General features: G+C 41.3%; 3 protein-coding genes, 4 long non-coding RNA genes, 1 other non-coding gene and 2 pseudogenes across 29 annotated transcripts, besides 32 other annotated features; 7 read left to right on the forward strand and 3 right to left on the reverse strand.

The window, feature by feature from the left end:
* Positions 1-21,035: 21,035 nt before the first annotated feature.
* Positions 21,036-23,002, reverse strand: AFTPH-DT (AFTPH divergent transcript). Its single transcript, NR_136167.1, has one exon. It is a non-coding gene; the product is annotated as an AFTPH divergent transcript (long non-coding RNA).
* Positions 22,732-22,951: an enhancer, noted in NCBI's record as "active region_15893". NCBI's record gives its function as "activates an Ori minimal core promoter by ATAC-STARR-seq in GM12878 lymphoblastoid cells {active_cell/tissue: GM12878}" and the evidence as "EXISTENCE:reporter gene assay evidence [ECO:0000049][PMID:35858748]".
* Positions 23,053-23,553: an enhancer, noted in NCBI's record as "H3K27ac hESC enhancer chr2:64751340-64751840 (GRCh37/hg19 assembly coordinates)". NCBI's record gives its function as "activates a minimal SCP1, AML or CMV promoter by ChIP-STARR-seq in naive H9 embryonic stem cells {active_cell/tissue: H9 hESC(naive)}" and the evidence as "EXISTENCE:reporter gene assay evidence [ECO:0000049][PMID:30033119]".
* Positions 23,053-24,054: a biological region, named in NCBI's record as "H3K27ac hESC enhancers GRCh37_chr2:64751340-64751840 and GRCh37_chr2:64751841-64752341".
* Positions 23,152-23,311: a silencer, noted in NCBI's record as "silent region_11555". NCBI's record gives its function as "represses an Ori minimal core promoter by ATAC-STARR-seq in GM12878 lymphoblastoid cells {active_cell/tissue: GM12878}" and the evidence as "EXISTENCE:reporter gene assay evidence [ECO:0000049][PMID:35858748]".
* Positions 23,175-91,852, forward strand: AFTPH (aftiphilin). Of its 13 annotated transcripts, none has more exons than NM_001375969.1 (10): positions 23,175-23,459; positions 50,290-52,256; positions 66,409-66,560; positions 67,939-68,065; positions 68,470-68,526; positions 71,793-71,915; positions 78,333-78,393; positions 79,947-80,120; positions 84,269-84,392; positions 90,732-91,852. In NM_001375969.1, the coding sequence occupies exons 2-10, from the start codon at positions 50,322-50,324 to the stop codon at positions 90,880-90,882; spliced, it is 2,904 nt and encodes a 967-aa protein (NP_001362898.1). In that variant the 5' UTR covers positions 23,175-23,459; positions 50,290-50,321; the 3' UTR covers positions 90,883-91,852. The 13 variants fall into 13 exon arrangements, 10 of the variants coding, with proteins under 10 accessions (NP_001362898.1, NP_001362899.1, NP_001362900.1 ...); NM_001375970.1 differs by having other exon boundaries at positions 90,735-91,852; NM_001375971.1 differs by having other exon boundaries at positions 80,037-80,120.
* Positions 23,342-23,421: a silencer, noted in NCBI's record as "silent region_11556". NCBI's record gives its function as "represses an Ori minimal core promoter by ATAC-STARR-seq in GM12878 lymphoblastoid cells {active_cell/tissue: GM12878}" and the evidence as "EXISTENCE:reporter gene assay evidence [ECO:0000049][PMID:35858748]".
* Positions 23,432-23,681: a silencer, noted in NCBI's record as "silent region_11557". NCBI's record gives its function as "represses an Ori minimal core promoter by ATAC-STARR-seq in GM12878 lymphoblastoid cells {active_cell/tissue: GM12878}" and the evidence as "EXISTENCE:reporter gene assay evidence [ECO:0000049][PMID:35858748]".
* Positions 23,554-24,054: an enhancer, noted in NCBI's record as "H3K27ac hESC enhancer chr2:64751841-64752341 (GRCh37/hg19 assembly coordinates)". NCBI's record gives its function as "activates a minimal SCP1, AML or CMV promoter by ChIP-STARR-seq in naive H9 embryonic stem cells {active_cell/tissue: H9 hESC(naive)}" and the evidence as "EXISTENCE:reporter gene assay evidence [ECO:0000049][PMID:30033119]".
* Positions 24,360-24,412, forward strand: MIR4434 (microRNA 4434). The gene has a single exon (NR_039633.1). It is a non-coding gene; the product is annotated as a microRNA 4434 (primary transcript).
* On the reverse strand, positions 37,588-106,086 carry LOC105374773 (uncharacterized). Of its 7 annotated transcripts, XR_007086340.1 has the most exons (9): positions 105,875-106,086; positions 104,984-105,088; positions 101,372-101,473; positions 79,995-80,188; positions 75,347-75,566; positions 64,697-64,837; positions 56,299-61,090; positions 49,952-50,111; positions 37,588-38,048 (listed from the first exon to the last, which is right to left on the reverse strand). It is a non-coding gene; the product is annotated as an uncharacterized LOC105374773 (long non-coding RNA). The 7 variants fall into 7 exon arrangements; XR_007086342.1 differs by lacking the exon at positions 75,347-75,566; XR_007086339.1 differs by having other exon boundaries at positions 75,347-80,188.
* RNU6-100P (RNA, U6 small nuclear 100, pseudogene) lies at positions 77,739-77,844 on the forward strand (annotated as a pseudogene).
* Positions 81,265-81,324: an enhancer, noted in NCBI's record as "active region_15894". NCBI's record gives its function as "activates an Ori minimal core promoter by ATAC-STARR-seq in GM12878 lymphoblastoid cells {active_cell/tissue: GM12878}" and the evidence as "EXISTENCE:reporter gene assay evidence [ECO:0000049][PMID:35858748]".
* Positions 104,912-106,111: an enhancer, noted in NCBI's record as "BRD4-independent group 4 enhancer chr2:64833199-64834398 (GRCh37/hg19 assembly coordinates)". NCBI's record gives its function as "activates an origin of replication core promoter dependent on BRD2, P300/CBP, MED14 and CDK7 cofactors, and independent of BRD4, by STARR-seq in HCT116 cells {active_cell/tissue: HCT116}" and the evidence as "EXISTENCE:reporter gene assay evidence [ECO:0000049][PMID:35650434]".
* Positions 105,627-105,676: an enhancer, noted in NCBI's record as "active region_15895". NCBI's record gives its function as "activates an Ori minimal core promoter by ATAC-STARR-seq in GM12878 lymphoblastoid cells {active_cell/tissue: GM12878}" and the evidence as "EXISTENCE:reporter gene assay evidence [ECO:0000049][PMID:35858748]".
* On the forward strand, positions 106,159-115,329 carry LINC02579 (long intergenic non-protein coding RNA 2579). Its single transcript, NR_034023.1, has 4 exons — positions 106,159-106,267; positions 111,613-111,932; positions 112,025-112,137; positions 114,101-115,329. It is a non-coding gene; the product is annotated as a long intergenic non-protein coding RNA 2579 (long non-coding RNA).
* Positions 106,394-106,895: an enhancer, noted in NCBI's record as "H3K4me1 hESC enhancer chr2:64834681-64835182 (GRCh37/hg19 assembly coordinates)". NCBI's record gives its function as "activates a minimal SCP1, AML or CMV promoter by ChIP-STARR-seq in naive H9 embryonic stem cells {active_cell/tissue: H9 hESC(naive)}" and the evidence as "EXISTENCE:reporter gene assay evidence [ECO:0000049][PMID:30033119]".
* Positions 106,896-107,395: an enhancer, noted in NCBI's record as "H3K4me1 hESC enhancer chr2:64835183-64835682 (GRCh37/hg19 assembly coordinates)". NCBI's record gives its function as "activates a minimal SCP1, AML or CMV promoter by ChIP-STARR-seq in naive H9 embryonic stem cells {active_cell/tissue: H9 hESC(naive)}" and the evidence as "EXISTENCE:reporter gene assay evidence [ECO:0000049][PMID:30033119]".
* Positions 107,905-108,584: a silencer, noted in NCBI's record as "silent region_11558". NCBI's record gives its function as "represses an Ori minimal core promoter by ATAC-STARR-seq in GM12878 lymphoblastoid cells {active_cell/tissue: GM12878}" and the evidence as "EXISTENCE:reporter gene assay evidence [ECO:0000049][PMID:35858748]".
* Positions 124,294-124,353: an enhancer, noted in NCBI's record as "active region_15896". NCBI's record gives its function as "activates an Ori minimal core promoter by ATAC-STARR-seq in GM12878 lymphoblastoid cells {active_cell/tissue: GM12878}" and the evidence as "EXISTENCE:reporter gene assay evidence [ECO:0000049][PMID:35858748]".
* Positions 125,057-125,196: an enhancer, noted in NCBI's record as "active region_15897". NCBI's record gives its function as "activates an Ori minimal core promoter by ATAC-STARR-seq in GM12878 lymphoblastoid cells {active_cell/tissue: GM12878}" and the evidence as "EXISTENCE:reporter gene assay evidence [ECO:0000049][PMID:35858748]".
* Positions 130,468-152,760, reverse strand: SERTAD2 (SERTA domain containing 2). The gene is made up of 2 exons (NM_014755.3): positions 152,467-152,760; positions 130,468-135,722 (listed from the first exon to the last, which is right to left on the reverse strand). Exon 2 carries the CDS (start codon positions 135,716-135,718, stop codon positions 134,774-134,776), a length of 945 nt encoding a protein of 314 aa, NP_055570.1. The 5' UTR covers positions 135,719-135,722; positions 152,467-152,760; the 3' UTR covers positions 130,468-134,773.
* On the forward strand, positions 135,771-147,413 carry SERTAD2-AS1 (SERTAD2 antisense RNA 1). Of its 4 annotated transcripts, none has more exons than XR_001739502.2 (2): positions 135,771-144,418; positions 145,272-147,413. It is a non-coding gene; the product is annotated as an SERTAD2 antisense RNA 1 (long non-coding RNA). The 4 variants fall into 4 exon arrangements; XR_940172.3 differs by having other exon boundaries at positions 135,771-144,291; XR_007086374.1 differs by having other exon boundaries at positions 135,771-143,957.
* Positions 141,065-141,848: an enhancer, noted in NCBI's record as "H3K4me1 hESC enhancer chr2:64869352-64870135 (GRCh37/hg19 assembly coordinates)". NCBI's record gives its function as "activates a minimal SCP1, AML or CMV promoter by ChIP-STARR-seq in primed H9 embryonic stem cells {active_cell/tissue: H9 hESC(primed)}" and the evidence as "EXISTENCE:reporter gene assay evidence [ECO:0000049][PMID:30033119]".
* Positions 142,144-142,453: an enhancer, noted in NCBI's record as "active region_15898". NCBI's record gives its function as "activates an Ori minimal core promoter by ATAC-STARR-seq in GM12878 lymphoblastoid cells {active_cell/tissue: GM12878}" and the evidence as "EXISTENCE:reporter gene assay evidence [ECO:0000049][PMID:35858748]".
* Positions 142,632-143,415: an enhancer, noted in NCBI's record as "H3K27ac-H3K4me1 hESC enhancer chr2:64870919-64871702 (GRCh37/hg19 assembly coordinates)". NCBI's record gives its function as "activates a minimal SCP1, AML or CMV promoter by ChIP-STARR-seq in naive H9 embryonic stem cells {active_cell/tissue: H9 hESC(naive)}" and the evidence as "EXISTENCE:reporter gene assay evidence [ECO:0000049][PMID:30033119]".
* Positions 143,014-143,113: an enhancer, noted in NCBI's record as "active region_15899". NCBI's record gives its function as "activates an Ori minimal core promoter by ATAC-STARR-seq in GM12878 lymphoblastoid cells {active_cell/tissue: GM12878}" and the evidence as "EXISTENCE:reporter gene assay evidence [ECO:0000049][PMID:35858748]".
* Positions 143,134-143,213: an enhancer, noted in NCBI's record as "active region_15900". NCBI's record gives its function as "activates an Ori minimal core promoter by ATAC-STARR-seq in GM12878 lymphoblastoid cells {active_cell/tissue: GM12878}" and the evidence as "EXISTENCE:reporter gene assay evidence [ECO:0000049][PMID:35858748]".
* Positions 143,384-143,543: an enhancer, noted in NCBI's record as "active region_15901". NCBI's record gives its function as "activates an Ori minimal core promoter by ATAC-STARR-seq in GM12878 lymphoblastoid cells {active_cell/tissue: GM12878}" and the evidence as "EXISTENCE:reporter gene assay evidence [ECO:0000049][PMID:35858748]".
* Positions 144,058-144,228: a silencer, noted in NCBI's record as "fragment chr2:64872345-64872515 (GRCh37/hg19 assembly coordinates)". NCBI's record gives its function as "represses an EF-1alpha promoter that drives an FKBP-Casp9 reporter gene in an ReSE screen in phorbol 12-myristate 13-acetate-treated (for megakaryocytic differentiation) K562 erythroleukemia cells {active_cell/tissue: K562(+PMA)}" and the evidence as "EXISTENCE:reporter gene assay evidence [ECO:0000049][PMID:32094911]".
* Positions 145,440-145,489: a silencer, noted in NCBI's record as "silent region_11559". NCBI's record gives its function as "represses an Ori minimal core promoter by ATAC-STARR-seq in GM12878 lymphoblastoid cells {active_cell/tissue: GM12878}" and the evidence as "EXISTENCE:reporter gene assay evidence [ECO:0000049][PMID:35858748]".
* Positions 151,724-151,803: a silencer, noted in NCBI's record as "silent region_11560". NCBI's record gives its function as "represses an Ori minimal core promoter by ATAC-STARR-seq in GM12878 lymphoblastoid cells {active_cell/tissue: GM12878}" and the evidence as "EXISTENCE:reporter gene assay evidence [ECO:0000049][PMID:35858748]".
* Positions 152,104-152,433: a silencer, noted in NCBI's record as "silent region_11561". NCBI's record gives its function as "represses an Ori minimal core promoter by ATAC-STARR-seq in GM12878 lymphoblastoid cells {active_cell/tissue: GM12878}" and the evidence as "EXISTENCE:reporter gene assay evidence [ECO:0000049][PMID:35858748]".
* Positions 152,542-152,836: a silencer, noted in NCBI's record as "tiled region #66; HepG2 Repressive non-DNase unmatched - State 1:Tss". NCBI's record gives its function as "represses a minimal TATA promoter and a strong SV40 promoter by Sharpr-MPRA in HepG2 cells {active_cell/tissue: HepG2}" and the evidence as "EXISTENCE:reporter gene assay evidence [ECO:0000049][PMID:27701403]".
* Positions 152,542-153,393: a biological region, named in NCBI's record as "Sharpr-MPRA regulatory region 66".
* Positions 152,574-153,393: a silencer, noted in NCBI's record as "silent region_11562". NCBI's record gives its function as "represses an Ori minimal core promoter by ATAC-STARR-seq in GM12878 lymphoblastoid cells {active_cell/tissue: GM12878}" and the evidence as "EXISTENCE:reporter gene assay evidence [ECO:0000049][PMID:35858748]".
* Positions 152,918-154,070, forward strand: LOC124907776 (uncharacterized). The gene has a single exon (XM_047446580.1). The coding sequence runs from the start codon at positions 153,127-153,129 to the stop codon at positions 153,556-153,558; it is 432 nt and encodes a 143-aa protein (XP_047302536.1). The 5' UTR covers positions 152,918-153,126; the 3' UTR covers positions 153,559-154,070.
* Positions 154,175-154,334: an enhancer, noted in NCBI's record as "active region_15902". NCBI's record gives its function as "activates an Ori minimal core promoter by ATAC-STARR-seq in GM12878 lymphoblastoid cells {active_cell/tissue: GM12878}" and the evidence as "EXISTENCE:reporter gene assay evidence [ECO:0000049][PMID:35858748]".
* Positions 158,322-158,371: a silencer, noted in NCBI's record as "silent region_11563". NCBI's record gives its function as "represses an Ori minimal core promoter by ATAC-STARR-seq in GM12878 lymphoblastoid cells {active_cell/tissue: GM12878}" and the evidence as "EXISTENCE:reporter gene assay evidence [ECO:0000049][PMID:35858748]".
* On the forward strand, positions 164,418-164,968 carry RPS10P9 (ribosomal protein S10 pseudogene 9; annotated as a pseudogene).
* Positions 197,737-197,806: an enhancer, noted in NCBI's record as "active region_15903". NCBI's record gives its function as "activates an Ori minimal core promoter by ATAC-STARR-seq in GM12878 lymphoblastoid cells {active_cell/tissue: GM12878}" and the evidence as "EXISTENCE:reporter gene assay evidence [ECO:0000049][PMID:35858748]".
* Positions 198,884-198,943: an enhancer, noted in NCBI's record as "active region_15904". NCBI's record gives its function as "activates an Ori minimal core promoter by ATAC-STARR-seq in GM12878 lymphoblastoid cells {active_cell/tissue: GM12878}" and the evidence as "EXISTENCE:reporter gene assay evidence [ECO:0000049][PMID:35858748]".

The raw sequence follows: 224,088 nt of genomic DNA on the forward strand, positions 1-224,088 counted from the left end.
AAAATGAGCCTTGTAGGAAACAAGTGTTTCCAAGTAAATGATGACTGAAAGATTCTATGAAGAAGAAAAAAAATGTAACCATAAGGTTTAAATGCTTTAGAGGAAGTCAAGCTTGGAGGACAAGTTATATTTGTGTTTAGAAGCCATGCTGGATGCTACAAGTGTGCATTATGAATGTGCACAGTAAACGGGAGGCAAAGGAGCCAGCAGGGCTATGAGGATGGGGGTGCTATGGGGACATAGTCATAGACAGTTAAAGAGCATAAAGAATATCGACAGAGTTCAATGAATAGAATGGAGCTACCCTGGGAGATAAAGATACACAATTAGGTTGAAGCACAACCAGATAGGTGATATATTATGTTCTTTCTCAAGGTTGGCTTTTCTGTGCTGTTTATCTCCCAAGAACACTTGAGTTGTTGCAAGCAAACTTTCTGGGTTTTTTTTTTTTGTGGAGATGGAGTTTTGCTCTTGTCACCCAGGCTGCAGTGCAGTGGCATGATCTCAGCTTACTGCAACCTCCGCCTCCCGGGTTCAAGCGATTCTCCTGCCCCAGCTCCTGAATAGCTGGGATTACAGGCACCCACCACCACTCCTGGCTAATTTTTTGTATTTTTAGTAGAGACGGGGTTTTGCCATGCTGGGCAGGCTGGTCTCGAACTCCTGACCTCAGGTGATCCACCCTCCTCAGCCTCCTAAAGTGCTGGGATTACAGGTGTGAGCCACCACTCCTGACTGCAAAGCAAACTTTTGAGCTGAGAACTGAAGTCTCAACTCAAGCACAGTCCACTAACTGTCTTCCCTATTGCTGTAGAGCCCTTGGTAGGGAACTAAAGACCTTCCACAAGCTGATCTCAGTCTGCCTTCCCAAACTAAGGCACAGAAGAGCCAGCAGTTAAAGTATTAGACTGGGAAAAGATGAGTTAACTTTGGGCCTCTCTAACCCCACTTTGGTAGTTGAGAGATAGCACTGGTTGCCTAATAAGGAGTGGGATGGTGGCAAGTACAAAGCTTGCTCATCCATCCAGGCATTGTCCTATCCCCTCAGCTGCCCTTTCTACTTCCTTCCTCCTTCGCCCCCACCCCATCTTCAAGGAATTTAGCTATACTCTGCAGGTGCCCTCTGACCAGCCAAAATCATCATCACAGCCAAAACCATACTTGCCCACCTTTTGACATGCTTCAAACTTACTACGCACCTTTCCTTTCACTTTCTACCCAACTCTCCAGACAAATTCACAGAGAAATCCTGGCATTATTGTCATAGCAAAACACAGTAGAGAAGCCTTACTGTTAATCAACATGGGGATTAGCTAAAAAAACAAAATTGTGGGCCGGGCACGGTGGCTCACGCCTGTAATCCCAACACTTTGGGAGGCCGAGGCAGGCAGATCATGAGTGAGGAGATCGACACCATCCTGGCTAACACAGTGAAACCTCGTCTCTACTAAAAATACAAAAATTAGCTGGGCGTGGTGGCGGGCACCTGTAGTCCCAGCTACTGGGGAGGCTGAGGCAGGAGAATGGCGTGAACCCGGGAGGCGGAGCTTGCGATGAGCCAAGATCTCGCCACTGCACTCCAGCCTGGGCAACAGAGCGAGACTCCACCTCAAAAAAAAAATTGTGGTTGACCCCATTAAGGAATACTATGCAGCCATAAAAAAGAAGAGGAATGCACTGCGTGAATTAATAGGGGGAAATGTCCATGAGCATTCTTTTTTCCCAAGTAATTTTCCCAACACTATGTCTGGAGAGAGATGAATCCATTTTTTATAAAATAAAACAAAATAAAAACTATATAGATGTCCTGAGACCCACCCCCACCAAGAGTATGCCTGCAGAAAAACAGGTAGTCTGACTTGGCTAAGGTCCGAGCTACTTGCCTTGCTGGTTTGGATTGAGTATACACACTGGGTGAGTCTAACGGTGGACGTGGAGGAGTAGGAGAACCAGAGCCAGTTCAGGTGCAGGGAGGCTGGGAGAAGGCAGGCTTGGAAGAAAGAATGAGGAAGGGAAAAGAAAGGGCAAGAGAGACAGAGAGAGCAGGTGCTGTGGGGAGAGGAACTACTTCGGGGACATCCTACTGGCTACCCTGAAAATCATGGGAGTATTTTGGTGTGATCACCACTTTCTAAAGCCAGTTTTTCAGCTTGGAATATTTTTTTTAGCCACTGTGGAAGAAACAAAACTTCTCATCGAATATTAGGTTTATAAACTGTCAGAAGAACTTTATTTTAAAGCCACTGCAAAAGGAAAATAATTGAGCTGGTGTTTGCTGCCTAAAACACCAGAGGTCACATAGTATGGTCTTAAAGAAGAGAAACTCAGGGAAAGGAGGGAAAGAAGAAGAAAAATGCTTTGAACTTAATATGTATATATCTTCATGTGACTAATAAGAGGTAATTTTTGAGCCATTACCATCTGCTAAAATTACCTTTCATGACTGGCTAAGCCTTTATCACAAGCCTTTCAATTCATGCAGATGTAACAGGTTTACATTTTACATGGATAAGGCCCTGCAGAAAAACAATTTGACAACAATGGTGTCCTTATCCCTTCATAATTAATGACAACAGAGAAATCTGTATCTTGATGGATATCAGCACACATGTTTATCCTCATTCGAGACCTTCACCCCATTCCAATAGTCAGCTGTCAAAAGCTTTTTGTTTAGTTCATTAGGTTCTCACTTCAGCTTCCTTATAAGCAAAAACAGATGACTTACAACAGAAGATGGAATAAGCAAAATATTTTAGATCCGAGTTATTTGTTTCACAGATTTCATTTAATGTAAACTGATTCCCTTCATAAGGGGAGATAAACTCCTGGAGAGTTCTGTTGTTGTTTCTAATTTAAATATATTTTCTATATTTTCCAAAAGGCGTAAATAAATGTGTTTTAATTTGTAACCACAAAAATAATTTTTAAAAATAGTAGAGATCAGGCCGGGTGTGGTGGCTCACGCCTGTGATCCCAGCACTTTGAGAGGCCAAGGCAGGCGGATCACTTGAGGTCAGGAGTTCCAGACCAGCCTGGCCAACATGGTAAAACCCTATCTCTACTAAAAATACAGAAATTCGCCGGGCACATCTGTAATCCCAGCTACTCAGGAGGCAGGAGAATCGTATGAACCCAGGAAGCAGAGGTGCAGTGAGTGACAGAGTAAGACTCTGTCTCAAAAATAAATAAATGATAGAGACCAATCATAAAAAGTAACTGCTTTGTAAAAGCTTTAGTCCTCACCCTGATTCCCCACTGCTGCTGTGTCCTTCCAAAGAAGAATTAGCGTCTCCTCAAACAGGAAAGCTGATTTTAATGGTGGGCCCAATTGATGACTGAGTCTGCCTGGCTGGCCTGATGGCAGTCATTGATATCCATGGAAGAAGCCATGTCTTCTCAGGAGTTTCCACCATTTGTGAAGAAAGTACCTCAGTCAGAGCTTCAGGTGCCTCTAGTAGCCTCTAGCTGCCTTAGTACTTGTGAGGCCACAGCCCTGCTCATTTAGCCACCATGCCTCTGTTTCCCACAGAAGACAAAATATAAAGCATCCAAAAAGTGTATGTCTCAGTCAGGGTCCAGACAGAGATCAACGGGAGATTTAACACAGAGAACCAGCTACCAGGGTGTTGGAAGAGCTGAGATGCAGAGCAGGGGTCAATGATGTGACCCAGGCATCAGCAACAATTGGAAGTTGTCACCTGCTCTAGGCTGATGGGACAAACTTATTACCCGTGCCCAGAAGCCAGGGCTCCCTGGTGAGAACTGGCTGCACCGGCAGAGGAGCTGTCTCACGGGAGGTGGATGTGAAGGAGGCACAGTCCCTGTTGGAGAGGCCACTGGAAGCAGAGAAATGGGGAGAGGAAGGAATACCCAGGCTTCTTCGTTCCCCGCTCCATCCTCTCACAGTGCCTCCCATTAGCGGAAGTTCTCCAGAAGCCACTTGGCAAAGGAGCCTGAGAAAGAAAGGAGGAAGCACTGAGGCAACATGAGCTGACAGTTTCACTCTGTCCTTTCTTCTGTATTCCGAGTGTAGCCCACTCACTGTTGTCTCCCACTTGAGTCGTGCAGCATCCATCTGACTCGTCACCCCGCCTCCAAGACAGTCTCCACACCACCGCTAAACCTCCTCAGGGGCCTCTCGGGATCTTCAGGTGCAAAGCTACTGCACGGTCCTTCTGAGCTGACCCTGCCCCGCTCTACCATACCTCTTCCAATGGCCGCCTCACATCCTATGCTCCTGCCAGACTAAACCTTCTTATTGTTTATTCTTTCTTTATGAAAACATTCAAAAGAGCAAAAAGGCCCAGAGAGTAATACGAGGAACATCCATGTATCTACCATCAAGTCTAAACATGTAAAACTTTATAAAGCCTCTTGTGTAACCTTTCTGTGATTACACTTCCCTCTTTGATCCACTGCCAATGAAAACCATCATCCTGAATTTTATGTTTATCATTTTCAGGTATGTCTTCATGCTTTGATAAAATACATAAATATCCCTGAGTGATCAATGATATTGCAGGTTTTCAGGCATTATATATAAAGTATCATAGTGTGTGTACCCTTTAGCAACTTTTCCACTCAACATTACATTTAGGAGCTATATACCTGTGTATACATGGAGCCCTACATAGTTCACTTCTAACTGTTCCTTACCATAGAACTGTACTTACACTAGGTGGAATAAATTGCCTTATGAGTGTCGGACTATAAAATCAGTACACTATGGGTTAAAGCAGATATACATGAAGCCATCCTCAAAAGAGTCAGAATAGGTCTTAATATGATTAAACATACAAACATACCACACTGAGCGATATATCACTCAGAAAATGGTTGATCAGCAATGGAAGCATGGAAAACAGAGAGTAAGAGGAATAATCTTCAGAAGGTAGCTTAGTGTGTGGGAAGAGTCAGTTGAAGTGTCGTCAAGCTATAAAAGTTTGATGCTTCCTTCTCCACTGTAAAATAATAATAATAATAATAATAATAATAAAAAAGACCAGTTTAATCACATGGTTGAGAGCCACATTTTTCTCTTCCTTGGACAAGGTCATGCTGTGTTTGCTTCTCTTACTCTCTGTTTTTCATGCTTCCATTGTTGACGAACCCTTTTCTGAGTGACATATCGCTCAGTGTGATACGTTTGTGTCTTTAATCATATTAAGATCTATTCCAACTCTTTTGAGGATGGCTTCATGAATTTCTGCTTTAATCCATAGTGTACTGACTTTATAGTCTGACAGTCACAAGGCAATTTATTCCACCTAGTTTTAAGAACTTCAAGTGTAGATCATCCAAAATATTCACATCCTTTGATCTTGTAATTTCCATTTTAGGTAGTGGCGGCACACATCCTCAAACGTGCACTGGTGTAAATGTTGCAATGCTATTTATTATATCTAAAATTGACACGTAAATATGCCTCAATAGGAGACTAGTTACATTAATTAGGTATTTCCATTCAATTAAATACAATACAGCCACTAAAGAGGCTTCAATCGGTTTTCATTTATAGTACTTACATGGAAAAAGATACCTAACATCTGTCCAATAGAAAAAAAGCAAGTCATGAAGTAATATTAATAGTATTACTTACTTTTAATGTTAAAAATGTTTATATATGTTTATATAGGCAAAAAAAGTCTATAAATACACACGCACACACAAGTAGCTGGGCTCAGTAGCGTGCATCTGTAATCCCAGCTACTTGGCAGGCTAAGTAGGAGTATCCCTTGAGCCCAGGAGTTTGAGGCTGCAGTGAGCTGGGATTGGCCACTGCACTCTAGCCTGGACAGCATAGGGAGACACCCATTTCATACCTTAAAAAAATACACCACAGGAATTTTTATGTTATCAAGATGCTAACATTGGTAATGGCTGAGAAGGTGGAATTGTGTATTTGGGGTAGGAGACATTTTTCCCTTTTTTGTATTGTTTTATATTATAATCTATTATCTGAGAAAATACATTTCTTGGCTTTTTGCATTTTTATAATTTAATTTCTATTTTTAATTATGTAATATAAAACTAAAAAATACAAATAGATTTTTGTGGGGATAAAAATATGTCAGATTCAGAATTTTAAAACATGCCTTTGCTATTTATATGAACCTCATGATAAAAAGTAAGGAGAAGGCTCACCAGCCAGGAGCTGAGAACCGCCACCTCGAGTTCCTTAGTGCATGGATTTAATCAGTTCTCTTTTATACCTTAGTACAACCCAAAATTCAGCCTTGCCTCAGCCCACTCCAGGAACTCCTTTGGGAGCTACAGGGGAGGAAGGGCCTTGTGTCACCTGGAACACTGATCCAAACAAAGCACTCGCGGGGAAAATAGAGGCTATCCATCTTTGGCAAACACCCAACCTGGAGGACAGAGTTGGGTGGGATCACAGATCTCTCTTCCACCCATACTCAGCAGGATGGAGGGCATGGAGCCCGATTCTCGTCCATTAATCAACTTTAACCCTTCCCTTTATCTCTATTCCCAGAGATAAGACCAGTTTCCTAACCCTTAAGTCCCTTGCCAGAGATCTCTGTTATCCTGAAGTTTAGTATATGATATTTCCCATGCACGCTTTTATGCTGTAAAATAGCATACATAGTGTTTTATGTTTAAATTTAAATCAAGACTTTGATGTTATGTGTATCTTTTAGGAACTTGCTTTCTTTTTCAATCAACATTTTTGAAACTTATCTATGTCTATTCATGCAGATCTATTTCATTTATGTTAAGTGTGAGTTACCACATTTTATTTACCCATCTCCCTACAGGTGAACAGCTGGATTATTTCCACTATGTTGCTGTTAAAAACAGAGCTATAATGAATATTCTTGTATTTGCTCTGTGTGCACAGGTGCTGAAATTGTTTAAGGTGGTTATTGTCATAGATATTTTCAGAACTTCCTTATAATGCATAATGAACTCTGAAAAATTTAAATGAATGGCTCCATTGTTCTATGCATATATGTAATTTTTTCTTTTTTTGTTACTGTTTGTTTGTTTTTAAGACAGGGTCTCACTCTGTCACCCAGGCTGAAGTATAGTGGTGTGGTGCAATCTTGGCTCACTGCAACCTCCACCTCCCAGATTCAAGTGATCTCCTGCTTGAGCCTCCCGAGTAGCGGGATTACAAGTGTGCGCCACAATGCCTAGCTAATTTTTGTAAAGATGGGGTCTTGCCATATTGGCCAGGCTGGTCTTGAACTCCTGGCTTTAAGTAATCCGCCCGCCTCAGCCTCCCAAACTGCTGGAATTACAGGCATGAGCCACCACACCTGGCCCACATATGTAATCTTAAATGTCTCTGGATTTGTATGGTTTGATCCCTTAGTGCATGTTAACACCTTATACTAAGATGAAAGAGATGGCAAAGTCAGCAGTAATGATCCTTACACCTTAAAAAGAGAAGTAGGATGTTATGATACTATCTGACCCTTGTTTGTCTTTTTATGTGTGTGTCCTAGCTCCCCAGCTAGACCCAGAGCTTCTTGTCAGGAATGATTATGTGTTAGACTTCTTAGAATTCTCAGTACGTAGGAGAGTGCCCTTTACTTGATGTAACCTCTTGCTCTTAAGGGTGTGCCCTCAAACCAGCACCATTGCCAATACCTGGGTGCTTGTTAGAAATGCAGAATCTTAGGTCCCACCCGAGACCAACTGAATCAGGCTCTGCATTTTAACAAGATCCCCAAGTGACATTAAAGTCTGAGCAGCACTGTTGTAAACTCATTGTTTCCAGGACCTTACCAACATATGTGTTTAATTTTGATCAGGTTAACATCAATATCCCATATTCCTGGATCCCACCTTTATTTACGCTCAAGGACCTTAACTGATATGGTGCCATATGATGAGTGTTTCCTGCTCCAGTATGCCCTGGAGTAAGAAAAAGGGCATTCTCGGATCATGAGGTTAGGAGATCGAGACCATCCTGGCTAACACGGTGAAACCCCGTCTCTACTAAAAACACAAAAGATTAGCCAGGCGTGGTGGTGGGCACCTGTAGTCCCAGCTACTCGGGAGGCTGCGGCAGGAGAATGGCGTGAACCCGGGAGGCGGAGCTAGCAGTGAGCGGAGATCACACCACTGCACTCCAGCCTGGGCGACAGAGCGAGACTCCGTCTCAAAAAAAAAAAAAAAAAAAAAAAGAAAAAGAAAAAGGGCATTCTCAGGCCAGCAAGTCAAAACATCTTCCCAAAGGTGACGTCTGAGCAAGTCTTCTAGGACTTGTAGTCATTAACTAGGTAGAAGGGTGTTCTAGACAGAGGGGATCAAGTGGGAAATGAATGCATGCTTGAGAAATGTTTAGGGAGCTTCAAGTAATTGAGTGCATATGAAGAAGTAGCACAATAGGAAACTGATGGCAAATTATGAAAGATCTTGTTTACTAAGTGAAAGAGTTCTGTTTTTATTATGTAGGCAGGCTGGGCAAAACTAGTGAAATATTTTTGGTAATAAATGGCAAAATTAGATTTGTAATATAGATAGGTCACTCTGGAAGCTGTTTTGAGGTTGAATTTGGGGGAGGATGCACTGGCAAAAATGAACGAACCTGACAGATGGCAAGGTGGCCAGCATGTCTGGAAGTGATCCACAGACCAAGTTCAACAAAGGGAGGCTTGAGACACCCTACCAGAGAGGGGCTGCCCTATATGGCTGAAAGATTTGGAATCTGTGTGGCTAATCTAGATTGCTGATCTGTGATGGAGCTGGCAAGAGTGAGCTGCAGGAGCACCTCTCTAGGTTGAATGTTACCAAAAATGGATAACATGAATTCTCTCAGCAGGTGCGTTGGTAAGATCAGCACTCAAATTGTTCAGGATGTACACATAGACTTTAAGGCAACACAGACTTAAAACTACTGATGTTTTTGAGACATATGTGCTCATTCAACAAACATTTGAGCATCATATGTGTATAATGCTGATGGAAGGATAAAAGTATTATAGTAAGGTCACAAAAGCTTAAGAACCATCAACCCCAATTCCTTAATATATGGATTTTAACAGGTTCCCTTTTGCACCCAAGTACAACCCAAGATTCAACTCTGCCTCATCCCACTCTAGGAACTGCTTTGTGAACCACAGTGAGGAGGGGCCTTGCAACACCTGAAACACTGATTCACTTGAACCTGTGCTCAGGAGTTACAAGAGGGACACAGTATTCAGAGGTGTGCCATCATCTCTTGGCATGACTTATCTATCTCCAACCATGCAGCTGATGTAGCCAAAGGAGAATGGGCCTCTTACCCAGTAGAGATACAGCACATGCAATTACCACCACCACAGCAGCAAAAGCTAACATTTGCTGGTATTTATTATGTCTCACGCCTTGTGTTCAACACTTTATTTACATCATCTCACCTAGACCTCATATAAATCCATAAGGTAGAGACAATTATTTTTCAATAATTGTTTTAATGAAGTATAGGACATACAGAAAAGTGCCTAAAGCACATGCAAAATCTTTGCCTGTATCTGATACTAGGCTGCAAACTCATGGAGGACAGAGGATATCTTTTTCATCTTTATGCCCCCACAGCATCTGGGATCAAGCCTTAACCTACTCATTAATGCTTATTAAGTGGTTAAATAATACATTAATAGCCAAAAGAAAATAAATGCCCCCTTGTCTTAATAGTTTTCAACTTTTGGTACATGTCACCATCACCCATGGAACTCTAAATGTCATAACTGCCAATACCCCATGCCTGGAGACCTGATGCAATGAATGGAGCCTGATTTAGTAGCTGGATTTTTGATTAGACAAATATTTTCTTTTTTTTTTTTTTTTTTAAATTTATTTTTTTATTGATAATTCTTGGGTGTTTCTCACAGAGGGGGATTTGGCAGGGTCATGGGACAATAGTGGAGGGAAGGTCAGCAGATAAACAAGTGAACAAAGGTCTCTGGTTTTCCTAGGCAGAGGACCCTGCGGCCTTCCGCAGTGTTTGTGTCCCTGATTACTTGAGATTAGGGATTGGTGATGACTCTTAACGAGCATGCTGCCTTCAAGCATCTGTTTAACAAAGCACATCTTGCACCGCCCTTAATCCATTTAACCCTGAGTGGACACAGCACATGTTTCAGAGAGCACAGGGTTGGGGGTAAGGTCACAGATCAACAGGATCCCAAGACAGAGGAATTTTTCTTAGTGCAGAACAAAATGAAAAGTCTCCCATGTCTACTTCTTTCTACACAGACACGGCAACCATCCGATTTCTCAATCTTTTCCCCGCCTTTCCCGCCTTTCTATTCCACAAAGCCGCCATTGTCATCCTGGCCCGTTCTCAATGAGCTGTTGGGCACACCTCCCAGACGGGGTGGTGGCTGGGCAGAGGCGCCCCTCACCTCCCGGACGGGGCGGCTGGCTGGGCGGTGGGGGCTGGCCCCCCCCCACCTCCCTCCCGGACGGGGCAGCTGGCCGGGCGGGGGGCTGACACCCCCACCTCCCTCCCGGACAGGGCGGCTGGCCGGGCAGAGGGGCTCCTCACTTCCCAGTAGGGGCGGCCGGGCAGAGGCGCCCCTCACCTCCCGGACGGGGCGGCTGGCCGGGCGGGGGGGCTGACCCCCCCACCTCCCTCCCGGACGGGGCGGCTGGCCGGGCAGAGGGGCTCCTCACTTCCCAGTAGGGGCGGCCGGGCAGAGGCGCCCCTCACCTCCCGGACGGGGCCACTGGCCGGGCAGGGGGCTGACCCCCCCCACCTCCCTCCCGGACGGGGCGGCTGTGCGGGTGGGGGGCTGACCCCCCCACCTCCCTCCCGGACGAGGCGGCTGGCCGGGCGTGGGGCTGACACCCCCACCTCCCTCCTGGACAGGGCGGCTGGCCGGGCGGGGGGCTTACCCCCCCACCTCCCTCCCGGATGGGGCGGCTGGCCGGGCGGGGGGCCGACCCCCCCACCTCCCTCCCGGACGGGGCGGCTGGCCGGGCAGAGGGGCTCCTCACTTCCCAGTAGGGCGGCCGGGCAGAGGCGCCCTCAAACTCCCAGACGGGGCGGCTGGCGGGCGGAGGGCTGACCTCCCTCCTCCCTCACGGACAGGACGGCTGACCGGGCGGGGGGCTGATCCCCCCTCCTCCCTCCCGGACTTGGCGGCTGGCCGGGCGGGGGGCTGACCCCCCCACCTCCCTCCCGGATGGGGCGGCTGGCCGGGCCGGGGGCTGACCCCCCCCACCTCCCTCCCGGACGGGGTGGCTGCCGGGCGGAGATGCTCCTCACTTCCCAGATGGGGTGGCTGCCGGGCGGAGAGGCTCCTCACTTCTCAGACGGGGCAGCTGCCGGGCGGAGGGGCTCCTCACTTCTCAGACGGGGTGGTTGCCAGGCAGAGGGTCTCCTCACTTCTCAGACGGGGCGGCCGGGCAGAGACGCTCCTCACCTCCCAGACGGGGTCTCGGCCGGGCAGAGGCGCTCCTCACATCCCAGATGGGGCGGCGGGGCAGAGGCGCTCCCCACATCTCAGACGATGGGCGGCCGGGCAGAGAGGCTCTTCACTTCCTAGATGTGATGGCGGCTGGGAAGAGGCGCTCCTCACTTCCTAGATGGGATGGCGGCCGGGCAGAGACGCTCCTCACTTTCCAGACTGGGCAGCCAGGCAGAGGGGCTCCTCACATCCCAGACGATGGGCGGCCAGGCAGAGACACTCCTCACTTCCCAGACGGGGTGGCGGCCGGGCAGAGGCTGCAATCTCGGCACTTTGGGAGGCCAAGGCAGGCGGCTGGGAGGTGTAGGTTGTAGTGAGCCGAGATCACGCCACTGCACTCCAGCCTGGGCACCATTGAGCACTGAGTGAACGAGACTCCGTCTGCAATCCCGGCACCTCGGGAGGCCGAGGTTGGCGGATCACTCGCGGTTAGGGGCTGGAGACCGGCCCGGCCAACACAGCGAAACCCCGTCTCCACCAAAACCAGTCAGGCGTGGCGGCGCGTGCCTGCAATCGCAGGCATTCGGCAGACTGAGGCAGGAGAATCAGGCAGGGAGGTTGCAGTGAGCCGAGATGGCAGCAGTACAGTCCAGCTTCGGCTCCGCATGAGAGGGAGACCGTGGGGAGAGGGAGAGGGAGAGGGAGAGGGAGAGGGAGAGGGAGAGGGAGAGGGAGACAAATATTTTCATTCACCTTTAACTCCATGCTCTTCTCAAATGAGAGCATGACTTCACTAAATGAAATGACTTCACTAAATCACAGGGCTAAAAGCATGATGATGTGTATCTATCATGTCTTTACTTCTAAAGTGATTTTTCTTACACAACTCTTCTTCCAAATAGTTAAAGTACTCTAGGGAATATCATTTAAATGGATTTTTAAAACCCACTCTTTCAACATTTTTACATCAGAAAGGGTAAAAGTATTCATTGGCATTACAATGAAAAATGTTCTGGCAGTGCATTAAAGGGGAACCATTACTAGGTTGAGAAGAAATTCATTAAGATTATGGATATCAGTAATATCCAGAGAATTTAGAGTGGTGTTTTACAAATGTAATATTCTGTAATTTGCTCTATTTTTATTGTTAGTAGAACCTTATCAATGTTCTATTATGACAAGAATCTAAATTGTAAAGAAACTTTGAAATGATGTATATTTATGTTGCTGTTAGGAACATACTAAATTTCATACCATCAATTTCATTTATTCAATTATGCATTCACCTGATAAATGTTAGATGAGCACTACCCTAGGCACTAGAAATAGAAGTTAAAATACAGTTCCTTCCTTTAAAGTCATCAATTTCGTGGAGCAGGCAGTTTAGGAAATTAGAAATTCCAATGGATATGATAAACACAATATTATAGACACACACAAGGCACTGCAGAGGCTAGAAGAGGAGCAACAAATTTGGGGATGGAGAGTGGAGATAGGATGTCAGTGAAGGCTTCCAGGAGGAGTAACTCTTGAGCTTTGAATTTTATCTTAAGGAAAAAACAGGAGGCAGCTGTATCCATCAGAGTTCTTAGTCACCAGCAACAGAAATCAGCATTGGCTGATTAAGCAGAAAAGAAACTTATTAAAATGTTGTTAGGTAGCTCACAGAATTTCCTGGATTACTCAAGAACCGGACTCAGAGTCCACATAGCCAGAAATATCTCTCAAAATCATGCCAGAAAACTGGTCTAGTGAGGATACTGCTGAAGCTGACATTGCCAGTACCACTACCCATAGACATTAAGCAGCAACTAGCACCTGGTGTCCCAGAAGTTTAGTCTTGCTGCAGCTGCTAACATCACCATCAGAGAAAAATTATCTGTAGTTCTTGCTTCTAAGTGCCACTGGCTCCCAAAACAAAGTCTGGGACAGAGACATCTGATCAGGCCAGCCTAGGTCACAGGACTGCACCCAGCTGCAAAGGAAGCTAGGAAAATAGGTATCCCTGTTTTCAATATCAATTACTGCACAACAAACCACCTTAGTGGTTTAAAACATCAATAACCATAATTATACCCCAATATTCTGTAGGTTGACTTGGCTCAACTGGACAGTTCTTCTGCTCCAAGTGGTATCTGCTGGGTCATCAATCATCTGAAGGCTTTTCTGCCTGGGATGTTCAAGACAGTTTGCTCACATAGCTGGCTGTCGTCTGTGAGCTCAGTCAGAGCAGGTCAGTTCTCCCATGGGGCCTCTTCATATAGATTGGGCTTCCACAGCATGGTGCCCTGAAGATAGTTGTACATTTTACAAAATATCTCCCTTCCAAGAGGAAGCATCCCAAGCAACAAGATGAGAAGCTTCAGATCTCTTAATGCTCAGCCTGGGAAGTTACAGAGCATCACTTCTACCCATTCTAGTGGTCAAACCAAGTCACAGGCTAGCACACACTCAAGAAGAAAGACAAGCTCCATTTCACAATGCAAGGAATGGCAAAAAAAAAAAAAAAAAAAAAGCAGCTATCTTTAATTCCCTACACTGGCATTTTCAGCTTTTATACTCAGATGAAGTCTTTCCCTCCTACCTAGACTCATAAGTTGGAGATTTACTGAAATCTAGGAAATGAGTTTAGATGCTGAGCCATTAATGACAACAACAAAAAGACAATTGTCCACTGTTAGAAGGAAGAAGAGCGTTCAAAGCAGAGGGAACAGTATTGGAAAGTCATAGAGAGGACTTTAGCTGGCACTGCCACTTGAATAGCACGCTACTCATGATGATATAATTCCTGCCATTCTCTTGCTAACACTGCGTTAGAACTGCTCCTTGCTGAGCAGAGTTGTAATTCTACTGTATTTGTGCACATTAGAGGGTTTAAACTAATTACAATTGATTCAGAAGTTGCAGTACTTGCTGGTTTTCTCCTTTCTACATCTTTAAAATCCTTTTCAAGATCATTGTTAACAAGATCTGTTCCAGGATCAGAAATGTGTATTTGACAATGATAGCCTAGGGAATGCAGTAATTTGGAAATAAATAAATCCAGATCTCATCTGCATACTAAGGTGTTTTAAAATTTTCTTTTTCATTATGAATATATTCAAAGTGGAAAAAAGTAGAAAGAATGGTACAATATTTTCACAACCCAGATTTGATTTAATAATTGCTGGCATTTTGGCATGCTTTCTTTATGTACATGGAGTATTTTTCCTGAACTATCTTAAAATAAGTTACGGACATCATGACATCTGCAAAAAGTAAGGGCATTATCTTACATATCCATAATTTCATTATTCTATCTTAAAAAAAATTGACAATAATTCCCTGAATGTTTAATATGGGCTCAGAGGCCAGAGCACCAGAATTATTGTCTCTGTCAGCTCTAGCACACCAGAGGTCCAAAATGTCAGCAGGGAGTTCAGCATTGAAAATCTCTTGAAAGCTAGTTTGACAATGCGGCTCCCCCAAGTGATTTTAAGTTTTGGAGAGCAGCAGCAGACCCTGGAGGGACCCAGAATTAGCAACCCCAGTAGACAGAATTACCTGAGGCAATATCAGTGGCAGCTGGCAGCTTCAGGGTGTTCTGAAACAGGGTTTCAAGGGGGCATTTATTTTCTTTTGGCTATTAGCTTATTATTTAACCACTTAACAAGCATTAACGAGTAGGTCAAGACTTATCCCAGGTGCTGTGGGGGCATAAAGATGAAAAAGGTATTCCCTGTCCTCCAGGAGCTTGTAGCCTAATATCAGGTACAGGTAAGGGTTTTGCATGTGCTTTATGCACTTTTCTATTCAGTTACAGACATCATGACATTTTGGCCATCTGCAAAAACTAAGGACATTCTCTTATATCTCTATAATTTCATTATTCTATCTTTAAAAATTGACAATAATTCCCTGAATATTTAATGCCAGGCCATATTCAGGCTTCCTCAACTATCTCCAAAATATCTTTTAGAAATGGCTTAGTTTATTCAAATAAGAATTCAATCAAGAACCATGCATTTCACTTGGTCATTAATCCTCTAAAGTCTCTTTTAATCTAGAATATTACTTTTGAAGAGACAAAGTTATCTGTCTTGTAAAATAATCCATATGCTAGATGTGCATGCTTGTTTCCTTATAGTGCCATTTAACTGGTTCCTCCAGTATTTCCTGTAAACTAGAAGCTGAATTTAAAGGCTTATTTAGATTCCAGGATAAATATGTTTGGCAAGAATACTGTGTAGTTCTGTATCTGTGTACTTTACATTGCATCACATCAGGAGGCTCGCTGTGTTCAATTGTCTTTGTCTTTTAGTGGGGGTTGGGGAGGGAGGCAGCAAAGCAAAAATAATACCTGCCAGGCTGGATGAGGCAAAATAGTCTAAGACAGGGTCACAGTGGAACCAAAAGTGTAGTAGAGAGATGTGTTAACCAGCCCCCTAAGATGTTGTCTGCCTCTGAGCCCTTGGCTTTGGGCTGAATCCCTCACCTGAGAGGACAGATGCTCCTCTTGATGGTATTTATGAAGGGAAGCAAAGTGCCCACCCACTCTGATTCTGACTGGGATCTGAGAACAAGACCCTCCTATACCCCAGGGCAAGCTCCCAGCACAGCCTCTGCACAGGTCTCTCCTGCTCAGTTCCGGGTAAGGACTGCTCTGATTTCCTAATAAGAAAAACAACACAATACAGCAACACTTATTTCATGGGCCCTACAGAGCTACAAGAACTTAGAGTCTGGTGCACTCAATATGGGCACAGACTAGAGCACCAGAATTATCGTCTCTGTCTCAGCTCTAGCACACCAGAGGTCCAAAATGTCATCAGGGAGTTCGGCATTGACAATCTCTGGAAAGCCAGTGTGACCGTGTGTTCAGGGGAGCAGCGGCAGACACTTGAGGGACTCAGAATTAGCAGCCCCAGTAGACAGAATTCTCTGAGGCAGTATCAGTGGCAATTGGCAGCTTAAGGGTGTTCTGAAACAAGTTCATTCTCAAACTTGGCACGACTGATATTTTGGGTTGGATAATTCTGCATTTTGGGGGGCTTTCATCTGTAATGTAGGATGTTTAGGGATATTCCTAGCCTCTACCTACTAGATGCCAGTTGTAGCCCCACATCAGTTGTGACAACTAATGGTGTCTCCAGACATAGGTAAATGTCACCAGGTTGGTGGGGAGGGGCTTGTGTCAACATTGCCCCATTTGAGAATCTTTGGTCTGGGGGAAAGGTCAATTTGGTGACAGTAGGGTTTTCCATTAAGAGACTAATACTGGGCTCAATGTAGGAATCTTTTACATACATTAATTCATTTCAGCTGGATAGCAACTCTGTGGGGTGGGAACATTTTCTTGATTTTTGCAGCTGAGGAAAGTTCTCTGCAAGGTTCTATGATGTTGCTAACGTTCATATCTGGGCCGATCCCACTTTGAAGCTGATCCTGTTCATGTACCAAGCTGCCTCTTTCTGACAGCACAATGTCAGCATCCCAGGCCTGGCTGCAATAGAGAAGTGTGGGGGACTGTCTTTTTTTGAGACAGGGTCTCACTGTGTCCCCCAGGCTAGAGTGCAGTGGCTCAGTCACTTCTCACTGCAGCCTCAACCTCCCAGGCCCAAGTGATCCTCTTACTTCAGCCTCCCAAGTAGCTGGGACCACAGGTGTGCGCCAATACACCCGGCTAATTTTTTTTATTATTTGTAGAGATGGGGTCTCCCTGTGTTGCCCAGGCTTGGGACAGTCTTGAAGGAGCATCATCTCAGGGCCAGGAGCAGCTTCTGGGTTCACGGCATTGATCTGGTTGGAGTTCCCAAAGGGCAATGGGAAGTTCCACTGGTGCTCTTCATGGGGCCACTTGAATGAAGACTCGAAGAAGAGATAGCCAGGAGAGTAGCTTTGGAGCTAGGGGTACATGGAACATGTTAAAGACTTTGAAGTGAAAGTGGTGGGCTCCTGAGAAATAACAATGAGAGGATTATCCCTAAATTCTTTATATACAAGATCCTAGCCTCCAAAGACATCTGAGATCATTCAAGACTTGCAGCATGAGAACAGTGCCTGGACAAACCATACTTTACTGGAACAGCTATAGGGTTGAGAGAAGCTCCCTCTGGGACCCCCGCAGAGAGGAAGGGCTGGTTTTTGGGAAGGGGAGGGCCTAATGCATGGGGCCTCAAGGAGCTGGAGAAGTACTCCTCAGCAGAACAATTGGATACACTGGGGCAAACACATATCTGAAATGAAGCATTTCTCAAACTATTCCAGCAGATCTTCCTCTTCTTTGAACTTGTTACTTTTATTGTCAATCCTATGCAGCTTCAGCACTTAATTATTCTCCATTTGATAGAATCAGAAGTTTCAAGGTGACAATTGTTTCAGGTATATCAGTCTTGTCTCCCCAACTAGACTGTTAACTCCTGTTTCTGGGCAGGAACCAAAGCCTGTTTCTTTACAGTCCCTCAGCACAGAAATAGAGGAAGCTGAGTGCATAAAGGTGTTCAGTAAATTGTTAATTAATTTAAAAAGAAAAATTACAAAAATAATAATCAAGGATAGGATCATAAATTGATATTACACCTGTATAACTATAAAACAATTGAAAGACATGATAAATAGCAAAGCCTCAAGAAAGCTATTAAAAATACATTAAATTTTTCAGCTGGGCGTGGTGGCTCATGCTTGTAATCCCAGCACTTTGGGAGGCCAAGGCAAGCGGATCACCTGAGGTCCAGAGTTCAAGACCAGACCGGCCAACATGGTGAAACCTCGTCTGTACTAAAAATACAAAAATTAGCTGGCCAAGGTGGCGCACACCCGTAATTCCAGCTACTAGGGACGCTGAGGCAGGAGAATCGCTTGAACCCAGGAAGTGGAGGTTGCAGTCAGCCAAGATTGCGCCACTGCACTCCAGCCTGGGCAACAAGAGAGAGACTCCATCTCAAAAAACAAACAAACAAACAAACAAACAAACAAAAAAAACAGAAATACATTAAATTTTTTTTTCTAGAACTACCCACGCCACTCATTCAATGGAATGTCATTTACTGAATAAATATGTATCGCCATCAACCATGTACCAGGCCACTTTCTTGAAGTTGGGAATATAGAAATGAATAAAGCAGACAGAAGTCTCTGCCTTCATGCAACTGTTAAAATTGCATGAAAACTATTTCTATTGTATTTCCCTGGATCCTATGACTACACAAATTTAAAGACAGATGTAGGTTTTAAACAAAGGTTCAGCATTGTACAATAGAAATATAATGTGAGCCACATTGTGATTTAAAATTTTCTAGTAGCTAGTTTTAAAAAGTAAAAAGAAACAGGTGAAATTAATTTTAATGTTTTACTTTATATATTTTTGTCATGACTCACTGCAAGGTTTCCACTTCTCTTCACCTTGAAATAAGGGACAAAAGTAGAAATAGAGTTATCACTTCCACAGTGCCCTGAGGCCAATCTCCTTCAAAATAAAGGAGACTTTTCTCCTGAGAGACAAGTTGCTCAGAAAGGTCATGTTTTCTCCAGGTGATCAGGCTGAATTTCACAACATAGCAGGTTGATAGTGGAACCATTATAGCACATAATGAGCCCTTCAAAGCTTTGCTCAGAGCCAAAAGAGAGGCTTGAAGACTAGAATAAAGAAGAAGGTTGGGCTGCAGCTCCCTTCAGGAGAACACTCCATCTATATTGCTCCATATGTGGTAAGCCCATGAGTGGGTACAGGTTCAGTCCTTGGGGCTGTGAAGTGCAAGATCAAGGTGCCAAGAGATTTGGTTGTTTGGTGCGTGCTGTTCTCTGCTTCCAAGATGGCACCTTGTTGTCAAATCCTCCAAAGGGGGTGGAACGCTGGTCCTCATGTAGCAAAAGAATATGTCTAGATAAATCTAGGAAATTAGTTTGAGGTCTTTGATTTAAATGTTACGTATTCAGGTCAATTACCACTACCAGAAGCCCATCCTTCAAAAGTTTTTCGTTGGAAAGTTCTATAAAATTTGTTAGAACTTTATATACAGAATTTGAGCCTTTAAAAAATTTGCTGAAAAAGTTTCAGCACCTTTAGAAATAATGTAGTCAAACAGCAGTTTCTTCCCTACCTCTCCAATTTTATGGATAAAATTAATACTGTCTTAACAGGTTAAGACATATTAAATATTGAAATATTCAATATTTTCCCTGATACATTGAATATGTCCATAAAGTTCTAGATATCCAGTACTCCAGGAAGTACTATAACACCAAATTGTAATTTTTATTATTTATGCAATAAATTTGATAAGCAAATCCAAGAAAGATCAGTGGGAATGATTAAGAAACAAAATCTCTGTTGCTCATCACACTTTGGGAAAGTCGCTCATTATTATTATTATTATTATTATTATTGAGAAGGGGTCTTGCTCTGTCAGCCAGGGTGGAGTGCAGTGGCGCAATCACAACTCACTGCATTCTTGACCTCATGGGCTCAGGTGATCCTCCTACCTCAGCCTCCCGAGTAGCTGGGACTACAGGAGCATGCCACCTCACCTGGCTAATTTTTTGTAAAGATGGAGTTTCACCATGTTACCCAGGCTGGTCTTGAACTCCTGGGCTCAAGTGATCTGCCCACCTCGGCCTCCCAAAGTGCTGGGATTACAGGCGTCACCCATCATGCCCAGCCTAATAACCTATTTTTATAGAACTGTATGAAGGACATATTTCAAGAGGTAGTGGTGACATAATACCTGTAATCCCAGCGTTTTGGGAAGCCAGGGTGGGTGAATTGCTTGAGCCCAAGAGTTTGAGACCAACCTGGGCAACATAGTGAGACCCCATCTCTACAAAAAATAAAAAAATTAGCTGAGCGTGATGACATGCACCTGCAGTCCCAGCTACTTCGGAGGCTGAGGTAGGAGGATCCCTTGAGCCCAGGAGGTTGAGTCTGCAGTGAGCCGTGATGGCACCACTGCACTCCAGCCTGCGCAATGGAGGGAGAACCTGTCTCAAAAAAATAAAAATATAAATAAATAAATAAATAAATAAAATTTTAAGTAAATGTTTAGATACAGAAAGGACCTTGGCGATTATCTGGTGCATATTTCTTAAGCTGTGGTTCAAAGACCCTCTTCTGTGAATGAGCTTTAGGATGAGAAATTTGAGTGTCTGTGGATACAAGCATTTTTCTATAGAAAGAGCCAAAGCTTTTACCGTATTCTTAAAGAGATACATGTGCCAAAACATTATTTGTCCTAAGAGGGTTGAGAACCTGTGATCTGACTGTATTCTCTCATTTGTTATATAAGGAGACTGAGGTCAAGAGAGGTTGAGTAACTTATACAAAATCATAGTGACAACAGAACTGGTCATAGACCCAGGTTCTACGCATATTGCTTTTCCAGAACACCAACACATTGCTGAGGTTTTGTTCTTGCTTGTCTGTTAATTTCTTACACAATATAAAATGAATTAAACTGTTTTCACTTTTTATTCTTTCCATCTTTTTTTCCCCTCTTAATTATCATTCACTGCTGGTTGGTAAGGAGGTGGTAAAATTAGTGCACTCATATATTGCTGGTGGCATTCTAAATTAGCAGTCTCTTGGAAAATAATATGAGATGATAAATTACCAATAAAACATTCATTGCCTTTTCGCTTAGTAACTTTTATACTGAGAAAAAAAATTCTAAAATTGAACAAAGCCACACACACAAAATGTTCATCTAAGTATTATTTTATAATACTGAAAACTATCCATATAGTGGTCATTCCATTGACTACTAAGCAGCCAATTAAAATTAAGGTTTTACATTAAACGATGGGTGGAAATGCTTACAACACAAAAGGGACACAAAATCTACTTAAATTATGATTACAAGTTTGTAAAAAGTACGCACAGGAAAAAAAAACTAGAAGTAAATACAACAAATGTTAACTGGTAATTTTTTTCTTCTTCTTTTCTTGATGCCAAATCTTAGGTAATGCAGTTATGGCCATAATTTTTAAAAGGTAAATAAAAACAATACTATCATTGACTCCAAATGAAATGGACTTTATATTTCCCACAGATTTATCACCTTAAAAACACTCAAATACTTTCCCTTTGTAATAAAATGTCATGAGCATTAGGGCACTGTCTTCGGAATTACATGTAAGATTACCAATTACAAGTTAGTTGGCCAAATAGGTACTCAATTTCCCTATTACAAAATTGTAAGCTGATGGGGGGTGTGCAATTTAATTTAATTTTTTTTTAGACAGGGTTTCACTCTGTCGCGCAGGCTGGAGTGCAGTTTAAATTCATTTAGTTTAAACATGTTCTTAGTGTAGGGTCTGCTTTAAGGTCTAGTCATATGTTCTTATTTTGATATTTCTGTTTAGTAGAGCTGTAAAATGAAAACAAGCATGTGTTCGTTTAAAATCAATTTCTAGTTTCTACACACACACAAATTCAAGCTTGCACACGAGCTAAACCAGCAGGGGGCGAAATACAATAGGCATAAATTTGACAAGCCATATAGATTTTTCTTACTTTAGTGACTGAGCAATAACACAAAATCCAGCATAACCACAAAGCAATTGATACTCCCATTTAAAGTGATGCAGTCTCCGTATATCTTACAGCGATTGAATAGTAAAGAGACAAATGCGGGTCCATTGGAGCGCTCCGAGTTAATTTGTCTAGAACATTGCAGAGGCGGGATAAATCGTGATGAACTGCTATTGTCCTTATCTTTCTCCTGATTTGTATAATTCCTCCACCCAAAGGGGTGGACACTTCTCTGTGCCTGAGGGGATGTTTTCCATTCTTGTTTCTTTGCGTAACTGCTGAGCTTTGCTGTTTTGGAACTATTTTAAATTATTCAAATTACTGATGCAGACGTTTGGCAAATATGGGCAGAATGAGGGGCCGGCGGGGGTCATGATTTGTAGGACCCCGGGCTCATCATCCGAGACAGTAATCATAATCCTGTAGCCTTGTAGTCTGATTGTTACACTGGCAGGTGTTCTAACAGATATTCATTGTAAAGGAGGAGGAAAGGTAATATTTTTATTACCTTTATATAAATAACAGTTGATTATATAAATAATCAACTGTTCAGGACTGATGATGGAAACAAAATCGGTTACGACCTCTGTTCCAGAAATGCGTTTGAATGCATAAGTTTATGGTGATCTCTTTAGCTTCACTAGATATTCTCCGTAAGGGTCTATGAAAAACGACCACCTTCTCCATCCATTAGCCAAATTCCGGACTACTATTTTCTTGTCGGTCTCGAAGACGATTTGTCAGTTTGGCGGCTGCTTTCCCACCTTAAATTCTATTTATCGCAACCTCTTGTTATTTGTTAAATATCAGCTTCTTCCTCTGTCGGCATAAATTTAAAAAGAGGAAGAGACAGGCTGTGAATGAAAAAGTCGTTTTTCGGGGCGAAAAGGGCAAGCTGACGAATGCTCTCTAGTAGGTTTTTGGTAAAAATGTGGTTCTATATTTCCAAACCTTTACAATTTTATTTGGAGAGCAAGAGACTTAATCCGGTCTTGAGCTGAACGTTAACCGGCTGAAAGGAGCACCTGTCCTTCGCCAGGAGCGCAGCCTCAACCGGCGCCTGAGTGCGGGAAGACGTCTATCCCCCTACAGCTCTATGACTCGCAAGGAAGTAAAAGGAAAGGGCAGCTTGCCCGCACCCAAAATGGCGGTCGGCGCTCTGCACGACAGCGCCTGCGCAGGGATAAGCGTTCTGTGACACCAATTCCCCTGGAGTGTCCTCCCCCACCCCACAGCACCCACCAGCGCCCGGTCCCGACCTAGCCACCTGCGCCCGGAAGTGACGTGTCGGCGGCAGCGGTTCCCCCGCTGCATGATGGGAGAGTGTGTGGAGTGGGCGGGGGGTCTCCGCGGAGGAGGTGGAGGAGGCGGCGGCGGCGGCGGAAGAGGGCGGAGGGTAGTGGGATGGGGGTCCCGCGGCAGCGGTGAAACTCCGGGTGGGCGTCCATGGTGCTGCTGCGCTGACAGGGCTGTGAGCAGCCGGCCTTCCGCTCTCACCAGTTCCGCGTCGGAATAGACGGTCCTTCCCCGGGGAGTCAGTTCCTCCCCGGGCCCCTGAGCCATGCCCATCGCAGCCGCCCCGAAGGAGCCAGGTAAGCGCCGCCGCTCCGCTCCCCTAGCTGCGCCGGGGAAAGAGGGTGCGGGGACCAGGCCCGGCCCAGCAGCCAGACCCTCACCCGGGCCGGGAGCATCTGCCCGCCGCGGAGCCGGGAGCTGTGAGGACGGAGCTGGCTCTGCGGGCCTGCGGGCTCCCGGCTCTGCTCTCTTCTGCGGCGAGTGCGGGAACGCCGCTGGTGGCGCCCGAAGCGCACGGCCCCCTCCTCGCCATCCCGGGCACCGGCCGGGTAAGTGGGAGTCCTTCCCTCCCCGGCCACCGCCGGCTCTCCCTGCCCCTTTGCTTCCACCTCCCAAAGCTCCGCGCTGGCTGCGTTCTCCAGGGAGCTGTTCAGAAGTTTGGGGCTTTGCTTGGGCTTCTTCGCTCTCCTTCCCCCTCCCTCGTGACAGGTGTAAACACTGCCTCCTTCACCGAGGCCCGAGGCTGGCCGCGACCTGAGTGTGCTGCTTCCAAGGGTCTCTGAAGCAAGCGAATTTGGAATCCTCCAACAGGCAGAGGGGACAGCCCCAAAGCTCACGCATCCCTTCCTCAGAGTACCTTTTCTGCTGTCTTCTTGCACTCTTCAAGAAATTATCTGCGTCTCCTCTCCAGTTTGCGTTTGAAAAGTTGGACCATATTCCTTAAGTGCCTGGTTTGGCAGGTGCTGCGTCTTGCTTGGGGCAGAGGCAGAGTATGGAGTGAGGGGTGGTAGGGTCCTTGCTCTATTAGGAAAGTAATGGGGATAGCAAGGTTTTTTTTTCCTTGTTGCTTTGTGCAAGTTATAGCTTGGTTATACTGAATCTTTTCTGTTGGGGCCGAGGGAAGAACTGACTCATACATGTAAATTTTTTACTGGGCGGGGGGATGAAACAAAAGTAATGGTTCCGTTTCAAAGTTCTCACTTTAGGAGAAGTAAAGTAGAACTTTGGTTTTCAACTTTTCCTACAGTGTAAGTCTTCCTTCCACCTCCTATTCCGAGGATTTTATTTGGTGGAGGGGAGACACAGAGTTTATCTTTGATGCTACACTTAATTGTTGCTTTCAGTTAACCTCTTAGACATTAAAATATATGCTAAACTCTAGGGACAACAAATGTTTCAACATTATTATGTTAATATAATTAACACAGTCACGTACATTTTATATGCTTTACCAGTTTAAATGTTGGCTTTTTTAGTAGTCATTTTTAACACTTCGCAGAGGTATATTTGTTTAAACAAAGTATCTGTGGTAGTCTCCTAAATTTTGTTCATAAAGATATTTCACATGGATTAAAAGACAGATCTTGTGTAAAACATCTAGCCCAGTAAATGGCACCTAGCAGATATTCATTAGCTCTAGTTGTTCCTCCGTGGATTAAATTAGATATATCAGTTGATCTTCAAAGTACACATATATTTTTAAATCTTCAAAAACCTCTGGAAAAAAATCCACTACAATTCACATAATATGTAGGGCATTTAAGTTTTAATGTTTGCTGATCTTTTGACCTAGAGACTGTTAAAAAATAATCCCGTATCACAACAAGGATAATATGTCCTTAATAGCCTTGATACATCTTGCCGAATCCAGTTTTCGTTATGAAAATTGTATAGTGTGGGTGAATCATATCATAAAACATCATTTTACATTTTCATTTGTTCTGCTTACATTTAGTGAAAAACTAGTTCAGAAATGTAGTGACATTTGAGTACCAAATAATGTTTTATTTTGTGTGAAATCTAAAGTGCTTTCCTCAGCAGGCAAAGTCTTTGAATAGCTTCTCATTAAGGGATTGCCCCTTCTCTCCCAACCCTTCCCCCAAATCTCATAAAAGGAGGCCGCTAAGTATTTAGATATTTTTTAATCATCATAAATTATTTAAATAAAATGTTTATATTCTAATTTAATGTTACCTACACTTTGTAGATTAAAAAATAAAGGTTTTTCCCTCTATTCTTAGCACTTTCAATTCCTTTTTAAGTAGAATAGTGAACCTTTCTAGCCGGAACTTTATAAGTATTTTTAGTTTTTACACTATTTTGAAAATCTGGCATTGTATGGATTTTACATATCTCATTTTGCTAATCATTTTCTCAGTTTGTGCATATATCAGATATAGTCACAAGTTCTTTTGCAGCTTTATATGATAATTGCTAACACATGAGCAGTATATATGTTGCTCATATATATTGCTTCCTATGAGCAAGATAGTTTTCTAAATGCTTTATATACAGTGTACTAACTCAATCCACACAACAACCTGTAAGGCAGTAAGTAGTAGTATCCCTCATTTTTCAGAGAGGAAACTGAGGCACACAGATACTAAGTAACTTGCCTTAGGTCAAACAGCTGTTAAGTGACAGATCCGTTTGCTAGACCATTTATATAGTCTCATGCAAAACTATACTATGTATTGTCTGTGATTTGTGCAATATGTAGCAAAAGTATAACAACATGCATGGGAATGATAAACACCAAGTCAGACTAAAAGTGACCTTTGGAGAACTTGAGAGGGATGAAGGATCTAGGAGGGGCCCATGGGTTTACAAACATATCTTTATATCCTTAAAAAAAATCCGAAGTTGACTTGTTAAGAGATTAAGATTTAACACACCTGGGTGATGGTTACTGGCTCATTCATTATGGCTTTTTTCTCCCTAAGGTTTGCATGAAGTTCTTCACAATGAAATTAAAAGTTTAAAGGCCGGGCATGGTGGCTCACACCTGTAATCCCAGCACTTTGGGAGACCGGGGTGGGCAGATCACCTGAGGTCGGGAGTTCAAAACCAGCCTGACCAACATGGAGAAACCCCGTCTCTACTGAAAATACAAAATTAGCCGGGTGTGGTGGCACATGCCTATAATCCCAGCTATTCGGGAGACTGAGGCAGGGGAATCGCTTGAACCCGGGAGGCGGAGGTTGCAGTGAGCTGAGATCATGCCAGTGCACTCCAGCCTGGGCAACAAGAGCAAAACATCATCTCAAAAAAAAAAAAAGAAATTAAAAGTTTAGGTATTTAACTTTAAAACATATATAAAGTATCACTCTTCTTTCAGCATTGTATATTTAAAAAAAGGACAGGAAAGGAGTTAGTATTATTTTGTGTTGACTTTCTTTTAAAATACAAGGAGCTTCTAAGTTAAAAAAATGTTTTTAATTAAGAATTGTTTGCCTCTCCAGATTCCTCTGCATTAACTTCCCTTGCCTGGACTCTTCCCTATTGCTGGCAACCATTTAACAGCCCTTTGTCACACTCCTAGTGTCTATTTCTGGCCTTTCCCTTCTAGGGTAGGGGCTCATAGGTCTGTGGATTAGACCTATTCCCAAGAAAAGGGAAAAGGTCAGAACTAAGTGGGGAGGAAGAAAGGAGGTGGGGAATCACTGCTTATTGATTTGGGATAATTGAGAAGAAGAGGGAAATAATGATTTAAGACTCCATCCTATGGTTGTCAGTCACTGTCACCCTTGTTCCAAATAGCTAACTTGAAGATAAACCTTGCAAAGATAGATTGCTAATTAATTAAAGGTTAATTTACTAGCACTGTATTTGTGAATAATTCCCATCGGAAAATTACACAGTAAATGAGAATTAATTTACTGTAGGTTCTATTTATGTAAATATTTACAGTATACCATAAACCATTTCAATTAAATATCTACTGACACCATGCATGTTATCTTCTTCCTTTCATTCATAAAACAAGTATCTATTGAGCACCTGCTATTTGTCCGGCCCTGTTCTAGGTGCTGGGGATACTGAAATGAGCAAACAAGAAAAAAAATCTGCCCTCCTACAGCTTCAGTTTCTTTATGTATATATGTATGTACTCACACATTTGTGTACATATTTGGGACAAATAAGCAAATAGCAATAAAATAAGCAATAGCAATAATGGCAGATGATGTTAAGTATCATCAGAAAAATGGAATCAGTTTTGGGGGATAGGGAGTGGTGAATTTTTTGCTTTGAGCCAGTAGTAAGGGAGGTTGGTGGGGCTTGCTGTTTTATATAGAGTGGAGTCAGAGAAGGCTTAAACCTGAAGAAGGGGAAGCAAATAAGAAGAGTGGTAGAGACAGAAGTATGCCTGGAATAGTCAAGAAATTGTGGCAGAGAAGTCTGGGGTGGATAGAATAGGGTGAACAAGTAGAAGAGTAGTACAAATTGTGATCAGAGTTAGAGGGTGAGAGGGGCAGTGTTTTAGGGTCCTTACAGAAATTCTAATGACTTAGGCTTTTTACTGTGGGAGATGGTAAGTCATTGCAGGATTTTTGAGTAAAGGTGTAAGATAATTTATGTTGTAAAAGGATCTGTCTAGCTGTTATATAGAAAATAGACTATAGGAGTGGAATGTAAGAATAGAAGCAGAGTCAGGAGAGAATTGTGCTGGTAGAGTTAAGAAGAGATGGTAGTGGCATGAACCAAGATGGTAGCAGTAGAGATGAGAAGTGGTAGGACAGTTTCTTGAATTGGAATCTGCAATAATTCCCTCATTTTTAAACTCAGAAAGCTTACAGAGGCACTCCCTTCTGAAAATTCAAGGCCCTTGCAACCTATGTTTCCAGCTTACTGCCTGTACCCTTCATATATCCTGTGTTCTAACCATATTTTATTATGTGTCTTACTGTTCCTTGATAGGGGCCCCATGCTTTATCTTTAATGACTACCATTTCCTCTGTCAATTAAATCCTTCCTATTTCAAATTTTCTCCTTTTTGAAGTTTTTTTTTTTTCACCATTCCTTCTCTTCCCAATCAAGTGTGATCTTTTTCTTAGAATCTTGGTAGCCACATTTTACTTCAGTGATGTTTATATTCTATCTTGCATTATTTTTGCTGTTCTCTTGTATTATTCTCCTTAATTAGCTGTAAGTTTCTTTAAGGTTGTGACTCCTTTTACTCAGTTCTACCACAGTTTTGTATGTAATAGATGCTCAGTAAATAGTGGGTGTATACATATTTAAATTTTTTAAAATAGTCTTATTGCAGAGGCATACAGGAGCATCATAGAAAATAGACAAGCAAAAAAAAACAAATCACTTTTTTTTTTTTTTGAGACAGAGTCTCACTGTGTCACCCAGGCTGGAGTACAGTGGAGTGATCATGGCTCACTGCAGCACAGACCTCCTGGGCTCAGGCAGTCTTCCTGCCTCAGCCTCCTAAATAGCTGGGACCACGGGCGCACACCACCATGCCTGGCTAATTGTTTTTATTAGTAGTAGAGACAGGGCCTTGTTATGTTGCCCAGGCTGGAAAAATTACTTTAAAAAAATCCCTCAGCCAGGCGCAGTGGCTCACGCATGTAATCCCAGCACCTTGGGAGGCCAAGGCGGGCATATCACTTGAGGTTTGGAGTTGGAGACCAGCCTGGCCAACATGGTGAAACCCCGTCTCTTCTAAAAATATAGAAAAATTAGCCAGGCATGGTGGCGGCCGCCTGTAATCCTGGCTACTGAGGAGACTGAGACAGGAGAATCACTTGAACCTGAGAGGTGGAGGTTGCAGTGAGCCAAGATCATGCCATTGCACCCCAGCCTGGACAACAGAGTGAGGCTCCGTCTCAACAACAACAAAAAAAAGCAAATCCCTCACTGTTACAGTTTATATAATAATGCATATTTTCCTACACATTTTAATATATATGTGTACTTTTTACCAAAATGAAGACTTGTTGTAGTGTTTTGTAGTTTTTTTTGTTTTAAGTCAGTTTAGTCATCTAAACTAATATTCAAGGCCATATTCAGATTCTTCCCCAGTTCACCCAAAAATGTCCCCTGGCAACTGATTTACCCAAATCATTATCTACATCATATTATGTTTTTCCAGTTATTAAAATTATGAAAAAATAATGTGCTTATTATAGAAAATTTGGGAAAATGTGGAAAAAAAGTAGAAAGAAAATGGGTGTGCCCATGATGGCAGGAACCCTTCTGTTTTAATGCCTGGCACAAAGTAACACTCAATAAATACATGTTAAGAGGGATAATAGAAGAAAAATATCACTGGTCATCATACTACAAAAAGAAAACTGTTAATATTTTGGTTTTCTTCCTGTTTTATTTTTACTGTGGATATGTGAGCATGTCATACATATACATATGAATCATATTGCGTTGATCTTTCTTTTACTTATTAAATTGTGAGCATTTCTCCATGTTACTAAATTTTCCTTAAAACATGCTTTTTGGCTGGGTGTGGTGGCTCACACCTGTAATCCCAGCACTTTGGGAGGCCGAGGCGGGAGTATCACTTGAGGTCAGGAGTTTGAGACCAGCCTGGCCAACATGGTAAAACCCCGTCTCTACTAAAAATACAAAAATTAGCCAGGCGTGGTGTCAGGCACTTGTAATCCCAGCTACTCGGGAGGCTGAGGCAAGAGAATTGCTTGAACCCGGGAGGTGGAGATTGCAGTGAGCCTAGATCACACCACTGCACTCCAGTCTGGGTGACAGAGTGAGACTTCATCTCAAAAAAAAAAAAAAAAAAAACACCACAAAATGAAAAAAACCATGCTTTTTAATGACTGTGTAGAATGCCATTTTCAAGTTATCTCTGCTATTTCCCACTAATGTGGGTTTTCCAGATTTTACCATCATAGAAGAGCATCTTGGTGAAAAAGTTTGTACATAATTCTTTGACCTTATTGTTGATTATTTTCATAGGATCAAATCTTAGAAGTAGAGTTATTAAGTCAGAGGGAAAGCCTGTTACTTTCTAAGAGGTTATAATAAAATCACTCCTACCAGCAGTGGTTGGGTCCCCATCTCCCTTATTTCCTCAGATGATCAGTAATATGCAGTTTTTAAATTACTGGAATTTTTATTTTGAATTTAGGCTTTTCAGCAGTGTGGAATGTTTGCATAATTTAAAATTTTTGAATGATTTAAACCTGAGATATGCCTTTATTTGATATAAGATTAATCTTGCTTAATGCCATGCTCTTTTTAAGTTAACCTATTCTGTTAGCAAGCTATTTAAGTATAAAAAAATACAGTACTATCTTCTAGAACTATCTTGTCTAATACAGTAGCCACTAGCCAAATGTGTCACTTGAAATGAAACTAGCCCAAATTAAGATGTGATTTCAGTGTAAAATACACAGCAGATTTTAAAAACTAATGTGAAATATATCAGTAATATTTTACATTGGTCACATGTTAAAATAATATTGTGGATACTTTGGGTTAGATAAAATTTCATCTGTTTCTTTTTAAATGTGGCTACTAGAAGATTTTTAATTGCATATATGGCTTAATTGTTGTCAGTTGGACAGCCCAGCTCTAGAAATGACACTTTTTATTTAGAGAAAAAATATAAGATTAACTTAACTCTTATAGAAAGGAATACATAGATTTTTTAAAATTACATATTACATTTAAACCTCTCAATATATTTTTCGTAGTATACATGGGTTGCACGGTAATTTTTCAAGTTACAAGTGTTTGATCACAAACTATAACTTACTATGGTTCTTATGCTCTGAAAGAAATATGTGTAGGAGGACTTGAGGGAGGGTGTTAGGAAACTTACCTGAGGAATTGATCTTTCACCTAAAAATTGAAGGATGTGTGGGAATGTCTTAGGCACTGGGACTGTAAGTGCAAAGACCCTGTGGCACAAGGGAATGTTAATTATCTACCTTTCAGAAACTGGAAGAAGGCCTAGCCTAGAGCATTGAAAACAATAAGGGAAAGGAGGAGTAAGGCTGGAGAGAGAGGAATGGTTTAAAGTCTTTGTTAAAAATTTTTTTAAAAAAATCTTTATCACAAGAAGAGGATTGGCATGATCAAATTTGACTTTTAAAAAGATTACTTGGGTTGGGCATGATCAAATACTACTTAGGGAGATTAGTTTAGATGATAATGGCATTCTGGACCAGAGTGGAGTCAGAGGTGAAAAGAGGTAGATATTCCAGAATTGAGGGATTTGTGAGGTGAAATCATTTGTTACAGATATTAAAGGATAAGGAGCTTTGTCAAAGGGGATCTTAAGTTTCTGGTATGGTAACTGGGTTAGAGAGCCCTGGAACATGACCAGCTTTAAGGGAAGAGAGCTTGAGCTCTGTTCTTGTTAAGCTCAGTTTGAGATCTTTGTGGAATCAAGTGGAGAGGTCTAAGCAGGGAACTGGCTTGGCTAGGCTGTAAAGATGAATCTGAGAGTCCAAGAATATGGTAATTATTAATAAAAGCCTTAGGTAGATGAAATTGTTTTGGGAAAATTGAGTAAGGATGAAACCTAGATAAACTTGTATTACTAATTTGAGTGTGTTTAATACCTATGGGAAAATTTATTTTGTAGCCCACTTTGTGTAAAAATGAAGGCAAGGAGTAAGATCAAATAAGTTTAAATACATACCGTTTGACATATGTGTAATTAAGTAGATAATCTTACGTAATGCTTATTTGATTCTTTGGAAACATTTACCTTTTTCCTGCAGAAAATAAACTGGGCTTCCTAACTATCAAACAAGCTGAAGACAATTATGAATAGGTATTGATGTTTCTGCTGTATTAATAGATCTAGGCCAGGTGTGGTGGCTCATGCCTGTAATCCCAGCACTTTGAGAGGCCAAGGTGGGTGGATTGCTTGAGCTCCAGAGTTTGAGACCAGCCTGGGCAACATGACAAAACCCCATCTCTATAAAAAATATAAAAAATTAGCCAGATATGGTGGCAGGCACCTGTAGTCCCAGCTACTCAGGAAGCTGAAATGAAAGGATCACTTGAGCTCAGGAGGTCGAGGCTGCAGTGAGCTGAGATCACACCACTGCACTCCAGCCTGTTCAACAGAGTGAGTGAGACCCTGCCTCCAAAAAACAAACAAACAAACAAAAATCTAAGGAAAACTTACATAATTATCTTCATAAATATTGAAAAGGCATTTAAAACCCCATTTGTGATTTTTTAACAAAGCAACTTAAAATAAGAATTACTGAATAATTCTGTAAGACAATAAAAACATACACCTCAACTCAGAAATCAATATCTTAATTAAGAGTGAATATTAGATTCCTGCCTATCACCATTGTTATGAGACTTGGAAAGGAAAAGGTAAGTCTACCCCGATTTGCTAGTGATGTGATGGTATACTATATAACCACCAAGAGCTTTTGTTTATGTAAATAATGCTTGCCAGTTAGGGTGGAAGTGAAGACTACCATTTACATGAGCAGAAAAAGGTAAAATACCTAACAATAAACTTAATAAATATGAAAATTCTATATTGCTAACAGATTCAATTTTTATGTTATATAAAATTAACAATTCTGTATTTAGGTAATAAAAGTGATCCTTCCTAAGTGATTAATGAATTATTTACCACTTGTTATTCTTTAAATCATTCTAAGTGACATGTGATACTTTTCAAAGCAAAACTCCTAGGAGTAGGATTTTTAATATTTTCTTACATTTTAGTGAGGCCACAGTTTTTTAAATGGTTGAAATGAATAGTGTTTCTGCCTTAGCCACCCTCCCAAGTGAGGTTTTTGGTGTTTTCTTCTTGGTGATTGCTTAAGTTTTGTAGTATTTTCAGTTTTGCTGTGGTTTATCATCTCTCATCTTGTTTATTATGTGGATGCAAAAATGTTGACCTGGAGTATTTGCAGCTAAAATACTTCTGCTACAGTGACACTCAAAATCTGAAGCATTGATTTATTTTCTTAAGGCTTTTGTTTTTAGTGGCTATTTATAAAAAGCAATGAACTTATTAAGAGATAATTTAACTCTTTTTACACTGAACTCTTTTTATACTTTTTACTATTTTTTGATAATATCTTCATTCAAAAAAAAATTACTAAGAGTTTCAGATATCAAAAATTCATATTTTCTCTCGCCTGAAGCCCAAACAGAATATTTGAGTATTCATCACTTCTTACTTATAGTTAAGTTACCAAGTTACCACTTCCTCTTCTTTTCCATATTTCAGATTCTGTGCCAGCGGATGATAGTTTTCTGTCTCATTAGGTTTCATAAGTTTACACAAAGCACAGGGCAAGTGTTACACGTAACTAAAAAGTTCAGATTTTAATCAGATTAGCAGTGACCCTGGTTTCTGGAAGTAGGGAAGTTTTTTGTTGTTGGTGTTGCTGTTCACATAAGCATTTCTTTATGTTCATCTGCAAGTGAAACTGTGTTTAATTCTTTAAGCTTGTTTTTTTTTTTTTTCTGAGAATTCCATAACATTTAAATTATATACTAATTATAAGTGAAGCTTCAAAAAGGAATAAACAAATGATTTCATAAACTTTCTGGTTAAGTAGAAAGTAGTAATATTTCCAAAATGGAATTTCCCAAATCTAGAGCTGTCTCAAATACTTATGTGTTGTTTCAAAAATTGTCACAGTGCTTTAACTTTGATCCTTTTAAGTAAATTTTTCAAGTTTCATTTTTAAGAAGAGTATTGACGATTTAATATTGTAAACTCCTTGTTTTTGAAATCTTAAGAATGTTAAGTTTCTTAGTGCTAGTCTCAGATAAATGTGTACAACACAACTTTAAAATATTTATACAACCAAATCATAAGAGAAAACATTTTTGTAGGAAAAAGTACTATTGCAGTGATTTACCTATATCAATGAGTTTAGCAGTTCAGTTTAGAAACATTTATGTCATCCCTGGAGTTATAAAGTCCATTGGCATTCCTGTACTCTGGGAACTTAACACAAAGGTTTTCAACCTTAACTAACCCATTTAGTATCATCTTCGAAACTTTTAAAAAAGATGTTTGGGTCTACCCATTCTATTAGAGAAAAAAGTTAATAGAAAGCTAAGGTTGAGAACCTATTAGGGGAAAAAAACATGGAAACAAATGTGATTTGCTTTGTTAAATGTAATAGGAAATAGATATAAAGGAGGATTAATTCAGACAAGAAACCTGATACAACGAAAAGAACACTGGCTTTGAGTCCCACTTTCCTTACTTATTCTTTGTGGGACCGTGAACAGATTATGTGACTTGTTTCTTCCTCTGTAAAATGGGTTTTTGTGATTAAACTGAATGTATGAATAAACTGGTGTATGAATAAGTACCTTGCACAGTACCTATCACATAGTAACTTAGTAAATATAGGTGATCTCAGTTCTCCAGCCTTGATAGAAAACTTCATGCCTGAATAGAATTTTGAAGGCTTAGTCAGTGGGTTCTTTGGACATATAAGAACAATACATTAGAAGAAATGACGTGTGACAACTTAGAGGTAACCATGCCAGTGGAGAATCCAGAGGTAATTTTGTCTGGCTGGAACAAAGAGGGAGTATCTTAGCCATGTTGGCTAAGATAAGGAGTTTTAAGTAGACTGCAGTAATCCTGGCCAAAAATAATGAGGCCCTGACAAGGTATAGGTTGTGGGATGTTAAAACAAATACAGTAAGAGATATTAAGGAGGGAGAAACTTGATTGATTTAATTTGTGGTAGAGGGGGAGCGGTTGGGGTAACACTCAGATTTCTAGACTTAGAATTTAGAATATAGTGTAGGAACAAGTGGTTTCTGTTCACCTTTTGAGTAGAGGTTGAATTCAGTCGTGGAATTGGAGAATAGGAGATACATCTGAGACATCCAGGTAGAGAGATTTTAAAAAGGCATTTGGGTAGGCAGATCAGGAGGTCAGACATATAGGTAAGGTTTGAGCATTATGAACAGATAAAAACAAAAGGGGGATGAGATTTCTCAGTGATAAGAATATAGGGAAGCGGCTGAGCATGGTGGCTCACGCCTGTAATCCCAGCCCTTCGGGAGGCCAAAGTGGGTAGATCACCTGAGGTCAAGAAGTTTGAGACCAGCCTGGCCAACATGGTGAAACCGCATCTCTAATAAAAATAAAAAATTAGATGGGCATGGTAGCACAGGCCTGTAATCCCAGCTATTGCTCAGGAGGTTGAGGTGGGAGAATCGCCTGAACCTGGGAGGTGGAGGTTGTAGTGATCGCGCCACTGCACTCCAGCCTGGGCGACAGAGCAGAGCGAGACTCCATCTTAAAAAAAAAAAAAAAAAAAAAAAGAATATAGAGAAGCCAGGGCAATCAGATTCATTGAAGGATAAGGGATAGAATATAAGTAGGAGAATCAAAAGAGAATTGCCAGCAGGGCGTGGTGACTCAAACCTGTAATCCCAGCACTTTGGGAGCCCAAGGTAAGTCAATTGCTTGAGCTCAGGAGGTTGAGACCAGCCTGGGCAACATGGCGAAACACTGTCTCTACAAAAAATTTAAAAATTAGCTGGGCATGGTGGTGTACACCTGTAGTCCCAGTTATTTGGGTGGCTGAAGTGGGAGGATTGCTTGAACCCAGGAGGCAGAGGCAGCAGTGAGCCATGATTGCACCACTGTACTGCAGCCTGGGAAAAGAAGGAGACTCTGTCTCAAAAAAAAAAAAAAAAAAAAAAAAGAAGAAGAAGAAGAATGCTTTTCAGAAATGCTTTTTCACTTAAAAATGTATTTTAGACACTTTGCCCTATTAGTAATATAGCTTTCTCTTTTTTAATGGCTGCACTTTTTATTTACACACTTCCTTATTAATAGACTGTTTTCAGCTGCTTTTTAAAAAATTGAACAAACAATACTGGAATCAATACTTTGTGGAAATATCTTTGTATATTTGCATGAATGCCTCTGTAGAATACATCCTTGCAGATGAAATTGCTTAGTCAAAAGAATGGAAACAACAGACACCAGAGCCTACTTGAAGGTGGAAGGAGGGAAGAGGGTGAGGATGGAAAAACCACCTGTCGGGTACTATGCTTATTACCTGGGTGATGAAATAATTTGGACACCAAACCCCCGTGACACTCAATTTACCTATGTAACAAACCTGCACATGTACCCCTGAACCTAAAATAAAAGTTTAAAAAATTAAAAATTTTAAAAAGAATTCATTAAAATGTTTCGTATGCTACTAAACTGCAATAGGGTGTGTGAGCCAATATATACTCCTACCAATAGTATCTTTTAGAGAACTTTTACATTGTAGATACTGGACCAGAAAAGTTAATGTTTGCAAACTTAAACAATTGCTAAATGCTTTCTGAAAGTGAAAATTGTTAAAATTTGCCAAAGTGTTCCAGTTTTATGTTATGTTTGTATGTTTTTTAAAATGTTATCCTTAAAGTAGCATGCTTCCTAGATTGAAGGTAGTATGAATTTGAAAAATAAATAGTAATTTTCGTTTATTACTTTTATACACAATTCTGTAAAGAGAAAAAGAACACTTTCATTTTATCAAATACTTGGTTCGTTGAAATAATGTAATTTAAGAATGCATTTTGTCTTTGTAAGCACCAGATCAGGGAGGAAGTCTTTGTTTTAAAAGAAGCCCTGTTCCCTCCTCTTGTATGCTAGAAGCAGTAATTGGATTTGGAGGAATTGGATGAGATGGAAAGAATACTTTTTTATACTTTATATTAAAACCTATTTCTGGTTTGTAAAATCAATTTAAGAGGGTCATGACCAGCTTTTAAGAAAAAATGAAATAGAACTAAAAATCAGAGTACATAGAGAGTAAGGGTAAATACTGTTTGGCGAAACTTTTTTTTTTAAAATGTATGTTGGGTCATCATGTAAAATGTATTTCTTCTGTGAGTCATAGGGGAAAAATGTGTGAAAAATTCTGCTTTATATGACGGGCCAATTCTCAAGTTGTTTCTAACCAGATGTATTGGGTACCCTGCAAATAAATGTTATATATTTTTTTCTTTTATCCTTTAGCCTTTCTACCTCTCAGGAAAAAGTAAAACTTTAAACCAAGCAAAACCATCATTAAAAAAGGTCAACCAGCTAGGAATTTGTTCTCCATGGAATTCCTTCCATAGTTTTTGTGCAGTTATTAGTATCGGTAGACCCATTTGTGGCATTACCTGTGTACACTCCACACGCATACACTCTTGAGCACTATTTTGGAATGTGTTTATATTTGATTTTTCAGATATATGAAGTTTGTTTTATAATAATTCCCTGAAAAATATCATGTGTGCTATTATCTGTGGATCATTTATGACTGTCTTTAAGTTTGGTTAATTGTTTTGTTTCCTTCTGTCACTTCATTGCCTCCAGGTCATCTTTTTCTCTTAATTGATGGGTGGTAAGAAAACAAATTAAAGTAAAATTAATAGCACCTGGCAAAGACTTAATTTGTGAGGTAAATCTGCTGTTACTTAGGTCATATTTTAAGGCCAAATTTGTGAGTTGTAGATTATGTAGGACATCGTTGCTTACTTTCTTAGTGGCTCAGATAATTGAACTCTAACTGCACTTGGTTGCAGTTTTATAACCTTTAGTAAATGCTTCTTTCTGTAAGAGGTGAGTTGCTCTCATGGTGGGTGTTTGTGATGTAGAAAGCAGCACTGTCAGAGGAATGGCAGCTGCCACAGTTACGTTTTTAGGTTACAGACTAGAGTGGTATTTTTTCATTTTGAAAGTCCACACAGTAGTTTGTTACTTTGTTTTTCTGGGGATTTTTTTTCTCAGTATACACTAGTCACTTGAGGTTTAACTTAGTCTTGACCAAAATGCTAATTTAAAACTTTACAGCAAGAAACTTACTTTAAAGCATGTCTGCTGTTCATGTCAGCTGATTGCAAAATCTTCTGTGGGAAAATTTTCATGAAGTATTAAAGTCCTGGGGAGCAGAGAACAAGAAAAAGAAATTAGTTGGACTATCCAGAGTGTAGCATTATGCTCTGGCGACACTCACTGACACCTCTGCTTATGCTGAGGAATTGTCTCAAATCAAAGCAAATATTCATGATAGCAGGTCTAAAAACTCACTACAAATTTTTGTCATTTAGCTAGGGTTTTTTGCAGCTTGCATATAATGTACTGCCCCTCTTAACATACTTTCTCTTTAGACATGTTGCAGCACAAATGATTGGGTTGTTTGTCCCACATTCATCACATTTCAGGCCACATTTCAAATCCCACTTATTTACCTTGATTACATTTGGATATTTCATAACTTATTTGGTGAAGCACTAAGAGACCAGAGGTGTGGTTATAGAAATCTAATTGGAGTGTGCGTGAGTTGGAGCACAATTCAAGAGTGGTTAGTAGAATAAATGCCCCAGCAAGAATGATGATAATATATTTAGTTCCTGCTGTGAGCCAGGCTCTGAGGATGCAATGGTAAACAACAGAGGTCTATGCCTACACAACATTTACAGTCATTTGAGCTCAAATAAAGTAACTCTTGAAAGAGCAGTTTCGGTAGAGCGGTAGCATGGAAGCCAGATTGTGTTGAGTTGAGGAGTGAGTGGGAAGTTAGGAAGTCGAGAGAGTGAATAGGCACATCTCTTTCAAGAAGCTTGGTGGTGAGGAGGAGAAGAGCTAGGGCGCACAGAAGAGAGGATTCTGTTTTGTTTTGTTTTGTTCTGATTTGTTTTGAGTATGGAAGAGGCTGAACGTTTATAGGAAAGGATCAATAGTGATGGAAAATTTTTAAAAGCCCCTGAGCAAGCAGTTGAGAAGAAAAACAGAAGGTCCAGGGATTATCTGTAGACAAGATTGTGGATGTAAGCAAGATTTTAGTGAAGGGACATGAAATCAAAGCAGTTTCTGCCTTTCAGATTCTATTTTCATTGCAGAGTTTCAGGGATATGAGAGTAGAGAATTAGAGTGACTAATTTATTCTGCATCTATATAATAGAAGCTGAGAGTTCTAGGGCAAAAAAAATGTTTTCCAAGGGCTAATCCATCCATCCTCGTGGATGCTTCCATTTTGTTGCCCTTGTTATCAATAGTTATCCAATGTTATGTATTCAATTTTATGTTGAAGTACCTTTTGGGAAAAATAGCTAGTAAACTCTCAAATATGGTCAGCTGATATGATGAGTTAAAGGTACAACAATCTCTAATATTTTTATCTTGTTTAATTATTACATGAAACTATCCAAATGCAAATAAAATATGTTATTATGAATTTGTGTAGAAGGTTAAAATGTTCGGTAGAAGAAAAAATTTTTCATGGGAATTTTTGAAAACCAACTTCTCTCAAATAACTCATTGCTGTTTAACAAGGTAAGTAGCACTTGAAAAGTGAACGTGTGTTGCAGCTCATGTAACTGACATTATATATATATTTTTACTTTTATGTGTCAATTGTATTGACATCAAAACTAGAAAGACAAAATTTTTTGTTGTCACTATTGACAGTGTGGCTTTTTTAGGGTGATCAACTTCAGTATAAAGGTATTTTGCTGCTCATTTTCATTGTTTGCTCATATTTTGTACTATATACACTAATACTGAAACAAGATATTTGCTGCTTGGCATTTTTGTTGGTTATACTGTACTTTCTTGTCTTGTAAAAATCTTTCCCCTTCCAAGTTACTTGGAGGTTTCAGAAACCTTTTTCTGAACCACTCAGAAGCCTTTTTGTAAGAATTTTTATAATTGTAATATTTGCCGTCAATCACGTCTAATATTTTAAGACACTTATAAAATGTTTGATTAACTTGTGATTAATTCACCACTTACTAGTTATGCTACCTTGTAGGATTACTTAACCTCTTTGAGCTTTTATTTCTTCATCTTTAAAATGAAGCATTTCCACCTCATATGATAGTATGAGGAGATAATTGAGATAACTCACGAGTTCTCTTCACATAATATTGGCCCATAGTAAGCACTCAATAAGTATTAATAATGACATTGGTGTAAACATGGAGTGAAAACACGTGGAAGATACTATTTATTTAACAAATGTCATCTTAAATAACATATTATGCAGTTGGTGACTCAGTGACATACAGTTGGTGTCTGATATCTTGGGTTTTTGTTTTTAGGCTGGCAAGTTAATTAGAGGCTCTGCCTGTATTAATTTCTGTTGTGCTAATATGCTAAGAACAAAAGAAAAAACACCCAAAAAGAAAAAACAATTATTTCTGTAGATTTTAAAATTTAGAGCTGTGAAAACAACTGTGATATCATAGCACTCTAAATATATTGAAAACCAAAAAGTTAACTAAAACCCAAATCTTCATGTGGTTCAGAAGAAGGGCTCTTTTCTACTTCTTTATGACTCAAGCAGAAATGTAGGCTGGGCAAATTCATTGACAGTACATTTTGATATGACCTTAAAATTTCCATAAGGATATTATAAAGATTTGGAAGAATTTGAACTACTGTACACCAGGCAACACTTGTAATGTAAATTGATGTTGTTAATGCTTACGTGACATTTTCATTCATTTTTCTAAAGAAAATACGGTTTTTCTTTTTTGTTTTTTCCTTCACTCACCCAAGTGACTAATTATAAACCTCAGACATATTGTGGTAAAAAGATGGTGATTATTTTTTGTCATCCATTAAATATACTTTGCTAATGTCATTGATACTATTGAAGTCATTAGCATATTTCAGATACAGTTGTTTTTCTTCTCCCTTTTATCACCATCCTTCTTTCTACAATATCTTTTCCTTCACCCTCCATCCTGGTCCCTATAAAAATAAGTTTAGAGTGAAGCTGGGTTGTATAATCTAGGTCAGTTTATCTGTCCTTGAAAGATGATGTACACATTGATACAGCTGGGCTGGTACCCTGTAAAGGATGGGAGTTTCTCCCAGTTGAGCAGTGTGTGCTGTATGTTTTTAACTTGTCTGGAAAGAACTCTCGATGTTTGATTCTGGAAAGATTGCTAGAGGGCCTCTTACTTAGAGACACTCCACCCCCCTCAAATGTGAGCCCATGGACCTTTAGGGTGCATGATACTGTGTGTGGATGTTGGGGGTAGGAGGGTACCAGGGATTAACTATTCCTTAGAGGAATACGTAGGGAATACCCTATATATTTCCCACATGTGATGAATCTTTTCCATCCCAACCAAGCACCTTCTAAATTCTTGTGGTTGTTCATCTAACCAAATAGGAGCTACAGGCAGTTTACTTCAAGATACCAGTGAGAACTTCCGGGTTGCATTTTTCTATTTCACTTCAAAACTTCCATCTTTTAACAGACTGGTCACTGGACCCTTGAGCTTGTTTAGAGGTTATGATCTCAGTCCTTCAACCTTGGGCTTCAGATTTAGTTTGTTATCAGCATCCCCCCGCCCCCATGCCCCCAAGCCTATGAAATTATATAGTTATATAAGTCAAGTTTTATATTTTCTAGGGATTGGTTAGAAAAACTGGCAATAAAGTCAACTTCATGTATCTTTAGTGTGGTTATGCATATTTTTCTTAAGTGACTTATTCTTTCAGTGACCTTTTAAAATATAGAGTCATATGAATGTTTGTGCCAACTAAGCAAACATTGACTTAGGTTTTGTTACAGATAGGTTATTATTTTAGCCACAGAGTTGGTGAAAGTTAAAATATAATGGTAGTTGATCATTTACTTAGTGCACAGAATGTGCCAGGTACTGAAGGTCTGGTATAGTTTTAGTACATATTATCAAACAGTTTTCCGAATATCTGTACCAGTTTATACTTCCACCAGTAAAGTGTGGGAATCACAGTTTCTCCACATCCTTACCAAAAGTGGCTGTGGAGAGAATAATTTTAATTTTAGTCATTCTGGTAGATGTATAGTGGTATTTTATTGTTGTTTTAATGTACATTTTTCCCTGATGACTTTTTATATGCTGTTGGCTATTTGGATATCCTGTCTTGTGAAATACCTGTTCAAATATTTTGGCCATTTTTCTGTTGGATTGTTCCACATTGACTTGTAGGAATTCTTTCCATATTCTGGATATGAGTTCTTTGACAGTTACATGTTTTGCACATATCTTCTCCCAGGCAATGGCTTTCTTGGTTTTTCACTCTATGGTATTCTTTTGATGAAGAGAAGTTTTAAATTTTAATGCAGTCCAATATATCAATCTTTTCTGTAATCAGTGTTTCTGTTTCTTGTTTAAAACATTTATGCCTTTCCTAAGGTCATACAAATAATCTCTTCTGTTATCTTCTGGAAGGCTGATTGCTTCACCTTTCACATGTAGGCCCATGAACTATCTGGAGCTTATTTCTGTATAAGATGTTAGAATCAGATATTTTTTTTCCTGCCTGTGTGGTTATCCAGTTAATCCAGCATCATTTGTTGAAGAGTCTATCCTTTCCCCACCACACTGCAGTGGCATCTTTATCACAAGACCATGTGACTTTAAAGCAAGTCTTGATATCAGGTAGTTTAAGTCCTCCAACTTTGTTTTTCTTGAGAAACTATTTTTAAATGGCCAAATAGTCTCAGACAGTTGTTGGCCCCATTCCTTCCTTCTGCCTTCTCAAGCCCATCTTGCCTTTTGACCCCAGAGCTTACAACTTACAGACTCATCATCTCTTCTTTTCCATGACCATTTCAGACTAGAGGTTAGAATTCCATAAGCAAGTGCAGCTTCTCTTTTGGTGGAAGATTAATACAGAATCACCTTCACCTGTTGTATGCCCTGCCATCCTGGCTACTAATCTGGCTTGGGGCTTAGGTTCCATTGCTGACTGCTATTGGGCTTCTAAACTGTTTCCCTGACCCCTTTATATTGGACCTTCTATGCCAGAATTCCCAAACCCAAAACCCTCTGATTTTCCTGGTTCGTAGCCCTGAAAGTCGGCTTCAGTTTGCACTTCTATTAATTATTTTTATTCACCTATATTGTCCCCTAATCTCCTGATAAGGATGTGATTTCTCATAGATAAATCTCCAAAGTACAGGAAGCCCACCCAAATTCTCTATCTCTATGCTCTGACTACTAGGATATCCTGTTTGCTACCCAATTATGAGACCCTCCTGTCAACTGTTTTTGTATACAGTGGCTTGCAAGACAATAGCGGCATTATTTATTTGCTCCCCTCTAACAGGTCTTAGAATAAGTAGACATAAAAATGGCAAGTTACACACATGCATGCACACACACACATGCTTGCTTGTTTGTACAGGTTATAAAGAAATTAGATGACTATTTGGGACTCCTTGTGGTGTGGATGGAGAAAGTAGTCCATTACGAAGGATGAAGAAACATTTGTTCTGTTTGTTGTGTGCCAGACACAGTACTAAAGTAGCTTATCTATCCTTTTTTTCCCCTGTTGAGCAGGAACAGCTATTTAAAGCCCATATTTTATGTGTTAAAGTGGATTATAGAAATGAAACTTTATTTGTAAATTCATTATACAAGTAATACTTCAATTAACATGAAACTTCTTTTAAGTAGAGTTGGCCTAGACACAGGAATTTTCTGGAAAGTTTTGAGTCTCCCCTACACTGATTGGTTCAAGGACACTTAGAAGCAGTGGCACTCTCTTAGGTTTCTAAAGGGTAAGTTGGGTCAGAGCCAATACCTGCTGCAGGGGATCATGCAGCAGCGCAAGTTCTCGCCATCAATTGGTGACCCCTTTTTGAGAAATATGAAAATGTTTTTACTCTAGAAGGCCAATAAAGCCTGTCTCACCTATAATGGAAAATAGAGTACCTTGCAAAGGTATGACAGGAAGAAAAACTTGCGGAGTTGTTGCTTTGGTTACAGAGTTTCTGATTCAGATCTTTGTATTTGCATTAATGTCTGAGTTTGGAATAGGTTGTGAACCAATAAATTATTTCATTTTTAAAGAGTAAAAGTTTTGGAAAAAAGCAATAGGTTAATCACAGATTAGGCTAGGAAAAAAAAGCCATCACACATAGTTCTTTGAAAGTAAGGTATTATGAGCATGTAAAATGGTACAGCTACTCTGGAAAAGAGTTTGGCAGTTTTTTACATAACTAAACATGTACTTACCATGATACCCAGCAGTCACACTCTTGAGCATTTATCCTAGATAAATGAAAACTTACATGCCCACAAAAACCTGTATATGGAAGTTCCTAGCATCCTTATTATACATACTATTTATATATACTATTATTATGTATATACTGTTTATACTATTAGTGTTTATGTATGTACACACACACTATACATATGCAGTTTATAATAGTAAGATACTGGAAACAACCAAAATGTCCTTCAGCAGGTGAACAGTTAAACAAACTGGTATATCTGTACAATGGAATGCCACCAGCAGTAAAAAAAAAAAAAAAAAAAAAAAAAAAAAAAAAAAAAAAAAAGACCTGACCTATTGTTACAGGCAGCAACCAGAATGGACCTCGAGGACATTACACTGAGTGAAAAAAATTCAGCCTCAAAGGGTTGCATACATAATATCCTTTCAAAGGACAAAATTGTGGCGATGGAGAACAGATTAGTGGTTGCAAGGGGACAGGGATGGAGGTGGAGTGGGGGCAGTTCTGTGTCTTGATAGTGGTGGTAGTTACACAAATCTGAATAGAGGATAAAATTGAGCAGAACTATACACAAACACAAACGCAAGTTTTTTTTTGTTTTGTTTCGTTTTGTTTTTTTAATGGGATGGAGTCTCACTCTGTCACCCAGACTGGAGTGCAGTGGCACGATCTCGTCTCACTGCAACCTCTGCCTCCCGGGTTCAAGCAATTCTCCTGCTTCATCCTCCCAAGTAGCTGGGATTACAGGCACCCGCCACCACGCCTGGCTAATTTTTGTATTTTTAGTAGAGATGGGGTTTCACCATGTTGGCCAGGCTGGTCTCAAACTCCTGACCTCAAGTGATCCTCCCACCTCGGCCTCCCAAAGCGCTGGGATTACAGGCGTGAGCCACTGCACCCAGCCCTTTTTTTTTTAATGGTAACAATTTAACAAAGTCTGCGAACAATAATGTTAACAGTAATGTACCAACATTGTCATGGTAAATTTTATATTATGTCTATTTTACCACAGTTTTTTAAAAGGTGTTATGAGCATGTAAAACTAAGGAACAGTCTCTAGCAAACGGGGCATAAAGCAGTTTAATACTGTCAAATTTGAGGCTTCAAGTAAAGGATTATTCAAATTGTCTAATATATGCCAAAGTCTAAATTGGGTGAGGAATTTAATTAAGGACTCCAATATCAGATTTTAACAGTGTTTACTTAGCTAGAATTGTATAAGTAACACATTTATTCTAAAATACACATATTTAAATGTAGGCATATAAATCTCTTTGAATGCTTTTTTTTTTCCATTTTGAAACAATCACAAACATAAAAAGTTGCAATGTCAATACAAATAAATTTTTTTTCTGGGACAATTTAAGACTGCCAGCCTGATGCCCCATCACTACCAAATAGTTTAGTGTGTATCTCCTACAACCAAGGACATTCTCATGCATGACTACAGTACTACCATCACAAGGCTGGGCATGGTGGCTCACGCCTGTGATCCCAGCACTTTGGGAGGCCAAGGCGGGCAGATCACGAGGTCAGGAGATCGAGACCATCCTGGCTAACACAGTGAAACCCCGTCTCTACTAAAAAAAAAAATCCAAAAAAAAAAAAAAATTAGCCAGGCGTGGTGGCAGGCCCCTGTAGTCCCAGCTGCTTGGGAGGCTGAGGCAGGAGAATGGCGTGAACCCGGGAGGCGGAGCTTGCAGTGAGCCGAGATCGTGCCACTGCACTCCAGCCTGGGCGACAGAGCTAGACTCTGTCTCAAAAAAATACATACATACATACATACATACTACCATCACAATCAAGAAATTAACCTTGATACATTGCTGCTATAGTGAATCTTTTGGACTCTGTTAAAGTAGATGACTCACAATCATCCCAGTAGCAACCTTTATAGGAAGGAGACCAAGTGCTGCGTTTACTTCTCATGTCTCTTTATTCTTCTTCTTCAATCTGAAACAGGTTTTCAGTCTTTCCTTGACTTTCATGAGCTTGATACTTTTGAAGATTACAGGCCAGTAATTTTGTAGGCTGTCTCTCAGTTTGAATTTCCCTGAAATTTCCTCCTGAAGTCAGGTGTTGTATTTTTGACAGGATATCCCAGAAGTGATCCTGTATTCTCATTGCATCTCATCAGGTGGTGCATGATTTCAGTGTTCCCATTACTGATAATGTTCATGTTGATCACCTGATTAAGGTAGTGTCAGGCTTCACACTGTAAACTTATACTTTTTCCCTTTGTAATTAAGTATATTGTGGGGAAGTACTTTGAAACTATGCAAATATCCAGTTCCTCATCTAACTTGCAGTTTATTTACTTACATGTTTATATCTGTGAGGACTCAGTTTATTATTTTATTTATTGGGTTATAATCCATTATTATCTTTATTTCAGTGCTCAAATTGTTCCTGATTTAGTTAGTAGCAGCCCTTTCAAGGTAGCTTTTGTATTCTTTTGACATGTCACTATCTTTATTAATGCTTTTAAATTTTATTTTTATTTAATGTTTTTGAGACAGGGTCTCACTCTGTCACCCAGGCTGGAGTAGTACAGTGGTGTGATCACAGCTCACTGCAGCCTTGACTTCCTGGACCCAAGCAATCCTCCCACCTTAGCCTCCCAAGTAGCTGGACTACAGGTGCATGCCACCATGCCTGGCTAATATTTTGTTTTTTTTGTAAAGACAGGGTTACATCATGTTGCCCAAGGCTGGTCTTGATCGAACTCCTGGGCTCAAGTAATTCACCCTCCTCAGCCCCCCAAAGTGCTGGGATTACAGGTGTGAGCCACTGCGCCCGGCTGCTTTTAAACTTTAGAAAAAGGGCCGGGCGCGGTGGCTCACGCCTGTAATCCCAGCACTTTGGGAGGCCGAGGCGGGTGGATCATGAGGTCAGGAGATCGAGACCATCCTGGCTAACAAGGTGAAACCCCGTCTCTACTAAAAATACAAAAAATTAGCCGGGCGCGGTGGCGGGCGCCTGTAGTCCCAGCTACTCGGGAGGCTGAGGCAGGAGAATGGCGTGAACCCGGGAAGCGGAGCTTGCAGTGAGCCGAGATTGCGCCACTGCAGTCCGCAGTCAGGCCTGGGCGACAGAGCGAGACTCCGTCTCAAAAAAAGAAAAAAAAAAAAAAAAAAAAAAAAAAAACTTTAGAAAAAGGAATCCTGTAGTTAATGGCTGTATAATATGCTATTGTAGGGATATAGTATAACTTGCCTAAATAATCCCTTTGCAGCATTTTGTTTTAGATTTCCTTAAAAGGAGTTTGCATAGTACAACCATATTGCCTTCTGGAAGGCTTGTAACAATTTACACTCACAAGCAATGTGCATGTGTGCAAGGGTTCCTTTCCCCACATTCTCATTAACAATCGCAAAGTGATTTTAAATAATAGGAACTTCATAATTAGAGGGACATAGTTAGAGGTCAGATTACCTCGTACACTAATTAGAAGGGGTTATCAGGACACTAGGCAAGGGAACAAAATAGGATTTGTGTGTATCTTGTACTTTTTTTTTTCTATTTAAATCAGCAGCAGGAAAGAAGAGTATGGCAGAGCAAAGCAGTTATTTCCTTCTTTATGGTGCTAATTTCGTAAGAAAGATAATTTGAAGTAGATATATTACAATGGAGCCTTTTCCTTTTCTTGTGACTTGCTCATTTCTTCCTGGTAACTCTGAGTGACTGACCAGTCGTTAACCTCAAAGATCCTTTTCAAAATTCTGAAGCCATTCTCCACTAAGCAGCTGTCTGAATGAACTTTGGGAAAGTTACTCACTAGTTGGCTTCATTTTCCTCACCTCTAAATTAAACTATGTGGTTTCTACGGTACCTTCACTCTAAAACTGTGGAAGATCTTAGGAAATTTTATTCTGAGAGAAGTCTAGCTTGCAAAACTGGTTGAATTTTGTAGTAAACATTTTCCTCATGTATCTAACTGGGCAGCTGTGAGTTGTAAGAAGTATCTGTTTATTATTTATGTGCTGGTTTTATTCTAGGACTTTGGCTGTTAGTCCTCCCTTTTTTTTTTTTTTTTTTTTTTTTTTTTTTGAAACCGAGTCTCACTCTGTCACTCAGGCTGGAGTGCTGTGGCACGATCTCGCCTCATTGCAATCTCCACCTCCTGGGTTCAAGTGATTCTCCTGCCTCAGCTTCCTAAGTAGCTGATATTACAGATGTGCACCACCACGCCCGGCTAATTTTTTTATTTTTAGTAGAGGTGGGGTTTCACCGTGTTGGCCAGGCTGGTCTTGAACTCCTGACCTCAAGCAATCTGCCCACCTCAGCCTCCCAAAGTGCTGGGATTATAGGTGGTCCCTTTGCTTGTAATGTTAAATCTGACCTGTGGAACTTTTGACTCCTCAGCACAGAGGAATAGAATAACTCAGGTTTCATTTAAGAATTAAATGTATTAAAAAGAAGCTATTACAAATTAATTAGTATGGGAAGGATTATTCAACAAAAGGGATTAAGACCATTGCTTGGCTGTTGAGAAAAAAAAAATTCACCTTACATTTTTGCTTTACATCATACACCAAAATAAGTTCTAGATGTGTTAAAATTAAATGTTTTTTATTCCCTAAAAGTAGAAGAAAATAAAAGTGAATATTTATTAACTTTTATATGACAGCAAAATAATGAAGAAAGTTGCATAAAACTTTCTTCATCTTCGTGAAAAAATCAATTGATTTGACTTCCTAAAATTAACTTGGGAAAACAGCTTGGCAGTTTCTTATAAAGTTGAGCATGCTACATGACGCAGCATTCACACTCCTGGGTTTATATATTTTAGAGAAATGAAAACATGGGTTCACATAGTAATCTGTACATGAATGTTCATAGCAGTTTTATTTGTAATAGGAAAATACTGGAAACAACCCACATATCCTATATGGAGTGAATGGGTAGACAACCTGTGGTACATCTATACAATGGAATGCTAGTTAGCAATGAAAAAGAGTCAGACCCAGGAGTGGTGATGTGCACCTGTAGTCTCAGCTACCCAGGAGGCTGAGGCAGGAGGATTGCTCAGCCCAAGAAACCAGCCTGGGCAACATAGTGAGACCCTGTCTCTGAAAAAAGAAAAAGAAAAGGAATGAACTGTTGACAAATGCAGCAACATGGATAGCTCTCAAGGGCATTATTAGGCTGAGGGAAAAAGCCAGCTTCAAAGGGTTATGTATTGTGTGATTCTATTTATATATAACATTCTTGATGTAACAAATTATAATGATGTAGAATAGATCGAGGATTAGGGTTTAGGGAAGAGTGTGACTATTAAGAGGTAACATGAGGGAGTTTTTTTTGTGTTGATAGAACAGTTCTTATCCTGATTGTAGTGATGGTCACTCTAATCCACACATATAAAATTTTTAGAACTGTACGCATGCACACACACACACACACACACACACACACACACACACACACACACACACACACAACTGGTGAAATCCAAACAAGGTCTGTACCTGAGTTAATAGTATTGTACTGATGTCAGTTTCCTGGTTTGACCATGTGTTATGGTTATTACCTTATTACTATATTACCATTGGGAGAAGCTAAGTGGAATATACACAAGAACTCTTGTATTTCCAACTTTTTTTGAGTCTTAAACTATTTCAAATTATTAAGTATTTAAAAATTAACTTGGGTCAGAAATAAACATTGAAAAGCCAAGTGAAGAAAATATTTGTAACAATTATTACTGATAAAATTTTGATGCCTTTATTAATATAAAGAACTCATACAAATCCATAAGGCAAGCACTGAATCCTTAATGAATTGAAGGAGAACTTAACAGAATAAGCACTTACCCCAGGAGAGAATTTTGTAGCTGTACTTTTGTAAGTGTATATTCAGAATTATCTGGAATCCCCACATTTCATTAATGTACTACCAGTGCTCTTGGTAACATGTAGTCTAAGAGAACTTTTTTTTTTTCCAGTGCACTATAGCTGTGTAAAGTAATTGCACCTAAGAGAAAAATAGATTAAAAGATACAAAACATCATGCAGGACATGGTCAAGGAAAAAAGGAGACAAAATAGAGCATTGTAAATTTGCATTGTTTTAAAGTAGCTTTGAGAGAATTTTGAAAGATCTTGTTCTATGTAATCTGTCCCCTCCAAAAATTCTTTTTTTCTTTTTTACAGGTGTAAATTAATTATTTGAAAGCAACTGAACAATGGAGCCAGACATCATTCGAATGTACTCTTCATCCCCACCACCATTAGACAATGGAGCAGAGGATGATGATGATGATGAATTTGGGGAATTTGGTGGGTTTTCAGAAGTTAGCCCTTCTGGTGTAGGGTTTGTTGATTTCGATACACCAGATTATACTCGTCCCAAGGAAGAGTTTGTACCTTCAAACCATTTTATGCCAATTCATGAATTCTCAGAAAATGTAGATAGCCTTACAAGCTTTAAGTCCATTAAAAATGGTAATGATAAGGACATCACTGCTGAACTTTCTGCTCCTGTGAAAGGACAGTCTGATGTTTTACTTTCTACCACCAGCAAAGAAATAATTTCATCTGAAATGTTAGCTACTTCCATTGATGGCATGGAAAGACCAGGAAATTTAAATAAAGTAGTGGAGCAGAGACAGAATGTTGGAACACTTGAAAGTTTCTCTCCAGGAGATTTTAGAACTAATATGAATGTTGTTCATCAAAACAAGCAGTTAGAGAGCTGCAATGGTGAAAAGCCTCCTTGTCTGGAGATTCTAACAAATGGGTTTGCAGTGTTGGAAACTGTAAATCCTCAGGGAACAGATGATCTGGACAATGTAGCTGATTCAAAGGGACGGAAGCCTCTTAGCACTCATAGCACTGAGTATAATTTAGACTCTGTACCTAGTCCTGCTGAGGAATTTGCAGATTTTGCCACATTTTCCAAAAAGGAAAGGATACAATTAGAAGAAATAGAATGTGCAGTTTTAAATGATAGAGAAGCACTAACCATTCGGGAAAACAATAAAATTAATAGAGTCAATGAACTGAATTCTGTAAAAGAAGTGGCTTTGGGTAGAAGCTTGGATAACAAAGGAGACACTGATGGAGAGGATCAGGTTTGTGTTTCAGAAATAAGCATAGTGACTAACAGAGGTTTCAGTGTTGAAAAACAAGGCCTTCCAACACTGCAACAGGATGAATTTTTACAGTCAGGTGTTCAGTCAAAGGCTTGGAGTTTGGTAGACTCAGCTGATAATTCAGAAGCCATTAGGAGAGAACAATGTAAAACTGAAGAAAAACTTGACTTACTTACTTCTAAATGTGCTCACCTATGCATGGATTCTGTTAAAACTTCTGATGATGAAGTTGGTTCTCCCAAAGAAGAAAGTAGAAAGTTTACTAATTTCCAAAGCCCAAACATTGACCCCACAGAAGAAAATGATTTGGATGATTCTTTAAGTGTAAAAAATGGTGATAGTAGTAATGACTTTGTGACTTGCAATGATATCAATGAAGATGATTTTGGTGATTTTGGTGACTTTGGCTCTGCCAGTGGCTCAACTCCACCTTTTGTTACTGGTACTCAAGATTCAATGAGTGATGCCACTTTTGAAGAGTCTTCAGAGCACTTTCCACATTTTAGTGAACCAGGTGATGACTTTGGAGAATTTGGGGATATAAATGCTGTTTCTTGCCAAGAGGAGACAATATTAACAAAGTCAGACCTAAAACAGACTTCTGATAATTTATCAGAAGAATGTCAATTGGCAAGAAAATCTAGTGGAACAGGCACTGAACCTGTTGCAAAACTTAAAAATGGGCAAGAAGGTGAGATTGGACATTTTGATTCTGTGCCAAATATTCAGGATGACTGCAATGGTTTTCAAGACTCTGATGATTTTGCAGACTTCAGTTCAGCTGGTCCTAGCCAAGTTGTAGATTGGAATGCTTTTGAGGATGAACAAAAAGATAGTTGTTCTTGGGCTGCTTTTGGAGACCAGCAGGCTACTGAATCTCATCATCGAAAGGAAGCCTGGCAGTCACATAGGACAGATGAAAATATTGATACTCCAGGAACCCCCAAAACGCACAGTGTACCTTCAGCAACTTCCAAAGGAGCAGTTGCTAGTGGCCATTTACAGGAATCAGCCACTTCAGTTCAGGTATTTACTAATTTTCTCTATTTTGTATGATGTATTAATTGTTGTGGAGGCTTCTAATTTCAGCTTTTCAAAAAATATTTTTTCAACTGAGTACTTGTTAAAGGAGTCTCGTTATGATGTATAATGCCTGTCTGATTTGTGGGTTGGTTACATTTTTCACAACCCTTTGGGAAACTACAAATAGTCCTATAGTAAAGCGCAGTAAGATTTTTCTTTATCTCAATGAGTTTCGTTAATATTTACAGATACTCATCAACTTGGATTTTTTGGTGACTATAAATACCATATATGTTAAAAAAAAAAAAAAAAACCCACACTTATTACCTAATTGACGGTTCCAGTCAATCCTTCAGTATTACCCTTTACAGTGATTTTAAAAGAAGGTTAAACTGAGATTTGGATCTTTTTTTTTTTAAGCTTAAGAATAGAATGTTAATTTTTTCCATCAAAGACCTAGGAAATTCAAGTACGGTTTTGATTCCAGGAGAGAACAAGCAGAATTTGAAACCTCATTCTGTGCCAAAGGCTATAGTGAATTGAAGAACAGAAAAACAACTAGAAAAAAGCAAGTTTTTCTTTTTCCTCATAATTTAGCAGCTGCTAAAAGACTTGGGGTGAGGGTATGAGATGAATTAAGGTTTAGTCCTAAAATAAGAAATAACTATAGGTTCACTTATTGTAGTTGTATTTATTTGCCTATACTTTCTTACAAATGTACTTGTTAGCTCTTCCTAGAGAGTAGGTGTGTCAGGGAGAATATTTTTACCCCTTACCTCCTATACATTATCCTTTTTTGATTCAGACTCTTTCAGAAAAGATTCATTAAGATTCACTTTGACCTAAAGTAGCCCCTAGAGGTGTAGCTTGATATCTAGGTTGTTCCCCAGTCCAGAGTTCTACTCTGTGCTAAACTTTACCTTTTTTCAACTCCAGGGGTGTGGAAGAGGGCACTCCCTTGAACCTCACTGCCTTATACTGACAATTGATATATGTAACTAACACCTGATCCACAAGCTTATTTTAAATATACTGTTAATAAACTCAGAATCTACAAACTTTATTTCTCCAGTTATCTTCTGCTAAGAAAACCATTTTCAACTGGAAATCTTTCCAAAGTCTTTGTAATTGAAATACTTATATTTCATTGCCTTGATAACTTTGAGACAGTAAGATATTAGAGAAATTATGGTATTACCAGTTGGTGTGCATAGCTAATCGCTTTTTAGTTGGCTTTTGTGTCAAAGTAGTTTAATTTGCTAATTCAGTTATTACATGGTTTAGCTAATGTGTATTATTCCTATTGAGCAGTTCATTATTTAGGCAGAACCTTGCCATTTTAAACAAGAAGTGAACTAATTATGATGCTAAATGAGGACTGTTGCTTTTGACCTAACCCTTTCCCTATTTAGTTTCATCTCACTAGAGGATAGGGTGACACTGGTATTGGGTGATCTTTAATTTGTAGCCTTAGAACTTTTAACATCATCAGATAATGAATTTTTTAAAGTGTGACCACTCAAGTAGGAATTTCTTGCATCATACAAGTTGATTGAAGTTATTTATGTATAATTTGATAACTGGATATAGGAGATAATAAAGCGTATGGGCTTCATGGAATCTGACAGATCTGAGTTTGAATTTTGACCCAGCCTCTTAAAAAGCCTTATGATTTTTGGATAGGTTACTTCTGAATTCAGCTGTATATACAAAGAAGGTAATACCTACTTCAAAGAACTTTTGTGAATATAAAAGGAAATTTTAAAATGAGTGAAATAATCTGCTAGAAAATAAGAATTTTATAGTATGATTCTTTTTTTTATAAAAATAAAACAAACTATAGATGGGGCAAGATGCATTAAGAGTTTCTGAGACCAGGTGCAGTGGCTCATGCCTGTAATCACAGCACTTTGGGAGGCTGAAGTGGGTGGATCACTTGAGGTCAGGAGTTCTAGCCCTGCCTGGCCAACATGGTGAGACCCTGTCTCTACTAAAAATACAAAAATTAGCTGGGCGTGGTGACGTGCATCTGTAATCCCAGCTACTCAGGAGGCTGAGACAGGAGAATAACTTGAACCCAGCAGGTGGAGGTTGCAGTGAGCCGAGATCACACCACTGCATTTCAGGCTAGGCTACAGAGAGAGACTGTCACACACACACACACACACACACACACACACACACACACACACAAGACTTTCTTGGATTTGTTTGGCTAAGGCCTCATGCTTCTATTTTTGCTAATGGGTTATGGAAAATGAACAGAATTTGGATGTTGGGAAAGAGAAACTGCTGGAGGAGGCCAGAAGAAGTTTGGGAAGAAAGTTGAAGTAGTGAAATGGATAAACCCTGCTGAGTAAGTGACTGAGTCAGAAGTGGAGAAAGATTGAACAAAGACTCTCGTTCTTACCCTGCTGTTGTGAAAGAGAATTGCGGCTGGCACTTTATTTCTTGGGCTTCAGATTCTGCTAGAAGAGTGCATTAATTTAGCCCTTTTGGAGAGGATTAGATTTATTAGTATTTTTCTTAAAATGTTTTCCCTAGTTGCTCCGGACAGTGTTTGGAACAGCACGAATTCCTCACTTTTTTTTTTTTTTTGGAGACAGAATCTTGCTCTGTCACCCAGGCTGGAGTGCAGTGGCACGATCTCAGCTCACTGCAGCCTCCGCCTCCCGGGTTCAAGCAGTTCTCCTGCCTCAGCCTCCCTAGTAGCTGGGACTACAGGCCCATGCCACCACGCCCGGCTAATTTTTGTACTTTTATTGGAGATGAAGTGTCACCATATTGGCCAGGCTGGTCTCGAACTCCTGACCTCAGGTGATCCACCCGGCTCGGCCTCCCAAAGTGCTGGGATTACAGGCGTGAGCCACCGTGCCTAGCCTCCTCACATATTAATAACAGTAAGCATTAAGTTTTTTAGTGGTAAAAGTTGAAATGATTTATTTCTGTTCAATCTTACCCGGATGCCACAAGTGTCCTGAACAAAATGCCATCAAGTGGTTTTGTCCGAATTTTGCTTTGACAGAACGTGTTTTAGAATTCAGAGCTTAATTAAACAAACATGGCAATTTGATTTAATTTGTTTGATTAAACAAGCATGGAAAACAAATCTTTGTTTTGTGAAGTCAGACAAATGGTATAGTTGGTCATTTCAGATTTCTTCCACTTTTCACTATTTGGTATGTGACATTGTCCAGGTCCCCATTTCTTAGCACTTTCCTGTTTTTAGCCCACCAAAAAGATATCTTAAAATGTTAATAAATATGTCTTCGTTGGGGTTAGTGCAATAATTTGTTACTTAGGTAGCGAAAAGTCAAGCAAGAATTCTTGCAAAATTAAAAAAATGTTCGTAGTCTAATTCTCAGCTGTGGGTCCAGCCAGTCTCAGAGGGTTCAAGCTTTGATGTAAAAGCCATATATGAACATTATTGAGAAATAGATATCTTGTCCCTTCGGTGAATAATTTTTTCTGAGAACCTGAAGTTTAGTATATTTCATTCTTTTGTTAACATTTGTATAAATTGTAGAGAAGGTAAGTAGTGGTATCTCCATTATACGAATGAGAACGAGGTCTTCACTTTTTGGCTAAAGATTTAAAACAACAAAATGCAACAACAACAACAAAACCTTCCTTACATTTCAAAGCAGTCCTTTTTTATGAGTGTTATTTTAACAATTTTTTTTTCTGTCCTGGGAAGCCAGGAAATTTTTTTTTAACTTTTTTGTTTCAGAAAGAAATCTTGATTGAAATAACCAAAATGCCTTGTTTGATAGCTACATGATAAAAGAGGTAATGAATGTCATAAGCACTGCATTTACCCCTGAGCTTTTGTAAAATTTTAAAATATTGTTCTGGATATCATTTAGAAATTTAGGTAATTGGTAAGTAATCTGTTTATATTAATTGGGTATAGAAAAGGAGGCTATGAGTTATTTTTTATTAGACATCCAATTGATAATGCTACAGGGAAAATGCTGTTAGCTGAAGATTTGTTTTGAGAGCTTTGAAAGTCAAGTGCCACCAAAAAGAAGAGAATTACTAATACCTTGGCTTGTGTTAGTTCAAGATTAAGTTACTGGTTTGTTTTGTTTTTGAGACGGAATCTTGCTCTGTCGCCCAGGCTGGAGTGCAGGTGCAATCTCGGCTCACTGCAGCCTATGCCTCCTGAGTTCAAGCGAGTCTCGTGCCTCAGCCTCCCAAGTAGCTGTGATTACAGGCATAGAAACTCAGTGTTCTTAAACTGAATATAACCAGTCCTACCTTTTCATCTTCACTTATTTAGTCATCTAGCTAATATTTATGCAGGTTTTCCATCCTGTGAACACTGGAACATACAACTGAAAACAGAAGTAAGCAACAAAATAAGAGAATTAAGATGTAAGACTTTAGCTTTCCTTATAGATCTTTCCTTATTTAACTATTTCGATAGAATTTCCTTTTGCTATTTTTTCCTCAGAAAATTTGACTATCTGGTGTTTAATTTCAAAATAGAAATGCTTTATTAGATTTATTCAGAAACTGTACAGAAGGGAAAAATCATGTTTAGATCTGGTGAATATTACAGCTGGTCACTCTTTATACAGCTTGAAATTGGGGATTGGTAAGTATACAGTTGTAGATTGTACTTGATAGCTTACTTAATATTTAATGGTGCTGCAGCATAAGATATCCTCTTAAATGGAAGATTAAATTACCCAGTGGATTTTAATGTTTCTTCTAAACTTCTACTTGAGTGTGAAACCTAATGTTATCAATATTAAAACTATTGATATTAATCAACTCCTGTCCCTAAGCAAGAAAGGAAAACTAACTGGAAATAAGTTGAAGGAATATCAAGAGTTACCTTAAATATAAAATACTTAAGTCATTACTTAATATCCTTGATAGGGTCTTGGAAACTGCAACTTTAAGTGAAAGGACATATAACAAAACCAATTTTACCATAGGCTAACTGATATAAACAAGAGTTAAGTTTCTATGGCATCTTTCTGGTCACAGAAACATCACTGAACCTCTAAATAAAGACACAAAGCACTTCTAATATTAAACATTGAAATAAATGTGAGCTATGCTCACATTTAAGAAAGATTACAAAGAACAAGAAACATAATTACTTACCCAGTTTTTGGTGAATCAGTGAGTGACATCACTCATAGTGGTGCTGGGTAAAATCAAGGGATAAACGTTTGCAAAGCAAAAATGATCTAAGGAGCACCTCCTACCACCATACAATTCAAAAACAATCACAAATCTGGCAGGCTCACTGGGCACTTTCATACTGCATAATTTATTGCTGTGCATTTGTATGATTATTGTAGACTTCACGAATGTTTACTTTGTAATTTATTCTTTTTGCAATCTACTTATTCCAGCTCAGGGTCATCAGTGGCCGAAGCCTATCCCTCCAGCTCAGGGTACAAGGCTGAAACTATTCCTGGCCTGAATGCCATTCCATTGCAGGGCACACTCACACACACATACCAGCACTTACTCAGACTGGAACAATTTAGACAATCTAATGTACACATCTTTAGGATCTATAAGGAAACTGGCATACCCAGAAAAAAAACCCAGGTGGACATACGGAAAATGTGCAAACTCCACACAGGTAGTGGCTGCAGCCAGGAATCAGTTGTTTTTCTCATCAACATTACAACAAAATGACATTATTCAAGGACCTGCTGTCCTTTAAAGGAGATAGGCATTTGAATGGCATAAGAACCAGAGTCTGGGGTCCTGTGTACACCTCTCTGGAAAGCTAAATGAGACTTGCAATACACTTAATCTCTTTATGCCCAGATGTAGTCATTTATAAAATAGAGGTGTATTAGAGTTCTCCAGATAAACAGAACCAATAGGGTATGTGTGGAGGTTAGGGAGGGAAGGATGGGGAGGGGAAGTAGAAGTGGAGGTAGTAGAGAGAGAGAGATTGATTATTGGAAATTGAGAAGTTCCAAAAGCCACAGTGCATAAGCTGGAGACCCAAGAGCTGATGGTGTAGTTCCAGTCTGAGTCCAAAGCCCTAAGAACCAGGAGAGCAGTGGTGTAAGTTCCAGCCCAGGAGCCAGCAGGCTTAAGATCTAAGAAGAGCTGATTTTTTAGCTCAAGTCCAACTGAAGTACCAACTCAAAATCAGGCAGAAGTTCCTTAGCATTTTTGTTCTATTCAGGTCTTCAGCTGATTGGATGAGGCCTACCCACATTAGGGAGGGCAATCTGCTTTAGTCAGATTACCAATTCAAATCTTAATCTCATCTAGAAACACCCTCACAGGTACTCCCAGAATAACATGTTTTCGCGTTCTTTGGTTTGTTTTTGAGACAGGGTCCCATTCCGTTGCCCAGCCTGGAGTGTAGTGGCATGGTCTCTGCTCACTGCAGCCTTCACCTCTTGGTTTCAAGCAGTCCTCCCACCTCAGCCTCTCTAGTAGCTGAGACTACAGGTGTGTGCGACCACACCTGGCTAATTTTTGTATTTTTTATAGAAATGGGATTTTGCCATGTTGCCCAGATGGTCTCCAACTCCTGGGCTCAAGCAATCTGCCTGCCTCTGCCTCCTAGAGTGCTGGGATTATAGGCATGAGCCACCATGCTCCGCCCCAGAATAATGTTTGACCAAATGTCTGGGCACCCCATGGCCCAGTCAAGTTGACACATAAATTTAACCATCACAAGAGGGAACACCTTACATCCATATATAGCTTTCAGGATTTATGGAAGACTGGAACCTGTTTGTGACTAAAACGTGCCAGTCGAGAAGCTCTGCATTAGATTAAATGGCTTACTTGCACCAGTGGATAAAGTGAAATGGCTGCTTATATACCCTGGGACTTTCTTCCACTACCCCGAGACATAAAGACATGACAGAACTAGGAATGAGTAAAAGTTGTCAATTCATACATGAAGCTTTGCCCCACTGATGAATTAAACCATTGGGTAATCATTTTTTGCTTTTCCAGAAACCAAATCTGGTTTAAAAAATAATAATAATTATAAAGACATTCAAGGTAATGAAGGACCCTGATAGGAAAATGAATATACAAGAAATGAGAAAATTGGGAAAGAGGGAAAAGCTAAAAAAGCAAATGTACCTTTGAAGATGTGGTGTAGCCAAGGATGCATACGACTTTCCTGAGCCCTTTCTCCATAAAATGTGTTTTTTGGTTAACAGGAAGTAATAGGGAGGGGCCGGGCATGGTGGCTCATGCCTGTAATCCCAGCACTTTGGGAGGCCAAGGCGGATGGATCACTTGAGGTCAGGAGTTTGAGACCAGCCTGGCCAACATGGTGAAACCCCATCTCTACTAAAACTACAAAAGTTAGCTAGGCATGGTGGTGTGCGGCTGTAATTTGAGCTATTCGGGAGGCTGAGGCAGGAGAATCACTTGAACCCAGGAGACGAAGGTTGCAGTGACCCGAGATCGTACCACTGCACTCCATCCTGAGTGACAGAGCGAAACTCCATCTTGGGGGAGGAAAAAAAAGAAAGTAATAGGGAGGCAAATCAGAATTTGTGTGGGAGTACCCCCTAGTTCTGGCTCTTGTTAGTATACTCAACCTGTCAGGCTATTCTGAGAGCGAAAGCTCCTGCTTTGGGCTAGTTTCCATTCAGAATGGTTTTTGATAGGTATGAACTAGTCTAAGCACAAGTATACTTCTGTGTAAGTAGCATAGCTCCTCTACTTGGCTTCATAGCATTGGACATTAATAGAGAAAATGAAAAAGGAGGGTATGGTACCTGCCTTGAATAGCATTTGATTTTTAATCCTACATTTATCAGAGCCCCAGTTTTTAAAATGTTTAATAGCCAGATGTGCTGTTTGCCAGGCTTAGAAGTTGGTACTTCTGTGAATGAAAAGGTGTGACTGAGTCACATAAACTGGTATTCAGCTAGCCAGTCATCAGTTTATTCCATATTCAAGGGAAAACCAAGGACTGTTTTTCCTCTTTATACTTTGAAGATGATGGCATTTAAAATTCAAGTAATTGGGGCTGGGTGTGGTGGCCCACATGTGAAATCCTAGTGCTTTGGGAGGCCAAGGCAGGAGGATTGCTTGAAAGGAGGAGTTCAAGACCAGCCTTGGCAACATAGTGAGACGCCATCTCTACAAAAAATAAAAAATAAAAATTAGCCAGGCCTGGTGGTGTTCACCTGTGGTCCTAGCTACCCAGGAGGTTGTGACAGGATCACTCGAGCCCAGAAGTTCAAGGCTGCAGTGAGCTGTGATGGCACCACTGCGCTGAAGCCTGAATGAGCGAGTGAGACCATCTCTTAAAAAGAAAAAAAAAATCAAGTAATTGCTGTAACTATTATTTTGATTTGACGTTTAGTATTGTAACATCAGCTAAATATTTAGTATGCTAAGTGTGCATTTATTTGTTACCTTCATATTCAGAATGCAGCACTGACTCTTTAGTAAGAATTAACAACTAACTTTGTTGAAAACAATGAATTGTAGTGTTAGATGAAATCATTTGCTTTAAGCATAGTTATCACCGCACCATTTAACAGGTAAATCCCTTATCTAATTATGGCTAGAAATGTTTGAAAGACCACAAAATGTGGGGAAAAACATGATTTAGTGAAAAGAATGTAGGCTTTGGAGTCAGACTTTGGATCAAATATCTGCTGTGTACTATACCACCAGTAAGGCTATGGTACTTACCTGAATCTTCCTGAACTATAGTTTCTTCATCTGTAATATGAAGACAGTAATACTTCTGGAGTTTCTTTTAGAAGATTCATGGAGTAATACATGTAGAGCGTCAAGCATAATATGGTATATGGGAGACAAGATTTGGCTATTTTATGTCTTGTAATTATTTAAATATGCCCAACCTGTGTATAAAAATGATTTAGATGGCTTACAGTAAGATATACTTTTATAAGTAGAACAATTATGCCCCCTGCAGTCCTAAATGAAGGCGAAGTGCTTTTTTTTTTTTTTTTAATCTGGTGCACATTAATACCAACTATGTGCAGGAACCCAGGTACTGGAAATTCAAGAAAAAGACATAGTCCCTGCCCTCAAAGCTCTTGCAATTTTTAGAAATTGAACTTAGAACTGCTTTGATGACAACATAATATAGTGGTTAAGAGCACCTACACTGAAACTATACTTCCTGGGTAGGAACTCAGCCTCTCCACTTAATATTCATGTGACCACAGGGAAGTTAACCTCTTTCTGCTCTGCTTTTCTCATCCAGGAAATGGAGATGATATTATTACCTCCCTCATATGGTTCTTTTGAAACTTAAATGAGCTAAACTTTGTAAAGCATTTAGAATAATGTCTGCCACATGGTGGGCACTATGTGAGCATTAAATGAAAATTATGTTACATGATAGCAAGCTTTTGCAGCTTCTGAGTAGGTTTCAGAGTACATCTTTTGATCTTTTGCTGAATTTAGGCTCCCACTTTCCTGAACTGGGTTAAAATGATATTGTTTGCTTTACTTATACTGCCTTACGTGCCTAAGGAAACTAGAGCTCAGCCAGTGTCACTTCACCAATTCTAAATAATAAAGTATCTATTTTTTGGAATTTTACATCTAATTCAAGTCCACACGTACTGTAATATGTTAGTAAATGTCACTGTTTGATGCAACCTTTTTCTGCATTAATCTGCTACAGGGAGTTTGAAGATTTGTGTTGTGCCCCCACCTAATCAAAACCAGTAGATTTCCCATTATGGCTGCATATACTCTGTATTGAAATAGGAGTTCACATAAGCAGAGTAATATAAGCAAAGTTCCTTTGTACTCATAAGAAGAAATCCAAGTTTAATATTTTACTTTAACTAGAGTTTTGATGTGATACTGAATTTTACTACTGATTTATTTGCATATGTTAAACTATCCTTGGCTGATGTTGAGAGGATGATTGTATTGTAAAACAGATGAAAATAATATATGTACCCCCAAAAAATTTTTGAAAAACAAATTTGAAACCTTTGCCACTCTCACAGTTTTGATACACCTTTTATCCCAAGTGCTCAAATTTTATGTTCAAAATAGCAATGATTTCTTTAAAAAATTAGTGTCTGATCACAATCTGTTTGGGAAAATCTATTTCCTGAAAAAAACCTGTCTGGTCATAAGAGAAACTGTTCTTGTGGTAGGTTATTTTAACTTCTCTTCTTCTGAGTATTACATTAGTTATATTCTTGTAACTGTTCTACTTACCAAGTTATTTGGACTATGTTACATCACATTTTTGAATGTTTAACTTTATTGTGCTTCTTGGAAAGCAAAGTACTCTTTTTGAGATGGAGTCTTGCACCTCTGCCTCCCAGGTTCAAGTGATTCTCTTTGCCTGGGCCTCCCCAAGTAGCTGGGATTACAGGCACCAGCCACCACGCCCAGCTAATTTTTTTGTACTTTTAGTAGAGACACGGTTTCACAATGTTGGTCAGGCTGGTCTCGAACTCCTGACCTTGTGATCTGCCTGCCTCGGCCTCCCAAAGTGCTGGAATTACAGGCATGAGCCACCGCGCCCAGCTGAGAAGCAAAGTATTCTTAATGCCTAATGTGTGGTTTATACATTTTGTGTTTCATAATGCAATCAAGATTTAAGTCATAATGCCTGTAAGCCAACCACCAATATCCAAAATTTAAACTCTACAAGGAGTAACTATAGCAGGTTTCATTTATATAAGAGACTCTTAAAAATAGATACTCTTAAAAACTAGGTACTTTTTTTTCCCCCAACTCAATAGGATGACCTTGGGAAGGATGCAGAATGCTTAGATTATTTAATTTCTTGTTATATCATAATATGGTAGAAATTGATAAATTGAGATAAGTATTTTCATAGTGATTTAGAATGCTAAATCATGGTAGAGAAACATTCTTAGTGAGCTTTGATTCTAGTTTTGCCATTCATTTATTTCATTCCCTGGCAAGCCCCCTGTGTCTGTATGTATCATTTGTATAATAACAGTAGTAATGATAAAAGCTGCCACCTCTGACACCCTCGGTGCCAAATATTTAATCCTCTGAATTATCATCCACCTCGTGAGGTAGATAGACCCTGATATCTCCAGATTATAAATGCAGAAACTGGGCAGAAATGGTGGTAGACGCCTATAATCCCAGTTACTTGGGAGGCTAAGGCAGCAGAATCGCTTGAACCTGAGAGGCCAAGGTTGCAGTGAGCCGAGATCGCACCACTGCACTCCAGCCTCGGTGACAGAGTAAGACTCCATCTCAAAAAAATAAAAAATAAAAAATAAAATAAATAAATGCAGAAACTGGAGTCTTGGCCCCTGGATCTATAGCCCTCTATTGAAGTGTTATTATACCAGTCATTTACTTACTGGAATTAACTAGTAGTAAGTTAAATTTGGCCTTATTTATTACCCAAAACAAGATAGTGGTGAGAAACTCATTACAGGATGCCCTTACCACCAAACTGGTCTTATGGAAATTGATACACTTTTTTTTTTTTTTTAAGACCAAGTCTTGCTCTGTCACCCAGGCTGGACTACAGTGGCATGATCTCAGCTCACTGCCACCTCCACCTCTCCTGGTTCAAGTGATTCTCATGCCTCAACCTCCTGAGTAGCTGGGACTACAGGCGTGCGCCACCATGCCCTGCTAATTTTTGTATTTTTAGTAGAGACGGGGTTTCACCATGTTGGCCAGGCTGGTTTCAAACTCCTGAGCTCAAGCAATCCACCCGCCTCGGCTTCCCAAAGTGCTGGGATTACAGGCGTGAGACACTGCACCTGGCTGGAAATTGATACACTTTTAAAAATAAAATGTCAGAGTAAATTTAATAAAAATATTTGGGCTGGGCGCAGTGGCTCACACCTGTAACCCCAGCACTTTGGGAGACCGAGGTGGGTGGATCACGAGGTCAGGAGATGGAGACCATCCTGGCTAACATGGTGAAACACCGTCTACTAAAAATACAAAAAATTAGCTGGGCGCGGTGGTGGGCACCTGTAGTCCCAGCTACTCGGGAGGCTGAGGCAGGAGAATGACGTGAACCTGGGAGGCAGAGCTTGCAGTGAGCCGAGATTGCACCACTAAACTCCAACCTGGGTGACAGAGCGAGACTCTATCTCAAAAAAAAAAAAAAAAAAAGCCTTTGTTCATTCTATTAGTTGCTGAATTGTTGAGGAGTTTCCCTCCCTGTGTTGGGCAATGCTGTTAGTGGATTCTGGTTATTTATTATTTACTGCTCTACCTCAAGGGGCAAACCATGACCCACAGGACAAATCTACTGCCTGTTTTTGTAAATAAGTTTCACTGGAACATACCCATGCTTATTCCTTTACATATGGCCTACAAGGCCTAACATATTTACTGTCTGGCTCTCTATAGAAAAGATTGCTAATCTCCTGCTCTATCTTATTCAACGTAAGATTTGAAGCAATCTAATGTAATATCTGATCCTAAACATATATGAAACTTTCTTTAGAAATTTCCATTCAACTTACATCCTTTTTTGCCTCAGCTTCATTCCACTCATTTGAGAATTTTACTGGTGTCTTGACACCTGGCAGTTATGTGTAACATTGCCCAAGTGGTTGGATGTGTTTTAGGGTCATTTCTTTCTTCCTGTGGTAAACATTTTTTTCCTATCCCATTAAAAAGATAACAAAGAGGATACAAGAAAGATTTAATTTACAGAGAAATAAAATTTGGCCATGTTAGTTTTTTGTTTACCTTCCCTGCCCAGGAGGAGCCAATCATGTATCCAATTAGGTGGTTATCTGATCCCTTTGAAAATAATGTCTGTCCGTTCTCTCTGTTGAGGCAAGTGAGAGCAAGGGCCCCTTGATGCACTCAAGTTTCACAGGCCTTGGGATCTTGAGGCTACCCTTTACTTAGGGTTCATAATTGATAGTGAGAACCTTTTCCAATATCACACACATGAATATAATTATGATGTGAGAATAACTTTTGTAGAATTACAAAAGAGTACCCTAAGACTAATTATGCAGTGTTAAGTTTTTGCTCTGATACAGCTTCCAAAAGAGATTTGGGTTCAGAAAATGTTATGAAATTTTTTTTTTTAATTTTCCTGGGTGCTCACTACACTACAAAACAGAAATCAAGCATCAACTTGTTTTTGTTACTTGGCAGGAAGTACCACCATGATGTGGCATTTTGCTTTTACAGTCTGTGTCAATTCAATAGTAAACTTAATCTTACAACAGGCTTTAACTTAATAACAATTTGTATTCCCAGTTGATGTTTAAATGGTAAATTGGGCTAAGTTGGAAAATATATTACATGTATCTGAAATAGTTAGGAAAATAGGAATGAATGTTATTGTAGGTTGCACATGTATAGTAAACCTAGTGGTACCAAAACTAAGTTGATCTAAATCCAGCAAGTTTTAGTTAATAAAAATACTTTAAAAAAAAAAAGCCAAGAAATGTATCTGTTTGTTCTTGGTGGAAATACTCTGGGGAATATGCAGGCTTTACTTGGGAGAGAGGTAGTGTAGTATTCTATTCAAAAATATACATGCAACAAAGACGAGTAGAGAAATGGAATTTCTAAAAGATAATGCATATCACCAAAATGATGAATGAGCTTTCGAATTTTTTATCAGTAAAAATTGAGACATTCTTTGCTACTTTGGTTTGTACTGTTAGCAGCAAAGATATTTCCAAAAGGCTATCAAAATTCATGTTTATGTTCAAAAAAAGATTGTTTAGCTATAATAGCATAATACTTCCCACAAGCATCCAATCTTATTGTTCCTAAATCTAGAGTAGATGAGTGGTAGTAAGAGACATTCCAGTGTGGTGGAAAGAATATAAATGCTCTCTGGGTTTTTTTGGTTTTGCTTTGGGCAGATTATTCAGACATTGAGATTGCTTTCTCACTGTACAATTGGGTAATTTCTTTTTTGTAGAATTTTGTAATAGATTAAGATAATGCATGTAAAGTAGCAGGTATATTGCTTGGCATGTTGCTTTTAATTGCCAGCTACGTAGCTCATCATCATCATTTAAATTAATCATTTAGAGTGATTGTTTCATGAGTAGTTGTGTTCTTTTCACTCAGTGTTTTCTGATGGTTCTCTTCCTCTCTCACAGTAGTGGACAGGGTGTGCGTGTGTTTGCATTTTAATGCTATAACTATGATATTATCAAAATTAAATGAAAATAAACTTTTGGGGGGTGTTTTGATGCAGACAGCTTTATTAAACCGCCTGGAGCGAATTTTCGAAGCATGTTTTCCTTCCATACTTGTCCCTGATGCTGAAGAGGAAGTTACTTCCCTGAAGCACTTGCTGGAAACAAGCACTTTGCCAATAAAAACGAGAGAGGCCTTACCTGAAAGTGGGTAAGTAGGAGACTGTTTTTAGATAGCATGTGTTTTTGTTATTTTTAGTAGTTCTAATTTATAAGTTTATCTTAAAACATTAAGGTTCAGGCCAGGCGCAGTGGATCACCTGAGGTCAGGAGTTTGAGACCAGCCTAGCCAACATGGTGAAACCCTGTCTCTACTAAAAATACAGAAAATTAGCAGGGTATGGTGGCACATGCCTGTAATCCCAGCTACTTGGGATTGAGGTTGAGGCACAAGAATCGCTGGAACCCAGAAGACGGAGGTTGCAGTGAGCCAAGATCACTGCACTCCAGCCTCAGTGACAGAACAAGGCTCTATCTCCAAAAAAAAAAAAATTAAGGCTCAAAAACATTGTGTCAAAACCTAAACTCCCTGCCTTTTTACTTTTGAGCTATTTCTTTTTATATTTCTAAATCAATAATCAGTTGATGTTATATATTATTTTTTGACTTCTTAGAATGAAAACTGAAAATTTAGATTTTACCTCTGCTATTCTCCTCCCCTCATCTTCCCCATATATCAGTTTTTGGTTAATTTCTTATTTGGCATTTTCATTATTATAATCACGTATGTATTGTTGACTCAAGCCACTGTTTTCTTTATAGTACAACTTCTTCCTGGACTTCTCTTTTTCATTAATGTTTCCCTACCCTTTAAGAGCTTGTTCATACACTTGTGATCCAACACCTTATCATTCTGCTCCCATCTAGAATGGTTTCAGTCTGGGCTTACACATACATTGCCTCGGGACTTCCCTTCACTTAGATCCCATTTTGGTGGAGCATATCCTCCAATAGCCTTCTGAGAAAAAAGGTAGATGGGAGGCAAATTTTTACTCTACTCTCACATTCAATTTATAGTTTAAGATCTGTTTGTTGCTGATATTCTGAAATTTCACAGTGAAATACCTTTTTTTCTTTGAGACAGTCTCGCTCTGTTGCCCAGGCTGGAGTGATCTCAGCTCACTGCAACCTCTGCCTCCTGGGTTCAAGCAGTTCTCCTGCCTCAGCCTCCCGAGTAGCTGGGATTACAGGCACCCAGCACCATGCCTGGCTAATTTTTTGTATTTTTTAGTAGAGATGGGGTTTCACCATGTTGGCCAGGCTGGTCTAGAACTGCTGACCTCAGGTGATCCGCCTGCCTCGGCCTCCCAAATTGCTGGGATTACAGGCGTGAGCCACCGCACCCAGCCTTAGTTATTTTTCTAGTGACTATAAGTATTGGCTCTTGATTTCATTCAAATAGTTATACACTTACGTTGGACCCAAGAGTAAATGGAATGTGTGTTATGTCACAGCCATATTATAAGTAGAACTCATGGTGAAAGTTATTGAGTAACCTGTTGTTGATGGCTTCATCATGGCCTTTGCAGGGAATTGCTAGATGTGTGGACTGAGCTACAGGATATCCATGATGCACATGGCTTGAGATACCAGTGGGGCGGCTCCCATAGCAACAAGAAGCTTTTGTCCTCCTTGGGAATAGACACCCGAAACATTGTGAGTTTGTTAGTACCTTGAAAAATCTTTTAATCAACCTGTGGATGTTTTAAAATTCTGTCATACTTCTGTTTAAGCTGTGGTAAGCTAGTTCCTCAGAAAATAAATATTTGGTTTAAATGTTCACTTATATTGAATGTGCTGACTTTTAAACATCAGTCTACCTAAATTTTTCTCTAATCAATACTTATTTTTAGAAAAAATTGTTTTAGTAGTTTTTCTTAAATATAAAATGAAGGAATTGGACTGGGAGATAAAATAACCCATATGGGCAATTTTTAAGTTTCATCAATTTATCATTCCCAATATATGTAATAACACATCTCAAGCATATTTGGAAACTATTTCATTGTATGATAGATTATTCTCTAAATATATGTTCTTTCTGTCTAACGTGTGTGTAGCTCTTCACGGGCAATAAGAAGCAGCCTGTTATAGTGCCCATGTATGCAGCAGGATTGGTAAGTACAAAAATCTCTCTGCATGTATTTATCATTACTGCATCTATTCTGTAAAATCATCTTAAAATACACTTCTATGTCATGCTATATAAGAGACATTTAGTGTTGGAATCTGAAGGGTATAAATAGATCTTTTTTGATCTCATAAATCCCATCAAATATTGATCACAGGACTTTTAAAATATTTCATTAATTACAGATACTGTTTTTAGATTGAAAATTTTTATCTTAGTAATATTAGCATATATAACTGTAAAATGCACCTTTGGAGGATTCTTTTTCTTTTCTAAACTTGCTTTAAAGAAAAAGCTGAAGTATCAGAAGGCCTAAAGATATCATTTATTTTAATCCAGTTATTAATTTTAAATGCAATATTGAGGCTATAGATGTACATAAAAGCTTAGAAACACCAAATTATAATGAAATGAAAATGAGCCAGGACTCATAATGGGTTCTTAGTTTTTCCATTAATGTTTTAAATGTGTTGAATTTTGTTTTTTCAGATATGCCAGGTAGTCCCGGAAAACTGAGACATTTTCATTCTGTTCCTTCTCAAGACTCAGTCACATTTTAAAGTTTGATGTTTGTGTTTTTTGGTGTGTATTTTTATCGATGAATAAAAATGCCCCATCAAACTAAAAGCATTACTATAACCGTTAAATTGGAAATAAGGAAAAAATAATGAAGGAATCTTTGGTATAGAATTTATACAATCCATTATGTGCATGTGACAATTTGCTGTGGAACTTGACCTTTAAATCTACAAACTTTCTCCATGAATAAGCACTAATTATTGATTTTGAATTGGAACATTTTGATTTGTTTTGTGGGATTTTCTAGAGTTTTGGTTTTTTTAAAATCTGTTTACTCCTTTGTAAATGGTTATCGTGTACTTTAAAAACATTTTGATGATCCCCACATTGTTTTCTGTTGTAGGTAAATATAATGCTGGACATTTCTTTAACTTTTTGGTTATTTGGATTTCTCTTTTTCTCAAGGAGTAGCAATCCAGAGGTTGTTGATGTTATGGAACTAGGAGTTTAATTTGTAGGCACTTTCATTCAGCATATTAGGGGCAGTGACCTACTTAATGCTTATGCGTAGCCTCAGCCCATTAGCCAGTTCTGTGAGGTTTGTGAGAAGTTAGAGGCTAAAGCTTATGCTTTATTTTTCAACCTTTATTAGTAATATTTTTACTATTTCTATGGACTTTTTTTCCCACTTCTTTCCTCCCCTCCCCCCCCCCCCCACCTTTTTTCCAGTTTTTCACATCTGTCAGCTCATACCTATGGCTACTATTTCTATAAGCTTTAATTCCAAAGTTTATTTAATGAATTTAAATGTATCTCGCCCTCCCCCATCTTTGTGATATCTTTCATTTAGAAACTTTTTTTTAATATCAAGTTTTAATTATAGCTAAATTTACCCATGGTACCTTACACATTTGAGATGTTCAATAATCTTTTGATCTCACCCGGAGAAATAGTACCTGAAGTGATCATTTAAGCCACTGGTTCTCAAACTTTAATGTATATAAGAATCACTTGGAAGACTTGTTAAAACACAAATTGTTGAGCACCGCCCCCCACCCCCCTGTTTCTTTTTCAGTATTTCTGAGGTAGGCTCAAGAATTTGCACGTCTGACAAGTTCCAAGGTGACACAGAAGCTGCTGATTGGGGATCACAATTTGAGAACCACTGCTTAAAGTGATCGTTCAAATTAACAAACTTGGCTGAAACTAGTAATTGTTTGCCAAATGTATCGTCTCTGCATAAGGGCACACCAGAGAGCCTGTATAATACATATGGTATTGAGTTAGACCATGAACTTATTTCATTTTTCTAGCTGCTCGGTTAAAGCCTTTCAGATGTGCTACTGTTAAGAATTGATTCTGCAAACTGTTTTAGTTAGTTTACACCTATTTTATTGGGGAAGGGAGGAGGCAGGGATTCTCCTGAAAATTTTAGAAATTTACAGATTCTAACATTAAAGACTTAGCAGCTTTGAGGTTTTGTTTTTGTTTTTGTTTTTTTGGCCCAGTTAAGGGTGATTTTGTCTAGGATGTAACCTTTGAAAAACATTCAAAAGCTTTTCAGATATTATTTTAAAACATGTAACAGTTTGACTTTTTTCAGGCCTAGATTATGGCCCATTTTGAGTTTGGTAGAGTGTTGATGAAAAATACTGATTTTTTTCCTCTTTATTTCTATAGCCATACTGAACATCTATTTTTCTTACTCAAAAAGCATATTAGGCCGGGCGTGGTGGCTCACGCCTGTAATCCTAGCACTTTGGGAGGCCAAGACGGGTGGATCACCTGAGGTCAGGAGTTCGAGACCAGCCTGGCCAATGTGGAGAAACCCCATCTCTACTAAAAAAAATACAAAAAATTAGTCAGGCATGGTGGTGGACACCTGTAATCTTAGCTACTCGGGAGGCTGAGGCAGGAGAATCGCTTGAACCTGGTGGGTAGAGGTTGCAGTGAGCTGAGATCACACCATTGCACTCCATCCTGGGCAACAGGAGCAAAACTCTGTCTCAAAAAAAAAAAAAAAAGGTGTATTAGATTTGTAACAAACCCTGTGGAACCTGTAAGATGTTCTTCCTCTCTAAAAAGGCTGTATATATCTGCTTTGCCTGTCCAAGGAACTAAGTCTCCAGTGCTGTCATAGAGATCAGGATCAAATATTAAGTTTACACTGAAGGATATAGATGTCATATTATATGGCGTGTTTTACAATCAGCTCTCACTTCTCACCATGGGGTAATGTGTACAAAGGGTGCCGTTTCTTACAATTTTAGTGTCATTAGTGTTGGATTTTTAGAGGTTAGATGTGACATATTGTTGTCTCCCCCCACCCATCCCGAGTTGGTGCTTCTGCTTTCATGTGACAGTAATAATTCTGTACTTTAAAACCTCTGATTTAAAATACAAAGTCTTGCTTTAAAAACTTTTGATTCTAAAGGTATTATTGTGAAATGGTTCTCATTATAGTGCTATAGGATTTTCAGTAAATAAAATTTAAGAATAGCTGGGTGTGGTGGCATCAGCTTGAGGCAAGAGGATCCCTTAAGCCAGGGAGATTGAGGCCAGCCTGGGCAACTAGTGAGACCTTGTCTCTTAAAAAAAAAAAAAGACTAGTTCCTTTTTGTCTTCAGTACTTTCCAAGTGACCTGTTTTTTACCTTCTTCTTTCTGATAGATTAACTTAAGTTTATGGGCTGTGCACCCCCATCCCCATTAAAGGCTAATATTCCTTTTTCAGGGTATGTTAGAGCCCACCAAGGAACCACTGAAACCACTTTCTGCTGCAGAAAAAATAGCTTCCATCGGTCAGACAGCCACCATGTCACCAGATATGAACACATGTACATCTGATCAGTTCCAGGTAAAAATATCTATATGTGTATAAATATGTTTATGCGTGTATATACACATATATCCACACATACTGCCTTTTTCCTTCATTTATGACTGTTTTAAAAATATTTGTAAAGCTTGATTTAATGATGGACATGATTTTGATTAATTAACATCCCTTGGAATACAATGAACAAATTGTCTTTAATTTTCAAAAACAGAAAAGCACAATTTGAGAAATGGGTGATTATGGGTAAGTTCTTAAAACTATCCAGGCCTTAGTCTCTTTATCTATAAATTGAAGGGTTTAAAACAGGTATCTCTAAAGTCCCTTACAGTTTGAATATTGTGTGATCATAATTACTGACACAAATCTGGTAAGTGCTGGGTTTAAAAAAAAAAAAAAAGAAAAGAAAAAAGGAAACACTGTATTTATACCAACTCTATAAGTCTGCTATTGTATGTGTATTTTTTCTGGAATCCTGTGAAATTTTATAAAGCAGTAAAGGTTAGATATGTCCATTGCCTTAAACTTGTTTTTAGAATTTAAGCAAAATGGTTATTTAACTCGAAAATGATGTGACCTTTAACTAAACAATCTATGGATTAGGAAAATAGAAAACTCTTTTTTTTTGGAGATGGAGTCTTGCTGTGTCTCCCAGGCTGGAGTGCAGTGGTATGATCTCGGCTCACTATAACCTCTGCCTCCTGGGTTCAAGCGATTCTCCTGCCTCAGCCTCCCGAGTAGCTGGGACTACAGGTGTGTGCCAACGTGCCCAGCTAATTTTTGTGTTTTTAGTAGAGATGGGGTTTCACCATGTTGGCCAGGCTGGTATTGAACTTATGACAGGTGATCCACCCACCTTGGCTTCCCAAAGTGCTGGGATTACAGGTGTGAGCCATCACACGCAGCCAGAAAACTGTCTTGCCTTTCTTATCCTTTACCTCCTTGGCACACTTAAGCACAAATTTTTTTTCAGACTAATATGTTAATATAAAGTCTTCTCTCACTTTTTGTTCGGGTAAAATGGGCCATTTGGGCTTGCTTACTCTTTCCATATCAAGTTACAAACTGACTCAGTGCTGGTTAAATATTATAGTTTTAGAAGATTAGTATTTTTAAGTGAACATTACCATTTCTAAAACATATTCTTGCCATGTTTTGTCATTTCTTAACCTTAGATGTCATTTTTAATTGTATCTAACACAAAAAGTGTATGCTTGGACAGCCTTTCCCAAAATGTGTTCCCATTGAACATTAATCCCCAGAGGTGGTCCACTGAAGGGTTCCAGGGTAAAGTAAGTTTGGGAAATACTTCATATCATACCCCCATAACCACCCTTAGAGATCACAACACACATTAAGGACATTGAAGAGTCCTGCAATGAATGGCCTTAATTTTAATTCATTTCTCAAATTTACTTGGCCACAGGACCTTTTATTGCAGAGATCAGAGGAGAGGGGAGTGGTAGCACCTGCAGAACTAGTGTTTTGAAGAACATACTTTAGAAAATGTGTAAAGCATAGGTCCTGCCATTTTAGGTGTGTTTCAAGAAACATCTAATATTACTGCTGTGTACCACTGTGTTTTATACTTGGGCATAGCTTAAATGTTACTTTGAAGCCAGCTTATTACTAGCACTGAATTAGTGGGCCAGAGGACCTTGATGTTTACAATGCCTGGCCTTGATGGTTGGGCAGCAGACAAAGTGGCTTGGGCAGAATGTCTCCGTAGGTAGAATCTGTTCTTAGTTACCTTAATTTTGCTGCCCTGATACGCCCTCTGGCTATAAACTGCTATCCCAGGTCTGCCCTGTCTATGCATATTTCAGAATTACCTTTCCCACGGCACATTTTTATTTCTGCCTCCATCTGCATTCTTATTCCTACAGTGTTAGGTATTAGGAAAGTATTTTGAGTAACTACTTGGTACATTCATACTTGGTACATTCACTGAAAATGGAGCTGTACTTATTGAGACCATTTGTTGCTAGTTTTGCTTGCTTCCTCCTCCATCTAACCACTTCCACCTTACAACCCCATAAACTATTGCTTATTGTATCAGTTAGCTGTTGCCTGTAATTTTTTCCTCTAGCTGATTTGATCTTACTGTGTATTTCATTTTAGTCATAGCTTATCATGTTTCTTTTATAATTTCACTATGGACTTGACAAAAAAGTAGTCCAGATGACCTAATGAAAAACATGTTTAGAATTTTGTGCTAAGATGCCTGACCTCCATCACAGAATTGTATGGTCCTTGCTTGACTCCATACCTCTGACTCAGGTTAAAATATTTAACAGAGCAGGCTTGGTGGCTCATGCCTGTAATCTCAGCACTTTGGGATGCCAAGGCAGGTGGATTGCTTGAGCCCAGGAGTTCGAGACCAGCCTAACCAACGTGGCAAAACCCTGCCTCTACAAAAATTAGCCAGGCATGATGGCATGAGCCTGTAGTCCCAGCCTCTAAGGAGGCTGAGGTGGGAAAATCACTTGAGCTCAGAAGCTTGAGGCTGCAGTGAGCCATGTTCACACCAGTGCACTCCAGCCTAGGCAACAGAGTAAAACCCTGCCTCGAAAAAAAAAATTTAACAAACATCTGAAGTACATTTTCTAAAGAGTCTCTTTACAGAAAATTTTATATATATATGTATGTGTGTATATGTGTGTGTGTGTGTGTGTGTGTGTGTGTGTGTGTGTGTATATATTTTTTTTGGAGGTAGAGTCTTGCTCTGTCACCCAGGCTGGAGTGCAGTGGCATGGTTTCAGCTCACTGCAACCTCCACCTCCCGGGTTCAAGTGATTCTCCTGCCTCAGCCTCCCACGTAGCTGGGACTACAGGCACACACCACACCACCAGACTAATTTTCGTATTTTTAGTAGAGACAGGGTTTCACCATGTTGGCCAGGCTGGTCTCCAACTCCTGACCTCAAGTGATCTGCCCACCTCAGCCTCCCAAAGTGCTGGGATTACAGGCGTGAGACATCGCACCCGGCCTAGAAAATATTTCTTACCACTCTTCTTTGGCATGCTACACACACACACACACACACACACACACACACACACACACACACGTGTGTCATACAAATGAAATACGTGTGTGTGTGTGTGTATGTATATATATATGGATTTACATATACATATATATATATAACATATATATATATGTAAATATATGTAATTTTACTTTTTGGCCATGCAGGAAGTTACATCTTCCTACGCCCCTAGCCTTTAGTGCTAGAAGCAACAGTGGCTTTCAAACTTAGCACAAGCACAATTGTATAATTCCCCTTATGACTGCATGCTTTTGGGTCTGTCTGTCCTATCCCAATTTTGGTACCCATTGAGTTTGTTTTTATCTTCCAAATTGGCTTGTATTCATTGATCTTATAACTATTGCATCTCTTGTTTAGAAATTTATTAACTTAGTTTAAGGGTGAAAACAGTAATTTTACCTTTTTTGGGATTGTGTGTGTGTTTTCATTTTTATCTGCTGAATTTCAAGGTCACACCATTGTGCCACTACTGATTTCCCTCTTAGTAAGGTCAATACTTTACACTTTATTCATTGCTGAGTAGGGTCAACACTCTGACTGGCAGTTATCCATCTAGTCACCGGTAGCAACTTCTCTTAGACTGCCTGATGTATTTTAGTTGTGAATCAGAATTTTAGAGCTAGAAAAGAAAAAATGATTATGTAGTTCCATGCTCACTTTTTTTTTGTTGTTTTTGAAACAAGAGTTTTGCTCTGTTGCCCAGGCTAGAGTGCAATGGCGCAGTCTCAGGTCACTGCAACCTCTGTCTCCTGGGTTCAAGCGATTCTCCTACCTCAGCCTCCTGAGTAGCTGGGATTGCAGGCACCTGCCACCACACCTGGCTAATTTTTATATTTTTAGTAGAGACGGGGTTTCACCATGTTGGCCAGGCTGGTCTCAAACTCCTGACCTCAAGTGATCCACCCACCTTGGCCTCCCAAAGTGTTGGGATTACAGGTGTGAGCCACCGCGCCTGGCCACCATGCTCACTTTTTACAGCATTGGAAAGGCTAAGTGATTTACCCAAAACCATGTATTAGTGGTACTGCTAGGACTGGAATCCAAGCCTCCTGTCTCCATGTTTTTGTTCTTTTTTATTGTGACCTTATTTGCCTAGTGCTTTTATCTCTGCAGTAATAATTCATACCACATTGCTTCAAGTGGTTTTAAAATGCTTCATTCTCAAGCTTTCTCTGAGTTTCCATACTTGTATACTTGTGAACATCATTAGTTTTAGTCTTTTTTTGCTTCGGTATCCTGTTTTTCACCTTTTTCATTTCCGTTAAATGTCGATTCGTGTTTATCACCTCATTATGATTTTGGCTGTCTTCAAAATACCATACCCCTGTTTGAGCAGCTCAGATTTCAGCAAATCATTAAATCATTGAAATATTTCTAAGCACCCAGCTACTTGACATCATTCAGATAGAATGTGTTCATGAAAGAACTTGCTCCATTTATTCAGAAATCGTTATTGTATAAACCTAGATTTTGTCCATTCATTCAGTGTTGAATATGCCCAAAGGTGTCACTGATCTAGAAGTGGAGTAAGTTGAATCTGCTAGAATGCTTAGAGATGTTTGTTTCCTTTTATGATCAGCTAAAGAAGATATTTCTAAATATTTATTAGCTGTGCAGGTAGGTTATAAACTAGGTTTTCAGCAGTTTTTTAACTTTTATCTGAAATAATTATAGATTCATAGGAAGTTGCAACTGTAGTACAGAGAAGTCCCTTGTACCCTTCACCAGTTTCCTCCATGGTTACATCTTACATAATATGCTATAATGTGAAAACCAGGAACATGACATTGGTACAATATGTGTATATAGTTCTATATCATTATATCACATAGGTAGATTCCTGTAACCACCACCACCAGTCAAGATACAAAACTCTTCCACCACCACCATTAAGAACACCCTTAATAGTCACTGCCCCACAACCATCCCTATCCCATCCCTTACACCCACTAACTAATGTTAGTATTTTACTTGGTTTATACCTTGCTCCAGGCTGGACCTGATTTTTGGAGACTAAATACTTAAATTAATTTGCCTGTCATTGGTATCCCAGTTATCCAGACAGTCGTATTATAATATCATGGAGTTAGACTTTACAAAAATAACTGATTCATGCTCCTTTTCTATAAAAAACAGCAAGTGATCTTACCTACCTACGCAGAAAAAAATATAAAGTTTTAACAGTGCCTGCCTTACAATAAAGCGTAGTGGTAAGCGATGTCCAAAAAAAGACGATAACATTTTGATATCAAAAGTCTAATAAAATACAGGTTATTTTAACACCATCCCCAAAAGAAAAGAAAAAAACAACCAACATTTTTTCATGTAAGAATATTCTTAAAATGAAGTGTGAATGCTTATTTTAAAAATGTGTTTGCACTGCCTTCCATCTTAAATTTACCATTTGCTTATTTTATATGTTTGACAGTTACGAAATTTAAACCCCTGGAATAGTGAATTTTTTTTTTTTTTTTTAAACAGTCTCACTCTGTCGCCCAGGCTAGAGTGCAGTAGTGGCACGATCTCGGCTCACTGCAACCTCCACCTCCCGGGTTCAAGCAATTCTCCTGCCTCAGCCTCCCAAGTAGCTGGGATTACAGGCGTGTGCCACCATGCCTGGCTAATTTTTTTTTATTTTTAGTAGAGACAGGGTTTCACTGTGTTAGCCAGGATGGTCTCGATCTCCTGACCTCGTGATCTGCCCACCTCGGATCCCAAAGTGCTGGGATTACAGGCGTGAGCCACCGTGCCCTGCCTGAGCATCCCTTGAGTGTATTGTTTTTAAAATTCTATGCTCGCTTCAGCAGCACATTATAAAATTTGGCAAGGTCAGAGGAGATTAGCATTGCCCCAGTACAAGGATGACACCCACAATTAAATTCTGGTATCTAATAAGTAATTTCTAAATGAAAGAAGTTGATTAAAATAGATATTTTAAGTCAACACTTTAAAAATGTCTTATTAGCCCATAATTTTCAAAATCTGGAAAATTGTAAGGAACCAGACAGACCTTAGACTTTGAATCTTCTTGTTTTATACCATGTTTTAATTTTTATTGTAATCACATCAATAGTTGAAATCATGATTTGAGAATAGATTGAAATCTTGACATAGAATCAGTTCATAAATTTGTTTAAAAATGTAAAGATAATTTCATTTCCCAGATACAACTTTTTAAATGTCAATAACCTGTACTGTTTGTAAATTTTGCAATTTCAGTTTGTGCTGATATTTGCAGGTAACCTTCTGAAATTGTAAATTATCCCAATTTTGTCTTTAGGTACTTTGTTGCCTAATGGTCTTGCTATAATTTTTTTTTTTAAGGATTCTTTACGTTGCTACAACCTGTACTGATTAATTTTGATTTTTTGGTTTTCAACTCTAGGAGTCTCTACCACCCGTCCAGTTTGACTGGAGTAGCAGTGGCCTTACTAACCCTTTAGATGGTACGTCTCTCCGTAGAGCCTCTAGCACCAGAGCTAGAGTTAAGAAAGCTACAAAGTTCAGACAAACTTCTCTCTGCTGATTTCCTTTTTTGTTTGAACATAACTTATTCTTATCTTTGGAAATTCAGGCTTTCTTTCTGAACAGTAATTGCTCAAGAAACCAGCCGTTACTATTATCAACAGTATTAATGTCCAAATATAGGTAATAGTAGTTAGGTAAAATTTTAGTTTCAGTCAAAAGTAAGCTTCTTTATTTTTTACAAATATCTAGGTAGTTTAAAAGGTATTTTAGCTAGGACCAATTTACCTTGAATTTTTTTCTGTAAGTTTTAATTTTTGGAATTTTCTTGGATGCAAAGTCTTGTGACTAGAGGCTGCTTCAAAGCACAAAGCACAATTATTTAGCCAAAAACAGTGTGCATAGATCCATGTTTATTGACTCAAAGTAGTTTTTAGATTTAATATTTTATAGAGCACCTATATGCAAATAGAAAATAAATTTCACGATCCTTTTCTAAAGCGTGTCTCCAAATGTTAGTAGGCAGTTCTAAAAATAATTGGTTTCACTTATGGCTTTAAAAGAAAATCCTCAAAAAGGAATAACTTATTTCAGTAATGTAATGTGGGCTCTTTAAAATAAGTAACACACCAATGTTAGTTTCTAGTATTGACACCACAAGTTTTAAGTGGATCCCAAGATGTAATTGCTCTTACTGCTTGTGCTTAAGTTGTTCGAGCCATTGTCTAAACACCTATCATTGTCTAAATGGCAATTATTTTGCCATTGTAAAAAAACACTATCAGCTTGGCCTTATAGTGGGGTCCTAGGATATCTGGAAAGCATCCAATTGAATTAATATAGTGCTGAAGGAAAGCCTGGATGCACTTTTTGCTGTTGTCTGGTGTCTTCAGTCAAATCAGATATCTGGAAAGCATCCAATTGAATTAATATAGTGCTGAAGGAAAGCCTGGATGCACTTTTTGCTGTTGTCTGGTGTCTTCAGTCAAATCATCATGCTTTTTATTAACAAACAACTTCTTTAAAAATGTATACTATTTCTGATTACTGTTTCAGAGTTAAAGGGGAACAGTACAGCTTGAGGTTGCACATCAGGGTAGGGTAGTTATGACATTCTTTATTATGTTATTTTATTTTAAACTAAGTTAACACATTGGTGCGTGTCCTGAAACTGACAACTTTGTCACTTTTTAAAAAGCATTAATTAGAAACCAATATTACTAACATGAAAGATTGATTTGGGCATGTACAGTGATTTTTAATGTTGGGTTGAGATTAAAGTATTGTTTCCCTTTAACGGGTACGCATTCCTTTCGGTCTTTCTGGTATGGCTTCCAGTTTTGATTGAAGCAACTGAACTCCTAAAACCTTACTAAGTGTTACATTCTTTACATTGTACATGAGAAAATGTACATTGAATTAAATTGTTATTTTAGAAATGTCCTTAGTAATGAAAAGCTAATACTGTACACATTGTTTTAATGTTGATTTTTAAAATGTGTAATGATTACTAATTATAACCTGCATGTTCAAGTGTGTGTCTTACCCCTTTTTACACATAACCCCTCCTCCCTTGGCTTACCTTCTGTGTGGCTGCCTACCAACACGGTCACTGAATTTCAAGCTAGTGGAGGTTCCACTCTTCTGAACCTTGATTTCTTTGGGCCCGTGGATGACAGTAGCTCTAGCAGCAGCACCACAATCCCAGGTCAGCAGAGTGTTAAAACCACAATTCCAGTTTATTTACTAAAAGCATGACCACATCACTTGACTTTCCTATAAACAAGGAAACAAGTAGATTGTATTCTCTATAATGTCTTTTTAATACTTTTCTTTCATCTGTTGTTATTTTCTAGTATCTGATTACAAAAAAATGACTTATGTATTTCAAGGAAAACTTTCTAATATTCAAAGCTGAAAGTAGTTTCTAGGAATAAAACATCCCTAATGTCCTTAGACAGTTAAAGGCAGGGCTGTTGGTTTTTTTTTCCTCTAAGTGGAAAATGTGATATTTTATATGCTTATTTTTAAAAGCATATTCTATAAAGCCATTTGAAAAAAATACAAGTTTAGAGATAGATAGAATATTTTAGTATACAAAGATGACTTTACATTGTAGTGCCTGTAATAATATAACCTTTACAAATTCCAGCATTCAATTAGTTGTTTATTAGTGCTGCTAAATATATAATTGGGTTCCAAAATGTTGGAGTCTAGCACTAAGTATATAGTCCCACATAGAACTATTTCTGTTTTTATGTAGCTCTTAAATAGAAAGTATACTGTTAGTTTTCCATGGGAAAAAAAATGTTACAAAAGTTAATAGTAGAAAATAATTGCTATGAGATACTAAAAGCTAGAGATTAAAACTTACTGGAGTGCCTGTTAATGTTCAGCCCTGCAAAAGTTCAGTTCATTGACCAAAGGACTAATGTACTTTGTCACTTTCTAACTGAATAAAAGATTAAAATTATAATGGCATTTTTATGTTTACATTTTATTCAATATTAATAACTGTCATCCCAACAGGTGATCTGGTAATCATGTCCATTGATCACCAGACAGCTGTTGGGGTGCCGTAGAGATGCCCATGCCCAGAATGCATAGTGAGAGTCCCTTTCTGTCCCCACTAGTGGCCAGATTCACAACTAGCCTGGTTCCTGAGAATTCACTGGTTTTGTGCTATTCCACTAGATAGTGCTACCACCCACTTCCAACAGTTGAGCAGCCATGATGGGCTGTGGATGGGGGAGACTAACAGTCAGCTCAGAGTGAACCTGGGACCTAGGATGCCCTTCTTGAGATCTGGTTATGCAAATCTGATTCTGCTGCAGGGAAGTTCCAAGGTCATTTGGTATAGAATGACTGGATTCCTCAAATCCAAGCCCCTGGTTATTCTTACTGTTTTCAAGATTTTGCAAGCATATAAAAAACCAATCTGTCTGGTTTTGACTTCAAAATGATATTGTACTATTTACTTAAATTACTTCTAAATTTACATTTGATCTGTGCAGTGACCTGGGTGAGCTAATTGTCTGACATTTTAGAATACTTACGGGGGGGTAGGAGGGACAACCAAAAACATGTATATCTTTTTGTTACTGTATTCCCAAGAATTATTAAGCTCCCATTTTAAATTTGCTCTCAGCTTTGTTTTGTCATAAACTGTATTATAATTTGAATGAGGTCACTGTTTTTCTTTTGGATCCCTAAAAACCTGGTTTAAATTTAATTTTTGGTTACATTTCAAACTCATTTAAAAACCATTCATAGGAGCACAAATAACGTGGCTATATAAAGAAGTACAGAAATGACCTGATAATCAGGCTCAGTGTACACAGCTGCGAGAAGAGCAAGCGGTTTCAGAAGCTTAGAGCTGTAATGGAAGTGAAATCAGCATGGTCAAATGCAGTTCTCATTACTTTGGAGCCTTTTAAATATTTTTGTTCAATATTTTCATTAATATGCTCTAGATGCTATATAAATTTGATTACTATATATTTGCTTTGGCTTCTTTTTATTGCTATTGGGTTTTGTTAAAAGTTACCATCAAGCTACAGGTATCAACACCTTCCTTAGTATTCCATTTCATCACTTGCTTGCATTTTTTCTGACTTGTTTCTGGGAAAGTCATTTCGTCTTAGCTTGCGGTTATTTAATTATTTTGTGTGTGAGACTTAGGAGGTTGGCATAGAACTTGGTTGGCTAGCTTTAGTTATGTAACTAAACCATGCCTCATTAAGGCTCTGTTAAAAAAAAAAAAAAGACCTTCCATTAAAAAAATTACTCTCCAATTATTAAATAGTTGTCTTGTTTTTGAAAAATCTAATCATAGTTTTGGGGGGGGTTTTGGTGTGGTGGTAGTTATTTGGGGGTGTGATTTTGTTGTCTTTTTTTTTAATCTGCCTCTTTACTGTTTGACAGTCAAGTGGCCAGTATTTTATAAACCCAACTAAGTTTTTACTAGCACTTACCTATTGCCAGTCAGAATGCAGTTATTTATTCTGCCTTATACACTAGACAGCAACTTAAATTTTGTGGTTGCTGGAATCTAGCCTTTAGAGAGGGAGGTACTTTGGGCTCATGTAGTCCCTTTACAGACATATACAATTTTTTACATTTTAATTGCAACCCATATTCTTATTACAGGAACACAAAGGAAAGTCCTTTTAAAGTATATTTTGAAACCGTACCTTAATGAAATACTGAGAACTTGGGAGAGTCAATATACATTTTCTATAGCCTTCCTCCCTTGTTAGACTTCGTAACTGTGGAAGTCGCTTTTGCTTGTCTGATTTCTGTAAACATCTGAGATCTGTGTTTACTTCTGTAAAGTTGGTTAATAGAAGTCAGTTTCTGATTTTTTAATTTTTTAATATGTTAAGTATCTTAAAAGGAAAAAAACTTGTTAATCTAAATATATGCATTTATATATGTTATTTATATATAACTTGATCTGCTGATCTTACAGGGCATTTTTTTAAAGAAATAATAAGTAAAAATTTCAGAAGCTCTAAGACATTCTTCCTTAGAATTTTGCTTTGCTGTTAACGCCCGGCAACTCATGAACTTTTTTTCTCAAGTTATTTGCTGGTACCAGGAGAGTGTAGGATTAAAAATTTTTTTTTTTACTCTGAATATTATTCAAAGTGTAACTTAAGTTTAAAATATTTAAACTGTTCTTTTTAATGTTATTGTTGTCATCATTGCTATAAATCTGTATTACATGAGAAATACACAAAGTTATATGTATTTTAATGCAGTCAGATGGGGGAGATTTTTTAAATCAATTTTTGCAATAAATCTAACCCTCTGAGCTTCCTTTTGAATTACTCTAACAAGATATTTGAACTAATGACTACCAGATTCAGACATGAGACTACAGAAATTAACCCTGTAGACAAGAATTTTCATTTTGTTCAAAAGTAGTACTTTTACTCACCTTTTCTGAAAATCTTTTACCCTCCCCACCTCTAACCTGAAGAAAGAGCTATGTGGTATATGTTTATGATTAGTCCTTAGTCATGATTTTTTTTTTTTTTTTTTTTTGAGACGCAGTCTTGTTCTGTCACCCAGGCTGGAGTGCAGTGGCGTGATCTCGGCTCACTGCAAGCTCCGCCTTCCGGGTTCATGCCATTCTCCTGCCCCAGCCTCCTGAGTAGCTGGGACTACAGGCGCCCACCACCATGCCCGGCTAATTTTTTGTATTTTTAGTAGAGACGGGGTTTCACCGTTTTAGCCAGGACGGTCTTGATCTCCTGACTTTGTGATCTGCCCGCCTCGGCCTCCCAAAGTGCTGGGATTACAGGCGTGAGCCACCGCGCCTGGCCAGTCATGATATATTTAAACTAACCAGATCATTTACCATGTTTGAGACTTTGTGGTAGCTTCTAAATCTTTTTCTGTGGAAGAAAATAGAGAAAAAATAAGGAGGTGAGGAAACAGGAAAATTTTTAAAATGAGATTAGTTAATTGAAAAATGGGGTGTCACATCATGTGCATTCTATTTATAAAACATTGATAATTTTATATCACATCCTAATCCAAATTGGGGGAGTTTTCTATAGCAGATAGAAATTTTAGAAGTATTTGGGTAGCATCTGCTGCATAAATGCTAGCTTAAGGATATATTCGTTCCAAAATGGAATTTGAAAAGTCTTTTCCTGTTTTATAAAAACTCCAAAAAGTGGAGTTTATACTGTAAAAAATAAATGCAGTATTGCAGTGTTCTAAAGATATGTTCTGTTTGTAAAACACTCAGATGTTTACAGAATATTGCCTTTTGCATCTTGGATTGTGGCTAACTGGGTAACCCATTGCAGCCTGCCATCACTGACTATCATTTTATACTATAAGGTGTGGATCCGGAGTTGTATGAGTTAACAACTTCTAAGCTGGAAATCTCCACCTCAAGCCTCAAAGTGACTGATGCATTTGCAAGACTCATGTCTACAGTAGAGAAGACAAGCACATCTACCAGGTAAATAAATAGTGTCAATTATACCCACATTTTGAATTCTGAGATAAAACGACCCAAAGGAAAAAGCATGTCAGTTGACAGCATTTCAATATATTATATCACAACTTGCTTTATAAAAGTCAGTCGATGCCCAAGTCCAGAAAATATTATCAAATTATGTTTAATTATGAACTTTATTAGAACAGGATTATTTCATAAGAGATTGGCCAAGGCTGACAGATGTGGTTTTCTTCCCCCACCCCCTGCCCCCCCACCTCACTTTGTAGAGACTAATTCTGATTAAGTATTGTGATCATAAAGCCATTATAGAAACACTCTCCCTTTCTCTTCATAATTACTGAGAAGATCATCTTTGAGAACCCAGTTTTGTAATCCTGGAGTCACCTAGGCTGATCTTTTTACTTGCAGGCTAAGATGGTTCTTGGAATTTTCATTGACATGCACCTCTGATTTGGGAGGTAAAGCCTTACTTTACCAGGCTTTCTAGAAGCCCCTTCAGAGGCATGGCCTATTGAAGAGCAATTACCATCTCCCTGTGTTGGAACTAAAGGCACGGAATGTCACTCGGGCCATGTGTTTGCGATTCAGAGAATCTTTAGTTTCATATGATTAGGCTAGTACAATCCATTGCTTTGAGTTATTGTTAACCATAAGACTAAGCCAGTTTCTAACAGGAAGATACTATTCTGAACCAGGAAATCACTAGTGCAAAAGCAAATACTGGTTGATTGACACGCCAGCTCTGCTGTCTCAAATCTGTGATGCATCAGCATTTTAAAGTGGAACTATTTACCTATTAGTTGCCTACTTTAAAAGAAGTGTTATAGCTCTTTCTCCTGAATAAATACATCCCAATCACATGTTAAATTCAGGTTTATATTTTAAATAGATTCTTCTATAGAAAGACATCCATTTAAAAAAGCCTTTTTTATTGTGAATAATAAATGTTTCTCTCTCTTAACTTTAGCTTGAATTATCATATTGTCTTTTAAACTTTGTGTGCTTTTATTCCCCCAGATTTTTCTTATTGCCTTTAATATTTATAATTATGAAATACATTATTATACATTAGACTACCCTTAACTTTTCCCTAGAATGGCTTTGTAGCATGTAAATCCTTGTTTGTCTGCCAGTTCTCTCCATTGTTCTCATAGCCCCATGTCTTTGCAGTATGCCACCTGGCATTGCCAAAGCCTCCTCTTCAATGAACCTACTTGTAAATGTGGCTATGTGGCTTTTTTTAAATTTTTTTCTTTCCAAATAAATCACTTCTTCAAATCGAAACTCCTCTCATAGAAAAAAATGGATGAGAAATTTGTATATGTTAACTAAAAGCTAACACACATTTGACTTAAAAACCAAAAAGGATGCTTTTATTGTTTGGGTTTCCCCCTGCTATTTTTAGGACAACCCTTTCTGGGACAGTTCTACTCTTTCCTTCCTTTGTTTCCCCTGCAGTCTCACTGACCAAAGAACTATAGAAGTTTTGAAAATCCCAATGATGAGAATTCATTTCGTGCCATTAGGAGGAGCTCTAAACCACCTTAACTTGTTCTCCTAATTCGTTAACTCATCCTTGAAACATGCTGAATCTAGAGAACTCTTCCAAGCCCTATCACTTTAAGAAGCTATTTTCATTTTTTCTCTTGTTCTATACTAATAGGGAATGAACTAATAATGTATCCTGGAGTTAATGTCTGCTAATTCTGTATTGAGTTACTCGCTAGGACCTGTCCAGCATCATATTTAAAACAAAATAAATTGGAGAGAACAGGTTGCCAACTTTGTATTTTCTGTTTTGAGAAATGTCATTTGAAAATGGTAAAAAAATACAAATGCCCGCAAGTCTTAAAATACTGTAAAATGTCCCAACGAGTGATTCTCAATCGTACAGAGCAGAGACAGGCTGGTAGCATAATTTCAGAAAGCATTTTTAGTATCTTATTTTTAGGTTTTCTTTCATTTTTCTCTTGAATAAAGTAAACTGCAAAAAATAAAGCTCAGCAAAATCTTCTTGGCTATTGCCAATAAGCAGAAGATAAAGTGAAAAGGCATTTTGATAGACTATAGGGTAAGAAGGAGTTAAACAGTGGTCAAGGTAGAAGAAATTTGACATGGACCAAACAATATCCAGTACTCTTTACTAAGTGCCTTTGAGTGTCTCAGGGAATTTATATGTGCTCTTCTCTTTTGGAACACAAGTTGTGAAAGTGACTTCTCACTTTGAGTTTTTTAAAGAAGTGCAAGTTCTTAGTTTTAAAATAGTTCCATCTTCTTGCCTAACTTTCCTAATATGGAGGAAAATTACTTCCTATTCTAAATCACTACTAATTAGTGACAGCTAGTTAGTAGCCATAGACCTGTAACTGAAGTTTATGCAGGTCAAAGAAATTTTATTCTTTTTTAGGCCTTTTTATTGAGATAAAAATTTATAATTCATTCAGGTGTTCAATTCACTGGTTTTTAGTATATTCACAAGGTTGTGCAACCATCATCACTATCTAATTCCAAAACATTTTTATCACCCCAAAAAGAAACCCTGTACCCATTAGCAGTCACTCCTTATCCCTCTCGTTCCCCAGGCCCTGGCAACTACTAATCTGCTTTCTGTCTCTACAGATTTGTCTTTTCTGGTTATTTCATATAGATGGAATTCTATAGTCTGCAGCCTTTTGTGTCTCGGTTTTGCTTAGCATTCTGTTCTCAAGTTCATTCATGTTGTAGTATGTATCCGTATTTGTTTTTTGGCTGCATAATATTTCATTGGAAATAGCACATTTTGCTTTTCCATTAATCAGTTGATAATTGGGTTGTTTTCACTTTTTGACTATTATGAGTAGTGTTGCTGCTGTGAACACTTGTGTATACGTTTTTGTGTGGACAGATGTTTCCAACTCTGTTAGGAGTGGAATTTCTGGGTCTTATAGGAACTCTAACTTCTTTGGGGAACTGCCAAACTTTTCCAAAGTGATGGCACCATTTTACATTCCCACCAGTAATATACATTCCAAGTTCTCCACATTCTTACCAACACTTGTTATTGGTCTTTTTGGTTATAGCCATCCCAGTGGGTTTGAAGTGATATCTCATTGACATTTTTGTTTGCATTTCCCTGATAGCTAATCATGTTGAGCATCTTTTCATGTGTTTATCGACTATTTGTATATCTTCTGTGGAGAAATATCTGTTCAGATCCTTTGCCTTTTTTGTTTTTGTTTTAGTAGAGACAAGGTCTCAGTATGTTGCCCCAGGCCGGTCTTGAACTCTTGAGCTCAAGCGATCTCCCTCCTCAGCCTCCCAAAGTATTGAGATTACAGGCATGAGCCACTGTGCCCAGCCATTTGCCTATATTTTAATTGGATAATTTGTCTTTTTATTGTTAGGTTGTAAGATTTTTAAGTATATTCTGGATACTAAGCCTTTATCAGAGAAATGATTTGAAGATATCTTTTCCAATTCTGCAGGTTGTCTTTTCATTATCTTGATAGTATTCTTTGACACACAAAAGCTTTTAATTTTGATAAGATCTAATTTTTCTTGTGATTTAGGTATCATATCTAAGAAATCATTGCCCAATTCATGGTCACAAAGATTTATACCTAGATTTTCTCCTAAGAGTTTTATAATTTCAACTCTTACATTTAGGTCTTTAATCCATTTTGAATTAATTTCTGTATATGGTATGAGGTAGGAGTCCACATTCATTCTTGTGCAGGTGGATATCCAGTTGTCTGAAAACTGTTGAAATGATTTCCCCCACTGAAAGGTTTTGGCACATTTGTCAAAAACAAAAATTAAAAAACAATTGATCATGTTTTTTTCCTGGACTCTCAATTATATTCTCAATTATATTCCATTGATAAAAAGGATAAATCTTCACTAGAGAGGAATAGATCAAAATTAGGTCACTGCCTTTGAGAAATGATCATGATATAACTTTTTATTTTCAAATTCTCCTTAAGTGTTTGCTTCTTCCCATATTCTAAGAAGACTAGCTCACACCCATGCACAATGACCACAGATAAATGCACAAACTATGAACTGTGTAAACTTTTTATTTTAAAATATAATTTCATATTGCCTCTGAAATAAGGCAATTGTTTAAAACCCTAGAATAATCTTTACCAACTGTTTCTTAGGTAAAAACTTATTTTTTGCTGTCTGTTCCTACACCCAAACTGCACTCCACAAATGGGAAAGTCCATTTAGGTGCGCATTTATTCACTGTTGTTTTAAATAACCATTTATCATTATAGAAGTAGTAAAGTATATTTTTAGAAAGTTAGGAAATCCGGACCAAAAAAAATTAAAAATGAAAGTATCACATTCTTACCATTCAGGATCACTATAATTCCTTAGTGTAATTCTTTCAGATCTTTTCCTATGCAAATACATATATGGGGGGGGGGGGGGGGTTTCCACCAAAAATGAGATTTTAGAGGTCATAGTGAATTGACCTCTAAAATTGACCTAGTCTTAGTCAGTGATCTCTGTCCATTTCAGTGAGTTTTCATTTCATCTACTTAGGCTATATTCAGATTTCTCCAACTATCCTTTCTCAGCTTTGTACAAACCAGTATTCAATTGAAGACTATTGTACCTGGCTGTTGGGGCTCTTAAGTCCCTTTTAACCTAGCATATCTCCTCATTCCTTCTGTTTTCTTATTAACAGTAGCTTATATAAAGATTAGTATAGGTGTCCTACAGAATGTCCTAAAAGCTCTGGATTTGTCTGTTTGCTTCCTTCAAGTAATATTTGCTGTGTTCTCTATCTCCCTATTTTCCTGTAAATTGGAAATTATATCTAAAGGCTTGCTGAATTCAGGGTAAATATTTTGGCTAGAATGCATCCTAGGTGTTATATCACATCAGAAGATCCATACATCTGGTTGACTCCATTGTTAGTGGTGCTGAGATTGACGATTGGTGAGAAACTGACCTTTTCCATTATACAGTTCCAGGTTTTCACTTGTCATGTATCTGGTTTTACTTTGGAATGATGCAGATATCCAGTTCCCCATCAAACGTCCACATAATAGTTTTGCCACTATTTAAGTGCAATTAAAAATGTAGATTTTCATCAGAAAAAAATGTTGGATTGCTATTCCATTCTTCTAAGAACCTAGTACTGAATGCAGTATTTGGTTCATCTGCTATATGCCTGATGCTTTTTCCCTTTTGAAAAACTTTAGTCCTAAAAGTCGTTGGATTTTTCATTCATTCTATAAAATCTTTTTATTTCAGTCTGGATTCAAAGTGGTAACAGAAAAGTCCTAGGAATAAAAAAGCCTGTAGCTATCCTTCCTTTCTTGCTTTACCTCCTGGCTTCCTGCACCCCATCCAAGGAAAAAGGAAACATTTAGGTCAAAGAAATACCTTGTGTCACATCTAAGAATACCAGCTATCCTTTACCATAAAAGAGAATTATTAGGCTTTTTATAATGAACAACTTGAAATGATTTTTGGTCTAAAGCGAATAATATGTATAACTACTCCTTTAATATATTTAATATCCCAGAAAAAGTTTGAATTGCAATCATGTGCCCAATTTGAGGCTCATTTGGCATTTTCTGTGGCTCACCTGCTGAGTAGACCTGGGTCACCAGGCATTTTCTTGTCTGTGTTAGGCACCAAACTGCTAATTTCCCATATCGGGGGCCAGTGCAGCAAAATCTACTTCATCTACAGGACCCATAGGATTTGAGATTTCCCTCACCCAGAGTTCCGTCCTGCCTGTGTACGTGCATAATAACACCAGCAACCAGCCCTAGTGCTGCTGCTTTTGGACCTGCTGTCTGTATCCCAACAGGCTGAGACTGGGTCTTCTGAGCTGAGAGCTTTCTCTCCTGGAATTCCCCACTGGGGATAAAGAGAGCCTGAGGTTAAAATGACTTAGTCTTTCCCTGGGCACACTTTGTTTCAGGCTGAGGTAGTTTTAGCGGGTGGAGGGGCAGGGAAAAACCCAGTTAGGTGGAGTGTTACTAAGGCTTCAGATTTATATTTCTGTTTAGTAACATTTTAAAATTATGCCTGGGTAGATGCTTCTAGCCTAATGTAAAGGCTAGAAAGTACACGAGCTGTCTAGGTGTGCATGTGAGTATCTGTGTGTGCATGCCTAGCTTTAATGAACATAAATAGGCCGCACGTCACTCTTCATGAGATTTGGCATTTGGCACAGGAAGCATACTGCACAAAAGTATTACAAGATTCAGGAACTAGCAGAGGAAAAAATACTCAAGTCCCCACAGATTGCTAACTGTCTACCTTGAGAGTGGATTGTCTCCCATTTTACCTACAGCAAAGTCACATTAACACACTTGTCTTTTTTTCATTTGTCAGTAGGAAACCGAAAAGAGAAGAGCACCTAAGTGAAGAAGCTATCAAGGTGATCGCTGGCCTTCCTGACTTAACATTCATGCATGCCAAGGTGTTGATGTTCCCAGCCACGTTAACACCTTCCACAAGCTCTCAAGAAAAAGCAGACGGATAACTGATGTGAATTGGACAGTTTCTATTGCTTTTCCTTTTTTCCATCCCTTCCCTACCATCAAAAGCATACCTGCTCTAATTAAAAAAAAAAAAAAAAAAAATTCAAGTTCAGCTGATTTGTTGGTAAGCCGCACTAGAAAGGTATACATAGTAATGTATATTTATTTACATACTGAAGTCCTAAATTTATATTAGAAAAATGTAAATAATCGGGGGTAAACATTTTTGAAGATTTATTCTTTTTGTGTTGCTGGGGTGTATACATTTATGTCTTTGTGAAATACACTGGTGGTGTCCTTCTTACAAAACTTTTGAAATAAAAAAAAAACTCAAATCTTCACTGTCTGTGAAATCCCCTTCAGTCTTTTCAGATTGCATTGACTGTCCTCTTGATTTTTCATATTACATGTCAAATTACTTTTGCTATCATAAATAAGCTCCAAAGTCCCCCATTTAATTTTTTTTTAATTTTGTGTATGATGGGTTTCAGATCTGGCTTTTGTTAACATTTTGGGGCTTTTTTAATCTTTTCAATCTGGCGTATTGCTGTTTGACCTTTTGCAAGGTACTTAATTGCTCTTTTGTTATAGGGTATGGATCATTGTCAGAACTTGATTGGAGGGGTTTAAAGAGATTGTGTCTGTTTAAAATCAGTATGATTCAGAGAAGGACCAAATTATATGAATGTCTTACAATGGAATTTACTTGTTACTGATTTTTTTGTTCTATTGTACCACTATTTTTTGAGGATTTTGCACAGTGTAAAATGACATAATCATAGATTGCTATGGTTTAGGCTGTATATACAGTGAAAACTATGGGTTTTAAATGTTTGGGGAAATTCCTATGGAAAAAAGAGAGACATGTAGAAGAACCTCTAACAAGGTTAATGTGCATGCCCAAGGTCTTTTGAAATTTCAGTGTGTAAATTTCCTTTTAGCTTATACAAAAATAAAATAATTTAAAAGAAATTTAGCCTGGTGTCTTTGTACTTTGGTATGTGAGGAAAAATGTAATGAGTTTGAATGAGAAGTTTTGTTGAATATTAACATATTTCAATCCAGAGAAAATCTTTGGTAGGGCTTCTACTTTGTTGAAGCCAGGAAGAATTAGAATCTGGCCTATAAGAATTGGATCAGCACTTTTAGTAGCTGAGCTGTTTGTTTTTATATAGAACATGAGATCAGTAAAGAAATTCCCATGATTCATTATAATGTGTCTTCATCAGAGTATTGGCAAGGTTAAATAGGGATTTGTAGGGATTTTTTTTCTTTCCAAGAATATATAAGCGTGAAATGAAGGTAGGCAGAAAAAGTCTAAAAATTTTAGAATATTAGATATTGCTTCAGCAAAAAGTCACATGACATTGCATCAGGAACAGGCAGTCAGCTGACAGTCGGCCTCATCCACTCTGGGAATGTGCCAGTGGAACTCCTGCACCTCTGTCATTGGCAGATTCCTGTGTTGCCAGGGGATTACACTGGCCATTGGAACGCTTGCCTGAGTGTAATGTAAGTATGGCCTGGAGTGACGGAGTGACAAGATGCCTATCCAGTCCATATCCCACCATTTCCCTAACTATTAAAAAAAAAAAAAAGTTTGGTCTTTTTCAGAGAAACTTTCTTTCAAAATAATCACAAGTTTTTAGTGTCCAGCAAACCTTTTGGGTGGAAAAAGATGACTCGGAAAATTCCTTAGCAGAATTTTTCATGTTTCAGTAATTGAAACATAAAGGGCTACTTCTATAGTACATTACAACTAAATTATAATGGCAAGTTTCACCAACCTAAGTTCACAGCCCACATGTTAACTGTGTTACCAAGAGAAAATTAATCAACTTCTCTGAGCCTGAATTATCCATAAAAATGGGAGTGATCCTACCTCATGAGGTTGATGTATTAAATAATGGATGTATTTAATAAGACATTTGTCACATGAGTAAACAGTCAGTGAGCGGTAGCCAGAGCATAGCATCAGGGAACTCCGTGAAAGCTCCTGGAGTCCCAGTAGGTTCAAGAAGCAGACACAGGAGAAAGGGTCACTAAATAATAATAGAGTCACTTGGCATTTTAAAATTAAGTGGGCCTTCGTTATGAAAGTGGCTTATTTTAATGACTCAGATATTTCATCTTATAACCACTTTTAGATAAGCCAGACTTTCCTTTTGTTGTTGTATTGGTCTTTGATGATTTCATAACAGGTACATTAATATTGGATCATCATAACTTAAAGTTAATGCTTCAGTACTGAAGACCAAAAGATGGTCAGCTTTGTGCCAGACCAGATTTAAACTATACAATAGCAGTGGCTGGCAGGAAGAGCTTTGAGCACCTTCTTGGGATCTCAGCTAAGGGGCAGCCTGTCGCTTACAAGCTTGTCTTGGTCATCAGCAGCTGCACATCTGTCTTAAAGTCAACCAGGAAGTTCCTGCAGAGTTAAGAGGGGAAGAAACTAAGTAGTAGGAGCCGCAAAAGGCCAAAGCCTACACTGGGGTTCAGCAAACAGCTTTGGGTCCTCTATGTCTTAAAACCAGCTCATTCATCCCGCAGCTTCATCCCACTGGATGCCCAAGTCCCGAGAGCCAGACATAATTCCCCAGGTTAATCCAAGCCAGACTGGGAAGCATGGGAGAAAACTTTCCTAAGTTGAGTCACATCAGTACTATTTTTATGAGTCGTCTTTTTTTTTTTTTTTAATAGAGAAGCTTGTTCTTCCCTCTTCATGATTGTGTTCTTTATGTAGAATTTGTCATCTTTTCATTCCTTCATGTTTATTGAATCAGTTAGGATTAGGCTTGGCTGTGAGTAACAAAAACCCAAAATACTGCATTTCATGTAGTAAGACTCATCCTTTTGTCACATTTTAACTTCTCTGAAATTGGAATGTGTCATACAATTGGATGGGTTGTCTTTAGTTGGCAGCAGTTTCTTTTTCTTAGCGACGTACTAAGTAATGCTACCTTACAACCAATGACAGAGTAGATGAAAATGGTAATGGTGGCTTAAACAGTGGAATTTTATTTCCCTCCTGTAAAATGCTGGAAGAAAACAGTCTGGGGCTGGTAAGGGGCTTCATATGATCACCTTCTGAAGTCCTTACTAGCTTGTTCCATCATTCTCAACACATGGTTTCTACCCTCTGGTCCAAGGTGGCCGTTAAGGTTATGGCCTTCCATGCCTATATTCCAGCCATCAGGGTAGAAAGAGTGAAGAAGGGATTCTCCTTCCCATTAAGGATACTTTCATTAGGGCATACACAGTATTTCCAGTTATAATCTATTGGCCAGAACTTCATTGCAGGTTCCTATCTAGCAGCAACAGAGGCTGGGAAATACCTCTATTCTGGGTGGCCATCTAAAAGATGGGGAACCTAGTTGTAAGGAAGAAGAGATCATATAGGGCAACCAGTAGTCTGAGCCACACCTATTTTTTATTTCTCAGCTCATAAACATACTTCCTTGAGATAAACTAATGCATAGAGAAATGAATTCCAAGATCATTTTCTCAGGCTGCAATGCCTCAGGCTAGATTTATTGCCTTCTTGATGCTTTTCCAAAAGGGAAAGGATCTATAGAGGGCAGTACAGGATTTCCTGGGACCATGGAGGAACAAGTGCTAAGACAAGTCCCGGGTGGAAGTAGGGGCAGCCTGATGAGATGAACACTGAATTGGAGTGGGAGTTGTGTGTTAAATACAGCCCTGTCACTAACCAGCTGTAAGATCTTCGATAAATCCCTTTTTTAAGCACCAGGTACTTCATAAAATGAGGGATTGGAGTCTATAGAATCAAAAACTAAGGTAGGAGAAAACCTTAAAGAATAGAATTTTAGGGCTGGAAGATCAGCTGGTCCAGTGCTTTCCAACTACTCCCAGGAGCCCCGCAGCAGTGCCAGGAGGCCTTGGCACCTACAGTCAGGGTGTGTCCAATAATAACACACTGGGCTTATATATTTAGGGAGGGGAAAGGTGATTGCAGAAGATTTCATGTAATAAAAACGTTCCATTGCTACCAAAAGTTGAAAACCAAAGATGACTCAATACTCATAGCTGAAGAAATGGAAGCCTAAATAAGAAAACTGACTGGCACATCATTACATATCTATAACCAGGGGCAGGACCTGAACCCAGTTTCCCTTACTCTTGGCTTTTTTGTTTATACCCTCCTGCATCCCCACCCCACCCCCAACCCCCGTCTGAATAGCTGGCTGGCCACCTTTTGCCTGAACATTTGCAGGGACACTGAGTGGGCTCAGGACTTCACCAGGAAGTCTCCTTGCCCACCTCCAATGCACACGTACACACACACACACACACACACACACACACACACACACGCTTGGCTGGCAGCACAGATTGCTAGGACCTTGAGCGGAAACCTGGTTTCTCATAACCGGTTGCTCATTGGTTCAAGTTACCTTCTCTCAAGCTGCAGGGATGAACCTAGACTCTTCCATGAATATCTGAAGATCACTACCATGCTCCTCCTCCTACCAAACCTCCCGTGATGACATGGTTTCCAGGCCTTTCTCACACACATTATTCTTTTCTGGACATTGTCCAGTTTGCCAAAGTTCCTCTTAAAATGTGCTCCCCTGACAGAGCCAGAGGCCATCTCTTCACTGGCATGGGGCTCAGGTTTATTTCAGACCCTACTTTTAATGTAGCCTAAAATTGCATTACCGTTTATGGCAACAATATTGCCTCTTTAGCTCAGTGTGTGAACAGCCTTTTACCCCTAACTGCCGTCAAACCAGATTTTTTTTCTCTCATCTCTCATCTCCTGGTGTCACTGAGTTTTTTGAGCCTAAAAGCACGGTTTTATATCGATCCTTTTTCAGGATTTTTTGTCAGCTTTAGACCATTGTTTCAGCCCGTTCATCCCATCAAATCTTCATTGTACCATCAACACACAGACTTGCCCTCCTTCCTCTGCTCTGTCATCCACAGATTGATAAACATCCTTCATAATCCAAATCACTCACACAAAATGTTGACCAGTAAAACATCCAGTGTGCCAGGAAGACCCTGGGTGCGGCTTCTCAACCCAGTGATGCCCACATTTCTTCATCTTGCCCACCAGTCATAAAAACAGGTGAAGCCTTGCCAAATCCAATCATGTTACACCTGTGGCATCTCATGGGCCATCCTGAGCATTTCTACAGATGCTCCCCAAAACCTCACGCAGCTTGAACATTTCTGTGATGCCCAGCATGGTGGCACACACCTGTAGTCCTGGTTACTCAGAAGGCCGAGGCAGGAGGATCACTGGAGCCCAGGAGTTCGAGACCAGCCTGAGCAACACAGTGAGACTCCTTTTTTTTTTTTTTTTTTGAGACGGAGTCTCACTCTGTTGCCCAGGCTGGAGTGCAGCGGCAAGATCTTGGTTCACTGCAACCTCCACCTCCTGGGTTCAAGCAATTCTCTTGCCTCAGCCTCCAGAGTAGCTGGGGTTACAGGTGCGTGCCACCACCCCCAGCTAATTTTTGTATTTTTAGTAGCGACAGGGTTTCACCATTGTGGTCAGGCTGGTCTTGAACTCCTGACTCATGATCCGCCTGCCTCGGCCTCCCTAAGTGCTGGGATTACAGGTGTGAGCTACCGTGCCTGGCTGAGATTCCATCTTTAAAAAAAAAAAAAAAAAATCTGACTAGTTCTCCAAAAGAAGCATAAGGATGATAAAACAAGTAGAAGATCAAATGACATCTACTCAGGATGGGAGATTAAGTGAGGATGATCCATATCATCACTGGCATATAGAAAGCCCTCAGTAAACAACTTTTTATCTTCATTCATCCAGATCAGTCTTCTGTCATTGATGATGCAGATAGGAGGCTGATAGGAGGAGGATATGGTTGTCTTCTTAAAGTTGCCCTTAAGGAATCTGCTTTGTTTCAATTATCTATCATTTCAGTTATCTTTTCAGCCTGGACCATCTGTGAGAATACTGCATATCACTTTACATAATGTTATTATTTTAAATTTACCTCTTTCAAAAACTGCTCCCTTCCTTCAGTTTTCAAAAACCAGGATTTAGGGAACAAAATACTGGTCACTGTTGTTGTCAACTGTGACTTCAAAGCCTTTCGCTTGCTCACTCCCAGCTCTCCTTTTGACCAGAGCTCATGCTCCTCTCCTGCCTCACCATCCCTCCCCTGAAGGTCAGGGACTAGGGAGGGTCACGAAGACCAAAAGGGTCAAGGAGGGAAAATAAGGAGATCTTTTGTGATCTGCGCTGTGTCTACCTTAGAAGAGGGGCTGCTGTCATCTCCTACCCAGTGTTTCCGCTACAGAATCCTTGATCAAAACAGCTAATGATGATCTCAGTGGAGATCGTCATCTTTCCTCTCCCCTGAGCTCTGTGCGCCACCCCCTTTTTTATTTATTTATTTATTTATTTATTTATTTATTTTTTGAGACAGTCTCTCACTCTGTCGCCCAGGCTGGAGTTGAGTGGCACAGTCTTGACTCACTGCAACCTCCGCCTCCAGGGTTCAAGCAATTCTCCTGTGTCAGCCTCCCAAGTAGCTGGGACTACAGCTGTGTGCTACCAAGCCCAGCTAATTTTTGTACTTTTGGTTGAGATGGGGTTTCACCATGTTAGCCAGGCTGGTGTCAAACTCCTGGCCTCAAGTGATCCGCCCTCATTGGCCTCCCAAAGTGCTGGGATTACAGGCGTGAGCCACTGTGCTCAGCCCTGCACCACTATTCTGACAACCCTATGGCCGTCCCCACCTAGATGTCCCCAAGACACTCCTGCAATTAAACATGTGTACCACAAAGGCTTGTGCTCACAGCCTTCCAGCCCTCCACCCGACCCCACCATGCCCCTGGCCTTAGGATCACCCTTGCTCCATTTGCCACACTTCAGGTTCACTCTCAGCCTGCTCCCCTTCCTTACCCCTCATCCTATTGGCCTGAAATCCTGTCAGTGACACCTCCTAAGTATCCATTGCCTCTCTCTTCAAGCCTTCATCATCTTTACATGATTATTGTAACAGCCTCACACTGACCTTCCTCTGCCCGTCCCACCTCCAATTTAACCTTCCACTATGCCAATGGAATGCTCTTTTCCTGTTGAGCATCCTTCATGGTACCCCCTTACTCTCTGGACAGTCAGCTCCTTGGCAGGTTCCACAGCACTGGGATCGTCCTCTCTGCATGGAGGCTCCCACCTGGCCTACCAGCTCCTTGCTAGTTACCAAATGCCCACTGAGGGCTGGCCCACGCTCATCGTCTCTTAGGAAAAGCCTTTCTCACCAGCCAGCCAGCCTCATTTCCTCAGGGAGCCTTTCTGGGCCACCTCCACAGACAGAGCTGGCTCTCCAGCCTCTGCGATTGCTTGGCAAATCTCTGTGATCATGTAATGCTCATCATAAAACTACTTCACATTTATTAAGAGCTCTGCTGAGTGCCAAGTACTGGGCCTCACACACATTCTCTCTTAATGCTCACGGTAACCCTAAAAGGTACCTGAACTCATCTCCTGATAAGGAAACCAAGACGGGACATGATGTCACTTCCCCCAAGGTCATAGAGCCAGGAAGCAGAAAAGTCTTGAGCCCAGATCTGAAGGATCACAGAGCCTGAACACAGCCACAGAGCATCAGCCTCAGTGGGATGAGGGCTGTTATGTCACCTCTCACCTTGCTTCCTGATGATGGATTTACTTGTCTCTCTCCCTCAGGCCATGAGCTCCTTGAGAGCAGGGACTGGATCTGGCTCATGTTTGTCCTCTGTCCTCTGGCACAGTGCCTGGTGCATGGGCTGACTTTCATTTTGTTTGCTTCCTAAGCCAGTTTATGCATGAGCCCCTCAGGGGAATGTACGGGGACCCTTCCTGAATCTGTGCTTTGCTTCTGCCTGCAAACATTGTGACCCTCACCTCAAGCAATGTCCAAATTTTCCCCCAAAATATCATATTCTATCACTCACTGACTCAGTTCTCCAAGCTCTGAAGCAACCCCCCAAACCCTTCGGTTTTCATTCTGCCAAATGCTATCTGTTTCTGTTGGCTTTTGCCTCAATCCCTGCCTTGTGTAACCAGCAGGTAAGAACTGGATATGGGGTGATCCTACTCCTGGGGTACAGCTCTACAGCCCACAGCACCAGGAAGCCCCTAGTTGAAAAGTATGTACACAGCTCTGTAGGAGAGACCCCTGAACCTAGGACCCATCCTGACCATTCCTCCTAGGGTGCCCTGAGTGGATGGTTGGAGGAAATCAGTAAAGATGCCTCTCAGTTGCCGAGTGTGATACCACAGGAGCACCTGAAGGCATGCTGCCTAAGGAAACCTGCCCCACCCACTGTCAGCCTCACCGCACCCCACCCCCAACCTTTTATTTTTCTCTGTTATCCAAAGCAAGACTTCCAAGTTTGGGCTGGAGGTGGTGCAGGGAGGGTAGGTGGAGTTGCTTCTGACTTTGTAGCTCTGGGACCAGGCTTCCCAACATGGCCCAAGGACCCCCAAACCCAGCAGGATTACTGCCAAAGCAAGCCACACTGGGGGCTCTCCTTCTGTTATAAGTTCAAGTCACATAGCCTGGGCACGGTGGCTCACACCTGTAATCCCAGCACTTTGGGAGGCTGATGCAGGAAGATGGCTGAAGGCCAGGAGCTCAAGACCAGCCTGGGCAACATAGTGAGACCCTGTCTCTATAAAAATAATTTTTTTTAGGTGGAGTCTTGCTCTGTTGCCCAGGCTAGAGTGCAGTGGTGTGATCTTGGCTTACTGCAACATCCACCTCCCAGGTTCAAACGACTCTCCTGCCTCAGCCTCCCAAGTAGGTGGGACTACAGGTGTGCACCATCACATCCAGCTAATTTTTATATTTTTTAGTAGAGATGGAGTTTCACCATGTTGGCCAGGTTGGCCTTGAACCCCTGATCTCAGGTTATCCGCCCGCCTCAGCCTCCCAGAGTGCTGGGATTACAGGCATGAGCCACTGTGCTCAGCCAACAATTTTTTAAAATAAATAAATTTAAGCCACAGCTTAAAAGAGACCCTCAGCTAAATGGAGACATGTTACCAAAATCAGTATTTTTACTCAGTGGGAGGAGAGAAGTCTTGCCTAAGGACTGTCCAACTCCTCATAGAACACTTTAGTCCTAGGAAGCATCAGGGGAGTGGGGTTGCAATTTATTTCACTTTATTTCTGCTGAGTTGCCTTGGGAGTCTGAACTTTGATCTGGGTGGGAATCAGAGAATGGCACGGGTCAGTTCAAGCTCTTGTCAGATAAAATGTTCTCCCTTGGCTCAAAGAAGAGGCCTGAACTCACTTCCCGTTAACCTAATATCTGTCTCGGCACCCCTGTTCCACGGTGATCCCTTCTCCCCCACCCTATTTAATCACCTTTCCTGGCCACTGCTGTCCTGGCCATGCAGCAACAGCTACAACCCAGAAGACAGGCAGGTATTGCTTCCCTTCAGCTACTATCTTGTAACTCCCTCTTAATTTACAATCTGTTTGCTGTTTCAGATGTTTGGAAAGAAAACGCCTTAGTCAGCAGCCCTAGAAAGCCTCATTTTCAGTAAAATCTGGACACTTCTTTTCCACCCTAGGGTTGTGGTTTTTGTTTGTTTTTTTTTTTTTTTTTGGCTGGAACCTAACATCTGTGAGGCAGACAGGACCACATGGGCTCTGTGTCACCAGACACCTGTTGAAAGGATGTAGTCAGGGGTAGAAAACCTGGGCCGAGCCCACCGGTGACAGCCGGTATTTATCTAATATCAGCCTCCACTGACAGGGAAATGGACGGCAACCCAGCACTAACAGAAGAGCAAAGAGAAGAAAAGGTGATGGGTCCGAGCTGCAAATGCTCCTGGGGACCTGCTGGGAATCCCTTTCCCCACTGACTGACAAGAAACCCAAAGGTGCTTGAAGACATGATGGTTTTCCCTGCTGAAGAGGAGTGGCTGCCACCACAGTATACACCTCCGCAGGGCTGACCTCTGGGGAGAGGGTCCTTCCAGGCACATCCGTAAAGCGACACACCTGTCAATCTGCCTGAGTTTTCATGGTCTTGTGGTGTGCTTCTGAAGGATCATGAAAGAAAGGGCATGCGCGATTTTAGATAATTGTTTCAACACGGGGCTTGGTAGAAAACAAAACTCATAACTGGAACTGTGTTTTATGCATGAGGCAGCTCTGGGGCCCTGCCAGCTCATGGCTTGCCTAGGCCATACGTCCTCAAACGCACCAGCCTCAGGACATGAGGAATCCTGAGCCCTCGAGGTCACAGAAGAGGTGGCCTGTGCATCACTCCTGGAAAAGAGGCAGAAAAGTGGCAACCAGAGTTCAAATGAGGGCACCGCCACTTCTGTTGTGAGACCATAGACCAGTATGTAAAATGTGGCTAGGAATTAAAGTAAAAAATACCAAAACAGCCTGCTTAGGGGAGTTAGAGATAACTCATTGTCTTCGTCTGTTTGGACTGCTATAACAAAATACATTAGACTGGATGATTTATAAACAACAGAAATGTGTTGCTTACGGTTCTGGAAGCTGCAAAGTCCGAGATCAAGGCGCCAGCAGACTCCGCGTCTGGTAAAGGTGCACTCTCCGCTTCGCAGATGACTTCCTACAGCGTCCTCACCTGGAGGGAGAGATAAGTAAGCGCCCAGGCCCCTTTTATAGGAGCACTAATCCCACTCACAAGGGCTCTGCCCTCGTGGCCTAACACCTCCCAGGTGCCCCAACTCTTAACACCACCACATTGGGGATTTGGTTTCAACATATAAATTTTGAGGGAGACACAAACATTCAGACCAGAGCACTAAACCCTTAGCACATGAATCTCCATAGGGTATGACTGCAACATCGACAACCACTTAGCATAATGCTTGGAAATAGTCAGTGCTCAATAAATGTTAGTTATTGTTTAGGGCACCAAGATCTTAGTGAGTATCTACATTGTATACTGCCTGGGTTGGGAGCTTTTTAGGGCATTAGGGTATTTAATATGCAGCACCTGATTCAATGAACTAATTAGGGACCGTCAGGTCAGCTGTTCACTATCAAATGATTATGAGCAACCTACTCTTGACTTAATGATGAGGCTACAGAAGTAAGCCCTGTCAGGAGGCTGGGAAGGGGCTCAGTTTGGGGAGACGGCCATGTGGCCCAGAATCACCCAAAGAGACCTCAGAGGGATCTCATAGGCATGTCCATAAAAGGTGACCCTTGGCAACCTGTCCACATTTTTAATTGTCTTATGATGGGCCCATGTTTTTAATTGTCTTGCGGTGGCCTGCAAGATGGGTGGGATGTGAACACGTGCAAAGGGAGTGATCAGCCAGGGCCCATCCTGGGAAGTAAATCCCAACAAAGACTATCCATCCATCCATTCATTCAACTTCTAATAAGCACGTACTATGTGCCAGGTGCTTGTGTGTTCCATCCCAAACTCACAGAGAGTGTTCACCCTTGGGTTTGTCAAGCATCTGGTACCTGGCCAAGCCCAGGAAGGTGAGTGGTGTCCTTTAGGGTATCTCATCTTCCTCCCTCGAGCCATCCCTAACTTCAAATATCTTAGATTTTATTTACTTGTTTATTTTACTGAAATTTTTTAGAATAAATTATGGACATTCTCCCATGTCACCCACACACACCAACACCATATCCAAAATAAAGGGATGATTTTCCATATCTAACCTCACCACTGTTATCACACCTAAGACAGTTAAACATAATTTCTGACTCCCATTTGAAATGAAGTCTATATTTGAATTCCTCCAAATGTCCCTAAAATGTCTTTTCTGGTTTGCCTGTTCAAACCAGGGGTTGCTCAAGGAAAATACATCTCATTTGGTTGTATGTTTCTTTTCATCTAGAACAGTTCTCCCATCTTTTTCTTTTTCTTTATAATTTCAACTTTTATTTTAGATTCAGGGGGTACATGTACAGACTTGTTACCTGGGCATATTGTATAATGCTGAGGTTTGGGGTATAAATGATCCTGCCACCCAGCTGGTGAACACAGTATGCAACAGTTAGTTTTTCAACCCTTCCCCTTCTCCCTCCCTCTCCTCTCTAGTAGTCTCTGGTATCTATTGTTGCCATCTTTATGTATGTCCATGAGAACCCAATGTTTAGCTCCCACTTATGTGAGAACATGTAGTATTTGGTTTTCTGTTCACATTAATTTGCTTAAGATTATGGCTTCCAGCTCCTCCTAGGTTGCTGCAGAGGACATGATTTCATTCTTTTTTATGGCTGCACTTTTATTTTTCATTACATGGCTTTTTTGAAGAGATCAGGCTAGTCGTCTTGTAGAATGTCCCACATTCTGGATTTATCTGATTGTCTCCTCCTAGTGTCATTTAGCTTGTCCCTCTATCCCCTATGCTTCCTCTCATGGTATCCATAAGCATGGGGGTGCTCAACAACCTCGTCATCCAGAAACCCCCAGCAGTGGGAACTGACCCTGTGGGTCATCACTCCTACTGGGCTATCCCAGCCCCATCAGGATTGGTCACCTGGTGCCTGGTCCTCCTTCCTCACAGGGGCCTTTCTCAGACCTGTGCTGAACTCCCTCCCTCCCCGCTTCAGCCTCTGCTGGAAGAAGCCTTTCCTGACCATTCACTGAAAGTGTGCCCCCCAACCTTCTCTAGATCCCAGCCTACTGTATTTTTCTTCTTATCACACCATATCATCCAATATATATTTACTGTTTATTTTGTGTTCTCTGTCTCTCCTGCCAACACTGTAAACTTAATTAGGACAGCGACCATTATTGCCACAATCACTACTGTATCCCCAGTGCCTAGAACAGCTTCTCATACAAAGAAGGCACCTCATAAACCTTGAATGAATGAGCGTATGAATGAATGGGCCCTATGGCTAATAATCCAATTCTAAGTATACCATCTACCCCAAGTAATATTGCTTGAGGGAATCATCTTCCCAGAAACACATACAAAATTCTGAAACTACACTTAACATTAAGCAGGGGAAAAACCACATCATCTATGAACAGCAACAAAGTCTCCCTGTGCAAGTTGTCTGGTCTTCCAGCCCTCAGGCCCACCCCGCCCTCTCCACCAGACTTTGGGCAACTCCTGGATCACTCAACCCAGGGTGAATCCAGGGCCGCTTAGCCATAAATACCATTTAGTCTCACTCAGCAAATATGAGCCCTATGAATTATAGCACTTGGCTTGGAGGATGATTTCTTTTGTCTGATTTTTTTCTAAGTCGAGTCTACTTTTTTCCTCCTTTTTCTTTCTTAGCCTTCAAACGCTGAACAAATTCTGCATTCAACTCCCAGCCAAGTTTTGTAGCTTGGAGCTGGCACTGAGCCAGAGGGCCCGGGCAGAGGAATCAAGGAGAGTCCCCGGAGCCAGGGTGGAAGCTGGGGTACAACCCACTGATGAGCAAAGGAGCAGGGCTAGCTTGTGTTTTGTTGGGATCAAACCAACAAATGAGACATGGCACAGTGCACCATCTAAAATGGAGCTTCTCACCCTGGCTCCCAGGGAGCCCAGGAACCCCCTGAAACTGTGTGCAACATCTTGTGAATATTTGCTTCCAAGCACCTTTCTGGGGAGAGGGTCTGTAGCTTTCATCAGTTTCCCAAGGGAGTTTGTGACATCCTCACTCCACCCCCAAAAAGAAGGGTAAGAAAAACACAGTGTCTGGCAGCTTTTCGGATACAGGATCAAAATTGTGTGAAACTCTTGCTATGCCCGCACCTCACCCAGGAGCTCAGGCTCATTTAGGAAACAAGGCCCGATTGAAGGAGGCAGGTTCGGGTTTTGTTTTATTTTCTTTTGTTGAGTTATCATTTCTTGAGAGCTTCCTGTATGCACAGCACAACATTAAGCTCTCTGACAACAACAATAATAGCTAGCTCTCAACCCAGCACTTAGCGCCAGGTCCTGTTCAAGGTGTTTTCTGTGTATTTGCTCATTGACTCTCCCAAGAGTCCTAAGAAATAGGTACCATTATTCTCATCTCACTTTACAGATGATAAAACTGAGGCACAGAAAAGGAACTTGCCCCAAAACCCACGGCAAGACAGATCTGAACCCAGGGGGTCTGGCTCCAGGCCCATGTGCCTATAGGACCCCTCAAGCTCTGTTATTTCATTGGAACCTACACTTACCTCCAAAGTATGTAGTCTTGTTTTCTCCGTTCTACAGGTGATAACACTGAGGTTGAACAACTTGCCCAAGGTCACCTCATGCTTTACACACCTGTCACTGTGAGACTGACAACCAGAGAACAGTCAAAGGAATTCAGAGGGGGTCATTTCAGGAAGGGGAGACAGGGGAAGAGTCAAGCAGGGGCGGTGGGAATCTGGGAGGTCATGGAGCTCAAGTGTGTGTGCCTGAAAAACCGCTCCCCGAGTGCTGAGGAGCAGCCAAGCCTCCTTCCAGAGCCCTCAGCCCAGGAGAGGTGGCTTACAGTCCCACAGGTGGAGGAGGAGCCTTAGGCTCAAGGTTAACACCCACTCTCCTTCCCTGTTCTGCATCACAGTCACGGGGGTCACCCAAGGAGTGCCTTGTATGGTAGAGAGAGATTAACAGGGCAGCCTCCCAGCAGTCCCCACCCCAACCCTGCTCCCTGGGCCAGCTGTCCCGCTGTCATTGACCCGGTCCCTATTTACAGTTCAGTAGCAGAGGCCTATGACTCAGGGACAGAGGGAATTCCCACGGTGCCAGGCCTCAGGCCATGTGGAGAGTGGCTCATTAAGAGCCACGGCACAGCGATTACCTCCAGAGAGGCGTGTGAGCAGGTACCTTGGAAGCTCTGTTTCTCATGTTTCTAAAGATCGCCAAGGTGTTGTGTTCTGAGTAATAATGAATTGCCTTCATTATTCACACGCACAACCTGCACCACCGCCCACAAAGGCCTTGGACACTCCTGCTGAAGAGGTCAAGTCAGCCCTCTGGTCCCAGCTCTCCCATTGACTGGCTGGTGGGTGTCAGCCTAAGAGCCGTATGGACTTCGTCAGTGCCGGAGTGTGAGGCCCTTTGTATTTTGGAGCCATTACCAGAAAGCAGAGCCTCCAGTAGACCTTTTTCAAACTTTCTGTGTGGTTTGCACGTTCGTCCACTGTACCGAGGTAGCATTTCTTCTCATTATGACTCCTGGGGCTGTCCGCCTGCCTCCGGTTCCCAAAACCCTGTGGGTGTGGAAGCTGTGAGGTAAGCAGAACATGGCCCAGCCCCCGGGCCCTGCTGATTGGTTCAGAAGTGGACCTCTGGCGCAGGCCCCTCCAACCACAACATCCTGAGCTCTTGGCAACAATTGTTTGGTGACGGCCTCAGCTTTTAACTAGAATTTTGGAGAAAAGCTGCAGTGTGTCTTTAACTTGTTAAGCTTGGGAGCTGCTATCGGAGAGTCTTGCATTCTGGGCCCAGCCACATCCCTGCTCTTGGTAAAGGTTAGTTATTTACCTTTAGTTAATTACCTTTACCAAAATTATTTGAGCAAAAAATAAATTATATACATGCACACGCGTGCACACACACACACACCCATACATATGTCTTTAAACTACTTAGAGGGGCGTTCCTGCCACTTGCAACCAGCCTGTCATATATACTTCTCTGAACCATCTGGACATTTTGCAGGAGGTTCCCTTTCTGCAGAGGGACAAAGGGGTTGGCTGGGGAGAACATGAAGGCCTTTGGGTTAATGTGTTGGAAGCTGCCGCCAAGCTTGTAAATGAAAAGCATCTTTGAACTCATTGAGTAAACGTATAGGAAAGTGGATTTAAATTGAACGTCATCTGCCTACCGTCTTGGAAGCACATGTGTATGGCCCCAAAGCTAAAGGCTGCTAGACTTCTGCACAGGAGCTTGCGGCCTGGTGGTAGTCACTTCCCTTGGCGGGGCTTCCAGGGGTCCAGCAGCCTCACCTGACACGTGACACAGGGGCAGAGCCAAGCAAAGCTTCAGCCTCCAGTGCGAGGTGCAGCCACAGCTATCTCCTGCCCAGCTGGATTTTCCAGTCCTGCCGGCACGTTCCTTCCTGTTCCTTCCCTCATCCTTTGGCAAACAGATATCTGCAAACTCAGGCACCCAGAGAGTGAGGGGATTCCCATGGGGCCCTTCCGTGGTATAGGCTCTTGGGGCTCTGCCAGCCTGCTCTTAGAGGCCGGGACTGGTGGGCTAGGCTGGCAAAGCTATCCTCCATGCCCCGCTCTCCTCCCTCCTGTCTTCCTTTCCTCCACCCACCTCGCAGCCCCTGGCCTGCCTTTACTCCCAGCTCTCCTCCCTGAACCAGACCCGCTCCACCCTCTGCCACTTACACCTTTAAGGTGGACAACTGAGCTGGAAGGAGCCTCAGAAACCATCCCCATCCAATCCAGTTCCTTTCCAGAAGGAGAAACTGAGGACAGGGAGGCGAAGTGAGCTGTTAAAAGTCACCATCTAAGGAGCTGTGCTGGGGATAGAACACGGGTGGCTACGCCGGGCATGGTGGTGCGCACCTGCAGTCCTGGCTGCTGGAGAAGCTGAGGCGGAAGGATCGCTTAAGCCCCGGAGTTCGAATCCAGCCTGGGCAAGGGGCGAGATCTTCCTTTCTTAAAAAAAAGGAAAAAAAGGGCCAGGCGAGGTGGCTCACGCCTGTAATCTCAGCACTTTGGGAGGCCAAGGCGGGCGGATCACTTGAGGTCAGGAGTTTGAGAGCAGCCTGGCCAACATGGTGAAACTCCGTCTCTACTAAAAATACAAAAATATTAGCCGGGCGTGGTGGCGCATGCCTGTAATCCCAGCTACTCGGGAGACTGAGGCAAGAGAATCGCTTGAACCCAGGAGGCGGAGGTTGCAGTGAGCCGAGATCGTGCCACTGCACTCCAGCCTGGGCGACAGAGCAAGACTCTGTCAAAAAAAAAAAAAAAAAAAAAAAAAGACAGAAGAAGGAAGGAAGGAAGGAGGAAGGAGAACCAGTGGCCAGCGCCCTGAGTGTGTTTGGAGAGGATTGGGGTGTGGGGGTGTGCGTTTGAAGCCTTGTGTCTCCTGTGGACAAGGAGGAGCGCTCTGTGCCCTGGGGGAAGCCAAGGGAGAGGAGGGGTTGGAGAGGCAGGGACCCCGTCCGCCTGGACACTCGGGAGTGAAGGCGTGACAGGCCTCAGCCGGCCGTCCCTCCTCGCGCCTCTGCCCCGGGGGACGCACGAGGACCAGAAAGCCGAGGGGGCGCAGGGCCTGCTCTGGCCGCCGGGCCCGGGATGCCAGGATGCGGGGGGCCGGGGCTGCCGGTGCTCTTGGGGGCAGGGGGAAGCTCCGCTCCCTCTACAGAGGACAACCGCCCCGCCGCCCCGGCAGCCTCCGAGGCGCCCTCTCCGCGCTTCACTCTCGGCCGCTCCCCCGGAGCCACGCGAGCCGGTCGTGGCGGCTGGACCCGAGCCTGGGAGCCTGCAGGCGGCCGCGCCGCGCTGCGCTGCCGAACCGCCCGGAGCCGCAGGTCCGCCGCCCGCCCGCTCGGGGGCGCCCCAGCTTCCGGCCTCCGGCGGCTTCCGCGTCGCGCTCCCAAGGCCCGGCGGCCGCGCCAGGTCCCCTCGGCGCCCCCCGTCCCCTCTGCCGGGCGCTCGCCCCCGCCTCCACCCTGGGATCTGAGCCCGGGCCGTCTCCCCGCGGCGCCGCGCCTGACGGTCACTCTCTCTGACCTCCTGGGCCCAGTCCTGGGGCCAAGAGCCGCATCCCCGGGGACCTTGGTAGAAAAATATGCGGCTCCTGTAGCCACCCAAGATCTTCTGGATGAGAACCCCTGCACCAGCAGACTGGGTGTCGTGGACCTCCAAGCGGTTTTGACGCTGCGGAAGCTTGAGAACCTCCGCTCTGGAGCCCAGACCCCGCTGGAGGGTGGACAGAGCGGGAGGGTGGACTGAGCCTCTCGGGGACAGCGACCCTGTCTTTGTTCCCTGAAATAGCAGGGAGTCCTGCTGATTATTGACTGGTGAGACAGGGAAAATGGTTCCTGCAGGCAGCCCTGGGGTACTTTAATAAAAATGGTCTTTCCTGGATGATGACCAGGAGTGACTTGGAAACTGACACAAATTTCCTCAAAGGATTGATCCATTTAGCATCTGTTTAGATTACATCCCAAGTTGTTGGCAATGGAGCTGGAAAAGCACTCTGACCCTCTATTGTCAATGGTCTCTGAGGGGCTCACAGCACCTGGCGTGGCTCACATATCCAGCATTCTGCCAGGAACGTGGACCCTTGCTTCATGGACGTCATTTATAGGCTGAGTGAAAATCTATCCCAGAAGGTTTGGGATACATTTGAAGATACTTCCAACCTTCACTAAAGATTATTCCCATTTCATAGGAAGGAACTACGTCCCTTCTTATTCCACCTAGAAAAATGTGGAATAATTCAAAAGATGTGACCATAACTTTTTGTCTTTTTTCCAGAATATTTTAAAATATGTTTACATAATATTTACAATAAAATTTAACACATTCATAACTCTGTAATGTGTCGCATCCCCTGAGACCCAAGTGTCTGCTGTTAACCTAGTGACAGGGAGGGCTAAGCGTGGTGTGTTAAGGAATGTTGGCTCACTGCACAATATCTCCCACCAGAAGTCCATTTTGCAGCCAACAACCTTTGAATCACCCTGCCCTTGACTCAAGGGGATGATTCTGATGGTGGAGTACGGATCAGAGCGAGGGGAGATTTGGGATAGGCCGGCCAGGTCTCTCAAGTCCCATCTTCCAGGTGACCCTCTCACCTGCTTCTAAGCCTTTGAATGGGTTGTAAGAGGTTGGGGGCTGGGGGTTAGGGATGAGAGGAGGGCCCCAGAAGATGGGGCTTTCTGGCTGGTCTGCTTGGGGAGGATGGGAGAGGGTTTGATAGAGCAGGTGTTTGTTCAGGGCCAATTGTGCTGTCAAGAGCCTGTTTATCCCAACAATTCTACTTCAGGAATTTCTTCTATGGGAATAATCAGAGAGGCCTTAAATGACCAACAATAGGCTGGGCACAGTGGCTCACAACTGTAATCCCAGCACTTTGGAAGGAGGTGGGTGGATCACCTGAGGTCAGGAGTTCGAGACCAGCCTGGCCAACATGGCAAAACCCCATCCCTACCCAAAATACAAAAAATTAGCCCGGCGTGGCACCTGTAATCCCAGCTACTTGTGAGGCTGAGGCAGGAGAATCGCTTGAACCCAGGAGGCGGAGGTTGCAGTGAGCCAAGATCTAGCCACTGCACTCCAGCCTGGGCAATGGAGAAAGACTCTGTCTCAAAAACAAACAAACAAACAAACGGAAAAACCTAACAATGTGGGAGGGGTTTAAAGAAGAGAGCTCAGTCACATGAGAGAACAATCTGCAGCCATCAAAAAATCCCATTTTCAAAACAGTTCTAATGACATGGAGAATTGCTCATGATATGAGGTAAAAAGCAGCATAGAAAATGGTATTGTATGATACCTACTTTATGCAAAATACATATTATTTGCCTAAGGAAACATATATTTTTAAAAAGGACTGGAAGAGAGTTTGTCAAAATATTAACAATGATTTTCTTTGGGTGATGGGTTCATAGGTGATATTTGGTTTCTGCTTTATTTTGTCTGTTTTCCATAATGAGCACATGTTACTTTTGAATTAGAAAAATAATTTAAGAACCTGCAATGTTCTAAGCATTGTGCCAGACTCAAAGATGAATAAGCTACAAAGACGTATTTTCTGCCTTGGAGGAACTCATCATGGTCAATGGAGATAAGAGGTAGCCAGAAAATCGCAGTGTGGGGCAGGGTGGGACAAGTGTATAAGAGAGAGAGGGGCAGGACGCAGTGGGAGCTCAGGGGAAGGACAGAAGACATCCCCTGAAATCTAAGTTCCCTGGGAGCTGGCACCTAGGAGGTCAGCAGAGCAGGGTGGGGTCAGAGTCCCAGCTCTGCTCCCTGATGCCCTGTAGCTTTGGGCAGGTTTCACTAACTAGTCTGGCTTTCCCGTCTGTAAAATGGGATAATGAAAGGTTTTTGTGAGCAATTAATAAGGTAATGAATACAAAACATGGTCCCTGGCACAGAGTAAGTGCTCAATAAAAATTACATTTACAATAGAATTTCTAAAGTCAAGTCTGGGCAGGAAAGTGCAAGGGTAGCGAGGAACTGGTTGAGGTTGCTTGGGGTTCACAGGGAAAGGGTGGGAGACAGGATACAGGATGCCAGCCAAGGGGCACAGCTTCTGGCATAGGTGCTGCACCGCCCTGGAGGCTGGGGGACCAGTTGGGTGGGGGTTGCCTCCTGTGCCCCCTGAGCAACAGAATAATGGAGGATGGCTTGGGGATGAAAGGATGGAGAGTCAACGGGCACAGTGGCTCACGCCTGTAATCCCAGCACTTTGGGAAACCAAGGCGGGTGGATCACCTGAGGTCGGGAGTTTGAGACCAGCCTGATCAATATGGTGAAACCCCACCTCTAACAAAATTAGCCGGTCATGGTGAGCATGCCTGTAATCCCAGCTACTTGGGAGGCTGAGGCAGGAGAATTGCTTGAACCCGGGAGGCGGAGGAGGTTGCAGTGAGCCGAGATCGCGCCATTGCACTCTAGCCTGGGCAACAAGAGTGAAACTCCATCTCAGAAGAAAAAAGAAAGGATGGAGAGTCTGGAGCTAAACTCAAAGCCCTTAGCCCTGACTGGAGAGGGTGAGGGCATGAAGGGACCTCCACAAATCACCCTTGGCATTAATCAAGCATCTACAGTGTTGTATGTGCTCTGTTTTTAGTCCTGTTATAACCTTGAATATCAACATTACTATCTCCATTTTACAGATGCAGAAACTGAGGCCCGGGACCACACACCTGACACCAAGTGGACTAGGATTCAGGCCGTTGACCATATTCTTTCAACTTCAGGAGCAACAGCACCTGGAGGACCCAAATTTGCTGTCATCCTCCACGAGGCCTCAGCAGTCTCCAACATGGAAGGGCACTGAGCCAGCCTGGGGGTTTCCAGGGACCTTCCTGACTGAACACTGGAAAGACCCTTTCATTCCATCCTGTCCCCCAGGTGGGACCCCACGCCCTGAGGTGGAACAGAGGTGAAGAGGAAGGGGAGCGGCTCCTGTGCATTTTAATAGAAATGAATTCAAGTAAGTGTGAGAATGTCATAAATCCCTCAAGAGGGCTAGAGGTGGTGGAGGAGCCCCTGTATCCCCAGGTGATCCCTCTGATGCCTTGACAGGTTCTCTCCTGAAGGACTCAGTTCCTTGGGCCCAAACTTCTCCAGTCTCTCATGAAAGGAGATGAACTGCTTCAGATAAAGTGCTAATCTTCAGCCTCAAAGTCCTCAGAAGGGTAAGATTGCTATGTATCTGAAGATGGGTGCAATAGAAAAGCAAATGTCCCATAAGACCCCAGCTCTCTCCTCCTCCACTGAGAGCGCACACTGTCTACAGGGCAAGTCTCGTTGCTTGAGAAAGTTCTTTTAATTTTTTCCAATCCACCTGGCAAAGAGCCTGACCACAACGTCTGTCTCACCCTCCTTCCCGAAACTTCGGTCTCCCCCATGGGATTTTCAGAATTTGGGAGGGGGTGCTGTGTTGCTTTGCAGTTCTGCTGCCCATTTTTCACAAGAGAAAACTGGGTGTCAACGAAATGAGAATAGATTCTGCAGTGAAAGCATTTGGAGCCAGACAGTGGGAGAAATCTGATGTATAACAGTGGTTTTCAACCACGGCTGCAAATTAGAAGCACAAGAACACTTCAAAAAATACTCATACCCAGGCCCCACCAAATATTTATCTTGAGATGGGATGCTTTCTTGCCTGCTTTCCTTGTGTGTGGGGTGTGTGTATGTGTGCTTGTGTGTGTGATATGTGTGTTTTAAAAAGTCTTCCAGGTGATTCTAATATGCCAGAGCTAAGAATTACTCACCTAAAATAAGACAACTGTGTTAGAAAGAATATCCAATAGAGAAATGAACAAAAGACATGAATGGGCAATTCACAAAGACAAAATAAAAATGGCTAATGGGCACATGAAAACCTGTTGACCCCAATTAATAATTAAAGAAATGCTAAATAAAACAATAATGAGATAGCATTTCACGTATCAAGTTGTCAACCCTTTTTTTTTCTAATGAAAGAATATTCCCAGGAATAACAACAACATGTTTGTGTGTGTTGGGGGTGGGGCTGTGGCGAGTCTCAAACACTGTGAGAATAAATAGCTACAATCTCTCCTGAGGGCAGCTGGGCAACATGCACCTTTACACCCATCAGTTTCACATTAAGATTCTATAAGGATGCACTGGGATTTAGCTAGAGCTGTTCATCTTAGCAGGAACAGAAAATTGGAAATTCCTAAATATCTACCATTAGGAGATGAGTTCAATGAATTACGGTGCTGCCATAAAACAGGATGCCACACAGTCACTGAATGTAATAGAGTCGATGACTATGTCCTGATTAGGGAAGATGTTCAGATAAACTATTGAGTGAAAAAAGAAGCAGTTTCCAAATAATAATACCATTTTTGCTTTTTAAAAAAATAATGTCCTTCCATGAAATAGAAGTAAAAAAATTAGAAGAATATGAAAAGTATATGCGTGTATATGTCAGTACTTAGGAAAGAGCTTGCAAAAATATATGCAGGCCAGATGTGGTGGCTCATACTTGTAATCCTGGAAAGACTCGGGAGGCTAAGGAGGGAAGATTGCTTGGGGCCAGGACTTCCAGACCAGCCTGGGCAAGACAGGGAGACCCTGTCTCTATAATTATTTTTTTCTTTTCTTTTTTTTTTTTTGTAAATTAGCCAGGCATGATAGCACGTACCTGTAGTCTCAGCTACTTGGGAGGCTGAGGCAGGAAGATCCTTAAGCCCAGGAGTTCAAGGTCACAGTGAGCCATGGTTGTACCACTGCACTCCAGCATGGGTGACAGAGTAAGACCCTGTCTAAAAAAAAAAAAAAAGCAAGGTTTTAGTAGTCATCACCTTTTTGTACTACAAAGGTATTTTATATTTTTATTTTTGCTTTCTGTATTTTATAGCTTTTCCCTGCAAAGGATATACTGTATTTGTGTTTGTTAAAAGGAAAAAATTATTTTTAATTAAAAAAATTAATGAAAATTTAAAAATTTAATTTAAAAAAATGAGCAGTTTGCTCATCTGTTTTCCTCTGGGAGGAGACAGTCAACATCTTGGTGCAGTGAAATCTCCAGAAAATCCCCAGACTCTCCACCCTCATTTCCACACCCCACCTTTGACCAAGGAGCCAAAATATAGCCTCAAACTGGACTTCTTTTCCCTCCTCTTCCAGGCCTTCTCCACGCTGCTGGGCTGTGAAAGGCTGAAGGAGGTGGAGCTGGGGAGGAAGATGAAGATCTAGAGGTCTGAGAGAGCTTCAACTGAGTAGAGAGCAGCCTGGGTTCCAAAGTCCTGGCCCCAGCTCTGTGTAGCCATGTGACTTTAGTTCAGGCCCTTGACTTCTCTAAGCTTCTGTGTGCACAGCTATCAAATGGGAGTAATAGCAGTATTGACCTCGTGGGTGGTTATGAGGCTTTACTGAGATGGTACAATGTCAAGGGCTTAGCACATTGCCTGGCACGTAACACTCAGTAAATGCCACCCTGACTGCGTTTAATTTGGGAAGCTAGACCCTTACCTACCCAAGGGCTGTGATGGTAGCAAGCCCACCTGCAGCCATCCTCAGAGGGTAGGTGGAGAGTGAAGCCAAGCCCCAGAGCCACGGACTCCAGAATGAAGGTATGGACTCCGTGCCTGGACCTGTTACTTGATTAGGGTTTCTGACCCCAGCTTCTTCCCCATTTGCCCTGTCACACCATCCCATAATGTCCTGTTGCCCCCCTCTTGACCCTTCCTCCCACCCCAATTCCATTTATCACAGTCCACTTGTGGTGTCAGGGCAGAGACGCCCAAGGCACTGAACTCATCTTGCCACTGTTGGTCGCCCTCTGTGCGTTACAACAATGTGGGACTTGGGGATTCTAAACCACCACCCTCACCAATTCTCTCAATCCCCATGACCATCTCCATGCCTCCAAGACTCTCTGTGCCAGCCCGGAGGGGAAGCTGTCCGCAAGGTCTCTGGCTCCTTAGTGCAGAGCAGGGTCTACACTAGGTGCAGAGCTCTCTGGTCAGCGCAGCAGTGGGCCTGCCACCCAGACACACAGAGGTGGCTCAGCAACAGTCAGAGGCCCTCAGACAACATCGGGAACAGAAGTGGCTGTATGAGCTTCTAAAAAGCCCCATCTGGAAGCTGGAGAAGCTGGGCCCATTTCCTAACTCAGAGGAGGCCACAGTCCCTGGGGCAGGAACTGGCCCCTCCTATTCTTCCCTTGCCCTCCAGAGTGGGGTTGCCTGGGACCAGGTCCTCAGAAACTGTGATGGGAGGAGGGCACCTTTACAACAGCAGGTGGAGCACCTGTAAGTCCTAAGTTCCCTTCCCCAAAGACCAAGAAAGAGTTTGGAGAAGACTGGAGCCAGCCTTGCCTTCTCCTCTCCTGAAGGAATGGATACATGAATGAATGAATGCCTCTACTTTACTCTTTTATTTTTAGAGTTAAGGTAGAGAAAGAATAAAATAGCTGTGGATGTACAAACACCATTTAGAACACAGTTAAACAAGCCCAGAAGCTTAGTTGAATACAAGTGTCAATAGGCAACCACATTTTGCATTTGCTGCCCAGCAGCTAAACCAGAACTGGGCCCTGCAGTGCAGTAGTTTGGCCAACTGTTTAATGAATGAATGACATGACATGACCACACATTTCAGATAACGGGGAAAACGGGGAGGAAGCTTTGGGGGGTGTGTCTCCGCACCCACATAGAGTTGAAGTCACTTGTACTTGGTATAACTTGACAGCTCGGTGAGCTTTAGAATCAAGCACCCACAGATGGGGAAATCTCATTTTCTAAATGAAATTAACAAAGTAGGAGGGGCAGATCAGGGTGTTTCAATTCATACCCCAGCCTGCTCTCCTAGCAATCTGGTAACTAGACCAGAGCTTCTGCTAAGTAAGTTAATCAAACAACACCTGCTGGGGCGGTGCTGCCCACAGACTTGCCCACCATTCTAAGACCCTGTACACACACACACACACACACACACACACACACACACACACACACACTGTCATCCTGTTCTGGGCTATTCTATGTGTTTGATGCTTGAGCCAAAGATAGAATTTGTGTGGACTGTTTTCCCTGAACACTTAACTTTTGCCTGACCAGGTACCCAAGAACTCTTCCCGAGAGCCCAACCCAGGCCTTGAGCAGCCACATTGCCACAGGCCCTCTGGCTTTATTGCTGTGTTGTTGACTCAGCTGGGGATTTCTGGTGGCTTTGAGATTCTCTCTCCATCTGGACTCAGTCTCTGAGGCTCCAGACTCCTTCCTAGTCCCTATTTCCTCCTGTCTTGTCCCCCTTGGACTCACCTGGGCAATGGGCTTCTCCAGTCTGAAAGGGTCAGGCCCTGTTAGGCTGGGGCCACTGCCCTGGGCAGCATCTGGAGTGAAAGGCAAGCTGAGCTGCTGTCAGGCCCTGAGAAACAGGTATTTTTATTCCGGGGAGTGGCCCCTTTTCGGGACTCAGACCCTGGGAATTCAGGTGCCCCACTCAGCTCTAGCTAAAGTTGGGCTCCCAGGACCCTCACCAGGCTAAGAGTGAATGCGCTTGGGTTTCTTAGCTCCCCTGCCCCCCCCACCATTCCCCATAGTGGGTTCCTTTTGTCTTCACTAAATCCCCTCCAATCTCCCCTTCCAAAAGGCAGCAGATCCAAGTGGAATTCAACACCCAAACACTCACACAAAGGCAAGGATTAATAGCTGGCTTTGTCTGGGCACAGATGTGCAGCAGCTTGGCGGGGGGGTGGGGAGGGGGCATTTTTTTCTTGCCACTTGAGTCAGCTGGGTTCTGGCTCCGCACTTGAGGGTGGGGAGGGGAGGAAGCTGGGGAGGAACTGCTGCATGGATTCCCCTCGAGGGCACCACACCCGACTTCTCTGAGCTGGTATGTTCTTGGGAGTCTGGTCCCCACGAAGGAGAGACTTCCTCTACAAAGTTCTTCTCTGGCTGGGAGGCCTGTCAGCCTCTCTTCCTTTGACTTCAACAAGTCACACTCACAAGCTGGTGCGCAGTCTCTGGACTCAGTTCCTGTTCTTCCAGAGCCTGAGCTCTAAAACAGGCCCCAGACATTCTCAAAGAAACCCTGAGAGCTGAGCGGACTAACTGGGACACTGACAGGAGGCACACGGGGGCATACTGCAGGAGGATGGGGAATGTTCCTGGAGGAGCTGGGGCTTAATCTGAGCTCCAAAGGATGGACAGAGGGGAAAGAAGGGGACTTCTTTGCAGCGACTCCAGGAGGGGTCAGTGGGGCAGGAGAGAGCAGGGCCTTGAAGGTATGGGAAGGGGAATGAATATTTCCTGTGGCAATAGGGAGCCACTGAAGTTGTAGATCAGAGTCAGAGCTGGAGAAGCACCATGGGTGTAAGGAAGCCTGTTCTGTTATTGGGCATAGAACAGGCTGGAGGAGGTGGTAGCCAAGGAAACAAATGGGTGTCTCTGGGCCAGAGCTCATTCTCACTCAGCCCCTCTGCATCCAACAGAATCCCTTATTTGAACAATCCATGCTACTATTCAACCACACAATCACGGAATTACAAATTTGGTCCTCAATATTTAGGGACAGAAATATCATGTTTCCCTATTGTTCTATGTCAGGTAAATTAGGCTTCATTCCTAAACACAGAGCTCATTGGAAATATGACATCAGTCAAGTTTGGGGTGAAGGGGTGCTTCCCCTTCCCTAGGGTGGGACAAGTATCTGGGGTCTCCAGACCAGCTGGTCTCTGAGGGGCTTGTTGATCAAGACAAGACCCCTGGTATCAGGAGGTTTATATGCTAGAGGAGGAAAAACAGTAAGAAACAAGGAAGCAAATGAATAAATGGGATAGCTTTAGATCAAGTTTGTCCAACCTGTGGCCTGCAGGCCACGTGCAGCCCAGGACAGCTTTGAATGCAGCCCAGCACAAATCTGTAAACTTTCTTAAAACATTATGAGATTTTTTTTTTCCTGAGACAGAGTCTTGCTCTGTCACCCAGGCTGGAGTGGAGTGGCATGGTCTCGGCTCACTGCAGCCTCCGCCTCCCAGGTTCAAGTTATTGTCCTGCCTCAGCTTCCTGAGTAGTTGGGATTACAGGCATGTGCCACCACACCCAGTTAATTTTTTGTATTTTTAGTAGAGACGGGGTTTCACCATGTTGGCGAGGCTGGTCTCGAACTCCTGACCTCAGGCGATCTGCCCACCTTGGCCTCCCAAATTGCTGTAATTATAGGCATGAGCCACCATGCCTGGCCAAACATTATGAGTTTTTTTAGCAGTTTTTTTTTCCTTTTTTTTTTTTTTTTTAGCTCATCAGTTATCATTAGTATTAGTGTATTTTATGTGTGGCCCAAGACAATTCTCCTTCTTCCCATGTGGCCCAGGGAAGCCAAAAGATTAGACACCCTTGCTTTAGATAGTGACAAATGCTGGAGAAGAACAGACTGATATGTCTGGCTGGGATGAGTGGTCAGAGAAGGCTACTCTGAGGAGAGAGCATTTCAGCTGAGAACTGGAGGATGAGAAGGAGTGAGACATAGTAGAATCTCATCTAGTCTAGATATTTAACCCTTTTTGGTCTAAAAACAGTAATTTCAGAGAGCTCAACGTAATACAGAGATAGAGGTGCTGAGCATATTTAATGCAAAGGAATGGAGGCAGGACTGAGATTGGAGTGGCAGTCTCAGCTCAGAAAAGGTGGTGCAATGACAGGGCACTGAGTGAGGGACACATAGGAAAAAGTGAGCTCAGAGGGCAGGTCTGGCTAGAGAAGGAGTTGAGAGTCTAAGTTCAGTGGGAAAAATAAATTTCGAGGGTCAGATTGTGAACTGATTCATGTTTGGAATGTTAAAATGTTGAATGTTTTACAATTTGAAATTAAAGACAATACCATTTACATTAGCACCTCAAAATAAGAAATACTCTAGTATAAATCTAACAAAACATGTACAAAATCTATATGAGTAAAACAATAAAATGCTGGTAAAATAAATCAAAGATCTAAATAAATAGAGAGATATTCCATGTTCGTGGATGGTGAGACTCAATATTGTTCAGATATCGGTTCTTTCCAGCTTGATCTATAGATTCAATATAATCATAATCAACTCCCAGTTGTCTCTTTTGTGGAACTGGCAAAGCAATTCTTAAGTTTATGTAGAGAGGCAAAAGACTAGAACAGTTAACACAATATTGAAGGAGAAAACAAAGTCAGAGGGCTGACGCTACCCCATTTCAAGATGTACTGTAAAAGCTGTTGTGATCACCTGCAGTCCCAGTTACTTGGTGAGAGGATTGCTTGTGCCCAGTAGGTCGAGGTTGCAGTGAGTTATGACTGCACCACTGTGCTCTAGCCTGGGCCACAGAGTGAGACTCCACCCCTAAAAAAAAATTCAAAATAGATTCTAGATCTAAATATAAAAGCAAAACTATAAAAATTCTAGAAGATAACACAGAAGAAAATCTAGGTGACCTTGGATTTGGTGATGACATTTTAAATACAACACCAAAAGTATGATACATAAAAGAAAAAAATGACAAATTGAGTTTCATTAAAATTAAAAACTTCTCTGCCAAAGACATTGTTGAGAGAACGAAAAGACGAGCCACAGACTAGGAGAAAATATTAGCAGAACACGTATCTGATAAAGGACTGCTATCCAAAGTACACAAAGAACCCTTCGACAATAAGAAAACAATTCAATTAAAAATGAGCAAAGATCGGAACAGACATCTCACCAAAGGCATACAGATGGCAAATAAACACATGAAAAGATGCTCAACATAATATGTCATTAGGGAGTTGCAAATTAGAATAACAATGAGATACCACTACACACCTATTATAATGGCTAAAGTCCCAAACACTGGCAACACCAAATGCTGAAGTGGCTGAAGAGCAATAGAATTCTCATTCATTGCTGGTGGGAATGCAAAATGATACACACACATTGGAAGGCAGTTTGGGAGTTTCTTGCAAAGCTGAACATACTCTTACATATAATCCAGCGATCACCCTCAGGAATTTACCCAAATGAACTGAAAACTTATGTCCCCCCTGCACATAAATGTTTATAGCACCTTTATTCAAAAAATTGCAAAAACTTGAACCAAGATATCCTTCAGCAGGTAAAGGTTAAATAAATAGTGGTTCACCCAGACAATGAAATATTATTCACGGTTAAAAAACGATCAAGCTATCAAGTCATGAAGGAACCTTAAATGTGTAATGCTAAGTGAAAGAAGCCAGTCTGAAAAGGCTATATACTATATGATTCCAGTATATGACATTCTGGAAAAGGCAAACTTGTGGAGACAGTGAAAAGATCAGAGGTTGCCCGGGTTCCTGGGGAGGGGCGAGGGATGAATTGTGGGAACACGGGATATTTAGAGCAGTGAAACTACTCTGGATGACACTATAATAATGGTAGCCATTATACATTTGTCAAAACCCACAGCACTCACAACACTAAAAGTGAACTCTGATATAAACTATAAACTTCAGCTAATAATAATAATACATGAAGCACTTTGGGAGGCCAAGCCAGGAGGCTAGTTTGAGCCCAGGAGTTCAAGGCCAGCATGGGCAACAGAGCAAGCCCTCAGCTTTACAAAAAATAAGAAAAATTAGCCAGGCGTGGTCATGAGCACCTGTAGTCCCAGCTAATCAAGATGCTGGAGGATCACTTGAACCTGGGGACGGAGGCTGCAGTGAGCCGTGATCATGCCACTGCACTCCAGCCTGGGCAACAGAGTGAGACCTTGTCTCAAAATAATAACAACAACAATAATAATAATGTATCAGTATTAGCTCATCACTTGTAACAAATGTAACACATGAATACAAAATGTTAATAACAGAGGAAACTAGGGGCCGGGCAGTGTGGCTCACGCCTGTAATCCCAGCACTTTGGGAGGCCGATCCAGGCAGGCGGATCACAAGGCCAGGAGTTTGAGACCAACCTGGCCAACATGGTGAAACCCCGTCTCTACTAAAAATACAAAAAATTAGCCAGGCACGGTAGTGCACATCTGTAATCCCAGCTACTTGGGAGGCTGAGGCAGGAGAATCACTTGAACCCAGGAGGCGGAGGTCGCAGTGAACAGAGATAGTGCCATTGCACTCCAGCCTGGGTGACAGAGCAAGACTCCATCTCAAAACAAACAAACAAATGAAAATAATCATAACAGAGGAAACTTGAGGGGTTGGGGGAAGGGGTATATGAGAATTCTGTACTTAAAAAAAAATTTCTGTAAACCTAAAGATGCTCTTTCTTAAAAGCCTATTAATAAACATTTAAAAAATAATTAAAAAAAAAACTGCTGCCTAGTTCCATCTCCTTCAGGGCAAAGCGAGGCAACCCCTCTCCCTCAGCACCAGCTGCCAGCAAACTCTCCCTTCTCCCCAGCCAAAGGCCTGGAATGCTCATGAGGGAGCCCAAAGCACCACTTGGGGCCAGGCGAGAGCACAACATTTCTTCAGCTGGGAAAGGGAAAAATCTCTCCCAACACTAGCACACAAATCATCTCAATCCATGACCTGGCCTGGGATGATGTTGCCAGACCTTCTCCCTGCAGGGGTGCCATCCGTACTCCACATCCCCTTCCTGCCCTCCCAACCCTCTCCAGTGTCCCTGGGTGGGATGCCAGATTAGTGCACTGCCCAGGGACAGCTGTGGCGCCCCAGCCTCAGGGGAGTGGAGGGGGGAGCGCTAGATGCTTCTCCTCCCTGCAGGTTGCCTGTGCCTTGGCTCGGGACAGGATAGGGCAAGGAGGTCAGGCCACTGATCCCAGGGCAGACAGGGGAGCCCTGAAGAGCTGTGGGACAGCAAGCAGGAGGCCACCCTCCAGTGAGGGGTAGCGATGATGGCAGTGCCTACCTAGCTGGGCTGTAATGAAGATTAAACAAGATAATTCACAGAAAACCCTCAGCATAGGGCAGACACAGGAAGCGGTCAGGAAGTATCCACCATGACTATTCCCGCTCATCAGCCCCACGCCTGTCCTCCTGCTGGGGAACAAGGCTGTAGATGACGCAGAGGCCAGGCACCGGATCTGCTGTGTCGGTCCTGGAGCCCCAGCATGTAACGGGATCTTGCATTTCCTCAGCAGGCAGTACTGAGGGTCTGCCCTGTGCCAGGCTAGGGAAAGAGCCACACACATACACACACATTCCAGCCCTCCCAGACTCTGCAATTCAGTGAGGGAGACACGATCATCAAATAAACACGGAGAGGTGTACTGCGAGGAAGTGATGCGTGCTGTGAAGAAAAAGAAGGCGAGGAAAGGGCTACTGAGTGACAGGCTGCTACCTTAGGCAGGGCGGTCGGGAAAGGCCTGGGAGGCAGCCTGGGAGAAGGGAGAGGGTGCCAGGCAGAAGGAACAGTGTGTGCAAAGGCCAAGAGGCAAGAACGTGCTAAGTGTGCTTGAGGAACAGCAAGAAGATTGGTGGGGCTGGAACAAAGAGTAGGGGAGAGGGGAGCGGTGGGATTGGACGAGCAGCTGAGGCCACAGAGGCCAGGAGAAGAACTTTGGATTTTACTCCAAAAAAGCCCATGGAGTGCTTGGAACACAGAGGGAGCATAACCTGATGCTGGGCCAGCACCGCCAGACACGCAGAGCTTGTTAAACACACAGGCTCTTGGTCCCCTCCCAGACCTGCTGATTAGACTCTGCATCCTCACAAATCCCCAGGTGCTCCTATTTGGAAGCACACAGCTAACTCATTTTTTTTTCTTTTTTTCCTTGAGGTGGAGTCTCGCTCTGTGGCCCAGGATGGAGAGCAGTGGCATGATCTCGGCTTACTGCAACCTCTGCCTCCTGGGTTCAAGCTATTCTCCTGCCTCAGCCTCCCGAGTAGCTGGGATTACAGGCGCTCTCCACCATGCCTGGCTAATTTTTGTATCTTTAGTAGAGACAGGGTTTCACCATGTTGGCCAGGCTGGTCTCGAACTCCTCACCTCAAGCGATCCACCTGCCTCAGCCTCCCAAAGTGCTGGGATTACAGGAGTGATCCAGCGCGCCTGGCCGGCTAACTCATTTTCTAAAGGATCACTCTGGGTGCTGTCTTGAGAACAGACATCCAAACGACGATGGGAGCAGGGAGGCCAGTGCAGAGGCTGTGGTGATCATCCTGGTGAGAGGTGACTGGCAGTGGGGATGGTGAGATGCCAGTGGATCCTGCATCTATTCAGAAGGCAGAATAAACCAGGATTGCTGATGGGGTGTGTGTGGGTGGGAAAGGGGAAAGGCAAGAATGGCTCCAAGGGCGTTATGAGTTAGGTAAGTGGTAGTGCATCTGCTGTGATGGGCGCAGCGGCAAATGAGCTAATGGGCCACAGGGCTCCTGACCCACAGCCTCCCCAGCCAGTCTTCCTGAGGCTACCGGCCATCAGACAAGTTCTTTCTATCCTCTGGCCTGTTTTGACCCATGGGGATAGGCCTCAGTGAGTGTGAGTGAGCCCTTTTCTCTTCCAAAGATCCTCTCTTAACCATCTTGTCTTCCCTGTAGCCAAGCTGAGGGGCCTGGCAGGCCACAGTAGCAGACTACTAGGGTTTGGGGACCAGAGAGTATTCCTGGTTCCTGATTCCCCTCTGGGCCAGCCTTGAGAAAGCCAGGGATCATGTCTAAGCCTTCTGCATAGTGGCATCTCCACGATAACCCACAGTGAGGCCCGGGTCCCCAGGACAGCGGGGAAATGTGTCCAGCAGGGCAGAGCAGAGTCCCACAGGCACACTCAGACCCCAGCTCCCAGGTTCCAGCTGCCTTGCACAATTTGCCTAACCTTTCAGGGCCTTAGTTTCCCTTTTTGGATCTGTGAAAGGGAGACCAGAGAAGGCCCTGCCCAGAGCCCACACTTTCTGTAAAGGCAAAGAGCTTTCCACCGGTGGTCTCCCCGGCCCCATCTCCCTGAGCACAGGCTCGCAGCCTTCACTTGGGGCCCCAAGCAGCCCCTGCCCATGCCACACAGTCTGTTTACAGACCACTTAGAACAAATGACTGAAGACTCTGCTGCCTTTCAGCTGGGCAGAGGGGACAGTGGAAGTGCAGTGGAGGGCGCCTATAATCCCAGCGACTCAGGAGGCTGAGGCAGGAGGAATGCTTGAGTTCAGCAGGTCAAGATCAGACTGGGCAATGCGGTGAGACCCCCTCTCTTTAAAAAAAAAAAAAAAACAAAAAAAAAAAACAGACTCTGTTGTCCACCCCTGCTGGTACCACCGGCTTCCATCCTCCTCCCAGGCAGTGGACGCCTCCTCAGAGCCCACCTTCCCCAGGGCCCAGCACCCCACTGGTTCAGCCAGCCCAGGCAGCCTCTCTGCCTAGAATCTCCTTCCATGCCTGCAGCACACGGTCCAATCAGAGCTTCTTGGGCAACTCAGAAAACAGAGATAGAAAACTTCTAACCCCAATGACCTCATAGCCTGCAAGCTAGGCAGCCCCAAATGGGGAAGCCAGGTACTCGGGGCAGTACTGAGGCCCTGGACACCCCCCTCCATCCCAAAGGGTCCTGGGGCCCTCTTGTGGTGACTCTGAGGACCCCAGACCTCAATGAACCTGAGCCCTGGAGCTACCCAACCCCACCAGACCTGCCTCAAAGCCCAGAAGTTGGAGCCCAGCACGTCAGACCCAGAAAACCCAGACCTCAAGAGGGCAGGGGGCTGGCCGTGTTATCCAGGTCCCAAGGTCAGACTCAGCTGCTCTGCCACAGCAAAGCTTGCTTTCAAGTAATAATGCAGAAGAGAGACAGAGACAGACACTGCAAGGGAGAGGATGGGAGTAAGAGCCAGAGACACAGAGTCAGAGATGGAGGGCAGGAGCGGGAGAGAGACTGGGAGACAGGGAGAGAGGAAGGAGAGAGAGGATGGGGCGGTTGTGGGGAGACAGCATGTATGCCAGTGAGCATGGGGGCCCTAGAATTTCTGCATTGGCAAGGCTTAGAGGCAGAGTCTGGTTGGAAGGGGACCCAGGGTTTGTCTCAAAGCTGTATTAATGCAAGTGCTGGCTGGGTGCTGTGGTTCATGCCTGTAGTCCTAGCACTTTGGGAGGCTGAGGTGGGAGGATGGCTGAGGTCAGGAGTTAGAGGCTATAGTGAGCTATGATCGTGCCATTAGGTGACAGAATGAGACCCTGTCTCAAAAACAAAAACAAAAACAAAAAAAAAGCAGAAGAAACACAGGAAGTGCCTAACTCTGTCTTAGGTGGAATGTTTGAGGAAGACAGTGGCCACCTGTAGCTGCATCACTTCTTCCCCTCCACTATGGCTGAGTGTGTGTGTGTTTGGGGCAGCGGGAGGAGAGGTGGTATCAGGGACAGAAAGGACAGAATCAAAGCTCAGAATGGTTTCAGTTCCCACCCTGCCCCTGTTACAAAGCCCCAACAGAATATGTGGCTTCTGGCTCCATGGCTCACTTATAGACCTTGATTTTTTCGTAAATTTCTGGCTGTTTTTTCTAAGCCCGAAAGCCGCCACCTGAGGGTGATAAAGGGAGGGGCCTGGGTCTGGGACCTGCTCTTCTGTCTGTGCCACTTCTGTACTCAGTGGCCCATGCCCTCTGCTCCTCAGTGTCCCCACGTCTGCAGAGCCTCCCTCCCCTGCCACCTCCTCCAGAACTGCCATGAGAATCAAAGAAAGCAAATGGGCCAGGCACGGTGGCTCAAGCCTGTAATCCTAGCACTTTGGGAGGCTGAGTTGGGCGGATCACGAGGTCAAGAGTTCAAGACCAGCCTGGCCAACATGGTAAAACCCCGTCTCTACTAAAAATACAAAAATTAGCTGGGCATGGTGGTACATGCCTGTAATCTCAGCTACTCAGGAGGCTGAGGCAGGAGAATTGCTTGAACCAGGACCCGGGAGGCGGAGGTTGCAGTGAACCAAGATCACACCACTGCACTCCAGCCTGGGTTACAGAGCGAGACTTCGTCTCAAAAAAAAAAAAAGCAAATGTGTGTGAGGCGCTCAGACGCCATGAAGCTACCCACAAACGTCAGGCCCCTCAGCTCCACGGGAGCCTCTCCAGGCCCAGGGAGTGCATTCCACTCAGAGCATGGGCTGGACTGACAGGAGCAGCCTCTTTCAAACGCACTTGGCCACCTGGCACTACTTGCAGGCCATCAGCTGGGAAGTAAGTGACCATAAATCTTTTTCTAGAGGAGGCCTGACTCCCTACATTGACCCACGAAAACACGGCCACACACTTCCACCCATCATCACGTCCCGAGAAGACAAATGAAAAAGAAGTCTGTGAGGCCCTAAGGAAGGAGGGGACAGACCCCGCACAAGCGATGTGTTTGTCCCTGACTCCTCCTGGGCACGCAGGCCAGCGCCCCAGGGAAGCCGGTGTCAGGGACATTTCCCCAGCTCACCCCACCCTCCCCCTTCCGCCTCCAGCCTCTCTCCAGGAGGGTGCTGTGCTCTGCAGCCATTTCTTGTCACTGCTGAACAATAGGCCTTGCTAGCAGCTGGCAGCTTAGCTGCCCTGCCTGAGAGGGGAGGGAGGGAGGGAGGCCGCCTGGCGGGCTGTGGGGCTGGGGCAGCCAGCCTGCTGTGGTGGGGTTTCCCAGTTCCAGTTCCAAGGACAATGCGGGCATGTGTGTCTCCAGGATCATGTACACGGCCGCACTATCCAGAAGCCTCGAAGGCTGGCACCATAGAACAGCGCTCGCCTCCCACCCGAGAGCTTTTGTAAAATCCTCGAGGCCTGGATGGCATGTCCAGGGATGCTGGCGGAGACCTCCATGCTTCCAATGTGCTGTAGGGAGAAGCATAGTCCAGAGCTTGCAGAAGGCATGTATGTCTTGCTTCTGTCTTTTGCTCCTGAGTCCCAGAGAGGGGAAGTGACTGGCCCAAGGTCACACAGAGCCAGGACAAGAGAACTGACGGGGCATTCAGCCCTGGAGAGCTATCCTAACTCCTGGTCTACTGCTGGCCCCAGTAGGAGATCTTCCTCCTCTTGTTCCTCAGGGCAATGCTGTGCACGTGCCAGGAGAAATCCACACCCCATGAAGAAGAGAGGTCCAAGGTTCAGGGAAGTTATAGAGGTAACGATCGGATTCGAACACCTTGCTCAGCTTCGAGGCTGAAGACAAGACATGTGCTGGAAGGTGTTCTAAGAGTCAGAGAGGCCCAATCCCAGCTCTACCCACTTGCCAGCTGTGTGACCTTTGGCAAGCTGCTTAACCTCTCTGAGCCGGCTGCCACTTCTGTAAAGTGGGGGTAGTAAGATAAAGCTCAAAGTGCTGGAAAGAGTTCATGAGCTCACACACACCAGTATATAGCAGTGTCTGGCACATGTGAGTGCTCAGTAAGTGGTAACCCTGGAAACTATTACTCCTGATTCAGTCAAATATTCCTCTCCAAGGGGAACAAAAGGGCATTAAAACGAAGATGGAAGAGGCAATAGAGATTCTGGGACCACATATTGCCATGCAAGCACAGAGCACAGTGTTCTCTGTAAGTGGCCGACCACCACAACATGCAAGGTATTAGGAAATCTTGGTTCTGCCCAGCAAACATGCCTCCAGCATTAAGATACCCCAGTTGTGCTTTGAGGCTTAACCTAAAACACCGCGCTGAGAGTGGAGAGCTGGATTTTAGCCTTGTCTGCCATCATGTTAGCTGTACTGACATTTGTGGACTTTCCAGTGCCCTAGAAATGCTCGAGCGTGCTTCACATTGACTCATTTGATCCCCACCATGCCCTGAGACAAGCTCAATTATTTCCCCCGTTTTATAGCTAAGAAAGCTGAGGCACAGAGAGGCTCAGGAACTTGCCCAAGATTGTAGGTGCCAGGATTCAAGCTTGGGAGATCTGGTAGCAGAGCCAAACTGAACTCTGATGCTATAAACTATTTTGCCCCAGACAATAATCCTTTTCCCTCTCTGGGCCTCAGTTTGCACATCTGTCAAAAAGGCCCCTTTGGTGGGAAGATCTAGCTCTATGGCCCCTCCCAAGTCTTAAGCTCTCTGAATATGTCCACTCTTGTGTAACTTTCCAGACTACTCTGCCCCGTCTGGCCCTCGAAACCCCACCTCCAGCATTCTGCACCCTTAGGACTCCCCTGACGCCTGTACCGTATTCATCTTTCCAGGGGTGTGTGTCCCCAGTCTATGTAGCCCTGAGCCTATCCCATCTATGGTCAGACGCTGTTCTCAGTATTGGGAGAGTTGCAAAGATCAGGATTTGGCAAACTTTTTCTGTAAAGGGCCAAATAGCAAATAGTTCAGACTTTGAGGGCCATGTGGTCTTTTTGCAACTACTCAACTCTGCCATCGTAGTAAGACAGCAGACAGGGCAACACACAGATACACGAGCGTGGCCAGGTTCCAGCAATGCTTTTCTTACAAAAGCAGGCAGTGGACAGGATCTGGCCTGTAAGCTGCAGTTTGCCAACCTCTGTCAAAGATAAACAACACAGGGTTGCTGCTCTTAAGGATACAGGGAGTACAGAGACAACAAACTGCACAGCTAATCCGAAGACGCGGCAGGACTTGCTAAGTGCATTTGCGGAGGCATGGAGCTCTGGGAAAGCCCAGAAGAGGAAAAGGCTGGTTTTGACTCCAGGCATGCAGAGGTTTCATGGACAGGCATTTGAGTTTGGCCTTGGAATGATGGGCAGAATTTCCACAAGCAGAAGGGGCAGGTGCAAGCAAGGACACGTGGAGGCAGGCTGCTGGTGCGTGCTGGCAAAGCAGCACATCCTGAGGGCGAGTGTGGTGTGAACCCAGGACCCAGACAAGAAAGATGTTGAGTGCTGGGCTTCTCTCATTCTATAAAGAAAGATGAACTACAAGATTGTTTTTTCTTCTTTTCATTCAACAAACATTTTGAGTGCCTACCATATGCTGGGCACAGCTCTAGGCATGAGGACAGATACGACATTCATAATTTGCATTTTCATTGTACTGTCAACATTTTCAAAGAGCTCTGGGAGCCACGCTTTATCTCATCCTCATAAATACAGAGATTGAATGATTTGCCAAAGTTTTATCATTAATTAATAGCAGAAGCTCCTAATTCCAGATACAAACCACTCTACTGAACAACGGACCCTCCGTCCTAGTTGCCTGGTGCTTATCTCCGCCGGGTGTCTGGAAAGTGCTCGCCCTGTTCTTCTACCCCTGCATCAGTGTGCTAGGGCTGCTGAAACAAAGTGTCCCAGACTGGGTGGCTGGAACAACAGAAATTTATTTTTCTAGAGCTAGAAGTCCAGGATTGAGGTGCTAGCAGGCTTGGTTGCTTTGAGGGCCGTAAGAAAGTGTCTGTCCCATGCCTCTCTCCTGCCTTCTGGTGGTTTGCTGGTATCTTTGGCACTCCTTGGTTTGTAGATCCACCGCCCCAGTCTCTGCCTTCACTGTCACATGGCCTTCTCCATGTATGCATGTATGTGTTCAAATATCTTTTTATAAGGACATTAGCCACTGAATTAGGGCCCACACTAATAACCTCATTTTAACCTAATTACCTCTATAAAGACCCCACTTCCAAATTAAAGTCACATTCTGAGGTACTGAAACCTACCTTTTTGGGGGAAACAATTCAGCCCCTAACACCTCCCCAGCACTTCACACCCCACCTCACATTCCACTGCTGATTGAGCTGAACCTTCACTTCCCAGGTCTCACACATCCATCCCTTTTCCCTTGCCAGTGGTGTGGTGGCCCAACCACACCAAAATAAAAAACTGCCTAGGCCAGGTGAGGCCAGATCCCATGACTCCATCCAAGACAGCCCAGTGGCCAAGGAGGTTGCACAGGGTCTCCCCCACTCCCCACTGGAAGACAGCAGGGGCAGGGTCCAGATGGTATAATCAGTGGGTACACCTGGAGGACGTGCAACAACCACGTGACCCACTGGCATTTTAGAATGTCAACTCCAGCATCAGGGATGGTAGAGAGACGATCACAGCAGGAAGACTAGTCAGGAAACAGGTACGGCGGTCAGAGGCAAGGAGAGAGAAAGGGTCCGAGCTGGGGACGCTATGGTGAGGATGGAGAGGTGGTGGCAGAGGGAATGACATGGCTGGGACTGCGGAACAGGGTGCAAGGGTGGGCAACTGAGCCAAGCGTGGAGCAGAGTGCTGAAGACAACGAGCCCACAGAAGAATCAGCCCCCAGGGGAAACGAGAGCTCTTTAGACGCGCTGAGAGTGAGGGAGCAAATCTTGGTAGATACTGAAGTCTGGAGCTCAGGAGAGAGGCAGGGGCTGGAGACCAGTTTTGAGAGTCCTGAGTGGATTAGATCACCTTGGGAAAGCAAGAGGCAGCAGGAATGGAGGCTCAGTGAAGTGCAGTCATGGGCCAAACCCTGGAAAAGACAATGTTTTAAAGAGAGCTGGGGCACAGATGTGAGAAAAAGGAGGTCCAGAAGGGTCCAAGAAGCAGGAGGAGAACCAGGAGAGAAGGGTGGTTCCTGAGACCAGGACGGTTCAGGAAGACCAACAGCACGCACTCCTTCGGGGCCCCCCTGCTGCTCTCTCTTGCTGGACTTTGCTTAATGTGAGCAAACTGTCACAAATAAGCTGATTGAGCTCCCATCAAAAGAAAACTGCAAGCATGCCTCTCTCATCTTTTAACTGTTTATTGTATAATATAAAACTACAAAAGTAAGACTGCTCATTTCCATGTACATTTAATCTGTCCAATTGTTTAGATTACAGCCCAAACCTACATGTGAATACAGCCATCTGGGTTCCGATGTAACGTCTGTAATATTGCATAGAAAAGGCACAGCTCTCAGGTCTGTGGGGGAAAGGTTATACCTCCTTTTTGACAAAAGCCCTCCTCAAAAACCATGCACCAAACATGTCACTATGTACATCTTTTTTCAAAATCTCGGTCATGCGCACATATGGCCTGCATTTCTCTTCCAAAACTTGTTATCCCCAAAAGAAGTCCAACTTTTTATTGGCTTTGTCTGCAATAGCATTTGATCCTGGCTAATTTTCAAGAACCATTCAGACTCATTCTTAGAAACACTGAAAACAATTGTACATAAGCAGGATGCACACAACTCCATGCCTCCAGGTGCGGGGCAGTTACAGGAAGGTAACCATTTACAGCCAGAAAAGGTTAAATATACTCTTTTCATTGTTTTCAGAAAATGTATAAAGGTCCAATTTGTAACAGCAAGGTTTTCAAATTAAGACAATTCGTATAGAGTAGCAATTGCTGCACGAAGTAGAGTCTTTTTTTTTTTTTTTTTTACATTTGTCATTTAAGAAGGCTGCCCTGCGGTATTCATAATTCATTGTTTACCACAAAGGTGGTTCATAAATTTAAGCTTTAAAAACGATCTGTAAGTTGATACTTTGGCTCTTTGGAGCTTATTTCATTAAGAAATTTTCCTTGATTGACCTCAGGGCAGCTGGGGCACTCCAAGGGGCTATGGCGATAAAAAGCTCAATTGGTAAAGACACTCGAGAGGTGCAGAGGAGGCTCTGGCCACTGCTCACCCTTTGGTATGAACAAGGGTGCCCATGTGGTTGCTCCTTCTGTCATCCAGAGAAAGTGCTACTAAAAAAACTTTAAAAAATATCAACCCTTTGATGCTTTTCTTAAAAATTTGGAGGTATTAAAACATTCCTCATACCTTTTGCATATTTCAAATAGACCCATATTAGAGAAGAGTAAAAATGAATGCGGACTGTGCATACAATGAGAAGACCTGGGGGCCTGGCTTGGACCCCCTTTTAATACAGATTTACATTCCTACAAGAGAATACATTCCTACCATACATTCTGCACATGTTACGATCCAGATGTTAGCGCTCCACAGTAAAATAAATATATTTACACAGAAAAAAGGAATAAATAACTTATGGGGGGAAAAAAACTCACTTCAAATTCAAAGCTCTTACGATTCTGCTCTCATCTTGTCACTTCATTGCACATCAGTGTCAATAACTGTCCTCTCCCAGCCCCAGCTCGGTTTTCTCGTAAAGGCACCTCAAGCTGCCTGCCTGGCCCTGGATGCCATGTGATGTCTTTCATAAAGGGAAGGCACTGCTGGAAGCACATCCCACACTCAAACTGGGACTTGGAGATCCCACTCCAGCTCCTACTGTTCCCTGTTGGGACATCACTTTGTAAGAATAGGATGCAAAAGCAATTAGAACCCTAGATCATTTTGATCTTTCTGAAAATGGGCTGCTAATTTTCCATGTCTTTCTTGTTAGACTTTGAGTATCAGGGATTTATGGCAACGGTGTCAGAGTTAAAAAGCATTTGCCTGCTGTTTTTGGGGTTTTTGTTTTGATTTTGAAGCCCAGCCTTACAAATACATAAGAGTCAGAGAACCAAGTTTGGGCAACACTTCTCCGTGCTTATTTGAACTGTTGCCCAACATATGGGATTTGTTTAAACACATGATTTGCTAATCCAACAAAAGTACAGTTGTTGTAAGTTACTGTAAATCAGTTTTTAACAATGGCAAACCAACTGTTTTACCCTGTTATTGTTCAGAATCATCAATACTATTGTATATGTGTACGTAGGTAGATGTGTGCAGCATGCGGCAGGTTTGCCAGGTCCTCCAGTTATAGAAAGCATGGAATCTGGGCAGACTTGTTCTCTGCAAGAAAGGGAAGCTCTTAAAATTAACAGGCATACTGACACTGGAAGCATCTACTACAACCCTCACCTCAGTTACATGGTCCCTGGTCCTATTAAAGGAAATGACACACCTGTAGCAGTACGAGGTGTCTGCGTGGAGGTTGCTTGTAGGAGAACAAGTGCAATTTGATCAGTTTCTCACTGCTCTACTGAGCTGATAATTAGCCTTTAAAACACATTCAAGTGGGGGGAAAAAGTAAATTAGAATGTAGAAAGCCTTTATCATATCATACTCAAATCTTTTGCTTAGATGAGCAGTTCCTTCATCACAAACGTCTTTGCTTTGCCATGTGCATTACAAAAATAAAACTAACTATGGCTTGCTTAAAGTGCCATTTTATAAAGTTGTCTTTTTTAATTAGCCAGAAAGACCCAATTTTATCCATGGCAAGAAGTGAGCAGAATTGGTGACTGAATATTGACAAATGACCAACAACAAAGACAACAACAACAACAAAACATCCCATAATTTAAAAATTTTTAAATAAATATAAAAGTTATTCCTAAAGAAGCCATCTGCATAACAATATAGGTTGTAACCTGCACTCAACAGCTAAAGTACCATTGGAAGAAAAGAAAAAACTGAAACAAGAAGGCCATAAACAGTTTCGGCAACAAGCATGATACATTGCAACCTTTTTAAAATTAAATGTACACCACTAGGAATAAAAAGCTACTTCTCAAGTGTGTCCTGGGAGATAAGGTGATGGGGGGGGGAATTGGGGGGAGGAGGGAAAACATGCATAGAAAGTCCTGTCTGAGTTTTGGGGTAAAACAGCCTTGACAAGTGTGAAGTAGCTGACTCAGGAAAGCAACCAGATGGGAAGCTGTGACGTAATGTGATGAACTCCAGGTTCAAGAGTCACACATGTTGTAAGAGTGCATCCCGGGCCGGCCGAGGCGAGCCAAGCTCACTGTGGTGATCACGAAGATGCCATTTTCAGCTCTTAGCAACACAGGGAAAGCTCTAGGGAAAGGAAGCTGCAGAAGACAATTAAGCAACATGATGGATGCCTTCTGGGGAGATTTTCTTCTTTAAGGGCCCTAAGCATTGCAACAGGGCTGAGTTCCATGAAGAAGTTGGTTGCTTTTCGGATGTAAAATTTTGTTCGGATGTAAAATTTCAGGTCATCATAAAAATTATGCCAAAAAGGAAAGATCTGGGTTTTCATTAAAAAACAAAATAAAAACAATTAAAAGCGCAAACTTGGCATAAATACACTCTTAAGAAAGACAGTAGCTTTACCCTCAAAAGAGGGAGCAAAAGAGAACCATCACTTAAACCCCCAGCTCCACAGCCATCTCCCGCCAACTGCTTAATGCAAGTTTGATGAGCACATGTGGCTCTGGCTTTGGAAGTCACAGTACTGGCGGGTGTTGGTGCCAGGGGGTCAGTGCTTGTGAAATTTGGGTGTGATATCACCTGGCCCTTTCTTAAAGCACTGTGTGTGTGTTTATGGGTGTGTGCATGTGTGTGCCTGTGTTTGCATTTGGGGACATCAACTGCAGATTGATTTGATCCAATTTTCTCTTGCACCATACACATATAAAACATTACAACTCTATAAAAGTACAAGTGCAACTTGTACATCTGAAGTTTGCAGGAACTATGTGAGCAAATCCTATCAAAATAGCTATCTCATATGTATAAACAGCATTTGTTTTTAGAAAAACAATATCATAAACTGCAGAATCTGTACAAAAATATAAAATAAATTTGGGCAGCAGTTTTCTAAACAGCCATGTAAATGCAACACTTACGAGGAGTAGTTAATGCCTCTAAAAAGGCCGAATTGCCAAGTCAACCTATACAGGGCAAAAATGCCAGAAAAGGTACTGAGATTATCTAAATAAGATATATATATATAGTTTTCTTCTTTACCTCTTGCAATAAAACTTATAGAAAAAATAGACAAATATGCACATGCAATTTACAGCTTTTCCAACTTAATCCTTGTGCTTCACTTGAACTGTTTATTTTTGTCATTCAACATTGCAACATTGTCTTCAAATGGATTCTTTCCTATACCAGGGTAGTAGGTCTCTGAGGAACCACTCAAAAAAGTGTATTAAAAGTGGTCATACTTGGATGAAGGCACTCCAACTCTGCTCAAAGCAAAAACTAGTGTGATCCTGTTGTAAAATTTTCTTTTTCTCTGAAAAAGGCAAGCAAGGGTGCATGCACAGTGTGGAGAACTGTCAGGGTTATGGGAACGCTCTGGGGTCTGGGTGGGCATAGTCGCTGGGTCCCTGGGTCTTAGGACCCAACAAGCACCTCCATGATGTGGTCCAGCTCTGTGAGGTCCATTTTGAAAGGCTGACTTGGGGTGACAGGCTGACTGCTGTAAGGAGCCAGAGTTTTGAGGAGGTCGTCGGCAGACACAGGGGCCATTTTTGAGGCTGTCCCTGATGAGGAAGTGCAGGGGTCAAAATCATACATGGACGTATCAATGTCAGCAAACAGGATGTCATCCAGGGTCAAGTCTGTCAGGAAACCCGTGGACGTCGTTATTTCAAAATTCCCAGGCAGAGAGTCCATCAGTTTTGAGTCATCTGCGCGGCTCTCTTGAGGACCGTCGAGTTTCTGGGTGCCAGCCTCGCTGGAGGTCCCTTTCACACTGTCAGTCGCAGCCGTGGCCGCCTCTGTGGAGGTAGATGTGGGACAGAGCTCCTCGATCTCGTCCAAGGCAGAGGAGAAACTGTCCTTTTCTGGCAAGAGGGCTGGAGGTGACAGTTTGGTGGGAGCCGTGGGCTGCATGGCCTGGGAGGTGCAAAACGTGTCATCGTCGTCCTCGAGCAGTGAGGCCGGGGTGAGGCAGGCCTCCAGGGGCGTAGTGCTTCCGAGGTCGCAGGGGTGGGAGGACGGGGACGCCAGGTGGCTGAAGGCCGGCGGGGCCTCTCGGTAGCTGTCGCTGGGCTCGGTGGTGGGCTGGGAGGAGGGGGTGAACATGGGCCTCAGGCTGCCTTCCTGTTTGAGTTCCTCCTGGATCCGCCTCAACATGTTGTTAATTAAAACGGTCTTTTGCAAGCTGGGCTCTGTCAGGGGCCTGTGGTTATAGAGTTTCATAAGGGAAATGTTGAAGATAGTCTGGCGCTGTAAGGTGTAAGACACCTTGGATGGACCGTCACAGGGAGACACGATTTTGCCTTCCAGCCCATCTTCATGCTCATCAAACTTCCGTTTTCCTCCTTTACCCAACATATATCTGCAGAGGGGAGAGAGAGGAAATGGCATTAATCACATGAAAGCTGATTTCTCCCATAAAAAAAGAGACTGATTTAGAGGGCAGGACTTGGACCTCAGTTTCCTGCCCAGGGTTATTTACAAGTACACGTGGATTAATTAGGGGTGGGAGGAAGGAAGACCTTTTACAATAAGAGAGAGTTAGAAAATCCACCTTTGTATGCCTGTGGAGCAATTTTTATCACTAGGTAGTCTGGTGAGTGTATTTCTTGAGAAATGTGTACGACACAGACAAGTTAAGAATTACCATGGAAACCATGATTTTGACTTTCTCAGCTCATGTGCTTGTGTTCGCATGCCTAAGATTATCATGCAGGTTCGATTTCCCTCCCCCACGTAGATTTATTTTTAAAGCCCAAGAAAACACTTACAATGCTATGACCTAAACAGATACAGGTGTCATAGATTACAGCTTGAGCACTTCTTAAAGGATTAAAAGAACCAAGTTAAAGAAAGGTAACATGTATAATTTGGGTAGAACTGTGTGTGCTTTCAAAATGCTTTTCCTTCCTCATTAAGCACGGAGTCTTTCTGCCTGGTTGGGGACATGTGGTGAAGCACTGCACCTGTGTTAAATGACCACAGTGACTGAGCCGCCGCCACTTTTCATTTAGAATCAAGGGGAGGAATGCGTATGTCCCAGCCTAAGTTCTTCCTTGGCTCAACTTCATCCACACACAGTTATGTTTGAAGACAACTGGATTAATTTTGAAGTAATTAGCTCTGATTATAAGCATTGCTGTTTGGGTACTCGAGACATTTCCTAACAAACTACCTCCTGTGATTCCAGAGATACATGCATATTTTGAGGAAACCATGACCTCATATCTCAGACCCTGAGAATCTGGTAATGGGTTGAATTTTAAAACTGCAGCCAGGAACTCCTGCCCCATCTTGCCTGCTGCTCACAGGCCAGGCTGTGTCCTCTCTTGCTCTGGCCTTAGTGAATACATTTTATCAACTGGTTGTCACCTTCTGGGGAGTGGGCCTTCCAACTTTCCAAGATCATGTGACATCGTCACAACCTCCTTTCAGAACTTCTACTGTCTAAACAGAACAATCTCAAGTTCATTAGCCTTTGCCTCAAAGATCTCACTTTCTAACCATTTAACAAGAAACCTGTCTTTTGGTGTTCGGACCAGGATCGTGGTTCGAATGAAGCCAGGCCCATGCTTGCTCCCTCACCGTCCCCGCCTCCAGCTACAGCACTCTCAGGGACTCCTGCTAATCCTGTCCTCAGTGTGACTCACTCTCATGTCTTCATATACAGGCAACTGCTTTGTAGTTATTCAATTTCTCTTCTAAATGCCACTTACCTTTTAATGAACTGCTTCAGCTGATTGATCACACCTCATTCAATCCTTTAATAACTTATCCACATCTACACTGTCATAGGCATTTGGCCAGGCCCAGTGGGGAGTCCCACATGAACACCCTGGCCTTCAAGAGGCTAAATAGCCCCTCCTACACCTGATCACCATTTTGAATTTCAAGTCTCGACCTAAAGAAATAAGGCTAAATGGAATATAAACTTCACAGAACTTCTTTCTCATACTTTGTCACAAAGCAGGCCATGCTGCCCTCAAGGCCAGTATACAGGTAGACATGGAGCCTGCCACTTGGGGTAACCGTCTTACCTCATGTCTCATGAGGTCTCCAGAAGAGACAGATGAACAAGCTGCGACCTATCAACATCAGAATCGGCTTGAGATTTGTTAATACTTATGAAGAATGTGGAGTTACTTGCATGAAACATTTCCCCTCATTTTGTTAACATTTAAAAAATGGCTGTCAATGTCAATCACAATGACCAGTCCAGTAATTAATTGTTCTTCAGGGCAATAAAGGTTATGATAGTAACAGTTGGTTTGTCTAATACTTCAAGTGATAGACATATTTCCTACTGTTTAGTGCTAAAATTCTCATCTGTGTATTTACTTTGCATAGAACATTTCCTATCTAAAGTATCTGTTTAAACTTGAAGGTGAATCAGAGTGGAGGTGGTTTCATCTCATATTGCAAAACGTTTTCTACTTCATGCATGAGAGGTACTACTGGACAACTGGGTTTTGAAACATAACTGTATTCACAGGTATGCTATTGGTATTTGCTTATAATTTAAGCATTTAAATACTTATAGAAAAATTTCACTTTTGCTAAAGAGCTAAGTGCATTTAATTCTCATATAAAGTTCTAAGATTTATGTTATGTTATAATGTGATCATGGCAACATACTTAAATGTGTGAGTACACAGATACATACACACTCTAAAATAGTGTTTCTCAAAGTGTGGCCACAGATGGTGCCTGTCTGCGAACTGTTACTGGTCCACGATGAGGTATGTAGAGAGAGACATTTTATTATTTAGAAACTTCTACAGCAAATTTACACAGTAACTGTTATGTCTGTACATGGAATTTTTAAAATGGGGCTTCTATTTTCCATAACTTTGTATTTTTATTTCATTTTATGATAATTATTTTTATTGTGTCTTACTGAAGTCTGTGAAAGATTGGGGGGCCAGGGAACCAAGAGAGCCCCTAATCACAGAAAGCTTGAGAAGCACTGTCCGTAAGTGTAAAACAAAATACAACCGAAAACAAACTAGCTTATTGCCACTGTGGATTTTTATCGGTTTTCTGGAGGAGAGGTAACATTTAGGGAAGATGGTGTAGACTCTTCTTACAGTCATCAATGCAGAATTGTCTTTTTAAAGACTTGTTACTAGAACAAACAACAGGGCTTTTTTAATACTGCATTTTTCTAGAAATAATCACTGAATCTACAGAATTCACCTATTTAAAAAGTATACAGGCCATGCAAAATATTATAGGCATTTAGTAGAATTCCCATAGCTGAAAGAGATCTTTGGAGATATTTTCAGAAGGATTTCAATGTGAGAAGCACCTAATTTCCAATTAGAATGATCCAGCTGGCCAGAGCTGTGTGCTAATCCTAATGATTTAGAGAAAGCCTGATAAGACATCTGTAATGCTGCCTGGAAGGGGAGGGCAGAGGGCTCGGTAAGCAAAACCTGTAAGCAGGAACAGACACACACACCAAATCTTGGATGCACCTCAGAGGTGTGAATACGGACCCCTGATGAAGTGTACCTCAAGGCAGTTTTGCCACCATTTCTCTGTTTTGTATTATAAGGCAAAACTGACTCCACACACCCAGTAAGATTGTAAAATGCATATAATCTTGATTTTTAATCCTAATTCTATCTAAGCTGTTACAGAAAGGAATACAATGCAACATAATAAAAAGTGAAGTCATTTTCCTTAAGTTTGCCTGACACACTGCAGTAACATTACAATGAGCATATTCAGAAGAGGCCTCCAACTCCTAGAGGGGGAGGGCAGTGGGAACTCTCACTCTCAGGGCTTTGTGTAACAACCACCTCCTTAAGCAGGGCCCAATTTAAAGGAGAAAAGACACGACATGCCCTCAAGAACCGGAGGGCAAGAAGCCAGGCGCATCAGCCCCTCCAGGCCTTTCTGGGCCTGGCTCAGGCTGGCCAAGGTCAGGGTCGGCCCAGCTCCTAGCTCCTCAGAAGCCTCTCTTTCCTCAGGCACTCTAAGAAAATAACAATAGCTCTTTAACCACCCTTTGGAGAGGCAAGGGACCTTTCAAAAAGGCTTCGCTGGGCTGCAACTTGAAGATGAAGCAGTAGCAGGAGCTAAGGACGTGTAGGTGACTCTAGGGAGGGGGTGCTGTGGTTCCTGCGGAGGGGGGGCCTGGAGTTCACGAAAGGGGGGCCTGTGACCCATTGGCTTCCTAGGTCACCCCGGGGCTTTGACACTCCACTTTATCTCCTCCCTTGGCTGGTGAAGACCAAAGCCTAAAAAACCCATGTCTTCTACCCAATTTTTCTAAAGACCCAAAGTGCCCCTGAGCTCCAGGGCGGGGTTGGAGACTCCCACGTGGAGGAATCACGTGGGTGCTCCTCCATCTTCTGCCCACCCTAAGGGGCCTAAAACTAACCCCAGCCACTTTTCTACTGAATAGTCATTGGCTCTTAACATGAGGTTTGAGATCAAATGACCTCCCTCCCCAATAAACTTTTTAGAAACAAATTCCTAGCATTCTGGTTTTCTAAACATTAATTTTAACTGCTATTAACTGCAGCAAACTAAGTTTCAAACATAAAGAACAAAACTCATTGGTAGAGACATAAATGAAAACTTCTGGAGTTTTCCAGGAAACTTCATACTAAACACAACTCTGTACATGAAAACTAGTTTTCAACTGTGCAACTTTTCATTAGGAAGGACCCTGCCTTCAAAAGCTACAATCTGGGTAGATGCTCAAAAGTAACAAATGTCACTAGAAGTGTCCTCAAAAGTCAAAGGACCAGAGGACCAGGAGCCTGAATGACTTGACTTTTTGGGGCTTTGCAATTCCAGAATCTGAGTGACTCCCACAGTAAGCAATCTGAGAGATTACTGTGGGCTGGGGGCGGCCGGGAGACTGCTGGAAATAGATTTGTAGCCTATTTGAAAGTTACATTTAAGGTGGGATTGTCTCTTCATATCTGTTTCCCATCTCAAGATAGTGAGCCCCCTAGGGCACAGACGGTGTGTGTTTTGTTCACTTCTGTACCCTCAGCATAAGGTAGTCTCCAACACAAGATGCTCCATAGATGGTCACTGAATACACGAACAGTAAGTGGAAATAATGAGGAAAGACACCAAGGGGCAGCCAGGGCAGCACTGTAAAAACAGAGCCAGGTGTGTGTGTGTGTGTCCTTGAGCGTGAACTGTGTCTGGGAGGGAGGGTCTGAGGAATGGGAGGGTTGCACAGACCTCGGAGTTGAACGGTTTTACAGGCGGGATCAGGGTCGCGCAATGCACCAGCAGCTGAGATATGGAGTAGGCAGGAAAGCTCCAGCTGAGAAGCTCTTCTGTGAGCGGCTCTCCCATCCTTCACTTCTCAACCACGGACAAGCCTTAGGTTCACCTGGAGGCCTGATAAGCACAGGCCGTTGGGCCCCACCTCCCATATTTCTCTTTCAGCATGTCTGGGGAGGAGCCCTCAAATCAGCATTTCCAACAAACTTTCGGGTGATGCTGGTCTGGGAACCTCACTTTGAGAATTACCATTTCTTCTTTTCCTCATCAGGCCATTTCAAGTTTAGGCCGGAGGATATCTTTATTCAGTTAATCTTGATTCCCAAGGCCTTCCTTATTTGTGTCTAATTTAGCAGGACAAAAAGGAATGAACAGCATTTTTGTGATAGCAACTGACAACTGACATTAGAAAACAAAATACTGCACGCAGAGTTAAGATGTCTTATACTCAATTTTAATGACAAAACTCAGGGTCTCAAACTGATGTGTCAGATCCTACTGGCCCAGTGGGGCCCAGATTCTCCTTGCTGGGGTCTTAAAGTGATGGCAGTGGGATCTTATCCAAAGCCCAGAAAGGAACTGAAACAGTACTTACGTTTAAAAGAGTAAGTAACATCTCCCACTACTACATTTTGCATTTTGGAAAAAAAATGCAAACAATTTTTTTGAAGATGAATCAGAAAAGGTTATCTTTAGCTCAAGGTTTTTCAACTATTTAAAAGCTACATCTTTTTAAAAATCTTTTTTTTTTTAAATTACTGTCCTTTAATGTTATTTGAACTGTCAAAGTAAATGTTATGATTTTTTAAAGTGAGAGTATTAAATTGACTTTTCCAAACTACCACTTCTGTCATCCTACCACCACCAACAAAAACCACTGCTTTAACCTGCAGGCTCACCCCAGCCTCTGCAGCATCACAGCGTCCTGGTGGTTCCCTCGACAGACCCTGGGTTGGGGGGGCAGGGGCAGTGTGGGGGCTGTAGGAGGCCGCACAGGGAGCCCTCCTCAGACCACCAAGGCTGGCTTGCTGGGTTTCTCTGTGCCAGTCAAAAAAAGATGCAAAAGTCTTCACAGATGTAAAACTCTGCATTATGTTTTAACTTGATTCATCCCAAATGATTGTCATTAGCCCGGGCGGAAGGAAAACTCTCACTGATAGACTTTTCTACTCTGGAGAAAGAGAATTCATGCCACAAAATGACTTTAAAAGGGGGTCAAATTCACAGCTTAGTTCTAAATTCTTAAGAGAGGAAATAATTGGGGAAGGTGTGACTGGTCTTGTGACCAAAAAGGAATCAAAGATTGAGTGGAGACACCTGGTCCTGCACCCCTGGGGCTTGTGCAGCTCGGCACCACCCTGACCTGGTGCGGGGACAGACGGGGAACTCAGGAAAGCATCGCCTTAGAAGCCCAACTGGTTTGTACCTTGTGTACGTTTTCAAGAGCTTTTTCCAATTTCCTTTTGGGAAACAGCAACAACTACACATTCTGTATGCTCCCTTCTCAGGAGAGCAGCAGGCTTCACAATTAAGTGGTATGTTGTTTTAAAAGTCAGGTAACAAGGCAACACTGAACTACAGTGTCTGCCGTGGTGTACGGGCGGCTAGTGGGGTGAGCTGGCCATGCTCTGCCGCTCACCTGGGTGGAGAGCACAGCTGGGGCCTGCCTCATGATGAGTCACCGGCCTGCACACGCGGGATCCTGCACGGCTCTACATGCACGCTATACTTCAACAGGAACGTTTTCAAAACGCTAGCTAACAGCTCTCAGGAAAAAGGCTCCTCATTCAAAGGGGAGCTTTAACAAGCTGTATGCCTTCGCAGGGCAAGGTGGCTCACGCCTGTAATCCCAGCACTTTGGAAGGCCGAGGCGGGTGGATCACGAGGTCAGGAGATCGAGACCACCCTGGCTAACACGGTGAAACCCCATCTCTACTAAAAATACAAAAAATTAGCCAGGCGGTGGCGGGTACCTGTAGTCCCAGCTACTCAGGAGGCTGAGGCAGGAGAATGGCGTGAACCCGGGAGGCGGAGTTTGCAGTGAGCCGAGATCGCGCCACTGCACTCCAGCCTGGGTGACAGAGTAAAACTCCGTCTCCAAAAAAACAAAACAAAACAAAACAAAAAAAACACCAAGCTGTATCCCTAACCTCATCAGACACACTGTCCCATATGGCTGCTGGTGTGACCACTGGTTGCTGACAAGTCTAGAGGTGTCAATGCTAACGCTAAAACCAGAAAGATGAGGCCTTTAACCCAACGCCAACACTCAAAGTAGTGATCTGCCCTCATGTACCCACCTCTTTGGAAGAAAAAAGAAGTGTGGCGATTGTCTTATGAGAAGGCTGGCAGCGGTCCTTCCCTTCCCCTGACATACTGTGCCACCAAAGCCCACAGCCCTAAGTGGAAACACATTCATACTCCTGGTGTCTTTTGGTGGTGGTGGTAGAAGAAAGGGGTGCCCCTGGTAAAATTAGCTGGGCATGTGGCAGACTTCTGAGCCGAAAAGAGGCTCAAAGTAGGGCCAGGATTGTTTTGAGACAACTTCTGAAACACAGAATATGCTGTTTCTCTTCTCTTCACTCCACAGGCTGGTCTCCCAGTGCGTTTAGGACCCTGCTTTTGAGGCATCCAAGTGGGAGAGCCTCTGTTCATGACAAAAGGGAACCTCCCACCAGCCTGAGGGCGGGACGCTGAGGACCCCAGAGCCCTGCCTCCAGGCTGCTGTCGTAGTGTGACACAGCAACTTCCGAGCAGGAAGGAGAAGCCCGATCCTAACTGGGGGAAGCTGTTTGCTTAGACAACTTTCTACACTTCAAATATTACACCTTAAACAACACACTGGACTAAGAAATCTGATCATGTCCAGGCTTTTAACACCCTCCTCCCCCAAGGAACAATAAAACACACCAGCGAAAACAAAGAGGCTGCCCTGAAAAGGTTGCAGTGGTGGATGATACTGGCAGAATCAGAAAGGAAGCTAAGAGAAACAGGCGCGTCCTCAGCCGGGCCTCGCGTGTCCTGACACTGCAGCAGGCACGGGATGTGGGCTGTCCCCTCCAGCACAGTGCGGGAAGGTGCTGGGGCATCCAAACAGCAAAAGCAAACCTGAGACCCCAAAACAACTGCGTCTGGCCCAGGGGAGTGGGCAAAAATTCCAACAGGGAGAGACCGTCTCTGGCTTATTTACAGACAGGGTAAGTAAGGATGCCCAAAGACAAGGCGGAGTATTAGTAACAGAACTCATGAAGTTCTATGGATCGGGATGCTTTAAAAAAAAAAAAAAAACACCAAAGCTCATCCAGAATGTCTGAGGTCCCTGCAGTAACATCCATGCTAATTGGTAAGTAAGACAAAGCCTCCCCTAACAAATCAGCAATGTAATTATAAAGCCAGTCACTAGATCAAGCCAGTCTCCTGTGCTCCAGCGATATTCTGAACCTGTAACCCGATACCACTGTTTGCTGCCGGCGCCTCCTCCGGGCTCTCCCGCTGCGCACCGGCCGCGCGGGGGCCCGCAGGGCAACGCAGCCTAGGCTGTTTGTGCAAGATGAGACCCTGCATTTGACGAAGACCTGCAGGAGCAATCCTCCCGGCTTTCTTGACAGTGAAGAAGAAGAAGAAGAAAAAAAAAGCCTGACGATACACTGAAATTCGAACAGGAAGTCAAGCCCCAAGTAAATTTAAGAAACAACTTTTACTGTTTGGGGTTGTTTTCTAAAGTCCAAATTTTTAAAATTCTAGTTTCTCCTCTCAGATTTTTACATGCTCCTATTAAATTGAAGGCAATTTCCAATACTGGAGGTTTGTCAAATATAAACTTTTCTCCTAGTAAAATAATTTTTTAAAAATGTTGACAGCTGCATTTAGTAAGCAAAAACATAGTCAAATTCTGGGAGGGAATGTTTCAAGTAAATATTTCTTTAGAATAAATTATGGCCTTGTTAGTACACATCTGGAAAGAGAATAGGCTTTTTAGAATATAAATGTCAAGTGGTATAAAATGTTTCTTATATCCTGTCTTAGTGGTTCCTCTGCCAGCTGGGAATTTTAAGTTTTAATCCCAACTCTTATGAAGCTATGGACACCAATTACCTTCTTCCAAGGACAATGAGAATGCTGCCAATTGTTTTATTTTATCTAAGGATTCTGGCTAAAAGTATGGTACACTTGATTTAAAAAAAAATTAGAAAAATGCTTTGTTTTCTCAGTTTTAAGGAATTTTTTTTAATTTATAAGGAAAAAGGATTACTTGGGAATGGCACACTTAATTCAAGTAAAAGGTTGAGTAGAATTATACAGTTTCTAACCTTAACTTAACAAAAACATAATATGCTCTGATGCCTGGAATTTGCTTTAAAATACTCCAAAACAAACAAACAAAAAAAAACCCAAAACCTGGCCATGTAGATGAAACAAGATTTGACAAAATGTTGATACCTGCTGAGGCTGGCTGATAAGTACAAGGCGGTGCTTTGTACTCTTCCTTTTACTTTTGAATGTGTTTGGAATTTTCCATAATAAAAAGTTAAAAACCACAGCACGCCAATACATATTTCTAAATTAAAACATATAAAATGAGCACAATAAATTACTCACACCCCCAGTGAAAACTATTATATTAATTTGATAGGGTTTTTTTTTTTTCTTCACACAGAAGAAAGCTATTAGTGCTCCATGTAAACAAGCACGCCCAATTCAAGTTGGAACTCTTTAAATTCTGGAAGACAGCACATCACATCCAGCCACGAGGGGGCGCAGCCGAGCAGCAAGGAGCGCAAAAGTCTCATTCTTCACTGCAATTTCTACCTACAGCTCTCTCAAAGTATACACATTTTCAAGATTGTTTCCAAATTCAGGTATCCACAGGACACTGCTAAGCAAGCTGGGAGCTTTGCCAAGGCCAAAATAAATTAAATTATGGTACGGTTCAAACTCTGGAAGTACTGTGTATAGGAAAGGTTGTTTCTCTGTATATAAAAGTTAATACTGGTATTTCAAAAACCATGGTTAAAATCCCTGGAGGATTCCTGAAATGAGAACAAACACACAACAACAAACACACACCCAAGTCATGAGATGTGAACGTGGAGAAACCAACAGTTCAGAATTTCCAGTGGGGCTTGCAACATGGACTCCCAATAAAACAATGAGTCTCAATAAATTCGGCACTAAGCTTTTACCAGTATAGATAGACGCCTTTACTGGGCCTACTTACTACTTCTTAATAACTATAAATTATCTCCATACTGAACAGATACTGCTTCAGGCAGTTATTTGGGAAAACCCTTCATAAAGGACATTGGAGAGGGGCCATTTAATTATAAAATGTAACACAGTTAACCTTAGGGAGATGATGAAGCGAGATCATTATGTGTAACTACTTGCTGGGATTCTTTCTATTTAAATTATAAGTTCAGGTTATATGATGTTGTATGTTCAATAATAATGCTCATAATAGATGAAATGTTATAATGAGTCTCCACATTTGAAAATTGGAAACTATAAACATATCTATATTTTATAATCATTTGAATTGTGATACTACTTCATAATAATTTGGTGTCAGAGTATGTTTTTAGCATTTTGAGTCTAAGGCCTCATTAACATTAGGGTAAGGAACTCTCAGATTTGACAATTTTTCCCATAAGATTACGTGCTTTACTAGTAAAGACTAGCCAGCATTGCCCAACCTCCCATTCTCGGGCATAATGAAAATATTTTTTCTCCTGTATTTATAATTGCTTGGATGGGATTCTGTTTCAATCCTCCTGTAGCATCTTTTCCCTAAAGATACACTGTTTTTCTCCCTCACACTAGAGACCCTTAATAAACAATGTCAAGGAGGTGGGGAACTTAGAGTAGAAAGGAAAGGCTTTGCCAAAAGTATGTGACAGTTTTTGTGTTTAAAAAAAAAAAAAAAGACTCAAGATATATGTAAGTCTTACTAAAACAGGGAAATATAAGGTTTTAGAACAATTCTGTGAAAGATAAAATTACATCTTAGTTAAAACCAAAGGTGGCCTTCTAGGTTTTATTAGACAACTATTTGCCACTGAATAAAACTAAGGAATAAAAGTAAAGTATGCTACTTCAAGAAATGCTTCAATGGAAGCTTTTCTTAAAAGTTAAAAATTAAAAACTAGTCATGCCTTCAAATCTGGATGCTTCATTACTATCAAAGAATCACTTAAAATATTCCTTACAAATACAGAACATATTTCATCTTATAACTTATCCGTGCAGTCCAAAGAGGAAAACCTGAGAAATGTTGTTTCTTTTACTTACTGTGTAAAACTGAACATTGTATTGTACGGCCTAAACTTGGATTCCCTAGAGAACAATATCACATTTCTACAACATGACATGAGTACAAAAATTTGAGGTGCAGGATAATAGAAATATACTTGAGACATGCAAATGGAAGGAAATAACTATTTTATGTAATACCTGTCCCATGTAAGTAACCTACATGTTCCGAATGTTTAATTTGGTTGCCTCTAAGAATTAGGTAGGCTAATAAGGTTTTACAAAGACAATTTAAACTTTGTATCATATACCTGAATAATTCACACACAGACAATAATTGTAGAAAGAAAAAGGCAATGAGGATACAACTAAACTTGAGGGGAGTAAATGATACTTTGTAAATATGGCAGCCATTAAAGAATAACTACTTTGGGACTATTTTGAGATAAAATGTTTGTCTTCCCAAGGACTTCTGTGCATTGATAATGAATGGCTCATTGAACTTTAAGCTATGTCACTTAAATACAATAAAAATAATCAGAGTACCACACTAAATGTAATAACTATTTATTTTCTAAGGAAAATACTTCATAATTCTTCAATTACCTTCAATGGTCTTCATGGAAAGCCTTCCTCAACCTCCCCAGCCTGCCACCCCCAGCCTGCCACTCTATTCATTCTACCTGTCTTCTGGAGCTTTAGAAGGAGGCAGGAACCACCTGAAGAATTGAATTTTTAATGTGTAAACCAACTACTTGTCAGAGAGCTAAGAATCACTGCCAGTGAAACGTATTTTATTTTATATTTCTGGACATGGTAAAACTATTTAAAAAAATTAGTTTGCCTTAAAAAGTTCAGAAAAGACCACCAAGTTCCTGACAAGCAGAGAGGCAGAGCAAAAATTCTTCCACTCTGGATCATAGCACCCAAATTCCTCAGGCAGATTGGTTTTCTCTGATAGCACGGAAGACACAGGAGAGGTACAGATGGGCAGGGAGATGTCCCCTCAAAGAAGGAAAGAAATCTGAAAAGCAAATCTGTATCACCTATTATAAAATGGGATAACCACACAGGGAAGATCAGTTTAAAGCAGCTGCCAGCTCGATATCTCATTAGCGTGACTAGGATTTTATGCAAACCTGTTCTGGTGTAGAGATGACCTTGGGACTTTCAGATTCTCTGAGTTTAACTTGGGCAATACTTCTAAACACAAGGGTGGGGTACACCAGCAGGCCTGCTCCAAACCCCAGGAGCTGCAGTGCATGGCGTGGAATGATAAGCAGCCGGCCGGAGCAGAGGCAAGCAAAGCGCTAAAGGCTGATCTGGAGCAAGAGACTTTTGATCATTTAGTGTTTTTGACCATGGTCTATTCAAGTGTACATTTTACTTTTCTTCAACAGGTTCACTCAGCCCACTGTTAAACATCAGTGAGTGTGCATATGGATATACAGAATATATAGACATAGATCATGTCTGTAAGAACCAGAATCCCTTCCCCTTTACTATTCTATGGGAAAGTCCTTAGAGAATGCTTAGCTTCTTTTCAGTTAACTGCCTAGGAAGGTTTTTAAAGGAAAAAAGCTTAGAATTAATTAGTAACTCTGCAAAGCTACAGGTTTTTGTAAAGTGACAAAAAAGATAGTAAGGCAGACATGAATGAGTTTTAAGAACTGAAGTTTGCTGCTACCTGGAGTTACTAGAGAAACAAAGCTGCCTTTGGGCACCTCAAACTAGTCAGACCTGCTATAGCAGTTGCACAGTCAGCTCCAGATCTGTCCTCTGCTCTTCTCCCTCCAGCCCCCACCCCACGCCTCCGCATAGCTCAGTCCACTCTCTACTCAGGGTGGAGGTGGGCCGGGCACACTCACCCCTTGATCTGCTGTCCCTGTGGGGAGGCAGGGCCAGCTCTGGCCAGACAGTGTGCAAGTGTAAGAATAGGCCGGCCAGGAGCACAGATGCCAACTCCATTCTGAGCTGAAAACTGCAATGGGTGCGGAATACAGCTTAGGTGATCTTGGGTTTCCAAAATAGATCAATCAAATTGTGGGGTTTACTTCAGAGAATCCTAGCATTAAGTTCAGATGAGGGACAGAGGATTCTGAGAAAAGACAAATGGGTCTTTCCAGCTTTGGGATCCCTCAGACCACAAAGAGGGCAGAATTTTCAAAAGAGAGTTTGCGCTGTCTATATGTGGTGCTTGTTCAAACTGGCAGTATCTGTTCTGTCCTATTAGAAATCATATATTATAAAATATATTGTGATATTTTACTTTAAAATTTTCATTTGTATTTCAAAGAAAATTTTTAGACAGCCAATCATGTTTTGTTTGTCTCGTGATCTCCGAGAAAAAAAAAACAAAACAAGGAGTCTATTTATTACTCAGAATAGGAATGTCGTCTTATTGGGCTGACATATGCCATTCACAGATTCATACAAAGAATGAACTGCCACACAGTGCTAATGGAGAAAGACACTGCTCCACACAATGAGTGACGGACGCTCCAGGGGACAGTTCTGTTCATAAGGGTTTCCCAGCATCTGCACACAGGGCATAAGTTTGCCTTTAATATCAACTGCACTGGCCATTTGAGACAATCATTTTTTCTAGATTAGTAGCCATTTCCTTCAAACATACTAAAACTAAATGAAATAGCCACACATTTCTTAAACAGGAGTCCTGGCTTGTGGCTTTCTACCAATTGCTTAATGAGTAATTATTAACAATATGTACAAAATATATGAGTTGTGCATATAAAGTGGCCATGGCACTTTTAGATTTTCATGTTTTGCTAGTCAGTATTAATTAACAGAAAGACCTATGAGAGCTGGTGTCACCCTTATTGTGAGGCCATTTTCATGTCAACTGGAGCTTGCCTTCTGGTGCCTTCAGTACACAACTGATCTTTGGACTCAGTAATCAGAGACGGCGCCTGCGCTTGCTCTCTCTCTCACGCACCAAGTAACTATTGCAACTAGAGCTATCTCCTATAGGATATGCCATGACAGTGAATACAAAATTTCTGTTGCCAAGAAGCTTTAAAAATTCTATGAGTGAATTAAAGTTCATGGCCCCAAATACGCCTATCTATATATAGCTTTTTCCACAGGTAATATTGACAAAGTGGTCTTGATTCTGTTGATATATGTGAAATATAAAATAAAGCTTCATACTTTTTTTTCTGTGCTTTTTAACAAGAAACCACAGCAAAAGAAACCTCTCAAAGTTTCTGTTCCAGCTTTCACCTTTCTTAGTTACTAAAATGTAAAATATTTTGTCTGAGGGTAAACTTGTAGTATAATTGGACACTGATAATAAAAGTAGCATGCTGCAAGTTGATAGAAATTTTTATGTATTTGCATTCGAACATCTTCAAACTGCCTTCATACGTTTTGTAATGTTTTTTGTGTGTGATGCATGTGTGTGCCTTTCTAAAGTAGTGTTGTAACTTACTCTGCCATTGGAACCCTGTTTAAAATAGCAGATACCATAAGCTATCAGTCGCCACACAAATTTGAATGAGTTTTAAAATATCAAAATATGTGCTATTTTACTAGGCTCATTATCAGTAATAATTCAGTGTGTAGCAACTGGGCAAAATTCATATTTTAGCTTCTCAATTAAATAGAAAAGCTTTAAAGAGGGACAATTCAGCAAACAGAAGTGTAAAGATTTTCTAAATCTGAATTAATATCCTTCTCTTAGTTCTTCAAGGGAAACAAGCTTGAGCAGCTGTTACCTAAGACGCTGTGACATTCGCCTGACAATAAAACCGTTCCCTAGGACACCTCCTGTCACACATACACTTGGTTGGCTTTACAAAATGTGAGTCCTCTCCCTTACCTGTCTGAATGAAGTAAGGAAAAGGGCCGGGTGTTAAGGAAAAAGGGGGTTGGGGGATGTCAAATCCAAAATAAGATTTCTCATCTGAGAACAACATGGTTATGTATATTTTAATTAGGGGGTGAAACAAGTAAAAAAAAAAAACTGTTAAAGGATTCCAAACTTAATGAACGACATAAACAATTTTATATTAACATATAATACCCCTCTAAAGAAGTCAATGAAGCTAAAGGAAAACTTTTAAACATTTGTCTCTTTTAAATAAAAAGAAAAAAAACCCTGAAAAAATAAACAGAAAAGCAGAGATCCACAAACAAACTATTCTTGTTCACTCCAGAAGTTGGGATCTTAGGATGGATATTTTCATCTTCACAGCACACCCTAGCACACTCATATCAGAATAGACTGCTATAAAAAGGGGGAGGGATGGGAGCTGCCAGGGTGAGACATGCCTTCTGCTGAGCTGAGCAACTACCCCCAACCCCCATCGGCCAAGCAGCCCAGACGCTCTCAGGTGGACGGTCCTTCAGGGGCGGAGCGAAGCCCAAAGCCCACTTCACTCTTGTCAGGGACTAGTCTCTAACTACAAAAAGCTACTGTGAACACTTAGGGCCTCAGGAATCCTGGTGACTACAACTTCTAGCCTCTTTACACACATTATGGATATTTCTTAACATACATTGGGAAATCAAAAAGCGTATTTCATGAACAAAGCTTGAAAACATGTACTCTCTACCCTAAGCCCAACTGAGGCTGCCCAATTCGATTCAAATAAAAACTGCTGTGGTCTGAGGCTGGCTGTCTCACTCTGCTGACTGTCCTCCCCATTCAGTGTCTGTGAAAACTTACTTTCTACCTCCTGAAACGACTCGGCTTGCAAGCAAAAAGTTATTCCAATGCAAACTATACCTGATATTTTCGTGAAACTTAGAAACTAAACCTAAAACTCGACTCCCATCGCAATCTATTACTACCACTTCTGCTAAAGGTAACTTATAGCCAAGAAAACAAAACAAAATACGATTTTCTGTCCATGTAGTGGCCCTGTGACGACACCCCCTCTCTTACTGGTACAAAGTCTAGGGCTTGGGACAGCTGGCTCCCCTCAGCCCCCTCCCTTTCAGTCATAGGCGGTTACCACGAAGATGACTTGTAGATTTCTAACTTAAAAACCAACGAGACGTTAAGTTTAATATACATGTAGATCCCAAATCAATTCATTTGGGCATGGACGAAAGAAAAGAGGGTGGAGAGGAAGGTTTTCAACATTATTAAAAAAAACACCGGGAAATTCACAAAAACGCACTACAGTAAGTTGGATGCAAACCCGGCCACGGAACTCAAAAGTGAAGCAGCCTTCGCGCCAGCAATCCGAGCCTTAAAAAAAGTCTCGCACGTTCACAACAACACAACCGCCACAACGCGCACACACATCCCAGCTGTAGAGGCGACAGCTCCAGGCGCCCCCGCCCGCCGCTCGGCTCTCCGAGCTCCCGACCCCCTCCTGACCCCGGCCCTGCCCCCCAGCGGCTCAGCCCGCAGGCGCCGGGGGTCCGAGAGCGCGGGGCCCGGACCGGGGCCGCGGGAGGGAGCGCTCCTCCCGTACCTGCTCCGTCCCCGGCTCCCTCCCGCGGCGGCGCCCGGCCCCTCCTCCGCCCTCCGGGCTCTCCCAGCCCTGGCCGAGTCCCAACACCGGCCCCCCATCCACCCGGAGCCCCCCGCGCCCGCGGATCCCCTCCAGCCCGACGCCGGGAGAACTTACCACATGCAGCTCCACCTGGGAACTAACGCATCAGGAGGGGTTTCCGCCCACTCCTCAGCTACTCCCGCTCCATGCGGAGTGCCCCGCTCCAGGGGCCCGAGGGTGGCGCCGGGGAGCGGGCAGCAGGCGAGGCTGAAGCTAAGACTCCGCCGTTCTCTGCCTGCGCGCCCCGAGCATTATACAATGGTGGAGGCGGCGGCGGCAGGCAGCGGAGGAGGAAGCAGGAGGCGGGCGGAGGGGGCGCCCTGACCGAGCGAGCGGTACGTCGTGCTCCAGCACTCGCCGTGCAGGAGTGACGTGCGGCCCGCGAGCCTCCCGCGAGCTCCGGGCCCCGGCGCCGCAGGCCCCGCCCCTGGCCGCCCGACCCCGCCCCCGCCGGCCCCGCCCCGGCCCGCCTCTCCCCGGCGGTCCCGGGAGGCGCGATAAAGGCCGGGGCCGGCCGCGGCCGGCCGCGGCCGCAGGAGGAGCAGGAAGGGGCGGCGGGGCGCAGTGGGCGCCTGGTGGCAGCGCCGCCCCCAGCTCCCTGCCGGGCCGGCGCGCCCCTGATTTTCTCGTAAGGACGGGCTGAAAGAGGAGGGGAGACAGAAGGAGACACTCCGGCCCGAGGACCACCACTGCCACTAGTAACGCCCCCTACACACTCTAGAAGTGCTCAGGCGAATGACGAAGCGGCTGGTGACAAAGGCGGCGGCGAGTGCAGCGCGTGCACAGCCCGCGGAGCCGCGCGACCGCAAATATGACAAGCATTTGAGCTATTTGGCAACGTGGGGCCGGTCAGCGGGGCGGGCAGGGTCCCCGCGGGGGGCGAGGGGCAGAGAGCTGGCCCGGGCGCCCGTCTCGCTGCCTGCAGGGGTTCCTGGGCGGGGGTCCGCTGCGGGACACTCCTCCGAGGCCCGCACTGGTCCGAACGGCAGGATGGGGGCTCCAGCCGTGAGCCGGGGACAGAAAAAGTCCCTTGCCCGCGTGGCCTCAGCCCGACACGAGAAGTGGGTCACCAAGTCCACGGCACTTTGGGAGCCGGACCGAACGAGTTGCATCCTTCGGGGCCGGCCGGGGCTCGGTGCAGACCCGGCAGGAGGGAAGCCAAGCTAGGAGACGCAGCCAGGTCGGAGGCGCAGTCCTCTGCCCACAAGTTTCACATTGATAGCCTTTCCCTCCCGTGGAGTAAGCTTATGCTTGGAACTACTTAAATTTACCAGGGAAATTTATACTAGTTGGAAGAGAATGTGTGTATGCCCAAATGGTGAGAATTTAAGAGCACTAGGGAAAGAGGCCAGATAGATGGTTCCACTGGAAAATTAATGATTATTTTAAAAATTACACGTGCATTCAGCGTCAAGATGTAAAAGGCAATGCAGGCAGGCACCTTAAAATTTTGGCTGCCACCCCAATCAATATCATTTCAGATCACTTTGGAGTTTAATGGTCCACTATACTAGTTGTATTTAAGAATAATAAAGCTTTAAGACCTAACATAAAGGCGATTGTAAGTCGTTAACATCAAGAGAAATTTAGACTTGTTTAAACTGTTCTGTAATGATTTGTTATCAATCAAATTGATGATCTCATCGAAATTAAACTTGTGCTGAAATGTTGATAGAGGAGACAACGCTTCTTGTTTTATCTTTAAGGAGGATGGAAAAGGTTTTTACTGGACCCTCAGTATAATTAAAGTCTTATACAGTATAACCTAAGCCAAAAGCTAATTATTTGTGGATATCTTTGCAAAGTCTCATTATAATGGCATTCAAAATGACATATTATGGAAGCTGTGCTCACCGGCCCTCTGCAGGTCTTGCTCAGTTTGCGCCTGAGTGGCATAACATTCAAACATTTTGCTGTGAAGCGAAGATATTTTTCATTTCCAGAGTTCTGCAGTTTAGAGAGGGCATTAACTACTAACAGTTTCCTAACCACCCACTCACTTATACTTTCAGTGCTCACTTTAAGGAAAAGCCATTGAAATAGAAGCTGCAATAATCTCTTCCTGTGATATCTTTGTAGAGGAGGCCAGAGGCATTAGCTCTGTTGAATTTAAGGTGAATTTAAACTGCTATTTGTGAATTTAAACTGCTATTCTTGAATTAAAGTAAGCAGGAAGTTACACTTGCAGAACTTTTGTGACACTTGGATATTTTCTAGCAAATAGATTACACCAAATGCAGTGTTTCTGTATAAAATAACAGGATTTAAGTCAAAGTGACAATTTTGTGTCACTAGGATAGACAGGATTCTGCTGAAGTCCATAAGGTCTGTATTCTGTACCTGCTCAAACAAAGGTTTGCGCTCTTAACGAGACCAGCAACCTGCGTTTTTGGAGTGAAATAGTTTCCATCTCTTTATACCTCTGAAGGCTGTAACATCTTATCAATGTACACATTACAAATAGCTCCCACTTCCCCCACTTTTAGAATCTGGCATCTTTGACCAAGAAGTTAAAGTGAGCTGGCAGTTTCAACAGCTGCCAATGTGGTTAACACCAGCTGGTTAACCCTCTCCCTCCCCTTATGCAACCCCCTACCCCAAGGCTGAGCCACACATAGGCCAGGACAGCAATCTCTACCCAGCCCTAGAAATTCAAGTCTATGAGGATAAGGAAAGGCACTTTCCACACTTCTGAAGTCAGCTCCCTTCAGTATGCAATGACATGATTTGAAATATTTATTCAATAAAATATTATTTCAAATCATGTCATTGAATAAGCAGTGTTTAGTGAATATGTAAATTTTGTTCTCACTCTTTGGGAGATTTAAAAGCCCATTTAAGGGCTGGGTGCAGTGGCTCACACCTGTAATCCCAGCAATTTGGGAGGCCTAGATAGAAGGATCACTTGAGGCCAGGAGTTGACCATTCTGGCCAACATAGCGACACCCCCATCGCCACAAAAAATGAAAAAATCAGCCCTGCATGGTGATGCATGCCTATAGTCTTAGCTACTAAGGAGGCTGAGATGGGAGGATTGTTTGAGCCCAGGAGTTCAAGGTTGCAGTGAGCAATGACCACACCACTGCATTCCAATGTAGGTGAGATCTTGTCTCAAAACAAAATCCCATTTAAAATAATCCTACTCTGAGGGCCTCATCCAGAATTTAGAAGATCTGCCTCTCACTTTCATATAACATAACTTTAGAACAGTTATAAGAAATTAGGCTAGTCATCCACATTTAACTACCAGGAACATATCTGTTTAGGGAGAAAAGAAACATTTCTTTTATAAGTATAGAACTGTGATGGTAAATTTTAAAAATGCTCCTGAGTTTAATTTCAGAGAAGTACTTCTCGGCATCATTTTGTAGTTCTGGGTACTAGTTTACACTTCACTGCTTCTCCTTTGAAAGTTTCTGTGCCCTCACATCTTATAGACTAGTACACTAGTGCACTAACTGAAGGCCACTTTTGGCACTTAATTAGCACACACCAAAAACACAAGGGGCAAACTGGGTATATAAACTGAGAAACAAAGACTTTACAACAGGTTTTGAACTTAATTTCATTTTTCCTTTGCTTTTATTAAATTTTTATCTTTCAGGTTCCACCTGAAATGCCAGTAATGATCATCCATCTATATACCTTGCAAATATTGGTCTTGGTTTTATGGCAAAAAAGATAAATGTTTCAGTTATTAAATGAATTGTATAGAGCCAGCTAGGCTAAATAAGCTTTTCATGGAAAATACGGAGATCCTAACTGTGGACTCATCATTCGGATAAATGAATATTGGAATAAGTCTTCAAAATAAAGTTCTGGAAGTCACATCACCTAACTGATTAGCAAGGAGTCAATAGAGGATACAATGATTTGGAAAAGTAAATACTCTCGCAAAGATGGCACAGGCAGATTCAGTCCTTTTCAGCCACTAACAATTTAAAACAATTCTATTGAAGCAGCAAGTGAACTCCTCTACTTCTGCAAACTTTTCTCCATCTCTTCTTCCACCTGCTTTTGTCATGGTTTTTTTCTGCTCCTCCCTGAAGTCACAATTCATAAAAGCAGAACTACAGCTCCAGTGAAGGCCCCTTTGCAAAGCTTTCCATGTTGTTACATTGAACTGCTTTGCAACGACTGCTTCTTACCTTCTGAGGGAGGTTTCACTTGTCTGTTAAAGATATACCTTTTTCTCTTTTAAAAATCTGACAATATGTAAATCTAAACCTGAAACACAATCTTCATGGCAATATTTAAAGAAAATGCTTTTAAAACCATTTCCTTTTTTTCTAGCACTTGGGGTCAGTCCCTTCGAACTATTACTGGAGAAGATGGCTTCTGTTAGGCATCAGCTTCCTTCCTATTCCATTTTCCACTGAATCTTCAAAAGCCTTGTGCAGTCTATCAAAATGCAAAGAACCTTCTTGGTGACTCTGACAACTCCAGGGTTCCCTCCTGTAGGGACACTACTCCACTAAGACTGGTGGTCACTTCTCAGAAACATCTCCCATCCCCAGCTCCCTACACAACACACATTGCCTCTACGCATCGACTATGTATTTATTCCTGTCTATAAGCCATCCATCATTCTTGAGAAGTTCCCACTCTTCTCAAGGCACTGAGCACACTTCTAGCTTCCACAGAAAATTTCAATGAATGTTAGAAATTGCACAGACCTTTCTTGCCCCCAGGAACCAGCCTGGTGACAGGAAAAGTCCTGGACTAGGAGTTTGAAGATCTTGTACACATTAATTACTTAACCATGATAAATCTATGACTTTTTAGTTTCTTAATTGACTGGTCACGGATTTAGGATCAGCACCAGTTCTCGTCAAAAGAGCACAGGGTTGTTGAGTTAGGTGATTTCAGGGCTAGCTCGTCAGCCACAGCGAGCAGGGAGGCCGAATCAGACCCTCTGCACTGGGCCTGCTTCGACACCTGGCAAAAAAAGGAACTTGGACTCAAAGATTTCAAGAGCCCCTCCCTAGAGCTAAGAGTCTATGAAACAGTGATTACACTGTCAATATCCTCATGGAGGAGTTTTAGGGCTAAAATGAGATAAAATGCTTTGGAAGCTGCTCAGCTTGTCTGGAAGAATATAAAACCAAGTTCATGTCCACATATTTCTAAATGAAAGGACTAGAAATACAAATAATGATAATGTGCTCTCTTCAATATGTTCTTTGAATTATTTTTTTAAGTCCAGAAGATGGACTTGAGCAGTTCTATCCATATTCTTCTAGATTTGTTACCCCTTAGGGTTCAAGTCACCCAGCTGTGAGACTGGGAATACCCCTACCCCCTAAGTTTGTATAGCAGCAGGCAATTTACAAGGGGCTTTTTTTTTTTTTTTTTTTTGAGACGTAGTCTTGCTCTTTGTTGCCCAGGCTGGAGTGCAATGGCACAATCTCGACTCACTGCAACCTCCGGCATCCTGGGTTCAAGTGATTCTCCTGCCTCAGCCTCCCAAGTAGCTGGGATTACAGGCATGCACCACCACACCTGGTTAATTTTGTATTTTTAGTAGAGACGGGGTTGCTCCATGTTGGTCAGGCTGGTCTCGAACTCCCATCTTCAGGTGATCTGCCCATCTCGGCCTCCCAAAGTGCTGGGATTACAGGCGTGAGCCACCGCGCCCGGCCACAAGGTGCTTTCATATGGATCCACTTGTTTGCTCTTCATAATACCTTCCCTGTGCCATAGGCAGGGCAGGTACTACTACCCACATTTCATAGAGGACTAAACAGAGGATCTGAGAAGGACCTACCAATGGAACTCTTTATCAAGCTGACTCCAGGGTCAAAGAAAGTCTGGATCTAACATTCACTGAAGCATTCTGTGGAAGCCAGGAGTGCTGAGCGTCTTGAGAAGAGCATACACTCCTCAGAAACAGCAGATGGTGCAGAGCCAGGAAATACAGAGTCAACGTGCAGAGACTAACAGGAGGGTAGTGCTGGGCTAGGAACTGGATGCTGCTTAGCTCCATCTCTCTACATGGGTCATGGAATAACAATTCTGTTTCTTATACAAAAAACTCCAATCCTGCCTATGCTTAGCCTTGTTAGCACCATATTTTATCCCACAGAATTAATAATCCACAACCACCACAACAAAAAAGAAATAAAACTCATCATATCCTCTAGCCCCTCACTCATTTCCAGTAAGGTTCATAACACAGTCATTCTTGTTTACCACCCTGTCTCTAGCCTCTACAGCACTGCCTGACACAGTAGGCATTCAATAGGGATCACTCAATAAGTGGACCAATGAGGAATGCTGAAGCACTTACACCAGCTTCAAAAACTCAAGAGGTTAATCTTTCCTGCTAAAATTTCTCTCATGAAGTATGTACTGTTAAGAGTTAATTTTAACAGGATCATTACACGGGGAACAACCTTGCAGATAAACACCAAATTATTGCCAGAATCTCACCATTCTGTACTTTTTAATGAAGATTCTTCTCTGCCTACTTACTTTAAGAATGAAAAGTATCAGTCAAATAACATTTTAAAACACAGCAGCATTTGATTTTTAGGTTAAATAAAAAAGCCACATAGGGGTTGAAGAAAACCAAAATATATGCTTAGGCCATCAACCTGAAGATAAATTAAAAAAAAAAAAAAACCATCTCTACTAAAAATAGCAAAAATTAGCCAGGCGTAGTGGTGGGTGCCTGTAATCCCTGCTACTCAGGAGGCTGAGACAGGAGAATCTCTTGAACCCGGGAGGCAGAGGTTGCAGTAAGCCGAGATCGCGCCATTGTACTCCAGCCTGGGCAACAAGAGTTAAACTCTGTCTCAAAAAAAAAAAAAAAAAAAAAGACTTATCTATCCAAATTTTCCAATGGCTACCTGAATGGTTCAAATGAGCATTTAACACTGTCACCTTCACACCCTTTTGTTCATGGAATACAAAAATATGACAGTAGTTAAGAATTTTATCTGTTAATTCTGAGGAAAAAATGGCAAAGTGATGACAGGAAAAATATTTTTTTTCCAAAGTATTACTCTAATGCTAAATGTTTTTATGTTTTAAAATCAAGCAAATTTATATGATTGGCTAGACTAAATTCTATCTTTTGGTTTACATATTCTTATATTTATTGTAGAAACTATCTAGGATTGAGTACCTTTAAGCCTTATAAGTAAAGAGGACTTTTAAGCATGGTGAATTTTGTAATGTAAATAATATATTTAAACCATTTTTTGAAGTCTCAGCTATAAAAATTCTACTTAAGAGAAGTTAAAAAAAAAAATCAAGACTTTAATGTGAATAGGTGCCCAGGAAGTGCCTCCAAGTTTAGGCTATGAGGCATCATTAGAAAATAAACGTGAACAGAAGATACAGTTTAAGTGTAAAACACAATATACAACTAAAAATGAATCAGCCCTTTGCCACATGAATTTGTATTAGTTTTCTAGGGGAGAGGTAACACTTGCCAAGACTGTGTAGGCTTTACCTTTTAGTCGCTAATGTAGAATTGTCTTTTAAAGACCTGTTGCCAGAATAAACAAGACGTTTTCAAAATTATCCAACCTGTCTAATAATACTAGTCTTTTGCTTTAAACTGGAATATATATATATACACACACACACACACACACACAATTTAAAATTTATAGCCAGGCATGGTGGTTCATGCCTGTAACCCCAGCACCTTGGGAGGCTGAGGTGGACAGGTCACTTGCGGCCAGGAGTTCGAGACCAGCCTGGCAAACATGGCAAAACCCCGTCTCTACTAAAAATACAAAAAAATTAGCTGGGCATGGTGGCACACGCCTGTATTCCCAGCTACTCGGGAGGCTGAGGCATGAGAATTGCTTGAGTCCAGGAGGCAGAGGTTGCAGTGAGCTGAGATCGCACCACTGCACACCAGCCTAGGCAACAGAGCTGACTCAAAACAAATTAAAGAATGAATGAAAATAAAATAAAATGTATAATTTTTGTTCTCTTTCTCTTTTTTGTTTTTAGTTTTTAAATTTTTATATCTAAAATTTCAGAAATGCAGAGTAAAGTCAAGTAGGAAGAAAATAAAGCAAGCAGCTCAGACACCAACACCACATTAGGTACACTTGTATAAGTAGTCAATTGTTTTTTCAAAAATATACTTTAAATATTGAACAAAAGATTTAATCTTGCTAAGTAATATTTGTTTCAAAGCGGTTTTCTTGGAGAAGTCTTGTTTAGGTTATAGGAAACTCCTCACATGGGCAGAGAAGCTAGCTTTAAGGAGAAAATAATAGTGTGAATGATCTATCTGCAACTTCCCTTTTAAAAACAGAAGTTGAATCTGTAACACCAAATTTAGAAAGGAGAGTGGATGGCAGCAAATACCCTAAGAATATCATCTGTAGCACAGACGCCCACTGCTGTTCTGTTCTGTTACAATTAAATGTACACTTTACAATCCTGAACTTGCTCAGACAATGCATATATTTAAAGATGATTCATTTAAAAGAAAACATACATCTGAAAGAGTCACAACAAGTCAAAAATCTCACTTAAAAAGTGCCAGATTCCCTCACTATGAGTGCAGAGCTATTCATTTGGCCTCTTTACACAGAGTGCAGCACAATCCAGTACTGGGCTACGGAAAAATCATTTTTGTGGGACTAATGTTGATAATTTCAACATAATTTCTGTTTAGCTTCCTTTAAGAAACTAAAGCCCAAATTACAAAAAGGTAGAAAAAATTTTTAATTAATCAGATACTGATTTTCAATCCATTCTGATTTGTTGCCCCTTTAAAACTGTGAGACATCATGCTTTTAGTTTTAATAACAATTAACAGCAATGAGAATAAAGATTCCAGAATTACGATTTTCTCATTACAGCCAAAAATGAAAAGTGAGAAGACAAACACCTTTCCAAAAGTTCATCAGATGAAAAGATAAAAATTAATGGGGAGCCATACCATTTAATGGACAAGAATACTTAATACTATATACATGCAGATTCTCCCCCAAACTTATCAACAAATTACATGAAATTTAAATCCCATATTTTCCTTCAATGGAACTTGGCAAATGAATCCTAAAATTCATCTGAAATAGAAAAGGGCCAAACACAGTTGTAATAAGCTTAAGGAACAAGATGGGGGACATGTCCTATCAGAGCTTATTATAAAGCTCTAGTAATTAGAGCAGAGTAGAGTTGACATAGGTACAGATAAATAGATCAATGGAACAGAATTGAGAGTTCAGAACCACATATATATGGAAGTGTAATACATGACTGAAGTGAAATTACAGATCAGTAAGGAAAGAATTCAATAAGTAGCTCAGGGCCAGGCACGATGGCTCACACCTATAATCGCAGCACTTCAGGAGGCTGAGGCAGAAGGATCGCTTGAACCCTGCCTGGGCAACATGAAGAGACCCTGTCTCTACAAAAATTTTAAAAATTAGCTGAGCAGGCTGGGCACGGTGGCTCATGCCTGTAATCCCACCACTCTGGGAGGCCGAGGCGGGTGGATCACGGGGTAAGGAGTTCGAGACCAGCCTGGCCAACATAGTGAAACCCAATCTCTACTAAACATACAAAAAAAATTAGCCAGGCGTGGTGGCGGGCTCCTGTAATCCCAACTACTTGGGAGGCTGAGGCAGGAGAATCACTTGAACCTGGGAGGCAGAGGTTGCAGTGAGCCGAGATTGCACCACTGCACTCCAGCCCAGGCAACAGAGAGAGACTCCATCTCAAAAAGAAACAAAACAAAACAAAACAAAAAACCAACATTTAGCAGAGCATAGTGGTTCCAGATTCTCAGGAGGCTGAGGTGGGAGGATCGCTTGAGTCCAGGAGGTCAAGGCGGCAGTGAGCTATGTTGGTACCACTGCACTCCAGCCTAGGTGACAGAGCGAGACTGTCTCAAAAAAATTATAAATAAATAGCTCAGGGCCACCTGATTACCTGTATGAAAAATAAATTAGGTGCCTAATATTTACAAAAAAATATATTTCAGGTAGACTAAATAGGTAAAACAAAATTTTAAACTTTTGGGAGAGAATATATGAAAATATGTTTATGGCTTTAGGATAAGGAAAATGTGCTGACTGTAGTTCATCTGAGATTCATTCTCCACTTGCCTCTGCTTGGCTCCATGCCTTGAAATGTTGACATCTAGGGACCACCTCACCCAAGTTCCTTTGCTCACTAGCTTCCAACTGGATTCAGACAAAGAAGGTACCAGAAGGAGACCAATGGGTCAGAAGGTGGAGAAGCTGGGGTACTTCTTCCCTGCTCCTTCCTGCTTTGGGCCCTCACCTGCGAGTACACATCCCTCCACAACTACAGCTTCTGCCAGGTGGCCCCTTCTCCAGGATGCCAACTCCCACCAGGTTCTAGCAACACCATTTCTTCCCCTTTCCCCTTTAGGCTTAAGGATAGTAACAGCTTCCTACAGTTATTTGTCTTCTGTGCCTCAACTTTTGTCACATCTCTGTAAAATGTCCCTTCACTAGTGTCTCTTTAGTTGAATCATCTCAGTAGAATTCTGTTTCCTGCAGGGATTCTGACTATTGAAGAAACAAAACACTCAATGAACAAACCATAAAGAAAAATATCAATAGCTTTGATTACACTAAAATTAAACATCTCTTACATAAAATACACTACAAACAAGTTAAAGGCAAGCTAAAGATTGTCAAATGATATACGTGATTCATAGAAATAGAATCAACAAAAGATTAGTATTCAGAATTAACAAAGAACTCCTCTGAATCAATCTTTTAAAAGACAGATAAATCCAATAGAAAAATGGGTGAGGAAACTAAAATGTCCAATGAACACAGGAATAGGCACTCAACTTCATCAGTAAAAAGAAAAATGCAAATCAGGTTGTGTCAGTGGACATGCCGCTAATCCCAGCACTTTGGGAGGCTGAGGTGGTAGGACACTTGAGGCCAGGAGTTCAAGACCAGCCTGGGCAACATAGCTAGACCCTCATTTCTACAAAAAAAGAAAAATGCAAATTATAAAGAGATATTTCACAGCTATCAAACTGATAAAAATCAAAGTTTTATATGTATACCAATATCAAATACTGATGAGAAAGCAGATAAAAAGGAACTCTCATAAAACTTGTGGATATATAATTTGGTATGACCACTTTGGAGATAATTAGGCATTTTCTTTGTTTGTTTGTTGTTTCTGTGACAGTCTTGCTCTGTTGCCCAGGCTGGAGTGCAATGGTGCCAACACAGCTCACTGCGCCTTGTCCTCCCGGGCTCAAGCGATCCTCTGAGACTCCCAAATAGCTGGGACCACAGGTGCACATCATCATGCCCAGCTAATTTTTATGGGTTTTTGTAGAGATGGGGTCTCACTATGTTGCCTAGGCTGATCTCGAACTCCTAGGCTCAAGTAATCCTCCTGCCTCAGCCTCCCAAAGTGCTGGGATTATAAGCCTGAGCCACCATGCCCAGCCTAATTAGGCACTGTCTAGTAAAGTTGGAGATGCACACACCCTGCCACATACAGTCTTTCTCATATAGAAAAATAAGCTCTACAGAAAAGGATTCAAGTGACTGTTTCCTCAGTTCTCCCAAGGATGGTATAAAGTTAAAATCTGTGATGTGCTAGCAAATGTTTAACAACCAGCTAGGGGGATAGGGAAGGAAGCTTTTATTTGTAGCATTTGCTGATTTCTGTGGTATAAATACCCATACCATGGCTGATTTCAAGCCTCCCAACTGAACTCAAGAATTAGGAAGAGATTAGCACATTCATTCTTAGGAGTGGCTATCAATCTCCAGCTCCAGCTCAACACTTGAATGATTCCAGACTTACAGAAGTTAATTCATTACCCTACAAAGATACCTTAAGAGATTGGGGCTTAATTCCCTCAAGGAATTCTGGATGAGAAGGGCTAAGTCTAGAATCTAGAGAGACTCTTGCTTTTATCCCCATGGAGACATAGGAGAAGAATCTTTTTGGCAGTATTGCTTGTAATAGCAAAATATTGTAAGTAACCTGAAAGTTCAAGATGATACCCTTGAAAACTACAGTGGTTAAAAAGAACTAAAGGTCTTTCCAGCCCTGGCCCCAGACCCTACAGCCATGGAGATGTTGATGCCTAAGAAGAACCAGATTCCCGTTTATGAACTCCTTTTTAAGAAGGGAGTCATGGTGGCAAAGAAGGTTGTCCACATGCCTAAGCACCCAGAGCTGGCAGACAAGAAGGTGCCCAACCTTCATGTCATGAAGGCCATGCAGTCTCTCAAGTCCTGAGGCTGCATGGAGGAACAGTTTGCCTGGAGACGTTTCTACTGGTACCTTCATCTGCCCCCGGAGATTGTGCCTGCCACCCTACACCACAGTCATCCAGAGGCTGGCAGGCCTCGGCCTAAAGGTCTAGGGGGTGAGCAACCTGCAAGACTCACAAGAGGGGAAGCAGACAGAGATACCTACAGGCGGAGTGCTGTGCCCCCTGATGCCAACAAGAAAGCCGAGGCTGGGGCTGGGTCAGCAACCGAATTCCAGTTTAGAGGCGGGTTTGGTCATGGACGTGGTCAGCCACCTCAGTAAAACTGGAGAGGATTATTTTGCACTGAATAAACTTATAGCCAAAAAAACTTAAAATAAAAAAAAAAAGAACTAAAGGTACCATGTATTGTGTGTTGATCTCAAAATATAAAGCTTTATCTCAAAAACAAATATTGACTAAAATAAAGCAAGTTATAAAATATATACAACACCATTTATATAACATATTTTTAAACATGCAAAACACTGTATATATAGTTTACATATATATATGTATGCAATTATAGAAAATAGATTTAAAAATTCAAGAAAGTAGTTACCTCTGGTAACAGGAGGAGGTTAATAGAATCAGGGAGAGACACACAGGAGATGTCTTTTTAAAAAGTATCAAAGTCTCAAAAGCAAATAAATGTATTCTAATTATTTCATTGTTTCAGAATATAGTAAGTTAAAGAAATACATTTTCTCTTCTTTCTTCCTTATGGTTCCCATGAAGTAGAACCGTGTAAGATTTTTTTTCCTACAACTTCTAGCACCTGTTAATACTGGACAATATTTGTATTGCAAGCATTCATTTATTCCCTATTATTTCAGTAATAAACAATTTATTCTTCTCATTCGTTCTATTATCCTTCTCGCTCTCAATATTACACTGTAAAATCCAATGATAATGCTAAATCAACCTAACGTTCTTCAATAGGAAGTCCAGCTCATCGCTCAAGTATAAGAGAGTAAGTGGTTTAATGCCTGTTTTGGGTGTTATTTCTTACCTGCCAGGCGAACTTCTATCATGCTAACAAGGATAAATCTTCCTCACAAAATATGGAAGGCTTCTTGTTACTTCCTTAAAATGACAAAGAACTCAGCACTAAAAAGTGAAATCTTGGTTTGTTTTTTTTTTTAAAGTAAAAAATAGAAACACAGTTTCCCCATAAAATATCTTTCACTAGGTGTTCAGGTGACCACCAAGTGCTACACCAAACGCACTGCAGCTCCTTCTTATGTCTCTTCTTATTGGGGATCTTGACATTTGGGAACATGATGTTTCAGTGCATGTGTAGTGTGACTTTTTTTTCAAAGAGATTGTCTTGAAATAAGCCTATGTTTTAAGTACACACTTTTCTGCAAGCTAGCAGGCATTCTGAAGCTAGGTGGTTCTAAATAAAGAACTCTAGTCAACAACAGGAAATAACTCCCACAGAAAAAAGGGGCAGAATACAAACTCTCACCAACTCTTGTACACAGCTCACAACGGCCTTTTGTTCCATGCACATTAAGCCTGAAATCTTTACTTTTCAGAGCATGTTGGGGCCTTCGCAGAGCAATTAAACATTTCTTTTCCTTTTGCTGGTGTCCTTGCCTTCTTTCCTCTGAGGAAGTTAATCTTACAACTAACTGCTTACTATGAGATAGCAAATCAGAAAACAGAACAGTTTGTATTTTAACAACTTTCTCTTAATGGAACTTCTCAAGATAAAAACAAGTTTTGGTGTAAAAACTCACTTTTCCACCTAATACACATGACACCATGGAGAGACACACATACATGTACTAAAGGAGTAGGTTCACGTGCAGTATATGTTTCTATCAACAAGGATACATCACATTAACCCATATATCTAGACTGATGGGTTATCAGCACTTTACCAGTGGTCAGCAAATCAATGCAACTAGAAGACAAATTTATATCCTCTTCAAAGGTTCCCATCTTGAGTCTTTAGAAAAAGAGGAAGGACAATCTAGATCCCAAGCCAACCAAACAGAAAGACATTAGATGGTAGTCTTTAAAGTCAAAGTGACACCTATTAGAACAGACTGGTGGCATTCAACTATAACACAGCACAGGTGCTCCTGACAAGGGAATGAGACTGAGCAAAAAAGCTTCAATATGACTGAAGATTGGTATTTCTTCCCTCTCTTGTACATTCAGCCTTGCCCTTCCTACTGGCTCCTTGTTGCAATCAATAAATTACAGATTCACTGTATTCTATCTTCACTTTTAAAATAGGAATCAATCCTCCCCATGTTTAATGCTGCAGGAATGCTGCTAGTAGCTACTTCTGTCTATCTACAGCTTTATTTTTCTTCCTGCTTCCTCTGCCTACTGCAGAACAACTCTACTGACCATCCCACAAACGGGCAACAGTGACCCCTAAATGGCATGGCCAATGGACACTTCTCAGCTCCTCATACTACTTAGCCTTTCTGTAGCATCTGACATTACTGACCACCTCGAAAGGTTTCCTTCAAGTTGAACTGTAGTCTCCTGGTTCTTGTCTCCTTGGCCACTTGTAGTTTCCTTTGTTGGCTCCTCTTCCTCTGCCCTCCCTATAAACCTGTAGTTTTAAACTTAAAAAACAACAACAACAACTTCCGGCTGCAGAGAGGGCCAGAGAGGGGTAAAGTACTGTGGTGGGGGCGGGATGGAGATGGCTATGGTTCATGGCCGGGTTGGGAGCAGACATGGGAATGGTTGATTAGGATATTAGAATCCTCAGAAAAATTTAGGAATGTTAAGTGTTTCGAAAAACAATTTCCCAGTTAATAATCCCAGTTACCTAATTAACTATGTAAATATTAGTATTCCCTATGGTTTTGTCTTGCCCCTTTTCTCTTCCTATCCTAGAAACTCTCCCTAGGCAATCTCACCCATTCTCAGAGCACCTACATGCTAATGACTCACAAATCATTAACTTCATTCCAGACCTTTCTCTCTGAGCTCCAGATGTGACCTGTTTATATAGGAAGACTATGCAACCCAGTTTATAAGGGTCATTCCTGGTTTATGCTTGTTATCCTGGCATAATTATTAATAGCACCCTGTGTCAATTTCGAAAAGGTCCTAGTTTGAATGATAAAAGCATATAATTAACCTATTCATGTCCCGTTGCCTATCAGACATCTCCACTGGGTATCGTAAAGGCATCTCCAACTCACAGCACATCTAAAGTTGTCCTAATCATATTCTCCTTAAATTGCCCCCTACTTCCCAAATGCCTAAATACGGTTAAGGCACAACATCCACCTGGAGTCTCCGTTGGAAATCTCAGATTCAAAGTATCTTCCATCTCTCTTACCCTCACATTCATCCAGATACAAAGCCCTGTCAATCTTCTCTCTTATTTTCCATGTATGTCCCATTTCTCCCACCGCTGCCCTAGTCAATACTCTAGTTATCTTTCACTTTGATTATGGCAACAATCTGTCTCCCAATTTCCAGTCCCGAATATTCTCCTCTAATCCATCCACATGACTTACTGTATGACAGGTAGCATGGTAGGTCCTAGAAATACAAAATGAACAAGAGATGCTCCCACCCAGTTCAGGTGGAAGATTAACTCATCATTGTGATGCAATGGGTTATGTGGTGGGTGTAAGAGACATGCACAGGATGACAATGGACATGCAGGAGTGGCCACAGAGCCTGGCCAGTGTGGAATGAGGCCAGGAAGTGGATTTTAGGGTAAACAGGAATTAGTCAAGGTCATTAGTCAAGGTCATTAAAGGCAGATGGAACAGGATGAACAAAGATAGGGAGGTGAGAAATAGCATGTGATGTGGGTACAGATCTGAAGTGTAAATTTCAGGCAGGGAGTAGCAATACGTAACACTAGAGAGTTTGGCTGGGGCACGTCTAGGAAGGTCTTGGAGGCAACACTGAGTGTGGCCTTTATGTTCTGAAGTCATTAAGAGATCTTCCATGGGAGAATGGCATGACGTGGTTTTCACTTTAGGAAGTTAACTCCCCATTGATTCTTGAACTTTACTGAATGATTCTAACATTTACTTAGACAAACCAACAAATGAGGAAAAAATGAAATAAAAATTAAAAAAGGATATTAAAATATATTTAAAAACAATAATTAAGAGTTGGATTCTGGCAAAAGAAAAATATAAATGAATCTGAATTGAAACACTTGAAACAGACTTTAGTAAAAAGATTTAGTATACACTAAAGACACATTCTTATAAGTGAGGTAAGGGAGGCATGTGCAATGAATGGTTTATTATTTAGGGAGGAAAAACTAACATTAGGTCCTTGCCTCATACAATATGATAAAACACCAGAGATTAAAGAATAACATTAAAAAACATAAGAGAACTAAAAGAAATTACAGATGAATAATTTATCTTAGAGGTAGATAAGACCTTTTCAAACATAAAGCAAAAGAGCCATGAAGATAAAACTGACTACATTAACAAAAACTATATAACAAAAAGCACCATAAGCAAAAATTTTTTTTAAATGACAAACTAGGAAAAATAACTGCAACACAGGTAACAAAGACTTAGTAACTTTATAACCTAAAGAGGTCTTATGAATCAATTAGAAAACCATCAATACTAAATTAGAAAACACTAAAACAAAATTTTATAAATGAGCAAAGGACCCAAACTAATCATTATCAAGGGAAGCAATGCATGAAAAAGCAATACAAATTTAAAAGAACTGTAATTTTTACATAGTAAGCTAGCTAAAGTTGTTTTAAAGCTGTTAACAATGTGAGGGTGCAGTGGACAGGTTGTCTCACAGTTACTGATGTGAGTATAAATTGATTTAACCTTGGGAAAGAGAGGGTTTTGGAGATGTGTATCAAGAACCTTTTAAAATTTCTATATCCTGTAATGTGGTCATTTCATTTCTAGAAATTTGCCCCATAGACCTAATCGGAACCATGCATAAAGAATGTGTTCATTCAACATTTATTTATTTATTTATTTATTTGAGACAGGGTCTTATTCTAACTCTCAGGCTGGAGTGCAGTGGCATGATCAAGCTCACTGAAGCCTCAACCTCCTGGGCTCAAGCGATCTGCTTGCTTCGGCCTCCCAAAGTGCCAGGATTACAGGTGTGAGCCATCACGTCCAACCCAACAAAAATTTATTGAATGCTTACTATGTCCTAGTGTTTTTTTTTGTTTTTGTTTTTGTTTTTGTTTTTTTTTTGAGATGGAGTTTCACTCTTGTCATCCAGGTTGGAGTGCAATGGCACGATCTTGGCTCACTGTAGCCTCCGCCTCCCGGGTTCAAGCGATCCTCCTGCCTCAACCTTCCGAATAGCTGGGATTACAGGCGTGCACCATCGTGCCAGGCAAATTTTTGTATTTTTAGTAAGGACGGAGTTTCACCATGTTGGCCAAGCTAGTCTCGAACTCCTGCCCTCAGGTGATCCGCCCTCCTCAGCCTTCCAAAGTGCTAGGATTACAGCCATGAGCCACTGCACCCAGCCTAAGTTTTAGGAGCTGGAATATGGCTGCAAACAAAACACAAAATCCCTGTTTTCCCGGATCTTACATTCAGGATGGTGGGAGAAAGTGGAATAAATTCGTAAATTATATGGTATATTAGAGATTAAGTGCTATGGGAAAAATAAAGTAGGAAAAAAGGATGGGTAATGTGTGCTTGAGTGTGTATGTGTGGGGCAGGGCTGCAATTGTAAAGAGGTGGTTGAATATACCTTGATAAGAAAATGACATTTGAGGCCGGGTACAGTGACTCATGCCTGTAATCCCAGCACTTTGGGAAGCTAAGGCAGGTGGATCACGAGGTCAGGAGATTGAGACCATCCTAGCTAACACAGTGAAACCCCGTCTCTACTAAAAATACAAAAAATTAGCCGGGTGTGGGGGCACATGCCTGTAATCCCAGCTACTCGGGAGGCTGAGGCACGAGAATCACTGGAACTCGGGAGGCGGAGGTTGCAGCACTCCAGCCTGGGCAACAGAGTAAGAATCCATCTCAAAAAAAAAAAAGGAAATTAATCATCCCATGGAGTTGTAAAGATTAAATAAATTAAGTGCTTTCTTTTTTCCAAAATGACAGGAGCCATTTTATTATTTTAATTTTTTATAGAGACAGGCGTCTCGCTATGTTGCCCAGACTGGTCTCAAACTCCTGGTTTTAAGCAATCTTCCTGCCTTGGGACTCCCAAAGTGCTGGGATTACAGGAGTGAGCCACCAGCCTGAGATAATTTTAAAAGGTACAAGGACCTGACACTAAACAGCCATGTTGGAGGAGGGAGACAACAGCCAGATGAAAGGTAAGTGATGTTGGAGGGGTGCACGTGTTTCCCAGGAGGAGAAGGGAGACAGAATAATGTTTTGAGATACCATGTGAGGTTTCTTGCTGTCCAGCCTCCTGTGCAGCTGGAGATGGCCAGGTGCTGCAGTTCTGGCTAGTCAGGTGTAAAGGGAAGTCTGCTGGAACTTCTGGGAAGGAATCTTCTTTCTGGTAGCCGTCTGTGACCATGATATAACAAGAATAAGGGTAAGGCCGGGTGGGGTGGCTCACGCCCATAATCCCAGCACTTTGGGAGGCCAAGGGCAGGAGGATCACTTGAGCCCAGGAGTTCAAGACCAGCCTGGGCAATATAGCAAGACCTCATCTCTACTAAAAATAACTGTTAAAAATTAGCCAGGTGTGGTGGTGTGCACCTGTAGTCCCAGCTACTCGGGAGGTTGAGGTGGGAAGCCCAGGAGGTTGGGGCTGCAGTAAGCTATAATCACACCACTGCCCTCCAACCTGGGTGGCAGAGTGAGACCTTGTCTCAAAAAAAAAAAAAAAAAAACAACCCAAAAACAAACAAAAAAAGGGGATAGGGTAGGTGACAGAGCGAGAACTTGTCTCAAAAAAAAAAAACAAACAAAAAACCCCAAAACAAAAATAAGGGATAGGGTAAAAGCCCAACACAATGAGAGGAGTAGAGCAGAGGTCCAGGTGGGGCCTGGGTCCTTGATGACACCCCTACCCCCATCCTTGCCATGCTGGGACCACCCAGCTCTAGACATCTGAGGAAAACAGTAAATGGCCTTGTGGTTATTTTGTAACTCTGTAGATGCGGGCCAACGGGCCAAAAACCACAGGCCACTAAATCACCTAAGGACTAGTTTAAACACAGCTCCCTAAACCTCACCTACTCTATTCAAACTTTATCTCTGTGGGAGGGGCTTAAGAATCTGCATTTTATACTTCCCAGTTGTACTGGTTTCCTATTGTTGCTGTAACAAATTATAACCTTAGTGGGTGAAAATGACACAAATTTATTCTCATATAGTTCTGGAGGTCAGAAGTCTAAAAATCAAGGTTTTGAGAGGGCTGCATTCTTCCAGAGGCTTCAGGGGAGGCCCTCCTTCATTGTCTTTTCCAGCTTCTAGGGGCTGCCTTGCATTCATTCCTTGGCTCATAACCCCTTCCTGCATCTTCAGAGCACATAATTCCAACCCTTGCTTCTGTCATCCCACCTTCTTCTTCTGCATTTGATGCTCCTGCCCCACTCTTATAAGGACCCCTGTAATTACACGGAGCCCAGCCAGATAATGATGATCTCCCCATTTCAAGAACCTTAATTACATTTGCAAAGTCTCTTTTACCACGTAAAGTAACATACAGGGAGGATTACTCTGACCACCACACCAGCTGATTGTGGAACCACCGAAAATCAGATTTAAGCCACTGTTTGTTGGCTTTTCTGTAACCTGCAGGTGAAAGCATCTTAATAAACCACTTACTGGTGATAAAAAACTTTAACCTAGCAGTTCTCAGTGGGAGCAGAGGTGGGGGATGAGGGGACAGAGAAAAAGGTCTGGGAAAGCTATGCACATTAGAATCATTTGGGATCTTTTTCCAAAATATACGTACCTGAGTTCTGCCCCAGACCCATGGAATTGGGATACCCTGGTATGTACAGGTGAACAAACTTCCCTGGGAGATTCAGCTGCAATCCCTAGTTAAGATCTACTGAATAACCTCCAACTATGCCTTAGCTTTCTTATCTGTAAAATATTGAAATATGTCTTGCCTGTCTCTCATGATTTTGTGGAGATCAAGGTAGGCAAAGTATACACAAGCACTTTGAAATTAATAAAGAGCTACATAAGTATAACTGGTGATTGGCCAGGCGTGGTGGCTCATGCTTGTAATCCAGCACTTTAGGAGGCCAAGGCAGTGGATCACTTGAGGTCAGGAGTTCGAGGCCAGCCTGGCCAACATGGTGAAACCCCATATCTACTAAAAATACAAATAATTAGTCGGGCGTGGTGGCATGCACCTGTAGTCCCAGCTACTCGGGAGGCTGAGGCAGGAGAATCGCTTGAACCTGGGAGGCAGAGGTTGCAGTGAGCTGAGATCACACCACTGCACTCCAGCCTTGGCGACAGAGCAAGACTCTGTCTCAAAAAAAAAAAAAAAGTATAACTGGTGAAATTGATGCAGGCTGTAAATGTTGGTGTGTAAAACAATTCATCCAGAGAGAACTCGTTACTTGGAACTTATAAAATAAGCAAAAATAAATCCTTCAACAAAAATAAGATAAAACAAAGCACATATACCAAACCTCATACATTAACATGTATTACCTAAGTGCCTATTTAATCTTAAAGATTAAAATATATCTGGCCTTTTTCCCAAACCACAGATTGTAAATGAAAATTTAGAAATTTAGAAGGGAGAAAGAATTAAAAGAGGCAAGTGCATGATAGTAGAAAAAAGAAAAAGACAGCTAACAACTAGAATAGAAGGGAGGGACTATAAAAACATTGATTTGGCTGGGCATGGTGGCTCATGGCTGTAATCCCAGCACTTTGGGAGGCACAGGTGGGTGGACTGCTTGAGCCCAGGGGTTCCAGACCATCCCTGGGCAACATAGCAAGACCCCATCTCTTTTAATTAAAAACAAAAACCAACACTGATTCAATAATTCAAAAAATTTACTGATCTAGGACCATTAAAATAATGGTAAATAGCACCATGTCCCTTACTAGCTCTACCCTAAAGGAATCTATTTCACAGAATATTTTAGCAATCTAAATGATCCTGAATCATGATGAAAATGTAGCATTGCTCAATGCTATCTATGGAAAAAATATAATAATAACATCAACAACAAACATGATATAAAGAAAGATTTTTATTGAACAAGCTTATGTTAAACAAGTTTAGGTACTTAAAGAGATAAACTTCAGGTGTCTATAAAATTCACATGCACAGAAAGTTGGTATGCTATATAAATAACAAGTCTGTGTAAACAAAGGCATTATAAATCTACATATAAATTCTGCTGATGTGAAGGAAGTCCTCACAAATCATAAGAGCTCAATAAATGTGTAAAAAAAAAACAAAAAAATCCCAAAAAAACCTGTGTTTTTTAGGAGACCAAAATAAACATTATCACCTTCATGGATGAAGAATGGTGACAGATCAGTCCATCTGCTGGCTGTGGATAATTTAAAACTTGGATAATTACAGTACTTTAAAAAACTGTATAGCATTTACAGATTATAAAGCACGCTGACATCATCATCTTATTTGTTCCCCATCCCCAAGACCCCAAGCACCAGCTACTATTCTGTTTTACACCTGAGGAACTGAGCGAGGCTCAGAGAAAACTTTCTCAAGATGACACAACCACCAAGCAGCAAAGCCCAGACTGGAATCTATATATCTTCTACTTCAAGATCTGGTTTTCATTTTCTAATTTATATTACTGTAAATATCACTTTACTTAACTGTCTAAAGAAGATTCTTTGCCAAGGCACATTTCTAAAAACAAACTCAGATGGAAACAAACTTATGGTGATCTATCTATCTATCTAGCAATCAATCATCTATCTATCATCAATCAAGCAGCATGAACCAGAAAAACTTTAATATATCTTTTTAGAAATATATTCTATTTTTCCTTCTTAATACACCCACATACAGCCTAAGTTACTATAAACAGCTTTAGCTTAGAGTGAAATTTTATGACTGAATTTTAAACACTTAAATAGAAAATGCTAAGATGGTCTTATCTAGTAAACAAGAGCATTAGCTCTAAAAACAAAAAGCTCAAAATGTACTGATTTCACAAGCATTTGGCTTCTATGTGAAAAACTGCAGGTACTTCAATGGTGTGTTTTATTTGTGTTTCTAGAGTACTACTATGCTTCCATGCTAATTCAACCCACGTATGTTGACGACACATGCGGATCCTAAAATGCCATGATTCATCTGAGGCTGCCACAGTTGTGCAGCTTAGGGATGTACCCATCAGATGTGAGGCTGCATGCATTCACACTTTCTGTCCCTGTCACACACTGCAAATAACTCCAGCAAAGCATAGTCATCCGCCTCTGACTCACCCTCCCACCTGAGGGAGAGCCTGTGCTATGAGACTGAAGTAAAGGCACCCTTCATCAGAAATCATCTTTTCTACATTAACGGTAAAAAAAAAAAAAAAAGAAAAAGAAAAAAGTCTTCATTATGAGTTTGGCCGCTTTTATACCATTTTATACCATTAGTACCTGTTAGTTCTTTTGCAGAGAAACCAGAGAAGCAAAACAAAGAGTATTTTGAGACTACTTAACATGTAACTTAGCAAACTGTGGGCAACATTTTCTGACATGCCTGCAAACACTGACTGTGGAGTCAGACAGTCCTGGGACAGACAGGGTTTCAACTTCTAGCTTGACCATGTGTTGGTTGGTTGACTTTCAGCAACTTGCTTAAGCCTCAATTTCCTCATCTGTAAAAAGGGGATAGACCCAGAACCTGCAGTGTGGTGTTACTGTGAGAATTAAATGAGATAATGTATGTAGAAAGGTTAGTGCAGCCTCTGAAAATGATAAACAACAGTAGCTATTTTTGTTAATAATTATTTAATAACATAATGCTCATCAAATTCAATACTGTGCTGGTGGTCACTGGCGCTGGATGGAGAGCTCCCTGGTTTGTCCCCAGCAGGCCTCGTCACTGCTGCCAACTGGGACAAATCTTACAGAGGCGTTGTGGTGCGCACTGTACAGGAGAGATTAGATGAAGCTCCACTCATTTAAGGCATTAGGTCAGACTGGAGTATAGGAGAAATATATTTTTATTGAATGAATCTCATCATCTGACTAGCATTCAAAATGTACCTCTGCCACTGCAAATTTAATATAAAACCAATACCCCTGTTTTTTCTTCATCTAACATTTACCAAATGTCCACTGTGCCAGGCTTTAGGCTAAGCTTAAGAAAAGACTCTCTCACAAATTACTAAGAGTGTTAAACCTCTGGATTGTTAATTTTCTGAGATTCCCTCCTCTTGTCCCTTTGCTTTAGTTATATTCTGATGGGAAAACATAATAAAGTCTAGGAAAGACCAGCTACTTTCTTCAATGGCTTTATAACTCAAGTAACAGGAGGAATCAGCATGCTTCTTCCTACTTTCATTGCTATAACTGGGTTACAGCACTTTTTTTTTTCTACATTAAAAAATGCCAGTAATGAGCTGGGTGCAGTGGTGCACACCTGTAATCCCAGCTATTTGGGAGGCTGAGGAGGGAGGATCACTTGAGCCCAAGAGTTTGAGAGCAGCCTGGGCAGCATAGCAAGATCTCATCTCAAAAAACAAACAAACAAACAAACAACAACAACAACAACAAATAAAACAGGATGGGAGAACTGGGGGAATAGATACAGCACGGAGAGTTAATAGAGTGGTTAGTAGTCCATAAGTGGTAAGAGACTGTGGCTTACATTTATAATTTTAAGGTAGAAAAAAATGAATTAAAATATCAAATGATTAGCAATTGAAATGGCTTTGGATTTGGTTGGTAATTAATAGTAATAACCACAATGGCATCTTGGACTTCTGCATATAGCGCTTTTCTCCAAGGATCTCCATATGCTCCTTTACCCCTCCCAGCCACCCTGTGAGGAAGACAGGGCTCCGGCTCTGGCAGGGAGGCAACCTTCTGGACTTTGGACTTGGAACCCAATGCTCTTTTCACCACCTTTTTCCCTTTTCACTGTCTTCTCACAACATCTCTTGAAGATAAAGAAGGACCAGATACCTGGTAGAAATGAAGCAAAATGGAGCAGAGGAATTATGTAAATTCAGGGATAAAGAAAGGCTAGAAAGGGGCTGGGCGGGGTGGCTCACGTCTGTAATTCCAGCACTTTGGGAGGCCAAGGCGGACGGACCACTTGAGGACAGGAGTTCGAGACCAGCCTGGCCAACATGGTGAAACCTCATTTCTACTAAAAATACAAAATTTAGCCAAGTGTGGTGGCGGGTGCCTATAATCCCAGCTACTCGGGAAGCTGAGGCAGGAGAATCACTTGAACCTGGGAGATGGGGGTTGCAGTGAGCCGAAATTGTGCCACTGTACTCCAGCCTGGGCAACAGAGCGAGACTCTGTCTCAAAAAAAGAAAAAAAGGCTTTTAAAAGCTGTTCAAGAGAAATACAACCTGAGTCTAATTAGGTTCACCCAAACTGAGTGTGCTGAACCTAACGACTCTTCATTAACGCAATACTCACCTCTCATCAACGAGGTTTGCTAGCATAGCCCTTGTGAGTAGTGGGTACAGAGAAACAAAAAAAAGGTCTTAATATTTAGGTCAATGTGGTCAAGTTGTCAGTGCTAGACCCATAAAGGAAGGAAGGGAAAAAAGAAGAGAAAGAGAAGCTTTGATTACTATGAAACATTTCTCAAAGATTTAGATGAAGTCAAACCATGGCACCTGAGATGTTATTCCCTGTAATTCAAATGTAAATTCAGAGATGGGTAGCTCTGCCCCAAGAAAATTCAACTTTCAGAGAGCATGTATGCAATATCTTCAGGCCCAGAATATATTCAAACTTGGTAGGGCATCACATGGCCATTAGTTAACATTATAATTTGCTTTTGAACATAGAGTGTTTCTAATTCAACCAGAGCTTATTTCCAAATCTTTAACCATTCTGTAGACAAAAAAAAAAAAAAGTAGCATTATGACATTATTACTAAGCAAAAGACTAAAAATACTAAAATGCAATGGAAACTATTCTTTGAGTACATATACAACTCCCATTGTTATTAAGAGAGCTGAGCACACACACATTTAGAGGGAAAAGATACTCTGTAATGCTTCAGAGCTACTGTGATGCAGTAGCTTCCTAAAACTAAAGAAGAAAAGCAGAGACTGGTTAGATTTGCAGTTTTCAAATAGGTACATGTCCAATCAATTATTTATTTTGGGTTAATTTTAGTGAAAAAAAATTACCTCACATGAAATGGTTGCATCACTGAAGGGTTAGATCATTACACTCTTTTCAGAAAAGCAAAGATAAGTTTAGTAAGTGTAAATAATACACTAAATAAAGGTCCCCTTTCTCAGTTGAGAAAACACATGAGTTGAAATCAAGTATGGAGAATTCTGGAATCAGTTTCACAATTACTTATGACACCACAAGTAGTGAGAGCAAAAATCCTTTATAGGAACTTTTTTTTTTAAGTTCACAATTATGTGGTTGGGTACTTATTTACCCGCCAATAGCTATGCAGACCATAAGGTCTCAAAAACAAAGAAGTATGCTCTCTCTGTGTTAAGACTTCTGTCTTTCTTTGGAGAAGAATGGGTGTGGTCGTGGTGGGGGAGGGAGGGCATTTAAGCTGGAAGAGGCTTGTGAAGCCCATCCAAGACTTTCATTTTAAGAAAGATAGATAAACAAACAAACATTGGTTCCTTTTATTGAGGAATCTGCCTATCTGCCCGGTTGCAATAGTGAATGAACTTCTTTTACTGTGGTGTGGGTGTTGGGGGTTGACAAGAGTTTTAATTGTATATTACCAACATGGGTTTAAAACTTTTTTTTTTTGGTGTTTTAAAACTAACCACCCTCCCCCTTCAAAAAGAGTAAAACTTGTTTCTTCTGGTGAACAAAGACTTGGGCCTTCTAATGGTTTCATGCAAGTTGGTTTTTTAAGACCTGGAAACTGATTGGGTGACATTTAATCTTCGAGATTAAAATCACTTGGTGAATATTGTATTGTTCCACTGTTCTCACTGTCATTTTGGCATTTGGGGCCTCGCTCTGCTGCTTCTGCTGGAGCACTTACCAGCTAATGAAACCTAGCCCAGGAGCAGCTGCCTGAATCTATGTCAAACTGCATCTGGCACCCATCTATCTTCCAGTCATCTAAATTCACCTCGGAAATCATACAAAAGCAGCCACATCAACACACCAGTCTTTGTTTTATCAAGGCTGTAAAGCAATTTTAGACTTTTTTAAAAAAAATCCTATGTATTTCAGAGTGGCAGCTTTTGAAAGGATGAGGGAAAGTATTTTCTAAATCCTGAGAATATTGAGACTTTAAAATACCAAGTAAAAATTTGGTAGACCATCATTAGCACGGTTTTGGCTGAAACAGTACATTGAGGGGCTTGCCAGTAGAGACACAATACTGCCGACAGATCCCAGACAAGGAGGCGAGTCTGCTTAAAATTCTTGAGTTGTCACAGTTATTAAATATGCTGCACCACAAAACCTTCCAGTACTCAAGGTTTTCTCACTATCAGTTCTGTGGAATTATCAGAAATGCTGGTTTTAGCAAAGAAATTATTTACATGTGCATTCAGGGAACATTCTTTTCAAAAACCATTATATGACAGAGAGAACAGTTTTCCTGAATGAGAGTATACAGATAAATAAAATATGTTATTTAAAAGATACACTCTTACTAAAATTGTAAGTAGTTGGATCACTCTGCAGTAGCTGACTTTTCTCCTACCCTTCTGATGATGACCTGTATAAGGGGATACCGTTTTCTTTAACTGTGATGGCTAAAGCTTGAGCCTTTAAGAAATGAGTATAACAAACATGTACAAAAGGATCTACAAGGAAAGCCAAGTCATAGATGATGCCTAAAGCAAACTTAGTTTTCAGGTCAGCAATACGTAAAAGATAGCTTTTCTTTTGCTTATTTGTTGATTTTAATTCTAATATATGTTATAAATTTCCCTTGAGATAGTGTTTTACCTGCGTCCTATGCTTTTTTGAAAAAAATTGTGCACTTTGGGAGGCCGAGGCAGGCAGATTGCCTGAGCTCAGGAGTTCGAGACCAGCCTGGGCAACACTGTGAAACCCTGTCTCTACTAAAATACAAAAAAATTAGCAGGGCGTGGCCGTGTGCATCTGTAATCCCAGCTACTCAGGAGGCTGAGGCAGGAGAATCGCCTGAACCCGGGAGGCGGAAGTTGCAGTAAGCCGAGATCACACCACTGCACTCCAGCCTGGGCGACAGAGCGAGACTCCGTCTCAAAAAAACAAACAAAACAAAACAAAACAAAAATTAATTGTGGCACTTACATTTACCATTCTAACCTTTTTAAAGTGTACAATTAAGTTCCTTCACAATATTGCACAACCATCACCATTATCCATTTCCAGAACTTTTTCATTGCCCCAAGAAGAAATGGTATACCTATTAAATGATGATTCTCCATTCTCTACTAGCCTCAGCCTCTGGTAAGGAGGCTAATCTATTCCTCAGCTATTCTATGTTGTCTTTATGAATTTGACTATTTTAGGTACCTGACGTGAGTAGAATTCTGTTATTTTGTGCATGATTTATTTCACTTAGTTTATTTTCCAGGTTCACACACAGTGTACCCAGTATCAGAATTTCATTCTTTTTTAAGGCTAATATTCTATTGTATGTACATACCACATGTTGTTTATCCAGTCTCTGTTGATGGACATTTAGGTTGTTTCCACCTTTTGGCTATTGTGAATAATGCTGCTGTGAACACTGGCATATGATTATCTGAGTTTCTGCTTTCAATTCTTTGGGGTATATACCTAGAAGTGGAATTGCTGGATCATATTGTAATTCTATGCTTACCTTTTTGAGGAAGTGAAAAGTAGCTTTTTAAAACAAATCTTTTAAAACATAATTATGTTCTTGTAATGAGCCATACGTTCATTTAATGGCTAAAATTCTTTCCCTCTGATGTGTGGAGGTCCCAGTTGTCTCCACATTGCTAAATTCAATGATCAGTTCTCACACCTTACCTGACCTGACCTACACAGTTGATCAGGTGACCACTCCCTCCTCTAGGAAACACTCTGTTCACTTGGCTTCCAGGACCCTACACTCCTGATTTTTCTTCCTCTTTCACTGGCCACGCCTCTCAGTCTCTCTTAGTAAGTTCTTCTCCCTCTCCTTGGCCTTTAAAACTCTCAAGGGTAACTGGGGCTCAATCCTTGGGCTTCTTCAATATGCTCCTCCCTTGGAGATCTCATCTAGTTTTACGGCTTTACATACCATATAAATATTGTCAACTTCCAAATTTGTATCTCCTGCCTGTATTCCTCTCCTCTGAAGTCCAGTCTCAAATCTTCAACTGCCTATTCAACATCTCCATATAGATGTCTTATCAATATGCACTCCTCAACTTCCCCCCAAAGCCATCCCCCTGCGTTTTTTTTCCAACTCAGTTAATGGCAACACTATTTGTCCAAGTCCTCAGCTGCAAAGCCTTGGACCCATCATTGATTTCTTACATCTAATCTGTCAGGAAATTCTCACAACTCTAGTGCTATGCTACTACCCCAGTCCCAGTCATCATCACCTCTTGGACCTTGAATACTGAAATAGTTTCTGAAGTACACTTCCTTACTTCCACCTTTGTTCCTCTACTGTCTGTTCTCAACACAGCAGTCAGAGTGATTGTTTTCTTTTTTTTTTTTTTTTTTTTGAGATGGGAGTTTCATTCTTTTTGCCCAGGCTGGAGTGCAATGGCATGATCTTGGCTCACTGCAACCTCCACCTCCCGGATTCAAGCAATTCTCCTGTCTCAGCCTCCCAGTTAGCTGGGATTACAGGTGCCCACCACCACGCCCTGCTATAGTGATTCTTTTCCAAACGGAAGTCAGATCATGCCACCTCTCCACTCCTCCAATCCTCCAATGGCCCCCATCATTCCACTTAAAGGAGAAGACAAAAGGCTCTCAATGTTCTATATTCTCACTGTCCCTCTAACCTCTCACCAAACTATTCTCCCTCATACATCTTGTTTCACCAACACTGGCTTTACCTGCTCACTAGTCTTTGAACATGCTAGACACATTTCTACCTCAAAGCCTTTACAATGGCTGTTCCTTCTGCCTGGAACTTTCTTCTCCCATATATCCACATGGTTTTCTCTCTCACTTTCTTCAAGCCTTTGTTCAAATGATATTCTTCAAACTGTTTAAAACTGCAACCACCCACTCTTGCATGCCTTTCTATATCCTTAACCCGTAAACACTGCTTTAAAATTTTTTTCCATAGCACTTATTACTTCCTAACATATTGCATAATTTATGTATTATAGTCATTGTCTTCTGTTCAGTTAAACTGTAAGGTCCCTGAAAGCCAGGGCATTCCCCCCTGATTTTGTTCACTACTATATTTCTAGCTGCTACGGTCTCAATGTTTATGTCCCCTTCTCAAATTCATCATTGAAGCCTTAATCCCCAGTGTGATAGTATTTGGAGGTGGGGCCTTTGGCAGGTAATTAGGTTTAGATGAGGTCATAGAGTGGAGTCCCCATGATAGAGGTTAGTGCCCTTGGAGAAAAAGAAAGAGATAGGGAATCTCTCCCTCTCTGTGTATGTGCTCAAACCAAGGAAAGGCCATATAATGATATAACCACGAAGAGGGCCTTCACCAAGAGCCCAACCATGTTGGCACCCTGATCCCAGACTTCCAGCCTCCAGAACCATAAGAAATATTTGCTGTTTAAGCCATCCAGTCTGTGCTAATTTGTTACAGCAGCCTGAATTAAGACACCAGCACTCAGAACAATGCCTACCATAAAGTAGATGCTCAGTAGACAGTTTTTAAATGAATGGGTCAGCAGAGAGTTGCCCTTCATTTGGAGATGTACTGTCAGTTATGGGTGCTTAATATGGCTACATTCAAATGGTTAGCCTCTCTCACCTAAGGCAACCCACAGATACTTTTCAAACATCTTCTACAAGTCAGCACTGTATCAGCTGCTGAATAAATAAAATACTTTCCCTCAAGGAGTTCACAGTCCAATGGAGTTTTAAGGAGCTCATAATTTTTTAAGTAAACTTTGTTTTTGAGATAACTGTATTTTCATATGCAGTTGGAAGACACAATCCTGAGAGATACTATGTCCCCTTTATCCAGTTTCCCCCAAGGGTGCTATCTTGCAAAAGTATGGCACAAGATGTTGCCATTGATAGAGACAAGATACAGAATATTGCCATCAAACAAATCCCTTGTGTTGCCTTTTTATAGCCATATCCACTTCCCTCCCTTGCACTCCCCACTCCCCACCTTCCTGACCTCCTGGAAACCACTAATCTGTTCACCATTTCTATGATTTTTGTCATTTCAAAAATGTTACATACATGGAATCATACAGTCTGAAACTTTTGGGATTGGCTTTTTTTCACTCAGCATAATTCGTCCAGGTTGTAGAATGAATCATTAGCCCGTTCCTTTTCGTTGCTGAGTAGTGCTGAAAGTACCATAGTTTGTTTAACTACCTACTCACTGAAGGACATCTGGGTTGTTTACAGTTTGGGGCTATTACAAATAAAGTTGCTACTAACACTTGTGTATATAGGTTTTTGTAAGAATTTAAGTTTTCGTTTCTCTGGAATAAATGCCCAAGTGTGCAATTGCTGGGTCGTGTGGTAGCGTCACGCATAGTTTTTAAAGAAACCGCCGAGCTGTTTTTCAGAGTGCCTGCAATATTTTACATTCCCACCAGCAAATGTGCCTGTGAACTAGATTCTTCATATCCTCATCAGTACTTGGTGTTTTCACTATTTTTTATTTTAGCCTTTCTGAGGTGTGTTTGTATCTTGTGGTTTTAAAATGCATTTCCCTAATAATGTTGAACATCTTTTTGCACTTGTATATCCTCTTTGGTGAAATGTTTCTTCATGCCTTTTACCCATTTTTAAATTTGATTCTATGATTTTTTTACAGTTGAGTTTCCAGTGTTCTTTATATATCTTAGTTGTCATATACATGGTTTGCAAATATTTTTTCCCCAAGTCTGTAGTTTGTATTTTCATCCTCTTAACATGGTCTTTCCTAGAGCAAACTTTTAAATTTGACTGTCTAATTTGTCAATTTTTCCTTTTATTGATAGTGCTTTACATGTATAATACAACTTATTTTACAATGGGACTTCGTCTTAAGCAAATAAAGGTTTGCCAGATACAGAAATGGGAAAGAACATTCAAGAATAATGTATCAGGATTGCAATACTACCTAGTATGCCAGTTGGCTTAAAAAGCATGAGAACATGGGAAAATTTTGACAATCCTATACCTACAATAATACTTTCTGTGCAACCAGAAAGTCCTATACTCTTTATAGGATAGGGAGGTGGGGATGGAGAGTAACTGCTCTGTGTCTACAATTTGAAATATTTGGGGATTGGTGAATATAATAAGTACTTTCTTCAAAAACAAGGAAAAGTACTAGTGCCAAACCCTCTGAGATAATATATAATCCTAGACTCCAAAAATGGAATTCAGAAGGCATTTTCCTACACAAACAATGTGGTGTTAATTAGATGAAGGTGAAAAGAATGGCAAGCAGAGGGGCCTCTCCTTTATTTGACAGAATCACTTTCATAGAACATTATACATAAATGAAAATTCCAGAAAACTGATGAAGCTTACCTTCTTTTAGAGTGTCAAAATGTTTTTTCTTTTAACCACAGTGGAAGACTCTGGATCTTGATTACTTAACCTAAATATTTTACTATGTGGCAATGTTGTTAAATGGGCAATGCCTCAGGGCCACTAAAGTTCATAGGACTATTTGCCCCTGTATCAGATTCCTCTGAATTGCCAGTTTAACTTTTGCCTCAGCCTTTTGTACATCCTTATTTGTTTTGGGGCATTCTGCTCTCAATTTTTGCAGCTGTCAAGATGCCTGCCACTCACTACACTTCCTTTTAATCTGTAACGATTTAGGAAGCCCTATAACCAAGCTAATAAGAATTCTGTCTAAATAAGACTAAGAGGCTCTGAACTGGGGACATGATTTTAGTCACCTCTGGGTAAAATGCATTAATGCATGGCTGTGTGATATCCATTTTGATGTTGTTGACAGCCTTGGGCAGAGACTTCTAGCTTTCCATATATATTCTCCCCTTTCCTCCACAATAATTAATTTTTAGTTGAGTCCATGACTGCCCAACCAAAGACTAAATTTCCTAGCCTCTTTTGTAGCTGGGTGTGCCCATGTGATTGGCAAACAGGATTTGAGCTGAAGTGAGCTAAATTGACAGCTGTCACTTTTGGGTTGTGCCCATCCCCCCTCCCTTTCCAATGGCTGATTTAATGGGTGTTCAGCCATCTTGGACAAAGGCAATGCTCCAGGGATGGTGAAGCAAGTGAAGATAGAAAGTTATATGATCATAGTGCTAGTGCATTGTTCCCTAATCTTTCTTTATATCTTTGAGTATCACTAATATTTTCGGGAGATACCACAAAATTCTTAGTAAAAAATGAATTCTAAGTTGAAATATATATTATGTAGAACCTTCTGAGAGACACGTTGTGGTAGGCAGCCTCTGAGATGGCCTCCAGTGATTCCTGCCTCCAGGTATTCACACCCTGGGGAAATTCCCTTTTCCTTGACAGTAGGCTGGCCTAGCGACTCACTTCTAACAAACAGAGGCAGTAAAGGTCATGATTAGGTTTACAAAAGGACTGTGGCTTCCATCTTCCTTACCCTTTCTTGCTCTCTTGCTTGCTTGCTCTGGTGAAAGCCAGCTGCCATGCTGTGAGCTACTCTAGACAGAAATTCCTATGATACGGACACCATCCAACAGCCCATGAGGGACTGAGGTCCTCATTCCAACAGCCTGTAAGGAACTGAATCCTTCCCCCAACCATGTGAGAGAGCCTGGAAGTAAATCTTTCCTTATTTGAGCCTTCATATGCGACTGTGACCCTGCCTGACACTGAGACACTGTGGGGCAGAGGCACCCAACTACGCTGCAGCTGGATTTTTGACTCATGGAAAAACTGAGATAATAAATGCTTGTTGTTGTAAGCTGCTAAATTTGAGATAATTTGTTATGTAGCAATAAATAGATAACTGATACAGACTTACAAAATAGAAATATCAATGATAAGAGGTAATTTTTGAGGGCTGGGCACAGTAGCTCACACCTGTAATCCCAGCACTTTGGGAGGCCGAGGCGGGCAGATCACCTGAAGTCAGGAATTCGAGACTAGCCTGACCAACATGGAGAAACTCCGTCTCTGCTAAAAATACAAAATCAGCCGGGCTTGATGGCACATGCCTGTAATCCCAGCTACTTGGGAGGCTGAGGCAGGAGAATTGCTTGAACCCGGGAGGCAGAGGTTGCGGTCAGCCGAGATCACACCCTTGCACTCCAGCCTGGGCAACAAGAGCAAAACTCTGTCTCAAAAAAAAAAAAAAAAAAAAAAGGTAATTTTTAAAGGGCATACATGCATTTCATTTCATGATTTTGCTGCTTTTACACATACTACAATCTTGTAGGTAGTATTTATATGAAAATAAAGGGAATACATCATTCGGAGTATTAAAATAACTTTGTTTATAGCTACAATTTGAACACTAGCAAAACAGCCTTTGAAAGTACTCAAGTAATTAATTTTGTTTAAATATTTTAAGGCTAATGATTTCATATCAAAGTAATAATCTACATTATAGCCATAAAGATCTCTTACTCTTTTCCACCAAGATAAAATAGAATCTTGATTATAACTCAAGATGAAATTCTATCTGTGAGATTTATAAAATGTTATAAAACTCATGAGGTATCAATAAAAACAAGCAAATTTCTAAATATTCAGATTTGGAAATGTTTAAGTATTGATAATTTAAATATTCACATCTTGGTAATTCCAACCCTCTAAGTAGACTCTCTGTTGCATAGAGAAATCATTTTTCTTTTGTTTCCCTTCAGATTTATTTTTTAAAAACTCAAGTACAGTGGAGGAAAATATAACAGATCTATTGAGTTAGAATTCACATACCATACAACTCATCCATTTAAAGTGTACAACTCAACGGCTTTTAGTATATTCACAGAGTTGTAAAACCAGCTGCATTTTGCACATGGTGTTTTGAGAGGGCAGGATGATAAGAAAGTAGAAAGGAGGAAATTTTCCATAAATTACCACTCTTTTCAAAGACTAAGGCCTACCTTCCAAAGCTAACCTGCAGGAATTTTTTCAAAGCTTATTCTCAGCTGGGTCCAGTGGCTCACATCTGTAACCCCAGTACTTTGGGAGGCTGAGGCAGGCAGATCTTTTGAGCTCAGGACTTTTAGAGCAACCTGGGCAAGATGGCGAAACCTCATTTCTACAAAAAATAAAAGAAGGCTGAGGTGGGAGGGTTGCTTGAGCCTGGGAGGCTGCAGTGAGCCAAGAACGCGCCACTGCACTCCAGCCTGGGCAACCAAGCGAGACTCTGTCTCAAAAAAAGAAAAAAAAAAAAAAACAAAAACGTATTCTCCTCCACAACTGGCTAAAATCCCTAGATTACTTTTCAGCCTTTATTCTTAAATAACTCTGCCCTCCAGCCCCATTGCCATACACTTGCTCTTGGCCACTGCTCTTTCTCCATTTTCTCTAACTATAACCTCCAGATCCGCAGACCTCCAATAGCACATGGTACTCTCCAGTGCAGAGCTTCTGCACGGTGTGCAAAGTACCATGAATGGGTGGCAGGTACACTGAGATGCTGATCCTTCCATCTGCAAGGCAGCCACCGAGGGCCCAGAGCAATGGAAACCCTCAAGCCAGTGCCTCAGGAGGGCTTGCTCTCTTCAATATTTTTTGTGTGTCATAACACAGAAAAAGCTGCGAAGCACTGTTCTAGTTTGACTAACTTGGTAAACAAACATATCTTGAAACCGACCATGTTCCAATTATTCTGTTAGGTATTGGAGCAATATAAATAAAAAGACAGTCCCTTATAATCTGGAAAAATAGACATCTAGTCAGTATAAGACATTGTGATAGGAGTACCCAGGTAATGGTATAACAGAATGTTAACAAAGAAAACCCCTGGACATGGTTTGAGAAACAAAGAGAAGAGAAATCAGTCAGCAGATGAGAAATGGCTGCCTCTAGCTAAGGATCAGATTTCTCAGGGAACCTGGAATGCAAACCTCATGAAGGCAGGGACAACTTCTACCTTATTTACCACCATATCCCAACACCACACAATGCCTAGATTATTCCAGGTATTAGATACATTTTGTTGAATGAATAGAGTTCACACTCCTCTTCTTATGCAATGTGACCTAGTAACCAAGGGTTCATTTTTGCCAGTCTCTAGAGAATTACAAAACCATTGGGAACATGGTGACCTTTGGCTTTAGTCTGCTGGGATTAATTGATCCCTTTCTGGGGACTCTGATAATCTGGGTATTTCTCAATTCTGCATTAAATCTAAGTACAAGAATTCATTTTAATTAAGTCAACATATGTTTATTTAGTGCCCACTATGATGGAAAGTTATTATTTTACTAGAAAATTTACAGATTTCACAATATTCATTTTAAAAAATGTTATCTGCCAAATAAACCGTGTAAGAAAAGTGAGGTTCTAGACAGGTCATATTTTTTTTTAAAACGAAACAGGGAAGATCTAGTTCTGAGAAGAAATAATTAAGTACTGCTTTAGCCCAGGAAGAAACACCTAGGAATAAGAAGAAGAAAGAGGGAAAGAATAAGTTGAGAAGTTGAATTCAGAAAAGGGAAACACTCACTAAAACAAATCAAAAAGAAAGGCAGAGTGAGTGCAGATGGTCACAGTTCATTTTATATCTATTTATGATGGCATTAGATCTTACCCTCTGCAACAATAAATCTTAGAATTCAAATTTGTCTGGTGTTTTATTTCCTCTTACTTCATAAACACAGCCCCAAATAAATAAAAACAAAATAAATAAATAAAAAAGAGAAAATTACAGAAAATAGAGTTACATCTATATTACATTCAGTTATGTTGAACTATAAAAATACTACTGTCAAATAGCACAGCTGTCAAATAGAGTAAACTCCAAAAATGTGGAAGGAAGACATGCATAAAAGAAACAAGAGTGCAAACAATTCCCACCAATAACGGGTGTAATTATTACTCTGTCTTTACTTAATCCCTGGGATTCACAGTACTTCAAGAATTCCTGGTAGCTGAAAACTGTACAATAGGCAGAAAGAATGATAGTCCTCTATCCTTAAAACTGGTTCTCCTCTGGGCCAGTCAAAAGTCTCCTTTTGTTTCTAGCATTGTTCCCCATCTAATCAAACCATCAAAATTCCCTTAGAAAAAATGAATCTTTATAAAGTTTTCCCTTTTGTCTGCCCTATTAGTCTATTAACTCTCATCTTTTGCCTGGGGTGAAAATTCATACTTCAGAAGGAAGAAAATCAAAAACAGAAACAAACTATTCTTGAGAAGCGGGTGGACAAGCATATTACAAACGAAGAGGTTAAATGAAGCTAAAAATCAGAATCTGAAATTCAATTCTACCAATAATCCTAAAATTGAGGATTAGTTACTTAGTTGTTTTATCATTGTATATCCATCCTCCACCCCACTTCTCATCCACTACAACATGAAGAAATCTCTTAAAAGCACCATTAGAATATAGCAGAACTGACTGGGTCAATTTTAAGTATTTCTTCCCGTATCTGGAAGGCTCGTGATCAGTGAAGTGTTCAAAAGATGAAAAGTAAAAGGAAACTGAATGAGGGGCAGGACTATATTTTTGATTCTAAGATTTTATAAGCAAACAGAAAATCCATGTAGTCTATGAACTAGATAATCAGATAGTGAATCATCAAGAAACAACATAAATTTACTAAATATCCTAGTGGTTATGAGAATTTTAATTAATTTTACATTTTCCTTGGGCTTGTACTCAGTATTTGCTGAACAATCAAGTAGTTTATTATCTTACAAATTGAAAAAAACCAAATAGTTGAAATCATTTTCATTAAGAACAAAATTACTCCTTATACATACATATTTACTTCATCTTTATTACAAGATTCTGTCACGGTGAATAACTACAAATAGTGGCACAGATTACTTATCAATGGGTTTAGTAACTGAAGAGATAAACTATTAAAATTGCACATGATCATTGACATGTTGATAGTTTGGTCTTTGCATAGTTTTCTTTCTTTTGGAAAATTTAAAAAAATAATCTATAGTATCTGAATAACACCTCGCCATAAATGTTGTATATTATGAAAATACATTTCTTGCGAATGGAATCTACGAATGTCCAATATGTGTCTTTCAACATCTTTAACTGGATTTTTCTGGAACACATATATTTGGTCTTGATCTCAAACTTTTCATCACCTGCTTTACATACCTTTTTTGTTCAAAATTAAAGACAAAATAGAGAACACATAGATTGTAAGGTTTTTTCCCAAATACTATTTCTCCATAACTACCTTTCAGAGGAAACTTTCTGAAATGTTTGGACAAAAATAAATACAACTTATCATAACTAAACTTCTGACTGACACTTGCTTAAGTAAGTTTTATTTTGGCTGAATACTCAGAACAAGGCCACATATCTCAAATAAAGAACAACGAGGAATTCAGCATTTTGGCTTTCAAAAAGTCATGTCAACAGTGTATTGTATTTTAAGGATGCAAAAATGCATCAGACTCATTTAATCCATTCTATTATTCTTTGTAAAGAACTAATTTTTTTGTTTCATAGATTTTTGGGGGAGTATTAGCTGCCCTTTTTCTATTTTATAGATTTCTCTTTATTAGTTTCTTTCTTCTACTCACTTTGGATTTAATTTGCCCTTCTTTTTCTAGTTCCTCCAGGTAAAAACTTAAATAATTGATTTTGGCTCTTCTTTCTTTTCTAGTATAAGCATTTAAAATTATAAATTTCCCTCAAGTACTGCTTTAACTGCATCCCACAACTTTTGACATGCTGTGATTTCGTTCAGTTAAAAATATTTTCTATTTTCCTTTGTGATTTCTTCAAACCATCCATGTGTTATATTTAAACTACAAAGTTTAATTTCTACATATTTGGAGAATTTCTCAGGTACATTTTTGTTACTGATTTCTAGTTTCTCTTGTAATCAGAAAACACTCTCCATGATTTCTATCTTTTAAAATTTACTGAGACTTTTTCTATAGGCCAGAATATGGTATATTTTGGTGAACACTCCATATGCACTTGAAAAGAATACGTATTCTCCTACTACTGGGTAGTGTATTCCGTAAAAATCAATTCAATCACGTTGGTTGATAGTGTTTTTCAAGTCTTCCCATTCCTTTCCAATTTTTTGTCTATTTTTGTACTATCAATTACTGGGCTGGGAGTAATGAAATTTCCAGCTTAATTGCAGAATGATCTATTTCTGGTTTTAGTTTTCTCAGGTTTTATATAGTATATTTTGAAGATGTCAACTGCATACAGATTCATGATTTGAATATCTTCTTGATGAATCAATCCTTTTATCATTCTATTGGATATCTAAAGCTAGGTAACAAATTATTCTAAAACTTTGCAGCTTAAAATAATAAACATTTATTAAAATAACAAACACTGGTTCTGCCGATCAGAAATTCAGAAATTCAGGGGTAGCTTAGTTGGGTGGTTCTGGTCTGGGGTCTCCCATGAGGTAGCCGTTAACAGGTTGGCTGGGGCTGCAGTTATCTGAAGGCTTGACTGGGGTTGTTGGATATGCTCCCAAGATGGCTCACACACGTGGCTCTTGGTTGGAGGTCTTCGTTGCTCACTATGTGAACCTCTCTTCATCCATAGCAGCTGACCTCTCTCAGAGCAAATGACTAAGTAGAGAGCAACTAAGTTGGAAGCCACAATATCTTTTATCTCTTCTACCATATTCTATTCATGCGTCACAAAGTCCAATCAACATTCAAGAGGAGAAGAATTAGGCTCTACCTCTTAAAGAAAAGTATATCTAACAATATGAAGACATATTTTAAAATCACCACAATCATTATAAAATGTCTTCTTTATCCCTGGTAATGTTTCTTGTTTTTTTTTTTTTTTTTCTTTTTTTTTTTTTAAGACAAAGTCTCAGTCTGTCGCCCAGGCTGGAGTGCAGTGGTGCAATCTCGGCTCACTGCAGCCTCCGCCTCCTGGGTTCAAGCAATTTTCGTGCCTCAGCCTCCTGAGTAGCTAGGATTACAGGCACCCGCCACCACACCTGGCTAATTTTTGTATTTTTAGTAGAGACGGGGTTTCACCATGTTGGCCAGGCTGGTCTCAAACTCCTGACCTCAGGTGATCCACCCGCCTCGGCCTCCCAAAGTGCTGGGATTACAGGCGTGAGCCACCACGCCTGGTCAATATTTCTTGTTCTGAATCTACTTTGATATCGATATAGCCACTACAGCTTCCTTCTGATTAGTGTTTGCATGGTTTATTTTTCCTTATCCTTTTAACCTGTGCCTTTATATTTTAAGTGCAGATAACATATAATTATAGATGGCATATAGTTAGGCCCTGCTTATAGATAGCGTATATAGTTGAATCACTTTTTTCCCCACTCTGAGTCCCTTACATGGATTGTTTAAACCATTTACACTTAATGTAATTATTGATATGGATTTGCTCAAGTCTAGCATCTTGGTACTTGTTTTCTATTTGTCCCATCTGTTCTTTGTTTTAACTTTTAATTTTTATGGGTACATAGTAGGTGGATATATATATGCGGTACATGAGATATTCTGATATAGGCATACAATGTGTAATAATCACATCAGGGTAAATGGAGTATCTATCACCTCAAGGATTTATCATTTCTTTGTGTCATGAACATTTCAATTATATTCTTTTAGTTATTTTTAAATATATAATATATTGTTACCTGTTGTCCTATCAAATACTAGATCTTATTCATTCTACCTAACTATATGTTTGTACTCATTAACCATCCCCAACTCCCCCCGCCACACACACCCTCATACCTTTCCCTGCCTCTGGTAACCTTCATTCTACTTCTTACCTTTCCCTGCCTCTGGTAACCTTCATTCTACTCCTTACCTCCACCATCTGTTCTTGACTACATTTTCCTCCCTTCTTTTGAGTATTTTACTATTTCATTTTATCTTTTCCATTTATACATTAGCTATTTCTCTTTATTTCTTTATTAGTATTTACAAGATGCTTTTTTTTTTTTATTGAGACTTAGTCTTGCTCTGCTGCCAGGCTCGAGTGCAGTGTAGCAATCTCGGCTCACTTCAACCTCCGCCTCCCAGGTTCAAGCGATTCTCCTGCCTCAGCCTCTCGAGTAGCTGGGAATACAGGTGCACGCCACCATGCTCAGCTAATTTTTGTATTTTTAGTAGAGACAGGGTTTCACCATGTTGGCCAGGTTGGCCTTGAACTCCTGACCTTGTGATCCACCTGCCTTGGCCTCCCAAAGTGCTGGGATTACAGGCGTGAGCCACTGTGCCCGGCACTACGCTATGCATTTTTAATTTAACAGAATTAGGATCCCTAACCCAAAAATCTGAAATCCAAAATGCTCTGTAGTTGGAAAAGTTTTTAGCCCTGACATGATGCTCAAAAAAATTGTTCATTGGAGCATTTGGGATTTCAGATTAGGGATGCTCAATCAGTAAGCATACTGCAAACATTCCAAAGTCCAAAATCTAAAACATTTCTGGTTCCAAGCAATTTGGATAAGAGATATTCAACCTGTACTTTCAAATAATATTAGATCACTTCATATATATTGTAAAAGCCATTCTTGGTACTATATTGGTTCATACATTTACTTCTACATAGATTATAAGGCCCACAATACAATATTCTCCTGTTTGCTTTAAACAGTCAATTGTTGTTTAAAAGGATTTTTTATAAAATTTTAATGGGGAAAGAAGTCTCCTGTATTTACCCATATATTTGCCACCTCCAGTGCTCTTTATTGTTTTGTGTATTTCTAAATTCCCATCTGGGATCTCTTTTTCTTCAGCCTGAACATTTTCCCATTACATTTCTTGGTGTGCAGGTCTGCTGGCCATGTGTTCTCATAGCTTTTGATTTGAAAATGTCTTTGTTTTGTCTTCATTTTTGAAGGGTATTTTCACCTGGTATATAATTTATTTATTTTATTTATTTATTTATTATTTTGAGACAGAATCTTGCTCTGTTGCCTAGGCTGGAGTGCAGTGGCGTGATCTTGGCTCACTTCAACCTCTGCCTCCCGGGTTCAAGCAATTCTCCTGGCTCAGCCTCCCAAGTTGCTGGGATTACAGGTGCCCACCACCACGCCTGGCTAATTTTTTGTATTTTTTAGTAGAGATGAGGTTTCGCCATGTTGGCCAGGCTGGTCTTGAACCCCTGACCTCAGGTGATCCACCCACCTTGGCCTCCCAAAGTGCTGGGATTACAGGCGTGAGCCACCCTGCCCACCCGCTGATTTTGTTTTGACTAGCATTTAAGTTACTTGCAAATCAACTTGATCCCTTCCAGGCTTGTTGTTAAATTCTGTTAGGGTAGGTCTAGACGAGAGTTTCTCCACCTTGACACTACTGACATTTTGGGCCACATAATTTTTGGTTGAGGGGATGGGGGCTGTTCTGTGGACTGCATAGCATTTAGCAGCATTCCTGGCTTCTATCCAATGTATGTCTGTGGACCTCCCAGTTACGACAACAGAAATGTCTCCAGAAATTGTCAAATGTCCTCTGGGATCTCTTACAGTTCTCTGCCCAAAGCGTATTAAAAAGTTAACATAGCAGATGCAAATGCTGCCTTTTGAAAGCCCTGCTTACAAGGTTGGCCCCTAGCTAACACCTGGGAACTTGGATTTTAGGATCATTCTGAACACCCTGTTAAGAGTGGCTCACAGTGCCTAAATTATTTGTGTAAACAATATGGTTTGTGCTGAACACCTGATTTCTTTGTGAAAGTCTGGAATTTTGGTATGTGGCAGGCAGAATGTGACTACCCCTAATAAAAATCCTGGCACTGAGTCTCTAATGAGCTTTCCTGGTAGACAACATTTCACATGTGTTGTCACAACTCATTGCTAAGGAAATTAGGTGCATCCTGTGTGGCTCCACCAGAAGAGGACTCTTCGAAGCTTGTTGTGCCTGGCTTCCTCCAAACTTCATCTCATGCATCTTTTCCCTTTGTTGTTTTTTTGCTTTGTAGCCTTTCACTGTAGCAAATCTTAGCCAGGAGTACATCCTGAGCCCTGTGGGTCCTCCTAGAAAGTCATCAAACAGAGGGTGATCTGGGAACCACCAACACATCTGGCCATGGGGAGTTTAACTGTAGGCATGCATAGCTGAGTATCTGGCAACAAACTCAAGGGATCCTATGCAGATGTGTGAAGTTCTTTTTCTGCATAGCTCCCTCCTCTCTGGCACTTTGCCTCACAAGTCCCAGTCTTTTCAGCTTCACTGACCTCCAATCTCTCTCCTCCCTCAGCTCTGCTACATGGTGGATGCATAGTGCCTGCACTCAGAAACCTGTGGTGATCCCAAGACTGACTCTGTTCCCCTCTCTTAGAGATCCCTGTCTGCACTGCCTGTTGTCCAGTGTTGGAAACAGTTCTTTCATACATTGTGTCCAGTTTTCTTGTTACTTGAAATAGGAGGGAGGACCAGTGCCAGTAACTCTATCACGGTGGAAAAATAAATTCTCATTGTAATATATTTTAATTGGGATATAAACTGAGCTCATTTGAGGCATAAAGCTACTTTTTGCAATCCAGAAGCTTTCCAACTCAGAAAATAAAGTTTTATGTATCTGCAAAGGACACTAATACTGATTACCCCCTGGTGTTACTATAGTACTATTATCAATGTTTCCTCTTACTCACTTAGTCTAGCTCTTGATAATTTTTTCCTCACTTCTTACCCACATCTTTTTCAATAGGACCATTTCCTAGCACTCCATCCCACCTGCCTGTTTATCTGAATCTCATTCATCTATTTGTTCCAATGGAGATTTACTAAGTACCTACTAGGAGGTAGCCTAGTGTGGTGATTAATAGCTTGGAATTTGTTCCAGGCTGCCTGGGGTCCAAATTCTTACTAGCTTGTGGCCTTAGACAAAGTACTTAACCTTTCTATGCCTTAGTTAAATGGACGAAACAGTATCTCCCTCATAGAGTTGTTGTGAGGGTATTTGAAGGAGATACTTCCTGGTGGAGAGGAAGATCTATAGAATGCTTAATGCTAATACTAATAATAGTGCCAAGCACTATCATAAATATTGGACAAAAATGAATAAGATACAGGAATAAGATACAGCCCCTTCCCTCAAGGAGGTTACAACCCAGTACAGGACACACAACAAGAAGATTTTTTTTTTCCAAATATTTGATAAATATTCAGATAATCATTGTAAGAAAACATTTACTGTGCACTAAATAACATTCTCTGTCACTTAATCCTAGTGACACAGTTAGAGACTACTGTTATATCCAGGTTACAAATAACAAAACTGAGTACTTGAAGGTTTACACAATTACCCAAAGTCATTCAGCTGCTATATAGCTGGGATCTAAACCCAGGTAGCCTAATTCCAGAGAAATAGAGATTTACTGGCTCACCATAGCATAATGGTTAAAAGCATAAGCTCTGGAATCACAAAAGAAAACACCATTAATTCTCCCTACTAAGGCCAAGGAAGAGATAACATTTGGGTTACGCTTAAAGGAGGAATAAAATTTCACCATGCAGAAACAGGGAGAAGCAACCACAAAATGATGTAATTAAGGATGGGGAAATAAAATGGCAAAGTGTGTGTATTTAGGATACTGAGACTTTTTTTGATGAGGTTATAACATAAAATGTACTTGAGGAGAGAGGGAGAGGATGAAGCAGAAGTCAGTTGGGGTCATTTCTGGCACAGCCTTCATACGAGTGTAAATTCTATCCTGAATACTTTCCAAACCTTTTCACATCAGGGCATACAAAAATAAAACATTTGTACAGCATACTGCAGGAAATGAACCCACCTGTTTGCTGCTGGAGCCCACAGGTGACCAGCGCAGCCAGGATCTATTGCCCGCTCTCCCCTAAGGGCCGAGGGGATTGGATATGGGGTGTGAAATAGAGAGCTGGGATTCCAGTTTAGATGATTAAGGGATGGAGAGAGATGCCGTGACAGGAAATAGAGAATTTAGAAGGGTAAGCTGGGAAAACAGAACAAGTTTAATTCAGGATATGCTGTCAGGGGCCTGCAAGACAATTAGGAGAGAACTTTGTAATACCTTACCAGAGATCAGGAGAAAAATCCTACCATTATCTGACTCATCAACCCACACTTTCCAAAATCCTTGCTTTCTTACCTTAATTAATTATTACCCCAGTGTTGTGTTCAAGCCATATGTCCAATGTCTTTTGGATCCATGAAAAAGAAGATTGAATATTTTTTGGGAAATGTGTTTATAAATATGGGGAGAAAGTAGAAGGATTAGAAGGAGAGGGGGTGAAAATGACTTGCATTTTTAGAAAAGGTGACAAGTGCGGCTTTTGATATATCTTTATAAGAGCACAGCCTACAAAATGGTTCTAAAAAGTTAAGGGGAATAGTTTGTAGCCAAACAATTAAATTCACTGGGTATTAGGGAAGGTACAATGCAATTGTGCAACACTGGAATTTGACCAGGTCATTAGGGTCAAGTAGTTAAATGTAGAAGGTACTTCTGATTACCTAGAATATGAAAACGTCTGTTTTCCTATGCATTAAAGGAAAACTTCTAAATCACACTGTCTTTCATTTCTCTTGTCCCTTAATTCTGAATGTAACCAATGATACTTAAGTGGTACAACTGGAGGGGAGAAAAGATAATACTCCCAAAATACAGATGAGAAAATGTTTTAATTAGTGATTTTGAAGTAGTTAATGTGTGTTAACAACTGTGGTTCTATAAAAAGAAACCATGCGGAGAATATACCAACATTTAGTTTATGTTTTCACAAGTATATGCTGACTGTCTCATTATTAAGTACACAGAGCTCAAAAAAAACCAGTGCTACAGAGAGTGTACACTAACTGTTAAACATTGTAGAAGAGGTTGAGAGATACTGGCTAATGACTACCATAAAAGGAGTAGATGACTAAGAACAGAGAGGATGTGTGACTAAAAAGTCCCTCTATGGTTCTTTGAAAATTCCCTGAATAACTAGGCATGCCAAATGTGGTCTGTCATAAAATTATTTGATGCTAAACTCTGTAGTTAGACGACAAATATACGCTGTGTCCAAAGGAGAAAGTCTTTGTATAGACCATTTAATTGCAAAGTGCCAAGACAAATCAAGACCATTAATAAGTGAAAGTGTTAATCAAATTAAAGTGTGACCCAGAGTTCAAACACTCCTGGGCTAGATTGGGCTCACTCTACAGACTCATTCAATTTTTAGGGGGCATGACCACTGTGCAGCGGCCAGGCACTTTGGGCCACCACTGCTCCTTTCTACTCCTGAAAATGTACAGGAAGTATTGCTTCTCACAGATCCTTGAACACTGTAGAGTAATACTAGCTGGCACATCACAGCCTATCTCTAGTAAATCAACCTTTTCACCCCAAAGGCTTACTTACCACAGCTATACCAAAACTGCAGATATTAAAAAAAAAATCCCAGTACACATTTGGAAATGTATCATAATTCCCCTACACATACAACCGTCTCTGAATATGCTAATTGGAACAACCGATTTTCTTTAAAAATGTTACTTTTCCCTCAAGTAATAACTCCAAATTATTATAATAATGGTAATAGTTACTACTGTTACGTAAAAACATCATTTGATCCTTAAACTCATGAGGTAGGTTTCAGATGGGGAGACATATGCAAGGTCATATCCTTTAAGATCAGACTGGAAGCCAGGCACAGTGGTGTGCCCCTGAAATTCCAACTGCTCAGGAGGCTGAAGTACCAGGATCGCTTGAGCCCAGAGAGGCAACACAGTAAGATCCTGACAAGGTCTCGCTCTGGGTCCCCACACAAATCTCATCTTGAATTGTAATCCAAATTGTAATCCCCATGCACTGGGGGAGGGACCTCGTAGGAGGTGACTAGATGATGGAGGCAGTCCCCCCATGCTGTTCTCATGATAGCGAAGTGAGTCCTCACAAGATCTGATGGTTTTATAAGGGGTTTTTCCCACTTTGCTCGCACTTCTCCTTGCTGCCACCATGTGAAGAAGGACGAGTTTGCATCCCGTCCGCCATAATTGTAAGTTTCCTGAGGCCTCCTCAGCCATGCTGAACTGTGAGTCAATTAAGCCTCTTTCCTTTATAAATTACCCAGTCTCAGGTATGTCTTTATCAGCAGCGTTGAGAATGGACTAATACAGATCTCATCTCATATCAAAAAAACAAACAAACATCAGATTGAAACCCAAGTTTGTCTAACTTCAAAACCCATGTTTGTTTCACTACACTACATTGTTTCTTGATACTCTTCTGTTTGCTAAAATACATATTACAGACATTCATGGGAGAAAATATATTGAGTAACTAGTGACTCAAATGGGGAAACAGTTTTGAATGACTACAGGACTGTCTTGTAAAACACAGCAATGACTTTTTATGCCATGTGATTGAGGTTTTTTTTTTTTTTTTTTAGTTTTAGTTTTGGCTTTCCTAGTGTATGCCTGTTATGTATCCCTCTAGACATGTCTAGAATACTATATCAAATTTCACTAATATACAGTCCTTTAGTAAAATGTATACCCTCACCATGTGTGAATCCTGCATATTTAAGAATCCATATTCCACGTATACAATGAAAAATAAGCAAATCTTTACTCATCTTTAGAGCTTTCTTGCTTTTCTTTCTTTCTTTCTCTCTCTCTCTCTCTCTCTCTCTCTCTCCCTCTCTCTCTCTCTCTCTCTCTCTTTCTTTCTTTCTTTCTTTCTTTCGAGACGAAGTCTCTCTCATCCCCCAGGCTGGAGTGCAATGGCGTGATCTCAGCTCACTGCAACCTCTGCCTCCCGGGTTCAAGTGATTCTCCTGCCTCAGCCTCTCGAGTAGCTGGGATTACAGGCACCGGCCACCATGCCCGGTTAATTTTTATATTTTTTAGTAAAGACGGGGTTTCACTATGTCAGCCAGGCTGGTCTCGAACTCCTGATCTCAGGTGATTCTCTCACCTCGGCCTCCCAAAGTGCTGGGATTACAGGCTTGAGCCACCGCAGCCGGCCCCACAGCCTTCTTTAATTCAAGATAATTGATTGAAAAATAAAGAATGAAGCTTACTTTCCTTATTGGTATTTTAATAAATCCTTACTGGTATTTTAATAATCCCATGTACAATGAAGAACAGATTTTATAAAAAGTTTAATTTTCTGAAATGATAAATTGTAAAATGGCACTTTGTTCCCCTAAAAGAATACAGTCAAATATTAAAAATATATACCATAATCACAGGGGATATTTATTTCTCTTGTTGCATCTATTCCCCTTCTTTCACAACCTCACCATTCTTTTCTTTGAGAACCACCTCTCCCTTTTTTCTCAGTCTGGATGACTTAATTCTCGGCACCAGGGATGGGCACATGGCCTAGGCCTGGCCAGTCAGTGCATTTCATCCCCTTTGCCACAGTGGTTGGTTCACAGGTGCATACATATCCCAAGACAGGCCAATGAGATTCCACACCAAGATTTCCACACAAAATATTGGGAAGTGCCTTCTTTCTTTCTGGGATGCTAAAATGGTAAGACTATGGATTCTTGCTGTCTTTACTACCACATGGGAACAATGCATGTAAGAATGAAGACACTACAGGGGAAACCAATGAAGAAAAGTGGGAAAACAACATATTCCTGATATTATTTGAGCGGCAGCAAGTTCAGGGATGGGGAAGGTTGGTCTCACCAGCCTATCCCTGCTATGTGGCCTTACTGTGATGCAGGGCACCCAGCTCCCTTAACACCTTATTTCTAGTCTTCCTGCCAATGCTAGGAGCACCGGATACCATTTTTGTTTTTGTTTTTTTAAATAGACCACAATCAGTTTCTGTTTTTGTTTGTTTGTTTGTTTGTTTGTTTTTTGAGACGGAGTCTCGCTCCTCTTTTGCCCAGGCCGAAGTGCAGTGGCGCTATCTCGGCTCATGCAAGCTCCGCCTCCCGGATTCACGCCATTCTCCTGCCTCAGCCTCCCGAGTAGCTGGGACTACAGGCACCCGCCACCGTGCCCGGCTAATTTTTTTTGTATTTTTAGTAGAGACGGGGTTGCACCGTGTTAGCCAGATGGACTCGATCTCCTGACCTCGTGATCCGCCCGCCTTGGCCTCCGAAAGTGCTGGGATTACAAGCGTGAGCCACCGCGCCCGGCCCAGTTTCTGTTTTTACAACCAAGAACCCTGGCTACTCCAATGAGTGAACACTTTTATAATTTTAGGGTGGAGAAAGCCTGCCTAGAAAGATACATCTGACTACATAACAATCAGACGTTGGGGGACAAACTGGCAACATCATAAAATATTGTAATGTACGTTCTGCTAGACTCAGCAAGCCCATACCTACAAATGTACCCCATGGAGAAAAATGAAAAAAATGTGAGAAAATGTTAGGTTTAAATGATGTTCCCAGCAGCACAATGCCTACAAGAGTACAATGAAAAACAAGACAGATGCCTGGAAATACTGGTTTGTTGAATAAATTATTATACATTCACATTGGAATACTATGCTGCCATTTAAAAAGACAGTCTATACTGACATGGAAAGATCCCCATGACTCAAAGTAACAGAAAGCAAAACAGCATCTATAGTATGATTTTATTTATATAAAGTTATCTATCTCTCTCTCTATATATATATACCCTGGGGGAGGGTGGGGTCTAGAAGCTCATTCATTAAAATGATGCCAGTTGATTCTGGGTGGAGGGCTTGCGGGAGGGGGGTTATGCCTTTATGGTTTGAATCTCTTGCACAAACGTATCTTTATAATCACACAAAATCATAATGCAAACCACACACATGCACATACATAAAATCAGTATAATTTCCAAAGGAATTAAATTTACTCTGGAGTCGGTTAAGACATAAGAGAATTTTAATCTTTTCATATGGCAATGTAAGCCTAAAAATTTATAAAATTGACCTAATAGGAATAACTCCCCTCTCTTTTCATTCTAGAGATATAAGACCTAAGGGAAAGGCCTAGGCTAGACCAGCAACCAACTGAAGCATCCTGAGGAAATAATTTGTTTTATCTTCGGAATAAATGAACGATGCTCTTCGGAACCTTCCCCATCCCTGAACTTGCTACCGCTCAAATAATGGTATCTTGTAAATAATGCTCTTCTGAATTTGCACAAAAAGCAAAGGTATATGAGGAACTATGAGGGAACAAATGAAGGCCATAAAGACTTGTTCAGATGGTTGTTGTGTCAATTTTGACCAGTCAGAAAAACTACTTGAGAAAGCATCCAAAACGCAAGGGAATTATTTTGTCCAAAACCACCCAGTATCTCTTCTTTGCTACAAACTCAAACATACCCACTGCTTATCCCCAAATCCTCAGACATAGAATCAATTTGAAGAGTAGTAAGTAAAATACTTGGCATGTATTATCAAAGGCAAGATTGATAACAAGAAGAGGTAATGTAACACAACCTGTCAGTCTACTACACTAAATAGTACAACCAGCACATCTCAAAGTCTTGTTTCAATGGCCCATAATATTCTGAAGTATTTAAATTCTCAAGAATTCTACCTTTGAAACAGAAACCTCTCTACAGGGTAGCATAACTAGTACAATAAACCCAAGTTAATTTTGTAAATTTGCCCTACTTCTTTAAAAATTAAGATATATGAGAATTCAAGGATGTTAAACTCTAACTCAGAATTTATGTATTCAAGTACAGGCAGTCTAGCCTGGTGGTTAAGGCCCTGGCAGTGGCTGATATGAATACAAATCTTGGCGCTGCTGTATACTAGCTATGAAGTCTTTGGCAAGTGACTTAACCTCTCTATGCCTCAGTTTCTTCATCTATAAAAAAGGGGTAACAACAAGACCTGCTTCACAGAGGTGTAATAATTAAATAAGTTAATATATGTAAAACCCTTAGAATCTTTTCTGGCAAAAAAAATGCTCAATAAATATTAGCTACTGTATGATTATGAGGCATAAATTATTCTAATACTCTAATGCTATGGGATAGCCATAGAACTAACCAAACTAAATTTAACTTTTAAGACATCTATTATTCAACTCATCATGGTTCTGACTTTTTAAAAAAGTAGTGAATAATGAACTTTAATTCTTCAAGGCACTATTAAGCTCAGTGGTAACTAAATGTTATTCCTAAGTTTACACAGTACCATAGTCTCAAAGCACTAAGAAGCTTAATTTAATTATTTTCTGAACCAAAACTGTAGTAATTCTTTTTCAAATAGACAATTTCTAAATGTGAACATGTTTATCGTGGCTGCCAGCTTCATTCTGAAAAAGAAATCTTTACAAACATGACAGGTATACTTCAAAGAAGTGGTAATGGGAAGCTTATGCCAGTTATTACTAAAAATTTGAATGGGACTATTGCAAAATCCAAACATGAAAAGCTTCGTACTCAAAACTGACCTATCTTAGATGTATTGTTTTCCCCCCACACTATCAAAATGAAGCTTCTTTTTTCCCCCCACTTCACCATTACATTTTCACCATTTTTTTTTTTTTTTTTTTAGACCACGTCTCACTCTGTTGCCCAGGCTGGAATGCAGTGGTGTGATCTCAGCTCACTGCAACCTCCGTCTCCCAGGTTCAAATGATTCTCATGCCTCAGCCTTCCAAGCAGCTGGGACTACAGGTGCACACCACCACACCTGGCTAATTTTTGTATTTTTAGTAGAGACGGGGTTTTACCATGTTGGCCAGGCTGGTCTGGAACTGCTGACCTCAAGTGATCCACCTGCCTCGGCCTCCCAAAGTGCTGGGATTACAGGCATAAGCCACCGCACCTGGCCACCATCCTTTAACTTTAATGATGATTAACACATCATTAGACTTCATTTAATTGTCCCTTTTCAATAGGGATGCTCTTTTGAAATAAATGTCTCTCTCTCTCTCTCTTTGCAAAAAATCATGAGACCTAAAATCTGGTGAATTTATCATATCACATCACCAAAAGAGTCTGCCTTTAACACACAGAGCACCACAGGTTTTGGTAGAAACAATCTAAAAAGCTTTAATTAACTAAGAATCTACTACATCCCAATGTATTTACAATTTATCTTAGTCCAAAGACCATGATTTTGTGTCTTGATTGGTGTATTTGTTTTTTTCTGAGTTTTGAAAGAGACCCCCCACTTTGGGCAGGCTCAATTTTTTTAAAGTCATAAATAAGCCTCCCCGCCCACAGCTTTTTGCAGTAAAACATCTGAGCTTTGTCAGCAGCTCTTTCATCTGGCCCTTGATTTGAAAGGCAAGATAATATACTGGGCCACAGCCTAAGCTCCAGTAAAAGCCTGACCTTGTGATATAAGTTGTAGCCTAACATCAAATCACACTTATGCATCAGCATACACCATTACTACAACAATAATAATTTCTGACAGTATTGAGTGTTTTACCTGTATTAACTTACTTGGTCCTCACAACAAACAGATGAGGTAGCTACTATTTTCATGCTGACTTGATAGATGAAAAATTGGAGGAAAAGTGAGATTAAGTAACATAACCAAAGTTACACATATTGTGAGTGATGTTGACATGATTGAAACCCAGGTGGTCTGAGCCAGGGCCCATCCTCTTAATGACTATGTTATACTCTCTCAATTTTGGGCAAGTGAGAAATAAAAAATGCAGTGATGCGAGCTGCATCATCATGCATTTAATTTACTCAAATTCAATTATATGTGCTCAATTAAAAATGAAAACTGATTGTCAACTGATCATAGGATATTTAAAAAGAAAAAGAAAACTGAAAATTACAACTTAGTGTACACAATTCCTCATTTTATTCATCACATACCTACAAGCAGAGAGACGGGGAACTAATTCTTTTGTACCCTCAGTTAATTTCCGTACTTAAATATCCCTCATTAATGACCCAAGTACTTCTTCTTAATGAGAGTATTTAATTAAACTGAGCATGGCTTTGGTGTAAAGAGTCACATTTTTTCATATAACATTAGCTGTATACAAGTCAACTATTTCACCTGGTGCTCAAGTGAAGAATATTCTGCTGCTTCCAGGGAGAGCTGGCTCCCTGTGGAGATGGAAAGGCAGTCCCCACTTGCACCTTCCTAAGAGATTTATAAGAACAATTTTGACCAATGCCATTTTTGCCTTACATGCTAACTTCAAAATCTGTCTCAGGCCTTAGAAGCAACTCCACTACATGCATCAGCACTGTATGTGTTACATCATTAACAGTCGGTAATAGGGGCCACATAATTACAGAATGCAATTCATACTCTTCCAGGCCATCACTGTGGCCTTGCAGACTCTTCTTATATTCCTAAGAGCATCTCTTCAGTGCTTCCCCACTCTCCACAAGTCTCAGAAAGTTCCACAGCTCAAAAAGATCCAACTCGTAGCAGTTAACAATATTACCTCATAACATCGGGGCCATGCAGCATCAATTCTCTCCATGTACTTTACATTGACCACAAAACCCTGTATCCTTATCCAGCCCTTCCTGCTATAAATTGGAATCTAGTCTCATCACTTTACTGAAACTGCTCCCTCAAAAGCCACTGATGTCCTGCTTGCCAGATCCAATCACTCCTTGGTCTTCATCGGGGACTCTCTCTCTCTCTCTCTCTCTCTCTCCACCCCCCCCGCTCTTTCTGGCAGGGATTCTCAACCCTGGCTACGAATTACAAGTTTGTAGTACAAAAAAATCAACTCAAGATGGATTAAAGACCTATATGTAACACCTGAAACTATAAAAGCCCTGGAAGATAACTTGGGATATACCATTTTGGACATAGGAACTGGCAAAGAATTCATGATGAAAATGCCAAAAGCAATTGCAATGAAAGCAAAAGTCAATAAATGGGACCTAATTAAACTAAAGAACTCCTGCACAGCAAAATAAACTATCAACAGAGTAGAAGCAACCTACAGAATGGGAGATAATATTTGCAAATGATACATCTGACAAAGGTCTGATACCCAGAATCTACAAGGAACTTAAGGGAACGTACAAGCAAAAAAAAAACCCATTAAAAAGTGGGCAAATAACATGAACAGACACTTTTCAAAAGACATACATGTTCCAACAAGCATATGAAAAAATGCTCAATATCACTAGTCATTAGAGAAATGCAAATCAAAACCACGATGAGATATCATCTCACACCAGTCAGAATGGCTATTATAAAAAAGTAAAAACAAACGAAAAAGCAGATGCTGGTGAGGTTACAGAGAAAGGGGAATGCTTATACACTGCTGGTGGGAGTGTAAATTAGTTCAGTCATTGTGGAAAGCAGTGTGGAGATTCCTCAAAGAACTAAAAACAGAACTACCATTTGACCCAGCAATCCCACTAATGGGTATATACCCAAAGGAATATAAATCATTTTACCATAAAGACACATGCATGCGTATGCTCACTGCAGCACTATCCACAATATCAAAGAAATGAAATCAAACTAAATGCCCATGCACAGTAGACTGGATAAAGAAAATGTGCTATATATACATGATGGAATACCATGCAGCCATAAAAAAGAAATACCATGCAGTCATTAAAAAAAATGGCCTCCAGTTCCATGGAGGTCATTATCCTTAGCAAACGAACACAGGAACAGAAAACCAAATACTGCATGTTCTCACTTATAAGTGGGAACTAAATAATGAGAAGACATGGACAGAAATAGGAGAACAAGAGACACTGGGGCCTACTTGAGGGAGCAGGTTTGGAGGAGAAGAGGTTCAGAAAAAAATAAAAACCTATTGGGTACTATGCTTAGTACTGGAGTGATGAAATAACATGTATACTAAGCCCCCAAGTCACAAGTTTACCTATATTACAAACCTGCACATGTACCCCTGAACCTAAAATAAAAGTTAAAATATTTTTTAAAAAGAAGTTTGCAGTACAAAGAAAAATAGTGATGCCAGGGCCCCACCCACAGATTCCAATTTAATTGGTCTTGGATTGGCAGAGGCATGGGTATTTGCTTAAAGATCCCCAAGTGATTCCAACATGAGCCAAGGTCAAGAATCACTACTTTACAAAAGTGACCCCACTCATTAACTCACCCCTTCTACTTGAACCTTTCTCTCCTCCCAACATCCTCCCTTAAGTAGGCCCCAGTGTCTCCTGTTCTCCTCTTTCTGTTCATGTCTTCTCATTATTTAGCTCCCACTTATAAGTGAGAACATGCAGTATTTGGTTTTCTGTTCCTGTGTTAGTTTGCTAAGGATAATGACCTTATCTTGGTTGCCATGATATCATATTTGCCGGGTATTTCTATTTCTCCTGCTGTTCCCCTTCAGCTTTCTCCTACTGTTGCTCCTTATCTGGAGTTTCTTTCTCTGATTCCCTTTGCCCTGCCAATTGTTCATTTTCTATTCAACCATTAACTTAAATTTTCTAACAGTCCCAAATCTCCATATCTAATCTTAAACTCAAGCCTCAGCTCCAAACCCTCACCTCACATAGATGTTATCTCTCTGGAATTCAAATTCCATATGTCCAAAATTATCGTACTGTGTTAATTGCCTCTCTCTCCCTTTTCCACAGTAGCTATTTCAAACTTTCTGCATTTTCCTCAGACTCCTCATTCTCCTCATTCTGCTGCTTTGTTTGCAGCAGAAAACTCTGCTCCTACTTCACAGAGAAAATAGAAGCCATTAGCCTCTCTTAACTTGATCCCAACCCAATGCAGTCACCTACACATGCACTTTCTCTGCACCCAACCCATCTGGGGCTTTTGTTTTCAGCCTCACTGGAGATCAGGATCTATCAATTATTTCCCTTCTCTCTTCTGGATCCTTCCCATCAATATCTAAACATGTCGATGTCCTTCCCCATTTTCAAAAAAGAAACTCAGAAAACTGTTCAACTCCACATATTCTCCTAAATACCACCATCTTTCTTTTCTTTGCAGTGAAAATTCCTAACAAGCTGTCTCCATCCACTTTTTCCCCTTCTCAGTCTCTTTTGGAGGCCCCTCTCCCTCAGGTATTCCTCACGATGCTGTCCTCACTTGTTCGCTTATATGCTCTTCCTGTACACTCTCATCTGCTCCCATGATGTCAACTGTGAGCTATGTCCTGATGCCTCTTAAGTTTATCTCCAGCCAGATCTTTGATGACATTCAGATTTACAACGTCAAATGCCTAACTCTACTTCTCTTCTGAGATGTCTTATGGGTATTTTAAATTCAACATGTCCAAAACAGAACTCATTCTCTTCTCCATGCCTCTCCTGAAACCTGGTCCAATTTCTCTCTCACTGAAAGTCATCATCATCATCCATCCAGTCTCCCAACTCAGAAACTGGGGCACAATCCTTCTCTCCTCCTCTTTCCAAGCCCACCACATTGCAAGCACCAAGGTCTGCCCATTCCACCCCAACCACCCCAACTGCTTCATTTCAGTTCAGGCGGAGATGCTCTCTTGCTTGAATTTCACTGGAACAGAACTCCAGCTAGCCAGCGCAATCCCTCTACAAATGTGGATCTGATCATGTCACTCAGCTGCTGGGGATGAATAAGACACTTAATAAAAGTCCAAACTCTTCGGAAGAACACATACGGTGTTAGCCTTGCCTGCTCTTTAACATCCTCTCTCTCCACTGCCCCTACTCCTGCTCTCAGATCCCAGGAATTTCTTGGTCCAAGAGATGCACCACATATGCTCTCTCACCCGAAGGCCTTTGCAATATTCTTTTTGTCCTCTCCAATTTACTCAACTGTCCCTCCTGTTCGCTCTGATTTTATTTTATTATTTTGTTTTATTTTACTTTATTTTATTTAATTTTTTTGAGACGGAGTTTTGCTCTTGTTGCCTAGGTTGGATTGCAATGCCACGATCTCGGCTCACTGCAACCTCCACCTCCCAGGTTCAAGCAATTCTCCTGCCTCAGCCTCCTGAGTAGCTGGGATTACAGGCATGCGCCACCACACCTGGCTAATTTTGTATTTTTAGTAGAGATGGGTTTTCACCATGTTGGTCAGGCTGGTCTCGAACTCCTGACCTCAGGTAACCCACCTGCCTCGGCCTCCCAAAGTGCTGGGATTATAAGCGTGAGCCACGGCACCCAGCCTCCCTCTGATTTTAAATGCTGTATTTATCATATGTTAAATTTGGTTCTTTCTAGAGCAGGGTTTATAAGAAGAAAAAGAGAAAAAAAAAGAAAAAAATTTCGTTCTAAGTCCTTTTTTTTTTCCTGGATTCTATTCTGTTTCAGTGATCTGTTTGTCTCTTCTTGTGCTAATGCCATAATGTTTAAATTTAAGATATACTTTTATACCTGGTAGGACTATTCCTCTCAATCTTCTTCATTCAAATTATGAGGAACCTCAGACTAAGTTTATCAAATTAAAATTCCACTGGGACTTTTGGTTGGAATTACACTGAATCTACAGATCCCTTCAGGGAAAACTAACATTTTCTCTTCTAGGAATATGTTTCTCCATGAATTTAATTCTTCAATAAATATTTTTTGCAATATGTGTCTTACAGAATTATTAATTTTTTTCTTGGGTATTTTATAATTTTAATTGCTATGGTGATTGGAGTTTTATTTCTTTAAATTCATCACTGGTGACGTACCGGAGAGGTGTTGACTTCTGTATAGTTACTTTGTATCTGGCCACCTTACTGTTTTATCAGTACTCCAGGAGACTGAAAGAGTATTTGGTTCCACAGGAAAGAAGAAGACAACAGTTGAAGCAGGTTTGTAGGCAAAATAATGAAGTCCATTTAAGAAAGACTGGGTTAAAATGACAATATTATATTTAGCTGAAGATGTCATGAAAGTATACAGAAATAGAGAACTGAAGCAGAGGGGAGAGGTGTGGGCTGGACAAGATGTAGGAGTCACACGCATACAGGTAAGAGGTGAAAATACTCCTTAAGGCAATGTCATGCCAGGATTAATGAAGAAAAAATGTTTCTCTATTCTAAAATCTTCTATTAAAAATAGAGGCCAGGCGCAGTGGCTCACACCTGTAATCCCAGCACTTTGAGAAGTTGAGGCAGGAGGATCACCTAAGGTTAGGAGTTTGAGACCAGCCTGGCCAACATGGCAAAACCCCTTCTCTGCTAAAAATATAAAACTTAGCCAGGCATGGTGGCGGGAGCCTGTAATCCCAGCTACCCAGGAGGCTGAGGCAGGAGACTCGCTTGAACCTGGTAGATGGAGCTTGCAGTGGGCCAACATCACGCCACTGCATTCTGGCCTGGGACACACAGCGATATTCTGTCTCAAAAATTAAAATAAAAAAAAAAGACAGAAAATACATTTTTATATTGTGTGGTGGTTTCATATTACAGTTATGGAGTACAGACATGTAAAGTGTACTTTTCCAAAAGAATTTCAGGAGACCAAGGGTGGGGTCTCCTGACTTTAGATATGACTACTACATTACTACCATGGGATTCATGTGAAAAAAAGATTCTGACGATCAAACGTAAAGGCAGGAAACGGGTGGAGGGAAGAGGAAATGCTGAACTACAAGGTCATGGTCAGGAAACCAATTTGGCAAGGTATGTGGAAAACCAAGGCATATAGAATCAAATACCACATACAGTAGTGCGCAGCCCAAAGCCAGCTTTGTTTTCAGTAGCAGGACTCAAATGGCAGAGTGAAGGCCAGCGCCTGCCGTTGACAGTGGGAACCTCCTCAAAATTCCCTGTTGAGCTAATTTTCTTTTAGTCACTCTTACTGCTAAGACAGGCTTTTTAATGGATCCCAGACAAAAAGCTGTCTAGGTCCTAAGAAACGCATTAGTAATAAATGCCTATTGTTGGTAGCTAGCAATGTATACAAAATCTCCTTTTCATTCATTTCCATTATTTGTTAAATAAGTCAAAGAACAATATTTGTAAATCACAAAATAAAAGAAAATTAAGATATAGTATGTACAGTTAGATCCTAATTTTATGAAAGGTGTGTGTGTTCATTGAAAAAACAAGAAGGACATTTATCAAAATGTTAAAAGTGAGTATCAGTAAGGAGTAAAATGCAGGAGTTTTGATTTTTTAATGTATTCTTTTCTGCATTTTTACATAGTTTTCCACAATGAATATATATTGATGTGGTACTAAGGAAAAATACAAGTGTTATAAAAAACATAAATCAAAATTGTAATATCAAAGGAAAATAATCGCAACTGTAATGCAGAATTTTAGACGACTCAGGAAGATAGGAATCCTGATTAAATCTCCAAATTTTCAGAATATGAGTAATAAAATACAGGAAGATGTACACCTAAATTTCTCCTTTGGAGAAAGCCGGAATAAAACAGTCTTTTAAGGACTAAGTGTGAAATCCACAAAAGTAAGGGTAACAGCATGAAAAGGGAAGGTAACTGACACTCTCATGATGCAGAGAGAATAAAGAAGAGGTCGGAGAAGACAAGTAGCTCAGAAACGACCCCTTAAAAACAGCATACTTTTTGGGAAATGAATCCAGCATCTCTCTCAAATGATAAGGTCTACAGAGTTAACAGTGTCTTCTCCATATGAAGTGATTGCTAGGTGCTATAGGGGATATAAAGAATTACTCACAGCCTTATGGGAGCTAGTGTTAATAGGGGTGGAAGTAGGGAAAGAAAGTAAGTCAATAGTAATGCATTATAATAATGAGAAGTAGCACAGCATGGCAGGTAAGAGTGGGCTCTAGAGTCTGAAGCTTTTCAGCTGCGTGACCTCGAGCAAGTCACTTAACTTCTCTGTCTTAGATTCTTCACCTGTAAAATAATAGCAGTATTACCTCATAGGGTTGAAGGGAAGGGCTGGTGAAAACATGAAGAGCTTAGGACAGTCCCTGGCATATATTAAAACACTTGCTGGCTGGGCTCAGTGGCTCACGCCTGTAATCCCAGCACTTTGTGAGGCCGAGGAGGGTGGATCACCTGAGGTCAGGAGTTCGAGACCAGCCTGACTAACATGGTGAAACCCCATCTCTACTAAATACAAAAAAATTAGCTGGACATGGTGGCACATGCCTGTAATCTGAGCTACTTGGGAGGCTGAGACAGGAGAATTGCTTGTACCTGGGAGGCGGAGGTTGCAGTGAGCGGAGATTGCGCCATTACCCTCCAGCCTGGGCAACAAGAGTGAAAACTCTGTCTCAAAAAACAAACAAACAAAAAAAAAAACTACATTTGCTATGATTTTGTGCCTACTATGTAGTGATGTGCTAATATTTTCTTTCTTTCTTTTTTGTTTTTTTGAGACAGGGTCTGCTGGAGTGCAGTGATGCAATCTCGGCTCACTGCAATCCCTGCCTCCCGGGCTCAAGTGATTCCCCCACCTCAGCTTCCAAAGTAGCTGGGACCACAGGTGTGTGCCACCGTGCCTGGCTAATTTTTTGTATTTTTTTTATAGAGAAGCAAGGTTTTGCCATATTGCCCAGGCCGGTCTTGAACTCCTGAGCTCAAGCGATCTGCTGCCTTGGCCTCCCAAAGTGCTGGGATTACAAGCGTCAGCCACCATGCCCAGCCAATGTTTTCTATCTTATATCAAATAAGGTAGGCATTATTCATCCTGTTCATAGACGAGGAAACTGAGAATCAGAGAATTAGGCAATTTTGGGTAAGATCTAGAGAGCGGGGGAACAGAGTTGTGATTTGAGCCCCCATCTGCCTGAACACGAAGCTTGTGACTTTTATTACTACTATTACTGTGAAACAATAGCACCTAACATTTGTCTAGTGCTCACTCTATACCAATTATTATTGTACATATAATTGCAATTTTTCTCACAAGATATCATTTGACCCCATTTTACAGAAAGCAGCAGCCTATGCTTCGAGAGGCCTGCACCCACGCTGGAAATCACTGAGTTGTAAGTAAGTGGTAAAGGCAAGATAGGAGTCTACATCTGCTTGTTCCTAGTGCCAGAGCTCACCACCCCTGGCTAGTGGTGCTTCAGCTGTGGAGCTTTAAAAAACAAGAGATTCCAGAGGGTCCTACACCTAGAGGTTTCTGAGCAGGTGGCTCTGGGCCAGGGGCCTTGGCCACCCACTTTATCTCCTTGCCAGTGGTTCTCATGAGACTGCAAAAATATGTTGTGTTGTAGGTGTTAAATGCCAAGGTGAAAAGCTTCTGCTCAATTCATCTAGAAATGGGGAGTCAATTAAGGTTTTTCAGTGAGGTTTTTCAATAACCAGTGTTTTAGAAAAATTAATCTAGGAGTAATGAATAGGATGGACTAGAGGGGAAAGAAAAGTGTGGCAAAGACCGACTGGTTAGGAAGCTATTCTAGGCCACAAAGTTTCTTTTAGTCTTAATAAACCCATGTATCAGACAACAGAAAAATGAATCCTTGGGAAAGACCCATCTAAACATAGAAAGATTTGCAGCTTGGAGAAAAATGTACTTCAGTATTCCAGATCTATATACACTGGCTGAAGTAAAAATCAGGTTGTTCCTTTTTAAAAATTAACAAAAGAGCCGGGCACAGCGGCTCACACCTATAATCCCAGCACTTTGGGAGGCCAAGGCGGGTGGATAACTTGAGGCCAGGAGTTCAAGGCCAGCCTGGCCAATGTGTCTAAACCCTGTCTCTAGTAAAAATACAAAAATTAGCTAGGCGTGGTGGCACACACTTGTAATCCCAGCTACTTGGGAGGCTGAGGCATGAGAATCGCTTGAACCTGGGAGGCAGAGGTTGCAGTGAGCTGAGATCGGGCCACTGTACTCCAGCCTGGGTGACAGAGTAAGACTGTCTTAAAAAAAAAAAAAATTAACAAAAGAAACATATGTGTGTGTACAAACATCAAATTTTATAAAGTAAATTCTGAGACATACTAGATATGTAAATATGGTTGACTGACCTAAAATATTATAAAGAAAAGAAAATTAGAATTGTATAGTGATTTATAGGTTTAACAAACTAGTGATATAAGCTTTCTGGAAATAATGAATCTAAGATAATGTGTGGAGTTTTAAAATATATAATAAAATGGGAGGCCAAGGCAGGAGGATCACGTGAGCCCAGGAGTTTAAGACTAGCCTGGGCAACATAGTGAGACCTCATCTCTATAAAAAATAAACAAAGTTAGCTTGGCATGCTGGCATGCACATGTGGTCCCAACTACTTGGGGAGCTGAGGTGGGAGGATCGCTTGGGCCGGGGAGGTGGAGGCTACAGTGAGCCATGATCACAATACTGTACTCCAACCTGAGAGATGGAGGAGATCTTGTTTCAAATATATATATATAATAAATATAAAATAAAATAAGTATATAAAATAAAATAAAATAAAAGATATAGCTTATTTAGATATAAAAGATATAGCTTTTATATTTTATTTTATAAAAAAAGATATAGCTTATTTAGATAGTTATACATTCATGAAGTGAATTTATTTTTAAATGATGTAAATGTATTTATGTGATGTTAAATTTAAGGGAATAATAGTTTTTATCAATTTGGGATTTAAAAACTATAATCAAAACTGTGGTAAAATAAGAAACCTCCATAGTTGCTAGGTTTATTATCATTAGAGCGTTGAGCAGATAAAGTACTCATTTTCAGAAAGGAACTGGGACAAGCACCATAAAGATATCATACCCTTGACTCAATAAATATGCTCCTAGGAATCTATTCTAGGGAAGTAATGGAAGGAAAGCAAAAAGGCATATGTAGAAGATAAACAATGCATTGTTTCTCTAGTACCTAAAAATAAGAAATAATAATCAAGTATTAGAGAACTGCTTGATAAATTATGAATACATATAATAAAATATTTATAATATTACATTTTTATTCTAAAAATGAGATCGACATACAAAAGTATCACTGTTATATTTTAAGTGCTTATTCTGGGATACAGCATTGTATGTATATTATTTACAACTGCATAAAAACATACATACATGGAATAAGGCAAAAGACAAATATAAAAATAGTTCAATGGCTGTGATTGGGTATCCTTTATCAAATTAAAAATGTCTAATGTTTTTCTATTGTCTTCATATCTATATTAATTTTTCAACTCTATTAAAGCAGAGGAAACTTCTTAAGGGAAAGCCACCTTCCTACCCCCTAATCTCACTGATTATGACTTCTATCATGCACAGTTTTGCCTTATTAGTCTCATTTCTAAGGCAGCACTAACAGTAGCCATTCTTCTCACTTTTAACATTTATATTAACTGGAAATAACACAAATCGCTGTCCCTTTCCAAGACTCTGAGTCTGTCCAGGGCTAAGCCAGGGTGCTTCTATACCTACACACCTTCCCTACTTTCTGGATATGAGAGTCCTGCAGCCACATGGATTGGCTTCCGATGAATCTCTTCCTATTTCTAAACAGAGTATTTCTCTGTGCTTATTAGTGGAAAAGCACCTATACTCTCCTGAAGAGTTCATTTTATCTAGGCCATTAGATAAAGAATGCCTGACAAAGGGAGAATGAGATTCGGGGAAATAATAGCTGCGGATGGTTTTCCAGGGAAGTCTTTCCTGTTGCTGGGTTTTTAGAAGTAATCTGGGAGGAATCAGCAGTTATGAGAAGGTTGCAATTGAAACATCTTCTCTTAAACAATTTTTCCAATATTCCAGACTCAGCTTCAGAAAAAAATTCTCAGCCAAAAAAAAAGGTAGTTTTCAAAAAATATTCTAGCTTTTTTTCTGTGCCTTTGCATCTCTAAAAATAACCCAAACAGTGGTTTGAAATGGGCCAACATAGATCTTGCGGAATAAAATGTAGAGAGTATGCAACAGAGGGTGGAGTAAAAGAATGAGCTCCCCCTCGGATCCAGCCGCCTCCCCTCCTGTTTCCCATTCTCATCATGTCAGCCCAACCACCATTGTTCATTGTTTAACACACACTGTTCCCTCACTCCTTCACACAGCCCCTTTTCTTCAGAAAAGACATATGTCCATGAGAACATATCCGCTTCCAGTCCTCTCCCCTCAGTTTACTGTCATTCAGCTTCCTAAAAGACAGCTCTGTCCACATCACCCTCCTCAAGACCTACGTTAACTTGCCATATTCCTTAGCATGAACTTCACGTCTCTCCCATCTGGTCCATCTATTGTCCCCGCTTTTTAGTTAGAATTTCTTTCCTTAACATTCTCTCTGCTTCAATCACCCAGCACAAGGAACTACTTCCTGTATATATGGCTTGGGCTTTGCCATTTCCAAGTCTTTCCCTGCAATTCCCTCTCTCTGAAATATCTCTCCCCTGCTTCACCCCTACGGTCCAAAACCCTAGCTGTCCTTTAGGATCCAGTTCAAATGGTACTTCCTTCAAAAAGCCTTCCCTGCTAGCACTGAAATGTTTTGTCCTTCCTCTGAACTGTCATCCTAATTTGTACCTCTATTTGGCATTCATAAAATCTCGGAAATTTTATACTTAATTGTGAATAAATTTTACCCCACCATTGACAATAGCATTTATTCTGCACTCCTTATGATTGCTGAATCAAAGAAAGACTGTTCTGGTGAAGTTAAAACTGCATATGCACATTCGTGTGTGTGTGCGTGGGTGGGTGGGTGTCTGTGTGTCTGTGTGTCCGTGTATAGTTCGCACTTGTTTAGAAGATAGAATGGGGCCGGGCGCGGTGGCTCACGCCTGCAATCCCAGCACTTTGGGGGCCGAGGCAGGCGGATCACGAGGTCAGGAGCTCAAGACCATCCTGGCTAACACGGTGAAACCCCGTCTCTACTAAAAATACAAAAAAATTAGCCAGGCGTGGTGGCGGGCGCCTGTATTCCCAGCTACTCGGGAGGCTGAGGCAGGAGAATGGCGTGAACCCGGGAGGCAGAGCATGCAGTGAGCCGAGGTCGTGCCACTGCACTCCAGCCTGGGTGACAGAGCGAGACTCCGTCTCAAAAAAAAAAAAAAAAAAAAGAAGACAGAATGGGCAGGTTTCCAGGCTAGCCTTCACTAGTAAACTTAACTCAAACATAGTTCAAGTGCTTCTCACCCTGGCTGTGTATCAGTTACCTGAGGTGCTTCTGAGTCTCACCCCTTAGAGATTCACATTTGAGGGACTAGGGCAGGCCCCTTAATGCACAGTATTAATAGTCTAGGCCTGAATTTAGGGTTCTAACAATGAGTAAGTGGTTCAGCTGCAGGAAGAATACACCCATTCCCACTTTTTAGAATTCTCCTCCCCATTTCCCAGGTCCATATGATGTTATAAATCTCCTGAGTTCCCCATCCTGACCTGCCTTTTTCCCTAACATCTCCATGCTAAAAGTTCCCAACTGTCCCACTCCTCTCAAAATGTCAGTGCCTCCAGGGAGTAAAGTTCTAGTTGATATTTGAAATAAAGCACATAAATCATAAAAATAATTTATGATATATAGATCATTTAAAAACTTTCAGTTTGCATATACATTAAGAGCTACTGTCTAGTAAGAGCTTAGTACGTCTTTGGCATGGGGTCATGTACACTGTATGTATACAGATCTTCATTTAATCCTTAGAGTAACCCTGGGAGGTAGGTACAATCATCCCCATTCACAGAAGACAAAATAGACTTGACAGGCGAGGTGAACCAACCTGCCCAAAGGTCACACCACTGGGAGGTAGTAACGCCCAATTTCAAGTCTGAAGTGTCAGACTCCAAAGCTCATGCTCTTAACCTTTTTGACATATGTTAAAGAAGACGCTTGTTACCCTAAACTTGTTACTCTGTTCAGTGGCACTTGACAAGGATAAATAAGAAAAACTCCAACAGCAAGCAAGAGGGCAGGAAAGCACCACAATAGGTCCAGATGGGCTCTGTTCCTGGGATCTGCTCCCCTGGTTACAGTTTCCATAACTTTTCCTCCTTCCTCTGCTCTGACCCTCTCATTCTCTACAAGCACTGACAATGCCTTCTGTGGCAGCAGCATCTGGGCCTGGTTAGATGGGGAAAACTGGGGCAAGAGCAGCAGCCATTTGTATGTAGGGGAGGCTTATAATTAGAGACTGCCCTATTTGAAATGCATCAGGAAAATTGCAATTAGCAGATTCATTTATTAGATTTCTGTTATATTTCACTTGTGAAACACTTGGATTAAGACCTTATGCCTTACAAATAATATCCTGCCAGGATTTAGTGAGAAAAGTATTTACTGAATCGGGATTCTGTATTGTGAAATACAGGGTCTATAATGTTCAAAAACGTTTTTATTTATTCAGAGACACCAACATCAACAAAAGTAAATCTTATTTTTTAAAAAAGATTAGCCTGGACAAACTATATAAAGAGCCTCAATTTATTTTCTAATTACCTCATTCTTTTGCCAGATATTCTTAGCTGCTTTTGCAAGGATTTTACGTGTCCATTTAAATCAGAGTGAGTTCTGTGAGGACGCCATCCCACATACACAACAGAGCCCGGGCAATCTTTGCTAATCTGTTGCAACCAAGCTAGAATAATTCTTTCCTCTTACTGCATACACTCTTGCATACCACCCAGGCCCCGAGTGGGTGAACCAATGACAAGGAACAGGAAGATATTCCTGTTGGGAGATCAGGTACATCTCAAAGTTAATCGCTTTTATCCACAGCCCAACTACACCGCTTTCCAGTCATCTTGACAGCTGATAAATGGAGAATTAACATGCCTCTCACTTATAGCACCGGGGTTCATGCTGACAACTATGCTTAGTAGCAGAGATGCACACCTCAACGGACTCCATTTCTAACAGACAAAACTGAAATTTAATTTAGTCTTTGTGGTCTCCTAAATGTTCTCATTTCAAGTCTCAGAATGTAAAGAAGCACAGCAGATGATGCCAACACATATATAGGGCAGACCAAAGACAAGAGAGCTTGGCTTGCTGCATGATGACCCACGAGGCAGGGACAAAAAGGTCCTCATTTTGATGGCTATCCTGAATTGCTTACAATTAAACCAGCTTTGTGGGAAAAGCAAATTCTAAGAGTCATGAACTAGACTAGTTCTGGCTTTGCTACTGAATTAGTTATATGTAAGTCACTGATATTTTCTATGCCTCAATCTTCTTATCTATAAAATGGAAGTATTAGTACCTGTTATGCCTAATTCATAGCGTTGAAGAGAGAAAATGAGACAACTGAAGCGAATGTGTTCCTAAAATTCTAAAGGCATGACCATAAGCCATTTAATACAGCAGGGCCAAAATCTTACTATATTTTATTTTACTTACAAAGCCACCATAGTTTTATGACTTAGTAACAGCAAAGTTATTAAGCAAGTTAGAAATGGTTTTATTCTACACTTTGCGTTCTTACTCGTCACTCTTCATTTTGTTCCCCTTCCAGAAAATAATGATGGTGGGAATTGCTTCTATGGTAAGGTTGCTAAATCTCAAGTAACTAAGCACAATATAAAGCTGCCGATTTTTTAAAAATGTACTCCAGTCGGGTGCGGTGGCTCACGCCTGTAATCCCAGCACTTTGAGAGGCTGAGGCAGGTGGATTGCTTGAGGTCAAGAGTTAGAGACCAGCCTGGCCAACATGGTGAAACCCCGTCCCTACTAAAATACAAAAATTAGCTGGGAATGGTGGCAGGCACCTGTAATCCCAGCTACTAGGGAGGCTGAGGCAGGAGAACTGCTTGAACCCAGGAGGCAGGGGTTGCAGTGAGTCAAGATTGTACTGCTGCACTCCAGCCTGGGCAAACAGAGCAAGACTCTGTCTTAAAAAAAAAAAAAGTACTCTACATAATTTTCACTGCCTTAATCATGTCAGTAACTATGAGGGGGAAACTGCACATAAGAGTACTTAAATTCCTACCTCACTTAAAATATAACCAAAGGAAACACAGCCCAAAAAGCAGAAAAGGTTCAACAAATAAATCCTGCATACAGCATAAAGAGGGAAGTATCAGAAATGGTTCTTTCCGTCTCAACACCGTCTGCATCACAAAACCAGAGGCTAACAATGCAGTTTACAAAACTTAAGAGTCAAGGCTGTGTGAGAAAATTAATTTTTAAAAAACCTTAAAAGTATAACAGACTTTTAGAAAAGTATATAAATATAAATGACTGATTGACATCGTCTAGAACAAATGCCCCTACCCAGGTCAGTACTGCAAAACTCCCTCCCTCCCAGCCACACACCCTCCTGGATCAGGGCCCCTGCTTCCCATCCCGTTGGAGTGCATATACTCCCGGTGTACAAGAGCTGGGCATGCCCTAGGGCTTCCAAAGTGTGGTCTTGTGGGGAGGGGAGCAGGACCCCTGGGAATCTCCAGACCCTTTCAGAGAGTCCACAAAGTTAAAACTATTTTCATTCTAGTTCTAAGATATTCTTTGCCTCTGTCACTGTTGACATCTGGGCTGGAAGAACTGCTAGTGCCTTGGCATGAACAAAGGCAGTACTAGCAGTCATTGTATTTCTCTCCTCTACACACTAAAGAAAATATGCCAGTTTCACTTTAAAATGTCCTTGGTGAGGCAGAAGAAATATTACTTAAATCTCTACCCGTGAATATATGTCTTTTTAATATTCTGTGTGACAAAATGGGAGAGCACACACAAAGCCCTTCTGCCGCACACCGAGGTAGGAAGTTTGCCTGGAGGAAAAAAGCACTGGGGCGGTTGTTTGCTTTTGAGCTGACATAGTTGCTTTTATCACAGAACACCATTTCTACCTGAAGGAATGACAGTCAGACAAACTATGGTTATTCCAGTGTGAGTATCTGGCAGACAAGTGAACCTATCACTTGAAGAAAAATAACCGACAGGCTGGATATGGTGTCTCACACTTGTAATCCCAGTGTTTTGGGAGGCTGACACAGAAGGATCGCTTGAGGTCAGAAGCACAAGACCAGCCTGGCAACATAGTGGGACCCTGTCTCTACAAAAAAAATTTTTTTTAATTAGCTCAATGTGATGGCGTGTGCCTGTAGTCCCAGCTACTCAGGAGGCTGAGACAGAAGGATGGCTGAGCCCAGGAGTTTGAGGTTTACAGTGAGCTACGATCACACCACTGCACTCCAGCCTGGGTGACAGAGCAAGTCCCTGTATCTAAAAAATTAAAAAGTTAAATAAAAAAATAAAGCTGGAAACCAACTGACAGTTGGTGCCAGTGAAATTCAGGCTTTCAAGTGAAAATTAATTTTGGAAAACATGTCTGCCACTACGAGCTTGACAGTTTCCTAATACTTAAATACTTTTTTAGTAAAAAGCTATAGAAATGATCCCTGAAAGTATAGCTTTACTAAACACTTTCCTAATGAGATCAGTGGTAAAGTTACAGAATGTGATATTTTAATATTGTATAATGAACTGTGTCAACAATGGAAAGATCTACATAACTCAGTAAACTAATGTTTCCAAATAATCAATGTATGATATTACAAAATCATACATAAGTAAAAACCTACTCAGCATGCAAGGTAAACCAAATATTTTAATGTAATAAATATTAAAAGTTCACTGATATGGATTCAGATTTCACACTGCCACCAACCTTTCAAACTACCATTTGTCAAAGTTTTAATTAAGTATCAAAAAGGAATATCTACAATTATTTAAAAGGTTATGAAAATACTCCTCCTTTTTCCAAACTACATAGCTGTGTGAGGCCACATTTTCTTTATATGCTTCAAACAAAACAACACATCACAACTGCTTGAATGCAAAAGCAGATGTGACAATCCAGCTGTCTTTTATTAAGCCAGACAGTAAACTGATTTACAAAACTGTAAAACAATGCCACTCTTTCTACTAATTTTTTTATGTTTTGGTAAAATGGTATTTTTCTTTCAAAAATTGTTATTTATATTAACACATAATAGGTTTTTAAATGAATAATATTTTTAAATGTCTCCATTTTGTACTATGGTAGATATCAACAGATATTATCCATATAAACAAAAGTTCTTTGAGGTCCTCAGTAATTTTTAAAAGTGTAGAGGAGATCAAGTGTCAAGTGAGATCAAAGGTATGAGGAACTGCTGCTTTAGGGTATAAACCTAGGAGTAAAACTGCTGGATCACAGGGTATCTTATCTCCAGCTGTATGAGACACTGGTAAACATGGTTGTACCAGTCTACACTCCCACCAGTAGTTATTTATATATTCTGAATATGGGTCGTTTGTCTCTTGTGTTCTACATACTTTTCCCAATCTGTCTTTGAGTGAATAGAAGCTCGTCAACAGAAGTCAAACTTATCAGTCTTTTCCTTAATGGTCAGTCTTGTTTATGAAATCTTTCTCTATCCCTAACTCTATATTCCTAATATAGAGTTTTTTCTAAAAGTTTTATTTTAGAAGAATGAGTCACGGAATCATTTAGGTGGGCTACAATCAGCATTTTTAAAATATAAACTACCTTTGAATATAACAGAAAATAGCAGAATGCTTTGCACATAGTGAGGATGAGTATCATTTCAAGGAAATGTATTGCTTTGCATTTCATAGTTAGATCCCTGCTACTACTTACTTATTAGTTATTAAGGATCTCTTTGGGCTTCCAACTATGGCAAGGAACTCTGCCACTCTTCTCTGCATTTTCATGTCACATTCAGAAGTCATCCTGTACTACTGTTACTAAGTTTCCATCTGAATCTTCAAGAGACAGAAGGTTATAGGTTCAAATGTTTCAACAGAAAATTAAAAACTGGAGACCTTAGAGTTCCCCACCCCGCCGCCTTTTTTTTTTTTTTTTTTTTTGAGACGGAGTCTCACTCTGTCGCCCAGGCTGGAGTGCAGTGGCGCGATCTCAACTCACTGCAAGCTCCACCTCCCAGGTTCACGCCATTCTCCTGCCTCAGCCTCCCGAGTACCTGGGACTACAGGTGCCCGCCACGACACCCGGCTAATTTTTTGTATTTTTTAGTAGAGACGGGGTTTCATCGTGTTAGCCAGGATGATCTCGATCTCCTGACCTTGTGACCTGCCCACCTCGGCCCCCCAAAGTGCTGGGATTACACGTGTGAGCCACTGCGCCTGGCCAGAGTTTTTCAACTGATTCCTGGATAGGTAAAGATATCATCCATCCTTTTACAATATCACAATGATCACGAATACTGCCACAATAAAGCTTTCAAGAAAGCTGTATTGATGTTTTGTTTTAAGAGAGAACTGAAAGCACTTTCGGACATTTTCTAGGTCCACAGAATTTCACTATTTCTCAGCAAAAGGTAAATCCAAAACAAAGAGGAGGGAAGCTGATAGCACAGGGCACTTGTTCTAACTTGCTTGACTTTATAAAGGGCTGAGGAGAGGCTCCAGAACATTCCTCAGTAGGAAAGCTGCTGCCATCTCCACCGTGGGAACTGGGAAGGACATTCACGTCACATATTTGTCACCCTTGAGTCCCTAGTATCTTTCTAGAATGTAAGTTATTCCTTCAAGACTCAACAAATATCTATACCCAAATATCTACTGACACATGAACTTACCTGATACTTTTAATGTCTTGTGCAGTATTTTTCAAACTACAGATCATTATACACTGAGTCATGAGATCATTTAGATGAGTTACAGTCAGAATTTTTTAAAAATGAACTACCTTTGAATATAATAGAAAATAGCAGAATGCCTTGTACATAGTAAGGATGAGTATTGTTTCAAGAAAATTTTTCTCAATCAAACCTGTGTCTATATGTGTGTCTCAATGTAAAATACATTTCTTACTGTGGGTTTCTGTCCAAACATTTGAAAGGCACTAGTTGGGCACACTGTACTGAGCATACATGCTGGGTAATTTTCTGCCCAGCAACTATCTCTTATCCAGGGAAATAGCCACCCAGCCACTTATAGTCATATAGGCAAACACACGTGTCACCATATTTCTATGTGACCCTCACCTCATGAGTTACTTGCTTACAATTTTTTTTAACTTGGCAGTCACAGAACTTTTCAGTAACAGAAGCTATAGGATAAATTGCTGGTGGCCATGTTTCCAGCCATACGGAGAAATGTCTGCTCTGAGAAGGAATGGAATAAACATGCAGAAAGAGGCAGAGATGAAAGATGGAGATAATTCTGGCCCTACTGAGGCCAGTTGCATTACTGCTCTTCCCACAGTTTGGTGGCCCAATTCTTTCCTAGATCCTGTAAGCCAGTAAGTCCCCATTTTCCACTAAGTTACTTTCATAGGCTTCTGATGCTTTCAATCAAATATATATGCAACGCCTGTTTTTGTCTAAAGACTTGGGGGCTGAAGTGATGAACTGAAAATTTCAATCCCAATAAATAATAAACACATTATTGTCCTAAAATTCATGAACCTCCCTGTCCTCACCACACTCCATTTATCATGGAAAAGGGAAAACTGGAACAATTCATTAAAAGCTACAAATATAAAAAGATTATTGCCGGCCGGGTGCGGTGGCTCACGCATGTAATCCTAGCACTTTGGGAGGCCAAGGTGGGCGGATCATG

Source organism: Homo sapiens, chromosome 2, assembly GCF_000001405.40.
Source record: "Homo sapiens chromosome 2, GRCh38.p14 Primary Assembly".
NCBI classification, from domain to species: Eukaryota; Metazoa; Chordata; class Mammalia; order Primates; family Hominidae; genus Homo; species Homo sapiens.

What these genes read in the sequence shown, in the direction of transcription:
- AFTPH (NM_001375969.1), top strand. Translation starts at nt 50,322, where the DNA reads ATGGAGCCAGACATCATTCGAATGTACTCTTCATCCCCACCACCATTA. An exon ending in AATCAGCCACTTCAGTTCAG is followed by an intron (nt 52,257 to 66,408) that starts GTATTTACTAAT and finishes GTTTTGATGCAG; the next exon opens with ACAGCTTTATTAAACCGCCT. An exon ending in CCTTACTAACCCTTTAGATG is followed by an intron (nt 78,394 to 79,946) that starts GTACGTCTCTCC and finishes TGCATGTTCAAG; the next exon opens with TGTGTGTCTTACCCCTTTTT.
- SERTAD2 (NM_014755.3), bottom strand. Translation starts at nt 135,718, where the DNA reads ATGTTGGGTAAAGGAGGAAAACGGAAGTTTGATGAGCATGAAGATGGG.
- LOC124907776 (XM_047446580.1), top strand. Translation starts at nt 153,127, where the DNA reads ATGACGAAGCGGCTGGTGACAAAGGCGGCGGCGAGTGCAGCGCGTGCA.